Below are 288358 nucleotides of genomic sequence, written 5' to 3'. Positions count from 1 at the left end.
CTGTTTTCTGAATACTAATTTATCTTTTTTTTTTTTTTTTCCTACTGTTGATTTGGCATTGTTTTTACCTACACCAGAATAACAGTGCTTTCTATTTTCATGGCATGTTTTGCTTTCACATTTTTGGTAATAACAACAAAATCCCCATACTGTTTTCCTGGCACTAATCAACCCAATTTATCACGACTCTCGAGCTGACAAGTTGTGGCTTTGTTAAGGGTACAGTTAAGCACATGCTTTTCAGTTAAGCATAATATTCGTCCTGTCTCTCAGCTGGATTTCACTTTCAATATACACCACCTAAATCTAGAACAGCTTCTTATAACCACAATCAGAATCTAGCCCTGCTAGCTAATTCAGGAAAGGAACACAAAAATACCACAATACCATTCAATGTGACAGCATTGTTATAACACATTACATGCTAAAATGCTGTGGGAAAGCAAAGTAAGTAAGTCTTACTTAACTTACTGCATGTAACTTAAGACTTTCTGCTTCGTGCTGCTTTGGTGGGGCTTTATGTATACAAACAGAGAGATCTGTCACACCAAGTGATTCTGTGATGTGGGTGGTTGGAAGGTCAGCCCCCATATGTGGCCGGGCACATTCAGTAAGACCAAATTCCCTTCCTGGGGCACAGCCTAGAATGTACATGCAGGCACAAGGATTAACAGCGCAGTTGTCCTAAAAACCTCCTCCACAACTGCAAGCAGCAATTCTAACAGCAGCCCACACAGCTGAGGTGGGACAGAGGCCACAGCCTGACCTGTTCCAACCCTCCACTAACTCTTCTCAAGTGCCAACACACAGATCAGGGTGATGTTCAGCCAGTGAAAGCTTGAGGCCATTTTTTACACCTCTTTGACAAATCCCACTACTCAAAATCCCGTGGGCAAGTGTGAAAAGTGATAGCAATAAAGACAATGAAGAAAAGTGTCCTCATGGTAAGCAGCCCAGCCTACACCAAACACTGTGAAGGATCTGCCAGTTTTCATGGGGCAATGAGAACTGGAGCCATCTCAACTGATTTTTGCATCCTTTATGTTCCATATTACCCAAGAGCTCTGCTCCACTTTCTTTACTGGAACCTAACTTTATGTGATACACCAGCACTTGCATTTCCAGCTCTGGAACAAAGCATTTAAACCTGCAGGTATCATCTGCTCCTCACTGTGCCTTGAAAATATGCTGCTGGTGTGTACATCTTCCCTTGCCTCAGTGTATAGTTCAAGGTTGCCTTTGAAACTCTCGTCCTTTACCTCAGCCAGAAGGCCAACTTGTCTCACATCCTGTGTCAGAAATGGGGGCTAAATACAACTGCCTGACACTCTAGAACTGCTTCTATAATTTTCCAGTACTGAGCCCTTAGGACTCCACTAAGCTGTAAATTGTTTGTGCTGCTTATACTACTTTGTAGGTTGTCCAAAAAGAGCTGAAAATAAGAATTAAATGAATCTTAGATGTGAGATGGTGAGTTCAGACTTATGAACTGTAAGATTTGGTAACAATTCTAGAAGGGATCACCCCAGTTTTAAGCAAAACAAAGCTTATTTGTCCTCTCCATGCTTGATCAGCTGGGGCCACTCTGATTACTGTTGGGGAACTAGTAGGGAAAGAAAAATAGAGAAATCTCTGTGTTATCACAGAGCTGACCAGAAAGGCAACCAAATTCCTTTATTCCTCAACTTTAAGCAATTGCCGCCCACTCCCCCTTTTATTCATTCCAACTGGTAATCAGGCATGTCTCGCCACCCAAGAATGAAACTGCCCTACAAATATGCTACACACTAATAAAGGAATTCATATTTTTTTCCATCATCTTTATCATTCTATTTTAGGAAGTTGGGTTTGGCTTTATTCCCCTGCCCTCCTTGCCAGCAAAATTTGTTCTTTTCCCGGCGCAATTATTTCCTTGAGTACATTCAAATATCTTGCCATGCTTCTCCCCCTTGCCGATTGCACACCTACCATTTTGCACTTGTTCCTCTAATTATGGTTTCTATCCTTTTCCCTAAAACAGGCTGCCATGAACTAAGTAACAAACAGCATTGCCTTAAATGCAAAAACAGTGTTTAATGAAGTGAACAAGGAGACAAACTCCAAGGAGACGAAACTGCAGCTACACGGCCCACACTGAGGAATGTCTCTAAATACTCATGAATAAACAAGATGTAAGGGAAGTAAGGGCATTCAGTCAACGAAGATGGATGAAGTAACAGTTTCTTAGTCTCAACTGCTTGGCACAATATATCAGTGAGATGGCAGCAAGCCTTGGCTTTAGTACAGCTTGAGCCTGCAAGGATAACAGTTTGTACCCCTGCCTTTCAGGTGCCACAGTTACTCCTGGTCAGACAGTAGTGTGGGACTGTTTGTAGGATCTTGCCTTCAGAATGAAGGGAACAAATCATGGCATTCAATTGTCAGACACATTCCAAGGTTACACAAATAAAGTCACATAATTATAATATTTGTTGTTCTTTTTTCTCTAAATGGACACCAAGTAGCCTTGCACTTTGCTGACCAAACCTTCATCTTCTGCTCAAAAGAGGATCTTAGAACCTTTTGTTCAATAATACAACTCTTCAACATATTGCAACGTGCCTCACATGAATCACAGCAGCTCAGTAAGAGCAAAGGACCCAACACTGACATCTTATCTTCTATTAGAGTTAGGCAGTTATAAACATGGACAAAGCAAAAGTTACAAAATTAGGCAATGAGCTTGTCACCCTGCCAGCATCCAACTGGAAGAAGCTTTCTTCTTGGAATGCAATCTAAATAGATGTATGGATTCAATTAGCACCCGCCCAATATGAATGGTGCATAATTTACATTTACGTCAAGCTGCCCTATAAATCTGATAGCTTTACAGTCATCTGCCTGTGAGTACCTTACCCGCCATTCTGACTGACTGCCAACATGTTTTGTCTATTTATGCAGTGAGAAACAAAGGGAGCTCTTTTTTGGTTCCTGTGTCCTTTAATTTTAGTTTTGGAAAGAAAGCTCATGAAATTTCACATCCTTCTTCCCCTGCAGAGTTTCTTTTAGAGGGAAGACGAGGAAGGGGAGAAATAATATGAGAAGAATAGCAGAAGGAGGAAAAAAATGTGAATGTCTCAAGCATGTCCTCATGTCTTCAAAATGCTAGGAAAGAAGGATCAGTATTTCCAATTCATTCCCCTCCTCCAGTTTCAAGCACTCTATGGGAGAGGAGATGATGACACTAAGAAGTATATCATGAACAGCTGAAGCAGGAATATTGACTGTGTCTGAAACATCAGACAGGTTTTCTCTCTCTGAGTTAGGAGTTGTGATGCAAAGCCCAACCAGTTCCTTCTCCCACTTCACTGCTTATAGGGAATGTTATTTATTCCTAATACACAGTACAACAAGCTTTGGTGGAAGTGTTTCTCTCCATTGATTCTCCAGAGATGTCTACTTACAGCCATATTTAAGTACCGCTCATGTAATTTATACACCTCTAGCATTAGTTGCTCTCCTTTCTTTTGTTCCCTAATTGATCCAAGGAAAGCAAATGAGATAACTGCACATTGCCAACAACAGTTGTTCACTGAGTGACAAGAACTTTGGCAAACTCAAGTTGAACATGAGGCTCGCAGGGCAAAATTTCATATGAAGATTCACTGCTGGGACACTCACAAGAAGACATGAAAATGGATTTTGAAGTATCTAAAAATTTTTACAGTAAGTAACCACCAAATAAACAACAACTGAGAACTGTTCCTATGCAGCAGAATAAATTCTCGAAGGAACCAGGAAGAATAAGCTCCATGGCATTCTTGGCATGGTAATGCTGGCAGTTGAAAAGGTAGTTGTAGGGAAGGGTGGGGGATTTTATCCCCTTTTGTCCTACACTTCTACAAAAAGATAAAAGAAAATCATGGGGATATTCAGACCCCTTTTTTCTTTTTTTTTTTCAGTTGCCCTCTATGGTTCATTTGAAAGTGGTCCATATATTCCAGGGAGAAAACCATGGGTGGAAAAGTCATAGCTGTACGTCAGTAAATCTTCTCATTATAAGCCATCACTCCTGATATGACTTTGAGCTCAGATCTTGCAAAAGGTCTGTCCTATAATGAGAAGAAGCCATGAGTTCTCCTGCTCCAGAAAAATACTCTGCGGTGAGGTTTTATTTCCAAGCAGCGCTTGTCTGGATATCCAGAGGACACAAATGCACCCAAGACAAAGCACCTGGCGTGACTTCTGGCACCCCCACACCAAGTAGTGGGGTGTGTTCTGTAGCATACCTGGGAGAGCAGCAGGACCTCCCAGGGTCACTGCTTCCACTTCTGTTCTCTTGCACAGACAGTTTGCCTCTCTCTACCCGCAGCATCTGCTGGTTGTCCCTTGTCAGATCCTCTCCTCAACCCTGAACTCAGAAGACAGAGGCTGTCAGGCAAAGCATAAATCACCCTCTCACCTGAAGCTGCAAGTCTTGACCCTTTCATGAGGCAAGCACCTGAACACTGCGGTCAGCTAAGAAGCCACTACAGCAGCCATCAAATAATGTCAGCTCATTCAGCCCAGAGCTTGGCAAAACCACAACTCTTGTCCCTTGCATGCCACAGGGTATCTTCTGATGTTCAAGGCTGCTTTCAAGGAGCCTTGATTCCACTGTCTGGCAAAGCTGGCTGTCAAAATGATTGTCTGGGCATTTAGCCTACATTTTCCATTTGTATTCTTCATGTTTATAGTAATTTATGCATATAAATAAGCTATATGTATCCATTAGCTTTTCCACATTATAACAGCCAAGTATTTCTGAATGAATATTAAAGAGATGTTAATGACATGGCAAAGCTAATTAAACATTGAGTATGTTGCTATGTAGCTAGCATTTTAAGGAGAACTACAGCTGCTGTGATGGGATTTCATTTATGTGCAAGAAAATACCCTCTTAAAATAATCAGAAATACATTATTCAGAAAAATATAATATCAAATTATTTCAGCTGTCAAAATAATAAAAAAAAAACTGATGGGAGAAAATCAAGCCATTTAACAATTATATAAGAAAGCTTCAATTTATACAAGGAGGTAAGGCTTTTTCCTCTTATGCCCTAGATGATTGTGATTGCAATAATGCTGTCTATTTATGATGGATCTGGATGAAGTAATCCAGTCTTGAACGGAACAAAAAGAGATAAACACATATTAATAAAAGCACAGATAATGCGCATCAGGAGATATGCCAAGGATCTCTCAGTTGTCAAATACAGAGACAGCAAGTATCTTTAGAGTTCAGTATATAGCTACTCTGAATGTTAGCAGCAAGCATAGGCAGGCAATTTAAACAAAGACTAAAGCAGCAGGCAAGCCATACTGCACTGCCTCAGCTGCCTCTCCTGCTAAGGATCCTGTAACATCACGTGAAAGTCTTATTTTCCTATTCTTGTTTTATAGGGTAGATCAAAGTCTGAAATATAATTTTCCACATGAAATGTGATTGCCAACTCTACTTTAACCCTGTTAATGTAGCACTGCAAAGTTCCATTTCTTTTTGTCATATCCATGTCAACCATTAACTCTAAGCCTCTCCTTTTTTTAATTATAGCGTCTATAAACACTTTGAAATGTGAAAATAAACCTAACCTATGATGGCTTGTAGTTCTGCTCAAGTAACACAACAGTTACACTGCAGCTGTACTGACCCTGGCACCCCTTACTGTGCCTTCCAATAGCTTTGCAAACTTCAGAAGGTTTACACAACTTAAACACCTGCAATTTAAGCAGCTCAGTAAACAAGATCAATACACAGGTGAATGCCTCCAAGTATTACTTAACCTAGGAAGAAATGGTTAGTAAAATTAAGTATGAAAACCAGATATGGCTGTATCCACAGAGAGTCAGATCTGAAAAATAGCATAGTGGCTGCATTAAAACAGAGAAAACTCATGATTTAAAGCCATACTGGTTTTGAAGGAGAAGCCAAAACTTGCCACTGTTACAGCAGTGGCATATAAAAGGATCCCATGATCAACAGTGTTACTGAGACATTCTGAATTTTTGGATGATTAAAAAAAAAAAAAGGAATATATTCAACCAGGCTGACACACAGCACTCCCAACTTCTGCAAAACTGCCCTTGAAGTAAGATGCAGGCACACTAGATTTGAGCTAAAGCAGACTTTCCGAATGGGATAAAGCACTGTGCCATTTAAAACGGAAGCAATGAAGATTAGATGCAGCTAACTACGATGTCTTTCTTTAAATAGAGTCAAGCAGGTTATATCCCAGCCTTACAACAGCCTTCCCTCTTCCAGACAGTCTGTCACCCCTATGACATAATAGGGAAACCTCCAGATGGGAGAAACATTTTCCTATGATGATTTTTACTACAGTCTAAAGATTCATTGCAAGGTTATTTCCACTGACTGCCTCTCACAGGTCAAAACCATCCAGTTAAGACATGCATCTAAAATAAGTATCACTGTCATATTCCCCAAGGCAGCAAAACATAAGGAAGATTTTGCCAAGATTAAAAACAAACAAAAAAACCCAACTAAGACTAAATGTCAACATGCAAAACCTGTTTAATGGCAGCCCTGCACAAAAAGACTGACATGAACCCTGCATCTCAAGATTTATGCTCCTAAATCTGGGTCTTTGATTCCTGAGTGAAAGATTCTCTTTATGAATGTCTTTAAGGAATAGACAATAGAAATAGTGGTCAGAGATGATGGTTTGCTTAAGCACAGCACCTTTTTCTAGAGAAAGCCAACATCTTCAGCTATATGAGGAGAGCGCAGCTGTTGCGATGATGCCTTGAGTGGATTGCAAGGATGGCATCTTCCACAGGAAAAGAAGAGACAACAAATGAGGTCTCATGGTTGTGACCGGCAGCCTCGTGAGATGATGGATGATGGGTGCTCAAATGCTATCTTTGCACAGAATATTTGTCTTGAACATACAGAGAACAGAACCTAAAGACTTCAACCTGAACTGCAGTCATCTTTATAATCCTCACTACACCCTTGGTGGTGGATCTTCTGGCTTGAACCTCTACCTAAGAGCTAGGAAGCTCCCTAGCATGACGTGTAGGAGTGCAGAGGAGCCAGATTTGATTTCTCTCAGCTCCCTTCCTGAAGTTTGCAGAAGAAGCAAGGCAAAGAAATTTATGTCCAAAGAGCAAGCATATCTCTTAAATGAGGTTAGAAATGAGGCAGATTGTTTCATCAAAAAAGCAGAAATAGCATGTACATCCCTAAGCTTAGATGAGGCACTAGCAAAATAAGTGTAAAAAATCATACTGTTAGAACCAGTTGATGTACTGTACCCACTCTCTCATTACCAAGTTAATCAGCCAGAGCCCAGACCATGAGAAACAGACTAACTTTGGACTTACAGAGACACAGAGAGAATCTAGCAAGACTTCTTCCAAAAACAGAGAGCTGCTCAGGTGAGCAAGCTCATCTTTGATTCAAAGGTGTAGTGGTTTGAAAGCAAAACAAACGAGAGGCTCCAAGTCAGAGATACAATTTAATAGGAAGAAAGGAAAGAAAGTAAAATAAAATAGATGCAATAATACAAAAGACCACTGACAGAGTCAGAATACTACCTGAGCAGAGTGATGGAAGCAGTCCAGATGAGGTGGTCTTCCTGAAGCAGTGATCCTGTAGAAAGGTCTGGTAGCTCGGGTCCTCTGGGAATCCAGTGGGTAAGGGCCCCCCGTACTGTCCCAAACCCCCGATTATATCTAGGTGAGAATGCTTGGTTCCTCCCCCTCGGCTGAGCATCTCACAATGGGATGATGGGTCATACAGGGAGTCCTTGATGGCCCATTAAACAGAGAGAGCTCCTGGAGGGAGTTATCTGTGAGTCATGGGCAAGGCATCTGATGGGCCATTAACAGAAGATAATGGCCCAGAGGGAGGGGGTCTGGGAAAACACTGCCCCACCTGGATTCAACAGTTCATGAAGATGGTGATAGAATACTTTGTGCACATCCTATACTATAACCCAGGACAAAAGGCAACATGAACAAAGATTTTTTTGTATTAGCAGAGAAAAAAATTACGTACTTGTCTTATGCTTTCGTGCAAAACATCAACAAAATGACCACACTGTAGCAGTGAGCCTAAATACCATTTTCCTTAGAAAGTCACAACTGAGACTATGTCTGACAGTAGGCTACAGCTTAGCAAGTGTGGATTAAATCATTTGAAATAAACGTAGACATGTAACAAGAAATTCCCATTAGCCCCAATTAAGGACTTGGAGAAAAACAATGTTAAAATAAAATACCTACTGTGAAAGCTATAGAATGAGACTGAGATCCATATTTAACAGTCTTAAATTAAAAGACACCAGAGGAGAATGGCTGGTTGCCTGATGCAACTTTGTTTGCTAGAAGGCTGAAAGCAAGAGTATCTGCACTGTTAAAAATTTATGTTTGAGTTGGTGAGGATTTTGAGAGTTGTAACCAGGCAAGATGAAATCCTGCATCTGACTAGGAACCCCAAGAGCTCTCAGTGTCATGGGAATGATTTTGTGCATATGACTCATAAGACTCAAATATCTGTTTTTTCACTGTATATATATATGACATAAAAAACCCACTGCAGCTGAACTTGATGCATGGAAAAATTTCTTGTTCCAGAAAAAGTGTGAGATAATCAGGTACAAGGCCATTCATTCCACAAGGTGGACAATAAGGTGCCAGGCCATGTCAGCTCTCCACTCTGGCATGGCAGGATGGCAGGGCACCAATGGACTTACTTGATCCAGCAGCAAGGTGGCAAATGTTCCTAGGGAGACCAGAAGATCATGAAACAAATAGCAGAGCAGACGCCAGAGGCGGAGTGTAACAGGCCCTTAGGTTGTTCTTACATGTTTGGAATTCAGTATCACATCGATGTGGGTATTACATTACTATCATTTACATGTTTGTTTCAAGGAGCACCATGTAAGTACATTTTCAGTCTTAAGAGGAAGACCTGGCAGGAACCAATGTTCTGTTGGGCAGTGTTTATTATCCGGGACTGTGATGCAGGGTATAGCCCCAGCACAGGAGTCATTTTCAAGCTGTACAAGAGCCTCTGCTCTGCCTTGAGGGAGAGCCCCAATGAGCAGTTAAGTGATGGGAGACAATTATCCCAGTCCATTTCCACATGGCAAAGCACACAGGAATATTCTGCAGTATTCATTTCTGAGAAACTCTGTACAACAGCAAATAGAGCAGAATATAAGAAATCAGCTCTTTGTTGTTAGGATAAATTCATTCGCAGAGCAGTCAAAAAGCAACTTAGAGACATGTCAGTGGTCTCCTGCCTTAGAAAAAGCACCAGGGCAATAGAGGTTTATATTTCAGAAAAAACAAACAATCACAAAACCAAACAAGAACCCAACAAACAAAAAGAAATGGAAAAGACAAAACAAAACACCACACCCAGTGTAACACTGAGATGAGCCTGGCAGAAGAAACGAAGGTATATTTTGCCTGGTATGAGAACAGAATCGCCCAAGGTGAGGTACAGAAAATGATTTGGCTGGAATCTTGGAATTTCCACTTGGAAACCCAATCTCACATCCACTGAAAACCATGGAAAGACTTCCAGACACAAAACTAGGTGAGATCAAGACTGAATCCTTAACCAACACAGGTGGGGAATGAATTGGTAGACAGCATTTTTTTTTGCAACAAGGATTTCCAGGAAAAGTTCCCTAAAAGAAGGAAGTCCTGTCACAGGAAAACATTTTTCCTCACCATTATAATTTTATTTAATTGGCCACTAGATTAACTTTGGAGCACTACAATACATCTCTGTGCAAACAGAATATAAACCATGAAACATACATTCCTTTAGCTAGTTGCTCATTTCTAGATGAAAACTTCAGAACTGTTTTCCTCACCACCCTTTTCTCTTTTTAAAATTGACTTTAAGTGACTTTACACAGTTGCACTGCTTGTAGTAAAGCACCATTTCAAAGGGTATTTGCCTGAATAAATCTGAACTTCTCATTAGTTTTGTAGATTGGGTACAGTTTAGTTGTGTTCGGCTGAGTCTTTGCTGTTTTCTCTAGAGAGATAGCAAACCCAGGAACTGCCACTTTGACAAGTCTTTGCCAAGCATGAAAACTTCAAAACATATTTGACTAAAATGACCACAAGAAATTAATACATTAACAGCTTGGAAAAGTGTAACTCATACACAACTTCGATATTGTTACAATGTGATCTGTTTGGGCAGAAATACATGTTAAACCTACATTAAAAGAAGCTCTTGGCCCAGGACCCTCCAGGAGCACTTCTGTACTAAACAGCTGTCTGGAGACATGTGGACATACATCAAGTGCCCAAAATGTGTGCACTATACCCACAGCAGAAACCCTTTGGCACCAGAAGGAAAGCACCCTCCAAATTGCCATCTCGCCACCTCTGACCTGTACATTAGCATTCATCCTCATCTGACTGCTCCATCCAGGTTTTGGAGAAAGACATCCTCTGCAGTCCACCCTCCTTCCACACTGCTACAAGCACTCATGCATGCACTTGCTTTGAACATAACAAGCCGGGCCACTGCTGGGTCAGAGGAAAAAAAATACCAAACACTGTTGCTGCCTAGCACACCAAGCCACACCTCCAACAGCACTAGAGGCCACTCCAGCCGTTTCAACACCCCCTTTCCATATTTAGCAAGCCAGGAAGAAGAGAGAAACCTGGCTCTGCACAAGACTGTGGATGTTCAGCTGTGCAGGCAACACAGGACTTTTCAGATTTCAACTACAAGCAGCCATGCCCCAACATGGGACAGACAGGAATCATCTCTTCAGCTGTCTAACTGGTAAGCCAGCACCACTGGCACAAATGTGCTGATGTCTCACACCAGCTGCTACCAAAGTTGCCACACTGCTACCCAGCACCTGCATGGATAGAGCAGCTGTTGATAGTAAGAATAATGTGTGATTGACCATTGGGAGTGACAGTCCTCAGTAGGATTCAAGAAATTTACCCCTGACTTTTCACACTGCCCAATTCCAAACATAATCACAAATCTACCTCTGTGAGCCTGAAGTGTTGCCATCACAAAAACAATATTTTCTGTTTACCACAGCTGTAGGCCTCAGACACCTGGCCTGGCACCCTGTCACTAAACACACCCTTCACATCAACTTAGGCAACAGGTTGAAATAAGTTTACTGCTGCTTTTTCCTTTGCTTATAACTCACTCTTTTGCCTCAGTCCTTCCTTGGCACGAAGTCATGATTGAGCAATAGCACATGCATCTCATATTTCCACCGCCACAGGTTCAACAAAGAGCACAAATCACCGAGACAGATTTATCCTAGGTGCAAACCCCTGCAAGCTTGGGCTGCAATTCCTCAGTCCATGAACAGCCGCCTCTCTGACTCACAGACAGCCCCTGCATCAAGAAATACAAATTATCCAGCATTGTTTATTAACCCTCATCAATGCCCTTCTGGTTTGAAGGTTTGCCCTCTCTGCCAGGGCAGGCATTTTTTCCACACAAAACATTCAAGATTGGGAGGCAATGGCAAGGTCCTCCTATACCACATGTTCCTCATCACCCTACACCATGCCACGGGAGTGGAGTAGCTGAGGTAGCCTGGGAATCTGTGGATTTGCTTTAAGCGCAGTTGAAATACAAGATAGCATGGGACAGTCCATTTTAGCACACTTTTATATAAGTATGCCAGGAGATATGAGGGATGACAGAATCCTGTGGTAGTGATTATCACCTGCAAGGGCGAGGAACAAAGTCCTCTGATCAACTGCAGGAATAATTCTTGTGACAACATGGGCCTAGGAATTTTTATTACAATCTCTGTATAAATTATGTTTATTATATTATATACTATATATTATTATATATTATCTAGTACTGTAATGTTAGAAGGAAACATTTTAAACAACAGTATAGACTGTCCTGTTTTAAGAGGTGAACAAGTTTATCAGCAAGTTTGAAGGACTTAAACTCCTTATGAACATCACTTTTATCCATATAAAAGCTTGAAAAAATACAGTGAACAGCAAGGAAATAGTTACATACTGCAGGAGAACAAGTAAGATTTTGTAGATGTTAATAGCCACACTGAGCTGTAACCATTCATCACAAGCTCTTTCTGCAGGTCTCTGAAAGTCCTGGTTAGTGACCCCCACATTTGGAAGAACCAATGGAGCATTAGTAAACAAATCCCTACTATGCTGAGACATCCCAGTCATTTTGAACCTCTTTGTAGAAAACATCTTCCGGCTGCAAACCCATTCCATGAGTAAATGTTGCTTTTTGAGAAATTTGTCATTCCCAGCTACAGGAAATTCACATCAGTCAGTTCCACCTACATCTGGCTGTTAGGTCACTTTCTTCTACAGCTTTGCAAAAGGGCCTCATTCTGGCTATTACTATGTACTACTCTAACTGGGGACTCAAGGAACGATATCCTGATCCTAGAAGGAAGCACCTACCCCTGAACATAAGTGTCTCCTCAATTTGCTGTCCACAGTAATTCCAGCCTTTACACAACTACTGTTAAGGTAAGACTGGCCTTGCAGGGATGCTGTGTGAACATCTGACATAACACAGGTCCTGTCTGGAGAAAGTAGAAATCTAAACAGACAGAAAGGCAGGAAATGCACAAGTAAGGTGATCCACCAGCAAAGGCTAAATGGGAGGAGTAAGGAAGAGTCCACATCTCCTCATACCTCGCTTTTGTGTGGTTTCCAGGGCACAGTCGCCATTCACTAGATCTTTCTGAAGCAACTTTCAAGGAGTTTGCTAATTCTCTCTACCTTCCTCCATGTATAGAGCACACCTCAAGGCATTTGCTCTAGTGTTGCTTACAGAGTAACAAGTAACAGAGCAGTCTGTGCAGCTTCCAAAGGAATTCCTGGTCGCTTACTCTGTGGTTACCATTAATACCAATATGTGTTTCCTGGTTACCACTCCTCGCAATGTTTATACAGCAAGACCAGATGATCATTTCACAGAAACCAAAGAGTCTAAATGAGTGCAGAGACAAATTACTATACAACAAAAAACATGGTTCATCACATTACCAGAACAGGTTAAATTCTTAAAGCATTTTAAGTATTTAAGAAATATGCAAAAGGTGTTACTTATATGTAGGTGTATCATTTTTTCCATGTTAGACAATGTCCACCCATCCATTTTTAAAATTAAACTCTAAGAATATAATCCGAAAGATAAGGCTGGAATCTGCCCTTGCCCTTCTATAATTAAGATTAAACTTTGTGAAGTATTTGCAAGAAGCCCCACACTAACCAGCTACTTTTACATGGACAATAGCTCTTTCACCAAGAATTCATACAAGTCAAATTAAATCAGACCTTGTTTAAAGAATTCCATCCACAAACTATTAAAATACTGGTAGCAGTGAGGCAGTTTCATATTCACCTTGTTAGGTTTTGGGGTTGTGTACTGTAAGCCACTACCTAATGTAAAGTTTATTCTTTGCTTTGCTAGTGTTTCTGAGGGATTGTTTCCCCTTCCCCCCTTAATAAAACATCAGAGGTGAAACACAGATTAGTCATATCTGAGACATTCCAGCGAATTAGTTTGCCAGCCATTAGTAATCTGAATTCTGTGTAAAGTTCCCACTAAAAAAGCAAAATTAAGGAGGATTTTGCCAAAGCTTGCTCAGATAAAGAAGGGATCCTTGAAATTCTTTACAGGAGCCAAGGAAAATGCATTAGCTTGCACTCTCAGTATGTAGAGCCAAGGGGAAAACAGAGACCTAGCCTCACATATTGGCCTTGTGCCCTTTCCACACCATAAAATGACTACAGCAACATGGAAGAAATGTTCTCCATGCCCTGCTGAAACATCACATTGCTTGTGTTCTGATTTCCAAAGGCCTTTGCTTTACGAATAGGCATAAATGTATTGCTTCTTTTTGGATGCCTGTATGATGTTTCACTTCCTTGATTTGAACTTTGACAACTTCCTTACTGTCAAGGAACGCAATGCAAGTGGTGGTGCACAAGAGGGTGAGAAAGAGAATGAGGTTCACTCTTGTGTGTAATATGATCTACAGAATTTCCTACTGCATGCAGTAGGAATAAAAGTAGTCATTAGTGAGATGAGGTATAAATTTTACACTCCTGTAGTCAGATACTCAGCTGATTTTTCCAGAATCTTGGAAAAGTGTACTGCAGCTATGCATATATATTATACTTAATGATGGCCATTAAGTCTGCAGTCACAAGATTCAGTCTGCCTTTTGCAGCTAAATTCATACTGCAGCCTCACAGATTTTGTAATAGTTACTGACATGGTACAAAATAATATTCCCGTGGAATCATGACCCTGATTAGTAAAGGGGTAACTGCACTCCCTTCTTCATCTTCATTGGTCCCCATGGGTTTATACTAACAATAAATTTGTTTCATTCTTTGAAGATGAAAGGTGCTATAAAGTGCACTTTATTAAAACCACTATAAAGACGTGTTATTTTTGCTCATATACCTGCTGAGTGATGGTTTCCAGAAGTCTAACAGCACCCCCTGAACACACACACTCACTCTACCTTCTGATTTGGAGAATTCCTCCTAAAATGTAAGCCACTTTTCCAGCTTTTGGTGTACAACTTCTTCTTTGCTTCAGGACATTAGATCAGCCTTTCTATAACCCAGAAAGCTGGGTGGGGATACAGATTAATTAATTGTAGAAGTGATAGAGAGTCTTAATAGATCTAAATGATCCACCAGACCAGGTTCACAGCCAGGTCTTGACTCTTGTCTAGGCCATGAACTGGTGGGTTTGGGTTCAGATGTGGCAGTGCCAAATTCTCACCATCATTGGCCCCAAGTAAAAGTCTCCCATGAGGAATCTAATTATGATCTCTTTCCCTGCATGTTGCCTTTCCTTACATAGGGGAAGTCCTGAGAAACCTGCAGGACCATTTTTTAATGCCAACTGAAAAATTTCTTCCCTCTCTTTTCCCTATGGTGCAGAATCTCTGAATCATTGTTTCCCAAAACAGTGTCCCAAAACTCACATGGGCTTATTCTTTTGAGGCTGATGACAAGAATATTAGTGCTAGCAAAAGAACGGTCCAAGTTCCTAGTTTGCCTACCATAACATGAACCTACAGTCACAAGGGTCTTCAGAAAAGGATGCTATCCCCAGGTATGCACCTTTAAAAGTAGGACTCTTCCTACCCAAACTGTCTGCTTCTCAGTTTCAGTCTCTCGCTGTATAGATGCCAAGAGTGTGATTTCTGAGAAGCACTCAATATCCTTAGACAAAGACTTTGTTCAAATACTAACTGTAAGCCTACATTTTCTCCTCATTTAACAGCTCTATTATTTGTTTCAATTTCTGTGAGCCTTGACCTCCCAGATGGCTTCTCAGACCGCATCTGCTAACCACCCTCACAAACCAAGTATCCCACCTATGCCCAGAGAGCCTTTTCCCTAAACAGAAAAAAAACCCCCAGTAATAATAATAATTTTTTAAAAAGTCAAAATAAAATGAAACCATAGATTAAGACTTAACATGAAGAAGAAAGGAGTCAGGGAAAAATTACAGTTATCTAGTACCAGATGCAGTAATTAAGAGAAGAAAAGTAAACTTTTACTTCAGTCACAAACACAGAAAACTATAAACTGGAATGATCAGTTACATATCTCAGTTTGTGTTCTTGTGCAGTTCAAAGCATGTCCAGAGTCTGGTGAATGAAAGCAGTTTTCCTGGCACTTAACAGTCACAAATTCCTGCCTCGATTACCTTTGCAACCCGTATGGTATTTTTTCAGATTCATGTTTAAAAAAATATTAACTGATGACTATTAACAACCCATCTTGCTTGTGATCAGAGTAATAAAATGGTTCATGACTGCTCCTATTGCCTCTTTTTTAGCAGTCAGACGTGACCACAGCCTCTATCTTCCATCACCTCTGCCCCTTTTCTAGGCTGCTAAGAAGTCAGAAGTTTTAGAGATTTAACCTGTTGCTATGACAATCCTAGTTCTTATAAATTGGCTTCCAAAATACCTGTTCTTGCCTCAGTTTCTGTCAAGAAGAAAGCTATGAAAATCACACTGAAAACTCTTGCAAACTAAAGGCAGGAGGAGACTTTTCTTTTAGTGAGTGTCCCTTGTAGGTCTGTGCCCCACCTCCTGCCAAGTCTCTGTTTGGAAAGGACACTCCTTTCCTGTCTACCAGAGCAGTTAGTTCCTTTGGAAACACAGATTTGCACAGGGAATACAGTAAATTACCAGATATCTCAGCTGTCTTGCCTCTTCCTTCCACTCTGTTATTGTTTTTAATAGCTTGCCAATGTGAAGATATTTTCATGAGACAGTAAACAAAGGGGTCTCATGTCCCTTAGCAGATTTCCTTAATTGAGGTAGTTGGGTACCCTATTTTAAGGCCGAGAAAATAGTTGATCCAAAACAAACCCAGATTCACAATGATGGTCACAAAATGGCAACAAGGCTCTCTAAGTTCCAGGCATTACTGAGCAGCTTCCCAGTGTCACTGTTAACCAGAAACATACATAGGTAGCAAATCTTAAAAAGTATATTAACATATTGAAGTCATATATTTATAAGTCAGCTGTAGAGAATTTAGTTCTGTACTGCTAGAGGAATGAAAATAGGTTTTATCTATTGTAGGAAAAAAAAAAAAAGGCAAGAAAGGAAGTATCTTCTGCAGTTGGTTTACTCCTACTCTTAGTAACTCTGCCACAAACCAACCAGAGTACATAGGACAGGATGGCAGGATAAAACACATGGAAATGTACGAGAGTAGAGGGGGTTGATTTTGTTTTATATGTTTATATTGCTCTATGTACACACACACATGCACAGTATATAGGCAGACTGAAGTTCTCTGTATACATTCACAGGTATTTCCTTTCAGTCTTTTGCCCTGAATTCAATCCTGCTTTTAAATGCGTAGCCCACACACAGCTCCCACAGATGGCAGTGACAGTGCACATGCCCACCTCTGGGCTAAAACTAGTTTATTTAGAAGATCTTAGGCATGAAGCCCAGCTTCATTTTTAATACTATTTTACATTTAACTTTTATTTGCCCCATGTGAACATTGATGATCCTAAACAAACTTAAAGAAAAGCACAGGGTTTGTTTTGGATTCCTGAACAAACATTTTCAAGACCTACATCAGTATATATGGTTCCATATTTTACACAATATCCATCCCAACACAAGCGGCACTCAACAGGGCAGGGAGTGGGGGCCGAAGGAGTCTAGGCCTTTACTCTTGAAAGTAAATTTCTACATACACACAGTTGAACTGTGTCATAACTTCAGTGTTAACTCTCGTGAATGCAATGTGTTTTTAAAATTGGTATTTTAGAAACAAAAAGAACTAATAAAGGAAACAGGCTCACAAAAATGAGCATTTTTGACTTTCCTCTCCCAAACAGTTGAAGAATGTAAGTTTTGTTTGGGAAATATAGAGAAAAGTCATAGGTCCCACTCACACACCTGTGATATTAACTGCTTTCATTTGCTCTGTGTTTTCCTCTTATTAAAAATGAAAGCACAAAAAAATAATAATTATCAGACATCCCATCCATTTATTTCAGCTCCTCCACCGTAATAACATTCCCAAACATGCCCTCTGTGCTCTCGGTTCATGCACACTTGCTACCCAAATGCAGATCATTAAGCTGCACACCTGCAGTGACTTAACTAAGGCTTTACTCAGCTCTGAACCATCCCCCCAGTAAGCGAGAAATCATTCACTCTTCACGCTCTCATTAAATGTTGTCTTCTCCTCATGATACTCTGCACCAACTTCCCTGATGAATCCAACCTGTAATACTTAGCAGGTAACTGAGGAGCAACTATTTATACCAGCTACACACAAATGTGTGACTATTTAGGAGGAATAAAAAAAAGGTAATTTCAGTTTAGGTGATGTAGATGACCACTGCCTTGAAACAGGAGCAATCTGTATGTGACTGCATGTCACTAAGCGCTTAAATGTGTGAAGAGATGCCAGAACCATTTAAAGCTTTTTCTCTTCACTAAACACCATTTTAACTAAAAATACTTAATATGGGCACAGGCCTTCCATGTCAGTATTGTGATTTTTAAATGCTGTCTGTATTTAGAGTCTCTGAGAGACACATGCTGTTTTATGTACCACCTGTATGTGCAGAAAGAAATGGAGTAGTCATGAAAGCTGCCCACCTGCTAAATAGTCCTTGGTGGGGAAAAAAGGCTTTGCTGTGGGTACCTTTAGTGTCTCTCAGGTTTTTCGAGATTTCTGTTTGCAAATGGTTTCATGGCCTGTTCCACGGAAGTAAATTTCCAACCACAAAGGAAACTCTACTGGCAGAGATCCCCAGGGGGTAGCCATCATGGAGAATTCCTCATGACCTTCCATCCATAGAGTTGAATTTATCTTTGACGTAACACCACGGGTGTTAATACTACATGAAGGATCAATTTCCCTTACATCATTTGTTTCATTTTTTAAAGCCAAGGAGACCAGGTCAGCCACTCTGAAAGAGTAAGCCTCCTCATTTCCATTTCCACCTGCAATTTAGAGCCAACTATTTAGTCCCACTATCCCTTATGGGGGGTTAGATTTTATGGTCAATGCAGGATGGTATTCTAGTGAAGGATGTCGACACTACAATAGTCACCATCGGTTCAAAACTGAATTCAAATTACCTTAGGGTGAGGTACTGTGGATTAGAGGTATCCAGAACCCTCCCCAGCCTGAGGATATTAATAGTGGTTAGAGGCAAGAGGTAGTGATGGTCTGTGTATTGCCCACAGCACTTCAGATATCTCTTTTCTAGAGGGTTTAATGATGATCGACAGTTTTCATTCCTCACAGATAGCTGTCCAGGGCTATGTTAAAGGCTAGGTTTTAGGCATGGAGTAAAGAATACTGCCCTTAATGTCCTGAGAGCTACCATTTCTGAGTTAGCCAGAGGCTGTGGTTCAGTAAATCCAGAAGCTGTCCCTCCTGTGATATATGTTCCCTTTACTTTCCATCCAGTGTGCCTGACCTTCACGCCCACAGAACTGCTTTTGAAAAGCAGTGCAAAGGTCCATGGCTTCCATGCTCCATTTTACATGGGACATGATTTATGAGTGGAAATCTTGTAAAAATGGCATTTCAGATGCATTTCCTTCACTGACAGGTTGGGAAACATTTTATAAATCACAATGCAAGTGCCAAAACCCCTGCCAGTGATCAATAGATTTTATCAAGCTTCTATAGCCTTCAAGAGCAAGTTCCACAGAATCTTGTTCTCATTTATTATTAACTTGTTATTAGAAAATATCACTGAATGAGCAATATTTGCCACAATGGTATGCACACAAACCATCTGCAATACCTGCAAATCAATTATATCTTCTAATCTAAAAATACATATTTCTTATTATATTCTTGGAAGAATGGGGAAAGTTACTTAGTTACAAAAACACCACAAATCCTGTGCACCGTGTAAACAGTCTCATTTTATGCACTTTCTTCACATCTGTGCAAATAAAGCCATTGTTACAGGCACAAAGAGCTGCGGCATACAATACATGCAGCTATGAAACCACGAGTGCTGCTATGTGTTGAGTCTTTAAATGGAAGTGGCACATCTGCTTTTGGCATAGTAGTGTAAATCAATCCAAGATGTTTATTAAAGAGTCAGTAACGACCTGTCCACACGCTCTTTCTTCCACCCAGCCTTGGGTTTGTTCTCGCTTTGTTATTTTCCTGGCAGTTAAACATGGGCTCTGCACACTGAAAAGTATGTGGTGTTTCTTCACGTACGGATAACATAACACGTCACGTAATATTGAACAAGTATGTGATGAGGAATGGTTTGGACAAAAATGAGAGCCAAAATGAGGTGGGGAGGAAAGGGTAAGTACAAACAGCTACAGAACAGTGACTGAAAGGTTAGTTACTCTGCAAAAGGCAACTGTGTTTCCTAATACCTTTTGAATTAATGAGACCAAGATTTGATTCCATGTTCCAGCTCTCAGTAATTAATGAGCAAAATTTGCAATAGTGAAGGTGAGTATATTCTTAAGGAAGTCAATAACTGACTTGGCATTTGCTGAAGGTATTTATACCACTGTGTATTACACCACTGGGTCTACCTGAGTAGGCTTGGTAGGAGCACAAGCCTCCCAGCTCTTGCATGGACTGACCAGCAGGAAAGTCAACATAATATTGGCACTGGCCAATACTGACACTGCAAACTGGCCCTTTCTGTGAGCAATTGCTGGTGTATTTGGTATAACCTGTAAAATGTTCCTTTCCCAAGGACTGAGGAGCTCTAGGGTTTGCTGTAGAACAGCAGTCCAAGGACAATGCCTTTTGTGGGCAGCCTCTTTGCAAACTACCTGCACGAAGCAGCACTTAAAAGACTGGACCTCAGGATGAAGGCAATGGCTCTGACAGAAGAGCCTGGGCCATGCAATGCTCCTTCCTCTTCCATCAAAGGATGCACAGGAAAGCATCCTAGGAAAGGGAATCCTCAACAGCTAGGCAGGAGGAGCAACCCCTTCTGTGTCCCAGTGAAGGGCCTACTTTGTAGCATGTCTTTGAGTAACCAGAAGTAGAAAGAAAACTACAATGGTTGTTGTATTCTTGACTTCCATGTGGAGAGATCGTAACAGTGATCCTGTTCTTCAAATGCATTGAAGGAAACAAGACATGTCCTGTCAGATACTAAAAGGAGGCTCATCCATTGGAAAGGCAATATCTCTTTTGTATGATGGCAGTGGAAAACCACTGTTTTAAGAGACAAGATTGAAAAACAGACTGTTTGATGGGAAATGGTTCAGGAAGGCTTGTTGTACAGAAGAGGGAATAGAGGCTGCTGGAAGTGTGCCACCCAGTGTTTTATATCTGCACATTTAATTGACCAGACTGAACAAATATCTCCTGTAATTGTTCCTTTCTTTGTTGTTAAAATGGTCAGGATATATTAAAAGGCTGGATTCCATATGCCTATGTTTCAGTGATAGTGTTACCTATCAGTTCTGTCCCAAAAGTGTCTAAGATTGCTTAAATTTGTTAATTGGAAGTCTTTTCATCTGTAGCTGAAATTCAGGTGCATGAGTGACCCAGGTGGATTTGCTCAGCAATACAGAACATACCAGGACAGAATTTATACAGCAATTTCTACTGCAGGGTAGAATTATCTTGATCAGACTAGTTACAGCATCTTGTTAAAATATTTTAGCCAGGGAAAAATATTAATTAAATTAAATCAAAAGATTCAGGTAGCCCAGAAAAGTAAAAAAAAAAAGGAAAAGAGAAAGTAATGCTTTCTCCCATTTATTCCACCCACTCTTAAGTTTCTCCTTTTAATTTAATTTAATTTCATTCCATGTACATGATAATGGGACTTCGTGGAACTGAACCTTTTGCAAGACATTGTGCCAGCTTTTTGGAGAGCATCTCGGACAGGTCTCTTCATTTCCATTTCATTTTGTCTTTCTATGGCTGAAACATTGTTATTTAAATGAGTGCTTTCCTGAGCTCAGATTTTTCTAATGCAAATGTGTGCAGTTTCCCTGCTGAATTGAAACCATCAATACTTCCTTTTCCCTACGAAAAGCAAGATAGAAAGTAATATTATCAGGGCTGAAGGTGAGTTGGGATGTTACTTCTGTGTGAATTTAAGCTAAAAAAGGGAAATACATACAATGGTGAAGTAATGAAAATATTGGCTCAGTCTTCCTTCTGCCCAAGATATGATGAAAGCAGTTCTGTATATTTTAAAGAACAGCTGATGTAGGGAAGGTGCCAAGACACAGCAGACCAGTCACACTCCCTCAAGGCATTCTGGATAAGCTGCTTAGGGGAGTGCACACAGAAGTGAGACACTACGTGCCTCCAGCAATCTTATGGTGCTCTATGCCGTCCTTGCTTTTGAAGACTGTGATGCATTTTAATTTGAACGTAGGTGTCCTCTCATTTTTAATTTTTTGGAAGCTGTCTACCAGGAACCATGGTCTGAACTTACAGAACATCTTAGAGGGAAGTAAGAAATAGCAAAGAAAGTAAAAAATAATCGATCCTTGGTTTCTCTCAGAGTATACTTCATGCCTGTCTTCAGGCTATTCTTTCAGCTATAATGTCTAGAAATGTAGGGCTTTTTTTAAATCTGTGAATGTGGAAGTTCTCCAGTAATCACATGCCTCCTGGAGCAGGAGCTTTCTGCTCATCAAATATTGCAAGATATGAAAACCACCACACCCCATGCCCCCAGCATCAAAAGGGTTGGCAACACCTGAGTTACATCCATCCCTGATCTCTGCCAGACCAAGAGGCATATGATGCTGAAGCACGTGGATTGTCTCACCCCTTCTCCCATTGGACAAGCACTCATCTCACAGCAAAAAAATGCCACAGTTCATGCCCAGTAGCACCCATGCCAGCAGTATTAGCAAACAGACCTCAGAGACTGAGCTCCCCTTTTAATCACAGAAGTTGTTGTTCTCTTTTAGTGTCAGGGGTTGTTGTTCCAGCCCAGGCTTTTATACATTATTCCTGGACTAAGGAAAACTTGAAGCTGCTTGCCCTGCAATACCAAATTTATGGATGAGGAGACAACTTCAGCCTGCCAGGTGATAATTTGGCACCCTTATGACATTGTTAAAATCCCTACAGCTGTAAATATTTATTGGATATGAAATATACTCCAGCTAACATATTATCATATTAATAAATCTAACCTTAAATAAAACACGTGCTCTCCATCTTTTATTCAGTTTATAAAATTCTTGATTCTTGCTCTGTGCATTCTCAGCTTAATACAGCTATTCCAGCGTACAGCAATCTGTGGTGTGCCTTGATTTCTTTTCTAATACAACGTTTCACTTCTTGTATTTCACCTCTTACAGCTTTTGCAAAGTTTTGATTTGACAGGACAAGCACAGTGAGGGCATTAGGACCAAGAGAAAGACGCACACATTGCTCTGTATTATGTCTGGCAAAGTGCTTCCTGACTGAATGCCGTAGTTATGTGTGAAACAAAGTCAGGGACCGACTACTTCTCATCTGTTGATCACAGTTAACTTGAAGCCTCTGAACGGGGGAGAGCTGTCAGATCTGCTTTCACAGATACAGTGCTTCAATCCAAGCAGCAACTGGAAACTTTGAAGAAGCAGGACCTACTCCGGAAAGAAACTATGAGAAACGGGATTTCTTTCGACTTAGAATTTTAGAAGGGGGAAAAAAAAATCAAAGCTTTAGCTACTCTTTTAATCAGCAAAGCATGCACTTTCCTAACTAAGCTGGGACTTTGTATTTAAAGGATCTACTTTATCTCACTGGATCCATGCTACGTTTTACTACAGTAAGTACAATATTAATAGGAATGTTGTAATTTTTTTTTTCTGTAAATAGAGAGGAAAGCATGAAATGGCATCAGTGAAATGTGAAGGGAGGAAAAAAATCCTCTTGGCAGATAGTGAAAACCAGGGTTTTTGTGCAACCCGAGGACTGAAATCTGAGGAAGATCCAAGTGATATTTAACATGACCATCTGTATCATTTTGTCACCAACAGTATGTTCTTGAGGAAGAAGTGCAGATATGGATCACGTAAGCTGCAGTTTCTCTTGCTGTTTCTGATGCTGGGTTTTTTGCTACTGATGGTTACAACGCTGAATCCACCACCCAGCAACCAGAGCAAGGAAGGGACTTTCCAGCCTGTGGAGTTCAACCCCCGGGAAGGGTATCAGATGGACTTTGTGGAGACCCAAGAGATGCTGGAAACCCAGGAGGAGAGCCAGCAGTATTACCCTTTGGACGGTCTATCGCCTTTCATCTCCCTGCGGGAGGACGAGTTGATCATGGCCGTCGTGTCGCCCACCGGCAAAAGGAACCACAGCAAGGCCAGGAAGGGCTATCGCGTGGTGAAGCAGCAGAGCAGGCGGCCGGAGGGCAAGGCAGAGGGGGGCCCCGAGTCCCAGCCGCTGTCCCTTCCCCTGCAGGATGGGCAAGGGGCTGCGGGGGAGCGGCCGCTCGGCCTGGAAACCCACGGCTTTAACGAGGTGCTCAGCGAGCGGATCGCGCTGCGCCGGGACCTGCCTGAGGTACGACACCCGTTGTAAGTAAAAAACCCTATTTCACTTCTGGGGGAAAACCTGCCTCGGTCCCCGCCGCCGCGCCGCCCCCCCCCCCACCCCCCCCCGAACCTCTCCTCCTGCAAACCCCGCACCTCTCCTCTAGACCTCGCGTCTTTCCTATCGAACTCCCAGCTCCGGGTCGGGCGCTCCGTTCCTCAGACCAGGGACGCTCCCAGCCTCCTTCGGGAGGTGGTTCAAGCCCATAGGAGCCGGCAGGCGGCAAAGGTGGACAGGGGCACGGTGCGGGAGGGGCAGCCGGGGCTCGCTGCGGGAGCGGAGCAGAGGCGCGGAGCGCAGCGCGCACGGGGGCGGTGTGAGCGCGGCTGCGGCGCCTCCGCACCCCGGCCCGGCCCGGCCCGCCGCGCCCTGAGGCAGAGCGGGCGGCAGCGCCCCCTACCGGCGCCCGCGTCACGGCAGGTGCCGGGGGCGGCGGGGCGGGGGGCGCCCCTGCCTTCGCCCTTCTCTGTCCGTCTGTCCGTCCGTCTGTCCGTCCGTCTGTCCGGCTGCTGGGCTTGGGAGGGGGAGGGAACCCGCGCCGGGCTTGTGAGCGGGAGAGGCGGCTTCCCTCCTCGGCCAGGCCCCTTCTCAGCCCACCTGCCAGAGCCATGGGGTCACTGGGCTTCCGAAGTGATGAATGAGTCAGGAGTTGAGGCTTTCAGATCTTCCAGAACAAAACTAGCCCCATGGTCTCTCATAAAATTGGAGCCGACTCTGCGCTGGTGTGGCCTCACTTTAAATATCGTGTGCAGTTTTGGGCACCACAATACAAGAAAGATATAAAGCTATTAAAGAGCGTCCAGAGGAGAACAACAAAGGTGGCAATGGGTCTGGAGGAGAAGCCATGTGAGAGCAGTTGAGGTCACTTGGTTTGTTCAGCCAGGAGAAGAGGAGACTGAGGGGAGGAGACTGACCTCATTGCTGTCTACAGGTTCCTCACAAGGGGAGGAAGAGGGGCAGGCACTGATCTCTTTTCTGCGGTGACCAGTGACAGGACCCGAGGGAATGGCCTGAAGTTGTGTCAGGGGAGATTTAGGCTCAGTATTAGGAAAAGATTCTTCACCCAGGGTGGTTGGGCACTCGAACAGCTCCCCAGGGAAGTGGTCACAGCACTACACCTGACAGTTCAAGGAGCTCTCAGGCAAATGGTGTGACCCTTAGGGTGTCCTGGGCAGGGCCAGGTGTTGGATGCAATGATCCTCGTGGGTCCTTCCAACTCAGAATATCCTGTGATTCTGTGGCAAGTATTGAAAGGAAACTCATGGGAGGAAGGAAGGTGGAGATTGGTGTGTCGGACATGCCTGCCAGCACCACCGTACCCGTCAGCAGCCTGGCTGTAAGGCCACTGCGAAAAAAATGTTGCATTTGAAGCCTCAGGTGTTAATTTGAAGTCTGGAGACTTGAGCGCCAGTTGATCTGCAGCCCAGGAGGGGCTATTAATCACACTTCTTAAAAAGGATCTGAGGTGTATCTACTATCAAGCTGCCTGAGGGAAAGTTCAGCTTGGACATTAGGAGGAATTTCTTCAAAGAAAGGGTAATTAAACACTGGAATGAAATGTCCAGGGAGGTGTGGAGTCTCTGTACCTGGAGGTGTTTAAGGATAGACTGGACATGGCACATAGTGCTGTGGTCTCGTTGAGGTGATGATCAAAGACTGGACTTGATGATCTCAGAGGTCTTTTCCAACCTAATTGATTCTGTGATATGCTTCCCTTCCCAGAGGGAGGGCAAGGGATGTGAGTGGTGTCTTGTGTCCTGTAACAAAAACAATTGTGGTTTTCTCCCAGGACATGGTGGAAAGGTGTACCAGAAAATATTTTAAATTAGACACAGAATAAATGCTTTTTCTAGTGTTCATTTTCACATGTTTAAAGACAGCTGGAAGCTCTAATTTAAGTATACAGTCTCAAAGAAAGAGAAATGAAACTGTGTTTTCTGTACTTATTGACTAGGTTCAGTGTTAATTTGGTTAACTCCATTAAATAATGACATGCTGATATTATTTCAGTTATTTTTTGGCATGCTTCACTGCTAATTCTTTGAACTATGTAATGTTCAAAGGAGGAATGACTACCCTGATTTACTGCCTGTGGTGGAAAGCCAAAAAACAGTTTTACTTTGGCAGCTGAAGAGCCATCCAACAAGAGACAGCTTCAGTTAATACAGATCTTGGTAAAATTTAAGCCATGGTCTCAGAGCTCTTGGATGGATTTTGCCATCTGACTAGTTACAGCCTAAAGAGCTCTCAACACCACAGCTTACAGAGCTCAGACTGAAACCCTGGATCTCAGCATCTGGGGCTGATCTAAATCCAGATCATAAACCTGCAGCAGAACATGTCTAAGCCAGACCTGTCCTTTATGGGACAACACACAAACCACAATGATAATTTTTAGGTGTAGCTTACTCTGGGGGCCTGGCTCGCAACTGTGTCAGTCCAGTTTTACAGCAGTGTAAAAAGAGAGCAAACCAGAATCAGATTGTCTGTGTCTCTATTCAGTTTGCATCATACTGTTCATCACAATGTCTATTATTATTTAATTAGAGGGAAGCCAACCAGTTAGAGATGTTCCTGTGAGTTACCTCCATGGACTCAGTCTCCCTCGTGTCACTTAAAACTGGATGGCAAATACTTCACATAAGAAGTGGCCCATCCTCTGACATACCTTTATCCCTCAAAGGGCTTTCTGCTGCTATCAGTTGCTCCAGTTGGGACTGACACTCTCCTGGGACACCTGAATCAAGTCTGCCATTGTGACTTTTATGATGGGGGTTCTGCCCAAAAGAAAGGTTTATTTTCCTCTCTTGGGTTTGAGTGTCAAATGGCAAAAGAAACTCACAGGGTATCTGCAAAAGTTTCAAGTTTCATTACGAAAGTATAGATTACTTCCTCTGGAGTGCTGTTTGGAGCTGAATCTCAATTAAACATTTTCCTGAAGGTGAGTGGGAGTCCCTGTCAGCTCTGCGTTCGCCTTGTCAGGATTGTTCTCTGTTCCTTGCTGCATATGACAATTCCTTGTTTTTCACAAATTAGATTAAATCACTATGTCTCATATCAGTCACAGCCCTGACTTTTTAAAATGCCAATTTATGATAGACAGTCTATGAAACTGCTCCAAATTACTGGGAAGGTATTTTTGTATACCAGTACCCCTGTGCGTTTTTGTGAAGATTAGATATCTATATTGCAAGTCTTTTCCAATCTCCATGGCAACTAAGAACTCACCACCAAGGTTATATGTTCAAGTACAGTTATTTTCAATTATTTTCCAATTAAGATTTCACAACAGCCTTATTTTCTTGCAATAACCACAGTACTAGTTACTAGGTACTAATAGCTATAGAATGTTTCTAGTTAGAAGCTGCCTGGTAGTAAAAGGACTGCATCAGATCTTCACTTTTCTTAATTACTTCTCCATTCTACTGCTTGAAAATACTCACTCCCAAGTCATGAGAGTATTCTTTTCTTGATCCTGCTGAAAATGGAAACAATCACCTTATATGAAATTGTGAGGTACCAGGATTGTTGATTACACAAAATTAGTAAACCAAGGACAATATAGATTAATTACAGTGTAAAAATCATCAAGAAAAATTCCCTTTCTAAAGGCAAAAAAAGTGAACTATTGGAAAAATATAATAAATTATTAAGATTGTGCTCATTTTAAATATATATTTCCAGAAGTGCATCTACAGTAACCATTTATGTGTATTCATAAATTAAATCATTCAGACTATGGATTCTCTTAAGTGATTAGCAGCTTTGTGTCTGGATAGTGTCTAGCAGCATAGGACCTCAGTCCATGAACAGAAGCATTAAGTAAAACGCTAATAAACAGAAATACTAAAATTATATCCCTTACATGAGTTTCTGCTGCGTAGCCAATTGTTTAACAACCGCTGTAAAATCTGTATAATTATTTGCTTGGCAATACAGAAATGCTGAAATAACAAAGGGCTACATTCAGCCAAATGTGTAATTCCTTGAAGAAATTCTTGCTGCTGGAGATTAAATGAATTAGGACACTGAATGACTGTTATTTGGAAAATGAAAATATTTTTTAAATGTGCATTCTAATGTCAGCAAAGCAGTATATAGACATAGTCTTTGCATATCTACAGTGGACATTTGAAGGCATTTTCTGGAAAATGTGCATCCTCACACCAGAACAGATGGTTTTCATATGCCGTGTCTGTGAGGACAAATGGGAAGTATCTTTAAATGTTTGAGTTATTGTGGTGGTTTAACACCAGCTGGGATTTAAACTTCCCCCTGTTCCCCTCTGGTGAGGGAGGGACAAAGGAGAGACTATGGGTTGAGATAACAATTTACTGAAAGCAAACAGCAATGGAGTAAGAAATACACAATGACAGCAGCAATATTAATAACAAAAGCATACAAAAAGAGAAGGTGCTTTACGCACAAATGGCGTTCACCACCTTGACTTAGATCTGCATGGCCACTGAAACAAACACAAGATGGTGGGGGGATGTTCCTGTGACCCAGCAATGACAGTGGTTATTTCAGAGACAAAGACAAGATGGCAGGGGGACGTTCCTGTGACTCAGCAATGACAGTGGTTATTCCAGAGACAAAGACGAGATGTGGGGGGACGTTCCTGTGACCCAGCAATGACAGTGGTTATTCCAGAGACAAAGACAAGATGGTGGAAGGGTGTTCCTGTGGCTTGGCAGTGTTACGCAGGTATTCCTGAGACCAAGACAAGATGGTAGGTGCTCTCCTTACACAGTGCCATGTGGCCTCCTGAGACAAAGACAAGATAGCAGGCTCTCCCTGCAGCCAGTGTTCTCCAAGCCCAAGACAATGAAAAACAATGATGGAACAAACCCCCAAAACTGGATTGTTCACATTGCACCACGCCACCCACTTCCAGACTGTTCTGCTGACTCCCAGCTGGGAGCCTCGTCCAGCAGTGATTCATTTTCATTGGAAATGAAACCTATACAAACTTTATAGTGAAAATACATTTTCTTTCTTGAATGTATCTAAATTTGTAATCATGGCCCATGTAAGGATCTATGTCATTGCCATAAGGGACTGAGATGTTGGCTTCATTCACTAGGATCTTGGCCAGGTAATCCACAGCTATATTGAACTGTTATACAGATTACTTATTTTATTTTTAGTTTTAAAGGTACTGCAATTGTTTGCGCTTTTCTCTCTTACTTGAGAAAATGTGGAAATTGGTAGAGGCTGACTGACCTGCTTTATCCCTCACTTTGCTCTAATTATCTTCACTTTTTCTTTGCATTCAGGACCACTTCTGTTTGAGCTCTGTTTTTTGAGGCAGATAGAGCAGGAAAAAAAACTGTCCCAGAACACAAGAACACTTTCCACTTTTTGTAGTGCCATTCCCGTATTTTCACTTCATTTTCCAGTTTTGGACACCTTAGTACTTCCTTTTCTTAGAAGTGAGTTGAAATCTTAAACTGCTCTCCACCCTTGAAGGTTTAGGTGCTGCTTGCAACTCTGCTCTGAGAAAAAAATTAGCCATTTGTTCCAGTGTTTCCAGTGTCTTCCTCATTTCACCTGTGCAGGTGCCTACAGCAAAAATATGATTCCAGTCTGCCTACTGCTAGTGTCATCATCTGTTTCCATGATGAAGCCTGGTCTACTCTGCTGAGAACTGTGCACAGCATTATGGATACAGCCCCAAAGGCCTTCCTCAAGGATATCATCCTAGTCGATGATCTCAGCCAGCAAGGTAGCTCCCATTTCTCTGTATGTGAGTTCTCTTTTCCAAAACTTCGGGGAAGATACTGTCCTCCTCCAAGAAGTGTGTGAGGAGAGGAGAAGGCGAAGAGGACTCTCTGGAAGCGAGCTAAGCAGAGCCTAGAGCTGGCTACCAGGTTTCACTATCCATCCCTAGAATTCAGCATAGCCTTTCAACTTTGAAATATGTTTCTTTTTTTTTCCCCCACATCATTTACAACAACTCTGGACTTTCTTGCTTTAAAATAAGATTACAGTATGCAAATCTTAGGATTCCCACTAGACCAGATCTGCTGTCATAATTTCCAGACTTGGATTTTGGCTGAAGCAGAGTGGAAAAGTCCACGTTGCTAAAGTAATCCAAAGTGCTTGGGAAAGCCAAACACCTGTAGTATCTCACTCTCATCTGTGTATTTTATGAGATGATGAGAGCATCCACTTTTAGCTGAAAACAGGAGAGGAGGCTATTAAGATTCCCCCAGGAACAGCTTCATACCTTGTGAATCTCAGTTTCCATTAGTCTCTACTTCCCTTTGACATTATGCTGCTGTAGAAATATTTGAAACATGGCCTACTAGGCCATTTAAAACAAATGCCCCCAAAACATTTCACCAGCAAGAAGTAGCATCTCCTACTACCTGTTTCTTTTCTGTAACAGCTTGAATCAAAGCTAAAACCTTTCAGTGACTGTTCTGTTTCTGACAGGGCCCCTGAAGTCAGCTCTGAGTGAATACATCTCTAAGCTGGATGGTGTGAAGCTCATCCGGAGCAACAAGAGGCTTGGAGTCATCCGAGGCCGGATGCTAGGAGCTGCACGGGCTACCGGGGATGTGCTCATCTTCATGGATTCACACTGCGAGTGTCAGAAGGGCTGGCTGGAACCCCTCCTGGCCAGGCTCTCCAGCAACCGGTAAATCCCTGGATATGGTAATTTCTGCTGAAGGGGACATGTTTGGAAAGTATTGGGTAGTTTTTGTAATCCTCACTTGGTTATCTTCTTGTTTCTAATCACGTCCCTTTTATTTTCTACCTTATCACCATATGCATCACTCTGATATGTGGGAAGCAGGACAGATCTCACAGGTGATAACCCTCACTTTACGCCCAGTGTAAATTTCAAATCTGTATCCAGTTAGAGCTTTAAGGAGGCTTCCTGGTGGTCTGAATTTAGAAAGTTTCAGTCTCAACCTATAAATCGGCAAACATCCACCAGAGAAAATCACTCCAAGACTCCATTATTTTTACTTTTTAGCTGTCTCAGTGATAAAGCCAAGAATAAAATGCTTTGTCCTCCTGAGGCAGTTTGGCTGTGTACCAAAGTCACCTTTTGGCTGCCATTTCTCTTCCACAGAAAAAGCCTAGACTTCCGTGGCAGCCTAGACAGGTTCAGCTAATCATAGGTACTTTCACTGACAGCAAAGTTACAGAGTAAGGTAGAGATTCATATTTCTGAGTATTTCATGTTTAGGGTGGTTCTCGGGCCTGCTCTCTAATGTACAACAGAGCTCATCTATGCAGTCCTTTGAAGAGATTAAAACCACTGCAAATGTTTCTAGGCTTACATGTCAGTAAATCTTTTATTAAAGGGACTTTTTTGAAAGAAAAATCTGTACGTTAACTTGTCACTTGGGAAAAAAAAATTGCTAGAGGGGGTAAAATAAAAAAAAAATCTTTAAACTCTTACTAGGCTGTTAAATAATCATACTAAACACCTTCAAAGGCTGTTCCCATGCACTGGAAGAAGCTGCTTTTATGGCTTATTATGTTTGCTTATAATAGAATTAATGTGAGCTTTTAGAAATTATTACATCATTTGAATGAAAACATTAAGAATACTGAAAGCAAGAATAATGCTGTGCTAGAATGTCAGGAATATTCTTTTCAAAAGGGTCCTCCTTGGAATAGCAGATTATTTTTTTGTTTGCTGACTAATTAGATGGTTTACTATGAATATACTTCATGATTCTTCTGCCTTGAACTATTGTCTATTTTTGATGCTCAAGCAAAACTACTATCAATTGGCCAGTCCTTATTCAAGGGCATTAAATTTGGTGAAATTAAGAGTTTCAAAATGTCTCAGGGGAGAGCTATAGTGAAGGGAGAATTACAACAGCAAGAGAGAAGTTAGGACCCCACAATGTCAGAAATTCTCTGCCAAAACTTATCCCTCCTGAGGGAATGCAAAACCTCCAAGTCTGCTATCATTCAGAGATTCTGTAGGACTGTCACCAGGGGGTGAGAAAGGAATTCTCTTCCCTTATAGGTCCCATATGGTCATTCATTCCTCCAGGAGAGCAAAGTTTACAGTGAATTAACTAATATCTAATTGGATTAATGAAGCAAAGGTGAAAAATTGATTGGATAATAGTATGGGTTAAGCTATCCCTTTTTGTGTGCTGTATCAGTCACTGTGTCTGACCCTGGAAGCTTTGTCACTGCTAGTGAGGAGAACCTCTGACATCCTCCACTGAGGAGGGAAGATAAGGTCTGAGCCACCTGGCAGTCACCTTCTCTTACTGCCCCTCTTTCTCCAGCTGAAATATGGTGACAATAACACTGACCTGATAAGGAAGTTAATTCATGACATTTCATAAATAGCTTGTAATGCTTGCATGGAGATCACCATGGAAATGTAGAGCATTAGCATAGTCAACTTGGCTTCATTTAGCACTTGAGGAGCTGTTAAATTGAATCATGTTCACTCCCTGAGACAACCCAAGGGAGGAAAGCACAGGAAGTTTAGAGTGATTGGTAAAATATCCATCTTTCCTCTTCTTAATGTACCCATCAAACTGTAACTCACGCACTTTTGCTGGAGGGATAGGATGGGAAACACTTAATCACCTGGAGTGAGTGAATTGTTTGCTGGCAAGAACAAATGCAGCGTTTCAAAACTCAGATCTTTGCAGGAGCTTAAGGGAGCTGTAGAGTGGTTTTAACTTTGAAAATGGTGATTAAGCTGTATTTTCTAGACTCCCGATCAAAATGTGTCACTATTATTGTGGTCTGTCTTGGAGTGATGCTGAGAGATCCTTGCCCAGACTGGGATCTCACTGTGAGTTGAACATATTCACAACAAGAGAGATACTCCCAGTTCTTAGTAGACTGTAGGATAAATATAAGAAAAATTATCCCAGTTTTATAGGTACAGAAATACTTACACAGAAATACTTGGCAGATATTTGACCTGTTCTAGGTAATGACATTTCGTCTCCCTACATGATGGCTTTATTCACTCACCCAATCTAATTTATTTTTCTGAAAAAAGTATTAAATCATTCTAAAATCATTGGATATACACTTTTGAGCACCTTGATTGGGACTAGTTCTGTGAACCATGCCTAATAAATTGACTGGGAAGCTGTGCATCAGCTTATATATTGCCTAGAGAATGGCTCAGTGGTTTCTAAAGCGTTCCTTGACATTTTGATTATTCAAGGATGAATACCATAGGTACCTGGACAATGTTAGAAAACTACATGAGATGCCCCACAGATCATTTCATTTGACAACTGGTTGTGTTCCAGGCTAATTCCAGGTGAGTAGCATGGTGCATAACAATGCAGCTGTGCCATTATTATAGTCATCTTTGGAAGGGTTTACCTTTTCCAGGAGACTGCAGAGTTGCTATTTTGTATTCCATCGAAAGGCAAGGAAAGGCAGAGGGGGCATATAATGAACTGTGCTGTGAAGCCTTAAAAATGTTCCTTTGATCTAAAAAACAGTGTCCACCGTGCTGAAGCAGGATGATTAAAAAAAAAAATCCAAAATGTATTTCCTTAAAATGCTTCATGAAAGCAAAGTAAACCTTGATTATATCCTTGTCAAGGAATTCCACCTCTAAAAAACGCCTGGGCACCATAACTATGGACAGAGGGGTGGTTTGCAAAGGGGTATCTGGCCCTTAGACCTTTCCCCTGCTCCTCATTGCAAGGGCTGTTTCTCTCTGTGCTGGAGCACTGCCTATGCCACAGCTCAAATATTAGATTAGGAAACAGAAGCCTGCTGTATTATTTTAAAAAGCTTATCTGGTTTCTAAAATTCAAAGTGCCTCTACTTGGCACTGTGATTCTAGGTCACTAATCTTTAATGAAAATGCTGATAAACAGAATAAGAAATTAGCATAGCAGTGGAAAGGTGTTTCATCATCTGCATGCTCCCAATCAGGAACAAATGGAAGCCTCTGCTTGTAGATGCAGGAATAGAAAGAGCTCTGCTGTCCAGAAATTTTCTGTGTGGTTCTGATTTTATGGTAATCCACAAGAAAAAAGGGAAAAATTTTGCACTAAAGATGAACAGCTTCTTCATCTCTTTTATTCTGATCCCCCACTTTTCAGTGGGCCGTATCCCAGCTTTTTGACCTACCAAATACATAAGCCATCTGTTTTCTAGCTTCTCACAGGCTTGGGGAAGCATGATGTTACCCATTCAGAGCCTACACCACCCCAGCATCTGAGTATCCAATTCCATGCTGCTCTCCCTGTTTTGAAAGCCTTCCATACACTTCACATATAACAGCCTGCTTCCTGGGATTTCTGTGTTTGCTCCTTCCTTTTATATCCCCCACTTGTCAATAACACTTATTTCAAATTCAGTAAATGTTCTGCATTTACATGGTAAGTTATGGGAAGATAAGCTATCTCTTTACAATCTTTCACAGTTGATCAGGATCAGAAAGTGACCTTTTTTAAAGAAGCTGAGGTAAAGAAAATAAAGATGAGAGTCTAAAACCAAAGGCAAATATTACTGCTAAACACAGGAGCAGTGAAGATTTAGGCATAATTCATGGCTCAGTGCCTCGACTGTCCAGTGTTAAAAATTGTTGGTTACATCTACAGATTTTGTTACTCTACATTCAAATTTTAATATTTTAGCAAAAAAGGCAGGTTCAAAAAATATTATTTTTTTATTAAAGCATTCTCAAAGCATCCCCTTAGCCCTCTGCTTTGCAGAGATTTGCTTAGTGCTTAGCACATCAATAGTCCATCTATTCAAGTAGACTGTTCCTATGCCCTTAGTTGGTCTGGAGCTGGTCTCCAGAGCTGGTAAGGCGGTATTCAAGTAATCCTTTACAACTTACCTTTGCCATTCCTTATCACTGCATTTTATCTTCTTATTAACCCTGTCTAATTTCAAGTGGTTTGTATTTCTAAGACTTCAGTTAGTCAGCAAGGTGCTCCCAGTGGAAATGCTGCATTTTGTGGAACCAGCTCGGGTCCTCAGTTACTCTCTGAAGTTTTGACTGTGTGCAGCGACAGAGAACCAGGACTGCCTGGATTTTTTTTTTTTTTTTGCTATCTAATTTTTGCAAGCTGTGACACACCCTTAAATAGGTTGAAGAATATACACAATTTTCATGTTTGCTTTTTTGGGTTTTTTTCCCTCCTTATTTAAAGGAGCATTTAAACAGATTAAAATCTATTCCCTTCCCAGCAAAAGAAAGTGTAAATCAATACAAAAGCACTTTCAAAAAAAGTGTATCCAAAACTTCAAAACAGACACATTAATTAAATCTTTCTCTCCCCATGTTACTTAGTTGAAAATTAGAAAAGAACATAATGTCCATGCTGACTGTAAAGGGTCATGGGAAGATATTCATTTGCAATTGTATTTGGTAAAGAAATCCCAAACCAGGAAGTTGTTCTTGTTTGGGTTGCTCTTTTTCATGGAATTGTGACCTTTTGTAATTTGTGTGAGTTCCAAGCATTTGAAATATTCACAGATTAGTCAAACAGTTCAAAGCCTTGCTCTTAGTTGTATTTGAATTTCCTGTTTTTCCCTTTCCTCAGATTCCACAGAGTAAAATTAGCAGTAGTTTGTGTTTCATTTCAAAGTGCTGAGAAGCTGCTGTTTGCCAGTTACCCAGTTAAAAACGAGAATAGCTAAGAACATCAAATTACCATCTACTGCAAATTTGCATTTAGAACTAATTTAGGACACAAATATCAAACCATAATTGAATATGCAGAAAACAGCTATTTTTTTTTTAAATCATACCAACCAAAAAAATGGGTAAAGCACTGCTTGATTAGGATTAAAATTGAATATTGACCAATTTTCACTCAAGATAAAGTTACTAGATTTCTCTATTTCAGATCAGAAAGACATTCCCAATATTTCGTTTTAAGAAAGTGCGATTCTGTTGGTTTCAGCAGAGCTACATCATGACTACACTACACTTAGACTAGGTGATGGTCTAGAATTACTCTTATAAACATACTCTTGAAAATTATAAATCTTGGCATTCTGAAGAAGCTACACAAGTAGTAGCTCTAAAACACAGTTATCAGTTTTTACTGTATAATTTTTTGGGAAAGGCGATAAGATTTTATTTTATTCTGGTTTATGGTTGAATTTAGCCAGGATAGAATGTAATCTATTCCTCCAAGTTGTTTTCAGCTTAAACACTTTTATTTTCCATGTCACAATTTTCAGATAGTTTGGATAATTGCTTGGTCTCCAAACTATCAAAATCCATTATGTCCTTAATGGTATATTTTTTGAATTGGAATCTTGAAGAATCAATGCCCAATAACTAAAACTACTACTGTGTGCCTACTCTTGTGAGCAATTGCACTGATGCCAGAAGCACCATTGGACTTTGGAGCTCTATAGTGGCAACAAATTTAAGGTGGATTCAAAAAAAAGGACAGCTTTTAAATAGTTGCCATAATATGAAAATGTAGGATACTCTGAAATGTTTGGATCATCTGATCCAGAATATATCTGAGTGTGTCTGTATTTGCATTTTCTCTGTCTGAACTATCCAGGATCAGTTCATGTGCTCTAGTCTGTATGGTCAAGGTCTTTTGAGTGGTTTAGTCTACATTGCCTCTGGCTTCTACTCAAATACGCCCTCCTGATATTTCTCTCTTGAATGAAGTCGTAAAATAAACTACCTTGGGGTGATTAATTCCTCAGTCCTGTCTGAACGAGAATGGATAAACCAGTAGCAATAGATAGTGTGGGTTTCAGCAAACAGCAGCAAACTGAGGTGGGAGCTATGCAGCTACATCTGCACTCCCAACCAGGCAGTTTTCAGAGATACTCATACACTGGAGAATGCAGCAGGCTGTAGAAATTGCTGTTACAGGGACATTTTATTTTTGACGTTTAGTCATTTAAAAACCATTTAACTTGTCAGATGGATTTCCCCCAGCACATCAGAGAAAAGAAATGCCTGTGTGAGTCCAGCGGGACGCTACCTTTAGTAACTCTTAGAAGGAGGTAGTTTCCTTTGCATGCTGTAAGTGAGTAAAGCTTTCAGTAGAAAGGGGCCTGCTGTCTTGAGCACTGGGTGGTTTCTCCTGTCGTAGATACAAAACTGTATCACAGGGACATCATTAGGAGAACCAGGGAAAGATATCAGCTTTATTATTTTTAGTATCACTTCTTTCCATTTCTCCTTGAGTGCTGTGGAAGGATGACAGGGACTCACTGCCTTGATGTATATGCCTGCATGTGACCATAAAATTTTCTCACCTATTTATAAATCAGATGCTTGTTTCTAAGAGTGCCTATTGTTGCATATTGTAAAGGATGTTTTACACCCGAGCAGAAAAGTGAAATTACTTTTCTATTTTAAATCTTCCTGGCTTAAGCTCATCATAGGACAGTCTGCTCTTACTAGGAAACAAAACTCAGTCATTTTAAAGCAATCCTCTGCATGGTTCATCTTTGTACTATCAACTGGCAAGCAGTATTCTGTTTCTCTGTGGGCTTCTAAAATCCTCTACAGGAAATGTCAACTGTGAAAACACAAAGTTGGGAGTTTCCCCCCACTCTGATACTGAAAAAACATTATTCTAGTGATTGTAGAGGCAGAGAAGATATGTCAAGATTACATTAATATTACCCAGAGCTACCACCTTCCCTAGCTGGTTCTGGCCACTGCCATGGAAAAATACAAATGTCTCACTGCACTGGTGACTTCTGAGATGTCTTTTCTTCATTGACAGTATTATGTTTCAAGCATATTTCTCTCCTTGAAATTTCTGACCCACATATACATCTTAAAAGAGGAGATAAAAATGTCTGCATTTTGCCCCCAAATTGACCATTCCATTTTTCTCTCTCTCTGTTTTAACAGGAAGTTTTTTCCTAGGGAATAATTTCCTACACGGATATTCCTGCTCTAGATCAATAATAATTTTTTCCAGTGTGCTTTAATCCCTCTTAAATATTACTGATTTTTCTCCAGAGGAACGTCTGTCTATAGACAAGCCTTTGCACTGAGACCAGAGACTATCCTTTTAGAATAAGAGAGAAGAAATGAATAATGTTACTCTTTGACACTTTTTCCCTGCAGTCCCTAATACCATTTCATTCATACTCTGAAAATTTCCAAATTGGATACATCATTGACCTGAAAACAAGGAACACTGAAGAGTGTTTTGAACTACTAGTTAATTCCAAGATGATGTGCAAGTACACTGTGAAATACTGTGACTTCTTTGCCATGGGGAAATGTCTAGTACCCCTTCTCAGACTAATGCAAATTTAACTTAAGTTAGAAATGAATTCAAGGATTGCCACTTATAGTGTAATGGCTCTGTTCTTGCTCTTAAAAGTAGATTCCACACTGTGACAGTGCATTTGCAAGAGCATTCTAAGATTGTGATAAAATACAAACAGGCACTGCTGTATGAACCCAGTAACAAATATTTGTTTCAAAACAACCAGCTGAACAAACTAAGAATAAGTGCACTCTTTATTGGCCTGATGTGATAAACTCATGAAGTGTGTGCAATATCTACAGGAAAACCAAAGGATGGTAAAGTGTGAGAGGCCAAAATCATCTTCTGCTATAAACTTTGCATCCATGCAGAGCCTGTAGCATCAGAGGTTGGGGCCTCTGTGTGAAATAGCTTTATAAGAATTATGATGGTTAACTCATAACAAAATCTTGGATAGTGTTAAATGACAATGCAAGGTACAGGGTATCAGTAAATTATTGATCAGTAATTATTGATTCCTTACTGCATGCTGAGTATTGCCATGCACTGAGCACCTGAGCTTCTGTCAGCAGGGAAACTAAGGCACTCAGCATTTAGAGTGCTTGTGCTTGACAGTGTAAAAGAGGAGAACTAATGTTTACTAACAGAGTAATGAACTTAATTTATGCTTTGGTTTTGGAAATAAATGGTATTGTCTTTTTCAGAAACAGTGTCGTCTCCCCTGTCATAGATGTCATAGACTGGAAGACCTTTCAGTACTATCACTCTGTGGGCCTGCATCGAGGTGTTTTTGATTGGAAATTAGATTTTCATTGGGAACCAGTGCCAGAGCATGAAGAGAAGGTACGACAGTCTCCCATCAGCCCAATCAGGTAACAGTCCATCAGACAATGTGCCTTGCTCAGCTCAGCAGCAAAACTGTACAGTTTGGGTCATCTTGGGTCATCTTCCAGCTAACAAGAGAAAGGTGTGGTTACTTGCACATGCTCAGTTAATGATTCTGAAGGGATAGGTTTCTTGTTTGTGCTGTTTGTTTAGGCCTTTAGTAATCATTCTAACTAGATTGCAGTCACACTTTCAATGTGACAAATATTTTCCACACATCGACACAACTAGAGTACAGCCTGGCTAGACAAGATGTGGAAGTTTGAAGGGAAAGGGAAAGACAGGTCACACAGAGTTAAAAGAGATGTCTTAATCATGATCTGTTTGTCTTTTGTTTGGAATGTACATGTGTGCAATGCTCCCCAGTGTTTTGAGTCTTACTTTATAATTCAGGTCTTAGCTCCCTTCCCCAGGCAAATCCAAGAATTACACTCCAGTTGTTCTTTATTTTGGTTAGATAATCATTCAAGCTTACATGGAGCAGTGTTAAATCATTTGGTAATACTCTCTCTATGGAAATGGCAGAATTTTCACCCTTCGTGTAATTCCTTATCCATAATTCAAGGTGTTCACTTCCAAATTTTTTTTCTACACAGGAGTCCTGCAGTAGCTGGTGCAGTGGTGGCCATGGATCGACATTACTTCCAAAATACTGGAGCTTATGATTCTGACATGACCATGTGGGGAGCAGAAAACCTAGAACTATCTATTAGGGTAAAAACCTTAATTAAAACATCAAACTGTGACAACTATTGCAATTTTAAGGAACCTGAGTGAAAAAGCAAGAAGATATTTGTAAAAACAGTGCAGAACATGTCGGGTTCTGGAGACGACAACCTTTCCTGCAGAAATCTATCCCCACACTCCAGAGCCTGTCAGGACTATACAAGAACAAACAGCTGCTGTGAGTTAGGAGCATTATGTCAGGAGAAGGAAGTTTTGCTGGCTATCACTATCTGCCTGAGGCCTGAGTCACTGCTTTTGGCACCCTCTGAAAGCTGGCTCTTCTATTCTGGCATGTTAACGTGCACCAAAGGGAGAGTAGCTTTATTTCTTTGCCAGCCCATAGTTTTATTAGCAAATTGTTTATATTAAATCCTTTGCATTGATTTCTGCTGAGTACAAAGATTAACTGATATTGAAAACCAATGAAAATTGCAGGCACAAAGGGCATAGTGTTTTTATTGTCCTACACAAGGGAAGGTGTGCACTCAGATCTCTTCACTACTCTGCACTGTTTGTGCACAGAAAAACATAAAAGCATATAAATAGCCATACTGGGTCAAATCAGAGGTCTGAATGGTCAGTCTCTTCTCTGTGTGTGGGGAGCAATGTATGAAGAAGCATATAATAATGCTCCTGCTGTTTCCAGGATTTCCTGAAGCAGAGTCTAGACTAACGGAGCTTCTCCATTTCAGATAAAAGTAATCTAAATAAAGTAATCTCTTTTTGTGCTTTCACCTGTGTTTCAGACCTGGCTCTGTGGTGGCTCTGTAGAAATCATCCCATGTTCCCGAGTTGGGCACGTCTATCGAAATCACTTCCCACGTGCTTTCTCCTATGAAGAGGCCATTGTGAGGAACAAAATCCGAATAGCAGAGACATGGCTGGGCTCATTTAAAGAGAACTTCTACAAGCATGACACAGTGGCTTTCTTAATCAGCAAGGTAAAGACATCTGTAGAGGCTTGTTTCTGAGGTTTGTGTTAGGATAGGTGAAGGGAGAGGAATAGGAACGAGGGTGTCTGCATGCAGTCAGATGCATGGGATAATCTTTTTATTAAACCATCCAGTGAAAGAACTGTCAGATCAGGGAGGAGAGAGAGAAACATCCCTACGTTCAGCCTTGTGCTGAAGTCATCAAACCTTGTGGAGTATAACCTCTTGTCCAAATGACTCCCCAACAAGCTGTGGTTTGTTTTTTCACTGATAGTACATGGAGGGTTGTGATGCATCTAAAGTGGAAGCCTACACCACTGTGTGCTCAAAGGACCATCCTAGAGGGTTCACTCTTGGTTACTGAAGGTCTTCCTCATATGGTTCCTGATGATATTCAGTATTATTCGCAGGCGAGTGGCAAATTATAGTGTCTGTCCTGGAAGGCAACAAATCTGAGTGGTCTAGTGACAAAAAAGGTGTGTTTTTTCCCTGAACTGACGTATCCAGAACTGAGAAAAGTCAGATCTCAACACACCACTATTTACCTTTGCATAGAAGCATGGCCCAGACATCTGACTAGACATTCCTCCAGAAATTTGGATTCCCAGCAGCCTGTAAGCTAGGACAGGCTTGCAGGCAAGTGTGTAGTGCAGCCCTGGCATGCAGCTACACTTGAACCATCTGCAGGTTACACACAATCCAATGACTACAGAACGGCCACACCTGTTTTTTAAGTACATGGCAGATCAGGGGTGGTCAAGGAACTCTATGTCCCTTGTGTTACAAAAAAGTGGATGTTTGCTTCTTGGGAGTCTTGCAGCTGTGGAGAATGTTGTTGGTGTAGTTAATGTTGTTAATGATGTTAATGTTGCTGCAGTTCTCAGGAATTCTCTGGCTCTGGTACCTTTTCTTGTAGTCGTATTCTTTCTGCAAGGCAGTGGACAAACTTGTGAGCAGTTTTGAATGGAAATGTATCATTTATCTTCCTGTTCATTTAACAATGCCACGCTCTTAAGGAGAAAAAGATTCACTGAAAGCATTTAGGCAGAGCATGGGTAAGTGCTGTGCAGTTTCCCATTCATATTTGCTCCTGTGTTTCGTAGAATCATAAAATCACTGTACAGAAAATGGTTTGGGTTGGAAAGGACCTTACAGATCATCTCATTCCAACTCCCCTGCCATGTGCAAGGATGCCATTCACTAGATCAGGTTGCTCAGGGCCCCATCCAGCCTGGCCTTGAGCACTTCCACGGATGAGGCACCTACAGCTTCTCTGGGCAACAAGTTCCAGTGCCTTACCACCCTCTGAGTAAAGAATTTCTTCCCAATAACTAATCTAAACCTGCTCTCTTTCAGTTTAAAACTGCTGCTCCTTTTTGTAAGTCCCATTTAGGTACTGGGAGGCTGCTCTAAATTCTCCCTGAAGCCTTCACTTCTATTCAGTTTCATCAAGTGATCCCAACTTGCTCTTCCCTTATAGGGGGAGGGACTTCATTCCCCTTCCCCACTCACTCAGAGGATCAGGATCTTGAGAGAATGGAGAGCCTGACTGCCAGCAAAGACTGAGGAATACAACTCAGCCTTCTCCGTATCAGTCACCACCAGTTTACTCTTGGTTAACGGCGGGGAGGGGGTTTACACCCTCCTTGTCCTTTCTTTTCTGACCCATGTACTTATAGAATCCCTTCTTGTGATTCTTTGTGTCCCTTGCCAAGTCCTGTTCCAGCTTTGCCTTGGGTTTCCTGACCCCACCCCACCAATCCTGATGGCTTTAATGAGCTCTTCTGCACCGGTGAGCACCACTGGCTCCAGTAATACCTGTCCTGCATGCCTCAGTCATTCAGGGCTGGCCATCACCAAGAAAGCCAGATCCAGCAGGAGCTGCATTATAGTGAGGAGAGGAACAGGACTCTATATCAGCGTGGTTTCTCTCTTGTCACCTCGTCCAACCTCCTTATGCTCCACCAGTGGATCTGCCTCTCCAGTCAGCCTACTAATTGTAGAGCCTGGAACGACTGTGTTTCCTTTTTTACTCTTATTTTCACATCTTTTTAAAAGATCTTCCCTCCTTGTCTGTTTTGGAGGTTTGAACACCACTGGCCAGGAGCTTTGTGAGTCAATTGACTCACAAAGGGTTATAACCACTAGACCAAGCCTTTTTAAATGGGCAGTGAGGTCTTTAAATCATTTAACAATTCCCTGAAGGCTTTTCTTGTCAGCTCAGAAGCAATTTTCTCTACTAAAAACTACAGTCACCAATGATACAGCTTGCTAGCTGTAAAGCAGCATGACCTTTTGCCTGAGTTTATTCTAGCCAGAACACTTTCACTACTTCTGAGTATGATGCTCCCTCAAATGATCAATTTTATGATCTCTGTGTGCAGCATACCATAACATAAATGGCCCTTTTTGTGTGTTCCTTTCTTTCTCAGCCGATGTTTTCAGCCTGTCAGTGCAGCGCAATGTTATTCAAAAGGCACAAGCAAGCAAGGACATTATTGCCACTCAGCTGCAAAGAGCCCTGAGGGGATTTATCGCACTGAGAGGGTGAGCAGAGCCACCTATGGGCCACTATAGAATTCTCCGTGAGTCTGCACCATCATCATTGTTCACTGCAGAAAACAACCAGTGACCCCCATTTAGGTGACTTTAAACCCTTCTTGGTTTATGGTCTGAATCACATCTCCCACAGGATGCCCGTGGTGTGAGCATTAAACACATGAATTAGGCTCTTCCCAGCTCTCTACTACTTCAGCCACCAACTCTTTTGCTCCTTTTCTTGTGTGGTTTGCATATTTAATTTACAAGCACGGTTTCCTTTCAGATTGGTTTACGGAGACAATGACTTTCTTTACATTATTTACACCATTTATTCAGCGTCAAATGCAGACTGTAACTAGTATGATGAGATTTACTGCCATTGCCTTCCTCAGCCAAAGCAGAGTCTCATGAGAAACATCTCGTTTTAGGGGAAACATTTTACTTCTCTCTTTCCCTTTTCCAGGAAAACCTCTAGAGGACAGGTTTGTGTGGTGCAGAATTGCTAAACTTCATTGTTACGCTTACTGAATCTAAGACTGACACTGAAGTATGAGGTTCTCTTTAACATACTGCAACAGTTAAGCTTTGCCTGTGGAGTTTCCAAGGGCTGGCAAACAGTGCCACATGGAATGATTGGTCCCTGCCTTTAGAGACTGACACCTCACCTTGTATCTCCAAGGCCCTTCATTTGTCAGTGTTTTCCATGATGCAAAGTCCTTTTCTTTCTCTCTTATGGATACAGAGAAATAGTTGGTCTGGGGAAAAGTTATTTACAGGCAATTCTCTGCTTACATTGCCAATTCTAATTTTTGACAAAGAAATCCAGATCAGGTTCCTGGAATCCAATCCCAAACTGCATTTTTAAAAGTAGAAACATGAAGGGGGAAGATCTACTGCTGGCAAGAAAGAGGAGAGAGACTTTTAACAGTTGTTAGCTGTTTCTAATATTTGGGCACTGAGAGATTTAGAAAAGTGTTTAGTGTGGTTTTGAAACTGAAGAATTAGACACGTAAGTGCTTAGAGATTTTGAGAACCCCATTAGTCATCTTCAGTGCCAAATACCCTCAAATATTCAGACTGTCACTCCTTTCCAGTGCAGATGCCTGCAGCTGCACCAAGGGTTGAAAGAACTTGTGTTTTTTCATGACAGAGTTGCTACCAGGAAAGTTGAGAGCTCATATTGTGTCTTTATAATTCAAGAAAACAGAGAAATTGTAGTAAAGGTTTAATATAATATAGTATAGGCATTTATAGCTGCAAAACACCTTCGCTCATTAGATTTAATAACTGTAAGATAAGAGACAGATAACAGATGATGGACTATATTTTGGGCTAAATTCTGTCATCACTTATTCCCTCTGATCATAGAGGACTGACAGTAACTGGGTAATTTGAAGGCCAGGAACTTGAGTTTTTATCAGTGGGGAAAATTCTGTATTAAATGGCAATCTAATACAATCCCACTGAATTTCAGTGCAACATCTACCAAACTTGGTCCTGACTTTTTAAAATAAAAAATATGACAAAGATTAATTTATCTTGCAGTACAATAATAATTTTTAGAGGACATACTTATTTTCACAATGTATGCTACTTCCAAGACACTTCTGTCACAATGCCAGACTGTGGCTGTTTTAGCACAAAGTTTGAGGAAGGTGAGAGCTGGATCTCTCCCTTTGCATACGTCATGAGAGATAAATATCAGTATCTACAACATTCAGGATAGTAAAGGTGGTAGAAATAATTCCTGTGCAGTCATTTTCATTCCTAGCATCTCAACACAAATACAGCAGTAACCTTGTTGCCCTTTCTCCCTTTCTCCATAAAGGCAGAGAAGCCAGACTGCAGCGAGCGCCTTCAGCTACAGAAGAGACTGGGCTGTAAAAATTTCCAGTGGTTTGTATCAAATGTGTACCCTGAACTCTCCCAGCCTGGAGACACACCAAGATTCTCTGGCAAGGTAAGAGAAAACACACTGTGAAGAATGATCTTTTTTTTTGCATTGTTCAAAGACTCCAGTATCATTTCCATCAAGTCCTGAGTACTTGGTCCAAACAGGCAATGCAACCAGGGTGGGGGGAGAAAGAAAAAGACAAAGAGCTGGCCCAAATTCTCACATAAATGTTGAAAACCAGCCAGGAACTGAACCCAGGGTATCTGACTCAGTTCAGTGTTACAGCTCAGAAGACCCTAACCTTGGGTTCTTCAGGTGCCATTAGTAAAGGGAAAGAACTGTGTTGCCTCATGCAGATGGCAAGAAGTGACAGCAGCCAAGATATCTCTGTGCTGACCCACATGCACAAAGAAAAAGGAAACATTTCTTCAGTCCTGCATTTCCCAAAGCACTGAAGTAATAGCAATAGCAGTTCCCTGGCTGACTGTGTACAGGACAAAATATTCTTAATGTCTGGGTTTGTTTTTTTTTTTTAAATACATAGTTGATAATTAGAATTATTAAACGTTAATTTATTCCCAGCAGGCTTACTGGAAGGGAGTTTCCCCCAACAAGGCAACAAGGTCTACTAATTAATTCACACTCAGCTATCTTTAGCCAGAATTTACTGTGTCCTTTTACTATTCAATGTGTTCTTTATTTTCAAAGTTAGCTTGACAAAAGTGTAAGAACTGAGTGTGGATCACAGGAATTGTCATACTTCTTTTCTTCTAGAATATCTTGTGTTTTTTCTGACTACAGTGTCCCTTTGAAGTGCAATTTTCCACTAGCATAAGCATTTTGATACCTTTCTTTTAATTATCATAATAGTTAAGCCCAGAAGTGGATCTCTCTAATTTAAACAAAATTCACTGGGTAACATTTACCCTTGGTGAAACTCTGCCTATTATATCACATTAGTTTGTAAGATCAGTACGCAAGATCAAGTCTGAAAGAAAAAAAATGTTGCCTAATTTATGAACAAAATCATGTATCATAAAGGGATAAAATCACAAAATGTTAGCTGAAGGATATTTTTTTTATCCAATTGTGATTTATTTCAGTATAAACCTTTACTTACAGCTGTACAATACTGGTGTTGGCTTCTGTGCAGATTACAGGCCTGGAAGAGCTACTGCAGAAGGCTCTATTGAACTCTCCCCTTGCAGTGACAGTCTCACCCAGGTAATGTATCCTCTGAGTATACAGGTACCGTGTCGGGTCTGGGGAGCCATGCAGAAGACAGGCACTCCAATATGTGAGTGGCTGGGTTGACACTAGTGGAAATACTGGCACATTCAAAATTAGCATGCGCTAAGACAACAATGCCCGCTCTTGCACAGTTGGGTGCCACTCAAAAAATGCCAATGTCCCATGGGTCACTGAGGCAGATACCCACACTTTGCTCCAGAAGGCAACATTAAGTGCTTATTTGTTTAGTATCTTTGGTAATGTCTGGGGAACAGAAAGCTTGTGAGTAAAAAATACATAACATTCTGCTGGGGAGGTCCCCATTAGTGACTAAATCTGAAGATTAATGCCTGAACTGCAGTCTAAGGCAGAAGGTAAATTCATTTAGACTCCCTAGCTAGCATTGGTCTAGCTCAGGGTGAGCTGCAGGCACATTTCAAACTGCAGCATGTGAAGAGACTGTCAGAAACACCCTTCTGTTCAAATATTTATTAAACTGGAATGTTTTATGATAGGGGGGGTTTATGTTACACATAATCACAGTTCACAAAGCCTTTCTTTAGGTAAATAGTTATGCCAGAATTAGCTAGCAGGGGGACTGCTTTGAAGGGTCAAGTCTGTTTGGGTCTCTGTCACTCATGTTTGGGTTGCATCTTAATAAACATGTACAGGAAATTGTCTTTAGAATTAACATTTAAAAATGAACTGAAATGTCCATCCATCATTGTTCTAACAAATCCTCCCTCTCCCAGCACTTTGAATATAACAGCATGAAGGAAATCTGGCTTGGTTCTGCTCCGCTGCTTTGCTTTGATGTCAGACACGGGAAGGTTATCCCTCAAAACTGTACAAAGGAGACAGACAACAGCAGCCAGCACTGGGATGTCCAGGAGGTCAGTAGTGGCTCTGCCATGGGAGAAAGGCTGCTGGTGGTGACTGTGGGATCACTGAGTGATTTCAGGAGTTGTGTGTGAGGAAGGGATGAGGTACCTGAAGGGCAAATTTCACTTCTATAACTTTTTCACCCAGAAAAATTAGGATGTCTCTTTCCCACTAACACTGTCTATGTAAAAAACATTTGGTTTAGAAATACAAACTGTAGAAATCCTACCTAAAATCCTTTGTCTTTGTTTTACCTGTTTGTATCCTGGCCTTACAGGAATAGAATCAGAATCATAAGAGCAGGGCAAATCCTTTCCCATTTCTTTCAGATTGAGGAAGGGTTTGCCCCTCCCAAATGAGAGCCTTTTGCAGAGCTTTTAATAGGAAACATTAATTTTTCTTCTGCACTGTAAGAGAAGAGCAAACTTCCTATTAGGGAATTCACTGTTTTTCAGTGAACTTTACCCAGCAGAGCACAAACTCCTCAACAAGACTGAAAAATGTCATGCTCTGGGACAGCCTGGGAAAATAGCAGTTATTGTAGTTGTAGGGATGCAGCAATCCTCTGGAACAGTCCTGCTGTAATTTGGTTTGATTCCTAAGGCAAGCACTGGTCCTTATGAAATGTTGTGGCCTGTAGTACTGAGGTTGGTGCTGATGACAACCTGTAGCCATAGGAAAAAACAGTGGTGGAAAAGAACTCAGCACCTACTGCTCATGTTAGCTTCAAAAGGAACTGTGAATATTCACCATGCTCTGGGCACAAAGCTAAGTCCAGTCATTGTGTTTGGAGCATTGCTTAAAAAAATATTGGAACCAGTTATTACTGGTGATATATTAGATATAAATTTTCTGAAACATGGCTTACTTTTAATCCCTTAGTTTTAATTTGTTCTTTCTTCCCCTTCTTCTCTCATCTTGTAGAATGGAATGATCGTCCATGTCCTTTCTGGCAAATGCATAGAGGCTGCAAAGAGTGAAGATGGGAAGGACTTGTTTCTGTGTGCATGTAACAAGAATGCAAATCAGGTGTGGCAATTTGAACGTTCCAATGGGCTACGTCAGAGGTGACTGACAGGTCTCTGCAGAGGTCAAGTCTCCAAAGTTTAACATTACTTCTGCTTGGGATTTAAGATGCATATCCTGCAAGGACAAGAAAGATGTTTGTGTTTGCTGTAGCATGCAAGGAAGTCAGGAATGTCTCTTGTTTAAAAGTCTGGCTCCTGGTTTATCCAGCTCTAGCTAAAATCTCTATTTATTCTGTGAAGCAGGGAATAGAGAGGTTGCGAGAATCAATAAATTCTCAACTCTGCTATTGCAGAAGACAGTTAAGTTTGCCCTTCGAAAGAAACATGAAAAATTGGCTGCCAGACAGCTTGTCTTCAGTATATGCTGTGACTTCTGAGGATACAGGAAAAAAAGTGAGATTTTTGAAACTGTAAGAGGAAGCCAGCCAAACCAGGATGGGAGTTTAGCCTTGTTTTACAGTGCCCTCAACTCATATAAAACAAAGTAGGTTTTGTATGTATAAAAGTAATAGATGTTTCCACATGTAATGGCAAAAATTTTGTTTTCCAATTAGCCTGAGCCAAATTTCTACTCTCTGTGAGATTACACAGATCATAAATTAACACTTAATTAGGCACTAAATGCTCTAATTGACTTGGACTACTAACAGCCCTCAGTGTTTGGCACACCCTTCCTTAAATCCTTGTCCACAGTCTAATTTGGATGGGAGAATGAGACTGAAATATTAACAACTTTTTTTGTTGTTGTTTCAATTATATTTTAGGACATCTCAGGAAATTTGTGGTAGTAAGGAGGGTAACAACTTCTCTGCTTATTTGGGAATAGAAAGAATTGGCAGCATCCATTTGCTCTTGTAAAGCCATGGGATAAGCTTACTACTATTATTATTATTATTACTATTATTATTATAGTAACAGAAGTGCCGATTGAAAACAGCAAGTGAAGGGAAACAGCCAATTTCAACAGTGGCTACCTAGGAAGAAAATACTGGTTTGGTTCCATTTGCTTGCAGCCTAAGTCTTTCAAGCTGTCAGTTTTAGCCAAGAAGATTGTGTAGATTCTTGCTGCTATGGGTGTTCAAGATGATGCTGAAAAGACCAAATTTTCTAAATAAGCTTCTTCTGTAGAGCCTGCATTGCTGCTGACCTGCTGTCTTTCAAAGGAGTGAATGAGAGATGAGGTTAAGTAACAAGAATGGTCTCACACAAGTATGAACTTAGTCAAGCAAACTTCCACTTCAGTATGTCATTAGGGTACTTTCCTTTTTGAAGATAAAGTCAATGATGACATTATCCAAGAGCCTGTTAAGACAGAAGAACAAAGATTTGGGAGTCTTCCCACATCAACACCACATCTGATTTATAGTATAAATCAATCATAATCCTATATACATGTTAAAGGGGAAGAGCATCATTAATGAAACTCACTTAGGTTTTGAATCCTTTTCAAGAGACAGAAAATTGTGGGGTTTTTTTTAAATGTACAGCACATTGTTTAAACTTCAGAGAAAGTAAGGAGTAACAGATTATTCTGCTCAGAGCCTTCCAGTCACCTGCTCTCAGTAAATCATAATAAATTGGTATCAAGCATATGAAATTGGTTACAACAGAGGACATGAAGAGTATTCTCTGTTGTGTTGTCCAAAACATCTCCCAGTGTCTAACTCTCTAGCTACTTTGAGTGCTACAGATTCCACACTGTGTTCAGGCATGACTCCAATCATCGTGACTACCACGCATGCTTTCTTTGATAGCATCAGAATCTATTACTGCTATTATTCTATTTCTGCTGTGTCATTTAAAATTTCCTGTGACATTCTGGAAAATGCTTTAATTTTCAGCTAAGACGATGACAGCTACATCTTCCAGAACACCAAGTGATCCCTGACCATTGCCCAAATCTAGGGTGAAAAAAGAGAATTTTTTAAATTGCATAAAAGCTGAGTAAAATTCTGATTTAATGACATGTGATTCCTTTATTTTAAATTATGAGTATGCCAGATTTTTTTATTATGTTTTATTTATTATATTTTGGACACTACACTGGGAATATAATTCCTTCAGAATTTGGGTAAATGTTAAAAAATGTGTATACAAATACGGTAATTGACCACAAAGTGATATTTATCACAAAGAAGAATGAAAAGATTTTTGGTTTAGAGAGGAAATGTTTGGAATTTCAGAGACATGGACATCTTCATTTATACTACTTTTTAACATAGTGATAAAAACCTAGAAAATAAGGTTTGCTGTAGATATATGTACAATAGAAAAATATGTTACCTAATACCTCTTTGAAAAATAAAATTAAAATCTATGGTGCAGTACCATTTAGAAAATAATTGTTAATGCACTTGTTTCACTTAGTAACAGAGTAAAAGTGTGTTTGGTTTCCAAGGCAACTAAATTCCAGAGCATGGGCCAGAAGGGACCTACAAGGTGGTCTAGGAAGTCTCCATAGTGAGGCAGCCAGGGGACATGGATTGTGGAGCACACATCCCTCTAATATAAACATAACTTACTACACACAAATTTAAAAAACCTAAGGGAAAGCATCTATCCCTGTTTTTCCAATTTTCCTTCCTTTATGGAAGCCTATATGGCTTTTAAATGGATTGGTTGGTTGTACCAATACTGGTTCCTTATTGTGATCGTTTAGACTCTGCCCCTGTGGTTACATCCATCAGCTAAACTCCGCAAGGAACTAGGCTCAACAAAGAGTTGTGGCTAAGTGTGCTGGTATGTTTTCCTCATTTTTACCTATCTTTCATGCAATACTAGCACACAATTATGCTTTGAGCACCACAAAACATGGAATTACTTTCAGTTCTCTATTTAGACAAGGTCAATATTTCAGGTTCCACTAATTCCCATGACAGGAGAGAAATGTAAGGACAAAATGTTTCATGCAAGAATGAAGCAATTTAAACTTTGAAGGCCTCCAAAGCAGAGCCTCAGGCAAGAGCAAAGGAATTCCAGCAAAACACAAACAACCATCTTATAGTGTAACTACACCTGTTTCTTTGAATTTCACAACCCAGGCACAGTGAGTGCTTTGAGCCAAACCCACCCATGAAGCTGAGCTAAAAGGTCAGATTCAAGAACAGGTCACCTTTTGGTTGACAGCACTTACTAAACAACAGCCTAGTTTATTCCTCTCCCAGGTCATGGTAAATGGAAGAAAATAAAGACTTGAAATATTATTCAAAGTACCTTTATACCAAGCCCCAGTTGATGCAGTTGATGTTGGCCGTAGGCTGGGGTTTGTCCTGTTAGGTGAGGTGCCATCACTGGCACAGAGAAACAATGGCAGCATTTCTCTCCATGTGTTAACCTGAAGTCTAAGTGGGGAAGGAAGGTTTATCAACCTTCATGCTAAATCCTGTGGCACAGAAATGTTGAGGGTATCTCCCAGTCCATGTGTAAGTGCTTCCAGGTCCTGCCTTGAAGATGTTCATTGAGCTCTAATACTGTCTGCTGATTAAAATGCAATAGTTTCCATTTCTGATTTCCCTAGGAAAGAATGGAGCTATGTTCAGGCATCCTAGACTAGAACAGTGACAGCCTAGGCTCCCACAACAGCTGGAAAGTGACATGTGAGTGAGAGCTTTCAGATTCTGACTGTATCTCATTTTATCTCAAGCAGTTTGATTCAAACTGCAAACATATTTGAAGAGAGTAAAAAATGAGTGTTTTGCAAATAGGTAACATGTTTTTAAGCTCATGTTTTTAAGCTATGCAAACTGCACGTGTCTGCCCTGAATAAAGTGTATCAGTGCACAGAGAAACATATTTTTATTTCCTTCATTGTGTTATGATTTGTTTTTTTTGTTTTTTGATGCCTTGTTTTTCTCATGGTGCAGCAGAGCTGGTCTGCAAAAAACCCAGTCAGAAAGCATGCAGTGGCAATACCCTCATTCAGCCATCACCTGACAGTCTTACAGAAATGTACAGGAGGACTTGCTCCTGTCAGCATCTCAGAGGGGGGCTGATTTTGCAGATCTTTGCCATAATTTCCATTGGTTTCATTGGAAAGCTCTGAATAAGAGCTCCAAACGCAGAGTCCCTGGAAAGCGTGAACTCTGGCACACCCTTCAGGCAGCTCACAGCTGCTTATTCACCAGGTGGTTTGGAAGAATTACATTCCTCAGTATTGTATTTTTCACGGTATTTTTTCACTTCTTATGATGCTATTAGGTGAAAACTAGGGGGTTTTACAGTCTCTTTTTTATCACTTAATGTAATAATTACACAAGAATTTAATTGGAGCTCTGAAAGAAAATCAACTGGTAGTTTGATGTATCAGGAGTTCAAGATGGAGAACATCATTTATTTGTACCTGGGTACATGCCCTTGGGAGGTTGCTTCTCTCAATCACCCTTTATACATCTAGTTTGGGATTACTGAACAAACCAAAAGTGGTCAAAAGCTATAGCCAAATCAAAATGCTTATGCAAACATGTCCTACAGAGACAACAGGTCATTCATTGCCTTGTGTTGTCTTCTTTTGCTTTCCCTCTTATTAGCACACGCTTGGCCTGCTTAGAAATCAAGAGCCAAGCAGTAAACAGAGTTTAATAATAAAAATATTTCAAGCAGGCAGACACATAGAATTCATCATGTAAATTAAAAATAAGTCTTGCAGTAAATTTCACATTGGACAAGTTGTCTTCTAAACCCCTGGCTTTCTGTTGTCTTACCTAGTTTGTGTGTGTGCCATACTCATCAAAAACTTACCATCTGTGCCAAGAGCTGCCTTCACTTACAAATCAGTCAACAAACCATAGAGCCTAGAAGACCACTTAGTCTGACTGATGCTCCCTGAGCCCATGCAGTCCAGCTGATGGATCCCTGGCTGCCACAGCAAGCTCCCAGATGGAGGCAAGAGCCACATCTTCAGGACAGTTTGCTGTTGATTCCTTTGCTTGCAGAAGCAATGGAAACATTAATTTCCTAGTGCAGCAACCTGCGGTCACTGTGTGATGTCGGCACAGATCCGCACACGCACAAGCCCAGGAACAGAGCCTGGTGCTGACGCCGAGGAAATAACTTTGAGTTGTGCGGTTTCGGCTCCAGCTCCTGCTGTTGGAACAATGCTCTGTGTGCAGCCCGTGACAGAACTCTTTTAAGATTCTCCAGTGCCAAGAACAACTCTTAAATCAGTGATGAGAGGAAAGGGTGAAACAAAATAGTTCTTGACACTGGAAAAGAACTTGATAAACAAAATAAGAACAATGAGACCATAATTTGCTAATTACAAGAAGATGCCCGTCTTTTCTATAAAATATACAATTTTGGCAGTTTCTTTCAAGATTAGACGTAACATGATGCTCAGACTTGGCAGATAGAAGTGATTCCATTTTGAGGAGTTTCCAAGGTTTCTGAATTTGGTTTCAGTGTGGAACAAGACTCACTATTTCCCTTCCTCTGTGGAACAGAGCTGGGATGCTCACACAGGCAGTGATAAGAGAGGTCCCCAGGCCAGGCTGCCCATGACAAGGTGCTGGGCTCTGCTTCCTTGTGACCCATTATAAGAAAGAACCTTTTCCTCTGGGATGTCTTGCTTTCAATACACTGGCAAATTTTGATGAAAATTTGTTTTCCTGGACTTTTACTGCTAGCTCTTTGAACGTGTCTGCAACAATTTCATGCCAGCAAAGACTGCAGTCTCAGCAAAAGAAGGAAAATCAATACTGGATTTTTAACAGAGAGAAAGAATAAAGAGGCAAATGAGAAAAGGAGAATTTCATTTCAGTTCCCAAGTACCTCCATCCATTTCTTCCTATGACACTGGGCTACTACAATAACAGAAGCCTCAGGTTTATGTTGTAAGTACTAGTTCCTAATGACAAGCCTGACAGGGAAAGGCTTTTTTATATTTTCATTTTGCTTCCTAACATAGGAGCAGTGAAAATGAAAATGAGGATGGCACATGAAATGACTATCAACCTCAGTGGCAGAATTGAACCAGGTACATAAAACAAACAATTGACAATCTCTGATTGGAGTTCAAAGTTAGGCCACTTGGTTTACCAGCAGATGTTGCTGTGTTTAGTACCAGTTAATTGCAGAAAGGGTTTTGAAGTTTGTGATGTATTTTTTTTAAAAAAACTCAGTCTTTATTCTCAGTCCTAGGCCTCTGCAAAGGTGTCAGATTTTAGGCAGTTCATGTTGATGTTGTGTTGATTTAAATAAAGTCACAGCTATTGGCAGAAACAGCTTACATAAGAATGTCCACTTTCAAACATCCTTCCTTTTTACTTGGAATTAGCTACTGTGTTAGAGTGAAAAGCATGAAAACATGAAACAAAAGGCAAGAAGCCTAAAAAAAGAAGATGTAGATGTCTATAACCATGATGTGCCATCTGAAAGTCTCCCAAGCATAAAGTGACCTCATGAATTTGAGGAACTTGGTGATTTTTGAGCACACTGGATTTAAAGACAACATGCCAAGGTAGAGAAATGTGACTTCTAATCTTTTGAGTCCAATTCTGATGCCTTTCCTTCAGTCTGCCTAACATTAACACTAACACATGCTGTCCCCCACACTGAGGGTTTCAGGGACCAGACACTCAGGTCCAGCTTGTGAAAATGTTCTGGTCCCAAATTAATAGGTATGTTTTCTCTCCATTCTTTATTGTTTTTAGGTCCTCTAGTGGTAGAAAAAAAAAAAGGCATTTGTAGAGAAGGTCATCTGGAAAGCTCTTAACACGAAAGCAAATGTGGCCAGTATGGCCATGAATTCCAGCCAGTAAGAAATGAATGTGAAAATGCCATTTAATTAAAATTCTGGATCTTCTCCAAGAAGAATTATCTCATCTTCTTTCTCTTAATTTACAGCATACTGCAAAAATAATAAACTGAAACAGACTTGTGAAGGGAATTAAGCTTTTGTGCTAACCAAGGAACATCATGGTACACTGATTTAAAAAAAAAAAAAAAAGCTCCAGCACTCCCCTCCAGCACCCCATTCTTCTGTGCATAAGTGTCCAAATCCAGGGCTCCTACTGCCTAACTCAATGAAAGACTGAATTCTGCTAGGAAGATGTCCAAGACATAAAATACATTCAGAGCTACTGGTGACTGTTGTTTCATGTTGTTTCATGCCTGTCAGTGATCTTTAGCAAACAACTATCCTCAGCTACTGATATTTCATTATGGGGCTTCAAGGTGACTGTGTATGACAGGTAAAAACACAAATTTTCTGCTTCTCAGTAGGAAGACTGATAAACATTGGAAATGTACTGTACACCATGAAAACCTGTCCCTCCAGATAACTCCCATTTTGACTCCTGACAACAAAAAAATGATGGGTTTTGTCTCCACCCCTTTGCCAGCTGCACCCATTGCAGCTGTGCCAGTACTGTTAAAACCCCTCACCTTTGTGGATCTAGGATTTGTCTCTCTAAACAGAAGAGAATATTAAGCTGCAAAAAAGGCAAGAATTTATACCTGCTCCTATACTAGGTCTCATTGGTGCAACTCTATTATTAAAAATGTTTAAAACACACCTGCAAAATAAATAGCAAGATTAGTAAACCCCCTACATGTGAAAAAAGTCTACAGACATCAAGAACACAGGAAAGCCATATCCTTTTTTTCCCTTGGTTTTGGCAATAGAAAGACAGTCCTAATGGAGAACACAGGAGAGCAAGTACCAGCGGAATTGACAAGATGGAGGAGGTATTTCTCAGACACTGAGAATGTGCAGGTGGTCATTTCTTCTACTGAGACCAAGATTTCTCTTTTCCAGGCTGGACGTGTCAGAAAGATGCACAAATCTGTAACTGAGGTTTTGTCCCTGCCCTATTTAACAGGCTCACCTCATTTACTATGGACAGTCTTGGAATTGTCATTTCTTGGCAGTCATGAGCAATAAATTACAACATGCTACATCTGGGGGGAAACGCCAGAAAGAATCTGCACGGTAAAGATCTGAAAAGTGCAAGAATGAGCAAAAGTAAACAGTATTTCATATTGATAAAACACATTTGAGAAGTTTAAAATAAGACAGACAGCTCGGTAAGAAAGTAGACTAATAAAAGTGAGTAGTTTCAGATTTTCTGAAAAGAGTATTTCAGGTGTGGATATAGCTCCAGGTGTGGATACAGCTCCTCAAATCTCACCAAAGTGTTCTGCTCCCAAGTTAGTGCTGGGCAACTGCTCAGGAACATCAAGAGCATGTGTAACACAGCAGGGGAATATTCAGATGCATCCAGTGATGGGGATCACAGCCTGACCTCATGAAGTAAAGTCACCTTATGGTGACAGAGGCTAATTCTAATCAGGTATCTTACATCTGAAGGGTATTGTAATAGAGATTGCACAGCTGCTGAATATTAAGTAAATGAATAGAAAGAATTCATCTGTAATGTAAATTTAAAAAGAAAAAATAAAATTCATGATGTACTGAGTAACATTCCCTGAAAAATTAAGTTTTGGAGGAATCAAAACTTCTCAAGGTTGGCATCATGTGCCAGCCTGAGTGGCAGGATAGTGCAGGGTGAGAAATACTGAGACTTCATATTGACTTCTTCAGAATGAAATGAATCATTTCATAAATGATGAAATGCTTCAATTGACACTCTGGGACCAAACTGATTTTCATGAATATAAAATTGCTTCCCCTCTCTCTTACCTATTTTTCAGTTCTGCAAGACAGAAAAAAAAAACAAAAAAACACAAAAAAAACCACCACCAAAATGGGAGCTGTATCTGACCAAGAGCAGTCACAGAATGTCTTGAGGCATTTCAACTATGGCTCTGGTGAGGACAATGTCATCTCTTAGAAATCAGAGGTTTGTCTGTGCTTCTGCCTCTCCCTGAGCTGTTAACAGCCTCAGATGTGAAGGACACTGAAATGCACTTGCTCAGACTGGTTTTTTGGCTGACACAGTGAAGCAGCAATCAGACTGAGGCTGAAACATTTATGAGAGAGAGTCATGAAGGGCAGAAAACCCAGAAATGTATTATTTACTGCCCATGTTCTTTATTCTCTCTTCATGGGTAATTCATTTGAATTCTGCTCTTCTGTTGGGTGAAAAGGATCTGAAGTAACATCCCTGAAGCAGCCTATGTTGCTCCAGATTTACTCGGCTCTGCTGGATGGTAGGATCTGCCTCGGAGCATTTTATTTTAGCTGTGTCTCAGAGGGTGCTCTATGCCTAGGGCTCAGAATATTCCCAGCCAGTTTAATTCTCACAAGCTGCCCTTGCAAGGCAAGCTGCAAATGTATTTACAGATCTAGCACAATAATTTCTTACTCCTCAGGTTGGTTAACCTGTCAGAACTGAATGTGTTTCTTCAGACTTCTATTTTTGCAGGTGCCTCTGCTATAAAGGCCGCAGCCGAACAAAAATGAACTAGACAAAATGTGCAGACGCTTTATTTGGCATGGAAAGAACCCAAGGACACATCCCTGCTACGGTTGCAAAAATAAAAAAAGAATATGGGGAACTTGGCCTTCCTCAGTGGAAACTCAACATTTGGGTGGCCCTGCTGCAGCCTGTGTGGGGCTGGCAGTGGTTGTCTCTGAATGAAGAGGCTGACTTAACCTGGATCTCTATCAAATCCTCCCTCTGCGAGATCGTGCATTTGGCAGAGGTACTGACAGAAATCCTCTGGCCGAGAAAGTGCAATCAAATCCTGTTAGGCACGATATCTTGAGAAGGGGCTCTATTAGTTTAAAACACTGAGAAAGTTTAATTGTGGTTGTTTGGCATTTACTCTGGCTGCTGATTTATTCAAATCCTCCTTCAGTTAAAAAAATCCCAAACTTGAAAAAAAAAAATCAAGGTGGGGAAAAAAAAATCTACAAGAATCAGAGTGTTTTTTAGGGGGCAGATTAAATTCTTCCAGTGTACATTTTCTAAACATCACCCCCCACCTGTGTATGCACAGGAGAAAACCAAACAGTCCTAACTACTGGGATTCTTGTGAGGTTTACCAAGAAACGAATTCTGAGGTTAGTGCCTGAACAGACAGCTGGGGTGGGAGGAGAATCTTTCCTTTGGTAAGTAGGAGGAAGTGGGTCCTGAATCATTGCATCTTCCCAGGCTGCCCCATACCCTCAGTACAGTGTGAATAGAGGAAATCCACATTTCCTCTAATGAGAAAAATATAATAATAATATAATAATAGAGGAAAAGCTTAGGTATCAGCCCTCTCTGCTGCTCACCCTTGCTTCCACAGCAAAATCCCACCTCTAGGTTGCTAAGCAGTTTGTGGTGGAGATGTAGGGGCCACAGAAGCATATTTTGATGCCCCAGGCAGGGTGCCAGTCTGGTGTGCTGCTCTCTTCTGGGCCCTATGTCAAGGGATATTAAAAATACAATCTTCATTTCAGTTCAAAGGAGAGCTTGAACTTCATGAACCATCCCTGGCAGGGACCATGTTTCTCTGCTTGCCATGTCCTTTTCACAGTCCTGTCAGGGACTGCATTTGCCTGTCACTGTCCCACTGTGCACCACCCTCAGGTTTGGGAATTTTGATGTTTGTCGCAAGAAACATATTAAGTTCCCAACTCCACAGCTTTTACTTGCCCAAGGAAAGCTCATAGGCTCCGACCTCAGGCTGTTTGCAAAGCCTGTCAAAACCCATTTGTCTAGGAGATTGCAGCAGCAAATATCACAGTTAAGGCTAAAAGGCAATTCTATGCCAAGCTCATTCTAGGTCACTAACTTCCTAAGGGTATTCTTCCAAGAAATAGCTTCATCTTGAGTAGTTCTGCAAGAAGAGAGAGACTGTGAGTTATAATTAACCCCTTCTTCACAAGGAAAAGCAAGAATCCTTCAGTCTACCACTTTTATCATTCAAGATTTATTCAGGCTAAGACTTCCCCCCTTAGTGCCAATACTAGGAAACAAAGTTACAAGGAAATAATAGATTTGAATGAAAGAAAATATTCCTTGCCCTTTCAAAAAGCACACTATTTTATATGTGCATCTTGGGCAGTATCCCCACTTGTTTTAGGAAAGTAAATGCAGTGTATTCAAAACTAAAAGAAATCTCACATTGAAAAACTGCATCAACTCAAATACCCCTCAGGAAAGTCACTGTAGCAAAGACAAGGAAATACAAGAGGATGCACAGATGCAGCTTTGAAAGAAGAGATGAAGTCATGTAAGAAGTGCAAAAGGGCTAATTAAAATGAACATGCAAGGGAAGTAACACATTACAAAATTAAACAAAGCCAGCTAAATGATGGGAAGAGTGGAGATAAACCAGTCTTGGACAGTCCTACAAAAGTGCATAGAGCTTGCACACCTTCATCAGCTGCTGTTAGGGGGTTGTGGGAGGGACTAACAGAAAAACTACCTGAACCCATGATACCTTAGATCACCTCATTTTCTAAAAACCACCTAGGCCATGAGCAAGGGACAGGAGGAGAAAGACAAGGTTATTCTGTGGCTTAGATTCTAAAACGTTATTTCCTGAATTAAACATAAGTTCTAAGATAACATCAGCCCAATGCTCACCAAGTGTCAAAAAACATCATGTTAGGAATTTTTGGAAAATGGAGAGCAAAATAGAGAACAAATATCGCTGTGCAAATGTATGCATAATGCACCCATGTCTAGAACTGTGCACAGTTCCTATTTCCCTTTCAAAAATGGTGCAGAAAAATAAGAAAAAAAAAATATTCAGTCCTCAGTAGGCTAGAGAGCTGAAGGCAAAAAACTGACTCTTCCTAATCAAAAGGTGTATTTAAATGAACCCCAGAGCAATGGGTTCAAAAGAAATAAAGAGACATGTCTCTTCATAAAGCACACTTGGGCAAGTCCTTTCCATGGGATGCAATGGATTTTAAGTTGTGATGTGGATTCAAAAAGTGTTTTGACAAATTCATGGAAATACATATTGTTCATGGCATTAAACAACAATGCATCAGTCTCAAGAAGTCCATAACTTTCAAATTGTGTGGGAAGGTTGTAGGGAAGTATCCCCAGATGCTTGCCCTGGTCATGGATTCTTCAGTAGCTGCTGGGCAGTGCTGGGAATGGGACCAAGAAGACCCTTGGCCAGCTCTGGGACAGTCAGTCCTGCTCTGATCCACTTACGTATTTTGCTGCCACAGCCCAGCTCAAGCCCCAGGATAGCTTTCCTTACTGGTTCTGAAATTACCCTCTTGAGCAGTTCTGCAAGAGAGAGACAGTGAGACTCACAGGTGTTTTGTCTGGATCTCTGCCACTGGACTGTTTCCATATCTAAATTCAAAGTCTGGTCCTAGCTTTGAGACAGAATCCATCAATGTGGGAACAGCTGTGCAGTGCACTGGGGGCCACAGAAGCCTCTGCATAATATAAAAGTCAAATGTGTTCTACCCTAATAAGTGAAAAAATAGGGTAAGTAAAGGCTCATATTTTATCTACCTTTTTTTTGTAATTAAATAAACACTAATCTTAAAATCCATCACAGGCTACCAAATCAGTTCAATACCTTATGGAGTGATAAAAATGATAAACTTATGCTGAAGTTTTGCTATTGTCTAAAACCAAATACCTTAAGATGGTATTACGTTGCATAGTTACACAATTTTCGTGGAAAGAATCAACAACAGGCCTACTATCAGAGACATGCAGAAATAAAAACTGTTAAACAGTATCTTTTTCAAGATATTTGGACAAGAGAAAAAAAAAAAAAGCCCTCCCTTGAAAATAGTATTTTTTTCTAGGCAGTGTGAAATGGTCATTGTTAGTAGAAGTATACCAGAAATTTGTATTTTGTATAAACACCACAGGACTACATACACAAAGATCATGATAAGAAGTGGTGTAGCTATTTAGTGTCCAGTGGATGGAAATCTTTTACTTGAAGTACTGAATGTGTCAAAAAGTTGTCCTCTGACTTGTCCAGAAGGACAGCTGAGACCAAAATAAAACCATTTGCCATGGAGCAAGAACGGGCCTGAATAAGTCACAGAAGAACAGACGTATTGTCAGCTCTCCTTGATTTTACCCTTAAGTCTTGATAGCTGGATCTTTCCCTAAAGCAACAGCTTCAGCATTCAAACAAGATAAGGCTCTCAGTTTTGACATAAAAATAAAAAATGACCAGCCCTGGATGGGGCAGCTCTGCTCTGACCTTCGCACACCACCGAGCCTTCAGAGCAAGCCTCTCTCGGCTAGCTGCACTCACTGACAGGGTCAATGGCACAGCAGTGACTTCCCACATGACAGGAAACCTGTGCTGGACTGGTGAGCTGCCAAGAATTTTGGAGAGGTCACCCGGCGTGCAAACAGCTCCACATGGTGACAGCAAGAGGTGGGAAGGAGTGATGATGGGTCACTTAAGGTTCTACCCTTTTGGTTGGTCCCTTTTGACCCGCTTCCTCCCTGAGCACAGGTGACACTGTGACAGCTGTTTTCCCTCCTGGCACAGCTTCTGTCAGCTGTTGCCTCTGTCACTCAACAGGTTTGACCAGATACAGGGCTGATGAGCCCAGCATTTGCACAGGATCCTCCCTGTCTCCTCCATACCATGGCTACTACAGGAAGACATTAAGAAATTAGCATTTTAAGTTACCATGAAGTAGAATCAAAGCAACCCACATGGAACTGCTAGGAGAAAATTTGTGGCAAACTTCAATTGCTGCACTAAATACCTTGATAAATCCTATTTGCAAAAACATTTAAAGTTTTCAGTGAAACAAATACCCATCCCCACAGTTAGCATGATCTGAGTGTTAAATTGGAAGAGACAGTGATGGAACATATAGAAACTGCTAGTCTTTGTGACAATACATAATAGTCAGTTCACTATCTTAAATGAAATTTTGCCAGTTTATTTGAAATTAATCAGTATCTGCTTCTTGGTAGATAGGCTTGGTAATCTGTGTAATGATCTTTAATTCTGATGCTTTGCAAGGAACACCTGTTGAGTTTTTGGGATTTTTGACAAGTGCTGAGAATCAAAATTTAAAATTTGATGGAGAGAAGGTATGTCAAGGTACTTACAAAGGGTCTTCTGGACACCAGGACTTCCCTGACATGTGGACAATGAAACAAGCCCAACAGCAGAATTAGTGGCCTAATGACCTCAGCTCTTGGAAGCTGTGTGTCACAGGCTTCCAGAGCAACTATTCAAAACTAATCATGTACACCACTGATATACAGGGACAATGAGCCAAAAGTACATGACCTTCTCAGCGAGTTTCTTTGAAATGCAAACAAGAATCTGACAGATCAGGGAGGCTAACCCTCTTTAGTTTAATGAAGAGCAAATTACCTTCCATTTCTTCCAATAAAATTGTGGCAACAGAGTGTATTGCTTGTTCTCAGTGTTACACAGGAGTTCAGAGGTGTTCAACAACGTGAGAAATTTCACAGCTTGAGTATCTGAAACTGCCCATAAATTTGTTTCACCCTCTCTAGTCTCCACCAAGTATGAATTATTCTGTTAACATTCCCCTGATGCTGTTTTCATCACACTGGACTCCTCTGTGCAGACCCACGGACCTAATCAAACACATAATCAATCAATCTGCTTGTCAGATACAAGCAGCAAACAAGACTTCTTTGTGTCCTACACAATTGCCTTTTGAGAAAAAAAGTGAGCTACTGGTTTGTAAGGGCATGTAATACACAAGTGATGCATGAGGGGCCAGAGCCTGTGGCGCTGTGAGGAAACCTTGTGACTGAATTCCTGACAAGGGACATTTCTGATGGGTTACTCAGACTACCCTGACTGGTGTTCTGGAATTACACAGTATGAGAGAATATTTTTAAGAGATGACTGCAATCACTGGAGTCAAAAGCTTCTTACAAGTTAACAAAAGACAAAAGTGGGCAACCCTTTGGCTTTAGCATCACTGAGCTTTCATGAAGCATGAACTCCTGCTGCAGAACTCTTCTCTGCAGAGCAGAAGGGAAAACAACAGAACAACTGAACAGTTTTTAAATGTCTCTCCCAGATTCTCAAAGGGCAACAAAAAGAGAGAAACATGAAACCCATCCTTGTTTTGCCTCCTTTTTAAAGGGGATAAAACCTGCTGTCTTGAGACCCTTGAGACCCTGCAATGAGACAAGAGTTGAAAGTAATTTAAGTGGGCAAATGTGGCCACATCCTTTTCTAAGAGAACATCAGCCAGAACATCTTTCTGTTATTATGATGTAAAAAAACCTCCAGAAAAGCAAACATGATTTGCACAGGTACACAATTAAAAACACATAGGTTTGCAAACACACTACTTTGTTAAAGCTTTGATATATACACTATGCGATCCAGTAATTTTAATGTGCATGTAAATTTCATTCCACGACTTGGACCCTATTCACACCAGCTAAGAAACTTCAAGCCTTGACTAATTCTGCAAAAATTACTTTTTAAAAAGCCATTACCTGTATTTCAGATGAGTGGGAAACACTACTAAGAATCAATTAAAAGCTTGTTATATGCCATGTTTACTTGGCACCTGCCAAGTAAAATTCAATTGATTAATGCTTTTTACAACCATGTAGGAATTTAACCATATAAAGTACAAATAATTCTCGACACAAGTTTCCTAAGTCAGAAAAGGCCTGACCTTCATAATGTAACAAAATCTGGTCAATGATTTCTGCAAAATCTGTGCACTTTCAGGGATGACACACATGCCAACTTACTTAAATGCATTACATCAGAGCATACATCCCCTGGTCTTGCATTTGAAAATTGCTACAATTCCTTTTATGTAGAATACTTGTGGAAAAATCATGAAGGTATTTATGCAGTAGAAGTTTGAACAGGGGCTTAGGTAGGGTTCCTGTAAGTTTCCTTTACAGCAGCTACTGATAGATTTAAACAATTTTTATTAACTAACCTGAAGAACCTCCACAATCATCACCCCAGCAGCAGCAACTCAAAACCTCTGGAAGTCATTGTCGCTGGTGCAGAAACAAAGTAAGTAATGGCCCACTATAACCACTGATGGAATCTTAAACATCTTTATTTAAATAGTCAAAATAAATATTTGATAAGGCATAGCTAACCAAAGGACCACAACTTTTTTTTTTTTTTAAGCACATATTTCAAAGGAACACGAGTGCCACCTCCTGGTTTAGGCATGGAAACACTCTGGGTTGTGCTTATTGCATTCAAAACTTCCAACTAGATGTTTTTTCTCTCCTTTTCTTGAAATAACTAGAATGTTCATCTTCAACACTTACAGAATGCTGTAAGAACAAAACAAACCTAAATGCAAGAATCCAGTAAAACTTGCTTATTTTTAGTGCCTGGAGCAAAACAGCTATATAAACTCTTCACAGGTACTCTTCCCCAAATTTACCTTCACAGATTTCAAATCCTATTAAAACAAAGGAATGACGACAACTTTAAGTAAATATTCAAGTGCAGTGGCCTGTAATTCAAGAAGCAGTCTTGGAATCAATGTGGAATCAAATTGTATGTTCTCATGCATCTTTTCTACTCTAAAAAATGCCTTTATTAATTAAGTGAAATGTGTCCATCTCCTATCCACCAAGTGACAGAATCTAATAAGGAAAGGCTCAGAAATTTACTACAAATAGCAGAAAGAACTGCAGCCCATTTTATATCTACTGCAACAGTCAAATCACAAAGTTGTTGAGAATATAGGGGTAAAATACTTTGAGTTCCGGTCTGTCAGCATGTTAGTAGCTGTGCAGGGGTAAAAAAAAGGTTGACTCCATTTCACACAACACCCTCAAAAGTGTATCACTATTATGTCAGAGTCATTTAGTAACAACGACCCAAGTTCTTTCAAAGCAACTTTACAAGCAATTTAAGAAACCTGTCCCAGCTCAAGTGTTGCCCTCACTGCAGAGACACAGACAACTGCAACTGCCCTGTGCTTACAGAAGTAAAGACAGTTCACCAACACTGGGTAAATGTTGGCTCTGGGACACCTGTTTTCTCCCCATATTCAGTATGGGCTGGAAGTACATGAGCCCACATCCTGGGTGAAGCTGCACTGTGTCAGCTCTGTGTGGCTTTGAGTCTTGTGGACTCCTAAATCTTGCCTCCCAACGTTTCATCTCTCTGTGCCATTTCACACTCCCATATACAGGCATAAAGCCTGTTTTTCTCCCCAGGCTAAGAAGTCACTGCTAAACTAAGTGTTATAATTTCCCAACTCCACAATCTTCTGTGTATTGACTTGCTGTAAACCAGGATCATAATCTTCAAGTCTTCTGGAATACACTGAACAACTTTTTTTTTTTTTTTTTAAGTATTACCTTTTGGAACAAAATGCATTCGTGCATTTGATGTCCCAGCAAACTCTCATTCATGTTAAGACAATTATTGCACTTGTATCCCACAGCAGCAAGCACTTCCAGAAGGAGAACCAAAGCTCTTTCTGCAGTCACCATTCCCCATGTTTTCTCATCCCAAAGCAGCACAGTCCACGATGCATTCATCAGCACTTGACCAACTCCTTGTTTGGCAAAGGTTCTCCCACGACTTCATCCCGCATGAACTGCTCCTAAAGAGAGCAAGCAGGGTTTAGGCGATTTACACTGGTTTTGGATCTCCTCTATCTCACAAACACCACGACATAGACTCAGGCTGGAAAGGAGAGTGGTTATAAGTGATATGAGTCTGTCTCCCAAAAGAGGGAAGCCGTAACATGCCTACGAGGTGAGGAAAGCTGCCAGGGCTGCTGGAGTCAGTCACAGGAGCTCTTCATCCACATCGCTGATTTCGTCCCATCTGCGTCCTACCCCACGCCCCCCAGGTAGGCACAGGCATCTTTTTAAGCCTCAACACGGCAGCAGGAGACAAGAAAAACGAGAGATCAGGCAGCAAACGTAGTCCCAAACCAGGGATTTTTAAACGCTGCCCCGCGCTGCCCGCACGGGGCGGCGAACCGGGACTCGGGAGGACCCGGCTGGAACCGCGCCCGGCTGGAACCGCGTCCGGCTGCCCTCCCTCCGCACCCACCTGGTCGTAAATGACGCGCAGGATCAGGGAGCAGCTGGGGCATGTGGCCACGTCCTCCCCGTTCTCCAGGTCCTCCTGCAAAAGGCCCGGGAGAGCGGTCAGGGCCCCGCCGCCTGCCCGGCCCCCGGGCCGCACCACCCCGTTCTCCCTCACAGGCCTGCCCGGCCGCCGCTCACCCGCGTGATGAGGAATCGGTCCCCGCAGGGGCACGGGTAGCTGTAGGTCTCGGTCTCCTCGTCGTACTCGAAGTCTTCGATCTCCACCTCGTCGTGGAACACGGCCATGGCGACGGGAAGCGGCGGAGCCGGGCGGCGGCGGACGGGAAGAGGCGGCGCCTGACGGGGCCCGCGGGCGGGGCTGCCCGTGACGTGATGCGGCGGCGGGTAGGGGAGGAGGGCGGCGGGCCGGGGGATCCCGGGAGGGTTCAGGTGGGGAGGAGGGATTGGGGGGGACAGGAGGGTGAGGGGTGGCGGGCTGAGGGTCAGCGCGTTCGAGTCCTCCTGGCTCGCCCTTTCCTCACGGCGGGAGCCCCGCGCGGCGGCCGGGCCGCCCTCTGCGGCCGATGGCGCTGCCGGTCCCGGCCCTGGCCTCCTGCCCGGCCATCCCGGGGGCTGCGGGGGAACGGCCGGGCACTGCCGCGACCTTGCCCTTGTCCCTTGCCCTTGTCCCTTGCCCTTGTCCCTTGCCCTTGTCCCTTGCCCTTGTCCCTTGCCCTTGTCCCTTGCCCTTGTCCCTTGCCCTTGTCCCTTGGCCGTGTGCTTCCCCTGCCCCTTGGCCGCCCCAGTGCCGCCCTGCCCCAGCTGGGCACAGGCTGCCGTCCCCTCTTCCCCACCTCACCCCCCTCCTCACAGCGCTCACCGCGTTCCCCTCAGTCCTGGGAAAAGGGGGGAAACTTCGTTTTCTGTGTTTACTTTTGCAGGAAGGACTGTTTGTCTAAAAGAGTGTTTTACCGAGAGTTAGCTTTTGAAAAAAGACTTCCTGTGCTGCTTGCTCTAGTACCCTTGCCGGCCCCCTCTGCACTCTTATACATTAACCTACCTAGTAATTTGCACTTAAGTGTGATGCGAGTGAACTAAAAGTAGTTCTCCCTTCAGACAGTGATGTGGGATGAGGGGGAAGAGGAGATGCAGACATATGTCTCAAGAGATACAAACCCAGGGCCAGTGGATCAGAGGGGATGGAGAATGAATGGTTGGTTTTAAGTGAGGAGAGGAAGAAGTCATCACAAGCAGTGCTCGTTTCACTCTGTGGAGCAAAGGAGGTTTATAAAAATATGGAAATATGTAAAGGGTGGGTGTCAAGAGGATGGACCAGGCTTTTCTTGGGGGTGCCAACCACTAGGACAAGAGGCGGTGGACAGAAACAGATGCACAGGAAGCTCCACCTGAATATGAGGAAGAACTTTACTGTGTGAGTAGCCAGGCACTGAAACAGATTGCCCAGAGGTATTGGAGTCTCTCTCACTGGAGATATTCCAGAACCATCTGGATGCAATCTTGTGCCATGTGCTCTCAAATGGCCCTGCTTGATTGAGCATGGAGGTTGGACCATATGACCCACTGTGGTTCTTTCCAACCTCTGTGAAAAAAGAGGGTATTTGGAGTGGCTGTTCCTGTACTGGCTTGGGTAAGATGAGAAGAAAGGGAGAACATGCCACCTGACAATAGCCTGGGAAGCTGAAACACAGTGCTTCACGGAGGGCAGGGAATTGCCAAAGAGCTGGATGAGTGAAAAAATCACAGAGGTGACAGATGGGGGAAAAGCTGTTCACGTTTTGTAAAGATGTGAGTCTCACTTGTATGTGGTAGAGGAGAATCAGGACTCATTAAAAGGAATTTTGGATTTTATTGGTTGCAGAGTAAAAATTGCAAATTACTGTGTTTTTCATTCTTGGAAAGTGATGATAGTATAAATGGAGCAAGTTTCTTGAACTACTGCTGGAGAGTTATTTCTAATTTAGGATAGAGGCTCAGCCTTAAAGAATACCTCAATAGGGTCTTCCAGCTGTGACTATAAAAATTAGGCTGATATTTCTTTTGTTTCCAGCATTATATATTGATACTGAACTTCAGGTTGGTTGGAGATGTAGATGTCTATAACCATGATGTGCTATATGAAAGATTTCAGATCATAAAGTGATCTCATGAATTTGAGAAACTGATTTTTGAGCACTTTCAGTTTACAGACAATATGCCAAGGTAGAGGGCTGTGACTTCTTCATTAGATATGTATTTTGTTGTCCTAAAATATTTTGAGATTGTTAATCTTGTTAAGCCTCTACACATTAGATGTAGGAAGTGCTAAAGTGTTTTGTTTAAACACTTAAGTACACTTTAAGTAGTCTGTGATGCTGTGGAAAAAGTTTTTGAAGTAATTTTGCCCGCTGGGGGTAGAAGACTTTGAAATAATTATATTTTTAAGAGTTGCAAGCTGCTGTGGAATTAAATGCTGAAAAACTATTAAAAATTATGTGCAGCTAAAAGCTCCAGGAAGTATTTCTTATGCTTGAAAATGGGCATTTTGAGTAGTGACTGTAAATGTATTCTATTTCTGAGCAGCCTGATTTGTGGAAGCTCTGCCTTCATTCATACAAGACTACAAACAGGACAGATTACTAAGTGACCAGCCAATACAGCTGTTAGTGAAATGCTAGAGAGTATAGGCCTGATTAGTTATCAGCAAGCTGGATCAGTGCAATTTCAAGGGATTCAAAATGAAAAACATTTTGAAAATAAATGACACGCCTTAAAAGAATGCATGGAAGGATATTGAAATGAAAGTAAAATGTTAGTGCTTTAAAGAAGCAGTGGACTGCATCATGGGAATAAATATAATTCGATAGGTGATGATATATGATAGAGAGTTATGCTAATCCATTTTAGAAAAAATACAGGCAGATTTACCAAGGAATGAGAAATATCTCTTGGCTCCCTATGAACCTGTTCCTACACTCAAAGGGTAGTTCTGACTAACCTTGAATGTTGTGCATGTCAGTTTATCTTTCTCTGTCATAGCTGTTTGAGTGTGTGGTTTTGAAACTTCACACCGTGTTGCCACTGCAGTGCATATGAGTCTCTTCCACTTTCTTTACTCTTTAGAGATGTTTTACATTGAGTACATGGAAGTGTGAGGGATTAATCTGCTTTTAAATAAACCTGTGAACAAACAGGCTTCATTAAAATTTATAGAATTCTCTGCCCAGAACCTTTTCTTTACCACTAGAAAGGGAGTGCATAGTCAGTGTTTGATCTTTCATACATGAATATTGTTCGAGCATTTAAAATCACAGATATCTTGGCTGGAAGGCACTTCTGAGCATCATCCAGTCAGAATTCTTGCTTGGAACAGCACAGTTGTTCACACTGGATTAAGCCAGTCCCAGGTGTAGACCTTTGTCATGAGATTTCTGCTTTCCAGCCTTGCAGTTTCTCGGTTCCCCTTTGAAGGGGAGCTCTGCTATGCTAACGTAGTATCATCCACAAGTTTGCTGATCACAGAATGGCCCAGAGGGGACCTCAAAGATCATCCCATTCCAACCACCATGTCATGAACTGGGACACCTTCTGTCTCATCATCCAAGTTAGTGATCAATATATTGACCTCTATGAGCCCCAGGGTACTCTTACTGTTCTAGCCAACTAAGTAAAGCAACTTGAAGCCATCAGGTCTTCAATTCTGTCTGCCCAGACAAGTTTTCAGCTGCTCCAACCATCCATCTGGCCTAGTCTTACTAATGTATGTGCTTCAGGGGCTGGGGCCAGGAGCCACAGGACACTCAAGGTGTGTTGCATTCTGTCCCCTTAGCTGCATGACCAGACCTTTCATCACAGTTGCTGTCCAGATTTATCAAATGTAATCTGCCCTTGGTGAATCTGAGTCACATCTTCCTGATTACTTTCTTAGCTTTCACCCAGATAAAGGGATAAGCTCTGAGCATTTTTCCAGAAACTGAGATGGTGCTGACTGGATGTAAACACTGCTTTTTGCCTCTTAAAAATGAGCATGTGCAAGTCTTTTCCCAGTCAGTTGGAGACTGTGATAAATGTTTTTCACAGGTAATAGACAGTTGCCTGACAAGCATGTCAGCTGTGTCTCTTAGCAACCTTGAGTGTAACCCATCTGGCTCTCTGCATTTGAGTGCATCCAGCATCTCTCAGCAGGTGCTGACCCTGCTCCTACTTGTCCCTGTCCTTCCCAACCAGCACTGGTACAAGCACAGGTCTGGGTGCAGGCTTTGCCTGTAAAGACTGAGGCAGAAGGAACGTCGAGTACGTCAGCCTTTTCTGTATCATCTCTGACACAGTCTTCCCCTTGTGAGAGACTGAAACATTGATAGTTAAAGGCTCAAGCAATCACCCTTTAGGGAAAGCTACAGGGGCTTTGCTGAGGCCAGGCTTGCACCCCTGGACCAAAGGGTAGGAGGAGAGGTTTGGGTGTGCGGTGGGAAACCTCAGATCTGCACAGGAGCAGCCCAGGTGCAGGGAAGGTGAGCACCCACCACCAGAGGATGACCACAACAAACTGACCTTTGTTAGCAACAAGCTGGGTGTGAGCCAGATAAGGGAAAAGGCCAGTGAGAAGCAGGAGCTGCTGAGCTGGGATAATGCTCTTATCATGCCAGTGTCCTCCTTACACAGCTGGGCCAGCTGTAAATCCCCCATCCCAGGGAAGGTGTCAGGACACTGGCGTTCACACCTGGACCTGAAGGTGTTCATCCCTTCTGGGGCAGAACTGGCTCAGTTACCCTGGCATGGGAGGCAGCTGTCATGGCTGAGAGGGTGTCATAACCCATGGAAGACCCCAAAGCACCTCCAGACTAATTTCTGGGGCCTTCCACGAGACCACAGCAATGATCCACAGTGTGGAACAGTGTCAAACTCCTCCAGGGGAGGTGCCTGGGTGTTCCCACCTGAACCTGAACGTAATGAACCCATTGAAATCTGTGTTTCATGGTCTTCCCTCACCCCTGATGGATCAAATCTCCACCATCACTTTGACTAAGTGAAATTGCAACAATCAGTTCATGTCACAGTATCCATGGGTGGTAATATCTTTCCACTATCTTCTCTTATCCCTTCTCTTCCTTTCTTTCTGTTATGTATTTTCTTAACTGATTCTTTTGTACTTTGAAATTGTTTCATTTCTATAGATGATAACCAAAAGGGGCTCTGTGCTGCCTTTCCATTGCAACCAAATTGTTCTAAAACAAACCTGCATTTTATATATACATATATATATATATATACACACACACACTGGTCATTCAGTGTCTTTTCACTCTAATCTGCCCCAAGGAATCTATTAACAAGAACCTCACCTTTAGGAGTGGGCATAACATCCCTTCACTTGATGGATGCACATTTTCACTTGTTTATGAAACTTCATTGCTTTCAAAATTCCCTCTCATTATACTTTATGTCTGTTGCTAGTTTTAGCTCCAGCTGAGCTTTGGCTTTTTCTGATTTAAGGGAAATAAAAGCTGAAAACAAGCGATGTCAAGCACTGAATGCTTCATTTAACAAGTATTTTTAATTTTTTTTTTTTCAGGAACCAGTAATTCTGAAGACTGCCTGGTCGTCATGGCTCATGCTACTATTTATGTGGGTTGCACTGTTCCTCAGTTACTGAGAGGTGCTCAGAGCAGAATTTTTCCCTCTCATTCTGCATTGGGGGTGTTGAGACACTCTGCTCTTTGTTACTGCACAGGGAACGGGTAGGTTGTCCACTTCCTTTTTTTTTTAAGAGAATGCTATGGTAACACTGTCAAAATCAAACTGACAAATTACTACAGACCAATAAATGCTTAATTTAACTCCCAATTATATATTTATATTTAATTCTTATTTAGATTTATGTCATCTGTAGTCTGGATTACACTGGTAAATTGTTATGTTAATAGAAATTCATATCAGAAAGGGACAGTAGCACAGCTGTCAAAATGACAATTTGTTTGCTTTTTCTTGTAGCACAATCAAATCAAAAAGGAAAATGGATCATCTAGAGAGGACAGCAAATAATTTTCGACAGGAGGTTAGTGTTCTGTTCTTTAGGATGCAAGAAGTTTTGGGTTTTTTGCTGCAAAGATAATTATATTGGATAATAGTATTCCGTTCTTAGGCTCCATTTTGCCTTCTGCTGAAGTCTGGTTTACTTTTTTTTCTCCTCAATTTTTTATACTTGTTACAGGTATAAAATTAACATATTTAGTGCTCAGTGGGTGAAATGTAATGAGTTTTAAAATTTTTTAGAGATGAGATGTTGTTTACTTTATGTTGAACAAGAAACTTAATAGATTGCTGGCCAAGGATGGATTATAATAAGTAAAGAAAGCACATGGATTCCCCTCATCTCTAAACAGACTTCTCAGATTTTTATGGATTTCTACAATTCTGGTTCAGATTTGAGATTTAAAAATGTGGAAAATGTTCTTTTTTAACAGAGGAGTAAGGCAAAAAGTGTAGACATTTTGAAGGGAGAGATGATAGACAGCTGCAAAAAAAGATCTTCAGTTGTTTCTATTTAAACTCACAAATACAAAGAAGATAGAGCACTGTTCTCCATCACATCCAGAAATGCTTATTCTGGATCTCAGTTTTGAGCAGCAAGCATTCTTTTTCATAATGTTCAGAGGGAAACACACTCTTGTATTTCATACAGATATTTCCTTTCTGTAATAAGCTGGAGTAGATGCACACAGATGCAAACACACCACACATCTGTCAGTGTGTGTACATGAAGTCATTCTCTGCAAAGTTTTTCCCTAACTATAGTGGAGAATAAGTCACATTCTTCCCAAAAGGAAGCTGGGTGCAGGGGACATGTAGGTAAGCCCAAAAGAGGAGGTTCAGCACCGTGTGCCATGGGCTGTAGATGGGGGACACAAATGCAGCCTGGTTCTGCCTGTCACTAGAGCTGTGAGCCAGCTTTGGGAACCACAGAGCTGTGCCTCAGCTATTCACACCTAATGCCAGCTCTTCCCTGAGTACAGATCAGTGTTGCCTGTGGGCATCCAGCTGCTCTAGTGGATCCTGTTTACCTGAGAAAATGGATGTAGAGACAGGCACAGACCGATACATGTTCTCGTTTGCTTCTGACATGAAAAAAATCATGGCACTTTTGAGTGTTGCAGCCATGGGGTTTCTCTTATATTTAATGCTTGGTTTGCTTCCTTTCTCTGCTCAATGTCAGTACCTGAAAAATGCATGGAAAACAAATCCTTATGAGGTGTTGGAAGCTCAGGGTTGGTGCAGGGAACTGTAAGGCACAAGGAAGAGAAGGAAGCTGTATGAGATAGGTGAAAGAGCAGGACTCTGTTCTTGCTACTGCACATTCTCTGCATATCAGAGGATTATGTTGTTTCTTTTCTTAATGCTTGATTTATTCTTTGTTGCTTTATTTCCGACCACTTTAAAATCAGTTTGTTTTAAATCCTCTGCTTGGTTTTAAATTCCGTATAATCAGCAGTTGGCTTCCCTCAGCCAATATTGCCTTATTTGGCCATTTCAGTCCTGTAAAAGATGAAAGAACCATAAATCTGTGTTGCATTAGTGTGAATGCTACAGAACATTGCCTGCTGAAGAGTGATAATGTGAAGGACCAGGGCAAGGAGAAGTGACTAATGCTTTCTTGAAATACAGCTGCAAAATCCAGAGTCCTGTGCCCTCCTCCCTCTCACTGCAGCCTTGCTCTGGCCAGCTGGATCCCCTTGTGATGGTCTAAAATACTGCCTTAATGTCTTTGATCACTCTGACTCAAATTTAATTTTTGAAATAACTTCATACCAATTAAGAATTAAATTTCCAGTACTCTTGCAGCTCTCTCAGCCAAATTAAGGAGTGTACTGAAGAGTAAAGAAGGGAATGAAGAAGATCCAAATTTAATGTCCCTTTCCTGCACTTCTCCATCAGAACAACCATTGAAGTCATGTATCTGACATTTCTCTTGTTAACTTTGACTGACTGGATTCCTCATTTAATACTGTCTGCTAAACTGGAACAGGAACCCATGCTACTTCATTTTAAATTAGCAAATGTCCTGCTGTTTAATGGGACAGGGGACGTGTTCAGATGTTGCTTTATGAATAAATTAATTTCCTGACATATGTTTTAAATTACAGCATAGTTGCTTAAATTTTTTTTGATCTGTTTGATCTTAGACAAATGAGAAATGGTAGAGTTGTGGTGGTATTTTGAGTGTTTCCTTGTGTGGTAAGTGACATCAGCATTCTTAACAGTAAAATCTGTTTATTGCTCTGGGTAGAAAATACTTAGGGTGTTGCTTTCTTTGTAGAGGAAAAAAGTTAATAATTATAATCCAAAACACCCTGAAAAGGAAGGGTAGGGAGGGGATGAAAATCCATGGTGCACTGATGGGCATCAAAGAATTTAAGTGGGGTGCTCATCCCCAAAGGGTCTTTTTGCAAAGTCTGTTTTTTTTGGTTTTTTTGGGTTTTTTTAACTCCTTAAAAGTAGTATCAGCCATGGCTCTGATAGCCCCTCCCACGTGGCTGCCAAACAAAATCTGCTGTTAACCAGCCATGACACCTTGTGTTTTGGTTTCCCTGTGGTCATATGGGGGTGTAGGGGGTAAATGCAGTAACAAGGCTTGTTGGTTTTCTTTCATTGATGCAGTAACATTAATGCATAATCTTTCAGTAATGCATTTAATTACTTAAATAAATCTAGATCCAGAATTCTCCCTGAGACTTCATCTGCAACTGATTTTTTACAAGTGTCCTTTGTCTTTATATCAGAGATCTTTTTACTTTGTTGCTGCAGGATGCAGGAGTGTGTGTCCTGTATCGATGTCTGAAGAATCTGATAAGTGATAACTAGCAATCACCTCTCTTTATAGTTATCTTCTCTTCAACTGAAATAAAGTCAATTAGTATATAATCTTAGACAAAGTGACAGACATGGTAGACTGCAAGTACAAACACTGTTCTCCATTCAATGACTATTTAAGTGAATCATAGAATCAGAATGGTTTGGGCTTGAAGGGACCTTAAAGATAATGCAGTTGCACGCCCCTGCCATGGGCAGGCACATCTTTCACTATATTATGTTGCTTAGGGCCCCATCCAACCTAGCCTTGAACACTTCCAGGGATAGAATGCATTTTTATTTCATCACCTCCATGAAAAATCTTGGTGCTGTAGGTAATGAAATGCCACAGGTAACATAGGAAGTGATGGATGTCTCATGCACAGCTTCTTGAGCCCTTTTGCTGCAAATTATATCTACATATCACAATGGTTTCTTTTTCTTTCCCTAGGTAATTACACAAGCAAAAGTGTGTGGAATCACCAATGAATCAGAGACAGTCAAAAGGCTTCGTTTGGCAATTGCAAATAAGGATTTTTCTTTCAAAGCAGGACAGTGGTAAGATCATCTGGTATATTTGAGGGGGCAGTGACTAAGAGAAGTCCACTCTAACAAAGTGCTGAAAGGTCTCTGATCCTTGGGCCTTGGAAAAAGTTGTTAATTTATATAATACAATGTTTTCTTACTGGGTGTTCTGTCAAAGAGCTGTTATTTGGCATAATTTTTAGTCATTATAAAGAATGCTAATATTACTATTAAAAGGGCAGAAGGGGATATTTAAGTGTTCAGTTATACTGTTTTGGTGTTTTCCTGTGGTTTATTATATTACATTGTTTCTTCAGGAGTACTTTGAAGTTCACTGCACTTTATTCTGCAGGCTGTCTTTATTTACTAGTTATTTTTACAGTGGAGCTGAGACTGCTGATTTGCAAGTTACTTAGTTTTGGCTTATTTCTTCCCCTTGAAGTTTACACTCTGAAAATTAAGCCTGTTAGGTCAGATTAATATATTAATATAAATAGACAAAATTGAAAATAAAAACCTTGAATTATTAAGCCTTTGAAACAATTAGCCATTTGTTTAAACAATTTTACAGGTTTTTTTTTTTTTTCTCAAGGAAGTAGTGGATTTTCATGTTTGTTAAAAATACTCTCAGTAATGCTTTCTTCTCTTAGAAATTAATTTAAAAATAGGAGTAGTTGCTTTTGGCAATGGACATTTAAATGTTCCTAAACTTTTTATTGGCTTTGGCCATCTGAAAGTGGTTTTGCTGAAATCAAAGTATAGCTGCTAGGGTATTAACAGCATATGTTACTCATGGAGTGTTAATACGCTGGCTTTTAAATTTAGAACCAGAACACAAGATGCTGATTAGCAATAATTTGTTTGTGAAGTAATTTGCTGCAGTTTTTGCACATGTGCAGTGACTCATATTAAATTCTTGCTTGCCAGTACTTGCAAAGTACATTTACCCTCCAAAAATGTTTTTGAAATTATCATGCTGAAAACTGAAAGCTTTAATTATAATTACTCTTCTTCATTTTCTTCTTCCTTGAAAGTGTTGTAATGCTATTGTAAGGTACACACCAACTTCACTGTACTTGTATCTATAAACTGGGCTTGCATTTTTTTGATGAGCAGTACAAAACAACACATTTTCCTGAGCAGAAAAGGCTAAGTTGTTAGGATTTGCTAGAGCAAGATGTTACAGCCAAAGATTGTCACTAAAATGTTTACATTTCAGGAAAGTGTTGTAATTATTGAGTTTTTAGAAGCAAAAGTGAATTTGTTTTGCAAGCACTTTGGCAGACGCTGGTCTTTTTCTGACTTCAAATAATGATGAAGAGACTTGTTGCTGTTACACCTTTTGGTTTACTAAAACATGCATCGAGGTATATGCATGCTACAAATACTTTGAAGCGGCAGCTTTATGGTTTTAGTGTTTCTGATTTCTTACTCCAGCAATGGGCAATTGTTACTCATTTCTTAAAGATATGGTTTAGTTGGGTTTTAAAAGGAGGGAAGTGAAAAACCACCCTGAGATCTCTAGTTTACATCTTTTTGTTCCTCTCCTTGTTGTGGGTTTTCTTCTTTTTTTTCCCCTTCTGCTGCACTTTTCCTTTAGGCTGTCACAGGTAGCATTTTTCAGGAGCCCTCTCACCCTTCCTAGCATGGCTGAGACAAGCCATCAGAGCTAGTCCACTATAAGACAGTAAACTGTGCCTTGAAATCTCTCATAGTTATGTACTTGAGAAAGAAAAATACATCTGCATTAGTATTTGGGAAAGATGAAAACCATGTTTGATGTAGAGGTTTTGCAGTAATGTTTCCCCACCAGGCATGGATAAGATTTCCCTTACACGCCAAGGAGAACATTTTGAGTTGAATGTAAATTGTGACTTTACAGCATAAATTCTCATCTTTTTTGTTAAGTTCATCTTAAGTAGTAAGATTATTTTCCACCAGAGGGAGGTAAAGAGCTTCAGTAGCGTCGTGAGATGTTCTTTGGCAGGATAAACGCTGCAATTCAAGAGTCGACCTTTCTCAGCTCCCAGAGTCTGACTGTCAGTGAAGCTGGGCCCCACGGGCAGTGAGGCTGCACAAGCTGAGGACACCAAAATAAGCCTGCTCATTTTTTTTGGTTGTAGACCATTCTTTTGCAGTCAGGTATCTTTATGCACCATCAAGATACTACAAGCATAAAGTTAACATTTGTATCACTATTGTATATATCACACTGTATGCATTCTTTGAGAGAAAGATATTTTTTCTTCAAAGGGTAAATCTTGCGTGGAGTAAGCAGACAAGATTTTTTTTTCTTCAAGGAGTGGTGAACTACTCAAAGTGCTCCTCTTTCCTCAACTATTTGTGGTCTCTGTGAAGAATAGTCTTGCTGTTTAAAGAAAACACTTGTGCAGTAGAAGCCAGTCTGTATTTCATGTTGCATCCTCACTTAACTAATACTGAGCCAGCCTAACCCAGGCTTGAATTGAATAATGGTTTTCTAGTACTTGGCATTGTTGATCACTGTGGCTGTTTCCTAAGGGCACCAGCACCACTAGTTATAAACGTTTGTTTTAGGTTGAAATACATGGATTTTGTTATGTGCTGTAGAAAGCAGAAGCATTTAAAGATTTATGGAACACAGAGGAGTTCAGGTGATAGATCACAAACCAACCTGTAATTTTTTTTCTGATAATTATTTGGAAGCCTCATCAAGTCTTATCAAAGCCTTACTTTTATGAGACTGAATTGTAGTTCATATATGGTAATGGCTTGCCTTCCATACTCTCTAATGGCTGGTATTGCAGCCACTTAGCCACATGTTACCTTCTTTTCTGTACAAACTCATGCATAGTTTACTTTTAAACGGAAAGAAAAAAAAAAGTAGGAATTGATTCCCGTTCAATTTCCTGTAACCTAAGAAGTGATATATGCCACCAGAGGGAGCTGCAGTTCTGCTGCCAGTTGTGGACTTATATGGGAAATTTTTTACATAATTGTTGGGTTTTACTTCAGATATTTCATCTACCCAGGAAAAGAAAGTGTTTAATATAAAGTCATTTCCCTAAAATTAGAATGTCAATCGTCTTGTGTTTGAAAATTGAAGAGCCCATCAAAGGGACCAAAAAGAATTGGAATTAAGCTACTCTTATCAGACCATAATTATGTTTTTGTTCTAATATGCAAATAATTTATTTTAAACACTTAGAATTCTAGTCTGTTGTGAGATGTGACATTTAATGCTAAAAGCAGAATGGTTTGAAAACCTTCTAGTTTAACAAACATGGTGACATGGTTCTAGAAGAAAATAATTCTAAGGAAATGGTGTTACTCAAGATTAACTCACTTTTTGGAAAAGCTACATTACAAAAATGAAGATTTTGTAAAGAAATGATAATTGAAACAAAGACAGCCACATTATTTTGGCTATTGTTTGTTATTATTGTTGTCCATGTTTGGGGTGTTGGCTTTTTTTTTAATGTTTCGTGTCTGATCTATTTTTAGGGTCGATTTCTTTATTCCTGGAGTATCTGTAGTTGGGGGATTCTCAATATGTTCAAGCCCTGGCCTGTTAGAACGAGAAGGAATACTAGAGCTGGCAGTAAAGCACACTGTTCATCCTCCTGCTCACTGGATTCACACTGAGGTAAATGAAATTAACTGTGAGATTTGGCTTGCTTTTTTTCTTTTTTGAGGTAAAGGGGGTGGTGTGTGTTTTTAGACCACTTTGTGCTATTAACTGCAAAACTCAGATAGACTTCTTCAAGCATTTTGGATACAACATAAATCTTAAAACCTTTTGTTCAGTAAAGGACTGAAACTGGATGTTTGTATGGGAATATGGTTATTGTGATCTTTTGACAGCACTTGTGCTTACAGTGGACTTAAACTGATATTGTAGTTAGTGTATATAAGGGTTCTCACTCCTTTGGAATTAATGAATTTAAAAATTTTGAAAAGCCTCTGTTGTAACTTACATGCCTAAGAACAGGCACTGTTACACATTACAAAGTTCCCTCTGATAACCTTCCATAATTCCTGACTTTCTGTAAGTATAAACTGGGAATCACTGATAAACCACAGATAGATATAGATTATTAAAGGGGAGCCAAGAAAGACACTTAGATCAGTTTTTCTTGAATGACAAAACATTTCAGAATACCTATAGGATTCTTTTAAATATGCAGTATTTTTGTAATAGAGACATAACACAGGTTTTTGCTATATTAAAAGTAAAGGGTTAGACTTGGCCTCATAGTGTTTTGTTCATCATTTACCCCATTTAGTTTGTCACATGAGTCACATGTTTCATCAATTACCTGTCCTGTCAACTTTTGTTCTTTTCACAGTCTCTGGAAACTATTTAAGAATTTTTGATGTTGTAAATGAGTTTTTTTGTTGCTGAGTTTTCTGGTGGAATTTATAGGACAAATCTTTAGTTAAGGGGTAAGCTACGTCAAACCTGATGCTGTGGAGAAACCTCCAGGATATACATGGACTCTTCTAGCTAAACAAAAGTGTGTGCTTTTCTTTAGGAAACAAGCAGTAAAAATAGCAACCTGGAATTCAAAAATGTTGTATATATGGTGACAAAACTGGTGCTTAATTGTTTAAAAGTTGCTCTTAAAGGAAGTGGATATCTCAGCTTAAAAATGTTATGGGAATAGTTAGCACTAATTTACTCTCTGTATCTGTGTTTCTTTGAGGTATTTATTTCTTAATACTGCTGTATATAAAACAGTACATTTTAGCACCATGTACTTTATATAACTTGAGGAAGATGTAGCCTTTTCTTTAAGAAATACCCATGTAATGTATTGATTGCTTCACTTCTCTGCCCGAGCTCTGTTTATAAACTAGGCTAAAGATCAACACTTTCTCATGGTATTACTCCAGCATTTTACTATTTTTTCTGGTATGCTGACTTACTGTTGTCATTGTCATGACCAAAGCATGAAAATATCTGGAAGACTGCTGGTTAAGAGAGATTCTTCCCAAATCCCATGTCCAATCTTGAGGAACTATGGCTAGTTAAGGAGGCAGATGTGAGATTGTTTCTCCCAAAAAATGCAGATTTCCTCAAAGGGTGCCATATTCTGTGTCCTCCTTAGGCCACATGAATCTGGAACATGTGTGGATTCATGCTTCTCTAGACCAGAGTAAAACTGGTGGGAAAGTGGGCAGTCTACATCACAAGAGAGAGAGAAATCAGTTTCAGATACTGAATGCTCATTGTCCTACACTACACTTGAGAGACAACAGTTCTGCAGTAATTAAGAAAAGCAAGAAAGTTGTTGGGTGTTTTTAACGATCATGCTTACTATCTTAGGAACCTGTGTTCTATGCAATACCTGTATCCAAGGGCATCCTTCTTGCCCCTTGGTGGAATTGTTACACATTTAGACCTTAGCTGTCTGTGAAGCCTTCATTAATGGAACTCCCTTTGTTTCAATTTACGGTTTCCTGCTAGGAATTCTTTGGAAGAAGTGTTTTCATTCTCTAAGATAATTCTTCAGCAGTTCTTACAGCTTGTTTTTCTCTCCTCCATTCCCATCTTCCTTGGTTTCCCTATCCTCTTCATTTTATCTTTTAAAACCTATATATGGCCTAAGTGCTCTTATTTGTTCTGTCAGCTTGCAGTGATGTGGAAGAACTCACCTGACTTCTCTATACTTCAGCTTCACCCTTCAGACCAGGGTGCAGTGCTGAGATAGGAGATACTGACCCAAGTGGATTTTTTTGTTGTAGCTTTTGTTTTTCCATGTATCAAAAAAACATGCTTGGACACAGTTCTCTAGGAAATAATTTCTTACGAGAGACAATTTTTCTCCTGATTTTTCTTCTTCTGTGTCTCTGAAGTTGCAAATGCAGAAGTGATTCTGCAAGAAATATTTTTGTGGATACTTACTTCACTTCTGGGTGGTTTTTAAGGAATGGGGATGGAAAAACCTTCTGTGTATGCAACTTATTCTGACCTTCTGTGACCTTATAGGAAGGCCTTTTTTGGCATGAAGCTGGTTTTGGGTAGAAGTGTGATTTCACATGTTGAGCTCGGGTTTTCACAACCACATACATTTCATGTTTGCTGTTGGAAAACTCTGTGTGAATTGTTCCTCTTTTAACTCTTACGGGGATAAGAAGAGGGAGTCACCATCCTGCCTTAACATAAGACTGAAACTTTTGAAAGTAGAACAAGATCCCTAGAGACACTGGGTTACTTCAGATAGCTGGAAAATGTGTGTATATTTTAAAGACCTTCTGGTTTTCCCTCACTGGTCAATTAAAATAAAAATCACAGCCCAGCAAACCTTGTGACTGGGACGCAAAAAAGAATAAGATTTCAACTTTTGCATTTAGTTCTGAAATTAAATATCTTCTTTTCCATCCTAGTGTACTCTTGACTCAGAAGTGGCTCTGCGAGTGGGAGGTGATTTCTTCTTTGATCCTCAGCCTGGTGACTCCCCAGTAAACCTAGTGCTGATAGCAGGGGGTGTTGGAATTAACCCATTGTTTTCTATGCTGCTGCATATAGCAGATCTTCATGGATACCAAGAGGGTAAAGGAAATAGACACAAATTGGGAACAGCGAAGCTGTACTACAGTGCAAAAAATACGAGCGAACTCTTATTTAAGGTAAATCAAAAGTTTTTTAAAAATACAGATCTCAGCTATTCAGCTGCTAGTGTGTGTATTGATGTTATCAAATTCCAGAGAGTCCTTCTGTGTAAGACACTGTACAAAGAGTGACAAAAGTCACTTCCTGCCTCAAATCCTGTGTGTTGTTAACTACTTACGCCAGTGTACAAATTAAGGCTGTCACTGGACATACCTGTTCCCATTGATTTTGATACGTCAATTACCCCTAAATTTTACTATATCCCTGCATTTTCCTATGATCTTGCAAGAGCATCATAGTATACTAAAGATTATATACATATATGTGTGTATATACACTATTAGTATGCATAGAGCTATAATACTGTAACCACATAGTCTAAGTAGAGATTGAATGTAAAGACTGGAAAAGAGTAATTATATCCAAAGGAAATACTTTCTGAAATAAGTGGAGCTTTATTGATAATGCATTAGTCACTAATAAGTACTAGTGTATGAATGAAGGACTTAGAGCTGCTTTTAAAACTGCCTGTGCAGTACTTCATCAACATTTACTCAGCAGTTAAAGATCAGTTGTCACACTCAGCCATTAAGGGTTATTAACAATATTTTAGGGTCAAATTAGCACAGCTTCTGTAAAGAAGCATCCAAAATGATTTATGGGTTTTCTAAGGATTGAAAGCTTTTGATATTGAAGGATTTTGATGAAGAGCTGATTCCATCACTGGTTTTATTTCTGTACTTCTACCATGTTTCTAAATATAAAGATGTTTGCTTTCTTTGAAAAGTCATTTCTTTGTTGGTAGAAACAGAATAATTTGCTCTTCCTTTTGGCCACCTACTGATCTCCCAGTCTGTTCTAAGCATGCACAGGTTTTTCCAGTGCCAGTACTGACATTCCCGGCATTCATTTCAGCAGGTTTATGACAGCAGAGCTTTTGCACTAAAGCTTCTGGGACAGAAGAGAACAGTGTCATGCAGAGTGTTAAAAATAAATCCCTCCCTCCATTCTTCACATGTCCCTTAGATCCAGAACATGTCAGTCAAAGTTCTTCACTTCTGTGCAGAGGATTGAGGAAATAGAATCTCCAGCAGCCTTTATTTATGCTGTTGTGACAAGCATCTGTCCAGGATGTGTACAGTCTCCAGGAGGAGCTGCTGGGTTATCACTGGCAGTCTGGAGGACGTGGTCCCTGAAAGAGCAGCTGGGAATGGGCTGACAAGGGCAAAGGGAGATGCCACTGTGGGGTCTGATCCTCACTGTGGATGTGCTCTCATGTCGCAGGCTAAGGCACTGGAAATATCCTTAGTGCAAATGATAGAAGCAACAGCATCAGGGATACAAAGACAGCAAGTCTATAGTAGAGGTGTTGGCAGAACACTGTACAGCAGTGGCAGTATGTGCTGCTCTTCATCCCATGTCTTTTTAGGGATTCAGGAACAGATTATCTACAAAGTAGGATCTTCCTGGGATTTTTTTTTTTTTTTTTTTTGTTAAGCAATCCAGGGCAGACTCAGTGTAGTAACTAGTTAACAAGCAAACACTTAACAAAATTAGCCAATTTGCCTAGAAATTATTTTTATTTCAGAATATTGTAAAGAATGTCCAGTGTCTATTCCAGCAGTGAAAATCCTGTATAATGCAGAAACTAGACAGTAGCTAAATCTTAATTTCAGAACTAACTTCAGCATCTGACTAACACATTCTTTTTTTGCTATGATTTGAACTGAAGCCGCTGGGGGCTTGGTGGTAACTTACCACAGCTGTGACTTAGGGAACTGAAAATGAGTTTATACTTTCTACTCTGGTAAAAATAACATTAGCATTATGTGGTGGGTGGTTTTACTTGAGAACATGAGACAGTAAAGGGTCTAGTGACCTTATCAGATAAACCAGACAAGACTCAAAAAATTCCTAACTAATGGTAAATAGATACTGCAGGGGTTTTTTAAATGGAAAACCCCTATGGAAGGAGGAAATACTGAGAATTCATAAGGGGAAGAAATTGAGAAATTACCTAACTGGACCTTAAGTCCAAATCTTACAGACTGTAATCTATGTCAGAAAAGGAGAAAAGCACTAACATAGCTGGCAGGGTATTTGCATTCCAAATGTGGGAATTCTCTGTATGTGTGCAGGTCAGGCCTGTGGAATCCCACCCATCAGGTACGCAGTGCTGAAATGCAAAGTCTTGATTTTCAGCAGTAATCACTGGTATTCTGGGACTGTGTGCATACATCTGCTTTGATTTAATGGCCTGTGGTGTAAGCAAGTGTGTTTAACATTACAGAAAAATATTCTTGGATTGATGAAGGCGTTTCCTGGAAAGATCACATGTTGTTTCCACGTTACCCAGCAGCGCTCACAGATCTGTAAAGAACTGCAGCCACACATTACAGGTAAATGCCATGGCATTGTACAGAGATGCTATCTGAAGCCCAGGTTTGATTACATCCTACAGCATGAAGTTGTGCATAATAACCCAGCATTTTTACATTTAAAGGTTCAAAACAAGATGTGAGTTAAACAGTTTCTCCGTAGTTATTCCGCTTTGCAGAATAGTTTTGTCTTTGCAGTTTTTGTTTTCCTCTGTTAATCCTAAACTTTACATGGATATTTCCCACTGCAGACTTTATTTCAGAAACTATTAAGCAAATGCTGTTTACTTTCCTTAAGGTGGCACTAATGAAGGATAAGCTGACTGCTTGTAAGAGATACTTCAGCATGTTTCCATGTCTGCTGTATTTGTGTTAGAAATACCCATTTCTTTCATGTGAATTTGGGATTTTACTTGTCTGTAAGCCATATTTCTCTTCAGTGATTAATACCCTCTGCATTCCAAGTACAAGCAGCAATCTAAATCCCCAGAAAAACAAATGGTTTTGGAAGCCTTAAATCTCAATACCTATTATCCTGAAACAGGCCAGGCATTTTTAAGAAATGACTGCTTGAAATACCTAGAACCAGACATTATTTTTGAAATTATTTAATGATTAATATTCTTGTTCTCATTTCCTACTTTTTTTTTCTTTGTCAGAGGGAAGAATATCTGAAAAGGATCTAGAGAAACACGTATCTAATGATACTTCATGGTACATCTGTGGTCCCCCTCCAATGATAGAATCTATATCCAAACTACTCACTAACATTGGTGTTCCTAGAAACTGTGTTTTCTTTGAGAAATGGTGGTAGTGCCACCTGCTGAAGAGAAAATATATTATTTTTTCCAGTGCATTTTGACAAGCTAAAATGTACAGAAATGGACTATGAATTATTTGGAAGATTTAATGAAGATGTCCTCAATGATGGAAGTGGGCCTTTAATTTAACTGTAATACAGCTGTAATACAGTGCTGCTGCTTTGGGGGAGAGAAAAGTGATTTTATATTAAAGACATTAACTATTCTGTTTTTTTGTTGGTTTGCCTTTTCTTATGGGTAGCAGCATATTTTCACATTATGCACTTGCTTTGTTAGTCAGCTTTTAAAAAACCTTCAGTGTCTGATTCAGCCCTTGTAGAGAATTAGTTGTGCAGCAATGCCAGGTCTGCTTGTAAGGGTAATTCAGGCTACAACCTCTGAATCTGCTCCAAATGAGTACACACTTCCCTCCCCAGTTCTATATAATACAAATGTATTATATAGAATTATATACTATTTTTATAGAAGAGGAGCTGCTGTGTTGTGACTTCCTTCTCTTGCCATTTCTTCTAAGAAGAAAAAAACCCACCTTTTATGTGGTTTATATAAGTAAATCAGTTTTGTTGACAAAGATATTTTCTTGTAAGCCTGTTTAGCCCTGAGTTGAAAGTGTTTGAGTGCAGCAGTCTTAAGAATTCCTCCCCTGAACCTGTATCCTGTGCTTGCATGGGCCATGTTCTCAAAAGCAGCACTGGCCAGCAACAGCCAAGATGCGAAATCTCCAGAGTCCTGCTGCATAAAGTGCAGAGCTTTAGGGGATTCTAGGACATACTGCTTGGAGAGAAGTCTTTGGAATGGTTGGTCTTGCAAGGCATGAGTGTACCTCTAGGTGTAATGGCCTATACCTGAGCTTTTCCTGAATGAACCTTCTTTGTCCAACTTCTAGAAAAACTCATCATAGAAATCAGAAGACCAACAAAATCTGTGAGTTTTTTAATTGTCTGCATAGATAGTTCAAGTCCTTAAGTGGCAGAGATTCCTGTTGTACATTTGAAAACCTCAATCAGGAACAGTATCAAAGATACTAAATTAATACTGAATTAGTGAAAATGTTAAATGGAAAAGGCCTTCCCTTTGTTAGTGGCTCCTTTCCTTGAGTTACATGTTTCAGACATAGGTAGGTAATGCATCAGGTTCCTTGCCATCAGTGTCTCCCTGCTCTGCCTTAAATAGTGGGATGCAGAGACACTGAACGCATCAGCCAATTCCCATCAGCCTGCTGCAATCATGCTGGTGTGAAGCACTTTTGTTTTTCAAGCATAACGTCGCTGTGGTTGGCTAAGAAGGCCTCGAGCCCAGCTGTAGTTCTGTCTCAAGAAGTCTTTTCAACTCCAGCATACTCCAGTTGTACCCTCTTATCAGTCTGGTATGTTGTACAGCTTGGGGGCTGCTTACTGCCACGTCCACGTGCACCTCATCCTCAAACTGCAGAGGCAGCCCTGCTGGAAAGGCCAGGCCCTTGCTTTGAGTGAAGCACAAAGCTACTCCTGGGACTGTGTCAGAAGATGATAAATTAAATAATCCCAGCACTTCCTGGGCATTGAAGAGAACAGGCCATAACTGCTGCCACTTGGAACACACAGAACTTAAGGACAGGCTGTATTTTCCATCAGGACAGGTGACTCTCATTGATGGACCTTCATGAGTTGCCTTCTGGGGACAGTATTGTCTAATGCACTGCTGAGGCTTTGCCCCTAAGTTTGTGCCTTCTGTTGCTTGCAGCCTCATCCACTTAGGTCTGTGCTTCTGTTCCATGTGGTGCCAGCGCCAGCTGCCATCGCTGGCCCCCTGCACAGCCACTGCAGGCCCAGAGGGGATGTCTCATCCAATCCCTCCTCCTAAATGAGAGGAAGATTCCGAGTACCCCTATTGCAATGAACGCTTCCTTGTTAGTTCACTCTAGAATGTAAATAGGACAGCGTGCTTGTCACAAAAAATAACACCAAGGGGGTTTTGTGTTCACAGAGATCACAGCTGACATGTCAGAGCTTGATGCTTGAAAGAAGCAGGGTTTTCCTAGGAATGTGCAATACATTGCTATCAGGAAGTACTGGTGCCCTAAAATAGCCACGCACTAGGTTTGTCTGTATTTTAACAGTGTCATGGTAAAGAGATTCTGAGAAGCCTTTAAATGTTGTTTTTCTTACGACTTCTAAATCATTTCATGAATTATAAACTGGTACACCCTTTTCTTCCCTTAATGCAGAGCCTTTCTGCAGCCCAAATTACATCTGTTTCACAAACCCTCCTCAGACCTGCACCAAAATGTCCCTTTACCAAAAGGCATTTTGAAACCCTTTGCTTCTGTCATCATCCTCTCTTCCCTCTAACCTCCTTCTGTCATCCCCTGTTACACTCAGCCTGAGTGCTGTGGGGCAAGGACACATCTAATTGTGTGGGCTCACCCACCTGAAGAGCAGGACAAAACACACATAACACTGCCCCGAAACATGGACAAGAGTAATTATTTCATATCCTCTGCCCCCAAACAGTGGTCAGCTCTGGTACCGGGAGCAAGGAGTCCTTTCTTACCTTGTAATAAATGCGATTTCTAAGCCAAGAAATCGGGAAAGTTGTTGACATCCCTTTCCTCCACAGCCTTTTCCTGTTGACACTTAAGAATCTTTTGTAAGTCTCTTTCTAAAGAGTTTCTGATCTTTTAGATGTCGGTTTCACCTTTAAGTCCGTTATTGGATCTGACTCTGGCATAATTGAAGATAAAAATAACATCCCAGAAACATAACCCACATAAACACATGGTCTACAAATAATTCAATAAACGTGATACTGGCCTGCACTGGCAGGAACAGAGAGCAGCCCCTGCTGTTCAGCTCCTACTGAGTTGGAGAAATATTCTCATCACTTTGGTGAATCTTGTCATCGTAAAAAATGTTTATTCTTCTTACACTAGTGCCACCAGCTAAGGAACGGCTGAAGGAGAAAAAGTAGACTGATGCTTTTTTATTTTTTGCAATAAAGGATAAGGAGTGAGAGATGTGTCCATCTATACATTTATATGTGAACTTCAGGAGGTTTGTGAGTTACCTGGTGTTGCAACCTGATTAGACTTCATCTTTCTCTTCTTCCTGTGACACGTATTATACCCGTTAGCTGCTCATCTGGTACAATGAGTATCAAATATTCCTATAGTATTTGCATCAATTAGCTGGGAAAAGAGTGGCTATTCAGTTATCATTATATCATTTTAGTTAGTAGGGTGCTTTTATAAGTGAGTAACAGAAAGCACTTGAAATTGAAAAGCCTTTTTTCTCCCTTCAGTGTATAGGTAAGGTACTGATTAGAGTCAGCTGCCACATCCAGCACCACAGGCACCTTCCTGAGGATGAAGGCTTTGGCAAGGATCACCTTTTAAAGCCAAAAGCACATCTTCACTAACAGCGTCAGAGACATATGAGTTGTGTCCACAACTAGAATTCATAGGTGTGTTGTTTGTTGGCATTCCTCATACTTTCGAGAAACATCTATCAGCAAGAAATTAGTAACTGCTCTTCTTATACTCTTCAGTTCTGGGAGGATGAAATTCCTGCATGAAAGGCTGATCATGCTTCATTTCTGCCCTATAATTGGCTCCCTGAGGCAAATGTAGAGTCACAGCAACTACAAAGAAAAGTAGGGTATCCAAATGCAGAGCTCTTTCTCTGCTCACCTCAGAAATTGAGGCTGACAGAGGAGCCAAATTAGGGAGAAATGGGTATATTGTTTTGTACTCTGCTGCATTTCCACACATGTATTAAAACTACTTTGGGCTATTTCATTTATACTGTTTTCAAGTGCACAGATCAAATAATCAAAGACATAATGCAAGCTGAAGTACCAGTCCCATTGTTTGTGTATTTAATACCTCTTAACGAACCTATTTTCATTATGATGCTTCAAGAGTTTGGACACCGTACCCATCATGGTTGTACCCCTCTGCCCCTGCTCCCTGCTGTTTGTTGCAATTTAAAAACCCTTTTCCATCTTTCATTTAATTCAGCCACTCCTCTTTGACATTCCTCATTTGCCTCACCCAGTCTTTTCTTAAACACCTACAGGGAAGGTGACTCCACCTCCACCATTTGCCTCACCACCACTGCCCCAGGCAGCCCATTCCAATGCCTGAGCCGGATTTTCTCCTTTGAACTTCTCCTGTCTAACAGCTGGTGGCTTGTTCAGATGACCACTTGCTGACTGCTGTCTTTCACTTCCCTGGCCACTCTGGTGGTCCTGCATTTTCAGGCCCAAAACAGCAAAGGCAGCTGAGATAAAATGCAGATAACAGCTGTGGAGCCTTGCTGCTGCACCACAGACCTGCCTTCCCCAGCCCTCATCAAATCTGGATCATCTGTCTGAGAGAAGATTTTGGCGTTCTCACTCTCCTTGGAATAGGGGCATGGCACAAGCACACACACAACTTTGGATAGCTGAACCAGCTCAGAGTAAGTCAAAGTCACAATTGGAACTGATTATGAGATTACAAAGCCCAAACCCTGCCCTTTTGAAACTGAAAAAACATGCAAGTTCTCTTCCACTCTTCCCAACCGTAACCCAGGAAAAAAACATTCTACAGGAACCAAGTTTTAAAACAAGCCTTCACTTAAACAAGTGCAACTTCCCCACACGCCGTTCGATGCTTTGTTGGGAAAGGAAAAACAAGTAGCCAGTTCTGCAGCACCAGTAACTACTGCTAATTCAGTAAGACGCTTCCCCTCATCACCACTTAGAGAACGGAGTTCCTCCTTTTGGGGACAAATAACTGGCATTTGTGCAAACACCACAAATAAGGAATCTCCTCATGACCTTTATTTCTCTTTAGTTTTGTAAGCAGTTGAGATTCAGTTAAACAAGGTCAAATTGCAATCCAATAAACGTTTTCTATTAAAAAGTATTTGGAGAGGTCTTTCTACTGCAACACTTTCTACTAGCAAAACGTTCATTAAATATAGCGAATTTTTAAACAAGATTAATACAAAGCTGGTCCTTGAGATAGAAACCATCAGTAAAAGGATCTTATGCTAATAAAATCTGCAAACAGGAACTTAAAATTGTACAAAGCAGAGACCTTATATTTAAGCAGAACTGCAGCAACCTATTTTTGAGGCTATTGGAACCCCAGTGCAATCTCAAAATACCAAATGAAACAACTGAAAAATAGCATCAGAAACTGAAGTTACTTACAGTCCTGTGGTTAAACCACTGAATTCAAAATAAAACACTCTTTAATCAATGACAAAACTACCACTGTGCTTTGTGTGTGTGAAATCAAATGGTTTAAACTTGAGCGCCTTCATCCCAATTAAATGAATATTTAAGTGATGTAATTTTTCCCTTCTCTGCAATGTTCTGCCAACTGAGTAATTTTTAGGCATGAAAGATGCTTCTGAACCACTTTAGGTGCCATCTGATACAGAACGCAGTCCTTTGTACAGCATTTTGATTTGAAGACTAAGGAAAATCATCAAGCACAAATCAGTCAAGGGAAAAAACAGCAAATCACTTACAGAGCTCTACCTCTTGCTTTAAAACAAGAAAAGCAGGGGAATTTACAATGTTTTTCTCAGCTTGTTACCAGATTACTTGACCACTTCTAAACAAGGATGAAGGTGGTTAAGAAGAGAGAAACCACTCCTTCCTACATTTGTAAAAATACTGAAGTACTTGGAGAACATTGGCACAGAAACTATATTACATGTACATTCACTTGTAAATATTTTTATGTAGCTTCAAACATAAAAATCTTGCTAATTTTACAGAATTCCGTTAGGTATCCCTCCCAGCATATGGTTACTTGTATGAAAAAAACGGTCTGTTAAGGTATTTTCATTTTGGAAGGTCATTCAGTGACATTTGTTGGCCACGGACCCCTGTGTACAATTTCAGTTCTTTACCACAAAGTATTTCCTAACAATGAGGAAGTGGTGCAAAACCACCTGGAAAAGGTCAGGAGGTAACATCTAATCCCAATTTTAGTGATGATAACCACTGACCGAAGTACTTTTTACCTGCCTTTTTGTTTCCTGTTTTTCTGTCTTCTGAAGCCCCCACAGCTCCTGATGAACTGTTGATTAGCAATGACCCAATAGGAAATTGCATTTTGTCCTGGAATCATCCACCTCACAAATCCACCATGGGATTTGTTTACCCACTGTGCCTGAACAGGTACACGATTTGCTTATTGCAAAAGGATCTGTAAGGGTTAAAATTCAGAAGAGAATCTCATCAGTGAGTGTGCTCCTGGAGAAAGATATGGATAACAGCCATCTTATCTAAGCTTTCCAACTTCAGTTTCAACCTCTTGAAGTCCAAGTATCATTTTTATGACACTACAAGCCTAGTGACAAAATAACATCTGGCACAATAACTTTTCCAGAAAAGCTACGTGGACAAGAAAGTACTACAATAGTAAAATCTGACCGAACAGAACACTTGCCCTGACCCAGGCTCAAAGCTGGCTTGCTAAGGTTGGTCATGCAAAAAAGTATGATTTCTGTCCCTCCCCACTTTTTAATTTAAAGTGTAGCTCTAGGAGAGCATTTCCCACTACATACAGTGAAAGGAATTTTGCAGTTTCTGGTTGAAAAGTCTGGGCCTTGTAGATATTTAAAACATTAAGATACCAGAGTGCTAGAGACCAAAGTAAGTCAAAAAAATGCAAAAAAGAAATGCTGAGTTGAGCAATGGAGTTAGTGGTGGGGATTATCAAAATCTGTTTTGTCTTGGCAAAGTATCAGTAACAGGGTTCCTAAGAAGCAGGTCTTATTCGCAGGAGCAGTCCCCATCCAGCGCTGCCCCGTCGCTGCCGCCATCCAGCCCCGGCGCGCAGCCCCCGCTCTCTGCGGCCTCCCCCGCGGGGCAGCCGGGCCCGCCCTGGCTGGGGCAGACCTGCCCAGCACTGTCACCAGTGTCACAGCCGGCAGGACGCGTCTCCGCTGACGCCCCGTCCTCGTGGGGGGCACCTCTGTCGTCGGTCCCGGCTACCTCATCTCCCAAGTCTATGACATCATCTGGCTGCTGCTCTGGATCAGGCTTGGCTGCTCTTGTGATTTGTGCTTCTAAGTTTCTCGTGTTCTCTGTGACTTCAAATTCCTGCATCTCCTGCGCCCTTTGCTTCTCCCTAGTACTTAACTTAGCCTTTGTGGAATTCTTCATTTTTCTGTTGTGCATGTCTTCTTTGGAGAACCTCCAGTGAAACTACAAAGAAGAGATCCAAATGTTAAAGAGCATTAGAGGCAATCTCACGTGGACATCTACTTTCCTGACTAGACATGTTTTGATCAGTTAGTTTTTTAATTCAAAGACTAAGGATTTGACCAGAAAGACCCAACATTAAAAGAAGTTGCCTGACCAAATCAGATGGCCTAAGATGATTTCTGCTCACACAGATATCTCTGTTACACAAAGGGAGAGCTCAATGCTTTCTGCCTCTGCTGTTGCATGTGCCTGGTGGGTTCCTCTCTACACTGTGTGGAGGGAAAGGATATGCAAAGCTGCCTAAGTGCAGACAGAAGAAGCAATCCTATGGCATTATTCCAGTGCTTTTCACCAGGTTAACAGCAGAACTAACACCACACCCACGACCATACCCAAACAGTAAAACATTCTGAACCATCTGGATGAATGCCTTTTGATGAGAAAGCATGAGGCTGCTACTTGCAGCACTCCCCCAGGACTTGCCACAGCCACCATTTCAGAACTGTTTTAACTACTACTGAAAAACAAAAAGGGAGCTAGCAGCACCTTGAAAAACTAATTTGACAGGTATAATGTATATAAAGGCTGAAAAATACGTCACTATTCTACCTGCTTCGTTTGTCAAAAAACAAATCAAGCTTCCCTAGGAAAGCCAGACCATAAAGTCATAGAATCATATTATGGTTTGGACTGGAAGGACCATAAAGGTAGTCTAGTTCCAACTACCTTGCCACGGGCAGAGACTCCTCCTAGAAGACCACATTGCTCCAAGTTCCATCCAACCTGGCCTTCAACACTGCCAGGGAGTGGGGCACCCACAACTTCTCTGGGCAACCTGTGCCAGTGTCTCACCACCCTCACAGTAAAAAAACTTTTTCCTACGTTCCAATCTAAACCTGCCCTCTTTCAGTTTGAAGCCATTACCCCTTGTCCTATCACTACAGTTCCTGGTGAAGAGTCCCTTTGTGACTTCCCTGCAGGTCCCCTTCAGATCCTGGAAGGCTGCTGTGAAGTCTCCATGAAACCTTCTCTTCTCCAACCTGAACATCCCCAACTTCCTCAGCCTGTCTTCAGAGGAGAGGTGCTCCAGTCCTCTTACCAACTTTGAGGCCTCTTCTGGACTTGCTCCATGGTTCCAAGCCACTGCTAAGCCATCCTACACAAGTTTGCTAAGTACCTCTGAATATGCACAACCATTTTTTCAGCAGTGTCAGTTGCTGATGGAAGCTCAGGAATGGGTTAGGAGGCAATATCTGGATGGCACAAATAATGTCATCAGGACATTCAGCAAACCCAGCCGTGTTCAAAAAAGCCATTTTCTCCAGTGAAACTGGGTCTGTGCTGAAGTTGGCCAAAAGAGTTTGTATTCATAAATTTTTGATCTAGCTATTTATTCTTTAATCAAAAAGCCATTCAAAACTTATTATTAGATTACAAAGCTGGAACAATGTTCTTTCCTCCTGGTAGCCAGAACTTAATGTAAAAGGAGAAGGGGAAAAAAGGAAAGAAACTGGCTTTCACAAAACTCTTCTCGGTTTTACTTAAAGGAAGTTATCTTTCACTTCAATAGCACTGCAATTTAGAGAAAGAGGAACGATAACATCTCAGTTCTAGAGCTCAGCTGTTTAAAATTCAGACACCTGAGTTTTTTCCTCTTTGATTTGCAGAAGTGCTGGGCACTCACCACTCCACTTAACTCAATGCTCTCTTTGGCAGAAGGTTAAGATCAGGGCCCTAAATGTGATAAAGATCCAGCTGTAGGAGGCTTTGTGTGTGTGTGTACGTGTACACAGTCAGGTACTTAACACTGTTATCTCACAAAAACGCATTCAGCCAGTTTCTGCTGAAATAAGCACTGGTTTTGTATAAAGTGAATGAGCACTTGAATAAACCTCATCCCTGACTGAATATTACACTAACAGAAGTATTTTTCAGTGAGGAGAGAAGTTGTACCACTCCTTGCATACTTCCTTTTCTGTTCCTCTGATTACCTTGAACAGCAGTTCATTGATGTGCAAAGATAGGACAGAACATTTTCCATCAACGCAATATCCATTTAATGTTATCATCCTATTTCCCTCCTCTGAGGGTTATCTATAAATATTTTAGACATGCCATAGCTTAAGTTAAAAAAAAAAAACCTCCCTGATAGCCTGGGACGTTTTATGTGCAGAATATTCAGCAACTTTTAATCAAATGCTTGGATTCGCATCTTTGATGTGACACAACAACCACTTTGAGATGTTGAACCAGTCTTGCATCCCTTTACAGAACTATAATCAAGGTGTGTCATCCTTCCTTGACCTTTGGTATGAAAATGTGCTGTGGTGATTCTTGCCCTCAATTATGCCTATATATTTAACACTGCCAACGAGTGAGTCCTTTGTTTTGTCAACCAGACATTGTTGGATAAGTTTTTATAACCCAGAATGAAAAAAACTTAAAGTTTTAAGTCATCTGGATGGTATGTATGTGTTATTATAATACAAGAAATCAGCATCATACTTCTTTTTCTATTTGAGGATGAACAACCACATATGGGTTCCCATCCCTTGCACTAAAACCACACACAGTGGTAGGAAAAGAATGACCAAATACAGGCACTCTGACACTCATCCCAAGATCCCTTTAATCACCTGAAAACAATGAGAGGAACCAAGGAAAATGGGCTTTGTAACAAGTTCACACAATATTCTGGGCTCCAGTTTTGCAAATGAGAGAGAGTAAATCCTAAATCAGTCACACTCCCAGCAGTGCTCTCCTGCTTCAGTCAATTCAAACTCTCCCCTCCCTGGTCTGCACTGTATCAAAAAGACAACCTTCTCAGAACCAGGCTCCAAAAAGTGAGGGCTTCATAGATGAAAACTGTCTGCAATTATCTAAACTGTTGAGTAAAATGCTTCTGGTGCTCAGCTCTGCTCAGCATTTCCTATCTCCTGCTGCAGCTCAGCTCTGCACGGCCTCAAGCACCCACTCCTGCAGGTGACAGTGGGCTGGCAGCACTCACTAAAGCCCACAGAGCCAGAACAAAAACGAGGCTGCAATAGTCAGCAACCTCATTGTCGCATGGTTCCAGAGATCTTTTCCATACTTCATCTGGCTTTCCTGATCCCTTGCATACTGAAAGAGCAAGGCAAATTTGACCACTGTAGGAAGGCCATCACCTTCTCAGTTTCCAGTTCCTGTATTTCTCTCTTCAGCTGTATGGCATGACAGGTTTGGGCAGGGGTTGCCACAGCTGTGTGTTTAAAAGTGGAAGTGGGAATACATACATGCATCCACATCCATACATCATTAGCTGTCAGCTATGCTTTTGGATAATTTAGCTGGATTCTAGAGGCTTTTCTTGGTTAAATTACAGCAGAATTCATTAATATTCACACAATGGAACACCAGCCAAGATCAGGTCTACATTTTGCCAGGTTCTACCGAAACAGAGAGAGAGAGAGAGAGAGAGAGAGAAAATGAGAGAGCAGTTTAAACAGAAAATACAGGAAATGGGTGAGAGAAAATAGTGTTGGTTCCACCTTACAGGCACCAAACATGAGAGTATTTTAGGTCTAAATGGAGGTTTATGGCTGGTTTACATGAAAAAAAATCTGCATTTCTTATGCTGCAAGTTCAACAGAGAATGAAATCTAGGAGCTTTGACATAATTTGAGCATTTTTTGTTTCTTTCGTTTGAACAGTTCCATTCCTTGTGTCTCGCTAGCGTATGGCAGAAACATTGAATAGGCCATTTTACTTCTATGAAAAATCAATTTCAATATAAAAATACCACCAGCAAAACCCAAAGAAACCAGAAACTCAAGGTTATTTACCTTAGATTCTTTCTTCTTTGCTTTCTGGGGCAAAGAAGGTCTCTGAAGAAATACAATTTGCTTTGTAGATAAATTCCCCTCCCTGAAAAGAAACAAATGCACACTCCTGAGAATGAATTAAATTCTCATCCAGCATCATTCAAAGCGAAAATCCATCTCAGTCATTTATTTCTGCAGGTCAAAGAAGAACAAAATGAAGAATGATCCTTACATTGCCTGTCCCTGGTGTCTTTGAGCAGCCTGGTATTTTGGGGGGCAGGGAGAGGGGAATGTTCAGACTGATAGAGCCTGTCAGCCTATGACACAGTTTTGCTGAATGTTTTAGCATTAGTGTGTAAACACAGAATAAATTGCTTGGAACAGAAAGGAAGAAACCTAGGAGCCCCAGTGCCTGTGTCTCAGCAACACTGGAGTGTTCCTTCCCTCCTTCCCTCCCTCCTGGGGAACTGATCTGGAATGGGGCTGGGTGCTCCCTGTAGGTCATGGCAGGAGGAACAACCACCAGCTGGGTGCCCTTCTGCACTGACCTCTGTTACTGAAGGTATTAGTGGGATACAGAAAGCTGGAAGAGAAAGAAAATTATATATATATATCTTTAAGAGTCAGGGATTACGAATCATAACTGTGATTTTTCTATTAATTCTTATATTTAAACATTTATGTAAAACTTAAGTACAGCTTTTCCCTCAACACAGATGGCCTTTTACTTTTTAGGTTTTTATGTGTAGGAGTAGTCTTCATCCGAATCTTATAAAGAGCTGGGCGTATTTTTACTCTTTTAAGATAAAAAAATCATGACTGATTATATTGGTGTATATATACATATAAATATATCCCTGACCAGTGAAAATTCAGAAAGCACCATCTTCATGATTAACAAGTGGTATGATTGTTCTTGCCCAGTTATGAAGATTATTTTTAACTGATTTGCATTTATATTTAAAAACTCAGAATATAAATAATAGCAAAGTAGACCACAGAATTATTGTATCTGCACACAAGGCTACTAGAGCAGTGACACCCTAATCACACAGGGTTCTGCTCAGCTAGACTGTATCAGCAGCATTAGACAGACATCTACTGAGAATAAAATTACTTTTCTTCAGCTAGACAACATCTCACTCCAAATATTATCACACATTTTGTCTTTGCTCTAAAGGACGTTACTGGAAGATCCAGAGCAGGAATTTTACATTCGTGGAGCTTACAGAGAGGCAGAAACACCCAGAAAAATCATGCAGAAACCACACTGCCACCTTGCAGTCTTTCTGCCCACCAGACGTGCTTCCTGCCACATGTGGTCAGTGATGCTCAGAAACCCCTGAGAACAGCTGCAGCAGGCCTTGCAAGGAGATCCACACTGAGTGCATGGGGAATTGCTTGCGCAGACTGCGGTGCTTGTACAGCCACTTCCCTGGCCAAGAGGCAGCACCCACCCCTCCCTACCTGTTTGTCTTCACAATGGGAGTGGGAAGCACACACGTCAGCTGCCAGCCGTACATGGCAAGGGAATTCAGCAGCGGAACGTAATCTGTCTGCACTTCAGCTCCCTGGGGAAGGAAAAGCAACAGTTGGCATCAACACTTGGAGTGTGACATTCAGCTCGACACCAAAACAACCCCCAAGAAAAAATACACGTGTGGGTTTTCGCACCGAAGTGGGTCATGTTTTATGTTCAGCAAGGCAGGAAGGGAAACGTTGAAAAACATGAGACAAATGACTGATCGCCCATACATCCCAAACTGTTAAAGGAGTTTGTTTAAAATGGCAAACATCTGTGATCTTGTTCTTACACTGCCTGACTCATCCATCTAGCTTTAGATCGTTCCAGATCCGAACAGGATAAATTCGTTGTACGTTATCAATTATCTCCTCCCGAGAAAAATTATGTTCAAGTAGTTAAAAAATGACAGCGCTGCTTTGCTGGGATTCTGCACTTGTCTAAGCTTCAGCAAATCCAGAATATCTGCACTGGAATCAGTCGTGCTACTCTACCATGATCAAAAGGATCAAAAGGAAAATAGCCACAAAATAGCAACAAAAAATATAAGTACGAGTCTGTTCCTTTTATTGCCCACAAATACGCGTCGCTGCCTTCTTATTTTGAATCAGGAAATCTGTGGGCGAGACGAAAAGCTTTGCCTTTCAATGCAGGAGTCTGGCTCCTGCTGCACATGTACCCAGCAGAGCCTTGCTCATTCCCTTTCAACTAAATGGCAGACCCTGCAATCCACACAGAAAGAACCACTGGTGGTTTCAACTAAGATTATTCCAGTGAGGTGTCTAATTGCCAAGACTGCCAGTAATTTAATGAATAGGTGCCACAGCATATTTACTAGCTTTTAATTTTAATAAACACAAAGCAGACAAATGGTAACTACTAGTCTCTACAAATATAACTAAATTTGATTGGAATAACAATTACATTTGCCAAAAAGCTCAAGCACTTACACTGGTTTCACGTGCACGTTAAGGATTTTTAACTGCCAATTCGCAACACTGGGGAAGGCACAATAGTTTTGCAGCTCCAGAAAATCCATTTATTCCACAGTAATGAAACACTCATTTGATCAGAACTAATCCAAATCCTGCTGTAGTTATTTCAAGGTATTTTAGTGAATTCCAATCTCAGCTGTTCCTTTCTTCTAACAAATGTAATTTAGGTCACTTATATCTTTATAACTGAATGGCTGCCTGCCTATACCTATTAAAAACCCGATCATGACGACAAGTGCAAATAGCTGAAGAAGCTGTATCAGTCCTGCTTAAAAGGAAGTGTTTAAAATCTCTACCTCAGAAAGTGCCTGCAAGAGAACACTACTAATGTTACTTCTGCACAGAGGCTTGTGGGGGCTTAGAGAGGTAATGCGACTTTAAAACATCACCCTGTACAAACTGGAATTTGTAACTCTGGGAATGAGGGGGCCAAAACTACAAGGCCCTTAACTAGTGTCCACTGGAGCAATCAGGACTTACTCTGCAGCTGTGATCGTGGTAGAGGCAGAGTCTCCTTTGACTCCCATTTCCCTCTGGAAGATGGATATTTGTGCACTCTTTCCAGTTTTTAAAAGAGAGTGTCCAAGGGTAATCATGCAAAATTATGACATATCTAGATGCCATTAAGATGTAATGTCTCAAAAAGATGTATTAATAACATACTGAGATTTATGAGATTGGTCAACAACGCCTTCAAAAAATAAAGATGAAAATATGTAACATGATGATTAAGGTCAGAGCATCCACCATCAGAAGCTCTCCATGAGGTGCCACATAAAAGGACCTGTCTAAAACATTCCCTCCATCAAACAGTGTTTGCAGAGTAAAAACCAGGAGTTCGCTCATTTAGAGGAGGCAAGCAGATCAGGAAAGACTGGCACAGCAGAGCTTGTCTGTGCCCTGAGGAACATCTTGTGTTGTAAAGAGGATTTCTATTTTGAATTCATTGCCTAAGGTGGGTGATTAGCAGGGAGAACCTTCTTCTTGCATCAGGATGTGCAACAAATGTCAGAAATCAGAGGGAGATTATGGCAATGAGGAAGGACATCAATACCACGCAGAGCTCATTTGGCTGCTGTAGAAGCCAATTTGTTTCAGGGACACGCCATCACTCCTGCCACAGCCCCCGTCCCTGCAGGCTCTGAGCAGCGAGACGGGGCTGGCTTTGGACCTGCCTGACTTGTCAGGATTAAGCATCATCTGCAGCAGATGATGGTGTATTTCACAACCCAGTGGTGCAGAAAGGAAACAAGCAGGTAAGCACATTCAAAAGTTACCAGAAAATAAATTTAAGTAAATTAGGCCTAAAAAAAAATGGGGGTTTAGATCTGGCAATGTAACAAAATGAAAAGCAACCAACCTATTTAAAGAGTTCTACACAGTTGTTACAAAAAGGTGACCTCCTATTTTTCCCATCTGCCAGTACCCAACACCCCAGAGTGCCCGTTGGGTTGTCTGGAGGCAGATGTGTGTACGTGATGCAGAGATGTTCCCCTCTGAGCTCCTCAGGCCCTTTAACAAGCTCCCTCCAACTCCACGACGCTTCACTGGAGTCAGACTCTGCACCTCATCTCCAGGTCCTTGGGGAATAGACTACTCCCAATAATTGGCTGAGCTTGAAGATGACAGACAAGAAGAAGGAGTCACTCCAAAATAAACAGGTTAATCCACACGAGCTTCAAACTCTCGACTTGCAAATACAGATAATAGAAGCTTTTTTTAAGCCCACGTGGAATTATTTCTCCCTCCCCCTCCTGAATCATCGGCTGTAATTCTACCCCACGACTGGAATTTGTTTGCCAGCAGGAGTCACAGTTATACAGACCTTTAATTGGTGTCACATTAAATGCTTTCTAAAGCAAAAATGCTTCTAAACAAACAATATACTGGGGGATGGGTGCAGAGGAAAAGAGTACTCTTGTACTCGTTTTATATTTAATACAGTAATTATTTTATCTACTGTTATTAGAGACAATAGAAATGAAATTTGAAATACACCATTCCCTCAAATAAAAGTGCAATGCTCTTTCTAACTAACAAATACTGGATTTGAACACCAGTAGAAGCAGGAAAAAACTGTGCCAGAGCACTCCTGAACAAGAAGTGTTCAAACAATGTGTCTCAAACTGGGAGACATTTCATTCACTGAAAGGGTGGAAAATTTTAATTAACTTGCTTCCCACTCTCCTGCGGATGATAAGTAATCTCTGATCACACCTTGAGTGTCAAGAAGCCAGAGCATATTGAGCTAGGATTTTCCCTTGACTTGCATCACATGAAAAGAATTCTTTTTATTTGTAGTTGTATTGTTTGTTTCCAGCATTTTTTCCTTTCACAGTTGCTTCTGCTCATTAGGGGAAAAAAGAAAAAAAAAGATTAAAAAGTGATAAGAATAATATCTAGGGCAAGCCACACAAACAACTGCATTAACAATTTTTCTTTTCTTTCCTCCCCCCTACTGCAGCAAATTTAACCACAGCAAGAAAATAAACAAGACAACTACTAAGCTCTTGTGAGACAGAAGTTCTTCAGAAATCATTCTTTCCTGGGTTAAGTGAATGTGATTTAGTTACAAGGCAGCTATGGATTTTCACTGTTTAATATTTTTTCCCAACATGGATTAAAGAGTGGTAGATTGAAAATCCCATTAAATAAATCTTAATAAAATCTTTATCAGCAAATCCTAACAGACTGTGTACCAAAATCTACTGACAGATGGCAAAGAGGATGGGAAGTAAAAAAAAAAAAACAAGTTGCTTTGAAAAGTGTAACCTACTGTTTGTTGCAGAAAATGGGCACTGCATTCAAACCCAGCTCCTTACAAAAAAATACAGGGGAGAACCCACAAAGGCAGCACCACACACCCCCAGCCAAGGCTGGCTACTAGTCCCCAGCCGTTCCAAAGTCAAAGCTTTTCTCTCCCTGGGCACTGACGGGAAGAAATGGAAATGGCAAAGGCAGGACTTGCACCACAGCAGAAAAGAAAGAAAATGCAGTGACAGAAATTGAATATCTGGACTGTGCAAGAACGACCCAGTAAAAGTGTGCTGCAAACGTTTTATGTTTGCAGTAATACAGCTGACAGGAGGCCTAAATTCAAGCTCTAAATTTGTGAATTATTTGCCTTTTTCCTTTTCAGACTTCTTCCAAGAGGTGATTTCTGCTGACAGTGTAACAGTATTGAACCATTAAAAACGTTTATTGGAAGCAAAAGAGAAGTTTCACAAATGCTTCAGCAATAAAATGCTGGACTTTTTCTTCGAGTATTGAGCTGCTCCTGAATTTCCATATGTAACACACCACAGCACCTTGCTGGCAGATACTTGCTACACATCCATTAGCTGAGGAGCAAAGGGCTGTGGGATGGCTCCTGCATCCTTGGAAACCACCAGCTGCTTTGGGAAGCAGGTGGATCACTGACCAACAAAGAGCAGCTGCCAAATGGGGACCTCACTGGAAAGGTAATAGGAAAAAAAAAAAAAAGAGTAATAAATAAATCCACATGCAGGCTTTTCCCTCAATATTCTGGGCATATGTAATTTAGAGTCATTTACAATTGCTAATATATATGTGAATTCCTGCAATGTGAAATATTTTGGAGAATTTAATAAGGCTGTAACACTGTATGAGGCAGCATGTTGTTAGGAGAGTTTGTGCAATTCAGATGTATCCAGTCACAATTTCAGTACACACACAGGCTGCTGAGCAGCACTCAGAGCTGGCTCCACATCTAGGGTAAAATTAAAACAACAACCAAAAAACCCTTCTGTGCCCACAATGCCTGCTTCTCTCAGTGACTTCTGTGAATGTAAATCCTATTTTCTCGCATGCAGAAAGATCCTGATACTACCTGAACCTGTAACACAGGAGTACATTTGCACAGAAACACAATTCTGCATTTACAGAAGCACAGGGCCAGCAGCAAAAGCTGGACAACATGAATGTGTTGACACAGAGGGTTCTCCACACAGGAAACATCCTATGAAATGTGTCGACCTCACCACTGCACAGACAATGTACATCTGATGGGACAGCTCCACTTAACTGTCCATGAAACACAAGAATTAAATGTGATCTAGCAATCCATCAGTACACTTTCTTAAATAACTCTGGCATTTTTACTTTCACAATTACTGCAACACTTAAAGTATACCTTAAGGCGAGCATTGATTTTACTGTTTGCCCGTCAGTTCTCTGGAGGGGAAGAAAAACAACGTAAAAAACCCACTATCTGAGAACTTACCTACACATGCACCTTAACCATCCCCAGGCAGCTTCCCTGACACAATTCCCTTTGGTTATGATTTATTCCCAAACAACATGTGGCTTTTACCAAAAGGCTTTGTGCACCACTCCCCAGTTCTGCAAGCAGTGATCTGTTTCCATGCAAGCACTGCAGCTGAAGCCTAGAGCCTCCAGTGCCAGTGGCTCCCCCAGGGCACAGGCGGGCTCTGTGTGCAGCCTGGGGGGTCCCAGCACCCACTCCCATGGCCCTCGGCATCTTCACACAGATGTACTACCCAGGGCACTACTGCCCAGCTGGAGTCAGCTGCTGGGCAAAAGAAACATGTGCCCTGCTTGGTTTTGTAGGAAGTATAAAAGAGGACTGAAATACTTTTTCTCAGCTTGTTCTTAAGTGGGAAGTTTAGATCTGGGATGTTCAGTCTTCCCTTGAAGATTTTGTGGGTGAGCAGGGAGCTAATTCTTAGAAAACTGTGACAGCTAGGAAGGATTTTTTAATCCATACTGTGTTTTTCAGTCTCTTTAGTTCAAGTACCCTTTATTCACATAGAAGAAGCATTCACCTTGTTAGATGTTCAATGCTACCACAGCCACAAGAAATTATCAGGGACGTTCCAAGTTCATATTGCTAGATTTTGGTACTACATTAATCATCAAAACCAATGAAAAGATTACCCTATGGATTTTAATCATGAGGATTTTAAACCTATGTCTACTGAGTTCAGCAGACAAATATATATGTATATATGCTGCTTTCGTATCTCATATAAAGGAACGAAACAAGAATTATAAAAACCTTTGGAAGATAAGAGGCTCCTGAAGGTTTTTGTTCAGCTCTTCTTAAAAAGCAACAAGAATTCAGCAACAGACATTGCTGAAATATTATGCCCAGGCAGCATATTTGTCCTTTGAGTGGTAAAGAGGGTCACACACATGACTCCCCTGGGCTTTTCATGCCCATCACCATCAGCTCCTCGGCTGACCTGGTCATGCCTTTCTCCTGTGGCCGGAGACAGCAGAACATGGCTTAACTGACATATGACCTAAATCAGATTTACAGACAAATCAAATCCTCATTTCCAGAGAATTTGTTTCAAGGCTTACATTAAGGCAACTTGCAACCTAGGCTCAGCAGAGATAAATTTTTAAATCTTTTGTTATGTCGCACTTTAAAAGGTTTACCATGTCTGCAGTGGAGAGTGACCCCATTCAAGTCTGCCAGAGCAATGGCAACACCACAATATATTTGAGATTTTAATTCATGTCAGTACACCAAAGGTATGGTACAGCAGCAAACATAAAGTGATGAATCAGCAGCTCAAGATTTTCAATGAGAAAATACATGTAAATTAAGTATTTTCAAAATGAACACAGCTTCAGAGGCAGAACAATGCAGCGATCTAAAAGAAATGTTATAGCACTCTATTTTAAAGACAGTATTAGCTATTTTGTCTTGGGTAATGGGGAAGGGAAGGTGACACATTTAGAGTTGGGGAGAGGGAAATCATGCAGGCTCTGATTAATCAGAACTGTCTACCCACATTTGCCTACACAAGCAGAATTAAAGCCATCAAACAAGTTTTAGGGCCAGATCTCAGAGACTGCAGTGGAAATAATATGTCCTGACATTTTCAGAGTTAAAGTGATAAGGATGAGTGCAGTATTTTGTCATAGCAAGTCCTATGGTCATTTGTAGAGGATACCATAGCTCTACTTTGAGAAGAAAAGAGTTAAAATTACTCAGAGCTATTACATCCTGTCTGCTGCTTGGCGGGACCACATACTGTGACAGCTGCGAGCTTTACATCCTCTACAAACTGACATTTTACACACATACTGAGTGCATCACACTGTTCAGCTTGTTTTCTCTATTAGCCTCTGCAATTAAAAAGGCAGCACTTTCCCTGCTAAGAGGTGTGCCAACCCCTCTCTTTTGTGTTAATGGTTAAACAGCAACCCTTTACCTTTTCATTTAGAAAGGTTTTCTTTCTAAAGGGCATCGATACATGCTACATGTCTCCCTTTCTAAAAAAGCTTTCTTTTATTATGGCTGGGATTCTTTTGTTTGTTTCTTCTTCTTCTTAATTAGGATAGAGCACAATAAATTTACATTCAGTTCAGACCATATCTGAATAACTCCAAAGCTCATCCAGATAACCAAATCTGTTACAAATTTAAAATAAGGATCCATTATATACATTTATGATGTCATGCTGCCCATCAGAGCTTCTTCCACTGCCTTCACAGAAATGGAAATAATAGAAAATTTTAATGTAGATCAGAGCTGAATGTACACCAAAAAACACCCTAATCTTCTACATAATGAGTCACTGCTCTATAACTATCTCTGTAACAATTATACTTCCTAATACTCATAACAGAAATAAGCCTTTACTGGCTCTTGGACATTTTCTGTCACCACTGAACTCTGTCTCCTTCCCCATTTTACAGTCCCTTCCTCTGCCACTGCATTATTCCATGCTGATGGTAAATAAAAGTGAATTCCAACAGGGTTTAACACTTGGTCTTCTGGGCACAGCACTGTGCAAGTGCTTACAGATCCCCCAGCTGCCAGTCCTTTCATTGATTCCATGACTTTACCTACCTACACCTGTTATGTCTCAGAAAGCATGAGGCAAGATATGTCCTGGTAGTTATTCAAATTGCAGGAGGAGAAAACCAAGGTGGCCAGCTCTGCTCTTTCTCTAAATAGGTAAAACCTTTGCAACCTTCCCTAATGCCTCAACGTTCTTCCTTCAGGAAGTTTTTTCTTCCCCATATTCTTCCACTTTCAGCTTGGTAGCGAACATTTTTGTAACGCCCACAGAAAAGTCACACTTGATCTCAAAAGAGCAAAACTGCCAGGGAACACTCAGCATCCAAATTTTTAATTACAGCAGAGAATAATCTGATCACACCAACAAGCTCTGTATATACTATCAGTCAGTTTCTGAAACTGCACATCCCAAATCTTATGTCTGGAACAGGAGATTCTCTGCATTAGCCCTCACAAAGACATGGTGTATAGCAGTACAGCATCTCCTGACACACCAGATGGCATTGGGAGGTTCATTCCTTAATCTGTTGACCAGCTGTGTCCTCCAGCATGGAATTGCTAGAATTGAAAGCACATGATACTCCACCTACCAGGCCTCTAACACTTCAAAGCACCCTGCTAGAAAATGCTCTTCTGCTGTGTCCTGGTGTTTTGGCCAGCACTCTGCCAACACAGGATCCCCATTATCCTTATCATGTAGCTTGACAGAAGGTGTCCTGTGCCCACACAGATTATGCCTAACTTTGTTATGATATCCCACTGAGATGGAGAACCTTGGATTGATTGTTTGATAGCCAAACTGCCACCAGCCAAGAATTCATTTATAATTCAGAAAGCTATTTCCAACATGGCTGTAGTAAGTGATGGTTAAGGAAAAGTAACATGTATTAGGTCAAGCATACCCCAAATATTTTGCATACTTAGCAAGCGCAGTTTAGTTTCTACTGAAAGAAATTCAGTTTGTGCACTGTGGGACCATTCTGTGAGGTGAAGTGAGGCATATTATGGATGGATCAGTGGGTTCACTTCAAAAAGCTACTCCGGATCTGAATTAAAATGCTTGTATGAACACAAGCTCCTCTAAACTTCCTGAACCCACAACCTTGTCCAGAAAGGTGTTCTACAGATCTGCTGCATAAATAATTACCTGAAATATCTCTCTTTTGTTTGCTTTGCACCTGACTGGGGCCACTTGGCACTTAGTTCTTATACTGGAAGTGATGGCAAACAATCCCTATTTACCTCTTTCCCATGTTTTAGGAACTCTCTACCTATTCCATTCTGTGCAACTCTGTTCTTTTCCAGGCTGAAAGGACATGCATGTAAAGTCTTCCTAATATGGAAGCTGTCTGTATCTCTGACTATGCCCACTCTCTTCTCTCAACAGTTACTGTGCTAGCACAGCCTTCTGAAATAAGGTGCTGTCAAACACAGCTTACACAGTTGTATGAAGCAGTATATACTTGCTGTTTCACCCTCTATTCATTTCCTAACAGTTTTAAACATATGGTTAACATTAGTGCTTCTTAACATTTGCCTTCTTGATCAGCCCTGACCTAATGCACTCATGAAACCATCTGTCATTACCCCAGAACCTCGTTCCTGAGTGGCAACACTGCAAATTGACCCCAAAAATGAACAAGAATTTACGCTCAAGTCTGTCATTTGGAATAACATTTAATGCAATAAAGGAATCATTTTCCAGACACACATCAGCAACAAGAAAAGCTGCTATTAACGCACTAACCTGTTCTGCAAGTTGTTTGTGGCCGTTACTATTTGGCCATTTCTTGCTGCACTACAAAATCATCATCTACTAACAAAACTCTTAATCTTAGTCTCCTGGAATTTTACACACTTACTCTAGCATCTGTCCCATTTTCCCTTACCCTGGTCTTCTGGCATGTGTGTGCCAAAAGAAGGGATTATCTGCCTACAGATTTTACACCCTTTACAATACATTCCAAGTGAAATGATCGGGATTGCCTTTATAGGCATATAGCATCTATTTCTAGCACACATCAGATAGGACAAAAAAAAAAAAAACCTTCTAAGAGTTATGCAACTACTTCTAAGAGTTATGCCCCCCACCCCCATGTTCTTTTTGCTTCAAGCCACAAAGAATTTAAGCCCAGCTTTTCAAATACAGAAGTAGTGTGTGTATCAAACTTGCTGTGGAAGATCAGTATTGACTGATCTGGCCTAGGCAGTGCTTCTCCTGATCTGCGTGGGCACCTGGATCTGCAGAAGGCCAAGTTGTGAGACATGTGGTTTGTCTGTAGGGGCCTATCCAGAATATGCAGTTTTTTCAGCATATGAAGGAGGACAGACAGAGCCAAGGCAGTTCTCTGTGCTTTCCTGCTGCAGCTAAGCCTGCCTACCTAAAGGGCTGCCTTCTTTAGAACCGTGATGCTACAATGACTTGTGTGATCGTGTTGCCCTGACAACCAATGGAGATCCTCTGTGCAGTTAATCTAGCAGACAGCTGTAATTTTGAGACAGATAGCCCTGAGTTTCATTGCTCACTGTCACTCACATTTCCTACCCTCCAAAAAAAGCATGAGGTCAAGATCAGAAGCATGTCATACAAACCAAGAGTGTGGTGAACTGGCTTTACTGTTAACAATGCATCCCTTGACTTTGGCTGCCTGGCTGGTACTGTTGGAGCACAGATCAGTATTTAAGAGTCTGTCTCACAGTCTTGGAGTGTTCTGATTTACAAAAAAAAGTCAAAGATGAAAGACTGTACACATACCTTCAAGACAGTCCACTGCTCTACCACAATTGCATCATAGCCCTGCGTGGTTTTACTGTCTTCCACAGCAACATCTTCAAAGAGAAATACTCCATCCATTGTCCCGTGTAAAGAATCTGTGAAAACACAGGGCTGCCTGTAAGCTTTATAGAAGACACTCCATGTGTAGTGAGGCATCTGAATTTATTAATAACATATTCTTCCAAGGATGTTACTAGAAAGTTCATAGACATTCTCTGACAGTCTATCTCTATTAAATGAATGAGACTTGTATCTCTAGCAGTTTTAAGATCAATCCTACTCCCTAATAGCAGACCTTGCTGTCCAGTCCATTATTCCACCCTCTGCCATCAGAAACCACAGCTCTCCCATTCTGAGCTGGCCAAAGTGATTCAGTCCTCAGTTCAGCAGTACTGCTCATCTACTTGAAGCTATAAACGCACTAACGACCATGAATTATGTCAATGTGTTATTTTCAAGGGGTTGTGAAGTACACTGATCTATTTTTATTATATTGATACTTATGACTATATCCATTCATTCACACAAGTCAGAACCCTATATATGGATCAGCCACTGCAGATACAGTGAGTGATCTACACGGACTAAGGATGATCTGGCATATCTGAATAGTGTGAAAGTAAATATACATTCATAACTATTTAATCAATTTATGAAGGCATTTTGACCATCTGGTTTAGTGCCTCTCTGTTCTCATTTGCATTCGCTACACGTTCAGCCTTTTTTCAGACAACACATACTCTTAAAGTTACTTGAGCAGCACTTTCTCCTTTAACTCTGCCACACACTCCATTAACCAGCAATCACTCCCATATACCAGAACTTAGGTTTTGTCAGCTCCATGAGAGAACAGAAACAGAATAACTGAAAAAAAAAAAAAAGAAAGAAAAAAAAAGACTTTTCTTTCTTTCTTAAAATAAGCTGATTGATGGAACAATAGAGTTATGTTTAGGGAAACTGTAAATAAGCAGGACTGTGCTCTTCACAAACAGAGAAAACTCTTCTCACATTGTCAAAAAGCGTCTTTTTCAGCCTTTCTAATATGAACAATATATTTACCCTGTATGACTGATTATAAAGACCTTGCCTGTCCCTTCCCCAAATGTTGCATTTTGCATGATAGTTTCCTTACATTTCTAGCAACACTATATTCCTTAAACAACATACATGTTTTTGAAATGCAGTCACACACGCCAAACTGACAGACTCTTGAACTGACAGGGGAGTCTTCTGGATAAGCCTGCTTAGGTGTTTCATCAGGGTCATCCTGCTTTCCTTGTGGATGTTACAAGGTCAAGAAATGCCAGCAGGAAGGAATCGCTGCCTCCAAGGGAAAACATATATCAAACTCAGAAACAATTTTCACAAAGGAAGCAGTGAGGAGGATTAAGAGGCTTCTTACCTCTTGCAGACACAATCTCAGTCAACATCTTCCAATGTCATTATATGATCTAAATTCAATTTATTATCTGGAAATAACAAATTTGTTGCAGGCAAAGCCCGCGACAGACCAGACTCCTACATCTGGAGGCTTATGTCTACACACACACACTGCAGCAAGACTGCTGCTGCAGGTGTCAATGCACAACCCCTCTTTGTATTTGCACAGTCCCTTATCCTCTTTTTGCTGCTATTGCAGTCGACTCATTAAGTTGCAAGTCAGGAGATGCAAATTCTTGCCTCTAACACAGGGGTTTTTTTTTTGTTTGTTCACTTGTGAAGGAAAAAAGTTGTAAACCACTTACTTGGGCTTCACCTTGAGATTCTGTTGGGAGACTGAAAGAAGAAGAAAAATACTCTGTCTACTTTCACACTTTTCCACAGGCAGTTTTCCTGCAACTCTGTTTTAAATAAAGAGAGCCGAAGACTCCTCACCACTACAGCAAGCCAGGATTACACATTGCTCCAAGGTGGATGAGCTGGACTACAAAGCAGTAACTCCTGTCATCCAGACAGATTTCTCATCCAAGTGAGAAGAACAGACGTTTTTGTTGTGAAATAACAGGCCAGATCACTAAGTAACTGGGATACAGGTTTGAAAACACAGGGAGAGCAAGCTTGCCACACACCAAAGGGTACAAAGTTTAATTACTCGATTTCATTCAAAAACGGCACTTTGTTAGACCTGACACTACGAAGGGGGAACCAACTCAATTTCTGTGAAATATCAATTCCAACACCCAAATCTATTTCAGGATGGTAATGTGCAAACAGCCCTTTAATTTTCCAAAGCAAGGATGACAGGACAGCACCTAAAACTGAAAGCAGATCCCTACTAGATACAGACATCCAGATCTCACCAGGGTAGCTTTATACAGCACCAGTGCACTGCTCCTGTATTGTGAATTCCCTTAATGAAATTCAGTGTCACACTGTTGGCACAACTGCAGCTTGAGCTCTCCCCCCCGCCCCGTGTTTGCCAGCTAATTAATAAGCGATCAAAACACAATCAGCAGGCGTGTGTTTACACTCACTCGTAAATCATCCTTTATGTTTCATTCTGCTGCACATTCCACTCATGCAATTCACAGCTTCCACATATGTGAGTATGATGGCACATATGAAATGGTTTAGAAACCAGTGGCTGAGCTCGGGAGACCCTGTGGGCAGCAGAAACTTCGCTCAGCAGTGCTGAGTTTATGGTTGGACTCGAGATCCTAAAGGTCTTTTCCAGCCTAAATGATTCTAAGATTTTGCTTCCTTGTCAGAAATACAATGATTACTGTTGAAGACTACATCCATCAATCATAAAATCCACTGGTTTTTTTTATGGTTTTATTTTTGCTAGTAAAGAAACCCATGGAAAATGAGAAAACTGGAAGGGGAAAATGATGATGGAAAGACAGCTGCAAATGTAAAGAACAGTGTTTGTTCAACAGAGTGATGCTGGTGAAAAACTCTACAGAAACTGGTTGATGACAATCACTGAGATTTCCCTCTCAACCAGAACCAACCTCCTCTCTCTACCTGTCGCGCCACAGTGTTTTAAACATTCATGCCATTAATGCACACCTGCCAATTCTCACATCTCACACTCTGGCTGCACATTTTACCTTTTACAGGTCATGTACTACACTTCCAGAGAAAAAGGGAGGCACAGGAAAGAATAATTGGATAATTAACTCCTTTGCATGTGAAGCATTTGGGACTCAGAGAATAACGGGGGAAAAGGAGAATGCAGCAAAACAGGTCATGTTTTGAAGAAAAGGCCCTTATAACCCATGCTGTGGTGTCAGGACCAGCAGGAATTTCAGGGAAACTCTTACAGAGAGGTGTAGAGGGGCAAGGAAATGGCCAGATGCTCTGTCTGCAGTACCTTTATCACACAGGGCTCTAGATCTAAGAGCAACTTAAGTCAACGGTCGCATGTTCTAGACCTGGCCCACTAGGTGAGATGCACCTGATCCAACAGTTTCTTAGAATCGTAGAATAATTCAGATGGATGGGAACCTCAGGAGGTCTCCAGTCCAACCACATGCTCAAAGCAGATTCAATACAACTGCAGACCAGATGACTTGTGGTTCTATCCAGCTGCATCTTCAAAATCCCCAAGAATGGAGATGGTACAATTCTCTTGGCAGCCTCTTCCAGAGAGTGGCTGTTTTCATGATGAGAAAGTGTTTTGTATACCCAAAAAGGACCTAGTTATTTAAATTTATGTGTATTTTTTCCAATCCTCCTACCACACACCACAATCAAGGGCCTGGATTCACCTGTTTGATTGTCTTCTCATAGGCACTGCCAGGCACCGTTAGGTCCCCCAAAGCTGTCCTTTGTCCAGGCTGAACTAACTCGTTCAAGTGCTGGTTCATCTTCAGCTTGCTGTCTACTAAAATTCCCCTGGACCTTTCAACAGAGCTGCTACCCAGCCAGACTGTCCCCAGACTGGATTAGCCAAAAGGCCTCTCCCTTCCGGAAGCAGGACATTTGTCCTCATAGAATGTCAATCAGCTCCTCCTGGCATGTTTTTCCAGCCTGCCCAGGTTCCTCTGGACAGCAGGTCAGTTCTGAGGCACATCAGCTATCTCCTGAGTATGGGATCATCCACAAATTTGAAAAAAGCAAGCCTTGTTGCCTCCTGTGCATCACTGATAGAATTGTTAAACACAAAAGGCCCCAGGATAGACCTCTGTGGGACTCCACTTTTTACTCCAGATAAACTGAGACCTATTAACCACAACCCTCTGAGTCTAGCCATGTAACCAGATATTTACCCATCTAGGCTGTATGGTCCTAGTTTGGATACAAAAATATTGCGGGAGCCACTGCCAAACTCCCTTGATGAATTCACCCAAAATTGCATCTGCTGCTTTCTCTTTACCCACATATCCTTACTTTGTCACAGAGGACAATCAGTTTCAAGCATGTTTCGCTCTTGTTAAATCCATGCTGAATGTCCCCAGTCACCGTCCTCTCCTCCATGAGTCCACTAGTTCCAAGAGGACCTACTCAGTGATCCAGTCAGAAATTAAGTGAGGCTGACCACCATGTAGGTGTCTGATTTGTCTTTTTGGCTTTCTTCTTAAGATAAGTGCAACCTTTGCCTGTGTCTGTAAAGACTGAGGCAAAGGAAGCACCAAGTATCTCAGTCTTTTCTAGATGTATCTGATCTCTTTTGCATATCCTGATGTAGGGTAAGGCGGATCACAACACAAATCCTACTGACTATATGGGTCCAAGCCTAGATTTCCATTGATTACATTGGCACTTCAGTGTGACAACTCATACAGTGATTCCTGCAGGGCAGATTTTACAGATACATTTATTCAGCTGGATGTTACCTAACCTGTCTACAAAGATCAGTCATCTAAATCTTTAGATGGTAAGTTGGTCTTTTCAGTTTTTACTGTTTCCTATTTAAAGTATTTCCTGATTCTGATGCAGTCATATTCTCTTTTGGTAATCTCTTGTTTAACAATATTCAGCTCCTGGAACATAGCCTAAAGTTAGAAAGTTCCTTAGAAATTACAAATATTCATCCGTCTGCAACAGGGCAGAAAGAAATGCCAATAAAACAAAACATTTTGACTTTGCTGTTTGTAGTATCATTTCCCAATCTCTACTCTTGAATTTCACTCTTTCTTTAAGAAAAGGCTCCAAAAGTAGAGGTTACAATCAATGTCCTTCCTCTGAAAATGTTCCATTACCACTGCATCTTTTATTAAGGTTTCCTACTGTGCACAAAAAGCTATTTTCACTGGGTTGTATAAATATTTGATGTAGCTCGATTGACAAAAACGTATTTTGATGTTCTTGCTTCTGATTTACAGGAGGTATATGGGAAAAGATTACTTACTTTACCATGACAGCTGTCTTAGCAGGCGACAATTTTCCTCCTGTTGTCTTTGAACTACAAATTTTCCTTATCTAGGAAAACTAACCTTTAGGCTGCTGTTGCTCTCAAGGAGGAAAACTAGCTCTCTGTGGCTTTATGGAGCATGTGCCCAAATGTCTGCCTTTGCATTGTATTTGCATCCCTGCCCCCTTCTGAATCTTTTCACCCTAAGTACACACAGAGAAAATAATTCCATATGGATGATAAAAATCCCAGTATTTCAGTGGCTAAGGTGACAATAATCAGCCAAAGGCATCGCCAGCTCATCTCTGTTGGAGGCAGATGACAGAGACTATCAATCAAACTCTCAAAAACCTGACTACTTTCTTCTTCCAAGCAACTCACATTTTGTTTCATTTGCTTTGTGTTTAAGTACTGTCAATGTTTTCTGGATGGTTGGCTGGCTTTTTCTAGGTTTGAAAGGCAGAAAATTCACAGACAGAATGGTACAACAAATACAAAAATGCTAGGCACTTAAAGAGCTGCAGTTCAGAACAACTGAAGATGAACAGGCTTGTGATTACCCTGTTAAGGCATCAAAATATAACCTTGAAGAGGTTTGATCTTCCTGCCCTCTAACAGTGCTGACTGGAGACTTGCTACTACAGGAAAGAAGGAGACCGCCACCTGTTACTTCCTTTCCATTTGGTATTAATCTGTATCTTGCTGCTACAGTCTCCATCCTCACTAGAAGAAGGCAAGGGTGAATTCCTATCGTCACTTTAGATCGCTAGGCAGGATCAGTTTACACCTGGGACTACAGGCAGAATTATCAATTACATGAGCTGGATGAAAAAAACCAAGTAACTGAAGTGCAAATTTAAATATATAACTGTTATCTGCCAACATGAGAACATTCAGGGACCAAGCAGGCTGCTGTTTCTAACTTACCAGCAAAATCTGAATTCATTTAATATATGGTGTAACTCTGCATGGTTTACATATTGTGATCAGCGATTGTGTTATAGTTCTGTTTATAATTATCTGGTACAATAAGCAAAAAGAAACAATTGTTACCAGTGAACTTTAAAACTCCTTTAAAGACTAATTATTAAACTGTTAGCAGAAGGAAGAAACAGATTTATGACTACTGACAATCTGGAAATCTTCACTTCATTGGGTATTCCAAGGACAAGGGGGAAAAGAAGAAGATAATAACCCTCCTTTTAAGTCTAATAAGCAAAATAATGAATTCATACTTTAAGCCAAAAAGAAAACCAGTCCCCAGAACAAAGAAATGTGATATGGCCAATTAAAGAAAGTATGCTGATACTACCTTAATTGGGAAGAGGATTAACCAGTGAGTGAGACCAGATATGAAGATCTGGACAGGCTGCCATAGAAGTCTAGAAAAAAGTAAGGAGCTGAGAAGCCCTCAGACCCCTACTTCTCTCATCTCTACCCTGTGTTGTTTGATACTGACTGGCATATGAGTGAAAAAGCTGTTCCATTTCTCTGCAGCATAGAAAAAAATTAGGATTTAAATGATGAAACATTAACTGCAATTAATAGCAACTTACAGATATTCTTAGTAAATGTTCTTCTAACAGCATAATACACTTTCAGAAACCTTTTTTCAGTTTTTTGATTTCAAAACTTATTCCTCCTCTAACCATAAAACGCTAGTAAAAATGTTTATTAATTGTTCTTCTTCAATCACTAATCTAATTTACTCCTGAATCTGTCCACTTTTACATAACTTGTTGTCCTGTTTGGGTTGAAACTTTATTCCCAGCATTCAAGCCTACTTTATCTATGTCCACAGGCAGTTCCCCAGCACTCCTCACTCTGGTATCCAAGTACATGAACCTCCCACAGGGCTCTGCTACGTAAATGAACTCTAAAAGTTTAAATAACGGAAAAATGCCGTGTTTAAAACATTTTAGAGTGAACTGACAAGCAGATTTCATTTAAAAAAACACTGAGTCTGATAACTGAGCCTGATAGAGCCAATTAGCTTTGCCTCTGTGCAATTTATATGCATGAAGTAAATGACCATTTGTTTTTAAGCAAGTTAACTAGCAATTACAAGGCTTTCCAGGAAGCTGTGTGAAAGCATTCCATCAGCTGAACTTTAGACCTTCCTTTTTTTTTGCTACTTGTTTGTAAAATGAAAAATTAGGACTGCCTGTTAATTTCCTGATTGACTTTTACCAGAACTGAGTCATATTCCTGTGTTTTATCATGGGTTCTGGAATTCAGATCGACAGTAAGAAGATGCTCTGGAAGCAGCTCCCCTAAAATTTTCAGGCATAAACCAACTAATCTTAGTAGGAAAGTGAAATCTCTGGGTTACCACATTCCTTTTGAAAAATGCAAACCAAACCAAAATTAGGCGAAAGATTCAGCCATAAGCACCTTAACCATGAAGTATACCAGTCACATAATTTTCCAATAAAATTAATTACACTGCAACTTCAACATTTTTATGTTCAGGTACTTCCCTTCAATTGTTCTCATGGCTCCTTGGTTATGTCTCTTGGGTCTATGCACCCAAGCCCTTCTCCATACAACAGGCTAGCCTTCAAAGCCATGATGGCCATGAGTGAGGTACAGACTGGCTACAGTACTAAGCTGGACCCAGTGCCACTCTTCCACAACATGCAGAAATCTAGGATTTTTAATCTTCTTAAATTGAAACCAAAATTTATCCACCACTCATAGCTAAGATGAAACAAACATAGAAGACAGTTTTGTAAAACAGTGTGCCAGGCAGGTAGAAAGGGTCTCAGTAAGAACTGGAATTACTGACTTCTTGTTGGCCAGATAAAACCTGAGTCCTTCCACTGACCTGCAATCAGAGCCAGATGTAGTGTGTGGCCAGACAGCAAAATCACCCTTCTATTTATGTCATCTGTTTTGCAATCTTATTAGTTTAATTTGCTTTACTTGGTACTGTTTATTAACTCTGTATATTTCTGCAATTACAAAATCATCTCTAGTATGTTTATAAAATACAACACATTAATACCTTATTCAAATTCCAAAATATTTTCTGTACTTTCATTCCATTTCACTGTAAGAGGCTTATCTAACACAAATCTGCCCCAAGTCTATATTGAATCACCTCCCAAATACATTCTCTTCAAAGATAAGGACCTGACGTCTATGAGAGGAGAAAGGAAAATAATCACAGCATAATGCTTTCTGTAATTTCCATACCATTTACCATTCCAAGGCTGAAGATGGCGTTTACCAATGAGCCTCCTTTCCTGAAGTGATCTGTCATGTGCTCCAGCCAATTTGCTTCTAAGCTGTTGACAGTCTGCCCATTCCTGGAGATCCTCATAGGAATAGTCACTGTATAATACTGGCTGCATTTTTGTGGGGTTTTGGGCTTGTTGAAGAGAGCGAAGATCTCTGCTTCTACCAAAGAGTAAAAAAATGGAATAATGCAACAACTGCATCATAAAATTTCACCTAAAACAACGCATAACCCAATGTTTGCTCTTGCCTAATTACACTGTGCAACTGCAAAACATTCTTTGGGATGTGGTCATCTCCTTAATATATTTCTGCAGTCCAACACAGTAGGATTCTCTCAAGACCCAATACAGTATTTTGTTTGCTTTTATAGTATTTCTTACCCACAATGGATTCACTGTTGATAATAAAACATTTGAAGACATTCATGCCTGAGTACTAACACAACATTCTTCTATGGGAATCGTCAGTTCAAACATGAAATCTTACTGCAAATTTAGAAGGAATTGCATTGTGTAGATTGGGGCCATTAAAGTATCAAATAACTTGGTTTTGATAGCACAAAAGCATGGAATAAACCAATGGCAGTCTCATCTCAAGAAAATGCAATGAATCATTCATGTAGCGACTCTGGTAGATGCTTTGTTGATTTACTCTGGATCTGAGCCAAGGTGAGACATTACACAACAGCAAATGAATTTTAAAAATGGAATTGTGAAGGGTCTTAAAAATTAGAACATCTTCTAGACTCTCTTCCATGTCTCTGACAGTGTATTTTAGGAGCAGTTACCACAGGCAAAAAAGTCATTGCTGACACCAAAGCTGAGCTTTCACAGCCCTAAACTGGGATCAACTTTAAAAGCAGATATCCTTCTCAGACAGGTATAACCACAATTAAAATAAACAATAAAAAAATTCTGGACATTATCATTTTACTTATTAATGGACATGAAAATCAATGATAGAACTTCTATTGACTCCCAAATGCCAAAAATTCTTCCCAAATACATTAATATGAAAGGTAAAGACATTACATGGAATTCCTTCACTCAATAAGCTCCTCTTGTTTCCAAGCTAACAGGTTCCAGCCTCAAGCAAAAGTAAAGGAAGAGATGTCAAGAGAAATGTTAAGATTGCTCTCTAACCAACATCACTGAGCAAGAAGCAGCGTGTAAATTGAAACAGATAACAGAAGGGAGATGTGCAGAAACAGGCTGGCAGCACTCGAAGACAAGAGATGGAAGCTCATAACTAACATGAAAAGAGGTCTAATGATCTCAGACATGAACTACATTTTAGAGTAGAAAGGAATAAGCATAAATGTGAATCCTCTTGCTGTTTACCACTTGTTTAGAAAAAATTAAATTATAATAATCTCAGCTCAGAAAAGCACACATGAGAATGCTTCTCTCATCATTTTGATTCTGACCTCCATAAGGCTCTTTTGTTGGAAAAGACACTGATATGAGAAGCTGGACATGACCCAGCAATGTGTGTTCACAGCCCTGAGATCCAATCCTGTCCTGGGCTGCATCCAAAGCAGTGTGGCCAGCAGGGCAAGGGAGGGGATTCTGCCCCTCTGCTCTGCTCTGGGTTCACCCCACCCAGAGCAATGCATCCAGCTCTGGGCTCCCAGCACAGGAAGAACGTTTGCAATAGGTCCAGAGGAAGCCACAAAGATGATCAGAGGAATGAGGCACCTGTCCGAGGAGGAAAGGCTGAGAAATTTTGGGCTGTTCAGCCTGAAAGGACCTCAGAGAAACCTTCCAGTAACCAAAGGGAGCCTACAAGAGAGCTGAGGAGAGACTTTTTGCCGGGCATGTAGTGATAGGACATGGCGTGATGGCTTCAGACTGAAAGAGGGCAGGGTTACATTAGATATTTAGGGAGAAATTCCCCATGGCAAGGGTGGTGAGGCCCTGGAACAGATTGCTCAGGGAAGTTGTGACTGCCCCATCCCTGGACAACCTGGTCTAGTGGAAGGTGTTTGTCTAACCCAAGTCACTACTGACAACAGTTTTCACCAGTGACCCCAAATACTCAAGCACTGCCAAAGACACCCTTTCAGTTCGGTTCTAAACAACCCAGCACTTTTGGACATACTACTGAAATATCTGTGACTTGTTCACAGGCAAGTATTTTTCAACATTGTGTTGAAAAGCCTTTTAAAAATGGGGGAAGCGAATGAACACTACAAAGCATTCAGGAATCAAGTGAAGAAGCATAAAAATAACACTTGAATAAGTGTTCTTTTTATAAATTTTATTATTATTACTTAAATAAATTTTATAATATTTTATTATTATTAAAATAAATTTTATTTATTTTAATAAAGCCTAAAATAAAGAACATATTTAAGATCCCACAAATAGTAAGGAATATTAACTTTCTTCCAGAAGTTTTATGTAGGGGATAAGCAGTTCAAGAGTGGCAACTTCCTATGGAATACGCAGGGAAAAAAACCAACCACCTGATGCTTTCAATCTTTACACTCCCAAGGAAGGATGGAGAACTGGTGCCAAAAACTGAAATACATTTTCCATGGGAGGAAAAGGGAGTGCTGTAATAACAAAAATTCATTCAAGAGTAATAAAGAAATCAGCAGTGTTGTACAGGATTTGGAAAAATTCTACTTTACATGAGCAATCACATAAAACTGCTTTCTCAGACCTTCAGTCTTGGAAAGACTTGCCTTTTTTCTGGCAAATCAGCAGCAATCCTGGGGTATTACAGACAAAGTCTGGGAAGACTAGAGGTGATCAGCTTCACATTATACAGAAATATTAAAAACATGGTTACTGGTAGCAAAAGAATTTCAATGTTCAGTACGGAGAGGAAGAGCATCAAAGAGATGATTAAACTAGCTAAGTTAACTCTTTCAAAGATAGCATATAAAAAAGAGAAAGAACTACCTGGTTAGGCTTGTAGGTAACTAATTTTTAACGATAAAACTAAGAGAGGTATTGCGTGTAAAATTACAGTGTTGGGACAACCCACCTCCAAAGTTGTAGTTGAGAAGAGATTGTCTGAGTAACAGCCATGCTCTGACCCAATCTGGGTGCCCTCTTGGCCAATAGAAACTGAAGAAACTATGTTGGAAGTTTTACTAGAGCGTGATCCGAATTGGATCCAAAAGCTAATTACACCAAACTGCAACGGAAACCAAGACAATAATCCAAGGAGGACAATGCAAAGTCATTCTGGGTCCTATATACGAAACTCCCAAAGGGGTAGGATTGTTTGAATCTATGTAAGGTCTTAGAGAATAGGGACAAATTGAAGTCAAGGACAGTACCAGTTTTAGAAATTCCACCTACATTCCCTCTGCATAGATTTGTAGCCTGTAAGGAAATCAAGGAAAGCAGTAAGAAAAATGAGTGTAAACCTGGTTTTCTTGGATTTAAACAAACTCAGGAAAAAAATGTATTTTGAGGCTTAACCTGGAAATGGAGCAAGAATATTTTTCCTTTTAGTTTTCTAAATTACCCTGGTCTACATCCAATTTTGAGCTGCAGTTCCTGCTACAGAAGTAACCTTTGAGCAACAAACACCTTAAGGAGGGTATTTTAGACTTCAGCTGAGACTTGTGGTCTTCGATGGCATAAAATGACATTTAAAAAGTGGAAAGCCCACCTGAAAAAAAAAATGTCCAAAAGATGAAAGAAATAAAACTAGAATATGGGTAAAAATCTTTAAAAACCCCCGATAACTGGAGGCCAAATTTTTATGAGCCCCATTACCAAAATTTTATTATGAATTAGCAAACGTGAGTCATTAACAAAAATAACTGTTGTTTCCAGTAATTACAATTCTGACTGGAATACTGACCCCCACACTGGATACAAGGAGACTTGAGATTCCAGATCACATACATTCGTGCTGTTCCTGAGGTGGTTTAATTCCAGCTATCTGTTCACCTGCTACAAAGGGCTAACTGTGCTAAGTCTTTGTGAATTATTCCTTCTATGGCTGCAGAAGCTTGTCAGGCAGATTAACAGGGCTTTTTATTCAAACAGACAAAAAGGACAGAAAGATCAAGAGCTCTCAGGGTATGGCAACAAATACAGAAGTGAACCAATTCAGCTGAACAGCAGACAAAAATAAGTCTTCACACTCAGGCATACGCATGGGCCATAACAAAGCTGCACCTGCTTATATCATCTCTTCCTCTGCCGTCTGACTCCTGCTCAGTTGTTGTGAACTGTGTAACCATGCTGAAACCAGGTTAAGTGGCTCATTTGGGGCATCTTTTCTTCACTATCCCAGTGGCAATGTCTCCCCTGCATCCCCACTCCCCAAAGGAGCTGGGAACATAATTGAGGCAATTTTAACTTGGCTTTTATGAACAAGAGGTCACTACAGTACTTACTGCCAGTAAGTGGTTTTAAACATCGTGCTGGCGTTTCGTTCTCTGCAAGTCCATTCGTCTTGTCTGCTGCTTCTCTCACACTTGAGTCCTCATGTTGAGACTGTTCTTCATTTCCCCTCACAGTCTTGGAATTCAGCTCTTCAGTAGCCTGTCCTTCACCTCTACAGCCCTCTCTGGATGTGGCACACTGGTCAGCACTTTGCTCACTCTGTGCTGGAGTACTGCATCCATCAGTGCTGTCTATTTTCTTGCCATCCGGTGAAGCATGGTCCTCGGGGCAATTTGAAACATTTTTATTATCTCTTGATTGCACAGAGTTGTTACTGGCAGGTGTCAGGGAGGCGCTGACAAGGCAGTTCTTTCGGGAATGGTACTGAGGTATAATTCCAACAAATTTCAAGCCTTGACTTGCAGCATCTTGAATCTACAAGACGAAGAAGATTAGATTTTTAACTGTCAAGCTGTCTTAGCTAAATAGAAACACAGAAAATAACACCTTTCAAGGCAGTGAGCATGTCATTTTGCTACTTTTGTCCACTACCACTAGAAATTGTCATGTTGCGTTTATATAAAAAGGTACATTCTAAAGAAGCAGGATGAAAAGTTGGCGAAACCATCTGATATAATGTGAAAATGAGGGAGATGGGGGGGAAGGAAAAAAGAGAAAATGTCTACAGATTTCCTCACAAGAGATAAATCTTATTTGCAATAAAATACTAGAGGTGGTATTTCTTAAAAAAATATTTTTGTACTGATCTTAAGAAATTGGAGACTTATTATTATATCTTCTGCTGTATTAGGTGTGTGATTATGACATTTATGAAAGGAAAAGCTGATTAATTCTGTAACAACAGTTGTTGTTTGTCCTATTTTGGATTGAGACACAAATGGCAAACTTTCACACAATGAGAGCATAAAAGCAAAGCTATTTTAATGCACCACTTTGGGGAAGATACAGAATTCAGAATAAAAAAAGGCATTGTGACTTGAGCTGAGAAGAAGAAAAAGGAAACAAAAAGGCTCTATCATTAATCCTTTACACTTCAGGTAAAGGAGGAAAATGAAGGAATCAGATCACAAAAGATCCTAAGGAAAAAAAGCATTGGGCTAGTAGTAATGACAATTAGATAAAGCCAGCATTAGCTAATGAAGGTTTGAGATGAAGCAGAAAGAGAAATCTCTTTCAGGCAGACTCTGCACCATGGAGTCATCAGCCTCACACTCCTCAAACCCAGGAGATGTGCGAGTGCGAGACAGACTTCTGTGAAAACATATGAGTGTCTACTGCTTCATTTATCAAAATCATTCACCAAAAGAAAAAGGCTTCCATTTAATGTATACTCTTCACATGATGTAAAATCTAAATACACATAAATCCTTCAAAAATAAATGCCTTCAGAATGGAGAAATAATTTCATTTTGTCTGCATAACGCAAAATTCCAAAGAGTTAAAGCGTCCAAATTCTTTGCCTATGCTCAAGTTAGCATGAACTTAGGAAAAACCATTCAGTGGGACTTTTTTCAGTAGCAAGCAAAAAGGAAGAATTTTGTATCTTTTTCGATTTAAAGGAAGCTCATTTCTGCATCTTCTTTACACGCTTTTTTTTTTTTTTTAATGTACCATTTTCTTCCTGGTAACATGTTACTGCTCCAAACACACAAACCTACAGACGATGACTGATCAACAAGAACTTCCTCTTTCAAACCACTATTATATTTTCCATGTTAAATTAACTCTTCATTTCATTATCAGAGGAATTTAAACAGAGGCCTCCAGGAAACAAGGCAATGGTCTTCACAGGTGTTTAGCCTGGGAAACATGGGATGCTGACTTAAGTAAAGCTTATTGCTAAACAGGACAATAAAAATACCATTAGCAGTATCCTGGCCAAAAGGGTATCTGTCTACAAAGAAAGCTAGCTTTTACTTTGCTCAGGAAGGTTGAAGTGAGTATCAGTGACAGATGCATTTATAATGTGCTCAATGGTCCGGGCTCTCCATTGTAACTTGATTAATACTTTTTTATTTAGTTAGTGATAGAGTTATAAATTCATTTCATCTCTTATCACTGATGTACAGACACAACACTACATTTGTTTAGTAACTTGCAGGGCAGCTAATTATAGAAATCTAACTAGTATGCAACTGTTAGAGAGTTTGAGGACAGTACATATGTGGTAATATTACTGGTCCTGGTCAATAAAGACTGCTTGTCAATCTACATCAAACTCCCACGCTGCGACATGGAAAAGAGAGAACAGCTTTCACAGATACTGTCGCGATGTTTTACAGTCTCAGCTTACTCAAAAAAATTGTTTGTTCTAAGGAGTACCTGAAACTGAGTTGTTCTTTTTGAGGCTCTTGTCCTCAGAACAGAAACATGAGGAAATGAAAACCAAATTACAGTTTTACCTGTACTGGCCGAACAGCTTAGCAGGAAGGTTGAAAGAAAGTTTGTATCTTCAAGGCCCTTTCCCAACAAAGTTAATACTATACACTACAGAACATAAAATCTTATTTAAACATATATTTCAAATTTTCCCAATGACATATGGCAAAACCTGGTATCTCATTATTCTCAATAGAGCAAATGTAGCAGGAAATGCTACATCAAAAGTGTGATGCAAACTGCAGAACAGGAAAGTGATGTATCAGCAGATGCAGTCTCTCAACTTTTCACAAAACCATGAAGAAGCTAGCTTTCATCAGAAAGTGTAAAGGCTGAACATATTCAAACTACCAGGGCAATTTGTTTTTCAGGATCCTGCTGAGAGCTTAAATATTAAGGAAGCTTTGTTGCCTTTACATCCAGACTGAATCATGCCATCCAGTAGAATCATATTTTCTGTTTCCTATATTTCGAAGACTGAATATACAAATTTTAAAAAAGAAAAGAAAAAAAAAAAAAAAAAAAAAAAAACCCACAAAAACTAACCCAACTGACCAAACAAACAAACCAAACAAACAAAACCAAACCCACACCTCAGTAACTGGAGAGGTTGTGCCCAGGAAACACACAGGACAGAAGGGCTGCTTCTGCAAGCCACCTGCAGGTTTTGGACCCTCTTGTGGCTTTCTGTGCTGGTACACGCAGACAGTTATGTCTGTCACAGCCTTGTGGGAAAATATCTCAGCAGATGCAGTGTTGGGAATCAGTAAGAAGGCAAAATATGGGAGAAATAAGGGGTAAAGCTGAAGTGAATGGGAAGAACATGATGCTACTTGGACAGGGTCACCCAAGACATATTCCAGATCACATAAATAACACAATTACTTGTCTTTATGTGCCAGTGTAGAGCACCAACAAAGAACACTAACGAAGGTCTATGTCACACTGCATTGTACGTCTAAATGAAAGGAAAAAACATAAAAACAACTACTACATCTCAACCACTTTTCACATCAGATAAAAATCTAGATTTAAAGTGCCCTTATGCTAGGTGATCGATACAAACTTCAACTGTTTTTTGACTATTTTTATACCTCACATACACTATATACTTGCTGTTTACATCTTGGGAAATTCTGAAAAGGGAAATTCCAAAAAAAAAAAAAAAAAAAAAAAAAAAAAAAAAAAAAAATCCCCCAAAAAACCACTCACCAAAAAAACCCCTCTGCTTCTTGCCCCAGATGGGAACAGAAACATTTTCATTGCCTCATAAAGTGCTGCTTGGATGATATTAACCACAAATACAAGACCAGACCTCTATCACAAAAGACGTTATTGTTCAACCACAGAAGCAGAACTTAACTCATTTATTTCAATCGGGATAAAGCCCCAAGTGGGTACATCCAAATTCATTTACAACTGACTTGCAACAAATTGGATTTATGGCAGTTTAAAAATAGAATCTGCTTAAAGAAAGGGTGAAAATTCATGTGTACAGAGGGCCAAGGCACTTAAAGAATTTAATGTCATCCCTGTAATTTGCTTGATTAGAAACCTGGCATTTTCCCTGAGGGGAAAAAAATGACAGATTTAGCCTTCACTGTCTGCGAAATAAATATCAAATCTCCCACGAACTTTAGAAGGAATAGGAACAAGCACCGTGTCCAACCCTGATGTCACTACCTTAATTGAATTTTAGCTGGGGCACTTGTGTTAACATTCTTAACATTTGGGAATTGTTATTGTTTATTTCAGAACTGCCTGACCGCTATTTTCATACTGCATTTGGAAGAAAAGGAGCCATCAGCAGCACAAAGCAGTGTCACTAAACATTACGTTGATGGAGCAAACTCATGTCCTATCTTTTTAAATATTTCTGGTTCTCTTGAAGGCTCCCTACCCTAATTAGAAAATGGCTGACAGTCTGAATTAAAGATCTGTAAAACCATGCCTGGCAACAGCATGGCTGAATGATGAAATCCTCTTTTCTGGAAAGTACTTGTTTTACTCTGTAGCTCTCAGAGTCATGTGAGAACCCATGTTCAAAAGCTCATTTTGAACAGTCACATACGGGTTCTCTTTTCAAATCTATTTTGAATAAAGACACTTGGCAAGTCCATTGTACAGCCCACATAATGTTTATGATTCTGTGTTTCCTGTTCAGTTGTCAGCTCCACAATAATCTCCTCTTGAGAGTGAGCATGACGGTACTCTTATAAATACGGAAACTCAAGGATATGGAACCCATGCTGAACAGAATCATACACTTTTGTCAGCTTCAGCAATTGCTTACAAGTAGATCCTGATCACATCCCTGTGGGATGGCACACAGAAAATCAAACACTTCCAGCAAGCTCAGGGTTGTATTCCACTAAAAACAATAAAAATGTCAAAAAACATGCAGCAATTTAATAATGAGGATCTCTCCCAGATAAGAATTTCAAACAAATTATTTAGTAAGTGTTATAAATTTCTCTTAACTCTTTAATGCCAGGAGCTGGACATTTTTGAGATGTACCCAAAGAAAAAGCAGTTCTACTTATGTCATCAAGGCACTTGAGTTTACAGCAGCCCTAAATGGTCTCAAGGCTTACACTTTCTGATGACCTGGAAAAAAACACCTTCAAAACTTAGGGACTAGGACTGAACACTTCATTAGCAGGTTTGCTAGATAGTTCAACATATAACAAGGTACTGAAATAATTTCGCAGAAACCCAGAAACAATTTATGAAGAGCACATGTATCAAAAACACTCTTAGAGAAAGGACATTTTCCAGGAGCAAGGAACTGATTTTTCTGATGGTCAGATGCATTTAGTTAGCTCTGCTGTGAACTTTGGGAAAGACTGCTACTTAATCCTACTGATGGCCAAACATATGGCCTTGGAAACAATAGCTAGTTAATTTTGCCCAGAGCTGTCTATCTGAATCAACTATGAACTGTCATAGCCAGTAAAAGAAATGCTTGTCTGCCTGTTTATTCAGTTGTTTTCAAAAGAACAATGTTAAAGGCATTAGGTGTCATAATGTACACCAGAAACCAGATCAGTGCATTTCTCTACCTCCTTCTTAGGATTTAAGCAAATCTCCTTTGAAAACAGACAGCACCAGAGATCTTCATGCAAAAAAACACGATCTTGTGGTTTGAGGAGAATGCTACGTACTGCATGCCAGGAGTTGGAGCTGGAAAAGTACGCTCAATACTACAGTCCTCCAACTCTGTCCCCCTTCATTAATATTTAGCAGAACATGTTTCATCATAAATACTGCACATCCCCCTCCTAGCTTGCTCATTTATGGAAACAGATGTTTAAAATTAAGACAGACTTTTAGTCTGCCTGTTGTATTTTCCGTAGATCTCACATGCTCCTTCCTTAGAAGACAGGAACAGTCATCAAGAGTTTACTGCTTATTTTAAAACCAAGATATTAGCTAATGTTCTAAAGGAGGATTTAGTTCTTTCTATATGACTCAAAACTTTTGAAACTTTGGTATTTTTGCATCTCTAATAACACATTAGAAAAAAAAAGATAATTCTGCTAATCAAATAGCAAAGCATCAACTGCTCATCATTTTTCTATCCTGTAACTCTGGACTGTTTCACTGCTTGCAGATTTCCAAACCATTCATCCTTTCTGACTAGAATGCTCCTGTGTTTAAGCCTATCTCAAATTTTGAATTTGAGATAGATAGTTCACATTCATATACACAGAAGCAAACATAAATGTACCTTTAGAAAGTGAAATCCCAGTCTGCATTCAAGTTTTCAAATTATCAATTATTTTCACTGTCAATCACATCAAAATAGGCCATGAGGGATAAAACACTGGAGGGATGCCCTGGAAAATGCTGCCATAGTCCCAAACCATTGAGATGCCATTTTAAGATCTCACTGCAATTGTGGCAGAGGCACAAGAACTAGAACAAGGTAGAGAACAAGGCACTGAACAGGGCAAGGAAGCAAGCTTTGCAGTTCTACATGTTCCTTGGTAGTAGCCTCTGCAGAAGGGAACTGAAGGCTACAAACAGCACAGGGAGAAATGCACTGAAGCGAGGAGCTACTGCAACCTACTGCTGTGCTGAATGAAACAGAAGGTAGGATCTTAAGGCAGTGCTGCAGGAGATATTGAATTACAGTAAGCTATACATCTCCTGCTACTTGAGCCAAGAAAGGGGTGAGATTAACAACTTGAAATTCCTCTCCAGCTCACATTGTGTTCACTCCGGAGAACAATATAACCATGCTAAACATGCAGTGCAGCATGGTGCAAGAACACTTGCTCCTTTCAGCATATTTCATTAGATGACAGGTCTTGAAACCAGTCTCATCCTCTGTGGTCCTGAGTGCGTTGATTCTTCTCAAATCATCTTTTAGCACCTGCTCCTTCACTGAAGGCAAAGAGTGAACATTGCTGGCCACACACTACAAAGATTCAATGAGTGGTATTTGTCCAAAAGCCACATAATATACCCTGCATACTTCCACCCTTCCCCTAACTCTGAAAAAAAGTCTTGAAATTATTCATATAATTTAGGATTTATTCCCTACAATTTGTTTGAGACTTGGGAACAGCTGCTAGAGAGCAGCCAGCTATGCTTACTCAACCCAAATATTTGATACTCACTTTAAAAATAAGTCTGTAGAAATTCTGTCCCAAGCTCTTGCTCTAGAGAACTGGCATTTTCAAAATGCAGACCACGTTCTGTGCAGGAATCTTTTGGGAGTAACTCCTACACTAACTGGTGAACATAAGCAAGTGGAAAATACAGATTTACAGAGGCGGGTAGTTGACTGTTGTATCTAAAAACCAATTTAGTAACTAGCGATAATGTGATTCAATGTGAGTGATTTTAGTCCATCTCTGTTTTAGGTGGTGAAAGCAAATAAAAATGTTCAGGACAACAGGAGTATTTTAAAAAGTAGGAATTCAGTCTCAAACTCACAGGCTTTACCTTTAATTTGCAGGGAATACTACTTTTATTTTTATACCAACTGAAGAGCATTTCTTTAAAATCACATTGTTTCATCAAGCCATCTGTTACTCGTAGCCAAGACCGCAATTCGAAGAATTTGCTGGTGATTTATTTTAACACAGTATAAAACATTATAATATTTATTGTTATTTAAAAAGTTATTTTTTCCCACCAGACAGAAGCAGGATCATTAAAAATATCAACTACATGCTCCATAATATCTATTTTTATCTTGGGCAAGGGGATGACTTTGAAAGCTGGTGGGGGCAAAGGATTATAAAAGCACTACCAAGCTCCTGGGAGAGTCCTGAAAATAGTTTTGCAATGTCCATGGAAGATATATATCAACACCACTCTTACAGGGCTTAGTCAAAAGAACACAAGTTGAAAGAAGCTTAAGCAGGAACAGATGTTTCCCTTCACACCAGGCTGTTTAAAATAGAGTATATGCTATTTTTACCATCTCTTGTTATATATACACTTAAAAAATGTTAACAAAATGCACTTTAATAAATATTATCACAGCAGATTACAAACAGCTGAACTATTGATGTTGAGTTTCAAGTTCTGCTTCATGACCATATCTACTGCTAACATCCAAATACTTAAAAAATAAAACAGGGGCTCGGTTTGCACTGAAAACATGCTGAAAACAAAGCTGTCAGCTAAGTGCTCAGCAATGGTTTTCATTACAATGCACTAAAGAAATAATGCTGCATTGTTCACTTGCAAATACCCTGGAGAGTAAAAGTTTTGTGGTGGGATTTTTTGGGTTTGTTTTAAGGATGGAAATGATTTTAGAAGAGATTGAGATCACATCTAGGTAAATAATCCTAGGTAATAAACAAGACTCTACAAGGGTCATTTTTTAACCACAGAGATAAATCTGAACTGCTTATTTATTTGAAGACCAAACCTCTGAGCATTATTAAAGACTCAATTTTTTCCCCTTTTCTCTTTTACTGCCACCTGCTTTGACTGTACACCCTGCAGGAAACTCTTGAACAGACCAGCTAGAACATATGTAAAATAAAGAATAATGCTTAGGATTACAATAACCATCTAAGGACCCCTGGTACCAACAAAGCAAACACAGACTTCACAGAAGAGATCCCTGTAAGACTGCAGCATCCGAGTCAAGAAATCCACCAACACACTAGCGTTTCTAAGAATACATAAGCTGCATCTCTTTGTTCCTTCCAAAAAATAAATCTCAGTGTAAAGATTAAGAGATGAAGAATAAGTAACGAAAGAGACAAGAATATGACAAATGCTGGAAGAGCTATATGAACACCAAGGTTTTTTATTATTATGATTATAAGCAAAAAACTTATAATACCAGTAATTTTCACATTCATTATTTTCTAGGAAATTGCAGACTTTTGTCTCCTCATTTCCTTGTCATGCTGTTAACAAAAAAAAAAAAAAGTAATATAAATACATATTATTATGGAGACATTGATATGTTTCATCTTCCACATCCTCCTGCCATTTCCTAATTAGATCCTGAAGAGAGTTTAAAAACTCAGGAACTGAGAGTTCAAAATCATTTCATACTGCTTTCACACAAAATACAGGTATGTGAAGCCCCTTCTTTTGATCACAGAACACAAATGTTCATTCTGATGTGAGTAAATATGTAGAAAATAAGGGAATCACTCGTTTGATTGGAAAAATCTATGAAAAAGATTTTAAAAGCTCTTGAAAATTTTTGTAGGTATTGAGCTGTTATTTTAGAGGAGAAACAGAAGTTCTAAATACTTCAAGCCTGCTACTAGCTTGCAACTTAAAAGAAGCTGGAGAATTAACCTGTCTTTTAAGAGCAACACTAACACCAGAATTCTTCACCAACTAGAACTGTAACACAGATGACTCTCTAGAAAAAAATGTGCATGAACTAAAATAGCAGTAATTCTGGAAACTCTGAAACAGCTACAGACAAATGGAAGGGGAAAAAAAATTAAGAGAGCAGGAAAAGAAGGACCTTGGTATTTTAATTAAACCACCAAAGTAGAGACACATGCAGTGAGAGTGACCCCTAGTTTTTCAGGGGGTGTAGCAGTTCCTTATCCAGCCACTAAGTCAGTCTCCTGCCTGAGGCTTCCTCCAATGGAGAGAGGGCAGATAACAGGCAGGGAGATTAAACTGCTCCAAGAAATGTCTCGCTCCTCAGGAGCACACTGAATTCAGCTACAGTTTAGCAATGCATATTAATTTCCAGTGCATAAACTAACACTTGAAACATACTAATATCTCGTGCCAATTTTATTCCTGGCAACATTTACTTTTCCCTAAAACTGTCAAGAGGGCTCAAATGCAGTAGTTCCTTTCAGCAATGCAAGATGAGAGTTCTTCACACAAGTGTTAGTATTGTATAGCCTTTCTTTCAAAATAGTTCTATTCTCTGCTCAACTTGCCTTTGTACCCGAGAGAACTGGGGGTCTTTCAGAGGCCAACTCTAGATCAAGTACGTGGGTGGCAGCATCCTTGCAATGTATTCTGCTGGCAGATTCCTCCTTGGGGTCCCACTCGGGTCTGAGAGGTACCATCGCTTCCATGGCCCAGCAATGCTATTACTAGGCAATAAAATAAATGTCAAGAAACCTACTGGAAAAGTCACTGCATCTGCAGAAAGCAAGATTCTTTGTAGGGTGCTTTGGACTACAGGAGTTGTTCTGAGCATCAGTTAAGGGAGTGACATGTTACTGGCAGCTTTGGAGCCAGCGGTAAGGATTTGTACTCGCTGAAGTTGACCAAGACACGAGAGGGAACAGCAATGAGCAGACTTGACACACATTTTCTCATCCAGCAGATTTCATGGCACAATAAGCATTACAAAGGTGTTTCACAATGGCAGTCTGGTTACAAGTGGAACCAGTCCGCTTCTGAAAATGCAGAACCAATTACTCATCTGTACTGCCTTAGGTTTGCCGGGAGAAATCAGACTCATTTCTGAAGCAAGTAAGGACAGACCAGCAGGAAGAGATCCATGTCTAGCCAAAAACACAAAAGGAAGATGCTGGCATTTGGATTTCAGTTAAGCTACACTATTTTTAAACCATGCTCTTTCCATGCTTATCATGCTTCCTACTTCTACAGAGACAAGAAATGTGAATCTTGCAATGGCGTCACATTGCAAAAAAATACAACATACAAGAATTCCCTCTGATGGTGCATTATTAAGAAGATAACCAAAGATCCAAAGATGTGCTCCCTAAACTTTAAGAAGTCAAAACTGGGGAGACATGGTAAAGAAAGAATCCTCCATTTCGTAACCTGTCACCAACATGACAAAGATGTGAACACAGGAGTAAAACCTTCTGCCTGTTACAGTTCTAGACATGTACCTCAGATTGATACAGAAAACAGAGGTCATGAGAAATATATTTGGCATTCATGTATGATTGTGTGTCCAAAATAAATCTTTACTTGGGCTGTCAGCCTAGCTCCTCCTTCCCTTGAACTTCTCTCCATAGACTCCAAAGAATACTCTCAGATGAAAAAATGATAACAGGATACATGGAAACAAAAAGCAACTAAGAAGGTAATTAAAGGCTACCCTATTTGACATGAGACACAAGTCTAAATATTACAAAATAAAGTATCTTAGAAGTAACATCTCTACATTCAACAATTTCAGAATGATCTGAGCCCCAGTGATCAAAAGTTCAAAAGTTAGCTTTGCTTATTAAAAAGCAGATGAGCAAATCTTTAATCTCTGTATAGCCTGAGAGCTAAAGACAGGAGTGTTACACCAATACAGCAGTGCAATATATACACAACAGTTTAGTTACTTCTTTCACTGCCCACAAATTATGTATCAAAGACACCATGGGACTGTTTGAGCTCTTTAGGACAGGTTCAGTCGCACTAGATCCACATGGATAGCAAAGAACAAGCAGAGTGTGGTGATGTCAACATGATTTTAAAGTACAGGAAGTGTGTATTTTATACAACATCATGTCCCCAATATTTAAATGTTCCCTGTCTCACCATAGCCAGAAACAGCGGCAGAAAAGCAGCAGATAGAGGGAGAACTGGGACAAAGCCCAGCAGCACAGAAGGATCTCAGCAACAGAACAGAGATTTTACCAGAGAGTCTTCTTTGGCATTTCCTAAATGTTTTATAATCAACACTGTACTTCATTTCAGTGAGAGAGAAGCATTCTCTAGGTGAAATGACCTCCTTGTTACATATTTATACAGAGTTATAGAAGAAAAAAAATACATATTACCTATGCTGTATGCCATTGCAAAATTGTATTGTGTTTGCAGAAGGAAGCAATTAATATTCAATATTATGTACAATTTCAATGCAACAACAAGTCAATCCAGAAAAGTTATTAAAATTGCATGCTTGTTCAAATTCAAGGTAAGTCAGACTTACTCAGCAGTGCACAATAAAATTAATAAAATTAATTTTCTCGGTGTATAGGAATTTTTTTTTAGTAAGCTCAGGGAGAAAATTCTGACTTCTTATTCTGTTCTGAAAATATGGCTATTCTACTTGGTTTGGTGTTTTTTAAATAAAGTAATTTACAATACAGTAAGATGGCAAACCTGTGCTAAAAGGCTCTGTTATGAAAAGCTTACGGAAAGAAAAAGGATTTCCATATTCAATTAAAACATTCTATTAACTTCAATTGTATTCTACAATTTGCGAAGAATTATAAGGCTGTTCATTTTTTAAAGAAAGGAATTGCCTTCTCTAACAGCTTTTTGTTACTGCTTTGTTTGAAGAACATCCTTTATTTTTCAATTTATTTTGTTTGTAAACATCTGGTTTATATGCCCTTAAAAGCAATGGATATTTTTGTTGCTCAGACAAATTAGTTAATACGACAATTAGTTCCTACTCCCAAACAAGTCTTGTTTCCTGAGTTAGATTTACATAAAAGTGTTGAGACTTTCACAATGTGTATAATCAGATACAGTGACACAGCATGCACTTGACAGCAACAGCTTCAAAGAACTTCAAATTTCTCTACATCAAATAACATCTGACGATGAGCGACATACTCAACCTACAGAGAAACAGCAAATATACATTCTAGCTATTAAAATTTAAATTATTATCTTTCAAAAAGGAATCTTCATAACCCCATAATCAAATGGCTTCTATCAACAGAAACATTTCCATGTCTAGAAAAGCATTCTAAAGAGTCTCAGAATTGGATATTTATGGAAATAAGATGACTCCTGGATTGTCATTTTGTTTTCATGTTATTCATACTCTTTCTGAAGTTACAAATGCAAAGAAATTTCCTGTTTCAATGATGCACAATTTTGCTACCAGTTGTGACAGTTATGCCTATATTTCTACCCTGACTCAAAGAACTGAAGAACAAAATCAAACATGTTGAAACTGGTACACAATAACTACACCAGTTTTTCCTAAGTGTGAATATATTGAAATAATCCAAGATAACATCAGAATAGTAGTGTAATAACACAGTTTGACCTGGAACAAAATTTGGGCTCAAATTTTTGAATATTATTATGTGTTCAGAAAATTTCTGTTTGTTCTGATACCAAAATCTATATATCTTTAAGTATCAGATAGCTACAGCTGCATTATTTTTAATCCAGTTCTTAAAATTCATTGTAAAATTAAAGACTAAAGATGATTTAGACTGTCAAGCTGATTCCTCATAAAGCTCATAAAGCCTGTGCTGTAGTTTATTCTAAAAATTTTCTTAGCTATTATCACTGCAAATGGACTAAAGCTAGGAGAGTATGCCTACTCACACCCTGTGGCTAAATAAATACACTACTCAGTGCTAGTTTATATAACATGCAATAGGACGCAACAGATGCTGCAGAATTTGAAACAAGCACAATCTGAATCTGTTTTCACTAAAATGGACATAACCTGCTAATTTCCAGTATGGAAGAATATTATAGTGTCAAAAATAATTTGAAAAATAAGACAATAGATAAATAATTGTAGTGTTCTCTTCAAATCCCCCAGTATATATTTTATACTTAACTGAAAGCAACACCCTTCTGGTTCACAAAAGAAGGTATTTAGGTATGTAGGTTACCAGTACCAGCTCTTATCAAGCACCATGTGATATTGAAACGAAACTTAAATAATCCGGCGGTTTCCCTAGAGGTAAAAGGCCATTTAGGTAAAGTACTATCCAAGAGTATATCTGGACACTACAATGGGAACTATATATATTTTTTCAACATAAAATGTTGTACATTATAGGACCATCTTCTACATTGACATAATCTGTGGGAGGTCATTCTCCCATGACACTACAAATGATTTTCTAATAATAACAGGATCAAACTTGTTTCTCTCAAGAAGTGTAACTGCTGTTCAGGTACTTAAAATTACAAAACACCAAATTCCAGTGCAGTATTTCAGCTGGTCCAAGTGATACATATCCCGACTGCCAAGCTGACATAAATAGAAACAGTAATCATAGTGCAAATAAAAGCATACTGTGTTTTGGGGGTTTTGCCCCCTTTTCTTTTTACTCACTTTTTTAATGAAGTCAGGGATTTCCTTTTTCTCTGAAAGGTGGTTTAAAGAGGAACAGCATTCTACCTCCAAGACATATCCTTCACTATTGACATCACCTTTTGAAGACCTAAAGAGGCAGACAGAAGAGAAGGATCAATTTCGGTTGTTACAACTGGATACCCAGATATCCCATTTGTAAGTATTTCTCCTGGAGAGCTAAACTTCAGACAAAAATTTGCTTTCAGTACATTCCCCCCACTGAGCTCAATGCAGTTCTGACAAGTGGCAGCTACAGTATCTGACCCACATGCTAGAGGAGCAGATCACACCAATGACTGCAGGTGGTGGCATGCTTCAGGGACTTCCGGATTCCTTTTTCTGTCCAAGAAACACTTTGGCAGCGTGGCACCTAGGGCCAAAACCAGGGAGATGCACAGGTGATATATCTCAGGATATACAAAAAGAAGGTTTCAATGCAATGCTCTGGCAGATGCTCTGCACCCCACAAGGCAGCCTGATATAAGATGCATTTCAGACAGCAACCAAAAGAAACCCCTTCTCTTTATCTAGAACCATTCCAAGTCAACATCTAAAACCAGAGGCTAAACAAAACAGTTTAACCTTCAGTCTTACTGTATGTTTTGTTTTTGAGAAATGTAAAGCTGTGCCTGATGTCCCTTCTTTTTCAGAAGAGACTAACTCCGAAGATAATTCAAAGCAAAAAAAAAAAAAAAATCTGCCATATGCATTTGTTGAACAAATGAGCACTGTGGAAATAAGGTATTGGTCAAAATATGCCAAGGGAATGTTTGGAACTTATACTGAATGATCTTCAGAAACAGTCTGCAGGCAGTGCTACTGAAGGCAGTTTTCATCTCCAGACTCCCATGAAAGGAAATTGATATACCTGACCAATATAGGATACCTAGACAATCACTCTTTCTCAGTTTTTCAGAAGAACACATGGAAGAACATTAAAAACAAAAGCTAGCCTGCCATTCTTGGGATTAGTAACAAAGCAGATATCTAACATCTCACAGAGAGTCAAAAGATCTAGTTCCAAGTTAAGAACTAATCCTGGCCAGCAGTTGTTTGATGCCTGGGTACCTAGAGAACAGGAAGAAAGGTACAGAAGTTTGAACTGAGAGTGCTGAGGAAGCAGCAAAACAGCAACAGTGGCTTTGCAGGCTTGCCATGCTTGCAAAAGGCCTGTTGTGGGGACTGGGACTGTGTGACACGCAGAACACGCTTCAGCTACAGATAGTCCCAGGGGCTTTCCCGAGACATTTACAGCTCCCGGAGCCATGCGATGCGTAGGCTGCTGACTGCAAACTGGCAGTGTTTCCTAGGCAATACTGCAGACATTTGCTGTATTTGATCCTCCCACTTTCACACAGGCTACACACTCACTTCATTTCTCTTATCTCACTTATACCTGAACAGGTGGTAGCAGACTGTGCATTGTTTGGTGACATTGAAGTCCTCTCCCTATTCGTTTTTCCCTTCTTTTCTAGGTTCTTGTTATAACCTGTGGTTTCATGCTCTACTTCATTCAGGACAAAAATTATAACAAAGCATTGATGTTCATGAAAATTCTCCAAACATCTTTGTAGAATTTACACAAGCCATTATTGGGGGTCTAACAATACTCCTCTGCAACAGGCACACAAATTAATTTAGCAGCAAGAACAACTTTATCAAGAAAATAGAAAATCATTCTGAGAGGGACAACACGGGTACTGCAGACAACCATTTTTACTGTTCTAAAGTCCTAGATAAGAAAATCTATTCTGTGCAAATTTTCTGCCACAGATGAACTTGAGAACATAAAAATAAACTTTAGAAAGTCTCCCTGCTATTGTACTTACAATCAGACCTACTTTTTTTTTTTAATCTGAATATGACTAACAGGAAAAGTAGCCTTGATGTTATCTAGCCACGTTCCAGACAGAAATAATACAAACTGGGGCTCTCTAATGCTCAAGCAATCAACAAACCATCAAAACTGCCACTTGATATTGCAAAGTCAAGTCTATACAACATCACGTGAAGCAAATACAACTCTCCACTGCTTTGGTTATTGTATAACTACAAACCAAAAGTGTGTTTTCAGCAAAAGGCAGCAAGGAACCAAGCCCATTTTAGACAATTAATCCCATTTTAAGGAGTAAACTGCAAAACTCTACAAATGCAAGGAATAAACATCTCCACTGTTTCCCTTCTTGGATAGAAGCCTCCTTCCAGCCCAGCTGAGGAAGTCACTCCTCACCTAGAGACTGTAAAATACTACAGCTCAAACTCAAAGTCAAGATACCAAATCCCAGAAATTAAGTATGTCTCATGGTATTTCTGAGCCCACCCATTTGGCAAAGGCTGTTCATAACTCTGGCAGTGCCAGTTTTCTCCAGCACTGAAAAAACTCACTATTTCAATTACTCTGAAAGAATAAGACTGTATTTTAATGCTTAAATCCCCTGGCTACCTGGAAAAATAAATCCTTTTCAACCCCTACTGGTAAAGTTTATAGAAAGGTACAAGGAAGAAGGAAGCTGGCCTTGAACCAATCTCTCCTAATTCCTCTCCTCCCCCTGAACAGCTCCCTGAGCTCTGATTTTGTGCAATTTTTTGAGGACCTACTTCCAACCTCTTTGAAAGGAGTAGAAGTTATCTGTCATACAGATTATATCCATAAAAATATAGTGATTATTACTACAGCTGCTTAAAATGTCCTCTTGAACTCCTTTAAGAAACACTCACTTTAAAATACTCTTGCTGCTTAGAAATATTTAATTGGAGACAATTAATTCCTCCTCTAACAGTTTGGGGGCTACCTCTGCACTAGGGCTCATGAAAGAAATGGCATCAAATACAACTGCAATCTGTTAAGAACATTATTTTACAGAACACACTTAACAGATCCTAATAAATGCCGTAAAATCCTTAGTTAAAATCTTCCAATAGAAGGACTCTGTATTTCCAAGAAGTATTTTTCCATACTCTCAAGTAAATTATGTATAGACATACATATGTCTATTTTAATATATGTTAAAATGTTAAAATGTTAAATGCAAGTCTTTGTCTATACTGGGAGTTTTCACCTTCTTAGGAAAACTTTAAAAGCCTGTTATTCTGTCAAAAACAAACAATCAGTACAAGAGTCATAGCTTTTCACATGATAGTAATAAATACCTGTGGATGTCACAGACCACAAAAATAATTGTCTGAGCAAAGTCAGGTGGGCAAGGAATTGTACACAGTCTCTATGCAATAAACAGTGCATTTCATTTATGGACCACAAAGTATTTCATCAATATCATAAAAGTCTCTCACTAAACTCTTTGAATATTATTAATATAGCCACGGAGAAGTAGACAATTATAGGTACAGGTAAATTATGTATTATCAGAAATTAATATAGCTTTATATTAATTTCTATATAGTTTTATTATTTCTATATAGTTTTATATAGCTTTAGTTTTATTAATTTAATGGGACTACTTTTAGGACCACTTTCATTAGAAACTATAGGAAATAGGACTCCCACAAAATGTACATCAAGGTCCCAGAAGCAAGAGAAAAAAGTCCAAAGAGCACACTTCTGTGCACTTGCATTCCTCTGCTTTCTTCTGAAAAAGGACTAATGTCAATCGTGAGAAATAACCCAATAATCCATACCCTGGAGTCTCTTACCAGTTTTATAGCACAGGATGTCACTGGGAGTCCAACATATAAAATATTTTGAAATTAAAGCAATGGTTTTATGTAAAGTTGATTTTCACTTTCCCATCATAAAATATTTCTCAACAAAAAGCAGAAGAGAAGGAGAAATGTTGAGATCAGTTTAGTCAAAAAAACGTGTAAGCTCCAGCAGTTCTAAAGATCTTCCTTTTCTTCTGGGTGCACAGTCAGCAAGTTCTTCCTTTTCTTTTCATCCTCCTAAGTTGGAATTTTGAATCTTCCTCCTTTCATTCCTGCAAACATTTGGGAGGTTTGTAGTACCTTTATTCCTCTGATAAAAGAAATTGCTGGGTTAATTAAAAAAGGTCCAGCCCTGAAAGAAGCATACCTGGATACACTAATGCTGTGCCCTTCTTGGAAGCCAGGATGAAGCAGAGAAGCTGCTACATCCGAACTCACTACAACACCCCATACTCGCTGTAACACATTTTGGGACACCAGAGAGGGAACACAAGGGACAGCATGAACAACACGAACACTTTCCCTGCAGTGAGGAAGGGCAGTCTCCTGCCTCCCGCCCCAGGAGAGGATAACCACTGGTTGGCCATGGAGATTGATAGAAAACTTCAATGCAACTTACACACCCTGGGCTTTCATTTGCTTTTCTTCGTTATACATTGTTTGTTTATCATTGAAAATATTCCTGTAGAAGGGTTCTTCTACCACTGTAGGTACCCTGAGTGTTCACCATGGACAACCTTAATCATAGAATGACAAAGAGCTGAGGTGGAATTTCAGTCTACCTGATGCTGAGCAGAGGGACAGCATTCACAGGCCTGGTGGGGTGCGGGTAGAGAGAGCACCCTCAAATTTTACCAATATGGAAAGGGCTCAGGACCACAGACTTTTAAGAAGCGCCATCCTGAATTCTTAATAGGGCTTATACTGCCACTAAACAAGCATATTATAAATAAGATTTTAACTTATAACTGGAAGTTCACTGGCCAAAAATATGTTACAATGGTTGTTTCACTAGGTTGTCATTTCCTGCACAGCTGTTTGCCGTTAAGCACCATTTCATGGTAGAAAAACCATAACCAGCTGTGGAGAACCAGTAACTTACACAGTAACTATTAAAGCTGACAACTCGGTGTCCATTACAAACTGGATTTCCAACCCTTTCCAGGTACAAGAAGGAATTGAGGAAGCCAACATTTGGTCCTAATCTTCCTGAAGTTCCCTGCTGCCCATAAGCTCAGCAAGCCAAAACACACTTGTAAACGGCACAGGCACTCTAAAATTACTATTTCATTAAGATGACGCTAAGAATGTAAACGCAGTTTTGAGATTTTCCACTACACAGGAATAGCTCCACCATTCAAACAGAACTGTACATCCACCACAAACTGGTCTACCTTACAAAAACAATAAAACCACACCAAAATTATTAACATGAGCAGCTGGTATCTCTACAATTTCAGGTTAAAAAACCAGCAAAACCAGAGTATCTGAAAACCAAGAACACAACTAAAAATCCACAGGTTTTATGATGCCCATCCAAAAAGCACACCATTTTTAATAAAAATAAAAGCAAGTATATTGCATTCCAAGAGCCTCAATTCTAACACATGTGACACTGTTTTAATGTTATTACCTAAACATTTTCTTTACTATGGGAAACCTTATCGCTGGAATATGTATTATTTGTAAAGTAAAATTTCTAAACTTGACAGTATATACAGTTTCTTGAGAAAAGTTTGGGCATGTATTGGTACACAGGCATCTTTAATGTGCAGTGTTTATACTTTTCAAAACACCGATAAAAGAACATTTATTTTGGGTCACTGTTAAAGTTATTGTGAGGAAATATGTATTTCTTTGAACTTGTAACAAATAACAGGCCTTCAAAACTCAAACCATTGTCCTTTGAGCTAAAGGAAGATATCTGTTGACTCTTGAGCATGGAATAAATATTATCTTTCCATTAAGTTGAAATCAGCCTGCTGATAGCAACAACACACCCTGCATTTGCACACAAACCTGTTTGATCCTAATGCTCATGAAGATAAATTCAGACACTTCTCATCTTCAAGCTTAAATCCTACATGAAAACCAAACAGACACACACACACACACATTTATATTCAAAATAAAAATCTATTGTATCGATGCAAAGTACCTACTTTCACCAAAATGAAAAAACCAAAGTGAAATACCAGCAAAATCAGGAAACTGTAAAAATCTTGATTTACTACTAAACTTTTGAACTCAGTCTGTCATATTCCTTTGCAGATAAACAGAGTTCTTGTTATCCAACTGAGGATAGTTTGCATTTCGTCAGGACTAACAGATACAGGAATTACAGAAATAGAATCATCTCATCATGTGAATTTTTGCAACACCTGACACCTAATCATTTTGCAGAAAGCGAAAACAGCTGCAAAGCTGTTTGAGGTAAACATGGAAATTTAGAACATTTAGAAACTCCAAAAAATTATGGTTAAATTATAGTACTTAGTCTACTTCTGCAGAGCAATGTTTCCCTGTTGATTACTTTACTGACTGAAGGCAAAACCTGTAGATGGTATGTCCTAAGACATAGACAGAACACTGGAGAGAAATTCTTTGGAATACCATTGATATCTCCGGCTTCTCTATCATGGTGAAATGAAGCATCTGCAAACATGTCAAAACTATTACAAGCAGACAGGTTATGAGCCCAGACCCTGTATCTTTCCTGGTTAAAGAGAATGGAGGTTGCTTTCCAGTGCTGAGTACTTAGAAAGGAACACCAGAACATTTTAACTGATGTTGAATTTTGAAATTTTAAGACACCAGACAGGGGTATCACACTACAGGTTACTGGGAATAAGTTAAAGCTGCTTTGTTATAATTTTATTCAGGGGCTGACTTAGCAATTTCTCTGCAGGGAACAGGTAACCTGCAACAGCCACAAGCTGTCAAAAATAAGAACGCACTCAAGACACCTGCGCAGAGATTGCTAAAGCAAAAAAACAGTGAGTGTAGAAAGAAAAGGCCAAGGAGAAAAAGGTTATTGCACACACAAAGAACTACTGATTTCTTTCCTCAGGGGAATGTAAGCAACGTACGTGTTACTCTCCTCATCTTGTTATCCAGAACCTCTCAAACACATGGACCTAGACCCACTGTCACACACTCATGCTTTTCAGGTACCAGGTTTTATTGCCTTTCCTGAGATTCTAAGTGTAAATCATCATGAATCTATCCTTCTCAAGTGTGAGCGTGACCAGGAGGCCCCACTTATGCTTCACTCTTAGGGTCTTCCCTAAATTCAGGGAAAAAAATTCTGTAAAAACCTGGCCTCGAAGAATTTTCTTTGCACAACTGATACAAGATTCATCAGGATTTCTTCTTCAATAAACCCACGTATCTCAGAACTCAGCACAGACAATAAAACAGACAACTGCTTTTTAGTTAAGTCCACTGAAATTTAGAGGGGGGAAGAAAGTATTCATGAGCGTTGAATTTATTATTCTTTTAACTGACTCTATTCTATGTGACTTTAAAATCACCTTCCTCAACTGCTTAGTGTACACCATGCCAATAGACTCTACAGAAATATTTAAATTTATTCTATTAAATTTAATGAGAGCAATGGCAGAGTTGTTTGGCAACTTGGTAGACTACGTTCATGCTCAGCGCCTCTGAAGAATTAAACACTCCTACATTTATTTCACTTACTTTAACTGAACATGATGCCTTCTGCACTGCAAATCAACAACTGCGTTGTTGATAATCCTTGATTTTCAACGTGTACAGCTTCCATATATATTAGGGATGTATTTCTTCAAACGTCCTACAGCAAGAATGACTCCTATTTCCATATCTACCATAAATGATTACATAGCCAAGATAACAAAGCCAGAGATACCAGTACAAATTAAACAGAAAGTTATCAAAATGACTTTAAAAGTCACCTTAATGCACAATGCCATTGCAAATTCACTAGGAATATTTTGAAACTACATGACAATGGCAAAATAGGATAAAAGTAACACTAACAGATACTGTTTCCACAAATTCTAATGCACAACATGCCTCAGCACTACCTTTTCCATTTTATTGTAGAACAAATTCAGGCACTGCAAATCCCATTGAGAGCAGCAACATGGTGCTGCGGATGCCCATCATCTGCTGCAGCTGGCATAGCCTCTTCCTACCTCTGGAGAGGCAGAGCCATAAAACTAAGTCCTCAAAGCACAAGTCAACAGTATTAATTCTGAACCATAAAACTGACAAGGAAAGGTGCAACACTGACTAAAGACTAATCCAAGCATTCAGTTCTGCCACTGTATAGATGGAATTGGCATTACTGTAGGCACTAATGCAACAATTTCATTTCTGTTCCATTCAGGGAACAAAAAAAGGAAGGTGGAATACACCCTTGGTATCTGCCAGACAACGGCCCCGATGAAGTGCAGTGTGTTGCAGCCACCTGTGATGAAACACCTGCAGTGAGAAAAGAGCTGCAGCCTCAGGTGTTCTGCAGGAAGTGCCCAGGAAGCCCAAGAGTGGGCCCCACACCAAGGTACAGAGTTTTTTTATGACTCTTGGCTCCCCATGAACACCATACCACCAAAGGGATGGATTTGTACTCCACAGCATAAATGACGTTACTAGTGACCTTACAACTCTGGCTGGACTATTCTTACTCCTAAAATTCTTACAACAGAAATAAACACTCATCTGTAGCCTAAGCAGACCTAACTTCTACCCAGAATTTAACTGTTATATACAGAGACAGCCTTGAGATGACAACAAGACACCCGACAGTCCTCAGGGGAGTCATTATCAGCAGAGTTTAATCATTATCAGCAGTGTAATGAGAAAGGTTAATTAAAAAAAATTACCAGTATGTCTTTTTTTTTTAATACTGTTACATATTTTTAGTCCCCAGCTGTTTGTGGAATGACATAAACTTGCAGTTTAGATACAGGTGGTCTCTATGCATGCCAGAGTCATCTGAAATTTGTGCAACACCCATCTCTCTTCATGGCATTTGGCAATGCAAATATTTGTTGCACCCACACACTATGGGAGAAGCTGCTTCCAATATTCCAATACTCTCAGCCAAACTCAGGAACATTTAAGCTACATGAAACATCAAACTGATGTAATTTCCCTTTCTGGTACTTGTTTTTTTTCCTGCTTCACCATGTCTCTTCCGCTTCCCTAGGCAGTCAGAAATGACAGATAAGGGAATGCAGAGAAACGGAGTGTAAAAGGAAATATAATTGGTTCAAGACTCTCTACTGTCTTCAATTTTGTACAGTCACTTACAGCTGTCTAAAGTGTGTGACACTGGCACCCAAGTGAGTGAGCAGGCAATTAAGATTTTGTACTCTTCCACAATCACTCTGCACAGATGTAAACTACTGGATACAGTGTGAGAGCAGTGACACCCTGAGCGCTCTGGCTCGAGGACCACAACACTCCACTGACAAGGAAGCTGCCCTTCCCTGACAGGTCTTCAGAGCTCAGACCTGGAAGATGTTGAACCCTCAGACCCCTAACCAACAGAAGTCCTTAAGTGCTTACTTAACATTACAAACTCATGCATGTAAATACTTCCATTGCCTGCAGCAAGGTATTGTGTAGGCAGAGAAGGCAAGGCCCCAAAACCATGCAAGCTCAGCCCAACACCACTCAATAAGTTCAGCCAAACATTCTATGTTTTAACCATAAAACTGGAAGCCATTTAAACAATAATATCAGGCAAGCCAGCATGAAGTTCTGTATTAATAAAACTAAAACCAAGTCAAGGTAAATTAAGTTATTTTAGAAGCTCAAATTGCCTGTGACACCTAATGCCTACATATATTTGCTAACAAAATGCAGAATTTTTTTCTACAGGTCAGAGGCTGAATTTCAACTCTGTCCATAACCTCTACCAACTGGCTACTACACTGCAGCAAATTGAACGGTGAATGGTTTACTTTTTAAATAGAGTTATAAACCAGCTACATCCTTTCCTTCAAGCATCAGCACAAAGAGAGGGACTAGGATTAGCAGATGGAGGTTTAATTACCTGCCAGCCTTCAGAACTGGTCATTGTAAGAAGGGCTGGACTGAGGAATGGAGCTAATGTGGGAAACTGTATAGAATGGCTGCAACAATACCGGTGGCTGCAGAGCTGGGGGTGGTCAGATAATATTAAACTAGGTTTTAAATCCTTAACCAAAAATCACATGTTTACAAAAATCCACATTTTAGTTTTCTTCTGGGCTATTTAACAGCACATCCTACCGATTTTTTTAGAAATCACATTAAATCATAAAAGAACAGAACCCCTCTTTCTTTATTCATCTTCAGACTTTGATTATGTAAAACATTCTTAGTACATTTTAAGAAATTAGCAAAGCAGGAAAGCAATCTTCTTATTTATGGAGTTTGCACTGACTAAAAATTTCAAAGAACTAGCATTGTTTAGAAGAAAGAAGGGCCTAAAGTCTACACATAAATTTAAGAAGTATGCATTACTACTACAGGTCTCAAATTAATTGCATTAACTGTAACCATCTAAACACAAAATATGCCTTTTCTAAGCAAACAATTCTTCTGTCATAATTTAATCTAATAAATTCCTAAAGGGTACGCACAAGACCATCCTCACAAACTGTCATGCATAGGGCGTGTTTGTTTGCCTCTCATGACAACACATCCCAAAATACAGAGCATATTTCAACTTGTTATTCTCCAAGTCGCCTGCCAAACTGCAGACAAATTGTAAACATGAAGAACATGTTAAGCCTATTCAAGCCCACAAAAAAAAAAAAAAAAAGAAGAAACAAAAAACCAAAAAACACCACAAGTCTTGCACAGTAAACTCTGCTATAATTTCCTGATGTAGGTCAAAACTCAGCAGGAAATCACATTGTCTATTTTTATCCCAGTTCACTGGAAGTGCTTTACCTTTCTGTTTTCTTGATAAGCACAGCCCTGAAGATTTGTTCCTGGGGAGTTTTCTCTTTTTCATCAGTTGGTTGCACAAAAGGGTGGACAGCAGCCAAGACAAAGCCCTGCTGGTACAATTCTTGCAGCTGAGCTGGAAGATCACACAAGGAGGAGAGCTTGATTGCAGATGATCCTGGCAGCTCAGCTGGAAACAGAAAGAAATTGGTCAATAATCCGACACTGGACTATCATGTAATTTAAAATGCAGGCTCTTCAGAGTCAAATAAGCTTCACACTGATCTACAATATTAACACCAAAACTGACCTTTCCTGAGACCCATTTTGTATTTCATATTTTAAGCAGGCTGTCTTGGCGAAGGACACGTATTACACAAGAGACTCGTGCAATTAAACAAGATGTCAGATACTTTAAAATGCCAAATTCACTACACAGTCTGGCAGAGATAACGCAAAGAATTCAATAAAAACAAGGCAGTTGGTCAAAAGATATTCTAGGTTCTAGTAGTCGTCATAGTAATGCAAGTAGAGAAGAGTGAGTCATGAGTCAAAAACACAGAACAAGAGAAAAGAGACAGTCAATGAAGGCAGAACATGTCAAATTCAGAAGCTATAAAAGCATCCATCTACACAAAATCAGACTAAAAGATCACTGATGCAAAATGCTGATGAGAACAAGTATCTGCCAAAATGTCTGAAGAGAATTTTGTAGGTATATTGATAATATGAACACTGAGTGATGAGTATCTATAGCAATGAGAAACCTTTTAGAATAAACACTAAATCTTATACCTCTGGGTTTAAGCAAACCTATACATATTAGAGATGAGGATGAGACATAGTATATGAAAATTATCCTTTCCCAATCTGCTTACTGCAAGGTTTTATGCCTTCCTGTCAAGTATGTGTTGCTGACTCCTGTCAGACACTTGACATACACATGGATATTTCAGTCAGTACAGCAATTGCCCTTATTTCTTTGGAGTCTTGTGGGATTCAAAAGAAAATCCCATAAATCACCTAAAACAATCTTTTATCCTCTTTTTCTCTACATCAGTAATTCCTCATACACTTTTCATATTTTATGGGAAACGACTTTCCTGACCTTTGCCTCTTCATTTCCATCTTGCTTGGAGGATATTTATTATTTCATCTAAACCACACCAGGGCATACAGGGTGGTGAGGTGCTGGATGCTCTTCCCTCCCACTGAAACCAAGAGGGAGGGGATGCTGCAAGAAACACAACAGAGGTTCCCAGCACCTTGCAAGCCTTTACTAAAAAAAAAAAAAAAAAAATCACTGGAGAATAGTTCGTATGAAAGAAGACAGCAATGCAAAATAAGGTTTCATTGTACTGCTTTTTCCATCAAACTGTATGGTTACCCTTTATGAATAATTTAAGGAGTTATCAAAAAACTAATAAATATTCAAACCAGATAATACCAAGGAATAATTTAAATAATAATAGAATAGATGTGCTTGGTATGTTTTTTTCCTCATACAAGACCATGTTCCAGAAGGGAATAATGGAACTTTTTGACCAGGAGTTTAAAATGTAGAATTTTTTATTATTTTTACAAATAAAATTAGATCCAAGCAACACGCACATGGACAGACAATAGGGCTCTACCTTCTACAACAGCATACAAATCACTTCAGAGTCGTAAAAAGAGATGGCACAATGAATAATGCATAATAAATAATAAACCTAACAGTTATTTACTGGAGCCTACTGGGGATCAAAATAGGGAAACCCAGATTTCAGAATTCCATTTTCCCTCTTGTGGCTCAGAGACTCCCAAATATTTTTGACTACAGTGCAACTAATTAATTTCTAAATGAGGGGTTTACTTGGATGCAATGAAATGACTAAACACTACTCAGTACTGGTAGGTTCTGGTGCTCCAGTTTCTAACCATCACCTATAAAAACTGATGCTCACTTGCCATACATATGCAGAATCAGGATTCTTCTGAGGATACCCTGAGTAAGATTAGGAAAAAGCCTAGTCATTAACACGGGAGACTTACTGCTTCCTCCTAAAAGCTAAACATGAGGAGAAAGTGTGGAAACGTAGGTATAATTGGAGCCTTGGGATGTAACTTGATTAAAAAAGAAATGTAATAGAAAATAGAGATGGGTGGGATCATCCAGCTAGTTCATCCTACTACCTGGAGGCAGGATGAGTTCTAGTTTAGTTTTAGTTTTTCTCAATTTTTCTCATCTATTTTTAAAAACCTTTAGTAATGGAAATTCCACAAGTCCGCTAAGTAATTTTTCAGCATTTCTCTATTCTTCCTACTCAAAAACTCTTTCCTAGCACGTGGCCTAAATTTCCCTCTCTTGAATTCAAGATTGCTACTTCCCCACTAGAGTATTTCTTTTCTCCAACAACACTTTAGAATTCCTAACACCATTCATGCCTTAATCTTACTTTCTTTATAAAGAAAGTATAAACTCAATTCTTTCAATGTTCCTGTCCTCATGTGTTCTGTATTTCTAAGTAACTTTTGATGTTCTCTCCTGATTCTCTTCAACTGCTCCATATTTTCCTTCAAGTATAGTAGCTAATTTTGACCACAGTGATCCAGCACAAGCCTCACCACTGCTCTGTAGAATGGAAGACTCTAACACTTCTTACATCCTATGTCAGTTTACATCATCAGGGGAAAAACCCCAAAGGAAATTCTTCTCCCCACAACTAACAATGGCAAATTTTCCTATTCTTCAGGAGTTTTAGGATTTTTCATTTCAGTTTGTAAGGGCCATTCTGGATTCTGACTTTCACAGTATGAACAGCACTTCTCAGACTGACAAACTGTAATGAACATATTTAGCAGTCAGTTGCTGGACCAGCTAATGAAAATGATGAATTTTAACAGACTCTGATCAGAACAATTTTAAGCCTTACAGATAATACATCTTTTTGGTTTGATGCTGAACTATTGCATATTTCTCCCCTGACTAGAGACCCTTCACAGCAGAAAGCCAGCTCCTGTTACACAACTGATGCCCACAAGGTCTACAAGTTTTCTGGATCTACAGACCTGTGCTGTGCATTCTTGCTACCCTCCAACTGGTTTGAGTTGTGCAGATTCCTCCCCAGAAATCCCTACTACACATCATCCTCTGGATATTTCATAACTCATTTTTTTCCAGTATCTTTCTGGGCATTAAGTTGGGCTAACAATCTCACAGTTCTCTTAAAATGTAGGTTCAAAAAGGACTTCATACTTTACTACGGAGTTGTATTCATTCTTCAACAGTCTTCAATCCTAAATGCAAAAATTTCAATTATTTCTTCAGCGAATTCCTCTACAGTGCATACCCGTAAGTTTGACCTACTTGGAAACATCCAAATTATTAAATCAGTTGTCAATCTAGTTTTTCCTTACTTTACCTTAGAAAAATGCTAACATTTTCAAAAACCCTTACCCAATTTCCAGTAAAATATATTAAAATGCTTGAAAAAGAGATTTAAAGTTAAAGCGAATTCTAACTATATCATTTTGGAAGCAAAAGGAAGACCAAAATTGTGTACAACAGGGACCTGACTAATGTAAAAGAGCAAATGAAAAATCAAATAAAAACTTGTATAACACCAGTGCTCATAAGCCTTTATTTTCCCAAAAGATAATGCTGACTTTCTTTATCAGCCTCTTTTTTGCTCTTGTACTGCAGCTGGCCCTATGTTAGCTTCTGGTCCATATTTCCACATTTATTGTTGTATTTCTCAACGCGACCTCAAAAGATTCCTTTGTTTATCACCCAAATGAGTGTGTAAGAAACTTGTAAATGAAAGAAGCCACATTTTCCAATTTGGTTAATGTTGAAGCTGGAAATAGTAGCGCTTGTTGCCTTTCGACTGGATCACCTGACAAATCAGTTTGTTGCCTGATAATTGAAGCTGAAAACACTTCCAGCAGTGTTCAGATACATACAGAAAACCACAGCTTTATAGACTCCTTAAAAAGAATGGAAGTTTGTGTTATACAACTGATATCTGTAAGGTGACTTTCCTGGGTCTGGGGTCTTGTGCATTCTTTGCTGCTAATGGTAAAACCTGATCAGATATTCACACTTACCCTCATCATACCACAGAGAAATCAGTAAGAGGAGTGAATTTCCATAAAAATCTACAGGTTGTCATGCATATTTGAAAGTGGTCATTTCGTTAGCTCCAAAAAGCAATTTATGGGAAAAAGACAAAGGAGGCACAGTCTACCACCGGGATCCCAAGGGACTGAGAGCAGGCTGAGAAACAAGACTGGGAAGACAGATATTGAAGAGGACTTGCTCTTCCTGTATTAAGGAGCTCCTCTTTCCCTCCCTGTGGATTTTTCAGGGCTTCTACCACAGAGAACAAACAGCCATTGAATGGCTTCACACTGAAGCATCTCATGTGACCTCTGACAACTGCACTACAGTCCACACTAATGAGGGAGATGCCTCCTGAACCAATACTAAAAGAGAAGATAGTTACAGCAACTGCCTATAAGTAGTCTGATTTTTGTATATTAAAACAGTAGATTTGGGTACTTTTGAGATGCTGTAAACCAACACTCTGAAGTAAGAAAGATATACTACACCTCATAAAATAAGCCCTGGATTCACCTATTAGCCCATGCCTAATCATGCCTGTCATAAAGTACAACACATCATTATATACTATATATATGCAACAGAATTAGATTATTTTAACTCTATTCTATTCGATAAACAGCAACTTCCTCTTCCTGACACTTACATTTAAGTGTCAAAGACACTTACGAAGTGTCTTCTTTTGTCACAAAGACAAAATGAACTTTATTGTTTTTTAATTTCCTACTATGTGAATGATAGCTATGCCTCAGAAAAGCTGCAATGTTAAATGCCAAAATAGCATTTACCTAATTTCTCTTTACTGAAATGGTCAAATCTGAGGTCAAATTTGGGTCTTAGTTTCTCAGCACCTACCCTTAATACTTTATTTAAAAGAGCAAGCATACAGTTCTACTTTAAATTTCTATTATCCTGTGTATCTACTACCCTGTAAGATTAGCTCAGTTTTTGCTTACTTCAACAAAACAAATTAAGTGCTGAGATTTTTTGGTCTTCATTTTTCAACATGTTTTTCTGATTAAGCTTTTATGCTCTAATTGCAGTCACAGCTGCTAAAGGCGGATGGAGCCCTTAATGACAGTTCACATTACAGATGAAAATGTTCCACAAAAATAATGGGGATTCCTTTTAACTATTCCTTGTTACCTTTTAAAGTTTTCATGTTCATCTGCATTTTAAATATTCCTCAATTTATTCTGGCTTATTAAATAAGCCTTTTTCATAGAATCACAGAATAGTTTGGGTTGGAAGGGACTTGAAAGATCATCTAGCTCCAGTCCCTCTGCCTTAGCATTAAAACAACCAAAGATCAAACTCGCATGTACATCAATTGAATACATTCTCTGTCCATACCAGGTACAGAAAAAAGCACTTTGCCCAAGCTGTAACACATCATGGGGTCTGAAACAAAGGCGGATGAGTGAACTCAACAGATCCACACTATTAACTCAGTTACCAGGTAGCTCCATCCATACTACTCCTGTTATATAAAATCACAGAATGTTTTGGGTAGAAGGCTCTTTAAAGATCATTTGGTCCAATTCTCACAGCAAGGCCCATGGACGTTTTCAACTAGATCAGGTTGCTCAGAGTCCCATCCAACCTGACCTTGAATGTTTCCAAGGATGGGGCATCTACCACCTCTCTGGGAAACCTCTTCCAGTGTTCCACCATCCTCACTGTAAAAAAAAAGCCTTCCTTAAGTACAATCTAAACCTATCTTTTTAGCTTAAAACCATCACTTCTCCTCTTACTGCAACACTTCGTACTAAAAAGTTTGTCTCCATCTATCTTGCAAGCCTCCTTTAAGTACTGAAAGACTGCATTAAAGTCACTCTAGGGGCCTTCTCTTCTCCAGGCTGAACAAGCTCAACTGTCACAGTCTTTCCTCACTGGAGAGGTACTCCAGCCCTGTGATTAGCTTTGTGGACCTCATCTGGACCTGCCCCAACAGGTCCATGTCTTTCCAGCGCTGGAGCCCCAGAACTGGACGCAGCACTACAGCTCAGGTCTCACCAGAGAAGAGGAGAGGGGCAAAATCCCCTCCCTTGACCTGCTGGCCACTCTGCTTTAGATGCTTTGAACGCACACAACTTGGTCACGTCCAATTTTCATCCACCAGCGCCCCCAGGTCTTTCTCAGCAGGCTGCTCTTAATCCCTTCACCCTCATCTTTTACTGGTACTTGGGGTGATACTGACCCAAGTGTGGGACTTACCACTTGGCCTCCTTCAGCCTCATGAGGTTCACATGGGCCAATTCCTTGAGCTTGTCCAGGGTCCCTCTGAATGGCACCCTGTCCCTCAGGTGTGTCACCCGCACCACTCAGCCTGTTGTCATCTGCAAACTCACACTCCATGTCATGTGATGAGGCCTAATACATCTTATCAGGCTCAGACCCTTCAAGAAATACAGGTCCAACTCTTCTCATTTTCAAAGTGCAGGATGAGATGGTTTCTCAATCCATGGCCATTCCTGTGAGCCATTCCTGCTCGAGGCACCCACAGCCAGTGAACTATGGACCCACTCATGCTCCTCCCATACCTCCTCTGTCCAGCATCACAAATCTTGTCGGCCCTTACACAAAACTACTTCAAAGATGCTTCAGGTCACTCACAGAAAGAACGATGTCCTCCTGCCCAGGGGAGTGCAGGGTTCAGAGCCCTCCTCAGAAGAGGGAGGCTTCTGACAGAAGCGCCACAGGGGTGACCTCAGTGCAGCTCTCCATCCCCCACTGAGGGCTCAAAGCCGCCCTGGGCAGGGCTGAGCCTGCGAGCTATAAAGAAGCAAACATTCAGGCACACTACACACTTTGTCACTCCTACTCAGTACCTCTATGCACCTCCCTGCTCAGCATGATTTTTTTGCTGCTGTCCTTCCAAAGCACCCAAATCTCCTTCCTGCACTACACAGAGCACGTAGGAGACCTCTCAAGTCCAGAAAACCTCCCAAGTTTTCACACAGGACACTTTGCAAGCACGTTTATGACTGTTTGTAAGTCCTGATAATTTCGTAGAATTGCAAGGCAAGCATGCTTCCTCTATTTCTCTATTTAGTATGAGGATTGCTGTTTCTTAATTTAATATTAATTTCTTTCCAGCAACTTCAATCTAATTTAAAGAAATCAAATCTACAGCAGACTAATTTCTAAAAGAGCAAAACACTGTTGTTGTATTAGGACCAGCCAAGAAATTTAACTAAAAAGTTTACCTTAGGAAGATGCAGTTTCACCTACCTTAAAACATTTGGTAAGAACACACCAGCTGCAGCAAAGTTTTTAATTTGGATAACGTTCAGGAAAAAGAGCAATGTACTCATGTTATACAAGATCAAAGTGGTTAAATAAGCACTTTCCTTTACAGTGTTTCTATGAATTTCCACTTCACTTGAAATCTGGAATTATCTGTATTACTGGAATTGTGATATCCTGATGGAAGAACTGTATTGACAGAAGGTGTACAGTCACAACAACTAGGATACACAAACAAACCAGTGCCACTAGGAGCAGCTAATCTAGGTACGCTGAACACTGACTGCTAAATGAAGGACCATCCCGTGAGGCCACTTTTACGGTCTGCCAAAGTCCTTGGGTTTCTCTGTGCAGGCCCTGAGGGCTGAATGGTACTGCAGCCCCCCTCAGAGAGCTGGGGAATCATCAGAATTGAAGTGAAGGAAGGTGCAGGGTAACAACCTATTGTGAAGTGTTGGCTTTTCTCTTATATTGCAGGCCAGACTGGAAAAGATCTCCTCTCTGTACTATAAATAAACAAGTTTTAAGGCACTTTTCACTGACTTATTCAGCAGTTAGTTTGGAACAGCTGAAGGAATCCAGATCATCATCCTTTCCAACTATTCAGGCTTGCTAAGGCCAATTTGTTACTCTGGAGAGAAGACAGCAAACTGTTAGTTGAATATTCTCAAAACACTTACATACTCATCCTGAGAAAAGGTTATTTCCATTCAGTGTCAATCTCACACACACAAAAAAATATTAAGCCATGTATTGTAGTTTTTTCATTCTTTGTTACAAACACTAAGGCATGCAACACAAATTGGTTGTGGGCCAGAACAATAGTCATGCTACTCTCACTTAACTGTAATTATTCTTTCCTCATTCAACCCACAAATAGTTTCTTGCTCCTGATGACAACACAAAGCTATCAGAGTACTTCTAATGAAAATAAAGACAAACATACCAATATAATGTAACTTAAAGAACATAAAGTAGTAAATATATTTCTAGCAAGTTTTGTGATGAGTCCCCAGCAATTGCTTCTAAACTAAAACCTCCCAAACAAATGCTAAAGCAATATAACTACCCTAGCAGAAAATATATGGTACTTGAGACACTATCACATGGTTTGAATTACCTGAAACACACTAAGGCTAAAATTCAAGGATGTAACAGCTCAAGCTTTTGGAGTAACAACTATACAAGGTGTACTACAGTCTCTTTTCCTTTTGAACAGAGCTTGAGCTTCCACGAGCATATACAGGTTCCTTAATTTCAAAGAGAAGACTGATAATCTTGGTGCACTACTCTTCAGGCTGTCAACAGAGGCAAGATACTGGATGTTAATAAAACGTGGATTTTTCAGTTATGCTAAACAACATTCTCAGTGGTTTTTCTTTCAATCTTGAAGACAAATACAATAAGTGACCCCATAAAAGAAAGTAAGGATGAATATGCAAGAGCAATCAGTACTTCATAAATGAGGGTCTCTGTACAATAAGCTCCTAGCATTTACTTTTACTGAAAATGTCGTAACGGAAGTTAAAGATATTTAAAAGCAAAGCACTGTATCTTAAAGTGGTAGAGGGGAGAAAATCCACAGAAAGACTGTGAAACTGCATATATACCTTTTGAAACTTGTCTGATCAACTGTGTTGTCAAATCTCACGGCATCTGTGAGTTATCTTACTTGGTGCCCGAAGTCTCAGGTCTGCGTCTTGCAAGCATAAGATAAGTATCTTAAGAACTGAGTACATTTGCCACAATGATGTGGTTATGCGTGGGACGGTTTAGTTTCTGTTGTTTCAGAAAAAAAAGGAAATACCCAGGCTATCACCTCCACTAAGTTAAAAAACGATCATTAAACAAAAGTTTAGTGACATAAATAAATTGACAAGCACTTCTTAAACAACTCACAGCTTATACCCATTTGCTTGTGGGCAGAATTAAGCAAAATGGGCAAACAGAAGACTACCTACTAGAGGTTAAAATGGTTAATGGCTGTGCAAAAAGCAAAATTAAAGAAGGTGAAAAGGGGGAGGGACTTCTCATCTAAACTTGCACAGAAATAAACATAGGAAATCCTATCCCTTCTGCACTTGAATAGCTCTTCAAAATGCTATTTTTTAAATTTATCACTCCCTCCTCCTTGCTTCTACTTCCTAAATTGATCCAGACCAAACACAGAGACAACACAGTTCATTTACATTTCACAAAACCAAGTAAACTCCAACCAAACACAGGAAGTGTTCAAAGTTGTATTTTATCCACACAGACTTGTTATCTGTGTAAGTTCCTAAAGACAAGTATTACATCGAACTACAGGAGAGAGAAAGAGTTAATTCTGAACTACAGGAAGGACCAGCACACTGATTCACAGGTATTTCCACTCCCCCTACAGCCCCCACAAAGTACTGGTTCCCTCTCCTAAAGTCTGTGGACACGAAATCAATCTGTTGATGGCAATACTTCAGCTGCCCAAGTCTCATGATGAATGCTGCTCTCTTTAAGAGCTGCAGAAGTAGTGAAACAGGACCTCCCATCACTTCCTCCAGCAGTGCAAGTCATGTCTCTCACAGCAAGTAGCCAGTTATCAAATACTTTAAAAGGAGAGAAAGGCGAGCTACCCAAGCAAAAAATAGTGCAACTCACTGAAGAGATCTTCTGATATCTTAGAAGTTGGTGGCACTGTAAAACTTGGAGGGCTGATGCATCCTTTTTGCTTTGAACGCCTCTCTTACTATTGTGCTTGCCATTTTTTTTAGCAGCAATAATAATGAATACTGGCAAGTTTCACAGCTAAGTCTGCAGCCTACCAAATCTTCATTCCCTCTGATTTTTTTAAAATCTATTTTGTTTTTTCCTCTGTCATAACCCCTCCTTTTCCTTTCCTTCTCCTACTGCCTGTTTTATGTTTCATTTCAATGTTCTTTCTGTATTTCCGGCAAATTTTCATTTCAGATTTTAGAACTGCAGAATATAACAAAGCAACACTGGTTTCTTTGCAAATCTAACAAAAAGCAAACTAGCATTGCAGTAAGAAAAACAACCTGTAAAAAGCACAGATAATATCCTCAGATGAGTACAAAAATTGTCTGCTTTCTTAATATGCAGAATTTATTCATTTTATGGCATACTTTTCTGGATGAGAAATATCTCTGAAATGAAGTTTTTAGCATTTCTTAGCTTTCCAAATCATTATATCCTATTGTCAATAAAATACTGCATGTGCTGATTCTTTAAGGAGGTGAAAAGCAGAAAGGTACATATATCCATCTATGTATTTTCATCCAAACCGAGAACAACCTTGCTTGATTACTGTTTTCAATTTTAATCAAGCAGAGATGAACCAAGTAGCTTGCATTCATTACATGGGATTTCTTTCCACACTCACAAGATAGTTATAAACTACAAATCTGACTGAAGTCTAGTTTCCAAACTGAAAAATGACAGGAGGATTTCAAACATTTAAGGAAAAGGGAGGAGAAAGAAGTCAACAAAGTAGTAACAGTGCCTGAATACACTTGCTGTGATCTTATGCACGTTTTCCATGATACACTGATAACTGAGATTAAAATCAGTGACTTGGCACAGCCAGACAAACAAGAAGATAAAACAACCATCAAAGCATTACCATCAAGGTTTTCCTTTTTTCCCCAATTCACAAGGTAATTGTGGCATATAATAAATATATGCCAGTTGAAATAGCTGGAATCTAGAGGGAACATTTAAAAAATTCGAATTTTATAAATTCAGCCTTCAACACAAAGATTCAAATTTACTGACATATCCAATAACCTCTGGAATAAAGGTTAGGATTTATCAAGATAGCTCTTATTCCCCAAGCCAACCCGTGCAACAGAGAACTGATAGTCTCCAGGGAAACCAAAATCCTCTTGGCAGGTCATGCCTGTATATATTTTATACATAACACTTTGCATTATATATACGGAAAAAGACACAGAGCTTTAGAAATGCTTGAAGGCTTTATTCAAAAGTTACCTGCTGGTTTCTGTTTCTTGTCATTTTATATCGCCTGTGTTTCACGTGCATTCTCCCCTTCTGTTCCAATAGATGTTTTAGACTTTCTTGTAAAATCTTATTTAGGATGATACTGTGTGCCAAGTTTGTTTCATTTTTTTTTAAAAGCTAGTAAGGGATTTTTCCCAATCATGTCTCTAAAGTCCATATATTACCCTGTTTCAGATGTTCTCATTTCTTGACTGTATCAACCAATGATATTCCTTTTCTTCAAAAGGCAGTCATAGATACTAAGCACTTAATATTTTAAATTAGATTAAGTTAAGTATCACAGTGACTTTCATCTTTCTATCTTTTTCCTAGTTGAAATATTATGTATTTTAGATAAAGAGAAGACCCTTCCAAATGATACATATTTTTCATTTGGAAGACAACATATAGTCTAACTTCTCACTGTTCTTTTGGTCTCCATTAAATCAAAATCTCCTATTTAGAAAATGCCATAATTTTTCATAGACATCTGTTAATTTGTTCTCAGCTTTACTGGCAAAACTAAATAAATGTTAAAACAGCCAAAAATGTAACACAGGTTGTATAACCACACAAGCAGTATTACTTGCATTACTTGAAGGTATACTCTCAATTAGACTTTGGCCCCAGGTTCAGTCATTTTTGAAAAGAAAATTGGGTAAGAGAATGCTACATGATTAAATTCAGCATAAATAGGAGCTATTCTGGGGCACGCAAATTAAATTCGGAGGAAAGTGCATTTGGGTTTTTTAAAAACACATTACCCTGCAGTAATTCTAACATGAACACTTCTGTGGACAACTACACAAGACTCAGAACACACAACACCTGTTAGATTATAAAGAGAGTCAAAACTGAGCTATTTAACTCCATCAAAATTTTCAGGAAAACACCAAATTTTAGAAAGGAATAAAAGCAAATTAGATCTGGCCTAGTTTCCAATCACTAGGCCTGCTTGGGGAACTGCAAAAACCAAATGCAAAATATTCTACAGTATTTATTATTCCTCTCAGCTGTCCTGCCCAACACTTCCATTTTTGTTGTTTTGATAATGGGAATTTTTTTGTTGTATTGATAATAGGAATACATTCCCACCACTGCCAATTTTAAGAATACCTCTGTCAGGGTATGTGAATTTCATGTGAAGAGTCTGTGCATACAGAATCAAGATCAAGATTTTACTGTCCCAGCAGACTTCACGTCACCCTCATGAGACTTGCCCTCAGCACCACTCATGAGCTGTACTTGGGCATCTCAGCTACCCCACAGCATCAAAGGGAGCCATCCAGCTGGAACTGAAGCTGTTCTGGTATTCACATCAAAATCTGCAGGTCCAAATCCTTATTGTTTAAAACCATCACAGGAAACCCACAATAAAATTTTAACATGCAAAGATTTTCATGGGAATATACAAAAATAGAGGGTGGTAGTAATCCCTATCACGCAAATTTCCCAATGGTTCCTGATTAATTTGGCATGTGGAAGAGCCACGTATCACTCCATTCATGATTTTTAGAGTGATCAGATAAACTAATTCCAGAAGATACAAGGCTAGGATCACCAAATGGATCAATCATTTTGCAATGGATTAGGCAAGTGTTAAATGAGGTCAGAGGTTCCAGCTATCCGAAGAGGACCTACCTTCCTGTCCATAGGTTTGTGGATTTGCTGACTCTGTTGGTACACAAGGGTGGTCAAAGACCTGATTAAGATCAGTACAAGATAAAATATTTCTTGCTGACTTTTTGCTACCTGTGCTATTATCCAAATTCCTACTCAAGTTTTTCTCCATTAGCTAATGAAGAGTGATTCCCACTTAACACAGCTTTTGTTCTTCAACCTTGCTGCCACAGCCTCAAATTTTCCTTTGTTTTTTTGGGGTTTTTTTTTTTCCTTCCCACCTCCTGGATTCCTCAAAGTGATGAGAAACAGCGATTATGTGGCTGCACTGGAGCAATGCACTGGCTCATTGGCCAGTGAGCTGTCAGTGCACATCTTGGTTCTCCTGGCCTTTCCCTGCTTAATAGAGGTCTTGGTCTTCTGCCCAACTGCCAGTTTCCACAAAACTAGGAGCAGCCTAAATTTCTCGCAAATTGCTTTGAAATTGTGCGGTTATAATTATTTGGAGGAATGAGACAGACAGACTGTGAGCCTTTTTTAACTCTCGTTTCCCTAGGAAACCAGTTCAGAAACAAAACAGAAAATCCATCACGCTACCACCTACAAACCCTCTGAAAAAAAGAAAAATTCCTTCAAAAATAAAGACCTTGAAAGAAAATCCTGCAAAAGGTATTATGGGATGTTTCCTTCTGTAACACCTCTAACAGTGTATTTAATAGCGATGAGGCTTTCAGAGAATATCGAAACCTACTGGCAAGCAATAGTTCACCACTGGCACCTAAAAGCAGTATGTCACTGCCAAACATACCACATCACTTCAACTTGGCAAGAATGCTTGACAGAAAGCCGAAGAGTAGTGGAAAAGGCTGTTAGAAGTTAACAAAGCACTTCCCAAAAGTACTGTTTTGTTTTTTTAGGCAAGTCTGCTAGAGCATGGGTGATGGATTTACTAAAGAAAAAAGTTTTTCTTGGCAAAAAAACCCTGCTTTTTTTGCTTAGAGCAAATTTTTCCTGTCACTCTGCAGAATTTGAACTTCTACTCCCTCGTTTCAGAAAAATGTGGTCAGTTTCTGTTTTCAAGTGAAGAATTCCCACACAGGGATACTGATAACATGGTAATCCATTGTTTAATATGGGTCATGGGAAAATGGCCACAAATTCAAGCATCATTACAATGGAACAATCATAGCAAATTCTACTTTTTCGTTTATTTTTTTAAGTTTGCAATGAAATGGTTGTTGTTGCAATTTTGTTCGCAAATTGCAGCAGAGTATTTCACCACGCGTTTATGAGAAGGCATTGTTTTACCCTTATTTCTCAGAGTAGTTCTTTCAGAAAAAGTGCCGCAACTACAACATTTACTGGCAATTAAAAGGAAAGAAGCAGAGAAACCTTATCTTCAAAGCTGCTAAGGAACAAATTAATGAAGCAAATATAATCTAATACCAACGCAGTAAGTATATGCAATAAAGATGTAACAGATGTCCTGTCCAACAGGGACAGAATACTTTCATGGTATGAAGTTGGTAATTAAAAAGCATTACGCAGACAATCTTAAGATCTAAGACTTCCCTTACCCCCTGGATAGGATCCCTTTTGGGTTAGTGACGTCAAAAATTATTTTCTTAAATGCACATTCTTACTCATTAAACTACAGAACACAGCGGCAAATGAACAGGACACTTTCGCAGTTCTCTTTACAAGGAATAGAAAATCACCTTTACCGGTGGCACAGTGGTGTGTGACTGCATAATCACAGCAAGCATACAACAGAACTGCAGGCTGTTATTCCTGTCAGCTCCTCCCCACACAGACAATACCTCAGAAGTAAACCTGGGGGAAGTGTAAAGCACAGTGCCTCGATATGCCCTGGCTAATATTGTTTTCTTGCTGCTCCTAATAAAGCAACCCAAAGAGAGGTCACAGGCAGCCACACGTGGCTCTGACTTCTAATCATGTGACAGCTCACATCCAAGACACTTTCACTTCTCCCCAGACCTAAGACGATTCTGCAAAACAGAGAGAACCATTTCTAACTTCTCTTATGTCAATAAAGGCCAGATCTGCTATTGGCCAATAATGAAATATCACTGATAAAGTAGTCTGAGTTTCCACCAATGTTTCAGGAAGGGTATCCTGAAAGTATCTGCTGATGAGAAGACCAATTTTTCACAAAAATTTACTATCATAAAAAAACCAAACTAAACAAACAACAATGACAACAAGTAGTAAAAGAGTGCAGCTTGAAAACAAAGTGTTACAATTATAAAGTGTTATATTCATTGAACATGTGCTGAAGAACAATGAAAACAATCCCACAAAATATGTCCAATTTTATCTATTTGATCACTTGAAAGGCTTCATCAAGGCATTCAACCCAGCTGGAAAATAGGGCAGAAGGACTGCAGAGAAAGACAGATGCTGCATCTGAGCTGAGCATTCCTAAGTAAATAAACATCAAAAACAAAACAAAACAAAAAAGCAATTCTGACACTGTTCCAAACTTTATGAGACAATAAAACTTAACAAAAGATCATTTATTGTGTCACTCTCTTTTTGTTCTTTTGTTTTGTGATTTGAGATAGATGTAGATGCTAATTTTTTTTGCTTACTAGTAAACTGTACCATAACCGCTGGTGAATTAGCTCATGCAATTTTGGACTATTTGTCAATTCCTCCTCTATCAGTTGTTATTAAGAAATTCAGGAAACAATTGTTCAAACAGGAGAACACCACAAAGGGCTTAGCAAATGAGGAACTACAGCAGTAGACTGCTGTTTGTTTATACTTCACTAGGTAACCACGTCCTGGCTTATCTCTAACTTTCTCCAAAATCCCACCTGTTTATTTGTAAACCTCATACCTCATTCTCTTTCAGATTTAAGGCCTTTTATCAATTCATTTGGAAACGTGTGGCACCTTTAGGACTTCTCACATCCTTGATGTCTTTAATTTTTTATGTGCCACATCGTACGCAAAAGCCTCAGACTGAGATGAACTCTTTCAACTGATGACTGCTTAACAGAGACAGATAATATTTTTGCAGTTCTTAACTCACCTGATGACTGTCAAGCTTGTCTTTCGTGTGCTGATCAAGAGCTGCAGCTCACAGCAAAGGCTTAATGAGATTCTCTTCCCCTTGAAAGGACTCTTTTTTTCAAGAAGAATCTGTAGCTAATCACTGCAAGTCTCAAGTTGAGAGGATGACTATTTGTGGGGAAACAGAAGCTGCAAGTTCTGTACAATTCAACTAAAGAGAACTCCATTTCTACGAAATGAGCAGGTTTTGCAAAAAGCAGTTGGCTGGGAAGCCTTAAGGTTGCAGTTCCTGTGCAAGACCTTATCGTAGTCCATGAGTTACCACGTACCAGGAAGAGCCACAACAGTTCACTACAGCGTCTGCTGAGCAAGCATCGGGCTCAGCTGAAACTTCTCACGTGCCACCTCCTATCTGGGAAACCCCCTGCTTTTCCCAAGATTATCACAGAGTATAATGTGTCACAACTATCAAGTCATTTGCAAAACCATTAGTGCACACAAACCAAGAGTCTGCTGGGTGTGCAAGCTGTATCACAGAAAGCAGGCTGCAAGTTCATGCAGTAACTGTGTCACTCGGACTCCTCTTAAGTCCAGGATAATACACACTTATACGTATGACTGCAGTAAGATAAAACCAAGTCACTGAGATTGTTTAAAACAAAGCACAAAAATATGCAACACGTGCCAGGGTTTTGCCAAGAGAGCTGAACAAGTGCCAAAGGAGCTAGCTGGGGAACTGGAAGCAAGACTAGCACAATGTTTGGCAAATGCTAATAAGTTCTTGTCCTCTACAGAAGCAATGAACATATTTTCAGGCTGCCTCATCGCTTAAAGAGAAGGCCACAATCTGGAGGCCTGGATCAATCTTTATCAGCTTTGTAATATGTTATGGCTGCAAGATAGTAATGATCAAATGGTATTTCACCAAATGACTGTGCTGAAGAGTTCTGACACTGCTGCAGACTAGCCATGAACCAGCAAGCACCCGGAACGCAGCACTAAACTGAGACCTATAGCAAAAAGGTACACTATACCAGGCCCAATGCGAGACGTTTGCTTGCCTGTTAATTTACATCTTCTACAGACTTACTAGGCTACCTGTCACCTGTGCACACACACACAGGCACTGAAAAACAAAACAGTAATAAAGGGCTGAAGCAGATAAAGCACCTTCAATGCCTCTCTATATATCAAGTCAAGGTAAAGAAAATGCAGGTGAGGCATTCATTCACAAAACCTCATGCAAATGCTGTAAGAACACTAACCTGAAGAACAGTTAAGACTGAGACAATCATTAAGGTTTTCAAACTACATTATTTTGCTGAGTACAATATTCACAACCTTAATTAAAATTGCAGTCACAATTATGCTTGTTGCTAAAGCAACAATTCTATGTATTTACAGAACTGAGCAAAGAAAGTGAGAAATTGTGCAGTTTCCATGATAGATTTAAACTACCTAAATGTTCTCAGGTTATTCTTTAAACAAAATTTAAATTCAATCTTGATTGAATTGATCTTTTCTAGAAATGATCTTTTCTAGAAATGACAGCATTTTAAGGTTTAAAGTAAGCTTTCCCCTGTTCAATAATGAAATAAGTCTAACACACTCAGAGGACATTTTTCATGTCATTCAGATAAATAAATAAATAAATAAATAAATAAATAGTCATGAAAGACCCAAAGGGATCTGAATCCAGAAATGTAAGTTGTCTTCTTCAGTAAAAGACCATGTGCCTGCCCATGCATGATATGATGGGTTTTATTTAAGCAGAACTTGATAGCAAATCTTGTCAGAATGACAGCCACAGTCCCTGCTGGGCTTCATTGATACAACACAACAAAAAGGCATCCCTCTGGCACTGGAAAGCTCCCAAAAAACTGAAAACCCATGCAAGGCCATGTCTCCTCTTCCTGCTAAACATGTCAACTGCTATCTGTCCCTCCATTTCCGCAGTCACTCACGAAACTCAAATTCTTTTAGTTTATGCGTTCAGTTACTCCTGTCTTTAGATATTCATTCCCTATTTCATCTGCTCTATTTTCTCCTGATGCCCATTCCTTTCTGAAGATCTTTTCTCCTCTTTCCACCATGCATGAGTGCTCACATCAAGTGAGCAAGGCATAGTAAGTGTCAGGCCAACACCTCCCTCTTAGGCTTCCAGACACAGCAAGGTGCTGCTGTGAAATCCCTCCCCTGTCCAAACACAGCAGAACAGAGCAATGGCATTACACACAATGTTTGGGGTCTCCATGTCCACAACCTACAACTGGTCCAGGCCAGAGTGGTTCTACCTCTTTGGAAGACATAGGTGGCAGAGGCCTCAGGGCAGTGCCCTTTCCTACTGCACTCATGAAAAGCCAACTGGACCCATACCCCCTTAGGGGAACCGCAGCACCAACATGGTCCTGCTCCTGGAGCTCTTCTTAGCTCTGTGTGTGATCTGCTGCAGAGATACCCAGAGCATGGAGGCCTCATTTTGGACCAGTGGAGGTGCTATACAACAGAAGGATGTTGGAAGATTTGCTTTTATTCCCCCCATTTCAACATGCAGAATGCATAGACATGCACAGATAGGATGCATATATCTCACATTCTCTCTATGACTGGAGGTGCAATGCCAGGCACCATAGCTGGGCTAAATTTTGTTCCAGTTAATTCTCTGGTCATGCTGGTCCCTGGGGGGAATGTTTCTGGTGCAGGCCATATCAGTATCCCATCACTCTTTTTCCTTGTCTTTGTCCCTGCTCCTGGAGTTCCAGACCACTTTCCCTCCATGTTTTTCTTATCAGTTTACTTCTAACTTTGGGCCATGTTCATCTTGTCTGACAATAAAGTTAGCCAGTATGTTACTTGAACTCTTTTTCTGCCCCACTGCTGTTTAGCTGCAGCTGTGCCTTCCACTCCACTTCTTCAGTGGAGAAGCCTGAAGTGTCTGTGTTGTCTGGGGCATAGCAGCAGGAATGCTATGGCAGGGAGCCTGAGCTAGGGATGTTATAGCTCATCACAGGGCTGACAGATATCTTGCTTGCCAGTTTGTTTTTTTTGTGGGAAAGAGTGCGGAGGCAGCTTCTAGGATTGAAGGATTCTGGCTATGAAGATCCTTTGGAGCTTCATACGAGCTGACATGTCAGCTGAGTGTTGACAGCCTATCAGGCAGCTGACAGGGCACGGTCCTCTGCACGGGATGCTCCAGCCAAAAGCCTAGGAACAGGACTGGCAGGCCATTTCCTCTGTAAGCTAAAAGAAAAGCAGGGAAGGAACAGATGCTTCCCAGGGAGAAATACATGTTTGCTTGTTGAGAGTAGGGGGGAGCTGATCTCCATACTACAGGACTTGATCAGACTGTACTACTCCCCTTCCTTCTCCTTTATCTCCTCTCTCCAAGCCAGGGGAGCAGAAGGACAGACTTTATCACCATTCCTTTTGTCAGTTCTCCCTCCTTTATCACTTCTCATAAGAGCAGGGCACAAGTTTGAGTCTTATCCCTCCCTTTTCCCACATGGTGTGCTGCTGCTGCTAGATTTTAGCCATGTTTTTCCTTAGCAAAAAACTCAGTCCGAAGTCTGTTATGATTGCTGAGGGCCACAGAACAGCAGCCAGCACCTGCCAACAGGGAGAAAAGGTCAAAACAGGCATTGAAAGCCAGGCAAGAGACAAAGTAACTATGCCCATATAAAAGGGATAAACAGCCAAATGCCACCAGGAAAAGACTGGATCTCCTCACTTCTAGACGCTGAGCTCTGCTGAGCCTCTCTGCAAGAGCAGTGTTTGGAACAGTGTTTGCAGGATGACACTGCAAAGCTGCCCTCCCTCCCCAAACTGCCTAGCCACTGGCCAACAGGTACTGCAATCACGGCACTCCACAGGGAAACAGCCACACCTGAACACAGGTTTGGACTCCCAAAATTTCATCCAACAACGGCAAAGTCACAGCAGTAGCTTGTGCAACAGCAAATTCTGACCTACCACACCATCCTCAGTGTAGAGAGCCCTACTAGACAAATTTTGTGTCCAACACCTGTGGCACCCTCCCCAATGGGGTAGAGCACACAGAAAAGCAAAAACTCATAAAAGTAAAACACATTTCATGTCTTCATCCTCAGAAAATGGCCAGAAGGAAGCAGGAGGCAGTTAGCTCATCTGGAGTGTGCTCACAGAGTAGCTGCCACAGCTGCCAGTGGTGAAAAGAAGTCAAGAGAAGTCATCAGGCAGTAGCTGCATTGATAGCATGTATGAAAATGCAGGAACAGAAAAACAAACCCAGAACAGATGTAAAACAGAAATCAGACATGTTTCTGAATGTGGAATCTCTTTACAAGTGTCACTTGGACAGAGCAATGACAAGTACAGTCATGAGCATGAGACAGATGCTGGGACAAAACAGCACATCCTGGAGGGGCCCCCAGAAGGGCTCACAAGCCAGACAGGAGCATCTTTCAGATACCTTTCCTGCAGGTTGCTCTGAAACACACGCTGTGGGATGTCCAGTGTACAGCAGAACACGTGACTTGTCCAAAGTAAAACCCTCAAACACATTTAATGGGGAGTGTAAACACCCCAGAAGCTCAGAAGCAACTGCCCCAACCTGGCCCCAAGACACTATTACAGGCTATGTGAAACAGCTGAATGTTGACACCATCTCCATCACAATAGAGACCTTTTACTCTTCACATTGGAACATAAGGAATATAAATGCAAACATTAAAACAAATCTTGCACAATCAATGTACATCTATTTGGTGCTTTCATTATCTCAAGGTCAAGAGCAGTTGACATCAAAAGTTCCTTTTTTCTCTCAAAGGGGCTATACTACACTCAGGATGAACCAATTCTAAACCTTTCATTTGTGTGATATCTTAGCCAAACGACAATAGTTTATTTTGTAAATATGTTAAGAACTCCATTAAAACACTGCAAAGATTTTGTATATCATCTTTTATCTGGATGAAGTCAAGGAATTAGTAGCAACAAGTCCTAAAAAGACTTAGCCGATCACTGCAGAGAAGACTCCGAACCACTTCTCTCCCATAATAAAACCATGAGGCATTTACTGTTTGAATTTACAAGTCTGAAGTTACTGTGTGATCTCCTGCTCCAGTTAAACACAGGGCAAGTTTTGCATCTGAGAAAACAGCACTGGGCCTCTGTGGCTTTAATAATTTCACCATTCCATCAGAAATGCCTGTCTGCCAGCCTTGCAGTCTGCCAAGTCTGGCTCCTTGGCTCTTGAACAGCATCGGGAGGACGAAAATCACATGAAGAATGGAAAAATGTGCAAAGCCAGAGGCCAAAGAAAAGACACAGCCACTCAGAAAGATCATGTGCAGTTCCTGAGTTGCTGATAGAAAGAAAAGGTTTCTTCGAAGTTGAGAGCTCTTTTAAGACAGTATATGTACTTTTCCATGATGTGAGTGAATTACAGCACTCATGTAAACATGATGTATGGAATGTATCTCTTGGAAGAAACCACTAACTACATTAAGAAGAATCTTGAGCTAACACAGTAGATAAAATAAATGACTGCATGGTAAGAATGGAGTATTATAGGAACCCAATCTAAGAATGGGCGCAAACTAGAAAGTTAGCACCCACATGACTATTGTGGCACACATTTTTTGACAAAGTGAAACGTGTGTAAATAGAACATCCTGCAGATGTTCCTTTCCTCCCTAGTCCATTTCTGTTTTGCACACCCATTGTCTAAATACACAAGCAGAATCCACACAGAAAGAGTGGCTATGACATCACTAGATGTACTCGAGATTCCATAAAAGCATCTAAAACAAAACTATGTTACCAAGCACAAGCCAAAAACAGAATTCCAAAACACATCATACTTATACTGTTTAACATATCTGAGATGTTCTAACACACATACCATAACGTATCTAAGGTTTCATCTTGTCTATAAAGTATTATTCCAACACAAAATAGCAGCGTCACAGTACAGCTGGAGCTTGAGGGGACAAGAAATGCCAGGAAACTTCAGGCTTTTTTTACATTTGAAATTAGGTGAATGGCACACAGCTTTTCTGCAGGTATGTAACTGTTAAGAGCAGGGCTAGAATAGTTAATTCAGACTATTGACCAGCTCCTTGCTTTGAAGACCATGATCCAGCCACCAGCACAATGGACTGCCCAGGACTTATTCCCAGTTCTGTCACAGTCATCACAGGACTTTAGATAAAGCTCTTTGCACTTTCTGTTGTGGTATAATTAAGTGTAGAAATAAAGCAAAACTTAAGTGATTGAAAGCTCACATCCCCAGGAATTACCCCTCTCAATGATATATGGGTACAAAATACAATACATACATAAGCCTGTGCATTGTACACCTCACTGATGTACAAATACAGAACACACACACACACACACATATATATATGTTAGAAGAAAAAGTGAGTGCATGCAGTCTATCACAACAAGGATCTAGATACAGTAATTATTGAAGCAGAGCTTCCATTTAGAAACTAAAACACGTCTCCTATATGTGCATCCTTATTTAAAAAACAGTAAAGTTCAAATCTAACGACTCTTTCCAGCAATTACATTTATGATGTAATTTATGGCATTTATTAAACTCTCAACATATGGAATGCTCCTTTTATGTCAAATTGCAAGTTTCCCAAGACACACAAGTGAGTTTTATAAACTGCTACAGCAGGAACATTTAATTTTGCTGTGACTTACAAGTGGCAGGTTCTGCAGGGTTACTGGAGATTATCTCAGCTGGCTGAAGCAAATCAAAGTTGTGGATTCGGGCCATCCACTTAAAGAGTTGGACTCAATGACACTTGGGGGTCCCCTCCAATCAAGAATATTCTGCAAATCTGTATTGCGACAGAATCTACTCAAAACAGAAAACCAAGCTAAAAAATTTCCTTTCTTCATATTTGCATTAACAGAAAGGACAGAAGCTCAGATCCAGCAAAACCCTTATGCTGATTCTTCATATCACATACATATAACCAAACTAAATTCAATGAGATATGCACGTGGACAAAGCTTTAACAAAGGGGAAGCATCAGCAGAATCTGGGCTACCAAGAAGTAATCCATTGGCCTCTCCTGCTCATCACCTTTCTGCTCTGAACCTGCTACACATTAATCTGCTCTGAAGCATTGTTTCAGTCAGTTATAGATGATCTATACACAGTCTGGTTCAAGTTATCACATCTCATAAATAACCTAACAATATTGTGCCGTGCTAATTTTATTTCATCACTCCTGAGGACAAAATGGTGGTAACAGACCTGGTCAAATTGAAATACAAAACTCAAATACTAATTTAATTTATGTTCTTCTACTTACAGAAATGAAAACAAAATTAAATAACTTTGCCAGTGGGGAAATATTTGCTTTTACTAGTCTTAAATCAAATAACACCTGCAAATGCAGAGTTGCAGGTTTTGTTCTTTTTTCAGTCACACAGCCACTTGCTTGGAGTTGTTTATTTTTTATGTTTGGGTTTTGCTTTTTTTTTTTCCCAAGTGAATGGTGAAGTGAAACAGAAAGCAGAAGCCAGGCACCAACAACAGCTTAATGTAATATAAAAATTAGTGATAGGAAGAGAAGGTAAGCATTGAAATCAACAACAAGTACTATGTCCTAGAGTAAAAAGCATTTCCTGACAAAAATGCATATACATTTTACAGGGAAAATGCTTCTCTGTTCTCTACTTGCACAATTCTCAGTGTATGACACTTCCAATTCTGAATCAGACTTCTTTCCTTCTCCAAGGGGAAAAGTGAGGGGGTGTCTACTAATTTAAGACAAAACTGAAATTTAATCTCAAAAAAAAAGATTTCAGTATGGATATATTCTTAACTATTGATTCTAATATAATAATGCCCTCTATAAAGGTCCACTAACACATTATTTGTGTCTTGTATTGGAAAAAAAAAATCAATAAAAATCAAAAGCCCAGCCATGTAAGTTTTAATAATACTGTAGTAAGTGGTTTTTAAGCAGTATAGCTGTCTCCAAAACATGATGGTAAAGTATCCATATGCTTGTCAGAACTTGAAAGATAAATACACTTTCAAATTTTAAGTATGTGTATCTATATATATATACCCCCCAAAATGCCTGAAGTAAGAAGGTTTTATGTATGTAGTAAATTTATTAAACTGGGAGTACTGTCCTGGTAAAATATATGTCCTTAGACTACAACACTTAGAACATTCAAGCAAAAAAATACAGTGGGAATGTTAGAATGCAATTAATAACCTTATTTTAAAATTATTTTCTTCATGTTGTTGTTTGGGTTTTTTTTTTCTTTACCAAAGAGACAAATTCTTGACAGTCAGGATAAAACATATGCTCATGCATTCACACTATAACTTAAAAACTTCTTTGGGACATGTGAAGTATTGCTATTTTTCATTCCATCAAAACATCTGGATTTTAGTGGTTTTACAGCACAAATGGCTTGTTCAGAGTATAGCCTTTCCCCATTTAAAAAAAAATTTATACCCCATTCCATTCTCATCACATGGCTAGCATATGTTTCATGCCAACTTTATTCAAGGCCAAAACCTATCGTAACTCATCAGGCCAATGAATTATTACAGGAATGTAAAGCAAAGCAGAAAAAAACCCCAATCAAGTCAGTCAAAAAAATTCCCCTAAATACCACAAATTCCATACTGTTCTGAGAAGTGAAGAGATAAATTACTATCAGATTCCTGTTTTTTCTCAGAAGGTCATCATAACTGAAGAGGTGAAAGAAAAGAAACAGAGGATGAATAAGTTAGCTTAGTTTCTGTTTTCCAAAATAAGTAGATCAGATAAGAGCAGGGAAGAAATGCAGATTATTGAAATATTTCTCTTTCCAACAAAATACCAAAACAAACCAGCTTACCCCATAGAGGCACTGTTGAAAACATGGTTGCTTAAGACTATTCCATCTGCCAGCACATATCCTCCTGAGATTTGTTCACCATTTGCCCCTTATTTCCAATAAAACTTGGAGACAGCACAGGTATAACATGATCGTTCTTAATCTCCTTTTATTTATAAGGAGAGGGATGCAAAGTAGAAACAATTTTTGACTTTTGGGCAGGTGATAGAATCTTTTGTAGTTTGGGTTGGTTTTTTTTTCAGTAAAGGCCTGAAGTATTATGAAGTAGACCCTAATTTGTCTCTTCCAGTTTCGTGGCAAAAGGTTTGCTGCAATTGTCTTTTATTTTCTTTGGGTTTTTTATTGTTGTAAAATTCAGTCATTCCTGCTTAACATTATTATTGTCTCTAAGGCAGCGAGATGACAACTTCCTCTGCAATTCTTCTGAAATTTTGCTGAACCAGCAATAAGCCACCCAAATCACAAATATAGTAACGTCTTCTGAACAAGTAAAAACGTGTGATAATTTACCAATTTAATTTGGGTGAAAACTGATGTGGTTTCACCGGAGAGAGAAAAGCAGCCCATAAGCTTTGGACAGTATAGATGACTACAGAATAGAACACAGAATTACAGTGTCAAGGGACAACACAGAAGACAGACTAGGATTTCTTGGAAGAGGCCACCTTAAGAGAAAGAAGAAAGATGAGATTGATAAAACCAGCAGCTCAAAACAAGTATGCCCACCTCAAGTCTGAAATGTCTTAGCAAAGTGCCTCCTCCTCCTCAAGTGCCAATCTACACTAGATAACCCTTTGCTGATCACAATTTTCACACATTTTCAAAAAGTAAAGGACAGTGGCAAATCTAACCACTTTAGTTCTGGAGAACCATGCGGATTATCAGTGTTGTGGCACACATGGAAACTGATGGGTTCTTCACAGCCTGCTTTCCTTGAAAGCTTGGAAAGTCTTTCCCTAGACACTTCACTTGCAAGTACATCAATTTCTAACACTGGGAAACATAAAAATGAAGCTTACCCTTGCAACCTTAATTCTGTCTTTTGCATCTATGCATTACTTACACAGCACTCAAGTAACTGATCAAACACTGTTTTCCACTGGACATCTGCATCAGTGCAAAGCAAGGCAAAAGTTCAGAAAAGACTAAAAAAATGTAATAAAGGAGCATATTTCCTTACATTCTTGTAGTTGCTTATGTCAGAAGGTAAACAGTAACCAAAAACACCAAGCAAGCGAAGTTATTAAGTTTCTAACTAACATTTCCACAAAAATGGTTGTCAGAATAGTATTCTATCCCTGTTTTCAAGAGAGTGATGCGAAGGGAATGAGCATTGACAGGAGGTCAAGGGAGGTGATCCTGCCCCTCTGCTCAGGCCTGGGGAGGCCACATTTGGAGTGCTCTGTCCACTTCTGGGCTCCTCAGTACAAGACAGACACAGAACTTCTGGAGAAGGTCCAGCAGAGAGCTATGAAGTTGGTCAAGGGTCTGGGGAATCTTTCTTACAACAAAAGGCTGAGGGAGCTGGGCCTGTTCAGCCTCAAGAAGAGGCAACCAAGAGGGGAGCTCATTAATGTGTACAAAATATCTAAAAGGTGAGTGTGAAGAGGATGGAGCCAGGCTCTTCTTCGTGATGCTGACCACTAGGACAAGAGGCAATGGGCAGAAGCTGATGCACAGGAAGTTCCACCTGAATATGAAGAACTTCTTTAACTGCATGAGTGACTGCACACTGGAATGGATTGCTCAGAGAGGTTCTGGAGTCTCCCTCACTGGAGATATTCAAAAACCATCTAGACACAATCCTGTGCCATGTGCTCTAGGATGACCCTGCTTGAGCAGGGAGGTTGGACCAGATGACTCATTGTTGTCCCTTCCAACCTCACTCAGTGATTCTGTGAGTTCATAATAGCATGAGCTGATTTAAAGAAGGTCCTATTTCTCTTCCCAACAATATCCTCCCTGAACTTCTACAAACTCCAGGAATCTTCAGACCCTTCCACAAGATACAGATCCAGCGGAGGATAACCAAACAAAAGAATTGCATAAGCTGCCAGATACATGAGTTACATCAACTCACAGAGCTGATAGGAGGCAAGAGAGGGGAGCAGGATTTCCCCACATACAGCTGCAAAAACTCGTATCTGCCTAGCTGCCAGACAAAGTGCACTTGAAACATATGCCACATTCTGGAACTGATCTCTCGTTATCTGGGTATCAAATTTGCCAATACATACAGTTCTAAACTGCAAATATAGCCAGCATCTACCTTTATGTCTGAAGTCAACAAGAGCTGCTTTAGGAACATATGAGGAAATGCTAAGAACTTGGAAAACTTCTGGCAACAACCTATGAATTAATTCCCACCTTCAACATGGAGATAATCACATCCTTCTCACCATTAAGATTAAACACTCGTGAGAGATATAGTTATCAGAGAAACCATTGCTATAGAAAAGCTACAGAGAAAAATGAGTACCTGTCTGCACTGCCAGGCTCACTAGCCTTGTAAATAAGACCTAGCATAAGAATAGAATAAAATACTCTGTAGCCACTCATAATTTAATATGGCTTATTCTAAAAATCCAGTGAAGGAGAAAACCTGTGGAAAAAAATTATGTCAGGATATACATGCACACTGGAAGGGCTAAAGCAGATTCATAGAAGACAGACTTCCCAATCCAAATGTTCTTCTTACATCGCTAGGAGCATTTCATTCTTAGAAGCCTACAAATCCACACAGATATAGGTGAAACACCCATTCTGTTTATCTGCAGAGGTTGTTTCTCAGCAAAAACATAAATGAACCAGTGATGATGAAAAAAGCTGGGAATGTCATAACACCACGCAGTGCAACACGAGCCTTCACACAGCCAACGACCAGAACAGGGAGGGAACCGCCAATCTGGAGAGCACATAGTCATGGGTGATAACCAAGGAAAAAGAGCAGGAACAACAGCTTCATCCCTCCCACATCTGCCTATCTGCTGACATCTTCAGATACTGGAGTGATGGGGAGACAACATGCCAAAGCAGAACTCAGCAGAGCTGGAGAGCTTATGCTATTTGGCAAGCCCAAGAACCTGATAGAAGTGCTTCTACTAACAGTCCCTGTAAAGCCATGCCTCCTAAAATCATAATACAATAATCTATTATGAGTAAGAAAAACACATACAAATATGCTTTACAACAAACCTAGAAATTTAATCAGATTTGGAAAGCCTGGGTTTATTTTTTTCTCTTTACCAGACATCCTCTGTGCCTGAGGCAAGCCACATTGCTACCACAAGTACTGATTCTTCCTCCACAGAGTGCCAAAGATGAGGCTTCATGAGAGAACGGGATAATGCACATGCTAAAGTTTGAGAGACACTCAGACAGAACAGTGATGAACATTCCAGAAAAGCCTGGAGAAGTGTGTCCTCAATATTAATTCATTTTCACTAATGATACAACTTGCAATACATCTCAGCAAAAGCTGTCAAACTATCAAAGGACATAAACAGCTCACTTTGAAATAAAAACACATAAATGTCGAAACAACTGCAATACATAAACATGAAAAAATTCCTCTACCATTTGCTTGGTGCTCTCAGTAACAGCAGTGCCTCCCAATTAGTGTATCAAAAAACATAACAGAACACAAATACAGAAGACAGGCACTCAAAGTCTGCAAAGACAAAACTGCTCAACTCTCACAACTGCCTACAAGAGCACAGTCCTGTCCAGTCACCTATTGTAAACCTCCACCTTTTCAAAACAAGTTTACTTGCAGCAGGTTTAAAGACCCAACAAACTCCCACTGCTCTGGGCTGGCAGGCTGAGCTGCACAAGGTGTCTCAGCAAGTGACACACCAGCACCTCTTTGGTGCTTTGACCTTGTCTCACATCACGAGAGATGTATGGCTCCAGCTTCTCTCTTGACCTGACTTGCAAAACAAGCGAAGACACAGCACACTGCAGGGCAAGAGCACAGAGGCTCCACCTGGCATCCTGCCAGCCAGCTCTAGCAGATTTTGGTACTGTGTTGTTTTATATATAGCAAGAAGCAGGTCCCAGCCTTCTGCTCAAGATTCAGACTTCCAAATGGTGTGAGGAGTAATTGCTTGTAGAACAGGCTAATCCTGAAGTGAAGGAGGGCACAGGAAATGGTGTGTGCAATACTGGCAGAAATGCCTGATGTCAATCAGCAAGGAAAAAAACAGAATATCTATGGATTGTCACAAGAATTAAAACAAGACTATTTCAGACTGAAGGAAAAAAAGGTAAAAATTGCATGAGACTGGATCTTCACCCCTTTGATGTTTTACGTCTTTAGTGTCTCCCACTATCCTGTTTCCACCTACATGGGTACACCTGTAAGTATCTATAACTGCATAAGAGTTATTTATGGCAAGTTATCAAAACTGAAGACACGAACTTCAGCCTCTCAAAACACCTTCACAGAGCCCAGAGAGCAGAAGGGGAGAAAGAAAAATGCAAGTGTATAACCTTGCAGACCTTGCAGAATTGATTTACCATATGAAAATTGGATGAAATGCAAATTAAGGAAACAAATGTCCACATCAGAGTAAAAAAACAAACAAAAAAATCCAAGAAAACAAAACAAATAAAAAGGGGAAGGGTAAAAGAACTTAAAATCTGATAACCTGTAACTAGCCATAAGGCTAAAAATTAATACAAAATTCTCACTAAGATGGAAGCATTATGGACTGAAGACAAGGCATTTACTTAAAGAAACTGAAGACATTTTTAGAACTTAACTACTATTCAAAAAACATTATGGACCAATTAACACACTTACTTTAACAGAAAAATAATCTAAAGAAAAATACTGTGTACTTACTATCATTTAGTGTCGTGAATTCCAAGAATCGATATTCATAGGAAACATCTATCTTGGTTTCTACCTGGGGCCTCTTCAAAGTTGAATAGATATTACCAGGTCGTTTTTCATCATGCTTCTCTAATTTGTTCAATCCACAACCCATTTCAGCAGTTCCTGATACAAAGAGGTAGGGAAAAGGGGAAAATGCATAAACATGGTTAACTTTGAGTTTTTCCTTTCTGGTTTCATGCCATACAATAGTACATTAGGACGATTTTTAATCTCTAAATACAAGCTGCCCACAAACTACATAAACTCATGGAATTACATAAATGCTCAGATAGTAACTGAAGTACATACTACTCATATCTACCCTCAAACATACTATTATTTTACTGGAAAATTGACAGTTTTATGTATGTATTTTGCACCTTCCAAACATATTCAATGGTACACTTCGGAAGACACATATTCCATTATAAAAATAGCTGAAAATGCAAAATAACTTGCTAATATTAACCTAGTAACAATTTCTATATGTGCGGTTACTAAGAGAGCACCTAGTATTAACTTCTACACAGATCTCTGTAATATTCAAATTGATATCTAGACTTGTAATTCACTGGAAAAAGCAAGTTCTGTCTGCAGAGAACGACCTACATTCACAAAACAACCTCACTTCCTCCCGCCTCGTTTTTTCAGGAAATAATGGCACTTTAAAAATCTGTCTTCAAAACAGAAAAGGCACCTGTCTACAGAAGATAAATCTAGTTCTCTTTAATAAGCTGCCAGCCCACAACATTTTAAAGGATTATTCCTATAACCATGCCTGCTACACATTAAATGTTTCTCAGTATCCTGAACATTATAGCTCATCTGAGTATGAAAGAGTGGAAGAATTACTTGAAAATATCCAGACGATCCAAACCCTCTAATTCCTCTCAACAACACTGGTGGGGCTCAGGCAAATTATTTCAACCAGCAGCAAGTACAAAAAACACAAGTATGAAGATACACCAGGTAGGCACCCGAGGTTTTTGATCACAGCCCACCCAATATCCTGCCTCCACCTACATGGAGAAACTCAGGCCGCTCTAAGGACAGGGAGAGAAACGCAGAATAAACGCCCAGTAACAAAGAGTGGCTCCCACAGGTCAGCCCAGACACTTAAAGGCGTGGGATTCATTCAGTGTAAACACACTGCATGCAGCATCAGGAAGGTCAGTGTCACAGGCTCCCTGCAAGCTCTAACACACAGCACTGAGCACCTGAGAAAGTTCAGTCACAGATCGGGCCTGCCTTTACCTTGACAGTTTATAAACTTAAAGCGGGGAATGAAAACCTTGTTCAGGTTCACCGTCTCCAAAGAGCTGCTCATAAGTTTATGCCACAGCTCCATCCCCCAAGAGCTTAGAAAGTTAGTCAAATATACAGCCCCGATGTATTTGGAAACTACTTGCAGAAAATTATCTACATTTTTATTTATACTGTACTTTAACTTTTATAAATTCTGTCCCTCCCTCATACTTCCTTGTGAAATCATTCTTATTAATATTTACCAAATCCCTTGCTGTATTTTGCTACGATAAATGCATTCAAGTCCTTTTCTGCCATTTCCTAGACAGGATCTCTGCTCCCTTCGTCACCCCACTCACGCTCATTTGCATCACTGTTCTCATTTCTCTACATGAACACAGGTGCCCATATGCTCAAAATGAGATCTTAACAAGGCTTATGAAAATAACATTCATGCTTTCCTGTCTCTACAGCAAATAATACACCTTCTGCACCTAAAATCATCATTCACAGCTGAATCATCACATTCACAGTTTACTGTCAACTTCCTAGCAGACAAAGAACATGTTTCTCCTTATTTTTATCCAACACAACTAACTGAGAAGTTTCCAACTCATCCCTCATAACTTTTCTCTTCTCCTTTGTGCTTCTACTGCTCAGTAATAGCCTCACCCCACTCTCCAGCACCCTAGGAAGAAGGAGCTGGAAGTCTTTCTGGGCTAAACAATACCACCCACCTCCTTATCACGTGCAAAGTCCATAAATGTACACCTACACCTTCCTGCCAAGTCCCTAATAAATAGATCAAAATAGGATTGAAGAACACATCAAACTTGAAAAAAGTAACATAGTAAATGTTTGATCACACAGAACCTGGAGGCAGAGAAGACATTTGCTATAAAGACCTCTAGCATTGAGAAAAAAGCATGGTGTGTCATCTATATTTCTGAAGTTTCAATATTTGGTCCATTCATCCAGCAGAAAACAACCTTCCCTGATTATTTTGAAAGACCGGTAAAAACTACTTTAACCATTTCTATCAATGAAATTGAGGTTTGCAGACTCAATTTTTCAAATTTGGTTATTTAAGGTTAAAAATCCTCATGATCTTTTTATGTTCCCAAAGTGATACTTTCCACTTTTTTTTTTGCAATAACAACTATTACCATTAAAGGAATATTCTTTCATATATATGGCAGTTTCTTCTTTTGCATGTGCAGTATTATTTCCTTCAGTCTGTTATTTATTTTAATACAAAAACATGTGTTGCATACTAATGAACCTGACAAGACACTAGGTATTTTTCCATGAACCACAATGGAACACATCTAGCAATACACTGGTGCTAGTGATGAATTAAGCTAGCAGTAAGTGTTAGCAACTGTACCAAATTTCTTGTTTCAGCAATGGCCCAGTAATTCTTACACATCGTAAGTACACAGCATTTTGTAAGGAAAAAAATTCCATTACAGAGGTCATTCCGCTGCAGTGCCTGCAACCTTTAGCTGTACAAATAGTCTGAAACCCACAGGACTCTTAGACAGTGGTGGCTGCAGAATGAGGCCTTGGGGACTCTGCATTTCACATCGTGAGGAGTTTTGCATTCTTTCCCAAACTGGGGTGAAAAATAAAAGCCTGCGCTTCCAGCAGCAGCCAAAGACACTCTCCTCTGCCTCTCCAGCAAACATTTTCTCAGCCCTTTGGAGAAAAATTCCTCCACCCTCAGTCCCCATGTGAGCAATGACCTCTGTGAAGAGAGACAACCCACAAGTCATTCAGCACGAGGTACCTGCCCACTTGGGAATGGACTGAAAACACTTTTTTTGTTACTCATTCCCCGAGTGACTGCTTCCTAGAAGACTGATTTTCACCTTTGTGCAGTCTAGCTAAAACTTCAAACAGTATCCCTGAGGATAAAGGCTTCCTCACATTTCGCTAGGTATAGGCAGTTATGTTACTTAAAGCACGCATACAGAAAAGGATGATGAAGAAAGATACTTTCACTTGAAAAAAATGAGGGATCAGGGGACAAAAACTAAGTTTCACAACATCACAATCTTTTCCACTGTAATTAGAATACAAGTGCTACAGCAGTAGAAAACAAATCTTAAAAAATAAAGTTCCTACTTTAACAGAGGAGTCTAAGCATGAAAATAAGCCCACAGAAGTAAGAATACTTTAAAGTTTTCTCAAATAAACTGATGCTGTGTGTATGACAAGTCATCACTCAATCACCAAGCTCTGCTCAAAGTTATCCCACAAAAGTCCTTCTGGGGCATCTTGCTTTATAACCTTTCAAAGGCTTTTAACATCAGTTATTACCTTCTTCCTTTCATTTGCAGCAAAGGTTGTGCTGCTCAGAGTCTTCCCACCACCATCTGAAAGTATCTCCTTGCTTTTCACTTACAAATCTACTTGTCAACAGGACATTATTCATCTTCCTAATTTTCTACACTGCAGTCATCAAAGAGTGCTGTAAAAAATACTCATCACTGATGCATTCAAAGTAATCTAAACCCACTTCAATGCACATTTTCAGAAGGGGTATTACTTTGCTATAAGACATGCTAAAGGTTACTTTGCTACATAGATTTATCCTGGCATTCTATACCTGCATGTGAATTCCACTTTTATTCATATTAAACCAAAATATTATCACTAATATTCCCTTTTTAGTAAAATGAAAAAACAATTCTTCAAAGACACTGCCAATTTTTCAAATTCTTCTTGCTCTGCAGGAGGTTCTAAGACAAACATTTTCTTTCTCATTTATGCAGAAATTAATTATCAACTCACAAGTTCTATACGGAGAAAAAAAAAAACATGAAAAAGTAACATTTAATAAAGAACATTAACCCCAAAAATTATGATCTAGCTCTGGGCTTTCACAATTACACATGTCAGAAAAACTAATTCTGTCCAAAAACTCACTTAGATTGCAAATTCATCTTACATGTGCTCTATGATCTTGTTGATCTCAAACTGTTCATGTGCTCAGCCACGTGATGATAAAACCAGAACTGAAACCCGAATCTCACAAAACATTGGGTTTTTTCAGTCTGCATCTTCACTTTAATTCTGCAAAGCATCAAGAATAGAAGGTATGCTGAGCTGCAGAACAACAGCAAAACCTACTCAATCAATTCCTTACTTTCTCTTGTGAAGAACAGCAAAGGCCTTCACCTGCTAGGAAAGAAGCAGCTTGCTTCTGCAAAATTTAGCCCAGGATTCATACATCCCAAACACCCAACTCACAAGCTGCACAATAAACCTCTTGCTGCCACCTCCTCCTCCCCAGTACTGTCCTGCATTGTGTATTTTAGGAGCAAAGGAACTCTGGGGAGCATCTGGAGGTACAGGACAGAAATCCATCCCAGCATGTCAAATGACCTGCTCTTGAACGCTCCTTCTCAATGTAAGTTTTATTGAAAACAATTTTATTTCCTTTGCCATGAAAAAAAGCCAAAAAATTACAACAAACTGTAGTCAGCAAGAGGAAAAAAAAAAAAAAGCCAGCAGTATTTCCACTTTTAATCACCTCTGTGATCCACAAAAATGAATTTATCTTGAATATATCATAGGAATTTTTACAGCTCTCTTAAAGAGGTGTCAAATTCTCAACTGATGATCTCTGAACCTCAGCTTTGCTAAAATACCCTCTTGCAGCTTGAATCTGCTTTCTCACATTGCTAGTGTGCATTCAAAATAGATGAAATACAACAAGTTCAGAATTAGCAAAGAAAAAGGATAAAATAATACCATGTAGCTAACAACTTATTCTCCTGTTAATAGTGATTCAGGCCCCAGGATTCCTTTCAGAAGAAAAATAGCGCAAAGAAAAGAAGGAAAAACAAGAAAACCCTTGCCTTCTATCTGAATTTCTTTTGGTGGTATACTGGGGAACAAATGAGGCTAATTTTCTGATTTATTGATCCATCTTTCCATGAAACTCCATAGCAATCTATCTCCAAGGAATAATAATGAAAATTACACTGAAATGTAACAGAACCACATGGCTAATGGAAGCTTGAATAGATTACCAGAATAAGTAATTTAAGGGATGCTTATCAACTAAGTACATATTGGCTAAATAGTTTATTTCAACTAATCAATGCATTATGTCAATGGCTACTTAGAGGGATGATTTGAAAATAATTCCAAAACAAATCTTTTAAATACTTATAATCTTAGAGTCAACTGCTAAGTATATAGCATTACACTGAATATTCTAGCAAATGTGTAAGTGAAATACACTACCAGCTGAAACAGGAACAAGGTAATTTTAGTACTAACAATGGCATCCAAGGAAAACGTGCTGTATGGAAAACTAATGCCTGTCAGCTTGTTTTTAAGCAAAATTAGTGAGAACAAGCTTGCGTGCATTAACATATTTAAATCATTTATGGGCCAGGACTAGTGCATGTATTTTGTAAGCTTTATTGTGAATGAATTTATTTTTTAAAATACATATCCTAGGTTACTGCTAACGTTTTTTTCACGAAATACAGGATATAGTACTCTTACTGATGAATGCAGCAGCTGGAAAACAAGATAACTGCAATGTATTAATAGGTTTTCTCTCTTGATTTTGGTTAAGACCTTTCATCTTCATCCTTCCTTCCATGAGTAATACTTAGGTACCTCACAGGGATGCTGGAAGGCATTTACAAATAATTACAGGACTTCACATTTGTTGTGCAGTGATGAGACATGCTTATTTTCTTAAACCCTCACTCCTGAAATCCTGACCTTTCCATTTTCAAAATAATAAGCACTTCATGCTCAGTTCACTTGCTGGCATGTGGTCACTTATTTCTTGCATCCTTCCCAGTCTACAAAACACCAGAGTGTTTAGTCCCCCTCTCAGCTCTACACAAACCCGGAGAACGCCTGCAAATTACAGTCGAGTCCCTTTCCTAGCATAGTTAAAGCAATGAACCAGAAGAGGAATAACAAGGCAAAAATATCAGCATAACTGAAGCAGAGAATTAAAAGCACCAGACCTGACAAACTGGGTGTACAGGTAAACAAAGAAAGCAGAATAGGTTGCCAGGATGATCCTTTGTCAGTTCCCAGAAAAGAGCCATGCTCCTGACTTCTCACTTTTCCCACCCTGGCTTACCACTGCATAGGTTTTTTTGTGAGATCATACCATCTAAAAAAGAAATTCCTTACTAAGAGATATTCACGTAGTCTTTTTTTTTTTTTTCAGTAGCATTACCATCCAGGCCAATAAGTAAGCATACATTCAATAAATACTGCAATTGTTTTTGTTAGTGTGGAGGGATCTGTGCTTTAGTAACTAATGTTTACCAAACAATTTGAAACATTCTGAAAAACTTAAAGATACAAGGAGCAACTACCATAAATCACTCCCATCTATGGGTTGTCAGATGTTACAGCTGACCAATTTTTTTTCACCACATACTTACGAATTTGACCAGTACTGTCAGGATTTTAGACTTAAGGCTGATAACTAAATCTCAGCTTACAGGAAGGTTGGTGAAAGAATAATCCCAGATTTATCCTTTATGATTGATTTGATTTAAATTAAACTGCAAAACAACCCAAGTAAATCTGCAATTAAGGTTTTCAATTTCAAAAAGCAAATCTCAAAAACTAAGGAATTCATTAGTGAGATGAACAGGAATGAGCAATCGGAGCATGTAAGCACAGGGGAGGTCTGGAACACGTTTAAACTACAATAGGAGTATCTGCAGACCTTGGAACCCAAGGAAGTGACAAGAGAATTCATAAGAAGGTTTCCAGACACAGTGAGATGAATTACCTAATAAAGAAGGAAACGTAGAATAAGCAGAGAGCTTAAGGGACAGGAACAAAGTTCAGCAGAGGATCAGTCTCGGATCAAGAAACACCAGCGTAAAATGAAATGTGCCAGAAGCCAAGGCAAGTTGGAGAACCCAAAGATACCACAACCCAACAGAAGCAGAACACAAATCAGGACTAATCTGGATTCATACCAAGAACACTGGAAGACCTGTCATGATGAACTGCAGCCCCAATTGCTAAAATTAAAAACCAAACTATTTTATTGGGTTTGGCACTGTCTCCCAGGGAGACAAGAAAATGTACTGACTACACAAAAAAAAAAAAAAAAAAAAAAAAAAAAAAAAAAAAAAAAGAGAAAAACATCATTTGGCCAACTAAGACAATTGCTAGTCTAGCTTCCAGAGTTTCTAAGCTTAAGGAAGAAAGGAAAGTAATACAGGGATAACTATGATAGGGATTCAGTAAAGTTAGAACAAACTACCCTGACAGGTCTTGTAAACACAAGTCACAGAGCAAGCACAGCACTAGCATTCAGCATGTCAAGTAACACACCAGCATGATACCGTGATTTCAACAAACCCTTACGAGGTGCTATTGTTCTCACTGCGGGGCTCACATCACCGATCTGAGCTCGACTCGGCTGCCCTGCATAACACACTCTGTTCAGTGCCGTCCCTGGGCCTGCAGGTCACCAGGCCACCTCTGTGGGCTCCCTGCCACCAGCCACACTCAAACCCCTCTAGGAAAACAGAGCTGGTTTGTGTGGGTGCGTGAGTGGGCATGTGAGCAACAGGGTGGGAGGAAGAGGAGCAAACAAGACCAGAAAGAACTGGTGGAGGATTAAGGTCAGCAGTGGGGAGCAATGTGAGGAACAGCAGGGTGGTGGGACACCCTTGCTTCCCACACCACCCACATCACCCTGTAACACTCCTCCGAAATATTTAATACGTGGTGATACCACGATGCTGTCTTTCAGTAGAGCAGAAGATTCAGATAATATCACATCTTTCTAAAAAGTACTTTTAGGTGGTGTATTTTTGGTCAAGATAAGGAAGTGTTAATGTCACTGAACAATGCACAGGTAAAATTTATGCCAAAATACCATGTGCAAACATGGGTGCTAAGAAAGAAAATAAAGACTGAATTAACCTGACAAAAGCATGCACAGGAATGTTAAATATGAACCAACTTTCTTTTAAAGTTAACCCCACACCACTCTGAACCCAAAGAAAACAGGCATGAGAAACAGATGCAGACTGCACTGTATGCACAGCTGTTTAATGACAGTGAGTAAAACCACGGTGTATCACAAAATTACTGACTTGACAGTCCTATGTTTACTGCCTTTTGCCAGTTTGCCTTGGAGTAAAACCCAAGCCACCTGAGTGAGGAAGGCAAAAAAAAAAGTAGATCACTAGTGCCAGGTGTGAAGCTGTGGGATCTCACATGAAGTTAGGATCAGAATAGTATTTAAGAGAATATTTTTTACTTACTTCAAATAGAGACTTCATCAGCTTTGATTTTTATTCTTCACAAGTCTGTGACCCCAGTTTTTCCACCACAGAGTCTAAGGCCAGTTCATTATACCCAATATGGCATTTGTGTTTCCCAGTACCACAGCTCAGAACTCCCCTAGGTATTTAATCACAGCTGCATATACTCATTTCATGCCTCATTCTCAGATGGGGGAATGCCAGCATTCAAGAGGTGGAAAGCCCCTTGTCTAATGTAACTTATTTGAGGTTAAGCTAGATTCCTAAAATAACCCTTCATTCTAAGACTTTTCTTTTTCCCTAGAAAAAAAACAGAAATTAAAAATACATATGTGACCACTGGCATTGTGAAAAAGAGGGTTATTGCCACTAACTTATTATTCAATACTGGGACCTGAAATGAATTGGATTTATTAAAAAACAAAAACAAACATAAAAGCAGAGGTATGAAAATATCTCCCCTTGTAAGCTAGAGGCCAGCTACATCTTGATAAAGTTATTCTCTTACAAAATAAATAAATAAGTAATGTTTTTCAAAGGGAATAAAAATTGAAGCACCATTCACTCAGACCACAGCTTCTGAACTTTGGCTGAAAACATTAAAGAACATTATTTCAGGCATAGCTGTATTTTTATTATTTTAAATACAGCATTCTCTTTGGCACAACAGCCACCCCTACCAAGTCTCCAGCACTGCTGCCTGTCCTGCCACACAGCAGCCTCTGGTTCAGCTCCTGCTCTGGTCCGAGCTGGGAGCACTCCGGAGGGAAGCACGCTCAGGGGTAATGGAGAACAAATGTCTCCCATTAATTATTTGACTAAGCCGAAAGTATCAAAGAAGAACCGTAAAGTCCATCCAACTAAATTCCCCTTTTCCAGAAATACACAGGCTGTAAGAAGAGGCTGTTGTGACAAGAATTCAGACAAACCAGAGAGAAGAGCGATGTATTTTACACTCAGACGTACAAATGCTGAGCCATGGTCACCCTGCCTCTTTATATTGTAAGAAAAACGTGCTGAAACAACATCAAGAACTTGAAAAGGCAATAAAATTGGAAAACAGCGACTGTAAAATCCCAGACCCCAGCCAGCCACACGATGGCACGGCACCGCCGCCTCCAGGTTCCCGGCATGTGAGGAGCGGCGCCGGGCTGGGCGGGCGGGCGCCCGCCGGTTCCCCTCAGAGCTCCCTCCTCTCCCGGCTCTGCCTCACTGCGGCGGGGCTGGACGCGGATAACCATCCCACTGCCTCGGAACGACTGCCGGCTATGCCGCCTCCGGTCCGCCCCGGCCGCGGGCAGCCGGCGGAGCCCGGCAGTCCCCGCACATGGGCTGACAGGACGGCACCGCCCGCCAGCCCCACCGCCCTCCCGGGCGGGCTCCGCTCTGGACCCTCGGCAGGACGGCAGCGAGCGGACCCTCCGGAGCAGCTGCGCAGCCCGAAACCCGGCCGGGGAGCGGGCGGGAGGCAGTGCCCCCCCGCCTCCAGCAGTCCCGCCGAACCCGGGCACGCCGGCCAGCCCGCGCCCCGCTCCGAACTTCAGGAGCCAGAGGACCGCGACGAGTCGGAACCCCGGAGTGGCTTTCCCCGATCCGGCACGCCAATCCTGCCCAGCAGCAACCCCTTCCCGCCCCCTCACCAAGTTTGTCCGCCGAGCCGGTGGGGTGCCCGGCAGTACCTGGGGCAGGCAGCGGGCGAAGCGCAAGCCCGGTGGTGCTGAAGATGCCCGGCGGGCGGAGACGGCCGGCCCCGCTGACAGCGTTTCCTCCTCCTACTCCGGCTGCCGCCCGTGCCCGCCCGCCGCGCTCCGGGGCCGCTCCCCCCTCGGCTCCGCGACAGGGAGGTGCCGGGGCAGCGCCGCGCCACCACACGGCCCCGCCGCCCGGCACAAAGTTTGCGCGGCGCAGCCCGGGGCAGCGAGTCCGCTCTCGCTCAGCCCGGCCGGGGGCCGCGGCCACTTCCTCTTCCTCCGAGCGGCGGCGAGAGCCCCGCGCCCAGCCCCAGCCCCAGCCGCGCAGGGATGGGGCAGCCGCGCTTCCCGCCCGCTCCAGCGGCACAGCCTAAAGGCGGATTGCTCCGCCCGCCGGCCAGGGCGGGAAGTCCCCCCACGCACTGCCCGCTTCAGCCCCCAGTCTTGCCCCGGCCCAGCTCCCCCGTACTCCCCCCATCATCGCTGATGATACAAACTCGGAGGAGTGGTCGATCCCTCGTAGACTAATGCGGCCTTTCAGAGGGACCTCAATAGGTTGGGGAGTTGGACAGAGAAGAACCATTTCAAGTTCAACAGTGGCAAGTGCCACTGGAACGCAAATGGGTCCTGCACCTGGGGAGGAATAACCCCATGCACCAGCACAGGCTAGGAGCCAACCTACTGGAAAGCAGCTCTGCAGAGGAAGACCTGGAAGTCCTGGAGGACAACAAGCTGTTGATGAGCCAGCAGTGTGCCTGTGAAGCAACGAAAGCCAAGGGAATCCTGGGATGCATCACAAAGAGCATTGCCAGGAGGTCGAGGGAGGTGACGGTCCTGCTCTGCTCAGGCCTGGGGAGGCCACATTTGGAGTGCTCTGTCCACTTCTGGGCTCCTCAGTACAAGACAGACACAGAACTTCTGGAGAAGGTCCAGCAGAGAGCTGTGAAGTTGGTCAAGGGTCTGGGGAATCTTTCTTACAACAAAAGGCTGAGGGAGCTGGGCCTGTTCAGCCTCAAGAAGAGGCAACCAAGAGGGGAGCTCATTAATGTGTACAAAATATCTAAAAGGTGAGTGTGAAGAGGATGGAGCCAGGCTCTTCTTCGTGATGCTGACCACTAGGACAAGAGGCAATGGGCAGAAGCTGATGCACAGGAAGTTCCACCTGAATATGAGGAAGAGCTTCTTTACTGCGCGAGTGACCGCACACTGGAATGGATTGCTCAGAGAGGTTCTGGAGTCTCCCTCACTGGAGATATTCAAAAACCATCTAGACACAATCCTGTGCCATGTGCTCTAGGATGACCCTGCTTGAGCAGGGAGGTTGGACCAGATGACCCATCGTTGTCCCTTCCAACCAGCTCCATCCAGGTCAACTGAGTTCAGCTCCCTCAGCCTCTCCTTGTAGGACACATACTCCATCCTCAGCCTTGCTGGCCCTCTACTGAGCTTGTCCCAGCTTGTCAACAACATTCATGGCACTGGTTTCTGAGAGGGAAATTACATACCTGGACACTGTATATGGTCTACAAGAGCCCTAGTGAGTGCCTAATAGCTGTGGATCACTTTTTCTGAGCTACTGGCATGCTGTTGTTATCTTTGTTGGCTGTGATCATGCAGCCTACTAGCCTGCCCACAGCCTTTGCAACAGAGCTGCTACCCACACAGGCAGTCAGTCCCAATCTCAACCTCTGCAAGGTACCCTCCCTTCCCAGAGGCTGAATGTTTTTCCTTGTTAAATTTCAAAAAGTTTACGCTGGCTTGTTCTTGAGCCTGCCCACTTCCTTTTGGACAGCAGCCCAGCCCTGAAGCTGCTTGACGGCACCTCAGTATGCAGCCATGTGCAAACATAGCAACAGTGGATCCTGTCATCTCCTCCTGGTCCTTGAAAAACATGTTAAAATACAAGAGGATTCCACTTGCTTCTGTCCTCCAGGCAAAGTGCAACCCATTAAACTGCAACTGTCTGACCTCAGCTATGCAATGAGCTTTTTACCCACCTAGCTGTCCACCCACCCAGACTACTGAGTCCTACGTACAAAAGTAGACCAGTACCCAGTGCCTAGCATGTTACTAAAGTTGCCACGGCATCAACTACCATCCCCATGCCTGCAAATGCCTACATTTAATCAAAGGTGGCAAACATTTGGTAAGGCTTGATGGCACAGAGAGCAGGTGCTTTCAAAGCATCAGTCAGATCTTCCCAGCACCCTCAGACACAGCCCAGAACCCCAGCCCAACAAGATTTGTTCATGTCAGGTTCTTAGAAGAATACCTCTCTTGATCCTCATCCATTGCTGGTAGCTCTTTGCTTGCTCCAATATTGCGTCCAAGTGCATGGTTCATGTCACTGAACCAAAGGCAGCTCTGTGTACATCAGCCTTACCTGTGCTCACATTCAACAGGTCTTTGTATTCCTTGTCCAGCCTCTTACTGTTAACAGAGTTTTTTGAGAGCAACGTGAGATTCCACAACCCCTTGTGTATGTCTACACCCATCCCTACACGCTTTGATATTTCTTTAATTCCTTCACTATAACCTGTTCATGCTTCCACCATGAAATTTTTGCCGTGAAGTTCAGTCAGGTGTTCCCCACTTAGCATAACTAGTATCCCAACTCATCAACATGGTTTCCTACTTGGATGTGTCACTCTTGCATCGGGAGAAGGCTGCATTAAAAATCTGCCTGCTTTTCTAGGCTCCCTTCACTTCTCAAAGTTGCCTCCCATGTACCAGTTCCTCAAATAAGCCAATGTTTGCTCTCTGAAGCCCAGAGACTTGATATCCTCACTCCCTTCAATGAGCTCCATTGTGTAATCATGGCTATAGCCAGAGTTGCCATTCTCACATTCCTAGACAATTTTTCATTGTTAGTGGACATCCATTAGTGCAACACCCTGGTTGACCTATTCAGGATATCTACCAAGAAAGCCTCCTGAAATTTGCTGGATTGCTTCCATCCATGATGTTACTTGTCCAACTGGCAGGAAACTTCACTCCTCTCCAAGAATCAGGATCTGTGACCCATAGATGTAACAGAGTTTCTATTTTAATCAACTTTCATCAAGAGTAGCTGGTCTGTAATCCACCACTGTCATCCTCTGTAGTCACTCCTTTGATCCTTAGTGTTCTCAGCAAGTCTGGTTGTCAGTCCAAGAGTTCCATACACTCCAGCTGCTCTTCTTACAGAGGGGGCAACCCTCCGCCCTCATCCTCCCTGTTTCCCCAGAAAAACATGTATCCATCCCAAATGTGATGCTTATGAACCAAGTCTGGGACTTTGAGCACCACCTTTATTGTACTTCCCCTTATTAGTCCAGAAACCTGTTCAGCATCTCCTAGAACACCCTAGTGACTAATACAGAAACTGCTTGAAGTCCTTGTACCCAGCAGGCACAAATACATTTGCTACACTCGGTCCACTTAAGAATCTCTCCCTACTGTGTAGGCACATAAACTAAATTATGTTAAAATATATAAAGAAAGCCCTACATTGGCATATTAATTCCTTCCTAAGTGCAGAATATTTCTCTCCTAAATGCTGGTATTGTGATGGATGACATCTATTTGAAAGTACTCCCCCCACTTTTCCCTCAAGTGCCATCAGAGAGCAAAAAAAATTTCTTCAGTGGCCTCGAGTCCTCTTGAAGCACAGCTATCACCATTAGCAAGTAGTCAGTAGCCAAAAGCTAAAATCAACACATTGGAAACAAAGAAATCAAGTTACTTTACCGGCACTAAGCTCTGAAACAAACACAAGCAATCCATTTTGTCAGGGAACTTTACTCGTCTCCTTGTTTTATTTCCTTCTGTGTGTTTTGGTTTTATCCTCTCCATTTCTTTTAATTACACACACAGGTTTTCCTCTTTCCTTGTCCTCCATCATTTTTCCTCCACTCATTAGTTTCTCTGGCTTTCCAACCATGTGAGAAAGCAGCATGCAGTCACATCAGGGTGCCATGTAATTGAGCTGTTTTTCTACTACCACTGTTAAAGCATATGGGGAAGGATTGCTAAGTGTGTAGGGAGAAGTCAAAGTGTAGCTTTCCCTGTATTGTAAACACATCAGGTCAGAGATGGCTCCAGAAGGAACATCCTTGGCACCAGACCTTGCCAGCACCATAGAAATTGCAGATCTGCACCTTAGGGATTCAACTGAAAGAATGTCTGACAACACTGAAGACTTTTGCTGGTGTAGAATCTTCTTGGGTACATAAAGAAAACCAGAAAAACAACATTCCTGGATGGCTGTAGATTGTTATGAAGTAGCAGTCCTGTACAGATGAAAAGTGTTTCAAATTAGTGTTTACAACAGGTCACAAAGCACAAACCTAGGCACTACCAACTATTTTTCCACGGCCCACTTCACAGTCATGTATCAGACATGACTGCAAACTTACAGCCATCACATACGAGGTGTTTTGATGCACTATTTCAACCTGGAATTCCTCTACTTCATCATTACATATACAATCCATTAGGACAGTCCTGCACTTTTCAGTAGAGAAAAATTGGAATTGAAAGTTGATTCCATAGGATTTTTGATGCAAATATGTTTTCCTCTGACTACAAAAGTATATTAGAAAAGCAATAGATTGATTACCTGGAAAGGATACCTCTGTTATGACCTATTTAGGTGTCCCAATATTGAAGTTATCTAATTTATGTAAGTTGAAACATAGCATAAAATCTAAAATGATGATGTACATCTAAACTGTTCCTTTTAGATTACCACTGTGAGAATTTCAGAATTCAATTCTGGCTTGCTAGTGTTCATATATATTTTTTAAAGTATGTACTTTTTACATATTTTGGGGTTATTTGCCTCTTTAAGAGCCATTTTGGTAAAGACTTGTTAAGATGCAATCTAGAACATAATCTGTAAAAGGTATTTCATGTGGTACTCCAAAAACAGACAACATTCTTTCCTTGAGAAATCTGATCAACTTGAAAAAATCCTGAACAAGCATCCTAGACATTTCAGAGCTGTAGTGAAAATATATTTACACACGCACATATATATCTCCCTGCAGAACAGTAAACTACTGCAAAACAGTAGTGACTTGGTAATTAGGTATAAAACACTACTCTAACAACCACTTAACTATAAACAACTGAAGGACCTAATTGCTTTAATCCAAGATGTGAGATGTTGCCCCTAGACACTCCATTAGGGAATATTAGTTTGTCCTGGGAGTTAAAAAGAGTTAAACTTTCAAATCTTTTATTTCTGTGTCTAGTCAGTGTAATCTCTCTGGTAAATCCACACATCTAGCAGTGCAGAGCTCTACAACCTCCTGTATCACAAGCAGGAGTGATCACATTTTCTATTTGCACCTTGTAGTCCTGGGTACAGCTGAGTAAGGCAAGTTCAGCATAGGTGCAAATTGCTACTGGTGGGGTATTGAAGAATTCTGCTTGGCCAAATATCTGGATTTATTTCGGCCTAGGCAGAGAAGATTACATATAGTGAAAAGCAGCATGAAATCACATGCACAGCATTTCTGTCTTGTGCAAGGTGTTTCTAGTTATGCCACTAGGAAACCCCTTACTTCACTATTCCAAGCGCTATTTGAACAACTAATTGGGAAAGATAAAGATCCACACTGGTGTAAGGTGGGGTTTTTTTGTTTTTTTTTGTTGGTGTTTTTTTTTTTTTTTTTGCATAACAGTGAAATACCCGTTCCTGTTATTTTTACTACAAACATAGCCTCCACCATTCATGGTAACCACATCCCATTTTTCTAGCTTTCACACTTGTGTGACAAAGACTTAAAGCTCATTTAGAATAAAATTTGTTTCCTCTGTCAAAAGGCAACAGACACCTGCAACATCATATTGAACAGGATTCAGCAAAAATTAAGTTACTTCTGACTGACTTCATTTAATAGAGATACCTAAATATCAGTAAATAAAATCAGTTTTGTTTGCCTACCACTCTGCAAAAGCATGTTTAAGATCTACTGAATTTTTTATTAACAAGACAAAATATGAAATAAAATGCAAAATCAAAAAAACTAGGCTCCATTTGAGGTAGACAAGTCATTTAGCGTATTTTCCTCATTTATTGTTACCGTTAGTTTCAGATCACCAGTGCAAACTGCTGTGAAATATCTTAATTTCTCAATGGTCAGACTTTTTTTCTTATTTCCTGAGAAACCACATTTTTGATTCCTAGTTTGTATTTGGGTCCTCTAGTAGAAAGTACCTCTGTCTTACCAATGCTAAATATATCATTCCCTTGTACTCATTCCCATTTCCTCCTCAATTGGTACAAATTGGTATGATTGGTAGGGAAAACCTTTCCTCCAGTGTTTCACAATTCCTTAGTGTCAAGCAAGCTGCCACCTGGTAGCTCCAGGAAAGGATCTGTAACTCTCTGGCCTGTATCTGGTTCCAATTTGTTTTCCCAAGACTCTTGCACTCACAAGATCTTGAATGTCTTGTAGCTTTCAGCGTTTGAGTCTTCAACAGACTGAAGGACTCCAGACACGGTGGTGGTGATAAGGTTGAGTGGAAATTAAAAATTTCAGGTTTTGATGAACTCTTTTCTTATGGCAAAGAAGTAATGCCATCAAGTGTTATTCAGAACTAAGCCATAGCTTCTCAGAAATGCCAGGAAAACTGCTTCCCAATCTGAAGAAGTCAGACAGACTAGAAAGCTCTGGAGAAGTCAGATCTATACTGCCGCTGAAGAGAGAATCAGACCAGTCCCCAGCTGCTAATGGTTTTGTCCCAGCAGCAGCACACAATCTGACCCTTGCTCAGAAGCAGCAGCAACTTCTGCCTTTCTGGGGTTCCAGAGCAGGAAGACAGCCTACAATTCAGACTGGCTCACAATTTGAGCCCAATTAGTTATTGAAAATAGCTCACATTTTGTTTCCCAAGGAGACTAACTTGAACATGAGTCCTACCACTACAGCATTTTAATGGCACAGGACATTTTTTTATTATTATTATTATTAAAGTGTTTCTATTGTTCATTTGAAAGTAACTACTAGGGAGCCAGAGAGGCCAGACTTAATTAATACCCAGTCTTCTGCTTGGAAGCTCTTTCTGAAAGCTGCTTTCTATAGTCTTGAAACCTAAAATGCATTTATGGACATAAATTTCTGAAGCCTATACATAGTTATATAACATTGTGTGGATGTAATTTTTCACATGATCATTACTGAAGAGATACACCTATGTAAGAGCAAGAGGAAAATTGTGGCTACATTTAAGAATTTCTGACAATTTATTTAATTCATTCCTATTTATTTTGCCTTTCTTGAATGTTTTAGTACACATCTGAGAGAACACAGATTTCACATTCTCCTCCCATTAATAATTTTGGTTAAATCCAAGCTGTAGAAGAACCTTCAGAAACAGGAGAGATATGCCCCCAAATGGCTGCATATAGGACAGAGAGAAAGAGAGATTTGTTGCTTTATCAAGTTGGCACTGAAGCTGCTCCTGCTCAATGTGATGAGAACAGTGGCCAAATTTTCCTTGTCAGAAGGGCCACACTAACAAGCATGAGAGAAGCTATTACCTGTTCAGATTACAGAACACAAGTTGTTTCTCCTGCATAGGTGCTCCAAAAACCTGCAAGTGAAAGCCCTCTATAAAAGGTCAGCTAGTTGTAAGTGAGTGCAGAAGGCTAAGACTTGTGCTAAAAGGAAACACTAAACTACTGAAGGAGCTGGACTATGTGCCTTTTCCTTCCTCTGGATATCCAGATGAAGCACTACTTAGTACCATTAATAAGGAGTTAGATACATGCTCATACATATTTCTGTTTCTGAACATTCCCGTAGTTTAACAGAGTATTATGAACAAATCACTGCATTCTGCCCTTCCTCCATTGCATTAAGCTAAATCACATAGAAAGGAAAGCAATTCTTAGAATTTCCCAAGTTGTAAATTTCCACTTACCAGACACCTGGTGCCCAGCTGTACTAATGAGGTCAGCTGAGATTCTCATTTGAGAGATTTCACTAATATGAAAAAGGCCTGGACAACCAGACACTTTAAATAATGCAAAAATTCATGCAATTTTTACTAAGTGTTAAATAGTCTATTACCTTTCTAGTAGATGAATAGGTAAGATACACCCCAGAAAAGTTGTATTCCATGAATTTCATAGAATCATAGAATATCCTGAGTTGGAAGGAACCACATAGGGTCATCAGATTTCTGGCCCTGCACAGGACAGCCCCAAGGATCACACCATGTACCCAAGGGTGTCGTCCAAACTTCTTGAACTCAGACAAGGCTTGGTGCTGTGACCACTTCTCTGGGGAGCCTGCTTCAGTGCCCAACCACCCTTTGAGTGAAGAATCTTTTCCAACCTAAACCTCTCCTGACTCAGCCTCATGCCATTCCCTCAAGTCCTGTCACTGTCATCAGAGAGATCAGAGAGAAGAGATCCACTTCCCCCTCCTGAGGACGTTGTAGATGGGTATTTGAAGCAGCCCAGCTGTTCCAGTGGCACAAATAGTAATTAGACAAGGCAAAATACAAGAACGGGTCACTATCTTACAGTTCTGAACACTTGATTCTAGCCTGATTGGTAATGACTTGTGAGAAGAGTTTGCTTCATTATCATCTGAATAAACTCTATGTAGATACAGTCCTAGGAAATTCAATACTTAATGAAACAATCTGAAAAAATGAATGAAAAAGTAAGTTATAATGCATTAATCCCTTCTGCAAACTGAGGATCTCACAGATGTTGCACATAAACTGTGTCTTCTGAGTGCATTGTTTTATACACCAGAAGTATCACTGTGGCCTCAACTACCCTACCTCTAAGTTTTCTTTAAACTTCTCAGACCAAAAATTATTTTAACAGTGCTTCACCCTCCACAGTAAAATCTTTTCAGACATTGATCAGATAAAGTGTGACAAGACAGAATATAAACAAGGACCACAATCTAACCCAGTCTCCTAAGAAGCAGTGTAAATAGTAAGTACCAAAGAGCATTTTCTATTCTAGAACTAACAGTGCAGGACAGAAAAGCCTACTCCGGAGAGACTCAGTTATCAAGTGAAAAGTATAAGCAGAGTAACTAAGGATTACTTTCAGATTTTGAAAACTGTAAAATCATACCAATCTAGACAGTTCCATTAAGAAAGTGATTTCAGCATGCAGAACTTTATGATACCAAAGACAGAAAGCCAATGGTGACGAAAAGAAGCTATTTGAGCACACGATGATTTAACAAAGTGAGTAGCATTCAAACAAGACAAATGTGGACTCTGTTCGTTAGCACTTACATACAGACACAAAACAAACCTGTGCACCTGTACTAATAGACAAATATTTTAGTTGACTAACTTTCTGTAACTGCAAAGGCTGGTATTTTCTGCACTATTTTAGTTTTCTGGAATGGTAAGGTGAAAAAACATGCTGGAAGTCTTTAGACTTTGCCATGCAGTGCACTTGGGGAACAGTGAAAAACAAAACCATCAAGTTCCATCCTTGACCTTTTATAAGTATTTAAAGTATATCCTTGTTGTGACAGGTAAAAAATACAGTAGGAAAACACTAGTGACATTTGTGACTAGTCATAGCAATGCATTTTCCCCACCAGCTCCACCTTCTCTTTGTCACTAGGTATGAAGTGCAGCACAAAAATTGAAAGAGCAGTTAATAGGACTTCTAAAATGTAATATCAAGAAATCAAGTCAGCAACCTTCAGTTTCCTAATGTGTCAAATAAATGGAAGTTTAACTTTTCATGTTACTTAATTCAGACAAAAGTAAAAAACTTCGCTGTTGTGTGAGGGAAGACAGAGATTCTTTCCCACACAGCCTTGCCGGGGCACTTAATGGGCAGGTTGGCCAATTCCTTTAACTGCCCCTGTCCTTAACCTAAGACAGAATTCTGTTTCCAATTAAGTTTGAGACATCTGCTTTCCAATTGAAAAGCATTCTTTCCAAAATAACTAACAGTAGTGCAATACAATTCTGTTTCATCCTTAGCTTGTACATATGTGAGGGAACAGACACAGAAGCATGAATCTCATGGTTTCTGAAGCTGCACATTACAAACCAAGCAGGCTGCTTTGAGGTAATACATCACCTCCTACCCCTGCCACTTGGATTAAGACCACTCTAGTAGCTTGGAACAGGATCTGTCACCCAAACTCAAAGCTTCAGGACACCATCAGAGTCATCATTAACTATGGACATCCCCTACATTTGTTACAAAAATCTTGTTCAGGCAATACTTCATCAGATACACGAGAATTTCCTGACTTAACTTGTCCTGTGGCCTAAGGAGCTGCAGCTAATTCTGCATAGAGGATATTTTTGGGTGCTTAGACAGCATGTACACAGAACTTGAAACTATCATGTTCACAACAAACAAAGAGTACTTCTGGAGACCTGCAGGTATAAATGCATAATATTACTAACTACTGTCTTCTATTTAGGCAGTTCCATCACAGGATTGGGTTTTTCCATACAGAATTTAAGCTCTTTTCAGAATACTTACTATGTCAAAAAATCTGTTAAAGAATCCTAATGGTCTACGAAAGAAGTTGGCTTCATATTTTTATTTTTTTAACAGGCTCATTACAATTTAATGGATTGTTACTTAGGTTAAAATATTACTAAGTCTTAAAGGCAAGAATGAAAACATATTGGACTTATGCAGCAAATACAATCATTTTTGTTTATAACTGCATTTTATGACATTGTCACAAAATACTCTAGTACAGCCTACCTTGCTACTCTCTTCAATATATACCAAAAGGAAGAATAAAAGTCAAGATGAAAACCTCAGACACAAGCTACTAGAAGCCAAGCCATGTTCTCAAGGATCTATTTTTTGCCTTTTTACTGTTCCATTTACAGATAGGTTTCCAATAATGACATACAATATTGAACTAGACAAACCTTGATCTGGACACATACAGTAGTTCTTAACTAAGACTATTTAAGAGTCTCTATCAAATGCAGCAACTCAGCAAAATAATATTTTATTATTTTTTCACTTCTTAAGTGGTATTTCTGTAATAAGATAAGCAAATATGTAAGCGAACCCTAACTCTTTTTTTCTTACTCTGTTCACTGTTGGCTTCATAATACCCTATCATATAGTGTCATTTATATTGGAAAATGTCATCCAAGAAAGCAAACATTTCATAGAGCTCATAGTTCCCTAGGGGAAGCAGATATAGCAACTGAAAATTAAGTTATCCACAATTTCTGCTGGATAACTGCTTCCCCTCCTCCAGCCAACCTAGAGGGATCTGGCCCTAGGAAACACTGAAAACAGCAGGTAACACCAAGCGCTGGTAGTCAGGGTAAACTACATATCTGAGTTCCCACCCACTGGCAACTACTGTGTTCCATTTACAAGAACAGAGAGATTAAGAATGAGTATCCAGTTTAAAGAAGTGGTCCATATTCTTACTCATTTCAACACCACTGTAAAAAGGAACAAAGAAGGTGAATGAGTAGATTCAAGATTTGCTGAGTTTGGGTATCTCTACAGGCTTTTTTTGTTGTTGTTGTTGTTTTGTATTTGTCAAATTCTTGGGATTGTGGAATAAACTAGGCTTACTTGAAAGCAGAAAGGAAAAACAAAACCTTTTCTGACTTATAATCCTTTGAAATACTGTCGAGTTCATTTAAGGATTTGATTTGTAAGCACTGTAGAATAAAGAAAGGAAGTGAAAAGAGTTACTAATAAGCTGATGGATTTTTTCAGCTAAGGAATACATCAGCGTTTCAAACTTCTCTGATCTGCTTCCCTATGGAATACGCAACTCTGTCCTGATGACATACTTAGAACCAGTGTCAAACCTGCTGACAAACCCTGCCTTTCTTACAAACCCACTACAACTCCTAACACAGTTTTTGGCAATCTACAAAGCCTTCTCATTGCATTTCTTACGGCTATATTTTTTAACAAAAAAATTCATTAGCACACAATAAGAATCACTACATTCTGCAATGGACAGCTTTTATTGTAAAAAGGACAAACTGTAGTGCTGCCCAAGAGAAAGGTTTTATAAATTACAGTGTTTGGCAGGTTTCTGTTAGCTTAATGCCCCACCTGCTGGCTGACGACTAAATGACATGGTGACATTTCCCAAAGAAGTCACACGCCTATTATTTTGTCACCAGTAGGTAGCTCTATGCTGTCATGGCAACTGGTACCATTCTGAGTATGAGATGGACTGCACAGCTGGGTCCACCACAGTGTGAAGATTAACAGGCAGAAATAGAACCGGGGTGGTTATAAACCAGACGTAAACCAGACTGATCACACTGAAGTATTACAAAGCAGAATGTGAATAAGAAATAAAATACAAGAGCAGTGAACTACTCACGTATCTTCCGCTTGTAAGAATTCCTACACTTTCATCTGCATCCAGCTCAGACTCCATACTGATCTGTGTTATTTTCAGGCATAGTTTCTCAAAAATGGATCAAATAGTCTAGGACCAAAGTCATGGCTTGAAATGTAAGAATATTTCAGTCTCATTTGAGAATGCTCTTTGAAAGAGCAGTTTTAAAGCTTATTTTAGAGAATGAGTACAGTCTACTGCTTACTTTTTTAACCAAACCTCACTTGTCTGGAGGCATTCTTGCTTGCAGTTAGTGCTGGCCTGACTTTAAGGCCTGCTATGAGTTTGATAAAGTATGAATAAGAGCACTTTCAGAACTGGATGTGCCTCAATTCCCCACCAAGCTTAGGGAAATGGAGCCTGTAGACACCTGCTCAGCTGTGAGCAGGCATGAACTGTTTGCAGTGGCACTGAATTTACACAGGAACACAGAAGATGTTCTTTCCCTGAACACAGAAGGATTTGCTAAAGTGTCAGTTCCAAGATTATTTTTATTTCAATCTACTGACTCACCAGCCCAAGGCTCCTGAAGCTCTTACAGGTATTTCTTCATGGAATCAACTGCCTAAAAGGTTGTCTTTAAAAGCTGAAGAGATACAATCAAATTACATATAGCATAGGAAGTAAAAAAATCTCTTTCCAGGCTTCTTCCAGCCCAGCAGCCACATTTAGTACTGTCTCAGTGTAAAAAGCAGGCTTTGGAGTGAGCTGTTGTCACAAAGGACAGCAGCTGCCCGTCTTCTAAGAGCCTGGCATTCTGAGGTGCTGTGCCCCTTTCTGAGTTCAGGAAAGCACAGCAGAACAAAGCTCATCAGCCCAGACTTCACAGTCTACTAACAGGCAACACAGCACTAAAATAACATTTTGGAAACTTCACCACTTTTGATCATTTTTATCTTACTTTGAAAAAATCTACATTTAAAACCTGTTAACACAATTGCATTTTTAATTAATGAAACTATCACAGACCCCCTAAGAAAACAAGTAATTTCAGAGTCTGTCTTTCTCCTAAATCAGGGAATAATCAATGCTAACAGTGAGATAAGCACAAATGGCAATGTAGGTTTTATGAATACTGTAACAAGTATTTCACTGTCAAAAATACACGGAATCCAGCATTTACAGGAAGTGTCTTACCAACAAAGATCTGTGTGTGATTAGTTTTTTTCACAATGGCTAGCACGAGGATGTTTTGGGTTTGTGCTGAACAGCGTGCTGGTAACACAGATGCTATTGCTGAGCAGTGCTTACACTGAGCCAAGCCCTTTACTGCTTCTTGTACTGCCATGCTAGCGAAGAGACTGAGCATGTATGGGAAACTGGAAAGAGACACAGCAGGGACATGTCATCCTAACTGACCAGATATTATGCTCAGTCTATAAAGTGGGGTGAAGGAGAAGTGGGGGACATTTGGAGTGATGGCATTTGTCTTCCCCAGTACCTGTTACGTATGCGGGGCCCCTGCTGGCCTGGAAATAGCTGAACACCTGCCTGCACGTGGGAAGAAGTGAATTAATTCCTTGTTCTGCTTTGCCTGCGTGTGAGACTTTTGCTTTTTCTACTATAAAGGCCTTTATCACAAACCACAAATTTTCGAGCTACCGTTCTAATAATTATCTCCCTGATCCCACTGCAGAGCAAGCAGCTCTGTGGTACTTGGTTGCTAGCAGGGGTTAAACCACAATCCATCACTGCAACGCTTTTCCCTAGAAGAGACTCAGTAAATAGATTACTTAATTATGCATAAAGATCTCTAGTCCAGTGAAAGTAAAATCAGGAGCACCAAGCAAGCAACCTCAGTTAACATTCCTAACATTTAGTACTGTATCTGTAATTTTTATTTGCACAACATCTAACAAAAAGGAAAATACCTACTTTGGGGGGTCCCCTCTGATATTCTAGGCAAATCAATTCTGCACTGTTGCTCAAAATAAGTGCAATAAACAGCTTTAAGGGAAATCTTATTCACACTATAAGCTCTTTGTCTATATGCTGTAAGTACCTACCTGGATCAGTGATGTTTTCAGTGCAATTGCTCTTTGACATTTCATGGCTACAGCCAAAGTCTGTTATGTAGGCCTGGATGTGAGAGCCCTCTGATGGCTGCAATGAAAACACCACCTGCAGCACACTTGAAACCTACCTGAAAATCACATATGAGCTGCTCAGTTCCATGAGGCACTGTACAACCTGCTGGCAAGCTGCTTTTCCCTCCAGCAAGTGAAGAGGCTGCCTTCAGATTTCCACCAGTTCTTCTGGACATACCCAGCCCCCTGACTTTAGGAAACCTTAGTAGAGCTTTTCACAGTTCTCCCCTGCATTCTCCTGGGCAAACCAGCTGCTCATGGCTTGAACAAGCAGAAGCTTTACCAGGTAAAAATCTCCAGATTTTTACCAGGCCCAGAGAGTACTGGCAAATGGGAGTTTCATCCAGATGGTCACTAATGGGCTCCCCCAAGGGTTCAGTATTAAGACCAGTCCTATTTAGTGCCTTTATCAATAATTTGGAAAAGATCAAGTGTACACTGCCTGGGTTGTGGAACAGACAAATTTGGGCAGGAAGGAGAGTCTGCAGAGGGACCTGGACAGGCTGCATTGATGAGCCAATTTTATGAGATTCAACAAGGCCAAGTGCCAGGTCCTGCACTTGAGTCACAATAACTGCAGGAAAGACTACAGGCTTGGTGAAGAGTGTCTGGAAACTGTGCTGACAGAGAAAGACCATCTGGGCAACCCACAGTGCTGGTCACCTCTACCCCAAGCTACCACTGGGGTTCAGAGCCGGAGACACTACAGCTGCAGGGACATCGTGCTGAACAAGACACATCAATGGGCGAGTTGGGTGATAGAGATCAACTTGGTTACCCATAAGGACATCAGGTGGGACCACAGGGAGCTCTAACCTCTGCAGCTGAGCCCCATTAGCAACCACAGTCCCTTCTTGAGAGAATCCCAAGTCACTCCCACCATATACTGTACTTCATTGAATTTCTTCACTTGACATTCAGGGCACTGGGCAGAAATCACGTTGCATCAACACCTGCCTCAGGCCTAATGCTTTGTTTTAATTAAACACTCACATTCCCCTGGTCCACAGCACTTCCAAAACAGCTGCTAGAACCTGGACAAGACAGGGCTGCCTGAACATGAACCTGCAGTGTTTCCAGGTGGCCAACTGCATCCTGGCTTGTATCACAAAATATGGCCAGCCAAATCCAGGAAGCAATTGTCTCCCTGTACTGGACTCTGGTAAGACCACATCTTGAATACTATATTCTTTTGGCCCCTCAGTGGAAGAAAAATGAAGCACCACAGCATGTCCAGAGAAGGGCAACAAAGCTGGTGAGTCTGAAGCACAAGTCTGATGAGGAACAGCTGAGGGAGCTGGGGCTGCTTAGCCCTGTGAAAAGGAGGCTTGGAGAAGACCTGGTCACTCAACACAGGAGGCTGGGGGTTCACCTCTTCTCCCAAGTAACAAGTTACAGGACAAGGAGAAATGGACCTCAGATTTTGCCCAAGGAGGTTCAGCTTTGATAGAAGAAATTTCTTCACAAAAAAGAGCTGTCAAGTGTTGGAGCAGGCTGCCCAAAAAAGCAATACAGTCACCATTCCTAGAGGTATTGAGAAGATGTGACACTTGGGGAGACTGTTGTTGGACTCAGCAGTGTTAACAGACTGAACTCAATGATCTCAAACATCCTTTCCAACCTAAATTATTCTGATTTAGTGTATGGCCTCTGACCAATTCATACTCTATTGCCTGCCTCACTGTCCTCCTAAAAGCTAGAAATTGAAATATGTGTGCTCAGAACACATTTCTATTTGATGACTTCACCCTATGTATGCAGGATCCTCTTTACAGGTCTTATGAAAGATATAATTTAGCTGTGATATACAGGAGCCACTAATCCCATTTTAATAACTGCTGCCTTACACTCAGGAATAATAAAATCAGCTTATGCTAAATATCGGATGGCTGCACAACTTCACAGTACATGACCCTATTACCTGCTACAGGCCAAAATACTCGGTTGTCTCCTTTCCCCTCAAGGAAGGCAATTCTGCCACTCTGGTGAAACCCTACCTGGAGTACTGCATCCCCCAGCTAGAGTACTGAGCACAGGAAAGACATGGACCTGTTGGCGCAGGTCCAGAGAAAGGCCACAAAAGATGGTCAGAGGGCTGGAGCACCTCTCTTATGAGGACAAGCAGAGCATGCTAGAATTGCTGACCCCAGAAAGGACAAGACTCCAGGGAGACATTATTGGGGCCTTCCAATACTAAAGGAAACCTGTAAGAAAGACAGATTTTAGTAGGGCAAGTTGTGATAGAAGGAGTAATGGTTTTAAACTAAGATGGCAGATTTACACCAGACCCAATGAAGAGAGTTTCTTCCACAAGGTCTGTGAGACACCAGAACAGGTTGCCCAGAGTGGTGATGTCCCACCCCAGGAATATTTATGGTCAGTGTAGAGGGCTCTGAATTACTTGATCCAACTGAATATATCCCTGCTCATTGCAGGGGGGTTCACTAGATGACCTTTAGAGGTCCATTCCAAGCCATCCTATGAAATGAACCACAAATTAATTTACAGTTCTAAGCACAAATTCTCTTTCAGGAAAAGAAGACAACCTCTATTTCAATTGGTGGGTTTATTTCTAAGTTGTTCGAGGAAGACTTTAACAAAGGTTTAAAGCTTCCTTGAACACTCATGCATGGAAGAACAAGCACAAAATAATGGAGGAGATTTCTTTAGGTTTGGTCAAGACAAAAAAGGCACCACACAGCAACACACTGTTCTGAATCAAAGACAGCCTAAAGAGGTTAAATCCAGAGTGATCCTAAATGGGGTAGGGGAAGCAGACTCCTTGACAGAATCATAGAGAAGTTTGGGTTGGAAAAGATGTCTAAAGGTCATCCAGAATAAACACCAAGAATTCCAAACAATAGCCTGAAATTTGGACACCTACTTACAGTAAAAGGTGAACAGAAGCTTAAAGGGCATGATATACAAACCCTGAGAAGGGGTACTGCTGACACACTAGTACTGTCTTATAAACAGTACTTCTAATAGCCCACTACCTCAGCAATGTATTCACTACAGCATGCATCTTTATTTAACTACATCATTAAAAAATTTTGAGATAACTGAAATCAGAAAAACTATCCATACCGTAATTGCTTTTGGACTAGCAGCATAAATATTCTACAGCAACAAGTTTTTAAATATAAATCCTGCCCTCATTTCTGTACTTTCTAGTCTCACAACCTTAAGGTAAAGGAGTAGAAAAAGTCTTTCATGTTTGTCTTGAGCACCCACTAAACAGAAGTTGCACTACTCTGAAAAAAAACCCCAAATACCCAAAACAAAAACCCCCCACCAAACACAAATCACCACAAACAAGCCCTGTACATTTATTCACCAAAGCTGAAGCTTCAACAGTCACTGGGACAATACAAAGACCTTTTTTAACTCAGCTGGGGCCTTTTTCTTTAAAAGAAATTACAGTATTATGAGTTTGTCTATCAAGGCTCAGTCTAAATTTTAAAGCAGAAATGATAAAGTAGGAAGTAAGAATCCATCTGGGTTGTAAAGCTACTTAAGGATTTTTAAGACACATAGTATATCTGAAGAAACGTCAATTTTCTTAATAGCTTGGGATCACTTTTTTTTTTAAAATTTTCTTCGCAACACCAAAAGTGGCAGACATTAAAGCTCTTAAATTATACATCTCTTCTAAAATACTGGCCTAGAAAGTCATTTCTGCAAGGAATATTGAGTGTAGACCTGGAGAGGACTTTAAAAATCTCTCTCAGTACGGTATACAAAAGAAAACCCTAAGAAATACAAAAGGGAAAATCCTTTTCTTTGTAGCAAAAAAGGATCACATCACCTTCAGATTAAGATAGTTTAGCAACTTGGTTTAGCACACAAATACCTAGAAGGAAAAAAAATATTTCCATTTTGACAGGGAATTACTGTCTGTGCCAGACAATCATTCTAATGGAGATCCAAGAACACCATCTGTCTGGCTGTCTCATTCCAAGAATTATTCTGTCAGGTGGCAAAGTGTGTAAAAAGATACGAAAAGGCAATCAAACAGCAAACAGGGGTACTTCAGGCAAGAACCATAAAACAAACCAAGTGTCATAGCTCTAGAATACCAACTAAATGCAAGCATTGTATTTTTCTATCTTGTCTAAGCAATTGTTTCTTTTGAGAAAGAGCTATCTTAATATTTAAGTACACCCAAAGCTTTTGAGTCTCTCAGAATGTCCAAACTGTGTGCAAGCAAATGCAGATGCCCAAGAACTCACTACTCCTGCTAGTTCAGTTACCATGGTACACTTGATTTGAGAATACAAGGGGATCAAACTTACAAAATGCTCCAACCATGCACTGATTTTGGAAATGCCTTCAGTCACAGCAATATTAAACAGATGTTTCAACTTCCTGAATGCAACTGTAAAGAGATTTACCTATTGGCTTTGTGTTATGCTTTATGTTAGAGAGTATTTCTAAAAAACATTAAAAATGCACAGATTTAGTTACAACTAAAGAAAAAAATCAATTCTACACAGTCAAGCAGCTAGCAAAACCACCACAACATGATCTAATGGAAGAAAAAAATAAATGGTGCTTATAAGTCCTTGGCTATTCCCCTGTGATAAAAACCTCTCAGCATGCCTGTAGGAATCCAGTACAACCATTTCAAATGCACTATACAATCAACTTGCTCACCAGAGGGTCCTGTGCATAACACTCGGTCAAATAAACAGAAAACCTGCACTCTGTGTAGGCATCCTCTGGTTTAACCTTATCTATTGGCGCTGGGACTCCAATGATACGGCTATGCACAGGGCCCTTTGTATTTTCTTAGAGCTACAGCAGAAAACCTCAGGTAAGGTCTGGGGCTACCTAGCCAACCTAAAACATCAAGCCAAAAAGAAATCTGCATTAATCAATAAACTGACATCACAGCTTTGAAAGCACATGCAGGCTGTCTAGATACTGAAAGCTGGAAAGGACAGGGTCCTGATTCAATCCCAGAAAAACCCTTACAAAAAAGCTGCTAACACAGAAGTTAAGCACAATCAAGCCACTATCTTTAAAACAGCAGTCTGAAAAAAACATGGCAACAAATCAGTATCATGGGAACACTTAATACTATCTCCAGTAACATGAAACAGTGAGTAGAGAAACTGGTATGGGCTTTGCTCTTTTCCAGGTTAATTTATGCTATCAGAACATCGGTACAAAGCTGCATAATCGTTCTCCCCCATCCTCCTTCAATAAAGTTTTATCCAGAACACTCCTGAGCAGCAGTCCTTGGACATTCCTCTAGTCATATTCCTTTACATATCCAGTTCCCTTCTAAATATTTCATTAACACATACTTCTGGCTAATCTTTGCCTAGCCATTACTATCCCTAAACCTTCTGGAAATTTGAAGCTGAACATGCAGTTGTAAACAGCCTCATATACACATCCTTAACAAGAGAGGCATATTTTCTTTTATTGTCTGGAGAGATTGAGGTGTTTGAGTAAGAGAAAAAAAGCAAGCTAGGACCCACATATAAGACTGTTCTCTTTTCTCAATTCTACTTTTTTGAAACTTCAGCTAGTATCTACCCAAAATGAAGGTTTGTTACTATAGATTTATAATAACTGAAAATCTCAGAGTAGGAAGTTTTTAACAGCTTTAACAAGTTATTATTTAGATTTGTTACACCAGAAATTTAGGAAACCAAGGCAAAGTAAAAATTTATTTCACTGTTTCACAATACACACCTAAAATCTACATGATTTATATTAAAACAGTCATACATATATTCTTTGATTAACAGTTTGCATCACATGACAAAGGCTTATTGAAGTGCAGTATTTTCTCAGAAGTTTAAAATACAGGTATTGCTAAGATTTTTCAAGTAAAAAATCTTGTATTGGCTGACTGTCCAATACAGATAACAATCTTACATTTTAAGTTACATACAGGAATTTTAGGATTCTCTTCATTACTTACCCAAAAATAGTAGTGATGCTTAAGACTGCAGGTACATAGACTGTCATCAATGAACATAATCACATTGATTATGTCATCTAAAGGCAACCAGGACTTACAAGGTTTCAGCTCAGTTACAGTTTCTCATCTTTTACACTGATTTAAGAACTCAGTCTTAAAATATATTCTCTTGGGCAAATAACTACTTCAATTTTTAAACTGCAGAAGTGGTCAATATGAGTCAAATTGTAGTTAATGAAAAACTATGTGTAATATGCAGACTGTACCTTAAAGCTCAGAGAAAAATCCACATACAGCAAACGTATCAACTCTCTAACATCCAGTCAGTTACCAGGGGAAGCACACAAACAGTAACACTGAAGTTTGTCAACTTTTACAACTCCAAACTTTAAACTACTCAAGTAACAACAGTATCAAAACAGGCAGAACACGAGCACAAACATAACTTTAAGTAACTCTGAGAAATATTATACTCTGTATTACTAACTACTAATTGTAGTACCATCCAGCTAATTTAGATACTTCGAAGTCTTTGTTGATCAAGGGGTTTTGTGTACTGTCCTTCCTTTTCTCAAGTGGTATGTCTTACTCTCCTGGGATGGGACAGAAGAGAGGACAAGAAAAAAAAATTCAGTTAATCAGAATAAAGCAACCAAAGTTTCATGAAAACTATAGAGACACCCTGCATTTTATTCACCCCTCTCCAAAACTGGTAACAGCTTCTGCATTGCCGTTTCAGAGGATACCTGTTTAGTTCACACATCTGTCCTTTTACAAAAAGGAAACAAGGTCTTAGAAATTAACAACCTGAAATTAAATATGACTTGGAATGTAATCAGAAATTGCAAATCTACAAAGACTGAACACATACAGCAAAAAAAATGACAACCAGCTACCAACCTGGACTACAATTTATTGGTTAAAGCAGAGAAAGAATAACTAGCCACCATCCACAGTAGCTACTTCACTGTACAGACTATCAAGGTTAAAACTCAACATCCTCTGTTCAAACCAGGGAGTAATCTACTGCTTTCAGCCATGCCACTGAGAAATGACTACCCAGACTTATGCTCTAATTGTTTCTTAGTTGACTGTTCAGCAATTTTAATGCTGTCCTGATTAAACCCACTGAATCCAATTTCAGCACTTGCACCATGAAACAACTGAGAGCCAAACCCATACATCTCAGAGGATGTACAAAGAAGAAAAAAATTCAAGTGGCATTCACAGATATGATTACCTTCATCGTTATGGTATCCTGTAGGTGAACACACTGAAGGCCAGCTATGTCTCAGGGATGTAAGGATATATTTTGTTTTCACTACATACCTTTACATTTTTGTCTTGTGATACAAAGTCATTCATCAGCTGGTTCTCAGGAGACAGACAGGATAACATTGTTTGCATGCCCTTGTCCACAGACTTCTGAAATACAGTTATAGGTACATCAAAATTGATTTTCTTAGTTAGGGTACATTACTAGCTAACAATGCCAGTGTGTCACAGGGTTTACTTTGCAATCAGGATTCCTCAACTGCCTTGTATTCTCTGACGTATTTGTAATTTTTTTCTCTCCCCCCATAATCTTTTAATATTAGTAACTCATTATCCCACTTCAGTGTTACAGCGTAACAATTCTAATCAGTGACATGCCAGTTCACTCCTGGATTAGGCTGACAGCTGGGAAATGAAATTTCTCCTTTAAGAAACTGAATTCAGAGCCAACTGTTCGCTAAACTGGGGCCACCTTCCACAGAACAGTGACAACAGAAGAAAGTTACCAACTCAGATATTTGAAGCTTAAAATAAATCTACCTAAGATAGCAGGCACTGCTATCAAATCTACTTTTTTAGTACCTGGAATTTTCCCTGGAATTTCCACAGATTAGGCAAAGTCTTGTCAGTAGACTTAAGTAGAACACACTTCATCCAGCCCTCAGCATTGCAAACAAGCACTAACAGTTTCAAGGAAACGTGAGACTTCTGAAGTTATACACAGAAATCAGATACATGGGACTTAACTGGCTGAAAGTTGCAACTATAACCTTGATTTCTAAGATATCTGTCTGAGGCCCTTGCCAAAGCTATGTAACCCTCATGTGCAAATTTCTGGGAATGGCATTTATGATAAAGAACCTGTCAGTTTTGAGCAAGCACTTACTTTTTGTGGGCTGTTAGGCAACTGTGTGGACTCTGGAACAGAACATTCAATCTGTATAAATCCTTGATCCTCAGTGCCATGACAGTTTACTGAAGTATACACCTGTAGAATTTTTAAGTATTACAATGTTTCAGTAACACTGGGAAAACATGCACAGTTACAGTGCACAGACAGATGATCCCCATCTATCCATAAACTGTGCCAACTTTATCTTTGCAGTTTTGCTAAGTTTCCTGAGTGGGGGAAGTACTGTGTCACAACCTGTTTTATTAAGACAGTTAAGAATGATACTTAGAGTTGCTTAATTGAGATAGTTCTAGAACAGTTGACTGTTCCTATAATCAAGCTTGTTAACATTTAACAGTGAAACCTCCATGAACACCTACTCTAAAAACAGTTTGACATGCTGCTACCATTGAATTGTAAAGTGATACACTATGGCTGTATCACATACCTGAATGTTATTAAAAAAGCTATTTCAAGGCAATAGTGTAATCAATATTTCAATGACTTCTGATAGCTTTTAGAAAAAGAACACCATTCAGGATAAAATTGTATATTACAGCTTTTAAAGACCTAATGAAAACTGCAGTCAGTAAAAATAACATAGGAACACAAAAATGCCCAGGGGGAAAGTTTAAATTCTGACATAGGGGAAAAAAATACTCTGTACTTGTTTGACAATCTTATGGAAAAGTTACTCGCATTAAGTCACAAAGCAAGGTATTTTTTTAGAGGCCAGCAGCACCATCTACAGTTTGTAGCAGCCTGTGAAAAAATTTAAAACCTGTTGAAAGGAGCCAAAAAAATTCATCAATGTTTGCAAAGAACATAGAGACTTTAAAAAAAAAAAAAAGATTGTAGATCAGGTCAACTTATTTTTCCTTCAACTTTTCCTGAAAAACCAACACCATTTTGGTTAAACTCTCTAGTCCAGAGTTCTGTGACTAGAACATGTAGAATAATGTCAAAAAACAGGCAGATCTGTTCTCCCAGGTAACACAAAAAAGCACCATACCAGTAGAAATTCTAAACAACTACATACTCTCATCAGCAATTACAGATTTTTGAAGACCAGATTACACAGATCCAGACAACAAACAGACTTTTTTTTTTTTAAGTATCAAGCTGTAAAAACTATGTGCTATGTAAGATGATGGTTTCAGAAGTCTAACTTTGTCAGCTTACCGGAGTTGGAGGCATTACATAATTTCGTTGCTCCCCAGCAATCCACTGTGGTTGAGCCTTAAACAAAAATTGGACAAGAACCACCTTTTACTCATTCATTTCCAACACAGACAAATAACTGCTCTGTAGGAGCCACTGTTTATAGCATTTCATGTCTGAATTTTTAGTGAAACAGTTATTTAATACATAGTCTTATGTCCAGCAAGATACCTTATTCAACTATTTCCTTCTCACTCCAAGTTAAAAAAAAATTAAATATTTCTAAATATTAGTGAAATAAGGGAAACCAAAGTACCTACATTGAAAACAAACCTCAAAAGCCTCTGGCTGCTTTCTGTTACTCCTAGTTTAGTGTTAGGAACAGGACATAGCCACACATTTCACTTGTGAGTTCAAACCCCACTATCAGCTAAACACCTTCTCTGACATTTTCATAATGCAAGAGCACATCCCCCCTCTATATACATCAATTGTTGTATCATCTGGTAAGATTCTGATGCCAAGTACCTAACACCCCACACTACAGCACGTACAAATAAATGCAATCCCTCCTACATGTACTACGAACTCATGTACTTTTTCCTAATTTGAAAGTTGTTTTATCACTGTATATTGAAAAAAAGAAATAATGAAACTATAAAAAGAAAAGAGTATGCTAAGTTACTCAACAGTTTGCATCACTATTTTGTTTTTGCTTTGGTAGCTGTGAAGAACTGAAGGGAAATAAATTTCAAGGAATGAGAAGCACAGAAACATCAGACTCCAGTTAACACTTCATTCCAGTTTTGTCAGGTATCCAACAGCCTTTTTGCATCTACTAAAACTTTACATACCTGATAGCTGTAAGCAGGTTGATATCCTATGGGAACTTGCTGCTTTACCAGTACAGCTGGTGATGAACTGTATGGATAGGGCTGCAAATAAAGCTTTCTTTTAAAAAAAAACCCTCGAGTTTGAAGCAAGATACAAGTATGATATTTGTAGAGGTATTAGCCAGGAGCACATTTTTAGAAGTTACACTGTTATTTCAATTCCTGTGCAGACTAGACTCTCTATTTAAAAGCAGCCCTTAGATTTCCCATGGGGCTTGCTTCAGCACTTCAGGCACTAATAATGTCTACAAAGTGAGATTTCAAGTGTCTTATATGCCTAAAAATCCCCTACCTGCTTATAACTGATCTTTTAAGTAATTTCAGAAGTGCAAGTCATGGTATAAACTTTGAGAAGTAGATCTGAAGCAGACTGATTACTATGAAATAATGGAGTACAACAGTCTGAAGGATCAGATTCTAGGAAGCAAAGGAAGCTAAGTACTCCAATTAAGACTATTTCCTAGTATTTCTTTCCTGTAAGTACTCTGACACAGTGTTTACATGGAACCTTCTCAGATTAATCAGAGAATAGTTAAAGGTACATTCTAACATTTAAGAGAATTCTCTTAAATTAATAAACAGAACCAGCAAGAATACTATTATCAAGCTCTCTGCCTTGAAAGAAAGTATTTCTCCAAGTTTGTTCTTCCTCTTTGCTTAAGATATACAAAAAAGGATCAGTCTGTAGTCAGTACTGCCCCATCACAGAGGCTAAGGCGAAAAGAGAGCCTGATCTGGCTCACTAACAGCACAGGACTCATATCCAGGCCAGAAGCACTGTACCCACACCTCAGTAGGAATGCTCAGCTGAAGTACTAGTACAGTGATGTCCTGCAGGCAATACTGTGCTGAGCACAGCTATTAACAGCAGATGCTGTAACACTGTGTTCTTGTAACACAACAGCAGTTTAGAACCAAGGATATGTTTGGCTAGGAGAAAAGTACCTGAGAACTTCTGATCCTACTCTTAAGTTTACAATAATACATTTTCAATTTTGTAGTTTATTCTCAAGCAGGACAGTAACACATTAAATATTTGGATACATTTTATTTGTGAACTGCATCTGTGACAGACAATAATAACTCAATCTTCCTTCCACTTTCAACAGTTCTCATTTTTAAAGGGCATCTCCCTCTTGTTTAACATCACTGAATCAATTTTTCAAGGTTGCTGGCATTCCTTTGAAGTGGTTTGAAGCTGGGTGCTTCTTACTGGGGAAGGCAATATGAAAACAGGCAGGTAAGATCAGACTGGAATCTCAATACATACTCCAAAAGTCATACATGCTTGCACCTTCAAAAAATACTTAATCATGATTCAAAATCAGCATCAGGAGCAGCCTTACCTGAACATAGGGGGTTACAGGGTTCATGACAGCTGGGGGCTGCACATACGTCTCCATACTCTGATTACCCCACACAGTCTGGAACTGTGGTGGAGGAGGACCAAAAAATAATTGTCTGGGATGCACACAGGAATCTTGTTTTGAAACAGATAAAGAAGAGCATTAAAACATTACTACATGTATTTTATTAGGAATCTGAGTTCCAGCTACAAAAAAAACCCCTAATGGTTTGACTTTTAAATTTAACTCAATGTTAACTATACTGTATTGTGCTACCAACCTCACTCTTATTAAAATATCACACAAGTAAGGTCATAGAAGTCAGAACCAAGGTTTAACTGAAATATAAACACTGCATCAGATAAAAAGTATTTGCAAGGATAATGATGTATAATTAAGAAAAAAAAAACCTGCTATATTATAATACCTGCAATATTGACAAATTTATTTAAATCCACTTACTTAGATTTTGTTGTTTTCTGATGGCTGGCCCCAGTTTCAGCTTTTTACCATGGAAGTTGATTTGTGACTGAAAGACAGGTTATTCTCTGTAAGCTGGGAATCAGCAAGGTGAGAGGTTTGTGGGATTTTAAAGAGACTGAACTCTGCTTCTGCACCACAGTACATCAACTCTGATAAAGACTCAACAGCCTCAAGTCTCCTCTCTCAACACCATATGCCTTTTACCTCAGATTTTCTGCAGCACCCTCAACTCAGCTATGTGCCTGCCTACTGACCCGCCAAAATGATGTATCACCGGCCCAAATGGCAACATGCACTGCTTGTATTTGCAACTATGTATCAGTGACTGTCAGCCCTGTGGTTTTATACACACAGGTTTAAGTATTCTTGTCTCAGTGAGAGTACTAATGGAGAATGACCTCAGTCTCACGTTACTAGTGAAAGATTTTTGCTTTAGCCCTATCAGCATTATTTTAGCACCAAGCACTAAAGTCAGTAGTGGATACAGACAATCTGTCTAGATTCTCTATCACATGCAACTCTACAGAAGTGCCTGCTTCAGAAGAAAATGTGTGGTTTTGCAATTTTCTCCCTTTTCTACTAAAGGAAATGCTTTGAACAGACAACAGGAACTTTACTGTTGCCTGTAAAAATAAGCAGAAATATAACAATAAAAAAATCTTGCCATTCTAATTTCTATCAGTATGAAAAGATGATTCAAGAGATATATGGGGGTGAAAAATGGTGCAATAATCTGAAGAGTTTGACAGGTGGATGTTTTTTGATTTTTTTTCCAGGGGAAGGTGTCTTAGTTGGTTGATTCTGGGCATTTAATTAATTCTGGAATCCTATTGTGCCCAAAATCATGCAACTACCTTTTCCACCTCAACAATGAGAACTCCTGGGAGACAGGCCTCCCCCTCTGAACAGAAGACACTTTTCCATTCTGAACTGCAAAGAGATTTATGATGGACCAGAGTGCAGTTACAGACCTAAAGCAGAAGAAAAACACTGTCAGGCTGAACAAGGCTACAGAGCCTTGTTGAACAGGCAGATGAACACGGGAATAAAGAGTAATTTTAGCTACAGAGAGGCTCTATCATGTTTATTTACAGAAAACACTGGGACCATTCAGTGCAGACAAGGCCTGAAGTGATTCAGTGCAGTAACTTTAGCTTATAATTTGAGCTCTACAACACCCATGTTAATTTCTTCCTTTCTTCCATCCCCTCCAAAAGCCAACAGGTTTTCTAAGATTATCTGTACTTGAATATGCTTCTTCCTGACATGGCAGACATTTTTACTGCCTGCAGACCTGAAGTGTGCATTGAAAATCTACCACATACCTCTGGGTCTACCAAGACCTCTGGTATACAAATTCACATCAGTGAGTACTACATTAATAGAGGAACACTGCAGGCTTCAGTTTTGAAGAAGCACACAACAGAAAATCAGCAATGTACATGGCTCAAATGTCAATGCTACTCAAGAGGTCTCCATAGAAATTGTTACCTCAGAGCAAGCATTTCACACTGATGTAGCACAATAAATGTAATCCATCGTAAAAAGAAAAAAGTGTTCTCAGATGAAGTCTGTTGCTTAATACAGCAGTCACTGTATTTTTTTCATCATACCATCAAGTAACAGCAAGCTTTTAAAACCCTTTGGTGAGAATCAAGGATCTCCTGCTGGGGTTTCACTACTCTCCACTTTATCAAACACGTTCTCTTCCCACTTACGGAGCTGGATGGCCAGTAAACACATCTACACATCACAGAACACTGCATTTATGACGGCACATCCATCTGCTTTTGTCTTTCTGATCTACTTCCCAACCAAGCTTCAGAAGCAAATGAGAGACTGTTCACCCTCCAGAGACACAGGAGTTTTCTGAGGCAAAGACTTCAAAAAGGCAAGTATTTCAATACATGTTATTTTCACAGTTACTGTATTCAGTGTGGGGAGAAAGAGGGAAAATAAAAGCTTTGTCAGTGGTTTGTGACCTGCTCAAGTCTATCAGAGCCAAGTAACTGATTTAGTTATAAGCACTGAAATTGAGAACTTCCCTGACACCAAACTCCCAAAATCAGAAGGGCTGTAACAGTTCTACCCCTTCATCTCCTGTGTTAGCTACAGGAAAACTATATGATGACATGGGAACAGCCACAGCACAATCTAGGAGGCTTAAAACTACTTGCACTCCAGATAGCATCCAAATGCACAAATACTGCTAGAGGAATGTATTTCAACTACTAAGACAGAAGTAAAAATCTGTCTTCCATGATACGGTTACCTATGCCCTAGGTAACCCAAAATGTTACTGTATTTCGTCTCTCTGTGCCTGAAATTGTTACTGTCTCTTAAGACCCTGGAGCCAAAAAACAGACCCATGGGGCAGAGTGGGCAAGTGCCCCAGCCTTCAAAGACTGAAGCAAACAGAGAGGCTCTCACTTCCCCTCATGGTCTTTGCTCAAGGCAGAGGCTCTGCTTTCAAGTTTTTTTCCCCTTTTGTTCCACTCTTGCATCTTGGACTGGCTCAGTGCAAATCCTGCAACTGCCTGTCTGCAGCCACCATGGAGGAGCCCTGGAAGAGTGAAGGCAGAGCTGCACCAGCCCAACTGCCTGGCCTTGCCTGGCTCTCTCTTGCCAAGGAAGGCAAATCCTTCTGAGAGTTCTGGCCCTTGACCAAGTACCAGCTGCTGGAGTGCCAGCTGCATTCATCAATGAAGAGATAAGAAGTGGGCAAGCTGTCACCATTCTCCCCCTTGTCTGCAGAACCACACAGTCAGTCAGCTGCAGAGGCTACCATTTAGGGGGAGGTGTCACTCCACCATTTTGGCTTTGTTCCCTGGGAGTCCAGGAGATTTCAGCAACTTTGTAACTAGTCACTAATACTGCAACACTATTCCTTCCGTATTAGTAAACTGTTATTTTTTTCACTTATGTCTATCCACATTTGTTTCTCCTTATTGGAGAATTAAACTTCGACACTTCTGCCATAAGCACAAGAGTTCTATCACAATCATCCACTACAAAAAGCAAGCAGCCAAACACACTCAAGGCTTTCAAGCACATAAATAAATGAGAGCTATCAAACAAAATGACATGAGATGTTTGACCACACCAGGTTAAGAACTAATTAGCTGAAAACCAATTTTGCTTCTTACTTAGGCAAATGCATTAAGATTTTACCAGCAGTATAAATTTTAGAAAGTTTACTTTTTGGGCAGCCCTAGACTTCGTGTGTCCTAACTTACAGGGTATGTAACTTGGTTTCTACAAACTTGTCTCTAACCTTCATACATCAGCTTCTTCAAGTAATTTGGACAAGGAGCTTACCTCAACTATCTTTTGAACATCCACATTGTCCAGGAAAGACACAAATCCATACCTAAAAAGGAAAAACAGACTATTCAGTTAGCAGTTTTAGTTGACTGTTAGCCAAATTTTTTTGAACAAGACCAGCTAACAACATGCCAGGTACACTACATTGCACATCAAAATTATCAACTAGGACATTAGTTTATGATTCAGCCTAAAAATCTATTTACTGCTAACTAGCAGTATCTATTATGGGGCCAGAAACTAAATGCCAGATTTCAGAATAACATGAAATAAAAATAAGGGCTATTTTACCATTTTAACTACTCAAAATGAGTACTGCTGTTGGTATTTGCGACTCAAAAAGTTAAATTAGTAAGATCTGAGTTATCTTTAAATTTTGTATTTACTACAGAGGTCTGGATGAATGCAAGCATTACAAGAACAGTAACACCAGTGAGGAAAGCCATTCTTCAAGAAGTTTTTCAATTTGTTTCACTGTCTCTTTAGTTTGTCTGGTCTATACAATTAAGATTATTTCAGAACATTATAGTAACAATTGTGTCCCATTAATGGAATAAGGCAAATCATTATCAATATTCGTAACATACACTAGCTAACTGCACAGCAGGGTTCACCTTGAGGATATGAGAAAATGAATTCTCTTTCCAGGTCTTCCATTGCTACATATGGTGAAGAAAAAGATGTGACGTTCTAGGATCTAAGCATAGAATCCAAGAAAAACTGGGCTGGAAGGAGCCTCAAGACGATATGGACTTCCTTCTTATAAGAAGGGATAACCCCTAAACTGGGATGGCTTCCCCAGAACTCAGAGTAAGGTCCTTCATGTTCTTATTTAAGGGTTTCACCACAGTAATCCAGAACTTTTCTATATATTCAAAGGGAATTTCCCTTATTTCAACAGCCTTCACATACTTAGTCTCACTCTTCACCCAAACAAGTTTGGGCTGTTTTACTCTAGAACTTACTCCCAAGTGTCAGGAGAGGGCAGACACACTGCCCTGAATAAACCATCTTAATTCTCTTAATCATCCTGAACTGTCCTCAGATTTTTAACTCCTCTATCCAGCAGAAGAGTCCTACAAAAGAATTGGCTATGTAAGCATCACGCAAGTTAAGCTTAGTTTTCAATGCTTAAGTGACAGTGAGTTTTTTTCCCTGAACAGAGAAACTGAAGTCAGAAAATTCATGCTATTCTTTATAAGATTATACAGATTTAGTTGGGGGCAGCATAGATTTACTGGCTTCACAGTGTTAACTCACCACAACAGAAAGCTGCAGCTAGTATTAAGGCTTAAACATGTCAAGTGTGTTGTTAAGTGTCTGTTCATATCACCTACTACAGAAAGCTGTCTACAGAAGCAGCAACTTAAAGCAACTACTCATACTCTACCCACCCCTTCGAAACACCAGTTCTGTCCGTGATGACCTTCACCTCCTTCACAGTACCGTATTGTTCAAAGACACTCCGAATTTCTGCCTCATTCATCTAGAAGAAAACAAGGTCTTTAACATCTTCAAACATACTCAACTACTTAGAACTGATTTAAAGCAGACAGTACATTTTTTACTAAATACATTTTTTAAACTAAAGATTTATTTTGGAAGACACGTTCCAGATTTCTCCAGTGACATTTCAATACCTTCAAGACTGGCAAATGCACACATACACAAAGAAAAAAAAAAAGGGAAGACAACCACCACAAACAAGTAAAAAAATCCACACTAAACCAGGAGCAAAATTCCATTTTCTACTAATGTACCTTCCACCCATTTTAAACAAATAAAAGAGTATATATATACCCTTATGTCAATTCCACCAACGAAGACTGTGTTTGGCATGATTTTTCCTTCTGGTAAAACATAGCCCTGACTGACTGTTGCTGAATAGGTGCTGCCCTCCGTGGCATTTGAACACTGGGTCTCCACATGTGCTGCCTACAAAATTTAAACAGAAATATTCATTTCAGTCAACTTGATTACACTTCAAGACACCAGAATGCCTGCAGCTTCCTATAGATATAGCAGGGGACAAGGAACTTTAATAGCACAAATGGACCTTTCACTGGGGGAGAAAACAGAAGTAATTATGCCAAGGAGTTTTAAAAATTTAAATCCAGACCTAGTATAGACTACTTTAAGTAGCCCTGCCAGACTGTTTCAAGCTTTGTGACCAATGTTGCTACTTACCAGGATCTGCCCCCATCTCTCTTGCTGCACCTCCTCTTGCACAAGAAATTTTAACACTTGTCAGTTCAAATTATACTGGCTCTACAAAATCTGGCAGGAAGATTAACATGAAGTGCAGTTTTCCACCTACCTGGTATTCTGCTTTTATTCTCTGTTGTTTTTGTATTCTGCAAACCCAGCTAAAGGGCATTTGAACTGAAATCTGAGACGGCAACTCCACAGCACCCTCAAGCTGACCTAACTGTTACTTCTACTTCTTTCTTTCTGGATGTTTCAGCGAACCAAGCTAGAAGTGGTATTCACTTTGTTGTGCAAGTTCTCTGGCAGCCTAAAACAGGAAACAGCTCTCAGCAGAGGCACCCAGCAAGGGCCAGAACCAGCACAAGGAAGCTGATAACCACAGATACTGCTGGTACACCTGTCACACATGGCCTTGGCTGCCATGGAAGTGCAGTGCTCCTTTCTCACATTAATGATGTAGAATTTTCAAAGAAAATTAACTTATTTAACACTCTCACACATTAAGTACCTGAAAGAAAGAATAAACAGACTGCTTAGGCATTCTGGCAAGGTGGGCAACATCAAAAATGAGATTTACTAATATACGTATTTCCTAGAACTTGAAAAGGAGGTGAAAAATGCGCAGCGGAAAAAGTCCCCTAGAATTAAAAAAAAAAGTCTACCTCAGAAACTGCTTTTCAAGTCTTCAGTACTGTGACGGAAAACCTTTGCCAAATTAAAAAAATTACTGTCTTATCTAAAACCAAATAATTTTACCAACACAGCACTACATAAATGACTGCTCCACATACACTACGTGCAAAGACCTCACACTGCTGCTGAATCAGTGTCCAACGCCTAAACCACCTCAAGTTTTCAAGTGGGAATCCTTCCAATGATGAATTGGCTAAGCTGGAATTACAGCATCAGCTAAAGTGACTCACCCCTTTAAAATTATTCTAAAGCAAGTCTAATTTGTCTTATCTCATGAAGGAGCTTTGAAATCAAATTTCCACATATCATAAATAATAGGGCTTATTCAGTTTTTCAGCTTATCAGAATTAACAGGTGGTTTTTTTCTTCTCTCATCAAAAGACTAATTTTATCTGTTTGCTCTCTAATATTCCTGCAAGCTTCCATCAAGTTTAAATTAATGCGGAGAAACCGGTATAAGGTCCTCCCTACAGTAGTCGGGAGACTAGTTATAGACTTGTGGCAAAAGAAAAGGTGAAAAAGGACGATCATTGGGGCCAGGTGGAGGAAACACCCACCTACCCACCCAAGTGTGTTACAAACATCACTCATTTTTATGCTCATCCAGGAGAGGAAAACCGTCACTTTTATTTTTGGCCACACAAGCCCGCGATTTCTCAGGCTTCTCCCTGGCCTCAGCACGTTCTTTGCATAAAGTAAGCATTAGTTGGGGTGGTTTTTTAATTTGTTTTAACTGAGACATCTAAACCCCGCGACCCACGCCCCGCCGCGGAGACTGTGAGCGCAGTCTCCATGACAGCGCCGGTGCCTGAGGGAAGCGCACGGCTGGCGCCGCAGCCTCCCCGCTGGGCACCGAGTGGAGCTCTCAGCCCAGCACGGCACGCTGGGCACTTACGAGGCACAACTTCTCCTGTATAAAAAAACAGAATTAGAAAAACCCGCAAAACACACCCCCCCCCCCAAAAAAAAATTCCAAAACCCCCACTACCATACTCGTATAGCGTTTGAAGGGTCAGTGCTACAGTCGCAAATCACGTCTCTCAAATAGAGAGAGCTAACAGCAAGCAGCATCTCGGCGTGAGGCGAGGAGCCCGCAGCTCCCGCTGCCCGGAGCGCTGCGGACGACGCCAGGCCTTGGTTCTGGCGGCTGAGGGACGCCGGGCCGGGGAACCTCGGGCGAGCGAGGCGCCGCTCGTGGTGCCGCCGCTAACGGCCGCCATTTTACGTCCTCACACCTCGGGTGCCCAGCGCCGACAGGGCGTGGGCAGGAAGGTTTGGCGCTCAGGGCAATGGAAGCTGTTCACAAACCCCCGTCATGGGTTCCTGCCGGACGCAAGGCGAAGCGGGCACACCGCCACGGGCCGGCCAAGGCCGTGCGGGACGGCGCCATGTTAGCGCTGTCACAAAATGGCCGCTCATGGGTGTGAAGAGTCTTCCGTCGTCAAGCCTTCTCCAGACCGTAACGCCGACGGCTGCGACTCACACGTTCCCCTGCACAAGCCCGCGGTTTTTCAATTCGCTCCCTCACTGACTTTAACCGCTCACCTCGCAAGGTTTTAAAACCTTCAACACAGTTAAAATGCTAGCAGCCCTCAGGGGTTTAGCCCCTTCACCGCGTTTCAAGGCGACACAACTCCGGCTTTGGGCATTCCCGTTTCTCACCCCAAGAACCCAAAGAAGTTCCTACTGCGCTCTCCGCTCCGCTGCGGGTCCCACCAAGACACTGCATCACCCAGCAGGAGCCCGCCCGGCGGCTCGGCGTTCAAATGCCCTCCATCACCCCACTTCCCACCGCCCCAGCATGGCTCCCCTTCCCCGTTCACTCACCATCACTCACTGGAGCTGAAGCTGCGCTCACACACTTAAAAAAATAAGGGGTTTAAAACAAAAACAGGGTAAACTTTTTTGAGAAAATTAAGTGCAAACAGCCGGTTTCCTCTCGCCCCGAAGTTCTCGACGTCGACAGAATCCGGCGGTAGCTCTTCCCGTTCTCCTTAAATAGCCCCATTGGGGGATGGTACGGAAAAGGCCACACCTTCTGCCTCCTTCACACTCATCGTCCCCCGCCCTACTTCCCGACACTTAGCTCCTGTCTCTTGATGTCTGAGTTTTAGAAGACAAAGGATCGAGAATACCGTGGCTTTTCTTTTATTTTGGGGGGGTGGGGTGGGGCTAGAATTAGGCTGGTACTATAATTTGTGACATTGTTGTGCAGGAAGTTGCCGTTCAGTGCATGTGATAGCAGCAGCAGCAGCTCCTGCCATTTTGACAAGAGTTTATGGAAGTTTTGAGAGTGGTGTGTTGTTGAAGAGGCGTTCACTCACTTTGAACAAAAAGCTGTAGCTCTCTTATCAATATTGTCACGATCCAATGCTATGTAGCTGTGCTAGAGTAGTCTGTCTCCATCCTGTGACCATCTGTGCTGAATACCAACTTTTCTGTCTGATCACAAGTGGCCCAAGGCCTTTCTAGAAGGAAACCTCTCTGGAAGCTCTTCTGGTTCTACAGTAATAAGATGGAATTTGGAAATTAGTTTTAAATAGCTGTTTGCCACTGGTATCAAATGTTTAGAACAGATACTGATTTTAGAAAGTTCCAGGGAGAGGAGAATCTTATGGACATCTCAACAAAATTAACCCAACCTCTGACTGGGCTAGGTTAGTAAGATGTTTGATATTTTTTTTTTTTTTTTTTTTTTTTTTTTTTTTTTGAGAGCAAAGACATAAAAGTGATCCTTGTTAAGGATGAAAAATGAAAGTAGAAAGCAAAAGTGATGGAGTGTATTTAACAGGGTTTTTCCTTTTAAATTTTATGTCTTCTTATGATTAGATTTTTTTAAAAAAAATCAGTTTACCAAGTGTTCACCTTTTCCAGACGTTATATTAATAATCCAAAGTAGGCTGGTGAACTGGATTTACATGAGCTGGTTTTGGTAATAGCAATAACAAAGTCCCAATCACAATATATGTATTTATGTTACCTATAGAAAAGATTTTATTAAATCTGTTGGGGTTGCAGTATTATCTAAAGGTAAGCATATGTCCGGACTTTCATGCAGCTAAGCCCACTTACTTAAACGAAATGCATGCTCTACAATACTTTATCAGATCTTCTATATGTTTATTTGAAATGGCTGAGACTTTGAAAATGAGTCCCAACAATGAGGGGGAAATAATACTGTCCTAGGGTGACTTTATGATGCTTGTATCCCCAGTCTGTTCTGTTTACGCTGGATATTAAGTTCTGCACCTTTAAGGCTGGTTCCGAGAGCGAAGGGAGAGAGAAGCGCGCAGTTTGTTTGCAGGAACTGCACTTGCTCCCCCGCATTCCTTCTCACGAATTGTATTGTCTGCAGCGCGGACAGCGAGAGAGCTCTCCTTTGCTTTTAGTTAGTTTTTTTTTTTTTTTTTTTTTTTTTTAGCTAGCTGAGGCAGAGAAGTTCCCCAGACTGTGGCTTTTCCTTTTCTTGTAACTCATCATCCCTGCTCTGGACTGAAAACCCAGAAAAACACCGAGAGGTCACACCTGTGGCCCACCCGGGCCCGGGACGTGGCATTTTCCAGCGCAGGAGGGATTGATGGGAGACTCAGTGAGCCGAGCTACACCCCACAACAAGGGCTTTCTGAATCTGACACCTCTTCACAACAGCGAGAGGTTTTATTGTTTAATATTATTCTTTTTTTATGCTTGTGAATACTTTGCCTGTTAGTTAAACAGGTTTTTTCCACTTTTCTCCAAGGAAATCTTTTCCCGAACCAGATAGGAAAAGGGCCACTTGAATCTGCTTTCTAGAGGGACCCCTTTGAAAGTTTCCTCCCAAATTTGCCCTAAACCAGGACAAATACATACTATTTACTTTAATATAATGGATTCATATTTGATCTTAAGGGTGGCAACAAGTGAGGCTGTTCCGAGCTTTTTTGTACAGGGTTTGGGTCAGGCTTGGTCCTGTTTTCTTTAACTAGGTATTAGATTCTAAAATCGGAGATCTGTTGCTTAAAACAAAGGAGAAAGTAATTTATTTTCTGCTGCCAATACACAAATCTCAAAAGGAGTGTAGGAAGTGGAGTAGATTATTGTCTTGGCTTGTTTTATCAATATTACTATTAGGATGGTTATTGCTCAATAGATTTATTTGTTAAATGCACTAAGTAGCAGATGAAGAAACAAATTTTAAATTCTGCCACACCGTGTAGTACTTATCAGTTTAATACACCAATTTTTTTTTTTCATTTTCCCCCTTTAATTAGGACATTGGCAAATCAATTAATTTAGTAAATCAAAGTAATTCAGGGAGAGCCTCTGGCTTGGCATCTGATAGGCTGCAGTGGGTGAGAGTGCTACAAAAAATGTGATGAAAAATTACCAGTCTGATTACAGATAGTAGAGGTTACATCTTGAAATTTAATACTCATAAGTACAGGACTACATGTTTTAAAAGTCAGGTTAGATTTAGTCTTCCTAGAAATAGAACTAAATGTGGATAGCAAGATTACCATACAGAATTTTAATTTTTGTAGCATTTCTCATAACTCTTCTGCAGTTTTGGGATCTTTTCTTGCAAATAATGTGGACTCTTTCTGTAGAGTTAAAGCAGCTAACTACTCTTAGGAGATGCATAAACATGAAAAGGAGAATATGAAAGAGATATTCAAGCTATTAGATTAGGAACAAGAGAAGAAGGTCACAATTTTTAGACAGCAAGCTTGCCTAAGATGCTTGGTAACCAGAGAGGATTTTGACTGTTTTCTGATTTTCCTATTTCCTACTGAAGAGAGAATGCCACATACATTTCACAGCAGGCTTTAAAGCCCTAAAGGGGTCATTCTATATCTGGTTAAACTTTGGATGTTTCTTTTGCTGCTGTTTACATCAGGGTACCTGTTTAAGAGGATATATCATAATGTTGTGATAAACATCTGCCTTTTAAAAAAAATCCACTCTGTTATAATTTGCACTGAAACCATTAGAGTTTCCATCAGCAAATCACAATCTATATTCTCACCAGTATGGTAAAATCCTTCAAAATGTAGTAAATCATTTGCTGAATGATTTTCCTTCTATTTTTCCCCCTGACTCTAAGAAGTAATGGAACACAAATAACTTCTATTTAAAAAACCACAATGAATTTCTGCATGTGTAACAGTCCAACAAAATTACTTTTTTTTCCCCTCTTGATGTGGATGAAAAGCGGAATATTATTTTCAACATTCATTCATTCATTTAATTTTCAGTAGTGGAATTTGGGAGCTTTTTTCCCTAGAAACGACATTATTTTAGAACGCTTTAATTAGTCTGATAATAAATTTAACTCACAGAATAAGCAAGTGAAAACTTAAGGGCTAAACCGTACGTAACTTGAGTAATCTATAATCTAAGTCAGGACATGGTTGAAATCATTTTATGAGGTTTTCAAGGTTATGTTTAACACTTCTAATAATTGTGTTTAGCCTTGAGGCATTTAAATTCTGACAAGTTCTTTAAATTTTTACCTGAATAACTACTGTAGGAAAGCTGGTTCCACACTTCAGTTTGTACTATGGCATGACTGAAAAATTTCAGTGTATTGCACAGGTATGTAATATTCTACAAGAATGACTTATAGACAAGTACACAGGAACATATAAAGACAGCTGTGCATGATTCAGATCAAAAGTACCTCCGGTTCAGTATCTTCCTTCAGAGTAGTCAGGAGTGCCTAGAGAAAGGATGTGAAGACAGGGCAAGTGTACAGTGATTTTTCTTACTTTTCATTTCTCCTTGTGCTTGCCAACCTCCAAAGCATTTCCTGAGCTCCTTTCATGACTGTATTTGATAATACTCAGTGATTTTTCCTGTAAGGTTCTCTGATCCCTTTAGAGCATTTAACACAGAGCCACAGGGCAAATAGGCAGTGTATAGAAAAAATACTTGGTTGCTTAAGCTTTTCTCCTTGTATTTAGAGCCATCTCATTCATTCAACACTTAGTAAGACAGAATAAAAGTGAAATATGTTTATGAACAATATCTCCTTGCTATCCTATGCTTCCAGGGCTGCTCTGAATTACAACAAATTGTACGTATCTCTGGTTTCTAGAAAGAGTTTTTTCACTGCACTAGGAGTTTGAATATCTGTCTGTTTACAGATAGTTTATAATTTAATAATTAGTTTATTAGCAGGTACTTCTACCTTTTCTCTAAATTTAAAAACCCTGAAAACTTTTCTTCCCTCACCATGCTAGAAGTTCAAATTACTTGCAATGGCAGGACCCATGTCCATTCCTTCAGGGTGTTTCACCTTGGTGTCTTGTGTTGAAAGAATAGAATGTAGAAGCCAGAACAAATCGAACAAATACTGTGATATTTGCCACTTCCTTGCAGAGCCTCAACCTTCCATCTGCTAGAGAAGAAAAATGAGGGAAAGCAGGACCCTTTATTGCTTTTCTGTATATTCTGGAGTGGGCTGCCAGCCTTTACAGAAACATGGCTTGGACAAACCTCTCAGCTCTCTGCTTTGGCCCTGATTTAGCCCATCTTTCACTCGGTTGTTTCCTTCTGAAGGACATCATTGTTCTGAGCCTAATGTGTTCCCTAGAGTACACTACATATAGCTCTTTCTGGAGAACCATCTCCCTGCAATTCACTACTATTGAGAACTAAAATATTTATGCTCTTAAGTCTTTAAGTCCAAACATACTTTTTTTTTGCTTACACCACTTGCACCTATTCTTTATTATCTCTATTTCAGCCAAGATGTCAGCAAACTTTTACAGAGTCTCCATTTTATATTTGATTAAATAAATCCCAATTACTTGTTTTCTCTAATGTTCCATTTTTATAAAAATTATTCTCTGAAAAGGGTAGAACTGAAAGAGGGATAAAGGTATTTTAAAACTTTCTCTTATATAAAATCCTAAATCAAAATTGTATTTACAGAATATGCTATAAATGGTCTGAGCTTTTAAAGATTATTTCTGACCACAGATAAAAAATCACATACGCAGCAGTTAACATGATTGAAATAGTGACCTGCGATCCTACATCCAGACTCCTTATACTGCTATATAAAATTGGGAAACCCTTAAAAGAAAACATGCAGCCTACAGATGCCTTCTTGTTTTTTGAACCTTGGACAAATCTTTGTCATCTTTAGACTGTTTTCATATATGGCCAAAAGTTACATGTTTCTTCTTATTCTTGTTATTTCTTGATCCATCCTATGTACTGACACCATGAAGGAAGAAAATCAGCAGTGGATCTTTGCCATTTTTGTTCCTCTTAGAACTATCTCTGGATACAAGTACCCAGCCCTCAGCTCATCTCATCAACGCTGATTGCCGCATTTGCATCTCACTACGGCAGGTGAGGACCAGACAGAGTTTGGAAGCAAAGTAGTTGATCCATAGTTAAGAGAAAAGACCCGGCCGTAAAGTACTGGCGTGAACTTCTGCTGCCCCAGCTTCCTAGAGGACACAACTCCCTTTCTTATGGAACAGGGATTCAAGCTTCTCTCCTGCTTACGAGGATGCCTCACCAGTCCTGTGAGAAATTTCCTGCAACCTTTCCTTAGTCGCTGAACATCAATGTTTAGGTTATGAGGCTACTTCATGAGTTTATTCATGGATGCCGTGAGTCTCACTATTTCCTGACTAGAGTTAGAAGAGGACAATGAACGATATTCATCACTTGATGCGATCAGTAGCAGAATGAAATATATCCAATAAACATTTCTGGCTGTGTTTTCCTTTCTTATACAAAGCGTTAAACACTTAAGATCGGGGATAACTCGTTGGTTACTGGAAACTTAATAGCAGCGAGTGAGCCATTAGACCAGTAACTAAAGGTCTTTTGTTGAAGCAGTAACTGGAAGGTCGAGGATTATTTGCTGTGACTATTATCGTTTGCCTGTGCAAACTGCTCTTGTACTGGCCGTGTTAACGAAGTCTAATGATTTAAAATCACTTCATGTCTACATGACAAATGGTAGAAAGAGAAATAGGCAGTGTTCCACTACAGGATAAAATCTTGTTTAATATAACTGCATTTGCAGTAGAACTCCCGGCTAACATGTACATACGGAAAAAGAAATTGCCTTCAGTCTGTATTGCAAACATACTATGCCAAAAATTCTTGCTGTGTAAGTAAATCCTACAAAATCTTTTACAACCTTCAAAGCTAAGTTTCTTTTCTAAAGCAGCTCGAATCATACAGGAAAGACAATAGCTTCCTAGATATACTTTTCTCAAAGGGAGCCAGCAGTTCTGGTGGTATTGGATGGTTTTTCTGTTGCAGTGTTTGTACTCACTAAGACAAAAGTCATTAACTCCCTGCTAAGTGCACTTGATTTGAGAGTAATGCAATTTTCCAAATCCTTCTCAATCCTCTCTCTACCAGGTGAAAATAATATATTTAAATAATGTAAGAAACACATAGGGTATTGACTCCATAAAGGTTATTATTGTGAGGTATTTCTCACAAAGCTAATGTGTAGGGGTTATAAAAATGTAAGTTCATTTCCTTCCCTTTTTATCCTCCACAGAATCACAGTATCATTTGGTGGTCAGTCATTTGAAGAGACAGCCAAAAATACTTCTCAAGCATTCAAAAATGTTTGAATCAAAGGAAACAAAGACGAGGAATGGTAAACACTGTGAGTGGGCTATGTACGAATCTTACAAATAAATGTATAGTCAGTCTAGACAGATGTTAGGCAAAAAAAAAAAAGAGGTGGTAATACTACTGTGTTTTCTGCAATATTAGTCTTATGGCCTGAGCTCTCTGAAGCCTTCCTGGAAAACTTTCATTTTCTTGCTTTCTCCTTCCTGAAGACTTAATTCCATCCTTTATGTCAAGACAGACTGTGTTGCCTGTATGTATATATGCATATCTTGACTAATAGTCACGTGGGACTGCTGCTGTGGCATCGAGTTCCTTTACTGCATCAGACAGAGGAAAAGAGAGATTCTGTCTCTATTTTCTCATGAGTCTGCGTCTCCTCTTGTGATGTGTCTTTGCCATGCAACTGATGAGGACTGTGAAACAGTTCTGTGTTGGGCGATTGAAGAGACGGGATCCCCATGGTTTGCATCATGAAGCCGATTTTATTGAACACACTGCTGGTTTATATAACTTTCAAGCATAACAACAATAGCTATGTCTCTTAGTAACATTGCTTAACTATGGGCTAGTGCAGACTCTTACAGGCCTGTACTGTCTTGCATACATATATCCACCCTGATCTTTTCCTCCTTCAGGGTCTTGCCTCAACTTGGCTGGGCTTGTAGCCCTGTAGCACATCTACTTCTGTAATGAGTTCAGCAATACTTTGAGTCCTGCTTCTAAGCTGTATTCCCACAGTTCTGACCCTCAAGGGGGATCAAAACATTTATGAAGAGAGAAGAGGGAGACATTTGAAAGGCCTGAAACCTAAAAGCCGTTCTTCAGAAACTTACGGCTTGTGTCTCTTTGCGCTAGTATATATTTTCATTTTTTTTTCTGTATATATTTTAAAAAGTAAAAATATTAATATTTTTTGATCTGATTCCTAATCTAAGATGAGATTAAAAGGAGATCCCTACAGATAGACCTCTAAATTTAGGAATTAAAGCCTACTGATTGGAGCCTTTTTCATCCCATTTGGTCACAAGTAATTAAAATAGTGTAGGAATGGTTCTGATTTATGGCATTTGTGACTGACTCATTCCTGAACAAACCCGTTTGTTTTAACCAAAATGGAATGAGGCACTTCTGTTTTAAGAATGGCCCATATGGAATTAATCAGGAACAGTTCCATGTGTATAAAAGCCTTAATTAACTTTTGAGTGAGTTTCATTTGCAGTGTCTTTGCTGGAATGTATATTTGGATCTAGATGTATATATAGGATACTAAACTACTTGTCAATCAGGCCATCTTTCATTTAGAGTTTTTGCGAGAAGTCTTAATGATGATTTTTTTTTTCTTTCAAAAATCTTATTATATATTGGTGGGAAAAAAATTAGAACAAGAATTTAAAAAAATTTTAGTCAGTATGTTGTGCTTTCTGATTTTACATCACATGAGTAACCTTTTTCTGTTTCTAAGTTTGGGTTCTTGATTTTATTTTAAAAATAAATAGCAGCTTAAACCTCTTTCATGCTTTAATTAACAAAGTTACTATAGTAATATTGAATGTTCTGGAGTAAATTTTCTCACTGACAACTTTCATTGCTACAATGAAATTTCTTTAGTGAGGTAATTTCAGAGATTAGTATGTTAATAGATGTTTATAGATACATTGTTGGAGTTGTATGAGTGTCAGAGAACAAAGCAGGTTTCCAATACTTCTTAGTGCCATTGTATATAAAATGTGCCCACAGTTTAATTATGTTTCTCTAATGAAAGAAAGTCTCTATTTTATTGCCTGCTTTTGATATTTTCTTTCCTTCCTGAATAGAACTGATGTCAAGGATATTTTTATCACGTCCTGTGACTGGTATCCCCTGTTAGTGTGGCAGTGGACTTAGCAACTGTCAAGAAATGCCTTTTTGTCAGGGGAGAAAAGAAACAAAGCCCTGACCATCTTGTTTGCAAAATGAATTTGTTATTTCCTTATTTGTGGAAGCATCAGTTGCCTGCTCGGAAAACTCTTGCTTGTCTGAAACTTTTGAATTGTCTGAATTAAAGTTTACACCATTTATTTTGTGTCCCCCACTGCACAGGCAATCCTTGACTTCTTAATTGGAATTATGTGAGCGATCTGCTTGAAATTAGGAACTTTCGGTAAGGACCTGAGTGTTCTTAATTTTGTTGTGCTTACAGTTTTTCAAAACATGGATCCGCTCATGACTGCCATAGTAGACTGAACAGAACTATACAGGTAAGTGGAGGTCACTTATGTGGAGGTCACAGCCACAGGTGCTGAGAAATAATGCTTTGGGCAATGGACTTGACTACTAAGGTGGTACCAGCCTGAGCTAATTCAAGTGTTCAGACCTGATACCAGTCATTCAGTATAACTAAACAGTTTGTACTGTGCTTGACACCTTTTTCTTAAATAGCTCCTTGTAACATTAGAGCCGAACATAAAATGAAGACTGAGCTGCAAAAGCATACACTGAAAACTGTCCAGGCTGGTGAAAATAACATACTTCAAACCAAGAAGTGGTGAGAAGCCACTAAATTTTGGATTTGACATTAAATCAAGAAAGAATGTCAGAATTTTACTCAGGGCTAGCTACAAAAGGTCATGAAACATGAGATGTCTTAGACACTTTTTTTTTGATTTGTCCAAGGAAATGCTATATATTTAAACTTACTGTGAAATTGTTTTAAGAAGGGGGAGTGGGAGAGGGATTTAACGAACTTGATACAGGTGGAATTGTCACCTCTCGTGTATTCCTTCCTTACATTTGAAAGAAAAAAAGTAATAGTAAGCAATTAAATTTTAAGAGCCATTTAACTTGCCATTTTTTTGCTGTAGAGCTGATAGACAGAAGTATGTGAATATGAGCAATGTGATAATTTCATCACAATTTGGAAAACTCCAGTTCTTTGCATACCTGAATGGTAGAGTTTCAGAATTGACTTAGTAGTAGCTGAAAATGTTGTTTAGATCTTATCGTTAGGTGTTTCCTGATATGAATGCAATTACTGCAGATTCACACCTCAGCAGAGTAATGACAGAATTATCTATTCTGAGAGAAAATATTTCCTGTATTGTGTTATTGTTAACATCACTGGAATCTTCCCTTGTTTGCCCTCTGTCTTAGTTTAAGACAATTTATGGGGTGGAGATTCCAAGAAAAACTACCTGGAGTTTTAACTTCTCCCCTCTACCAATACGGGGAGACAAATGTGAAGAGATATAAGTGAAAAAAAAAACCACCAAAAAACCAAAAAAACAGTTTACTTAGAGAAAACAGCAACAACAAAAAATACTGAGGCAAACAGTTCAATGCCCACCCACGATTCCGGAGGAGATCCTGATAATTGTCCCGGGGACCATGCTCTCTCTGGACCATGCAGCTGAGAGAGAGAACAAAGGAAACAACACGGCAACAAGAAAGCAATCTCCCTCCCCCGCCCGGAACAAACAAAACAGCCGAGAGCAGCAGAAAAACAAAACCTGGGGAAAACTGTTTTTGTCCAAAAGGACTCAATGCTGCCGGGGGGCTTGTGCAGCTCAGCAGGCTTTGTCTCCACAGGGCACCCCTGAAAAAGCAGGGCACTGCCTTCCCCAGCAAATGGTACTAGGCAGCGGAGAAGGGATTGGCCTCTCTCTTCCCTGTTTTTGAAGGGATCCAGCACGCCTGCCCTGCCACGAGCTCGGGTAAAACACAGCTGTTCTGATTCTGACTCCGGGCATTAAAGAGACACTAAAGTAGCTTGTGCGGGTTGATGTGGAGAAGATATGGAATATATGATTTTGGGTCACCCCTAACGCTAAATTCCATCTCTTACCTCTGTAGCTAGGACACCCACACATGCTGTTGTCCATCCTCCCAAATCTTCTGTTTATTTTTTTGACAACAGGTCTGACATGCTTAAATTTTCTTATTAATGAGGTAGTTTTTCAGTCTTGGTTAAAGGAACGTGGGAAAGGAAGTAATAGTTGATTGTGGAAGCAAGATGTTGGGAGGTTTGCTTTTTCTTTCCCCATTTCCTTTATTTTTGCCACAGTGGAATATTTTCTGTCAATTTTTAATTATTCTTCTGTGTCTTTTATGGAAACTTGTAACAGTTCTAAAGACAATATCTAAAGACCTGTTGAATGATCCTTGAGTCATGGATCCGATTTAGTTTCGTTCTGCACCCCTACATAACACAGATGTGCAGAGATGGCTGAGTTAGTTCTAATCACGTTATTTGCAGGAGGAGAAATGATCTAACCAATGAGCTTTAAATCATTACTGCTGCGCTTGGAGGAGAGAAATGGTGAAGTTAAGGACTATGATTTGCAGTTCAAAGGAGACTGTTTAAAGGAAGCTAAACTCTGTAAAACTCAAGGGTAAAGTTTAGTGATTTGGCAATACTCACAGCTTTCTGGTATTTCCCACTGCTTGGCAAGCTTATTCATGAGCCTGTAGAAGGGAGGACTCTGCCATTCCATCAATCATGGTTCTGGCAGCCCCAGTAAACATTTCTGCATGCATATGGTTTCCATACATCTAAATAGTTATTTGTTGCTGAAGCAACATTGCCTTCAGTTCCAAACCAAGCTGCTTACAGTTAGCTTGGTAACTTCTGCCCTACTGTGGGATCTGCAGTAACTGTCCTGAGAGATGTCACATGCATTTACTGCTGGATACTGACTTCTTGTCATCCAGAGAGTTCTGGTACTTTGATTCTTGCCCCTGACTGGGCATTAGAAGCAATTCCAGATATCTTAGTAGTGATCCTGTGTCACATTTTTTATAATGTTGTCATCTCAAGCAATCCAAAATCATAGTTTAGGTCAAAAATAATAATTGTATGGCATAAAAATTGGACACTTGAGAAAGATACACATTTCTAGTTGGTCTAGTCTGCTTTGTTGTCTTCCAGTTTTTTGGATTTGCATTTTTAAGCTTTCTTTAGCAACCACAAATGAGAAAAGTTTTCTGCAAAAACCAAGTGTTTTAAACTAAGCCTCCAAAAATAATTGATTTTAGAAGTATGACATTTAATAAAAACACTTTGGCATAGGTTTCTGGGTGGGTGTCAAGTTTTTACTGTGCATGTACTTTTGATTTTGGAGACCTAAATGGCTGATAATCACACTGCAAAGTAAAAATGAGAAATTTAGCATTCACATGATTCAACTTGAATAACAATAAATGTACCACTTGTGATAAAAACTGCATCTGTTACTTACTTTACTACATTGCCTTGGTGCATCTACTGCATATCTCTGATACATACTCTACAGTAGAGCAAGGGGATCTGTAAATGTCCATACAAAAACCTACTGAGATGAAATAAGCTTCGGAGAATAAAAATAATGTTTGCACAGTGAATGAGGTCCTTTCTGAATGTTAAAATACTATTTCTGTGGCAGAAATTATTATCTGTCTACATGTAGTTGCTATACTTACTATGATGATGAATTTTCTAGGGCTGTCTATAATAAACAGTTACACTTGATTTTAATGTCAAATGGAAAGCAAAGGAATAGGAGGCAGATGCTCAGCATTAAGCATTTTTGACCCTTGCATGGTATGTAGTCTGTGTAAAAATAAAGTTTCTTTGGCCTTAATTGAAGTAGAACTACAAGAATTTAATTTACCCTTAGTTCTTTAGTCAAGGACTTCTCTCTATTTGTGATTTACTGAAACAGAATAAATTTTTGTTTCTGTTATCATTTAGACATATTGAGCTGATTTTAAACTGCTAGATGTGTTTTACCACTGTTTTTAAATGATTAAGCTTAAGCACCTCATTTTTATAACAGGTGTCTACTCTGGAGATTTCCATTGTAACATCTGTTCCTCTCACTTAAAAAAAAAGAAAGCTGTTCTTATTATCACATTCCGTCGTTCCTTCTGGGAATGATAAGTTTTTATTGGAGTGATACAAACCCAGTGTGTCTATGCTGGGAGTGCTTTGATTTCATTGACTGATACTCTAATACTGATTAACTGTAAATAGAATAGATATTCCACTTTGAACTAATTTCCTGTCTAGAGTAGTTCATATTTAAACCAATCAGCTGTGTAAATTTCTTCTTCTTCATTAAATTAAAAGTATGTTTTTAACCTGCATGATCTAAGTAGAGGAAGAATGATTTTTCAGAACTCCAGTCTAATTGCCTAACAAGTTGAAAATGGGCATGGAATCTAATTTCTACTTTGCTCACTTTATGAGCAAAGTACCTCATTTTTCATTTCAAATTTTTCATATTTCACTTTATGAAAAAAAGTGAGTTTTTTGTCTTCAGTAGAACTTGAGCCAATCTTAATTACGATGCTAGTTCTAGATTACTAAAATTTGCTGTCACAATGTTTTGACAACCCCTAAATATGGTAGTCTGTCAGTGTTGTTTATGCAGGTGGTGTTCAGAAAGAAAGTGTTAGTGTCCTGCATTGTCATAAGGAGTGCAGCTCTGCCAAATTACTGGAGTGGTGAAATTCTTATATTACAGGATAGCTCTTAGCCAGGTTAATTTAAGAATGTGAGGAAAATACAAATGCCATGTTGTATTTGGAACCACTCTTGAAGTGGCAATGAAACCCATACTATTTCAGTTTACTTGATTCTGAAATATGCAAATCAGCAACATAGATGGCTTATATAAATCAACACCTATTAAAACACCAGAAAAATGGTGCTACTTACAAAATTTAGTCTTTTCTTTAAGTAGTACTTATGGGAGTTTTACTTTAAATGGAGACTTGCTAAAATATTTGCACTACTAAAAGTTCTGATACTAATATGGGCATAAACTAAAATAGAAAGGGTTCATGAGGAAAAATGTCTTTGCATGGAGGGTGGCAGAGCACTGGAACAGGCTGCCCAGAGAGGCTGGGGAGTCTCCCTCTCTGGAGATATTCAAAACACACTTGGATGCTTTCCTGTAAATTCTGCTCTAGGTGACCCTGCCTTGACAAAGGGGTTGGACTGATGATCTCCAAAATTCCCTTCCAACATAAAAATACGGTGATTCTGTGATGTTATGGTTCCTGAATAATCACAGCCTTCCTCAAACAAGAAGAAGTAGATTTTTGTCTCAATTTTATATTCAACTTTGGTGAGTATTTTCCCTGGTGGGTTCTGTGAAACTGAAATTCTATATATTGAATCTGAGTTGGACTACAACAATCCTCTGTTGCACAGATGCCATGCCTATTTTTTATTCTTCATAATTAAGGAAATTTTTTTTAAAAAGTGACAGTGGCTTTCTCTTTTTGTCTTCAGACACGGTTTATTTTTTAAATGTAGTTTTTGTCAGCTGTTCCAAATATGTTGAAGCTGTCTTTCCACACATTTCCAACTGACTTAAATCCAACGCTGTATAGAGCTATTTTCTAACTGTAAATCAAATCTGTGACAAATGAGCTTTCTCAAATCAGATGCTATTTTCTGAAAGTATTCAAGAAGAAAATTGGTGGTCAAACTCTAATTTTAAAGTAGCTCCATTTAGCGTATGGAAGACAAGCTCAGGGATTGTTTACAATGTAGTGTCTGCTAAGAACACAAGAATAGACTGTGTGAGTGAAAATAATGTTAAAGTCTCATTATTAGAATTATTGTAGAGATGCCTCTTTTGGAGCTAAGGCACAAATGAGACAATATATTGAAGTCAATAGTACAGATTTTTATTTAACAATAAATGTGAGGTAGAGAGAGGGGGGAAAAGAGGGAGGGAGGGGGAGAGAAAGAGAATGACAGAGAAACAGATTAAGTAGAAAAAATATCACCACTACAGAGATTCCAATGACATCCCGTTGGCTTTCTTGTTCTGGCCTTCTCAGTGATTGAAGCCTTGTCGAAGTGGTGGTTGCTGATAGTATCCCTTAAGTATTGGGGGGAAAAAATCCAGGAGACACCTGGTCCATGGGATTTGTGTTGTGCTGAGCTAGGTGGAAACACCTTCTGTACCTCCCCTTGCTGATGAAATAGCGGGACATTTCATGAGTTTTTGACACCTTCTAAGGTGTTGCAGCAGTCTCTTACATCAGTGTAAGGGACCAATAATGGCCCATCATGGTATTAGAGCATTTATCCTTCAAATAAGGTTATTTCATAGCTCAAAACCTGAACTTTAACCTTTTCACGATTATGGGCCTGCTTTTCTACACTTTAGCTGAACTATTCTTTCCCTTAATTTAATGGGAGAATTACCTGAGTTAGAAGTTAGGCAACTGTGTACTGGAGTTATTCCTGTCAGTAGTTCAACTCTTAAACCATATAATTTCACCAACCTCAGTGGAAGTGCATGGCTTTGACCAGTAATAGTGTAGCTGAGAAAAGGATCTGTATCTGTGTGGGTTTACCATGTGATCCTACAGGAATCAAAACAAAAGAACATTGAATAAACAAATCCCCCTTTTTGTGTTTCATCAATTTTTAAAGAAAATGCATGAACATGAAAAGTTAGGGAGAAAAATATTATGCAGGATAATAATTGAAACATTTATATTTTTCTAGCTCATATGTGTACCTCATGGGAGATATAAAGACTTTTAATCTGTTGTACCACTTACTCAATATTTGTGCTCTTTCAACTGTTACAGTGTTAAGTGGTATTTTCATTTGCAATCAAAGTGTGCTTGAGCTAATTTGTCTTCTTTGTTCTGTCTCATAAAATTCAAATGACTAGAAGTCACTGGATAGTTTTATGTGAGACTTTGCCTATATGGGAGAGTTTTATTCATATTGATGTCAATGTCTTTACAATGCAATCAGCTTATCAAATTGGAATTATGAAAATATTTTAAAAGTCCTGGTGATTAAATATTTCAATAATAATATTTTTAGGCTTTTGCTAGACATCAAAGGAGTTCAGAACCGAGTCATTAGGCTGTGATCTCAGCCAGTGCCTTGTGACAGGACAATAGTAAGGGTATGAAATGCTTTTAGAAGAAATATAACCATCTAATTGTGATTCTGATTTCTTTTTCTTTGAGGAGCTGCCCAGATCTTTGTCATAAGCCATCACTTCTGGTAAGCTGGTGACTTGGAGATCAGTAAGGCTTTTGATATGAGAACTTGTTAAAAGCCAAGAGCTCTTCTCAGGAAAAATACCTATCTGGATTCCAAAGGCTTAATAAATCATGGACTTGAAATAAGCACTCAGCTTTACAATCTTGTCTTCAGTTGACTTCCTAATACTGAAAATCTTCAACCTATTAACCTTGTAGGAGACTCCACGATTGGTAAATATTTCTTTTTCTTTGCATTTGACTTAATTGTGATTAATCATTTTGCATAATTCCACCTACAGTTGAGTTGCTTTTGTCAGGCTCAACTTGACATGATTATGTTGCATGGATTTTAGTCAATAATTCTTTTGAATATGATTCTTGCATGACAAAAATAAGGACAGTTTTGAGCTTCTCACAATATCAACAAATTAATAGTTTACCTCACTGACCCCAGGTCTGGTTCCTCTTCCTGCTGCATCACTGTGACATTTGACATACCTGATTTTTAAAGGTTCCCATAGAAAATAATTTACAAAATGCCTTGCAAAACGAGAGCTAACCAGTACATGAAATAAATGTCAAAGTGTTATCACAGAAAATGTTAAAACATTAATGAAATACAAACCAAATTTTCCAGATGCAAAGTAGCATATTTTCAATGCTACAGTATTTAAGGTGGTATCTTTGCAAACCTGTGAAAGTGTATAGAGCAGACACAAATTTGTAATCATGAACATACTGACAAATCATTGCAAGATTTCATTATATTTTCCTGTATTCCACATCCCCTCAGCTCTCTAAGAGATTAAGATATAATTTTATGTGTACAAATTCTTTAAAGTCTCTCTCAGACTGTTGTAATAGTCCAAGTCAATGATGCTTTATCATTTAGCTATCACATTTCACTTATACAGATTCTTAGACAGGCAGTATCAAGCATGCTTCTGTACTTCTCTCAGCTTCCTTGTAAAGAACCTTCCCAGCTTTGTTCCTAGAAATCAGCATCACATTTGCCAGTGTAGAAGTATTTGTATATGTTCTGAGTAACCAAAAAAAAAGGTGTGTTGTGTTCCGTATTTTTCTATGTCAACCTGCTTAAAATTATCACTTTAAGACCTGGCAGCCTGAAGCAGAATCCAGGGTGTTTTATCCTGGGTTCGAGGAGCACGTTGGCCCGGGGTCCCAGCAAGAGACAGGCAACAGAAACATGGAGTTTTTACTTCTCACTGTGCTACCAGGAGAGTCACCTGGGGTGAGTGCAAAGAGTGACATATGCCTTCTTTTCTTTCTCTCCATGGAAAGTTGCCTGGCACAGGTCTCCAAGAAACTGCATTCCACAATCCTAAACTTTTTTTTGAGCAAATTTGGCAACAACTTTTTGGCCACAGTTACTTGGGGCAATCCCCATCTTTTGATCCAGAGCTGTCAGGGCCAAGCCTGTGGGTTTCAGTGCCCCGCAAATCCATTTTTCTTTCCACTGCAATGCAGAAGCAACCCAGAACTGCAGCACCAACTGGGTCCAGCTGGCCCAAAAGAAGCAAAGCCACTGACTGCAGGTTCAGAGCTGCCCCAGATGGAGCTGCCACCCCACACCTGCTACCAGAACTGCTTTGTAAGCTCCTGTCTTCCTGGTTTTTTGTTACAGGGCAAAGGCTCAGCGGAGTGAGGCTTCTTTGCCCTATTGTCTTTGTCTTTTGATCCATGGTTGGCTATGGAAGTCGCCATACTGAGGAGGGGCTTCTCCACCTTCTTGTTTTAATTTGTTCCCAGGGACTCCATGGGATTCAGCAACATTGTATTTAGTGTTCATTACTGTTATATTGATTGTTGCTGTTTTGTTTTTAGTAAACTGATATTTTTTTCACTTGTATCTTCATGCATTCTCCTTATTGGTGAAAAAGGAGTGGTTAAAAGGGCAGCTAACTAATTTTGGACTGTCCACCCCATACAATTGTCTTAAACCAAGACAGTATATTTGCAAATGCTGCTACTGTCCACAAAATTAGTGACTTTATGTTTTAGTGACTTTGTGAAATACAAGCTCTGTAATCATCCTGTTGCAACACCCCTTGCTAAGGACACAAATGCAGTTGTCCCTTGTATCTCTGAAAGCTCTAACAAATTACTGCCATGATGCACAGTAGTTGACTGAACTGCTTGTGGACTTCCAAAGTTAGACAAGTATCTAAGAAATGAAGCAAGCAGTGGGCATAGAACTAAATGTAGTAAACCATCAGTCTGTTTTGACTGTTGAAAACTCTTGCAGAAATTAATTTCTTATCTCTGTGACTGTGCCAATAATGTCATGGCTGTTAATGCCAAAATTTAGTGTTGTTTGTCCATCACAAAGTACTTGAATGCAATCCACCCACTCAAACTCCACTGATACAGAATGTTTCTGAGCATCCCTGTGGTTTAAGTGCTACCAGCAAAAGATCTAAAAACCACAATCTAGCAAATCTGAGGCGACATGAATGAAAACTGGCAGTCTGTGTGGATGACTATGCCTGAAGTAGCAAATAATCTTTGATTATGTTATGGTGGGGATTGGTAAAAAGTAGAGAAGTTTTTCTAAAGTTTACTCTCTGATTTAGTTTTCTGATGGGATAGAGAGTTTGTCACTGAGGTAGTGAATGCAACTGTACGGTTGTCAAAAACACATGGAAAGGGTCAAAAATAGTAATAAAAAGATAGGCAATGCTTTGTGATTTCATAATGGTGTCATAAACTATAGCCATTATTGCAATTTTCAAGTTGGGTTAAGGGTTAGGAATAAGCAATTTTAGGTAGAAGCATAGAAAGAAAAAGTAATACAGATAAAAGGTATTTAGAGAAAGAATTGAAGTTAAGCAGGAAACATTTACCACGCCAGTGAAATGCTGTAGTAATTTATTGTATTTCCTGCTTGGGTTCCCCCCCCCCCCCCCCCCCAGTTATTATAGTTGATATTTGTATATATCACTTAGTTGCATTAGTTAAGGCAATGAATAAGAAAGGTCAAATTATGAAAACTAACAGGATGCCCACCGAGGTATTGGAAACCAAGAGATTGTGCTCAGATGGTCCATATCTGGAATTGCATCTTTGAAATTAGAAAAGCTGAATGATGTTATGGTTAATGGTTAATGTGTGTCCAAGTACTTTCAACAGGAAAGGTTACAGAATTAGGGGCATGTTATCAGAAAGCCAAAAGGTAATGTAGAGCAGTGGAGCAAACAGGAGAGAGAGCTTCTTCTCGTCCATTTTAACAGTCAACAGGCTATGTCTGCTTTGAGATAATATTAAATTTTTTTTTCTAAAAAATATCACAAAATTCATAATTTTCAAAAGCAATGCATATCCGGCATTGTCCTGGATCCTGTCCTCTGTTGTTAGAATGTGTCAACATTTATCCAACTGATCTCACTCTGTAGCAACGGCTACTGCAGTTGTCAGAGTTTGGGGATAACATGAACCATTGGCTGGACACAGAAAGACATTTCTTGACCTCCTAGTTACCAAATCCGGCAAAATTATTTGGGATCCTTTCCTGGGCCTAACAACAAGGGTTCAGGGAGAGAACAGTGACACAGGATGGGACATTTTCTGTTCTGGGCATCTAATTTCCATCACTTTAGACAGAAAATGGGATTAGACCAACACTGCCACTACAGCAGTGCTCATTTGAGTTTGAATGAAGTTAAAGGCATCTGACGTCTGCCAAAAGAAAGAGAAAATATTATGACCATATATTGGAACAACTTTAGTGTTCTTACCCAGCACTATAAAGGCAAACAAAATGAACATCTGTTATATTCAAACATTTGTTTTAAAAAAAGAAAATTTCACATAAACTCATACCATATACATGCATATAGTGTAAATTTCAAGTCTTTTAACTGAAGGGAATTCACAAGGGATTTTAACCCATAGAGCAAATTTATACCAACAGCTTTAGTGGGTTTCGGGTTTTGATTATTTCCTTCTGTACATCAAAAGGAAAATATAGGTGAAACACATGTTCTTTGTCTCCTATCTTTGAGAAGTCCTTAGGACCCTAGGAATTACACAGCATACTTTTTTTCATAGGGGCCAGGAATATGCAGAATGCTTTTTTATTGGCCCTGAATAAAACAATGTCTAAGAAATCCCTGAAGGAAAAGATTATAGACTTCTTTCTGTTGTTTTGTATTATTCTTAAGAGGCTAAGTGTTGTTTTAAAAGTAAACATTCCATTCACCCAAAAGATGTGTTTTATAATTTTGTAGTGTGTGGCTTTAGGGTTTGGTTTTTTTAAAATAAATTCTGCTATTGTGTTGATTGCAGATCATCTTTAATAAAGTGATTCAGACATCAAAATCTTTGTTAAAAAAGTATTGTTTGCTTCAATGGGCCCAATTTATTTTAACACTCTTAACTCTGAGAGCACTCGCTGATGTCAGCATTGATATAATCAGTTTATGCAGATCTCACCCCTTTTAGCTCTGCTACTTCATGAAACCTCACAGCTTCTTATCAGCTCCAATCCTGAAAAAAGCTCTTTTTTTTTTTTTCCTGGAATGCCTTTAAATATCAAACTTTTGTAAATGCCCAAAATTCACCACATAATTTAGCAACAAGGAAGAAAAGGAGAAGGAAAGTAAAACCAAGACTTTCAATGTCTTGACTAACAAGTAATTGTTCAAAGTTGGACACTGTAGGCTATTACTTCTCATCTCTGCTACATGTTCCTCGCTTTGTGTTCATCTGAAAGGGAGAAAAATAGTTCATAGGCATAATTGACTCATTTGATTTTTCTTGCTATTGAGATTGACATTAAACTATTAACATTTCCTGCAATACATTATTGATGTATTTGTAAACAATTTATATTGCATTTCAGGGACTAAACAATGTCATTTTGATATGAAGATATGGGTTTTTAAAACAAATTTTTAAAACTGATCTAGCTGTTTTCTTTTTCTCCTCCATTTTAAAATTTAGCCCAAAGGGTTAAAGAACAGATTAAAGGAAATTTAGAGTGGGAGATGTTCAAAATTGGAGAATATAATCCAATTTTCCTAGACTGGCTCCCAAACATTATGGGCAGGTGGTTTTTTTGCAATGTCCCTTATCTGCAGTGCCTTTTCTCTTCTCTAGACATCTTCCATGCTGCAGGTCTGTGTAATGGGATAGGGAAGAAACAGAAGTGAAGGGTTATAAAGTCGGATTCCTCCTCTGAGCTCCCTAGGCACACTTTACTACTGTCTGGAGGAGAAAAGCAGTGCTGAGGGCCTCAGTGATGGTAAGAAGAGTCAGAGATCCAGCACTGCCTTCCTGTTCTCAGCCTGTGAACCTCCAGGACACTTTCATTAGGAGAAGAGACTAAAAGAGGCACCAAGACCTACGCTGTAAAGAAATAATTGGCTTCATGGCTAAAGCGGTTGTTGGTGATCTTGCTCTTAGAAATGGGTTTGGCATTGTTCTATACTGCAAGCAAACAGTGGAGTAGAGTGTAGAGACAGAGTGAAAAATTACTCTTAAAGCTGAGTTACCAGTGTTTTGCTTCAAACTGAGAGGGAATCTTAAGTTAGGTTCCAACAGAGTCTGTCCAACAGGTCTATTTCATATTGTAATAAAACACTTGGACAGTGGAGAAAAGAATGTGCTTACAAAATTTATGAGTAACAGCAAGATGAGAGAGAGGGCAAGTACTGTGAAGGGCAGAACTATCTTAACAAATTGAAATCATGGTCCACAATCAGCAGGATAATTTCATGTAATAGATCTGGAAAATCAAGGCTTAAGAAGTCAGAACTCAGATACGCAGAAACAAAACAAGGAATTGTCTGTTATACAGCAGTGGGAATCAGGAGCTTATGCTGTATAGCAAGATAAATATAAGACAGTGATACATTAGTGGCACAAAAGAGTGAAATAATGTAGTTTTGGGAAATACTTGCAGGGAGGTCATGAATGAGATAATGAAACAAATTATTCTGGTATGCTCAACACTGGTGAGACCTCAGCTGAAATGCTGTGTTTGTGTTTTGCATGACGCTAAAAAGTTGTAGACAAATATAGGAGGTACAGAACAAACGGACAGGTTCAGTCTGGGTGGCTTCAAAAGCATCATCTACCCCTACATTTTAGTGAAATTGTAGCTGAAAATTTTATCTTCTGTTTGCCAAATGTACTTTGCATATTGTACTTTTATAACTTTACCATTTTCATCAATATTGCATTATTTAAGAGCCCATTTTTCCATTGCAGGTGCATGAAACCAGAAGTCTGTGTTAAGTTTTAATACTGATTTCACTAGTCCAGGATTTAGCCTGAAATGTTTGTCAAAATGTAACACCTCCTTTTTCGTTTTGTTTGATCTTGTATTTTTGTAATTACATTTATGGTAGATATTAGCTGTGCATAAATGTAATTGTTCATAGCAGCATAAAAGAGTAATTGGATCTTGGTAAATAAATTTAGGGCTGAAGTTTAGCAGATTCTTTGTTTATAGTTCCAGTATGATTGCCTTTTTGCCCTAGCCATGTTCTCTGAGCCCTAAATTTCATCTCTTTAAGGAAAAATGATTCATAGGTACTTTTTGAGGACTAATTCTGGTTTGTATGGATCTGAAGAAGAATTATGCTACGCATTTTTTATGATCATGTAATTTGTTACATTTTTTATAACCATTCTTTATTTTTTCAAATCCATTAGAAGGTGAAGTAAACTTGTGAGATTAGCTATGCAATAGCTGTTGAACAGCATCTGGTAGCTATCCAAGAATTCTAATATGGTGATTTATATGACTGAAGAAATGGGCTGATAGAAGCCTCATGAAGTTCAACAAGGGTAACTGCGAAGTTCTGCACCTGGAGAGAAGCAACTTCAGGCACCCCTGTGGTGGGTTGATGCTGGCTGGATGTCAGGCACCCACCAAAACCTCTCTATCACTCCCCCCTGCAAGTGGACATGGAACAGAAAATATAATGAAGGTTCATGAGTTATGGATGGGGAGAGATCGCTCACTAAGTACCATCACAGGCAAAGCACATTTAACTGAGGGATGTTAATTGAATTTATTACTGACAAAATCAGAGCAGGAGAATGAGGAGTAAAAAAAGTCTTAAAAGCACCTTGCCCCCCTCTTCCTCATTCCCACCTCTACCTCCTCCCCCTCAGCAGTACAGAGAGACAGGGAATGGAAATTATGGTCAGTTCATCACATGTTATTCCTGCTGCTGCTTGGAGGGAAAAGTATTTTCTTTCTGGATATCAGGAAACACTTTTTACTGTGAGGGTGACTGAGCACTGGCACAGAATGCCCAGAGGCATTGTGGAATTTTCATTCTTGGAGATACATATTCAAAAACGGTCTGGACATGGCCCAGGGGAACTTCTACTATGTGGCCCTGTTTGAGCACGGAGGATGGACCAAATGACCTCAAGCCATCCTTTCCAACCTCAACCATTCTGTGAGTCTGTGTTTATGTGAATGTATTGGAAATAAAAGTAAACTTCTTCTAAACACTGGTTGAAAGAATAGGACACTACAGAGCCAGGCAGTGTAAAATAGCAAGACCCATATAATTAAAAGAAAAACAAGTTACTTTCTGTACTTCTGTGAACAAGGAAGCCTGAACGAAATGATTACCTTGTGAGTATATTCATCTTATCAGTAATTTTGTTGGGACATGTCTAGGAATGTTTTCATCTCCTAGATGACCTTACCGTCCTTGCTTCTTTTACATACATTCCAGTTGAATACTTGTCTTTTTATTTCTGAGCTTTACTCTGAAATTTATACTGTTCCTTTCCAAATATAATACCTTTCTTTTATATTTAAATTTAAAGAAATGAACTAATTGTGTCCTTTTCATAATGAGTCTTCATGATGTACTATATTTGGAAAGATTAAATACTTAGTTATTTCTCTCTATTAACTTTGCCAAACTCCTTTAAAGAAGATTTTTTAAAATTTGATAATAAATCTCCTAAAAATAAGAGTGTATGTTCATCTTTGTAGCTGGTGTAACAAGGAATAAGGTTGGTTATAGTTTGTCATATGTAGTGTTGACTATAAGGCAGAGTATTCATTCCATTAGACTACCTGCCCTCTTGTAATGGTTCATTTAACACGTACCGTAAGATCTAAAAAAAATATTGTTCATTTTGAACAATTTAAGCAATATCAATTTTTGATTAGGGAGATGTCTACTTCATCCTTCTACTATTGGATGCATTTCTATATCTTTGAAAGGTTTTCTACTTAGAAATTCAAAGGTAGATAATTCTTCAAGGCTTAAAACTGTTTTACTGTGTGTTCTTCTGAATATAAGTCCCAGTCCATAAATATGGTTGTCCTGGAGATTTTATTTTCCCTCTTCCACCACTTGAAGTTAAAACATTGTACACCAGTCTACATAGTGAGTTTGTATTTTTAGCTCAGGGTAAATTTATCTTTTCTGTTTCTTTACAGACTCTTCTTTTCAAAGTTATCCTTAAGGGATCACTTAGTAGAGCTTTAATGTTACAAGCTTTGTTCCAAGCAGAATTTACACACCTAAAAAGCAAACTGTAAATGTAAAAGTTCTCTTAAGTTTGTTGGGTAACTTCAGGAGCTAGAATAAGTGGAGCATTTAGAACATGAACTACAAATTAGCCTTTTATCATTCTCAATCGTGCCACTCACAAGTTCTTCTTGGTCTTCTCAGGTACTTCCCTTAGAGACCCTTGGGTTTTTCTGAAGACATATCTCGAGAACATAGAAACTTGTCAGTGCAGCAGATGTCAGCATTCCTAGATTTTTTTGCCCATTTCTCTCTGGTATAGAGCTGTGTTTTGGATTTAGGATGAGAATAACGTTGGTAACACACTGATGTTTTTGTTGTTGTTAAGCAGGGCTTAGTCTAAGACAAAGGACTTTTCGGTGTCTCATGCTCCGCCAGTGTGGAGGTGAACAGGAAGCTGGGAGGCAGGACAGTCAGAACAGCTGATCCAAACTGGCCAGAGGGATATTCCATACCACAGAACATCACAGCTGGTATATAAACTGGGGGGAGCTGGCTGTGAGAGGTTCATCACTGCTCAGGGACAGGCTAGGCATCATTCAACAGGTGACGAGCAATTGAATTGTGCATCACTTGTCTGTCTTGCGTTTTATTGTCTTTTTTTTTTCATTTCCCTTTTAATCATTATCATCGTCATCCTCATCACCATAATCATCATCTTCATCCTCATTATATTTAATTTCAATTATTAAACTGTTCTTATCTCAACCCACAATTTTTGTCTTTTTCTTCTGATTCTTCACTCTTTCACACAGGGGAGGGAAGCAGGAAGTGGGCAACCAACTGCAAGGTACTTAGGTGCTGGATAGGGTTAAACAGATAGGGAAATAGATATCTTGTGCTCCATGAGGAGCTCCATGAGGAGCTCTATGAACAATAGATGTCTTCTGCTCCATGAGTCTGTGCTGCTGCAACTGCACTGCTATGGGTAATTCAAACCCTGGGCTACTGGTAAACATGACAGTCATATTACATAGCTGCTGTGCATACCTGTCTTTTGTGCATAAGTAGTTAACCACATTGTTAATCAAATCTCTCCACCTAAAAAAAGATGTGTTTAAAATATTTATGTATTTGGAATATTTGGTGTTTTCCATTTACTAAATAACTGCCCACAGTTGGGCACATCCATGATCTGAAGGATTTGTCTGTTAACTAGGATATCAAGAAATGAGGAAGCAGTAGAATGAAGTTAGTTTATATATGATATAAAAATAGCATTAAAGTATGCATTTTAATGTGTAGCATGATAAATGGGATTTTTTTTCCATAGCTGATGAAGATATATTAGTGAAATACATAGAATTTTAATGTTGAATCTGCAGTTCACTTCTTCACATAAATGTAAAATCTTCATATGGCAATGCTTCTTTGCTTATCCTTTATGTGTGCAATTTGCTGCATTTTGAGGCTCATATTTATCATAGAACTGAATGCATACTAAAATAGACCAGAATGTATCTGCATTCATTCATCACTGCAATATTTTCTTGTGCAGGTCCACACATCCCTTTCTACCTCCAATGCCATAAGACCTTGCTTTACTATTTATTCACCCCTAGTATCTGATCTTTGTCTCATAAATCGTTTTGACAATGAGCTAAATCCAAAATGTATTCTGTATTAACATGGAACTATGTTTTGCCTCTTGAGTGCTATTAAAAAGTACATAAGAAAATACAGACTTTAATATTGTCATATTAATTGCTTTCTTTCCTGTGACCTTTCTCACAGTGGCTCTTACTTATTTTCCTAAATGGCTTATTGTTATATCACTTGATTCCCAGTTTTATTTCTCTTGTCTTGGTCCAGCCAACTCCTCTTAGCTTTCTATATCTGTGCTAATTTTCATTTGCTCCTTGGTTCTTTCAGCCATTTCAATGCCTTTTCTAGCTATTCGTACTGACACTCATGTTTTGACCTCCTTAAATTCATGGACATTAGCAAGTCACTTCATTTGAAAGAATTATATGCATTTCTTCATTGGCTCATGTATTCAAAACCGAAATGCTTCTCTTCACTCTTGACACCAACTCATATGTGGTTTGCTTAAAAATTGTTTCAAAGTAAAAAAAAAAAAAAAAAAAGCTTCATCAACCAATGTTTTAAGCATTGTCTATGTATAATTATAATCTGAACAGCTGTTAATACAATGTTTTTCAGCCCCTAGGACTGAGTCCTCTTCCAAGCAATTTCTTTGACATAAATTTAAAAAGAAATTAAATTCTTATTACAGTAATGATTTACTGCAGGGATTCAAACTGAGATTAAAACTGCTTCTGATGTTCTGAATGAATATAGATAATATACTCCTACACAGAGCAAAATGTTCATATATGTATATTCTCCATGCTTGCATTTTGCATATTCTTTGCAGCAGCTGAGCTTCTGTACTTCTGATGTAGAATTTGTTTGATTGCTAGGGCAAATTTCTTGTAATTCACTTTCTCTCTTCACTTGTAAAATATAGATATCATTTCTATTTGCAATACTGTAAGAATTTATGTTAGTAAACCAAGGATAAGTGTTCATCTATTGACCTGATAATCATCAAATTTACACCAATAGAATTCCACTGAAAATTACTAGTCCTAATACTTGATAATTGTTTAGTTCCTTGGAAAAAAGCCCTATTTCTGCAATCCTTAGAAAATCCAACAGATTAATTTCATTAAGCTTCAGGAAGTGCTTAAGAGTGCTAGTGATCTACTGTATTTGCTTCTTCTGGTGGTATTTATTAGTTTACTTATATTGCTGTAGGATCAGGAAAGCACCGCTGTTTCATAGTACAAATACATAGTAAAACTATGGTCTTTTGCAAAAAAGAGATCAAAATCTCAGCATCGGTTCAGAGTTCTAGCTATGGCTGTCAAAGCATCAAATTTTTAAAATATAGTATGAGAATAAATCTGTAGCATCTGACTTAAAGTGTACACTAATATCAGACAGTATAGCCAAACTGCAGCACACCTGAAAATGGAAATAATTCTTATTAATCTCCTGTGGTACTGAAAATTCCTAATGTTAGTCATACCACAAATAGATAGTTGTTCACTATATCCCAACTGACCTGTTGCTCTCTTTTGCTTAGGCAATCAAAGATTGATCTCTGCTTGGTTCAAGGAAATGTAATTTGTATAATTATAACTCTTGGCATAACTGAAAAACCTAAAACTCTATCATCCATTTCTCATCCTAATGGATATGTCCTGAAACAGATTGAATTGTGTTGCTGTACTTCAGCCTAATGTTTATAACATTATTTTGTAATTCTTTAGTACCTTTCTTTCATAAGCATATAAAGCTTGCAGATATTGTTGAAAGAACATTACGAGTATCATGAAGTTGGGCACAAAAAATTACATGAAGTTTGCTCATGTTGTAACAGAGCAATTGCCTTTAGCCATCCTATGTGTGTGCACTATGATATAATTTTCAATATTTTGGTTGTTAATTCAGCCCTCTGTTTTTACTGAGTGTACATCAGTCTGTCAGTCAGTTTGCTTTTGAGCATCAGTTTGTAACTTAACCATGAACACAATCTTACACCTTTTAGAAATCTCAGCTGTGTCACCCCAGGTTTGCAACTTGAAACCTTCCAGATGCTAAGGGTCAAAGAACAACCAGCTGTGATTAGAAATTAACAGTGAAAACAATACACACAACAAGTGGAAATAAGGCATCCTAATCCTGGCATTGTAAACATTGTAAAATACATTTTTTTTATTGAAGACATTTTAATGTTCCATTGTCTATGGTTTTATTCATACATATTGAATAAAAAGAAATGTCATTGCTGGCATCTACAGAGGCCATCATCAAAGCAGTAACTCCTATGCTAGTTGTAGAAACTTCTGCCAACTCATGCTGACAATCCTGAACTCAATCACCTTGTCAGCAGAATAGTGATCATCCATTAGATTGGTCATTTCTAGCCTTGTGTCCTGGTTTAGGGCAAATCTGGGAGAAAACCCTTGAATAGGGTCTCTCTGGGAAGCAGACTCAAACGGTCCCTTCCTCCGACTGGTCTGGGAAAGAACTTCCTCGGAGAAAAGCGGAAAAACTATTTATTTAACAAAAAAAAGTGCCTACAAGCATAAAGAATGAATAATATGAAACAATAAAACCTTCCATTATTCTGAAGTGAGATGGCAAATTCAGAAAGTCCTTGCTGTGGGTTGTGGCTCAAGTCCCTTGTTTTCTTATCAGCTCCTCCGGCGCCGACAAAATGCTGAGGTTTAGGTCCCAGTGAGACACAGGTGTGAACTACCGGCGCTCCTCTGGGTCTTTTAGTTTGGAGCAAGTTTAAACAGCCTTAAGAAAGAGGAAAAATACAGTCTAGGAAACTTCTCTGCCTCAGCTAGCTAAGCTAACTAAGAACAAAGCAGATCTGTGTGCCGCAGTCTGTCCGAGCCTCAGCCGAACACAGAGTCCTGGAGCAGGAATGCAGAGCAATGAACGCTGTTTTCAAAACAAACTCCACGCTTCTTCTTGCTCTCCGTTCACCCCCAGAACTAGTCTTAAAGGCACAGAACTCAACCTACAGCACAAACAGAACAGACATTTGGGGATGCAACCATCACAAAGTCACCCTAGGGCACCTTGTTTCAAAGAGAGTTGATAACCAGGGCTACAGACACCTCAGCAGTTTTGTTTTGCCTTAAAATCCCCTGGATTTTCCTTACATTTTCTTCCTCAGTCCCAGACTTCACTGCCTGTAGATAACCTCCATTCTGTTCTTCAGCTGTTGTGCTAAGTCAGCATCCCAGCTGCTTGCCTGAAATCCAGTGAGTCATTTTCAGCATCACCATCTACTCCCTTTTCTTCTTCCAAATCTGCAGATATATTTATGCTGCACACCGCAGTGCAGTGGTTTCATAAATCACCTACTTATACATGTATATGTACAGGTATTGCAAATATCCCAGTGGCAGCAGCATGGAGCTCAGACAGCTTAATTTTTTTTACCAAGCTGGTCTGCTTCTGCTGCCTGGTTATACATTTGGCTGGCTGCACCTGTTTAAAGTATCCTGAAAGAATATGTGTATCCAGTGCTGTGATGACAGCCACCGTCAATGATTTTGTAGCTCACAGACACTCTTTGATCTAGAAAACAGTATATTTGTAGTTGGCAGCCAATACATGCTTTAAAACCAAATGCTTGTTTAATGAAGGGAAACACTGTGTGTGTCTTTTGATATTCTGTATCTGAAGTCATCACTGCTTACAGTACATGGCAGGTTTTGGAAAACAAAGCTGCCATGGCTTTTCTTTCTGTGCTATTGCCTACTGGGATTGCAGATATAAAGTTATCCTTGGAGCAATTAGTGCAGTGGCACTAAAGGAAAACCTTTGAATCTCTGCTTTACAATTCTGCACAAATATAGTCCATAATTTTACATAAAATAAAATTAAGCCACGCTGATAGTGACAAATATGAAAAGTTATGAGGAATTATTCTGAAAATTTCTGAAGTAAAAAAAAATCTGGAGGTAAAATAAGGTTACAGAGAAACACTGCCCTTTCACAAGAAAATTTAAAACTGAAGATGGCATGTCCAGAAACTAAGTAAATGAGAATTTAAAAAATGCAAGACAGGACTGTTAAGAAAATAGGAACAAACAATTACAAGCAATTCCGTGGGTAAATGTCTTGAGGAGAAATGGGTGTTAATGTCTTTGAAATGGGTGTTAATGTCTCTGCCAACCACAAGGTGCACAAGCTTGTTACAGAGCCCAGCCAGTTTGACTCCCGATTACCCCTGGGTAATAGTTAAATGGGTCAGCACAACGCCTTTTTCAGGACCCACATAGCTCGAATTTCCAAATTTTGGAGGAAAATTATGTCTTCAAGGGGGCAATATGTGGCAGGCGGTTCAGGAAAGCTGTACCTTTCTAGTACCTCTGCCAATAGGGAAAGGAAAGGGAAATAGGAAAACATGTGAGTGGGAGTTCAGGATAAAAGGAGGCTGCTGGGTCCTCTAAAACCTCAAGAAAGAAGCCCCATGGGGGTACAACTCAGTGGACACTCTCCCTTTATTCATATAAAGTTGCAGGAATCCCTCGTCTCCTTTGCAGACACTGGCTTTTCATAGTGATTTTCCACACAATATGTACATAAACCTGACATTAGTCTATGCCTAATGCAAGTCACACCACATATATTACCCCATGATCTGCAGATACATTTTTCTTCATCTTGAAATTATTTTTTGTTGCCATTACTCCCAATGAAAAACTGTTGCAGAACCTCCAAAGATTAGAAGTATTTTTCTGATTGTTAGGTTAAATGTGCTCGTAATCCATTTATATCATCTTACATTTCATATAAAAACTGCTGTCCTTTAGGTTGGGTCTCTTTATCCAAAATGTCATTTACCAGCTGACTTCTGTATGGTCATTTCCCCTTTATTTTTGCAGACTAAGGTAAACTGCACTCTTTCAGTCACATGTCAGAGAGGGGTTCTGTCCTCTCTCTTGCCATGCAAGTAGCTGGGGGTCACGCATGAATTCATCTCTTCTGAAGAGTGCACAGAAGGTACACAGCATTAGAAATGAGAATTCATCATTTCTAAAAATAGCAGTATTCAGGTATTTACCAGAAACACATCTCTTTTACATTCTTTGTGATACTTGCCTTTTTCACAGCTATGCACATTTTGCCTCGTAGTTTGAGTGGCTGACAGTTTTCTGTGATTGTCTTTTCTTTTTTTTCCTCATATTTCCAGCTCATCTCATTGTGAAGATTCTTCTTGTTGCTTCCCAGCAGCATGACAGAGCATTCGCACTACAACATTTCATCCCATTTTATAATTCTATTCCATTAATGGCATCCAAATTTTCCTAGTCTGTCTCCTGGTGAGTCTCTGGGTTCAGTACCCCGTGTGTGCAGAAGCACATTCAGAAAAACATTCACCTTCTCCCTCTCCAGCATCTCTCAGGTGCTAAACATACAGTTCGATGCATCATTTAAATTCATTGAAGCTCCTCAATGGCATTGACCAGGATTAGGAGGCTGGTTGCTGCGTATAAGCTCTGGCAGTAAGGAGACTTATGTTTGGTACTTCTTTAGCTACAATGCACATTTTTGCCAATTCCTGTGTTTAAAATTTAGAAAGAACATGTCCACATTGTAGATATTTTCTTTATAAGCATAAAGGTAGAATTACCGATTCTGAAATTATTTTGAAATATTTATTTTTAACTACTACTCTAAAGAAAAACTGTGCAAAAGAAAATAGATTTAATGGTAATGCTTAAATTCCTATAATTGTGGAAAACATAGGGAACTTTTCTTTGTCCTCCCAAGAAATCTGAATTTAACCACATGATTAGGTGTCTGTAATAAAATGAAAAATTGCAGGATCAAAGGAGACATATCCTGTTTCATACCACATCCAAGGAGTATGATATTTTAGACCTGGTCTAAAATAACATAAGATGTAGCAATGAAGTATGGTAAAAATTCAGTCAGGTCAATGTCTGGTTGTGCATTTGCATGTCAGTGCACCTCTTTTTAATACAGGCAGCTTGTCTCTTATTTTCTAGAGATATGCTATGAAATCTTGAAATTGCAAAGTCTGTAAAATTCTTTTTCTATGACCATAGCTGCCTTGGTGCATTATTTGTGACATGAAGGTAAAGATCACCTTGTTTTCCAAGAAAAAATTTGAAACTGGCATGACCTGATCAGGGAAAAATATTTAGCTAATGCTCTCTAGATTTATTCTCTCCTAAAAGCTGAAAAATACCAAAGTTGATAAAAACCAAAAATTTTTTTCCTCCTAGCAGTTGTTATACAGCACTCAAGCAATTCATAAAACCCTTATGTTTAGAAGAGCCATCTCTTAATTCACTAAACATTACCAAACATAATTTTAGCTTTATGTTCCCCCTTCATATTGTCAAAGATCTATATGCTCTGGTAGTTATTGCCATGTTTATTGATGAAAAGATCTCTAAAAAACATCTAAACATGACACAAACAACACGTAGGGGAAGAAATTACAGTAATTGACACAACAGATGGACAGACAGCATTGTGATCTTCTAGTTACCTGCTGCCAAAGTCAATCCAAATAGCATTACTCTAAACCACTATGAGGCATAAGGGAGTGAGAAGATAAGTTCATCTGTTAGCTGACCTAATGGAATCTCCTTTTCTGGTGATTTGTATTTCACGTCAGTGTGGTCATGCATCTCCATCCTCCTCCATATCGCCTGTCACCTCCCTCTTCCTTTGCAGTCACTGGGGACATGATTGGCTGATCGTGGTCTAACCATACTCTGGACTCATGCTGAGTAGGGGCACTAATTAAGGTGCCCCTTTTTATTAGGCTCTTCTATCCAGCCGCTGATTATCAGAAAATTTACCAGAACTTACTGTGTTTGAGATCTCTGTCCATCTGCCAGATTGGTCTGAAATGAGCCACTGGTTTCCATCATTATCAGGAGTCAGTAGAGATACAGGGTAGCCACAGAAGCCTTGTTTCCTTAGGATAGACGCTTAAAAATCACCTGAAAATGAGGTAACTTAAATTAAACACTTTGTTTGTTTCAATTAAATAAATACGTACCTGTGGGAATGGATGTGAACTGAGACAGATAATTCCTCTCTAAAATCTTGACAAAACCAAGAAAAATAACCTGTTTTGGAAGTAGACATGGCAATTCCTAGTCCTGGACTTCTCTAATGAAAGCTTGGAGTTTGAAACACACCGCCACCCCCCGCCCCTCCCCACCCCCAACCTCTTCCCTCAAAACCCAGTAAATCTGCATCGTTGGCAAGGACAACTCATCAGAGAATTAGGCAGTCAATAACATTCATTGTAGTCCTTATAATTCAGCTGTTTGTATTTCCACTGGGAAAATAGTTCTTTCTATCAATCCTACCCTTTGTAAACTTTCCTGCTTTCCCTGTAATATTTTCCTTTACACCTGTTGTCTTCATTAACATATGCAAAACAGTCTTCCATCCATAACGGAGCGGGCTGGGTCATGGTATTTACTTATCTTACACATAAACCTCAGTACTGCAATTTTCTTTTGTAGAATCAAGAAACATCTGGGGAAATCACTGTGGTGCTGCAGTTTGGGTGCTGGACAGAAGAGAGTTCAGCCCTTCAGATAGCCTGAGATGAAAAAAGACCTCGGCAATGGACACTGGAAACAGCCAGAGCACACGGCAAACTCCCAATGCATGAGGAGCACTTTCCCAGCCCAGTCAGGCTGTGGAAGCCCAGGCAGCCTGCCCTATATGGCCTGGAGCAGCGCTCACTTGCACCCTCCAAGCTGTTTGGACACTTCAATTAAGGTTGCATGAACAGCAGAAGTGGGAAGTTACTTGTCCCTGTACTGAGTGCAGTACACTGTGAGCAAGCAATGCTGGTTTTATTTCTGCTGCATCCAGAGTGTGGCTGCAAGCCTATACATTTGATGCTGGGGATGTGTGCCGGAGGCTCCGTTCTGTTCAAATCAATGCATTTGAAGGTTGTCACTTTGTCAAGACTGAATCTCAGAAACCACCTGAGGAAACAAATCCTGTGCTTGGCTGCCTGTATGCAAATGTGATTTTTGACTCATACTGCTGGCATCCCTGACCTGTTTACTCCTACAGGGGGTAAGTTTGTTGGCTACAGTGAGCAAGCAGAAATGCTTCCACATTGTGAAACACTCCCATAACACTGATTCAGGTTTGATCAATTACATGAGGTAGTTCAGAGAGCAGTTACAGCTGTGTGAAGCATTATTCAGGGTTAGAATTTGACTTCATGTGATAACCAAGCAATAAACTCTCAGTCAGCTGTCAATTACTGTAGGAATGAGGTATTGTCAGAGCTTAAAGACGTGTTATGAACGTTTCTATGAAATAAATAGTATCTTCTTCGTGGAGCATTTTTTTCAAGGAATAAAGAAAATGTTGTCCTTGGTTAGATCTAGAGAGGCTAAATAAAGTTGTGATTATTGCAAGATAACCATGTCTACACAGACTTAATGCAAGTGTTCAAGGTGCAAAGATGTTTTAAAATCTTGATTTGCACTGTATTTTTCAAATTTACAGAGCCCTCTTGGCTCTCAAATGATGCTCATTGGATCATTTCAGTGTTTAAAATATATGCCATATATTTGAAATGGAATCTAATGTTTTTAAACGAAGTAATGATTAGTGTTTTTAATAAGTGGCCTGAAATCCTGATGAGTTGTGAAATAAGGAGAACATTTACAGGACATATTGCAATATATCAGCTTAGCTGAATTGAAAATTCACTTTTTCAAATGCCACTTTAGATAAAATTGTCTTTTCAAGGGAACATACTTTTTTCACTAGAACTGGACCAGGTTCAGCATAGACTGCTATAATTATGTGAGCCCTACCATCAAGGCCATTACAAGTATTTCAATCTTCCTTAATTCTTATATCACAATATGAAAACTTCATTCCAAACTATGTTCCATCTGTAAAACTGTTTAAAGCATGAAATCTAAAATGTCCTGAACAATGATGTTCAGCTGAACATACATCCTGAAATGTAGTGCAGCTCCATTTTGCATTGGTGAAAATTGTAGTTACAAGTGACCAGAGTTTAAAATGTTGTGCTACTTTACCTTTGCTGAATGAGGTAGAAATATCTGGAGATAGGGCTTTGTAGCCACATTTACCCAAATACATTAGGTCAGCCACTATGAGTTCTTTAAGAAAAATTATAGAAGCTAAGGAAAAAGTATTTCATCCATGGAGAGGAAATACTGACTTGCACAGGAGTAGTAGGAAGAGTGACATTCCATCTTTTGGTCATAAATTCAGATTCCATTGGATCATGTTTCTTTGCCTGTTATTGTACGGTTAACACTGAAAAGACTTAGAGAAGTGTGGAGTAGTATTATTTTGTTTATGTGTCATAGGAGACAAATCAGGAGATTAAAAACGTGATGTTTGACTTCTTGTTTTGCTAGTTTTTATCTTCCCTGAATACTCTGAACACGCAGAAGTACTGTCTTCTACTATCAAAGGGTTTGAAGAAGTTGGGTAAGTCTTTGCTGCTGTTTCAGAAGAGTACTATAAAGGTGCTTGTTTAGTCTGTGTTGCTGAGCAGAAATTACATGTCATTTTGACAGCAAAATAGACTAATAATCATAACAAATTTAATTTGTCTCTGCTATACTTTGAGCTGAAGTTTCTTGGCAAGACAAGAAAATAACTAATAAATGTATAATTCTGAAGGAATTAGAGACAAAATCAATGCATTTTGTTCATGATGCACATCAATGAGTTGTCAGAACACTGGTTATAAATTCTCCATCAGTAGTGAGGACTGGATGCTCAAGCTGCTCCAATACTTTTTCTTGCTTGACAAAACAAGCATGAGTTGGTACCGGCTGATGCCAGCTAGATTCTTAGTTGAGAAGCTGACAGTCTATACTGTAGACTTTGTTGCTTATTTTCCATTGACAAGAGTTATGGTGTTCTATTAATGGATTTCTTCAGTAAATGGCCAGAGTTTAAATGGCCTTTATCATAGGTCTGTCTGCTTTGGTCATGACTTTCCATTTGCTCATTTCAGCAGAGAAAGAAGCTCAGAAAATTACCCACCATCAGAGATTTGGAAGCATGGTGGAGATGGGGAGGTAATTCGTGTTGAGAGCTCAGGCTTTTACTGTAAGTGAGCACTTGTAGACACAGTGAGGGCAGCTCTGCTGCTTTCTGAGTGCGGGATGGACTGGGTGGAGGAGAGTAACTGTAGCATATGAGGATCCATAATAGACCAGGATTCACTGATTCCACTGCTTGTTGAATGACAAAATACCAAATTATGCAGAAGCAGTTGTAATGGTAAGACAGGTCTCAGGCCAAGCTGCAAATTCAAATCAGAAAGCAATCACAGGATTAGCAAAGAAAATAGTGAGGTACAGCCATATCTATAATGCAACACAGGAAAGGACTGATAACAGGGGCCTGAGCTCAAAGGCTGAGCCAAGGGCAGAGGCTCCAGATAACACACCGTACAGCTCTTTCTCCCACTATACTTTTAGAAACGGTCTGATTCAAAGTTACACAGCTCCACTGTGTCGAAGCTGACATCGAAGAGTGGTAGCCAGACTTCTGGGTGGGGATGAACGGAAAGAGATTGTATGGTGCATGTGCACTTGGGGCCTGACATTACACAATGGAGTAGCTTTAAAGACACAGGGTTGTTGGGAATATTTTTTTGACGCTGGACTTTCACTCCTAAATCTGATGTTTCTGGAGAAAAGATTTCAAAACACTGAATTCTCTTACTGAAGCAACGAGTAATCTTATTGAAGCAACGAGCTGTAGTTTCCCACATGCAGACAAAGCTGGCTCATATCCTAGTAAGACTTTCAGGATGTTGAACAATCACCCGCCATATAGTTGTTGACCCTCTGTTTGCATGACAAAGACTGTCTGGTTATCCGACAATCTAGCTAAAGACACACCAGCAAAAACAGAGTGGGTTGCCTTACTCACCAAAAGCAAGCTATTGTCGGATACCCTGAAGGAGCGTTTTGAAGTAAATGTGCGATTGAGATTAGTTAGTGTCATTAGTTGGTGGGGTTTGTAAGGTGGCAAACAGAATGGACTGCCTCATTCACCAAAAGCAAGCTATTGTGGGGCACCCTGAATGAGCTATTGAAGTAAATGTGCGATTAGATTACTGCGATTAGTTGGTGCGATTCCATCAGTTCACTGTCTGCTTCTGCTAGATGACAGATGGATTAGGATGATACCCAGCTTGACCCCTCACTGAGGATTTGTGGGAGGCTACAATAGGGTGTATCTGCCGTAGTTTTCTGCTTCATTCCTGGGTCTCTGTCAGCTGTGCACACTGCTCACATGTTGCTTCGTTCCCAGCTTCTCTTTTGGATCAAAGTAGTTCCCTTTGGTAGAAAACTTGGATGTGCCTGGGGGCTCCCCCTCAGTTACTCTTCTAGATGACAGTAGAGGCTACGCTAAATTTGGCTCCTTGCTCTCTCCTCAGCCCTCCACTGCTGTCCCATCTTAACCCCTACATGTTCTCATGGTGTGCAGCACATGTCCTCAGCATCATGTTACAATAACACTGACCTCAATTTTTTTAAAAATTTTTTTCCTGTCACTTGGAATGGAAAAAGACGGGGGTTAAAAAAATGTTTTAGGATGGCAAGGACAATAGGGGAGGCCTGAAATGGGATCTGTGTGCAGGAGCCACCTCTGTTTTTTGGAGCCTGTATGTGAGTGGCTGGGAGGCTGCCTGGGCACCACACGCTTAGAGGAGTGAATATTGCCTTTGAGACAAATTCCCTTCTGTGACAACCAAACATTTCTACTGCTGTGAATGATCTGCTTTAAATACATTTGGAGATTGATGTGGACACAATGTAGTCAGTGGAGGAAAGGGATTTCTGCAGTTATGCTGTCACAGTGAGCTGGGACAGGCACAGGGCAATGAGGGCTGTGCAGGTGAAGGTAGATCTTGCCCTGACCTTCTCTCTGACTGCCTTTTTATAATGCTGTTTGGATCAGGAAAAACGAAGTTTTACACTCTGTCTTTCATTTAGTTGTGGTTAGCAGTGAACAAAGAGTTATTTTTTAAAAGGTAATTGCATTTTCCTGTCTATCATGCTTCTCCCTGTTGAGTAAACAGAAGTGTGACAGGAACATACCTTGAGTGACAAACATTGATCTCTGGAGGCAGGATGGGCTGTTCTCTGTTTCTGATTAATGACATTCTTCTATTTACAAGTTTTGAAAAGTCTTTAGCAAATTTATTTTTTACAATTGTGTTTAAATTTGTGAATAATATCTCCACTATTGAAAAATTTTGGCTATGCTCATCATCTGTAAGGCTGTTTAACCAGAAAAGCATGCTACATCAGGTGGAGATGAATGCCATTATTACTTTTATGAGATAATAGAGCCCTGAGTTCTTCTAGCTTTGCACATTAGCCTGAAATGAACTTTCTTGCTCAGTGGTTTCATTTATATCATCATTTCAGTCACTAAACCATAAAAAATACACACTCCAATTCCCCAATCAGTTTTGAGCACTTCCTGAATTAGAAAAAGACTTCATCTTTCATTTCTCAACTATTATCTGCCTTCATTTAACATATTGGCTTCTTTTATGTATTAGCTATTAAGACTTTACTCAGTTTTGATGCTTTTTGATCTATTTTCAGTCTTTTCTCCTCTGACTGTTTTGCCTTTCTCTGATATCCACAGGGACACTCAGCCGTGGCAAACTGCTGCCTCTGTTAAGGCTTGATCAACATGCAGTTACATCAACATGGGGAGAACATGAGGTGGTTGGGTTGCAATTTTTTTTCCAGTGGAGCTACACTGTGTAGTTCCTCACGTGCACCTTTTATAGACAGACTGACTGCTACAGCTCATCCTGCTGTTCTGTCAGGGTATAAACACTTAGAAGGTGAGCACCAGAGATGGCTCGAGCTACTCATACTTTCCCGACTTCTGTAGGGTAAAATTATGTCGTTTCGGTGTGTAAACACGTTGCCCCGAGCCAAAAGCTTAAAACCTGATCCTGTGTCATTGTGTTTCTCCGGTGCTTTCCTTCACCCCTCTTTCAGGCCACATGGACAAAGTGCGTAGATCACAGCATGCCGGGTGTCGGGTGTCTCTGACAGCTGGTAGCACCCTTGCAATACGCGCATAGCACCAGTATTTTCAAATGCAAGAGGCAGCCCAAAGACTTCAAAGGTTTCATAAGGTTTGCTCATAAATTCTGTTTTACTCCAGGTGGTGTTTCCATGTGTTTAAAAGTTTGAAAAAAGTAATGCTTCTTTTCAAAGTGAATAGATGATTAACCCTGAAAAGCAGACACTGCACTGACCACATACCAGTGCTTTTTGAAGTCCTGACGAGCATTCTGCGGACTACTGCTATTTTTTTTTTTTTGTCCCTATATATAATATAGTTTCTCTTTCAATTTTATATACAATTCGTTGTGCTATTTATGAAGACTTGGTTTTTTTTAATCGGAAAATCTCTGTGAGAAGAGTTAACTGGAATGAAAGCAAGTAAACCTGACATAGTAAATTCTGGAGACTATGTACTTCCAATTCCTCTTTTTATTGAAAACAATGCCTGTCCTTTCTTATATTTCACTATTGTATAGTAATGTGTTTCTTCATATTGTAAGTTATTTTTCAGTATTTCCAACTATTGTTTTATGTATCTTTTACAAATAGCATTGTTTCAGCTGTTTATATGGTGATTTCTCTCGTGGCAGTAAATGGAAATCCCAGCTGAGTTTCTGTCTTCGATATGCTAATTACTCGGCAGAGTAAAATCAGATGGTTTTATCTTGCAGTGTGCTGTCTACTGTAACTATTTCATGTGCTCCCTCTAAAAGCATTTACAACTTACTGAACAAATAGTACCTTGATCTTGGGGGAGTTGTTGCAACATGCAAAGAACATATATTCTTTTTTCTAAATATTCAATGTTTAATATTTCTTATAATTTCGGAAGTGTCTTGCTTTAACTGTAGCTATCTGAAGTTCAAACTGTTGAAAAATAAAATTTAGATTAAATGAAATAGAAGGTTTTGGATAATAATGAGGTGTAAAGTTTGTTATTCAATCAGGGCATGACAGGCATATGCATTTATTGATGTAATACTGCTGACTAGAAGAGTCAATGCATACAGAAAGACCACTGAAAGCAGCAGTTGCAGTGTCAACAGATTAAAATCAAGGAACGATTTTAAGTATATTTCTATTAATTGACTAAGTAATCATTTTGCTTAGAAGGAATTTAATTACACTTAGGGTCCTTATGCACTTACACAGACAAAATTTGTTCATGATCTGACAGTAAAATATGGTTAGAGACAAAAGAAAATGGGAGAATAGTAGAAAAGGCATTCCAAAAGAGTGGTAAGTAACCAAGAGTAAAAACATGATGCTTGTGTAATTCTCACAATAAAATTTTCAATGTAATGTACAGCTAACTAGATTTTCACTACAGAATTTCTGGGAGTCTTGTTGAGGTTTTTTGTACAAAATAATATCAGCCAATATATACACAGAGGTTATCTTGATTTTAGTCAAGTATGCTACACCCAAAACATCAAGCTAAGGTTGCATGTCCAAAATCAGCTCTATTGCTCTATAGAACATCTTCTGCTCTGAGCAAGAAAGTATTTGACTATGCCTAGGTTGCACAGTCAATTATCAGCCTTTCAAGCCTTGCATCCTGGTGCTTGTCTTTTACTGAAAGTTACAGTATTTCTGTAGATCATGCTCCTTGAAAGAGTTGTTTTAATAATTTGTTTCAGAAAAAAAGGGCAAAAATCAATTAAACACCCCCCCCCCCACTGAGTTAAATATATTTCTATTTATTCCATGGTTTTAATTGAACTCTGAAACAGAAGAAAAACACATATTAAGAAAATATATTAATTAATGAATATAAATCAGTATGAGAGAGAGCAATTCTTGAGACTGATCTAACGCAGAAGACACATTTTGCAACTAGGGACGAGGTACAGAGATTCTGTTAAAAAAGCCCAGATTGTGACTGGGACACCACAGGGAGATACATTTCCATCAAACAAGAAAATGAATCTTGTAGGCAGTTCCAAACCGTGCACAGTCTGGATGATACAGCAGAGAATAACCCTTCGCTGCCATAACCCGAGCAGACTGTCATCCTCCAAGCAAATAGAAAGTGCTTTGTCAATTTTAAGTGTTGTTGCAGCTGCAACAGCCGCCTTATCTTGGAAAGAAAAGTCACGATCAGCAGAGGGTAAATGGGAGAAACTTGAGTCCTATTCTTGAAGGTGAGACTAGGCGAAAGTGAAGAAGGCACGTGTTTGCCTTATCTCACAGCTGCTGTGAAAGGAGCTGTCTTGCTGCAGAAGTGTGAAAACTGGAGTGCAGCACTTGCCAATCATAGTCGATACTAAAGACTGAAAGCCTGTAAGCACGGCAGGGTCACAGGCTTTGACAGACATCTGTAGGCAGAAAAAGCCTTTTGTTGTTCTGTATGAGACATTAGCATTAGGCAGAGCTGGTCATAAGCTGCTCATGCTCAAAAAGGTATTGCCAAAAACCTCCCTAAGGACGCAGGGGGTATTTTCATCCACAAGTAAACATTTACAAGCGGACTGCACCTCCAGAATGAACTTCAGTGGTGGCAAACATGCTACATTGCATAGCAGATCAGTGTAATAAACTGCTTTACACATATATTAAACTACAAAGAAAAACCAACCAAGTAAACCTGGCTGGACATGGATGAAATGTGGAGTTTGACTAAATTATTTGAGAAGTCCTAAAGATATTATCATAGAATGACCAGAAGGTTGTTATCCAACTCCAGCTTAACAATGAAAGAGTCAGGTTGCAATTTTATCTGCATTTTGAAAGTAAAAGGACAGAGATTCATAAGGTGGTACACTAAAATACAGGAAAGTATATGCATGAAGCAGAGACAAACAAATGAGTCCAAGCTGGTAGCAGGGAAATCGCTGGGCTCATAAAGCAAAACAGGTATGGATTTGTTAAGACAGTTTGCAAATATAATCCAACTCCGTTTGTTGAATACCAGCAGCAGGCTACTGCTGTTCAGCAATCTGTCCAGAAAACTAAAGGAAGATTTTCAGTCCACTCACCAGCTGGTTTTTAAAAGGAAGGTGGCAAGGGAATTTGTTGTGAAGCTTGATATAGGTACTCCTCTGTAAGGATGAATATCAGTTCCACCTTGCTGCACCACTTCAAAGCAAAACCAGGATGGAGTCACCTACGGCATCACCTGAGTTGCAAACTGATTGTCAGCAGCTCAAGGGTACATCAAATTAACCTCTGCCTACTTCAGATTAGAAAAACTGTGGGTAAGCGAGATTTGATCAAACCCTATTCTTATGCATCTGGATTCTTCTATTCTTTGCATCCTGAAGCACTGTCTGGATTATTTGAGGGCTAGGACCTTCTTTTCCATTTTCTCTTCTCTATTTCAAACCTATCAGTCACTCTTCACACCTGTAGAGGAAGGCTGATCCTTGGGCATTGAAGCACCAGGAGTGGGCTCTTGGTCTCCTTGTGCAGCCAGCAGTACAGGCAGCGGGGCAGCTACACTCAGCCTGGAGTTCCCATCACCAGACAGAATTTTGCTAGGACACAGGGACAACCTTAATCCACAGGATCAGGACTGTGGCCCAGATAAATGGTCCACAGCCAGGCACAGATCAAAGCAAAACCCACTTTTTTGGCTACCAAGTCAGCTTTTCCCTAGTCCTTTACTTGCCAACTTAGGTGGGCAGGTGTTTCTTTGAGTTTCCAGTACTACAACGCTTTCTGTTGAAATGATAGTATGTATTAACAGCCTAGATGGCTGATAACTGAAGGAATTCTGGCTACAAATTAAGCCCATTCTGGTTTGCCACAGGCTACACTTTATTGGACATTAATTTAAGTAGTTTGCAGAGGAGTACATTTAAGCTGTACTGATTTTGAGCACCCTGACTGTCAATCTTACTGATTACTGGGATCGCCAAAATAGGAAACAAACTATTAATGATTTGGAAACTTAAACTCTGAATCATATTTAGGGTTGCCAAATTAAAGAAAAGAACATGTGAAATCAGCATTTTCTGTGCTTACATTTCATTCAATCTTTGGATTCATAAGCCAATTGCGATAATATTGTTTAAAACTGATGTCAGAAATGCAGGTGAATCACAGAAAGATGAAGAGACAGGTAGATGGAGCAAACCCCTAGAATGATTTGGTTCTTGGAGCACCCCATTTCCTTGTGAAAATGATACTGTCCATAACTACTGTAGAAAACTACGTTTGAAAAAGCTGGACTACCACAAGAATTAGTCAATTAGTTATGATTATTTTTTCTTTTTACATCAGAAGGATGCAGACTGTGGAGGAATAATGCTTTATTTAAATATCAGGAAGGAGGGAGATAAGGGCTTTGATTCAAGTATTTTGCATGAGAATGTCTCAGGCACAGAGCACAGAACGGAACAGTCTTTACAGCGAGAAAACTGCTGTTGAATGCGGGAGCGGTGGAGTTATTGCCACCTGACAAAGCTGGTGTTGATGCTTCAATGCCATCTGTAGGCTCAGGCAGCCTTTCAAAGCAGCTCAAGTACCATCAGCTAATATGTAGGGTGAAATTCAGTGTGTAAAATTCTGAACTATGTTGTCGGCTAGCATAGCTGTGTTTGGGAAAGGAAAAGGAAGTTATAAGTAATTGCCTCCCAAAGGAATTTTCCTATAAACCCCCTGGGGTTTGTTATAAAACCCTTTCCTGTAAACCCCTTGGGAGCACATATTATTCTGAATTTCACATGGAGGACTGGAACTTAAACTATGAAAGAACAGATCTTTTTCATTTGCACTTTCTTTAAAGCATCATAACAGATCCTGTACCAAGAGAAGTCTAGGCAAAGTGGGATTTAGAGTCATATACTCCCTATGTAATTTGAACGCCTTTGAAAATCCTGCTTATTTTAAAATTTATTTATTAATGGGTATGAGAAAGCTTCATAAAATGAACAGACATTAAAATAACAGCTTTGGGGAATATCGCAGTAACTGGTGTTTTGCACAGTAGGAGGTATCTGTTGAGTCAGAGAGAACAACATTGCTGAGGCGACAGCCTTCACAGCAGTGGAAGGTCACATTCTTGCCTCCACTCTCTTCCACTATGGATATACATGAATCTTCGTAGAAGACTGACATCTGTCTGCAGGTGAGAATAGGTACCGATTTGCAACTTCTTTCAGTAGTTTTTAAAACAAGCTTTCCTCCAGATAACTATGTTACTACACTTACTATGGCATGAAAAAATTTTACCAGTACAATTTAAGAATGCAGTTGGAAATACTGGATTACTTGGAATTTCAGTGCTGTGCATGATGAGAAATTAGACATATAGGTAGTACATGATGCAGTTCTTTATGTGTGTTAAAGATGACTTCCATGTGATGTATTTTGCACTATAAAAATACTAATGGATGCAGGCAAAAACATGATTAGCAATTATAAATAACATTTTCAAAATCAAATGAGGGTATATATCAATATACCTCATCTGCTATATCAATAAGCAGTGACTTGAATTATCTGATTCTGAGGATTAATTCTGTAAGCCAGCTTACTATTCTGATCTGTAGAGAAAAAGGAAACTCAAATACTGTATTAAGATATGTTCCTCTCTAAGCAATAAACTTGAGTGCATCAGAAAATCAAGTTTGACCTGAGGTTTTTAAAACTTTTGATCTGTTAGGTTATACTGATGGCAAAACCCCCCTATTTAGTTTAGGAAGCAAATTCTGCATGTTACAATAATTCTTTAATTGAAATATAAGTGAGTACAAAATGTGAATTTATTTGAATAGCAGGAAAATTAACCAAAAGTCTTCTTGGCATATGAGCAGGAGAAACCTTTTTCAGTAAAGATATTTCCTTTAAATTATGGGACAACATTTGCAATTATTATAAGAGTTTGGCCAGGTGTTTGTTTTGAAAAGGGCTATTTGTTTTTAAACTGAGACCTTAGACCAGCTCTGTTGTTAGAAAATATCTTCTGAGTGAATGAGGTGAGTTATTTCAGCAGACAGGGAGCAGATGCACTGCAGATGAAGTCATTGCCCTGCAGAAAAACGAAGGACTGTTATGTGATATGTAGCACATTGTCCTGGGACTTGTACAGAGGGAGCTCTTGCATTACTTGTAACTTCTCAGGGTTTGTTCATTCTAGACATAGACACTGATGAGTAGTTTCCTACCAGAACGACTTAGATGCAAAAAATTGAGGGGACTGAACATCTAACTTTGGACAAGCATTTATATTACTGAAATCAAACATGTAAATATGCACTTATGCATTTCAATGTGTATTTGCATATTGTTTGGGTTATATTTAAAGGGAAATATAATGCAAATATAATGCAAATTCTGTATTTCTTTTAAATGCCTAGAGAGTCCTTAGCAGTGAAGTACTGTATTCCAGCAATGACCTCTGCTCAGTGAAATCTTTTTTCTGTTGTCTTTCTGCCACTGTGATGCTCTTCTACATGCTGCCAAGGCTTTGTGTTCAACCAAGATATCTGAGTCTTGAAAATTTTCTTGATATTTTCTATTCAAAAAATAACTGCAGGTAAGTCAATAAGAGGTTGATTAACTTTCTTTGGAAATGCATCTTTTTAGTGTCTACTGATTTATTTTTCTAGCTACAGCACAATAAAATAAAACGACAGAAACAATATGTCTAATCTGGTGATTCTCACTTAAGCAGCATACAAAAATGGGACTTAATTTTTCCTCTGTTTCAAGAAGGATGTTTAAATTTTTGAGTTACCCCTTTTACCTGTCCTGAAGCCCTTCACTTTCCTTTTGCTGTGTATTCGTTTTATCTCTGGGCGATATGGGGGGAAATATCAATCCACCTAAAAACTTTTTTCATACAGTCCCATTTTTTCAGCTTTATCTTTCTGATCAGGTCTGCACTTGGTTGGTTGTTGTTTAGAGACTCTCTATGTTTCTCCCATTACATTGTCATCACATTAAAAGTGAAGAAAACCAAAGCCCAAAAGGGAAACTCAGACAAAAAGAGATGCCTTGCATCTCTTCAAGGTCTTTATTTAGTCCACCAAGTAACTTCTTTTCCTGTAGCAGCTGAAAGATATTTTTGTAGATTGTGTGGTTCTCTGTACTGTATTCCAGAGAAAAGCTCTTCCTGCAGTCAGTCATTCACACCGACAATCCCAGTTCCTGGCTGGGGGGCACACCTATAAGAAATGGTGTTTTTCCGGTCCTCTCCTGGGAAGGTCCTTGTGGACAAGAACTGCTGACTGAGCACTGTCTTCCAGGGAGGAGGGGATGTGAGACCCTTGCTTGGCTTACCCTTCTGTGTGTCCTTCCAGCACCTTTCAGGTCTCACCAGCAGCAGTCAGACCTGTGGGAAGGTTTGCTGGGGAACAACATGTGGGAAGTGTGGGCAGGAAAATGGGAAGGCTCTAACCCTGCTGAGCTGTGTCTTTAGTGGCCCACCATTGTAAGTTCTGTTGTATGTTGTTGTACTAATGTATTTGTTTTCCCCCTTTTCTTCCCACTCTGAAGCACTGCCAACACACTGCTTTTCCACCAAATAAATTGTTTTCCAATGGTTTTGCTTATATGAAGTCCCTTCATTCAGATTAACTTCAGAGAAAGGGCATTGTTTTGCTGTAAATGCTCTCAAACACTTCCTGGGCAAGTGGCAAGATATTATTTCTCTACCCTATATTATTTTTAAACTTCTCTTTTTCTCTCTTCATGATGAAAAATACCTTTATGGCTTTTCCTTAGTTCCCAGAACTAAGACTCTCCTCTCCTCTCCTCTCCTCTCCTCTCCTCTCCTCTCCTCTCCTCTCCTCTCCTCTCCTCTCCTCTCCTCTCCTCTCCTCTCCTCTCCTCTCCTCTCCTCTCCTCTCCTCTCCTCTCCTCTCCTCTCCTCTCCTCTCCTCTCCTCTCCTCTCCTCTCCTCTCCTCTCCTCTCCTCTCCTCTCCTCTCCTCTCCTCTCCTCTCCTCTCCTCTCCTCTCCTCTCCTCTCCTCTCCTCTCCTCTCCTCTCCTCTCCTCTCCTCTCCTCTCCTCTCCTCTCCTCTCCTCTCCTCTCCTCTCCTCTCCTCTCCTCTCCTCTCCTCTCCTCTCCTCTCCTCTCCTCTCCTCTCCTCTCCTCTCCTCTCCATATATATATATATGTGTATATGTATATGTATATGTATATGTATATGTATATGTATATGTATATGTATATGTATATGTATATGTATATGTATATGCCCAGAAAACATTCCTCACCTACTGTTTGCCCACTTCTTCTCTTGGAGCATTTAATGTAAAAGCTTGCCCAAATTACCTAATAAAAAACAAACAGTAGGAAGGTGGAGAAATATAAATCATAGACTCAGTTATCTTGTTTATTTATACTGACTGAACTGAGGGAAATTCTGCAGTAGAGAAAGATGAGATTTGATAGTAGAGTTTGTAACTTCTCTTACACTGTTCAGAGGTTTACTTGGAGCTGTGGGGTTTTATTTGTCTCATGAAGACTTTCAAAACTTTTCATAAATTATTATTCTTTCTGCCTTCCTCAGCCTGAGTTTAGCTTAGTTCTTTCACAGCATTATTCCTCCTTACATGTTTGTTGTTGTTTGGGTTATTTTGTTCTTCTTTTTTAAAGCAAACAGAAAACTAGGTATAGGCGTTTTCACAAAGTAAGTGAAACTGATGTGGGTTTTTTTTCGTCCCAGACAGTTTCTACCTATGCTCAACCAGATTTTCACCAAAACCAGGATATTAACCTGCTTATGTTTTTTCAAAGACTTTTCATTTCTAGGGATAAAGGATCATGTCACACTGGGCATGTCAAACAAGCCATGTCCTTCTATTTCAAAAGGATTAAATATTTTCCTCTTTTCTGTGCCTGTGGCCTATAGTGAGCATGGCAGCCTCTGTAACAGCAGAAAAACTCTGTCAACAGTGACCTTCAAGATACATCGTCCATATGCACTTCCATCATTTACTCTCCTTCCTGTCTGCCAGGGTCTTTTTAATCTCTTAGGGTTGTGTAAGCGAGCAGACAAAATGCTGTATACCTATGCTCAGTGTGGGAGGAGGGAGGATATTTGTACATCCATCCTAAAGCTGCTGCTAACTGAGAAGTGTTTGATCTTGAATATCTATGGCAATGTGCTCAAGGATGGCACATCTGGAGGAATTCCAGCTACCTTTTTTTTCTCTTGAATCACACCGCACAAATTTTACTCCTCAAAGTTTGCACCAGTCATATATTTTGGAATGTGAAATTTCAGCTATATTTTATCTTTTTTAGCAGATGCACAGATCCAACATAATAGAATGAGAAGGATTTCAGAAACTCCAAACAACCACAAACCCATAATCTTCCCACTTATGCAGACATTTCTCAGGCATTGAGAATAATTATAGATGAAATTGGTTCAAGAATTAACCAAGACCCATTTAACCCTGGCACGCGCTTCATCTTCAGCTGCTGGAAGAACCAGTGGTATCCCATCCCTTGTAGTTTCAGATGACCATATTCCTAAATTTAGAACTATAAAAACCAAACTGTAACCAGAGAACCATGCAAGCCAGTAAAAACAGTTTTTAATTGAAAGGGCACTTTGAAATCCCTGTGCTGAAAAGAACTGAAATCATTTATGGGTATCTTGGGGGAGAAGGAAGGAGGAAATATTTCCAAGAAGAGCAGACTGTTCTTCCAATAATAAAATATAATCAAAACTACTGTTTAACATCTAGAATTTACAAGCTGGCAGCAGCCTGCTACAAGCCATATAGACACTAATGAAAATAATTGGTCATGCTCTTTAATGCTGTACAGCCACTTTGTGCTATAAAATAGCGGTGGTGGCTGCCCCCCTGACCGAGTAAGCAGTGAATAAAGAGGGAGGATTGCTTCATTTTGTGTGCTCTGGAGACCACCTAGCAGCATTCTTACTTCCCTCTGCTGGTGGCTGGTATATCAAAGCAAAAGAAAAAAGGCTGAAGGACAGGAATTCTCTGACAGGGTTTATTTAGAGTTTTCCAGGTTTTGTAACCTACAAGAAGCTTCCTGCAAGGCAAAGGGGGCAATGCTGAGCAACCAGCAGCAGTGGCAGTCATGAGTACAGGTGATGGGCAGGTTTCGTCTTCAGGGTCTATCCCAACTGTAGAATTAGAAGCTCTGAAAAATAGCAGAAGGTTCATCCCTGGTTACTCTTACAGACATATTCCTAAGAAGCTGAGCTTAATATCTCTCCATAATGATGACAGTTTGAATAAGACCCATTCAGCAATTGTTAGGAAAAAATGCAGAATTCACCTTCACTGAGAATTAACAACTTAAACCTTAATATGACATGACTGGACTCTATAATCACTGTTTTTCTTTTTGATTTTTTTAAAATTCAGTTTTAGCCTGCTTGTTGATCATGAATCATAACTTTGTTCCAAGAGGAAGTGAAGATCCCACACTTTTTGCTTTACAGAGACTTTTTCAGTGACTTCCAGACTAAGAGCCCTCAGGACTTACTGAATCTCATAAATAGTCTCACTTTGAAGTCTAGACTAGAGGAGTTAACTGTAAATCCAAGTGAAATGCTCACTTTTTTTTCCCTTGAATGTGAAACTTTATACTACGTCTAGGAATATTGCTACTTTATTGGAGAATTGAAGCAAGAGCTGCTGTAATTAATTCTTTCAAGGAAGCAGCAGAGAGGCCACATATGACTTCTGTCTTCTCTGAAAAATCTAGCAGAGAATTAAGCCTCTGAGTCAAAGGTTAAATATGTCAGCTGTAAAGTGGGCATTCTTAGGAGGGAAAAAGAGAAGCTTGACCTTGGGTTTAGAGACCTGGGACACTGGAAATAAATTATGATCAAAATTATGTACAAATTTCTAAGCAGAACCAAAAGAGCAGTCATCACCTAAAAGACTGTTGATATTTACAAGAAACAAGAATTGACAGACGAATGAGGAAATGGGGGGAAGCCAAGCTATTCAGAGAAAATAACTAGTAGTTGTCTGAGGATTTTAATCTGGCCAACACACTAATTAAAATCTCTATTGTGATTTAAACTCAAAACACTGCAGAACATGAAACTGTATTGAATAAGATTTTCAGCTCTACCTTTGTGAGGTAGTGATTTCTATGCAGGGGGCAATATCATTCCTTATTCTACATGGCAAGTGGACCTGTAAATATTTTGTCTAGAAAGTGCTATCTCTCAATAACTGTGTACTCCTGGAGGAGTTTGGGATAGGTTGGTTATCTATATTTGACATTCGATTAGTTGCAAAGAAATGGGGCAGAGACACATTGAGGATAAACTATGCTGTGATACTTGAACTTCTGAAGGACAGAAAGCAAGACAGAAATTTAAGATCTGCTAGGACTGAGGAGAAAGAAGGATTGAATAAAAAGGACAGAGGCATTTGATGGTGAAACTGTATCTAGGAAGTGAGATAGGAAATGGAGATTGTTTCCTTGCCCAGAAATATGAGAACGAAACCATTTTCTGGCAGTAAAAAAAGAGCCAGAGTACAGAGCAGAAACTGGATGGGCTTCAAGAGCTTGAATGAATAGCAGGAGGGATAATAGAAGAAGATTGCAGGGTAGGCAGTATGTGCAGAAAGCGTTCTGAGGCACAGGGGACAGGGAGAGGCTCTGAGAAGGGAGCGAGAGATGCAGGCAAACATTTATGGTATTTCGGAATACTGTACGGAGGCAGGGAATAATGAACAGTACAGAAGGAATTATTTCATAGATCCTGGATGGGATGGCCAAAGGAAGAATGAAGAAGACAAAAATACTGCAAAAGGTGGAAAATATGGAGGTGGAAGGGAGGGGGAGCATTAGGGCCAGGAAATGTGGGAGGTATTCAAAAATAAGTGAAGGAGTGGGAAAGGCAAGTAAGGACAGTAAGAAGAAGGGGAAGGAGGAATTTTATGATAATCTGTAAGTATGAAGCCGCTGAAAAGAGTGATTCATCTAAAAAATTCCCAAAATGAATACAGTATAAATATACAATACTATATACAGTTCATTACATCTTTTATCTAAGATATAAGTTTCTAAGGCTTTTGCAAAGCTAGAATAAATAGGATTTGAATTCTCTGCATAATTTGTCTCAGAAAGGCAGTCAATAAATTCACTATTTAAACAATATTCCCAATCAAATAAGTCAAATCCCAGTTTATGGATTTTGAGGGGTATGGTATTTTGTTGCAATATCTGTGCAGATAGACTCCACTCTGATAAAATGAACTACCTCTGTTTGTGGCCTGCGGTAAATTTCAAAGTTATGCTACAATTTTAAAATATATTTTACAATTACATAATTAAGCAAAAGAAATCAAACACAATCTCTCAGCTGATGGACTGGACCCCACAGGCGAGGAAATGCGTCACACAGCTCCTATGTCTCTGGTGGCATGAATTATTTCAGCCTGCTGGAGAAGAAGAAAAGAGTAGGGAAAGAGCACTAAAACTACAGAGTGAAAACCAGGCATCTTTGTTGGCCATAACCCAAGCAGACTCTATGGGCTTGGTGCATAGATGGCTGCGTTGTATTCTCTGGGCTGGCATGCACGTGGTCAGACCAGACAGTCTTTACCAACATATTTAGTAGAAGGTAACATGGAAAGTAAGAAACTATCAATGAGAACTGGGATACAAGAAAGAGTGTAACAAAAATGAAAACTGATGTTAGTACTTACCTGTTAAAAAGTGATTTTCTTTAATAGATCTAAAGGAACTTTTCCAGTAAACTAGTGAAAACTTTTATTATTTCCTTTACAAATGGAAAAGCTGTCCTTATTATTTAAATATGTTTTAAATTACTGGGTAATACCATATCCAATGATATCAGAGACATTCTTCAGCAAGTTGCAGAAGAGCAAGGTGTCACTTGATTACCATCAGGGTAGCTTTTGATAGCTCGATTATTTCCAGTCTTTAATGACATCTCCAGCCATATGTTTGTTGGCCTGTTTATGTATGGATACATCAATTGAGAATTAAAGAATTATTAACATATTTTCTTGAACAGATTATATTTGTTCTTGGCATCTGTTTGAATACTGGCTGGGATGGTTTCCTGGTTGGCTCTGGAGCATAAACTGCTTCGGCAGATAGGGGGTAGATTTCTCATGACTGTTTTGTCCTCAGAATGCCTCACAAAGCAAGAATTTACAGACCATCAGACATAAATCTCTCTCTCTTCCTTTACCAGCAATGTTAATACATTTTGAAATAATAGAGGTTCAAAAGTTCACTAGAAAAATATTGGTTTCATTACTCATTGAAAAAGCTTTAATTCGTATGTAGCTGTAATTTAACATCATGTTAACATCAGCAGAGCACATAACACAGTAAATGTTCTTGTGTTTTTACTAAGACTCCAGCTAATTCTAATCTAATTATTAAAACACGTTGATGATTTCTGCAGCCTTCTGCATCATATTCTTGCTGATTTGCCCAGGCTTCTCCACAGCATTTTTGTTTGAATTGGGATGCTGGTAGTTTTCCTTGAAATACAGATGTCCTGAGTGACTGCACTAGCTGACTATGACACCAAAGATTCTCAGGTTCTTGGCAGCATAATTTTGGAAAATGCACCTGGAAATTTGCATGGTCCTATAATCAAATAAAAGAGAGTTAAAATAGGCTATTTTAAAAAAATTTTGGGACTTGCTACTGGAGTTTAGAATTCTGATTTTAAAGATGAGAGGGACAAAAATAACCTGCTGGAGTAACAGAAAGATCTGGCATATATGTTAGTAAAAATCATATTAGAATCCCCGACTAAAATGCAAATTCTGAGCAGGCTTCATTCCCAAAGGGACACTGTCCCTTGCAAGAGCCTTCTGCTAAGCTGTGATTTTGCTCTCTGACTAGAAATAATCCTTCCCTTGCTGTTTTTATACCCAGGCCTGGATTCTTTCTCTGTCTGTTTTGCTGTTCAACTCTCTGTTTCTTTTCTTGTCACAAGGAGGCCAGCAGTTGTGACATTTAGGGGAAACCAGCTCTTGTATAGTGTGTATTGCTCCATTTCTCTACCTCCAATCCTGCTTCTCACTACAGTGCGGCAGTGCATGGTGCCAGGCTCCCTAACTGATGTAAGACATCCAGTTTAAACCTCTTGCTGCAGCTTCAGGGAATGGAAACATCTCCTGAGACAGCAGGACAGGGTTTGCTGTCCTTGGGGTGGTCTGGCTGTAGCTGGGACAGCCTCTACCCTGGCCATGCCTGAAATGCACAGCCACAGCTCCAGGAGTGCTCTGGGCTCCTGGGAGTGTGCTCACTATGAAGAGAGAGGTTTTGAGAGGGTGGCACGGGTCTGCTTCTTCCTAAAAATCCTAAAAAGGGGATGGGGCAAACAGAGGAAGAACGCTGTACTTAGCTAGAAAGAGGCTGGTCTTTTTCCTTGCCTTCACCTCATAATTTTCTTTCTCGCAGTGCAATGTTCGGCAGCCCTCCTACTGCTGCAGCCTTTCTGAGACCTCTCTCTTGTCTCCCTGCTGTTTTGCCTCCGGAGCTCTGGCTTCCCTGCTCGGTACCAGCATCCCGTAGCTGGGAAGAAGCCTTTGGGGAAGGCAGAGAGGACCCCAGGGCGTTTGCTGGCAGAAATCACCCCCGCAGGCTGTGCCAGCCTCCAGCTGGCAGCTGTGCGCTCCGGGAGCGTTTGGTGAAACTGCCAAAATACAGATGCTGCAGAGCCGTCGGGCTGGAAATTTCCCACAGGAGTTGACCCCACTGTTGCTCTTTTACCCAACTAGGCAAGCCTGCCCAAGATGTCTAAATCAGTCCCTTTTGGAAACTGCATTTTCCCCAATATAGCAGAAATCTAGACTATAACCGGCAGCCGAAAAATTACCAATATTTGTATGAATACAGTGCTCAAACCAGCTTCTGTATTAATCCAGTAGGAAAAGACATTAATCTATAGCAAGACCTCTCAGTGTTTTTAAGCTTTCTCTATGCTCCAGTTTCTGCTAAAATACCATTTGTCCTCCTGCCTTGTGTTCAGGGCTGTGGACAGAGGTGAATGACATCTGAAGTTTTCTCACAGAGCCTGAAAAAGCAGTGGAGAGCCTAGATAAGTGCAGAAGGAGCAGCGATGGGCAGTGGACAAGATAGATGATGAAGCTGATAGATACTTTTTAGGCTACAGGTACTAAAGCTGGGAGAGACCAGTATGAACTGCAGGACTGGTATGTATGGCTGGAGCTATCACCGTAAGAGACAGTTTGAGTCCAAGATAAAGTGTGTCAGTGTGAATTGTGAGGCACTGTAATTAATGTCAGGCTGAAAGAGCCAGAATAATTCATGAGACTGAGAAGATACTGGGTTGAGAAGCATACTGTTAATTAATGTTGAGATGGTAGGCATGCAGGATTGAGGATAAGGCATCCAGATTTAGCCACTTGGAATTGAGGGGAAAAAATGAGTCTTTTGTGTGACCAAACAGGTCTGTGCAAGTGTATGTAATTCATGTGAGCTATAGGCTACTTGTCACATTGCAAAACATTGCCTATTTTGAAATGCTAATGACCTCTTTCATCACTGGGCCAAATTCTGCTTCAGATACACTGGTGTACTGACAAATTCACCAGGACTGCTTAGACAAGACAGTAAAATGTAAGCAATTGACTTTTTAATTTTCAGAGTCTTATTGCATTGCAATCAGTAATTGACAGCATGCTAAAAACATCCACATTGCAGTTATTAAATCAGGGGTTCTTTCTAAGCAACAGAAAACTTTCGAAAAATCCTAATGCCTGACTGAAATCACTTACATTCAATTCTCACCGACGAAGAACTACAGACGCCCATAAAATTACTGCGGAATTATATTGATAAAGGGGAACTGTTCTCTCTAGAACCGTATAGTGCAAAATCACATGCTAAAGAGATTTAGGCTCTATGTAGTAACCAGAGGTATATCCAAAGGATGTTTGAATCCCTTCTACATGAATGTAAATGGAAGGAGGCACAGTACAAGGCTGAAAAGAAATGCATGCATCCTTTCCCCAGCAGCGCCTGCTGTCTCTAGGACCCATCTAGCTGTTGCAGAAAGAGGAAACACAGTGGTGCTGCATGGATTGGGCAATGGCCACTGGCTGCTGCTCCTAAAGCCATCAGCAAAGATCTGTCTAGGACTGTCTTCTAGGGCTGCATATGGTCTGCTAAACGGATTTGCAACTGGGCGATGGCACACATCCAGGTGGCTTTCATTCCCTGCCAGAATTTTAAAGAGATGTTAACAATGTTTACACTTTTCAGTTTTGAAAATTACCTATTTAAACCTTCTCTCCCTGTCTGACAGCAAAAATCTCCAGCTCCTCTTTCAGATGCAGAGTGCCCCGGTGCTTTGCGAGTTCTCATAGCAGGACTCAGAGGAGAGAAATCCGGTGTGCGGTGCCGCCACCCCTGCCCCACCGCTGGAGCCTGAGGCAATGCTGCAGCTCTGAGTGCCCTGTCCCCATGCCACCCACAGCTAAGAGGTGGGAACATTTCTGTGCTCAACGAATTCAGTGCCTCAAGGACATTTGGGGGAGTAACAGTCTCGAATCTAGAATTCCCCCTCATAACTAGATCAGGCATTTTCCTTTCACCCTTTTCCAGATATACATAACTCTGCTGTCAAAATGATGAAGACCGATTCGTACAATGTTATCAACAGACTAATAAAAGCCATGGAAAGTAACTCTCTCACTAAGTTTAGAAAAGGAAGATAACAAGGCTTCTGAGAGGTGGTGTTGGTGGAATACTGCAGCACACCAGGGGATGTTTAAATGAAATGTAAGGACCAGCACTTTTTGCAAGGTTAAGGACAGACACCATAGCCAGAATGTTTTGTTTCCAAATGGACATCTGGCAAATATTGATCTACAGTAGTATTTAGTGTGTAATGGAAAGTACAGGTTGTTACATGAGCAATCAATAGTTTTTTAGATTATTGATCCTTACAGTGGCTATTGATTGGGTTTTAGGAGATAGCACAGTCTAGTTTTTCATTTAGCTTAGTTTGAAATAATTGGATTGCAAGTTGCGTGCCTGTATATGTGGAAAGGGACTCAATATGCAAATATTGTTTCTCATCATTGACAACAAATAAAAATTAAATACACAGTTTTAAGTGTTTTTTCTTCCTGTTATGTAGTAGGACTATTCAAAAATAACTTTAATAAGATGAAAAATTAAATTGTCTTCAGAAGAGTGCAGTGGCCACCATCTCCCCTTTGCTGTGTGACTAGAACATTTTTATCAAAAAATTCTATTAATAAAGTCAACTCTTAGTATGAACACATAAGGGATGTAGCTGCTTTCTCTAGATATATCATCTTATCACTCACTCTCATCCCAACTGATATAATTGTTTTCTTTCTTCTGCAGAGAAAACATGCTGTTGCTTGGGGACTTCATGGAAGTCTCAGCAAGTACTCTTGAGTGTACTGGATTTTATGAACTGTAAAATAAGCTGATAATGTTTTTCGTTCAGTTAAAACAAGCTCTGTGTGGGGAAGGACTGACATAAAAGAAATGTCAATAAACTACAAGCCAGGTCATGCCTTGATGTGTTAATTCTTGTGATTGCTATTTATACTTCAGTGCAGATTGAAGTCTTTCTTTTGACAAGGCATAATATTCCCACTACAGGCAATGGCCAGCTAACTCTCCAGCCATCCTGTAAATAAATTAATCCTATTTTTGCACTTGGTTCCTCCTGCAGGAGCCAGAAACAGAACTGAGGTGTTTATAGTACAGACTCAATGCTCATCTCTGCTGACTTTCAGAGTAAATAAAGAGTCAAATGGATGCATAGAGCAACGCTATTTATGTTATCTAGACAAGCTGAGAATGCATCATTTTGCTGTGCTGCATGTTCCCAGATCCAAGAAAGCACACCACAAATCTTTCTGCTGTTATCTGGCAAGTAACTCTATACCACTACTAAATCAACAACAGCAGGGAATGGAACTATTTTTTCAGGTGTCATATATATCCCAATGCTCTGTCTGTCCTGAAGGTCATGTGTCAAATCATTCTGGGAACAGATTTTTATCTAGTCTGAAAACATTAATCACTTACAATTTAACATGTAAGCCAAGCAAACATAACCCAGTCTAACAGAAGTGTAAGAGAAATGAAAGTTTTCTGTACAGAAATGAAAGTTTTCTGTATAAATTTAAATAAAAACTGTCCTAGAAAATGATCTAATTTGACCACTGCAGAATTAAAAAAACAGGCCGATTAGTATTCTGAGATTTCACCCTTGACACTGTTTTAAAATATGTTTGTGTAATACACCTGTGGGGGCTATTCTCTGGTACCAGTGCATACCTTTGTATTTAAGAATTAGGGATTAAGAATTCAGTACATTTCATGTTCTGGTAGGATTACATGGGATATTTGTTCATAATTAAAATTTTCCCCCTTGTTTTGGGAGTGGAAAAACTGCAAAAGCCTTCAGTTTCTTATCTTTGTGTTACATAAAGGTGAATTTGACCTACAATGTGAAATCTGAAACTGAATCAAAACTACATAAAACAATCTAGAGTTGCTTTGGTCAGGGTCTAGAGTCAGTCCTTTTTTAAATGCATTTTATTACAGATGAAGAGCTGCAAACCATCCCTGCCTCTCAGTGATGATTTAGGTTAAGAGAAGGTGTGGGGTTTGATTTGATCTGGGCCCATGTTTAATAACAGCTATCAAACCCAAAGATTTTTGGGCAAATTGCTAAACTTTTTTGAGTTTTATTGACATCAAACTAGCAAACAAAACAGGAAAAAAGAGCTTTGTCATGTAGGCAGCATTTTAGTCTTTAGGACACCGAAAGTACTTCAACGTGATGACTCCTGCAGCTTCATTAGTCTTGCCTTGATTGTAAGAGAAAGGCTTATGGAAGTGGCTGTAGAACCTAAAAGGCTGTTAATTGTTTGAAATATCAACTGAAGTAGCTTTCTTTTAGAGTGTGGTCTATTTTAGCATTATAAATTCATTTTGAATGTGAGCTCCTCTATTAGAGAAATGGTTTGGTTTTTTTCAATCTCTGCCTTTCTATGAAGAAAAAACCCATCATTTTAAGCATTTAAATGACTTCTGGGCAGTAGCTATTTATCTCACAAGACAGTGTTCCAGGACATCTTTATTTTCTTTGAGGAACTCTGCAAAAATACAGTATAATGTCATTTATTGCTGGATGTGCATGCAGAGCAATATTGTTCTGTTGCCTGGTAACCAGCGAGAGGGAGGCACTTCGGAAACACTGATGGAAAAGAGAAAGAGAAAGCTCAACTGCACACACTTGAGTAGGAGACTTATAAAACTGGTATTTGTCCCAGGTAGATTTGGAGAGGAGTTTGGGTCAAGGCTCTCATAGGATTTTGCAAACTTTTTCTCACTTCAAAAAGCCCAGCAGGATATTTTCTTGTGCTGGAATTTAATGACCAGGCTTATTTTTTCAAGCCACGTTTACAATTTGCATACTTCAGAAAGAGAAATGTTCCTTTTTCCTTCACATGCATTCTTGAATTCTTTTTGAAGGTGCGTGCTCCTTAGATCAGCGCACTGAGAGTGTTGTGACAAAACAAATTTGCCAAAATGTTTGGAACTGATATTCTTATGAACTGTGAATGATCATGGACACATTTTCAAAGTCAAAATGCTCTGACATTTTCTGAATTAGTGAATTCCTAGGTATCATAATACACACAACTAACATACAGTAGATTTGCTGAGTCAGACAAATAATCACAAAACAAACCCAGAAGATATCTTTGCTGGAGTTCAGTCTGGCCATTGCTTCCCGTTTTACAAGCAATAGAAAGTCAGCATAAAATCAAGGCAGAAGAGAGGAGCTCACAGGAGCCAGTTTAACCTTTGGCCAGGTTCAGACTGGTGAGAGTTTCGAGAGTCTGGGTGACTGTGTTGTTGTCTGGTGCCTCCCTGGCTTCCTGCTTCTGACCAGTGTCAGTGTCGGTGTCTTTACATGGCCCTTCCTCGCTGCAGAGGGAGCAGGAAGTGTTGAGTGCCTGCGAGGCCGGTTATTGCTGCAAGATTTACAACAGAGTTTTGAGAAGTGAAAAGGATTGTGTAGCCTAAGTGTGATTGGAGACAGTCTTCAAATTTCAAGGTGTTCATTTGAATAGAACTGAATGTAACTTTTATTTTTTTTCCTGGCAGCTAGTTAAACTGAGAAGATTGGTAAACCTCGTGTGCTTTGCCTGTGGAGTAATGTTTTACTTCATGTGAATATCAGAATTCTAAAAAGGAGCAGTTGCACACCTCTGGATGCTGATCATTTCACTGATTACTGGCTACTGAAAAAAATTAAGGTCAGATATTAACTCCTCCATTATAACCTTCTATGGCATTCAGCTGGTGGCAGAGAGCTCACGGACAGTATGAGGAAAGCATAAAGAAACCCTTCATTTCGGTGTGTTAGTTTTTCAAATTTCCTCTTCTAGAATAATTTGAAGATCATAAAAAATACAAGTAGACAAGCACTAGAAAATTCTTAATTAGGATCTTACCAGCCTGATCTTCTTTTATATCAGCCTGATCTCCTTTTAACCAACCTGATGACCTGATGACCTTTTACAACCAGGTGACCTGCCCGGTGGATGAGGGAAAGGCTGTGGATGTAGTATATTTGGATTTCAGCAAGGCTTTTGACACTGTCTCCCACAGCAGACTCCTGGATAAGCTGAGAGCCCGGGGCTTGGACAGGAGCACTCTTTGCTGGGTTAGGAACTGACTGGACGGCTGGGCCCAGAGAGTGGTGGTGAATGGTGCTGCATCCAGCTGGTAGCCAGGCACTAGTGGTATTCCTCAGGAGTCTGTGCTGGGGCCTGTTCTGTTCAATATCTCTACTGATGACATGGATGAGGGTATTGAGTCTTTCATTAGTAAATCTGCAGGTGGCACTAAGCTGGGAATGTGTGTTGAACTGTTGGAAGGTAGAAGGGCTCTGCAGAGAGACCTGGAATGGTTGGAAGGATGGGCAGAGTCCAATAGGATGAAGTTTAATAAGTCCAAGTGCTGAGCCCTGCATTTTGCCCACAATAACCCCCTGCAACATTACAGGCTGGGGACAGCGTGTCTGGACAGTGCCCAGGCAGAAATGGACCTGGGGGCACTGGTGACAGCAGCTGAACATGAGCCAGCAGTGTGCCCTGGTGGCCAAGGAGGCCAACGGCATCCTGGCCTGGATCAGGAATAGTGTGGACAGCAGGAACAGGGAGGTCATTCTTCCCCTGTCCTGGGCACTGGTGAGGCCACACCTTGAGTGCTGTGTCCAGTTCTGGGCTGTCAGTTTAGGAAGGACGTTGAGACACTTGAGCGTGTCCAGAGGAGGCTACAAGGCTGGTGAGGGGCTTGGAACACAAACCCTGTGAGGAATGGCTGAGGGAGCTGAGGTTGTCTAGCCAGGAGAAAAGGAGACTCAGAGGTGATATTATCACTCTGTACAACTTACTGAAAGGTGCCTGTAGTCAGGTCGGGGTTGGTCTTCTCCAGGCAGCAACTGACAGAACAAGGGGACACAGTCTTAAGCTGCTCCAAGGGAAATACTGGTTGGATAGCAGGAAAAGATTTTTCATGGAAAGAATAATAAAGTACTGGAATGATCTGCCTGAGGAGGTGGTGGAGTCACCATCCCTGGATGTATTTAAAAAAGAGTGGATGTGGCGTTCGGTGCCATAGTCTAGTTGAGGTGTTAGAGTATGGGTTGGACTTGATCATCTTGGAGGTCTCTTCCAACCTAGTCATTCTATGACTCAATTAATATTTCCTGTTTACTTTTACAAGTATTGCATACATATCAGGACCAAGAAGAAATTTAGCACTAATAGAAAGCCTTGGAATTTTTTCTAAAATCATTAATCTAAGTTATTTGGCAGAAGTCTGGAGGAAGTTATAAGATAAACCCTGTTGTTCTGACTCCATGATCATGCCCTTTTTAAAAAAAATTATTTCTTCCTAGTAGAGTGGTTCACTGAGATCTCAAAGCCTTGCTATCAGTATGTCCCAGCAGAAACCATTTACATACTCCTCCCTGTTTTGAAGAGGTCTGTAAGTGCCATAGAGAGCTGAACTTTCCTGTGAAACATTATAAAAGGTGTATTCTCTTTCTTTTCCATGCTTGGTACCTCCAAGAAAGAACCTGTAAGTGGTGACAAAATCTCATATTTTGTGGATTTCTGTTAATGATGTTGCATAGGAAATACTACATCAGTAATGAGGGCAGACAGCCATTCAGTCTCTACAGAGGAAGAATAAAAACGAAGTCAGAGTTATGTCTCACGTCATTAAAAAATGGACTCGCTGGATTATAGGGCAAAAAGCAACATTCAACTTCCATGCTGCAATACTAGTTTATGACTAGAGAGGCAACATAATACGAAGGTATTTTGATGTTATTTTTCCTTCAAAAACTGCTGGCAAGTTTGAGGTCTGGTCATTGGCCCTGTTTTACAAAACCCACTCCCTCACAGAGATGCAGGAACAACCCTTGCTGCAGGTGTTTGCCAGAGAGCAAATGAGGGTGACAGAGACTTAGTCATGCTCTGTGGGGCAGGTTTGGGGTCACACTCACACCCTAGTATGACCTATCCTTGCAATCTCAACACATGAAAACACTGCAGGAAAACACAACTTTCAATTAGAAAGACCTTATATTTACTGGAAGTAATTGTGTACCTTTTACATGGGGCTGGATTGAAATTTGATACATTAATTATTCACTAAATATAAACTTGCATACTTCAAATAATCTGGAAGGCAATTATTATCACATAAAATATTTGTGTAATAATAGCAATTGCATATGATCTTGCAAAGGGTTCAATCATTCAAAGTGTTGAATAGTCTGTGTCCATTGAACAAAATATTTCAGGACAGGTTTAGCTTTACACAAGTTAAGTAGTCCAACTGACCTCACTAAGGCCACTCATCTACTTAAATGTCAATATGTATCTAAGTGCTTTCCTGGATTAGAGCCAGAACGTTTTGTCTTTTGTAAGACAAGGTCCTGAGAAGACCTGTTGCAAATGGCTGTAGTCTGCAGAGTCCCGGAAAGGAGAAGCAAAATAAAAAAAGGACAGTATCACATTATAACTTAGCTGTTCATTTATTTAAGGAACGTAGTTTATCATTAATGATTGGCATTACTGCAGACAGGATTATTGCTATTTAAAGGCAGCAATTGTAGGAAATATGATCAGGTATTTGAAACACAGAATAGGCCTGAAAAGCAAAGGGACTGTGACAGAGATAGCGATTATCTTATCAGTGGCTCAAAGTTATGGGGCTGTCTGGAAATCATATTGCAGTAGTGGACTATTTTGTGCATTACTGATTCTGGAGTCCCAGCAATGGAGCTTCAAAACCAGCTTGCCTGAGGATGGAGCACACTCCCTCCAGATGCTAATCTCTCTGGAGTGTCCAAAGTCCATGGACTGCTGTCCACAAAGGTCCTATGTAGAGGATTGCTCTTAACCCCACTAAAAATGAAAAAAAATCTAAAACCCAGCAATTATCTCTTCCTTGGTGAAACTGAATATAAGGTGAACCCAAGCATGTCACTGTGAATGAAATAGAATTCCCTTCAAGGTAGCTAATGTAGCTGTGGTTTTGCAGGTCATACTCTCAGTTGGTGTGGCCAACCTAACTTGATGCTCACATTAATAATTGAGAGTGTGGCAAATTTCTCAACTGCTGCCTTTGTACAAGGAAAAAAAATGTCCTGTATGAAATTCTTATTTTCAAAGCAAAATACAGATATTCAGATAGTCTTGGTAGTTTTAATTAAGTCACCACTCACAAGATGTGAAATACGTAATGTCAAGCTACTGCCCAGCACTTTTTGCCTCCCTGGGAATAACTGTCCTGTTTGTATTATAACAGCTTTTTGCCAGTGTGAGAACCAAGAAATGAGTATATCACCTATGCCTACACATCCACACATAGCTAGCATGACTCTCTATGCCCAGGTAGAGCAGAGAGGAGGCTTTAGTTAATTTTGTCTGCATTTGAAAGGAAAGCAGCTCTGTAAGTAGAATGGTATGTTTTGATACTTGGTGGATTTGTAATGGTCAAACTGTTGCTTTGAAGTGTACAATCAAGATGGAAGTTTTGCTTTGCCTGCCAGGTATTTCAAGGAAATTTGTGCTACTGAACTGAAAGGTCAGTCTTTAGCTACAAGGAAAAGGAAAAATTACTATCGAGTATATCTGTATATTTGACACTAGCCCTATCTAAATTTAAAAATATACTAGACAACTTCAGGAAAATTAGTTCTCATATAACGAAACAATTGTAATGCCTTAAGGTAAAGATTTTTCTTCCACTGAATTGATATTGGACTCCCACTGGATTTATAAGTCATTCACATATCAAAATCCTAAGTTGATTTCAAACCCTGGAAATTCAAATAAAGCACCTATTTAAAGTACCTACTGTTTTTCTGGCCAATTTTTCTCCTTTCCTTGGACAACTCATGTTTACATTTACAACCAGTGTTCATGAGGTGTTTTCCATACTTGGTACTGGGGAACAATGCAGTACATTGTTCTTTAGCTTCATTCACTCACATAGTTTGTCTTGCTGGAAACATCTATTTCATCTGCTTCATGTAACTTCACCTATTTTTTTTTTTTCCCCCAGAGCACAGCTTTGTATTTTATTGGGAAAACCAAGGATACTCAGAATGTGAAAACAAATAAAATAGTTGTGAACATGTGTTTGTGTGTGTGTGTGTGTCTGTGTGCACACAGTCATAACCCAGAAATCATGCTGATAAACAGTGTGAAACAAAGCATTATTAATAATTCAAGAATCTAGGCAGCAGGAAAAAATGTCAAAGATTTTTTTTTCTCCCAAATGAGCAATGTTTATGGAATTTAAGTGCTGCCTCTTCAGTCAGAATAAATTACTGAAATCAGCAGAATTGAGAGTTCTGAGATAATTGGTCAGAAAAAGAGCTGAACTTAGTTATGAGGAGTTGGGTTAAACACACCTGCACTTCTAAAGGCCCAGGGAGTCTTTGTGAGGCTTTAAAAGACAGGAAGTTAAGTAAATCAGACCCTGAATTTCATTGCCTATCTTATGTTAGAATACGGTACTTAATGAAGATTAATCAAGATAATTTTCCTTTCGTTGACACCATCACCCTTTGCACCCTTAAAATCAGTAATTTGATCTTATTCTTCATGGAGAGGCAAATTCATGTCTCCTTTCTTGCTTAGGAAGAACTTAGGAACTTAAGAGGAAAAAAGAAAGATTTTAAATAGAGCAAAAAATGCAGCATCTCTTTCCACAGAAAGTGAGTTTATTAAGTACTGAAATGAGCAATATCAAATACTCAAGCACGCATTTAGGCCTCAGCTGCTTCTGCTGGACAAAACACATATGGAACACATCAGTGTTGGGAATGTAATCTGCAAGAGAAAATCCCTTCTTCAGCTTGTGTCTGTTACTTCCTCACTGCATCTGAGTGTGAGGAGCTCTTGCATTCATAATCATTCCACGTGATCAGTCTAGTTTCCTTTTCCCCCTGTACAGTCATAGCCCTTGGCAGCTAAGTTATTTGAATTTTATTTTAATATTATATTTTAAGACTTTCTTTGAAATAAGGTATTTTTCTTTCATCTATCAATCTTATTTAATTTCCTTCTGTCTTCATCTGTCTTCAAATTTGTTTTTCAATTCTAATGACTAACAGTTCTTATTGTCTTTCTGCTGCCATGGTTCCTTGGCTTTATCTCCCTCTCTAATTCTGACTTGCTCTTTCACTCTGTGTTCACTCTTTTCTTTTTTCCTGTCTCTATATTAGTGCTATGGAATATGATAACAGTAATCCTGAAACTTCTTATAAGTAAAGGTTAATGTTTTTACCATGATGTCCTATTGTCCTTCTCTGTTGTCCCTTTTCATAAATTTTCTTCGTTCATGCTCTTCCCCTACTATTTTCCTTACTTTTCTGAAGTTTCTTCTGTCCTTGAGCAGTGACTTAGGAATGCTCAGACGATCAAACTTCATTGCAGCTTCTTATCTTAGATGGAGGAGGAAAGAGCAATTTGTACAATGGATTCAAGAAAAATTTATAGATTGCTAAAGAAAGGGGAAGTCAGATGAGAAAAGGAAGGATGGAACGGCTTTTTCTTTACAAAAAAGAATTAGAGGAGTGCCAGCTGCAACAACTTTGTTTTCACAGCCTCCTGATACATGAAGTCAAAATGTGAGAGAACTAGAAAATCTTCAAATACTGCTTAGTTTTACTGTTATCCCAACAGAGATTCTCACTCCTGGTGACTCTTCTTCCAGGAGTAGGTTGCCATGGCAAAGAACAGAACAGAAGCTGGGAATTTCCTTCTGGTTTTTGGCAGAAGAAAAGTGGTGCTTTCCCTTTACTTCAGCTGCTGTTTGCTCAGAAAATGAGTATATTAACTGTATTAAGGCTGTATACGAACAGAGAGATTTTGTACATATTCTTCTGAAAATCCAGAGAGTATAGGAAAAGTTACATTAGTGGTCAGGACCCTGAATTTCATGTCTGGTTTATGCAAAATATAAATGTTTCAGAGAAATGAAGAAGACTATTACCTGTCTACTGACTCCTGGCAGTTTGTGATAGCTGTACAACAGATGTTTTGTTAAGGTGTTCTGACCTGAAATTTCTACCATAAACTTATTTCTAGTAAAGGAGTTTTGAATAAGCATGTGAAGCCATCTATAAAACTGTACATTTTTAGCATTTTTAGAACTGAAAATAAAGAAAAAAAAATACGACTGTTGGCTTATGCTTCAGGAGTTGGAATGCTGGATAAAAAATTAAATGGTGGAATTGACTTCTGTTAAGAACTGTGCTGGTTAGTCAACATACCCAAATCTACCATCCCTAAGGGACAGAAACTGATGTTAATTGCTAATGTGAGCAATGCAAAAATTAATGGGATTAAGGAATTCCATTACAAGCTTTAGCACAGGATACAATCTCACTGGCTGTTGTCTTGCAGTCTACCAGCACCCATGTCAAACAGCATGAAAAACTATGTTCCCCATGTGTTACCAAACCTTTTTAAACCTGCTTCAAATAATTTGTGCTGTGTGGTTTTTCTCACATGACTGAAAATAAATGCATTTATATCTTGGAGTATAGCAAGTTTAATCAACTCCTCTCTCAACCCCTGTTGTGGGCATATACTAAGAATAAAATGTGATTTCTTGTAATTCAGAAAAGTTGCTAGGCTAAAATAAATTATGTAGATTTTGACTGCCATTCAATAAAAGCACTTCATTCCTCTTTTATACATATATATTCCTCTTTCTGTGGTAGCGTGTTGCAAGATTTCTGACAAGACAAGCTGCCACCAGCACACAGTTATTGTTTATCAGCAGAAGTGTGTATGTGTTAACTCTCCCATTAAACCCTCAAAGGTGAAGACACAACACACTGCAACTCCTACTCAGCACATGCAGACCCAGTGTTTACCCTCATGGACATGATAAAATGAAGACAATTATCGAAGGAACTCAGGCTGTCAAAAAAAATTCAACTGATTTTATTTACTTACTCACCCATAGTGGAAAAGATGCAGCTTTCCTCAAAGGAGTGGAAGTGTTTAATATTCGTCTGTGATGGGAATTCACAAAGCATATAATGCTGAAATCACAAATTAAAAGTTTTATGTCTTTTTCTTTGTGCAAATTTAATGAAAGCTTTTGATCACCATTAACACTTTAGTTAGTTTTAAAAAGTTTGGATTTGAAGAAGTTATAAAAGCTCATTTTGGGCTATTTTATTGGCATGCTTCTGTAATAATAGAGTCAGATGCCTCAAATGACAAAAATAGATGACTTATGAACTGTCTTGTGTCTCACAAGCCAAATGCTTCTGCATGTACCCAGTACTCAACTAACAAATGTAAAGAGGGAAAAAATGAAACCCAATCCTTTGCAGAATCCTGGCTCTGGTCCGGTTTTTGTAACTCTGTAACTTCTTCTTAGAGGGCAGAGTACAATGCCAGGAGATGGGAAACACTCTTATGTCTCTTTTTAATGATGCATCAGAAAGACTTCAAGAGCAGGTTTGCTGTCCTAGTCTCTCTGGTAAAAGATACGTGCCTCTGCTGAAATGGTCATGACACAAGTCTTTTCCAGGGTGCCTGCCTTTTGTAGTAGAAGAAAATGCAAATTTTGCTCCACTGAAACTTTATCCAAAAATACCTCAAATAGTATTGCTACAAAATAGGTTTTCCAAATGGTGATATTAAAGACAAAAAAAGATTTGATTTTTCAGCCTTTTCAAGAATGGCAAAGTAACAACATGCTATTAGAATACGATAAGCTGTAATTTCCTGTTAAGTTAACTCCAGGATTCCCGAAAGAGTTACTTAGATTTAGTGCCTCTAGGTCAAGACTTTTTAAAAAGACTTAATTTCTAGCTTGCAAACTGAGGCCTTAAGCGAGACCTCTGATATCCAGGAAGTCCTTCCTGTCTGTTCTTTAACTTTCCCTTAAAGTCTTCTCTTTTAATGGGTTGGAAGGGAATACTCTCTTTCAGTTTTTAAAAACCTTGACCTTTTAAAAAACATATATACAAAGAGTCCAATTTTCATAGCAATGTGATTCAAAGCCATGTTGCAACCAACTAACCACTGCAGTGTGACAGTCTTCAAAACAGTTTAGAGAAGAACTGTTGAATGATCTTGATTTAGAAAAGCACTCCTGGATTCAAGAGTCTGTAGGGGAAGAGTAGATTTACTGTTAAGTTCTTGTTAATTCTCAACCATCACATTGAGTAGGCTGGTAGCCAAACTAAAAAGCATTATAGGTAGGATAGAGGGCAAACATTCCTTAAGCTGTATTTAATAGGCTAAAATGGTTGACCTGCTTGATTTAAAAAAAATCCTCAGAGTCATAAAATCATAGCATATCCTAAGCAGGAAAGAGCCAACAATGATCATCAAAGTCCAACTCCTGGCTTACTCCTATCGTCACTGCTAGTGTAATGAACTTTCCAAAATTGCAAAAAAAAAAAATTATTTTCATGTACACAATGTTAAGAAATGCTCTGCAGTAGACGAATCTGTCACTTTATGTTTTTCTACCTCTTTTTGCCACCTTTAGTGCACATTGTATCATCTGCACCTTTTATGGGCATATAACACACTTGCACTTTACAGACGTTGTATACAATAAT

At 39.8% G+C, this 288358-nt stretch overlaps 5 protein-coding genes and 2 long non-coding RNA genes across 14 annotated transcripts; 2 read left to right on the top strand and 5 right to left on the bottom strand.

Annotated features, from left to right (window-relative positions):
* Positions 1 to 22687: 22687 nt before the first annotated feature.
* LOC136296084 (uncharacterized) lies at positions 22688 to 24394 on the bottom strand. The gene is made up of 2 exons (XR_010722863.1): positions 24170 to 24394; positions 22688 to 24039 (listed from the first exon to the last, which is right to left on the bottom strand). It is a non-coding gene; the product is annotated as an uncharacterized lncRNA (long non-coding RNA).
* GALNT15 (polypeptide N-acetylgalactosaminyltransferase 15) lies at positions 23264 to 52167 on the top strand. Its single transcript, XM_066194836.1, has 11 exons — positions 23264 to 23304; positions 23516 to 24058; positions 29636 to 29802; positions 30516 to 30720; positions 38971 to 39138; positions 39748 to 39865; positions 40624 to 40818; positions 45179 to 45310; positions 46367 to 46468; positions 47227 to 47367; positions 48281 to 52167. Exons 2-11 carry the CDS (start codon positions 23517 to 23519, stop codon positions 48425 to 48427), a joined length of 1917 nt encoding a protein of 638 aa, XP_066050933.1. The 5' UTR covers positions 23264 to 23304; position 23516; the 3' UTR covers positions 48428 to 52167.
* A 12124-nt stretch (positions 52168 to 64291) lies between these two features.
* On the bottom strand, positions 64292 to 66566 carry DPH3 (diphthamide biosynthesis 3). Its single transcript, XM_066194887.1, has 3 exons — positions 66459 to 66566; positions 66283 to 66357; positions 64292 to 65824 (listed from the first exon to the last, which is right to left on the bottom strand). The coding sequence occupies exons 1-3, from the start codon at positions 66564 to 66566 to the stop codon at positions 65759 to 65761; spliced, it is 249 nt and encodes an 82-aa protein (XP_066050984.1). The 3' UTR covers positions 64292 to 65758.
* A 9-nt stretch (positions 66567 to 66575) lies between these two features.
* Positions 66576 to 85632, top strand: OXNAD1 (oxidoreductase NAD binding domain containing 1). Of its 4 annotated transcripts, none has more exons than XM_066194875.1 (9): positions 66576 to 66665; positions 71830 to 71995; positions 72249 to 72312; positions 75556 to 75662; positions 79113 to 79254; positions 81999 to 82035; positions 82144 to 82241; positions 84515 to 84623; positions 85262 to 85632. In XM_066194875.1, the coding sequence occupies exons 2-9, from the start codon at positions 71862 to 71864 to the stop codon at positions 85414 to 85416; spliced, it is 846 nt and encodes a 281-aa protein (XP_066050972.1). In that variant the 5' UTR covers positions 66576 to 66665; positions 71830 to 71861; the 3' UTR covers positions 85417 to 85632. The 4 variants fall into 4 exon arrangements, with proteins under 4 accessions (XP_066050972.1, XP_066050964.1, XP_066050946.1 ...); XM_066194867.1 differs by having other exon boundaries at positions 82141 to 82241; XM_066194849.1 differs by having other exon boundaries at positions 81999 to 82241.
* A 4572-nt stretch (positions 85633 to 90204) lies between these two features.
* Positions 90205 to 186159, bottom strand: RFTN1 (raftlin, lipid raft linker 1). 2 transcript variants are annotated; one of them, XM_066194824.1, is made up of 10 exons: positions 185800 to 186159; positions 175599 to 175754; positions 145885 to 146071; positions 135271 to 135379; positions 121415 to 121838; positions 117004 to 117207; positions 108486 to 108601; positions 97882 to 97985; positions 96436 to 96517; positions 90205 to 92614 (listed from the first exon to the last, which is right to left on the bottom strand). In XM_066194824.1, the coding sequence occupies exons 2-10, from the start codon at positions 175741 to 175743 to the stop codon at positions 92180 to 92182; spliced, it is 1806 nt and encodes a 601-aa protein (XP_066050921.1). In that variant the 5' UTR covers positions 175744 to 175754; positions 185800 to 186159; the 3' UTR covers positions 90205 to 92179. The 2 variants fall into 2 exon arrangements, with proteins under 2 accessions (XP_066050921.1, XP_066050911.1); XM_066194814.1 differs by having other exon boundaries at positions 185839 to 185919.
* A 19775-nt stretch (positions 186160 to 205934) lies between these two features.
* DAZL (deleted in azoospermia like) lies at positions 205935 to 220450 on the bottom strand. The gene is made up of 11 exons (XM_066181044.1): positions 220322 to 220450; positions 217394 to 217528; positions 216988 to 217079; positions 215588 to 215639; positions 212249 to 212315; positions 211787 to 211920; positions 210402 to 210482; positions 209569 to 209625; positions 208381 to 208482; positions 207549 to 207644; positions 205935 to 206812 (listed from the first exon to the last, which is right to left on the bottom strand). The coding sequence occupies exons 1-11, from the start codon at positions 220322 to 220324 to the stop codon at positions 206759 to 206761; spliced, it is 873 nt and encodes a 290-aa protein (XP_066037141.1). The 5' UTR covers positions 220325 to 220450; the 3' UTR covers positions 205935 to 206758.
* Positions 220451 to 248195: 27745 nt separating this feature from the next.
* On the bottom strand, positions 248196 to 253774 carry LOC136288060 (uncharacterized). Of its 4 annotated transcripts, none has more exons than XR_010720486.1 (4): positions 253251 to 253324; positions 252988 to 253121; positions 249246 to 251701; positions 248196 to 249145 (listed from the first exon to the last, which is right to left on the bottom strand). It is a non-coding gene; the product is annotated as an uncharacterized lncRNA (long non-coding RNA). The 4 variants fall into 4 exon arrangements; XR_010720488.1 differs by having other exon boundaries at positions 251242 to 251701; XR_010720482.1 differs by lacking the exon at positions 253251 to 253324 and adding an exon at positions 253497 to 253774 and having other exon boundaries at positions 248196 to 251701.
* Positions 253775 to 288358: the final 34584 nt, after the last annotated feature.

This window comes from Chamaea fasciata, unplaced genomic scaffold, assembly GCF_029207755.1.
Source record: "Chamaea fasciata isolate MVZ Bird 193981 ecotype frontalis unplaced genomic scaffold, bChaFas1.0.hap1 SCAF_1, whole genome shotgun sequence".
Lineage (NCBI taxonomy): Eukaryota > Metazoa > Chordata > Aves > Passeriformes > Sylviidae > Chamaea > Chamaea fasciata.
Note: the sequence above shows the minus strand (reverse complement) of the source record. Positions and strands in the feature narration are given on the sequence as shown.

Excerpts from the sequence above, each read along its gene's own strand:
- GALNT15 (XM_066194836.1), top strand. The coding sequence starts at position 23,517 with ATGTTCTTGAGGAAGAAGTGCAGATATGGATCACGTAAGCTGCAGTTT. Across the intron at positions 24,059-29,635 it reads CCTGAGGTACGACACCCGTT|GTGCCTACAGCAAAAATATG; the intron begins GTAAGTAAAAAA and ends TCACCTGTGCAG. Across the intron at positions 39,866-40,623 it reads ACCTAGAACTATCTATTAGG|ACCTGGCTCTGTGGTGGCTC; the intron begins GTAAAAACCTTA and ends CCTGTGTTTCAG.
- DPH3 (XM_066194887.1), bottom strand. The coding sequence starts at position 66,566 with ATGGCCGTGTTCCACGACGAGGTGGAGATCGAAGACTTCGAGTACGAC. Across the intron at positions 66,358-66,458 it reads ACCGATTCCTCATCACGCGG|GAGGACCTGGAGAACGGGGA; the intron begins GTGAGCGGCGGC and ends GGCCTTTTGCAG. Across the intron at positions 65,825-66,282 it reads TGCGCGTCATTTACGACCAG|GAGCAGTTCATGCGGGATGA; the intron begins GTGGGTGCGGAG and ends TGCTCTCTTTAG.
- OXNAD1 (XM_066194849.1), top strand. The coding sequence starts at position 71,862 with ATGGCTCATGCTACTATTTATGTGGGTTGCACTGTTCCTCAGTTACTG. Across the intron at positions 79,255-81,998 it reads CTCACTGGATTCACACTGAG|TGTACTCTTGACTCAGAAGT; the intron begins GTAAATGAAATT and ends TTTCCATCCTAG. Across the intron at positions 82,242-84,514 it reads CGAGCGAACTCTTATTTAAG|AAAAATATTCTTGGATTGAT; the intron begins GTAAATCAAAAG and ends TTAACATTACAG.
- RFTN1 (XM_066194824.1), bottom strand. The coding sequence starts at position 175,743 with ATGGGTTGTGGATTGAACAAATTAGAGAAGCATGATGAAAAACGACCT. Across the intron at positions 146,072-175,598 it reads ATTCACGACACTAAATGATA|CTGAGCTGCCAGGATCATCT; the intron begins GTAAGTACACAG and ends TTCTGTTTCCAG. Across the intron at positions 135,380-145,884 it reads CTTATCAAGAAAACAGAAAG|GTCTTCAAAAGGTGATGTCA; the intron begins GTAAAGCACTTC and ends CTGCCTCTTTAG.
- DAZL (XM_066181044.1), bottom strand. Across the intron at positions 210,483-211,786 it reads CTGTAACCCCCTATGTTCAG|CCCTATCCATACAGTTCATC; the intron begins GTAAGGCTGCTC and ends CTTTATTTGCAG. Across the intron at positions 209,626-210,401 it reads AACCTGCTTACAGCTATCAG|GCTCAACCACAGTGGATTGC; the intron begins GTATGTAAAGTT and ends TTTTTGTTTAAG.